The following is a 288,358-nucleotide window of genomic DNA, read 5'->3' as shown; positions in this document are numbered from 1 at the left end:
CATGGCATCTGGTCCCATCACTTCATGGGAAATAGATGGGGAAACAGTGGAAACAGTGTCAGACTTTATTTTTGGGGGCTCCAAAATCACTGCAGATGGTGACGGCAGCCATGAAATTAAAAGATGCTTACTCCTTGGAAGGAAAGTTATGACCAACCTAGATAGCATATTGAAAAGACTCCAGTTTACTATTACTTAAGAATCAAAGCAGAGACATTACTTTGCCAAGAAAAGTCCGTCTAGTCAAGGCTATGGTTTTTCCAATAATTATGTATGGATGTGAGAGTTGGACTATAAAGAAAGCTGAGTGCCAAAGAATTGATGCTTTTTAACTGTAGTGTTGTAAAAGACTCTCAAGAGTCCCTTGGACTGCAAGGAGATCCAACCAGTTCATCCAAAAGGAGATCAGTCCTGGGTGTTCATTGGAAGGACTGATCTTGAAGCTGAAACTCCAGTACTTTGGCCACCTGATGCGAAGAGCTGACTCATTTGAAGAGACCCTGATGTTGGGAGAGATTGAGGCAGGAAGAGAAGGGGATGACAGAGGATGAGATGGTTGGATGGCATCACTGACTCAATGGACATGAGTTTGGGTAAACTCTGGGAGTTAGTGATAGACAGGGAGGCCTTGCGTGCTGCAGTTCATGTGGTCACAAAGAGTCGGACACGACTGAGTGACTGAACTGAATTGAACTGAAAAATCAACTGTCCCAATATATTTCCTTCAGTATAGAGTTATTTTGATGCCATAAAATACAAATAGAAAGGCTTGATTTTATAAAACTCCACCATCAACACACTGTGTCCTTACGGGCTCCCTCCTTACCTACAGGTTAAATCACCAACCTTCACTGCAACTTTCCCCCCATCCCTTGTTCTGAGTCTATTTCTAGGCTGGATTCCAGGATCTAGCACACTCCTCCTATCTATTATTAAACCTTAAATTTACTTCCTGCCTTTTCCTTTGGGTTTAACATTTAACATTTTGAGAACCCATTTATGTCTCTGCATGAGACTCCACCTTTATTTTACTTTTTGTGTTTGCCTCATGTAAAACTCAACCCCAGTTATAGCCACCATAAAGCTCTGGTCTAAGGTTTCTGGATCAGATGAGGACACAGATGTTTATCAGTCCCATGGAAGAGATTGTGCATCTGTATTGGAAGAATGAAAATCTAAGTCTATTCTTTACTATGCTAGGTCCTTCTGGCCAGATTATTACAGTGCTTGTGTATCATGCCTAGATGGTCAAATACACACAATATGTGATTAAGCAAAGTTGATGTTTATCATGCAAGGGAACATACAGATGAATAATAGGTGTTTTCCACATCTGTGACATGAACCAAGTCTGAGTCTCTCTCTCTTTTTTTTTACTATAAGTTCATTTATTCTTGACTTTTTCTAAGATTTCTGCTTATTAGATTTTATCTAGATTCTGTATCTTTCTTCATGATGAATTCTACGTCGGGAGGCTTTTCCTGAGTGCTTTGGACTGTCAACTGACAATCACATTTGTGTTCTGATAGCACCTGTTATGAATCTCTTACAATGCCTACTGTGTTGTCATTGTTTTGTCTCTTGCTGAACTGAAAGCCTCTGATTCATCTTTCTCTGTGCTCATCATGGCATCAGCTTCTAATGTGCATTCATCAAATACTTATTGCAAGTATGAATGAATGAGTGAATGCCTGAAAAAATTATAAATAATATTTTGAGTTGGCATCACTTTATATAAGTGTGTGTGTGTTTTAACACAGTTTTGAAGTCCTGACTTGAGGTTGATCAGTGTTTTTCTTGAGTAGCTAATTAAGTTCATATCCAATAGATGACTTCCCTTGCTACTGCTAAGTCGCTTCAGTCGTGTCCGACTCTGTGCGACCCCATAGAAGGCAGCCCACCAGGCTCCGCTGCCCCTGGGATTCTCCAGGCAAGAACACTGGAGTGGGTTGCCATTTCCTTCTCCAATGCATGAAAGTGAAACATGAAAGTGAAGTCGCTCAGTCGTGTCTGACTTTTCGTGACCCCATGGACGGCAGCCTACCAGGCTCCTCAGTCCATGGGATTTGCCAGGCAAGAGTACTGGAGTGGGGTGTCATTGACTTCCCTTACTGGGCTTTCATTCTAAGCAACAATGTATCAGCCCTAACGACCGCAAGGCCAAGGAAGAGACTAGAGACAGCCTCAGGCTAAAGATGGAGATGGCAATGGCATCCCACTCCAGTACACTTGCCTGGAAAATCCCATGGAGGGGAGGAGTCTGGTAGGCTGCAGTCTATGGGGTCCCTAAGAATCAGACACGACTAAAGTGACTTAGCAGTAGCGACTTCACTTTCACTCTTCACTTTCATGCATTGGAGAAGGAAATGGCAACCCACTCCAGTGTTCTTGCCTGGAGAATACCAGGGACAGGAGACCCTGATGGGCTGCTGTCCATGGGTTGCACAGAGTCTGACACAACTAAAGTGACTTAGCAGTAGCAGCAGGCTAAAGATCTGCTAAACTGAATGATTTTGTAGGATGCCAGAGGATGAGATGGCTGGATGGCATCACTGACTCGATGGATGTGAATCTGAGTGAACTCTGGGAGCTGGTGATGGGCAGGGAGGCCTGGCATGCTGCAATTCATGGTGTCGCAAAGAGTCGGACTCAACTGAGCGACTGAACTGAACTGAGGCTTCAGGGAAATGGAGAAGGCAATGGCAATCCACTCCAGTACTCTTGCCTGGAAAGTCCCATGAACGGAGGAGCCTGGTGGGCTGCAGTCCATGGGGTCGCTAAGAGTCAGACACGACTGAACGACCTCCCTTTCACTTTTCACTTTAATGCATTGGAGAAGGAAATGGCAACCCACTCCAGTGTTCTTGCCTGGAGAATCCCAGGGACAGGGGAGGCTGGTGGGCTGCCGTCTATGGGGTCGCACAGAGTCGGACACGACTGAAGCGACTTAGCAGCAGCAGCAGGCTTCAGGGAACCCACCCTGCTTGCCATACCTAAGCTACCTCTTACTACTACAGTTTGCTTTAACTCTGCCCCTGGGTGCAACCTCTTTGGGCTTGCCTGATAGCCTTTTCTAGTTTGGAGCTGTAAATAACAAAAAATTCTGCTTTTCATCTATCCAAGTGTAGTGTGTTATGATACCCTACCATTGGAAGAATTTTTAAGTCTTATAAAGGACATGAAAACCCTTACCTAAAAATCAATGTGCATCAATATAAAAACATTTCAATTAACAGTCATATTTAGGACTCCAGATGAGAAGTGTTCCTTAAAATTTGAGGAAAAAAAAATTATAATCAAAAACCTTGAAATAACTGCCCTAACATGGACAAAGAAAATGTTGACAACCATTTTTGCTATCTTTTAAACCCATGAAAAGAAACAGTTTTGCCTTATTCCCTGCTTATACACCTTACACATACCTAGATGCATAATAGGAATGTAAAGATGATTACCAACAGATTGAGTTCTTCTTTTTTGGATTGGCCTTTCCAAGGAAATAATTCTTCATCTTTTATTTTTTCTCTGTGAACAATAAAGGCCAGTCTAATTACATTAATTTAAGGTGGTCTTAATAGACAATAAAATAGATAAAATAGGTCAAGTAATATGGAATATAATTGCAATCAAATTCAGACATAAATAGTACATTATTTTAAACTAAGTTGGCTGCAACTAATGTTCTTTTTTTTTTTTTTTTTTTTTGCAGTTTCCAGCATCTGCTGGATTTACTGTATAGGTTGTATTGTCCTTATATTTTGGCAGAAACATAAGAGAGAACATATTTTCCTCACTGCCCCTCACACCCTTGATTGGAAGGTTCCACTATTCTATTTGGACATTTTCCATTATACTTCTTATAGCATCCATATGCTAGCTTTTTATGCCTATTAATGCTTTCTTTACCCTGGGCACCCTTCCAAACACACTACTTTGAAATATGGAACTCCTTATTTAGCTATATAGCCAATATCTAAAAACCTCAACTAAGAAAAGATTTCCACCAGAATTTCTGAAGGTACTGTTAAGTTCAATCAAAGCAGCCACTCAATGAGTGTGGAAAAGAATCTTATAACAGCTCAGGAAATCACCTCATAAAGCCTCTACCAAGGAGAACATATCAGAAGACAGAGAGTACAAACCACCAGAAAGGAAAACTGTAGCCAAACTCAGCAGCAGCAGCAGATGGAGAAGAAATGCACGTATTGACTAACTTCCTTGCAAGGCTGTATTTATGTTTCTACTTATTGGGTGCCGATTATATTTTCCTGCCAACAGTAAATGCTATTGATTTAATGCATGTAACAGCTCTACACCACACTGCAACCTTCTGAAATAGAGGGATGGGATGAAAACATGGGCTTCTTTCTCTAAATTATGGAAGATAACTCATATATTATTCAGGTATTTGTGTTCAAGGAAGGCTCATGGCTAAGAGGAACTTGTATTATAAGATTTGGGGAAAAGTATAGACATGAAGTAAAAATACACTTTGGATGGCGATACGTGATGCTGCTTCTTTGCCAGATGTCTGCCTATTTTCCTTGCCAGAGATTTCAAAGATTTGTATAAAATTTTCCCCAAAGTGCTTACCAATGCTCTGCAAAACAAAAAGCAAGGCACATAATGACTTCATCATCTCAGAGTGAATCATATTGACCAAGGTACTGCATCGTTATTGAGGAAATATGAGTCTAGAGAAAGCAGAAACCAGGGCTCAAATCCACTGGCAAAGCCAGGATCAGAGGCTTTCAATCTGATTGTAAATTTGCTCCTTTGTAATGATGGCATTCCATCTCCAGCATGCAGGAGGTAAACATTTTAAAGTAACTGTTTATGTCACTTGAAAATCAGATCCCAGAGATGCTGGCTGGAAGCCAGAGAGTTACTCCCAAATGCATAAGAAAGTGGCTGCAGCACAGAATTAGGTTAATGCTGGGCTAGACCCTGCTTTTGATGAGTTGGCAACTCCAGTGACTGCTGTGCTTTAAGTGGGTTGGTGCCTGGGAAGAAAATATACCAGTTTAGTTCAGTCCCTCAGTCATGGCTGACTCTTTGCGACCCCATGGACTGCAGCATGCCAGGCCTCCCTGTCCATTGCCAACTCCCAGAGCTTATTCAAACTCTTGTCCATTGACTTGATGATGCCTTCCAACCATCTCATCCTCTGTCATTCCCTTCTTTGTCCACCTTCAATCTTTGCCAGCATCAGTGTCTTTTCAAATGAGTCAGTTCTTCACATCAGGTGGCCAAAGTACTGGAGTTTCAGCTTCAACATCAAGCCTTCCAATGAATATTCAGGGCTGATTTCCTTTAGGATAGACTGGTTGGATCTCCTTGCAGTTCAAGGGACTCTCAGGAGCCTTCTCCAACACCACAGTTCAAAAGCATCAATTCTTCGCCGCTCAGCTTTCTTTAGTCCAACTCTCACATCCATACATGACTACTAGAAAAACCAAAGCTTTGACTTGATGGACCATTGTTGGCAAAGTAATGCATCTGCTTTTTAATATCCTGTCTAGGTTGGTTATAGCTTTTCTTCCAAGGAGTAAGTGTCTTTTAATTTCATGGCTACAGTCACCAACTGCAGTGATTTTGGAGCCCCTAAAAATAAAGTTTGTCACTGTTTCCATTGTTTCCCCATCTATTTGCCATGAAGTGATGGTACTGGCTGCCATGATCTTAGATTTCTAAATGTTGAGTTTTGAGCCAACTTTTTCTCTTTCCTCTTTCACTTTCATCAAGAGGCTCTTTAGTTCCTCTTCGCTTTCTGCTATAAGGGTGGTATCATCTGCATATTTGAAGTTATTGCTATTTCTCCCGGCAATCTTTATTTCGGCTTGTGCTTCATCCAGTCCAGCATTTCTCATGATGTACTCTGCATATAAGTTAAATAAGCAGGGTCACAATATAGTCTTGATGCACTCCTTTCATGATTTGGAAATAGTCTGTTGTTCCATGTCCAGTTCCAACTGTTGCTTCCCGACCTGCATACAGATTTCTCAGGAGGCAGGTCAGGTGGTCTGGCACTCCCATCTCTGTAAGAATTTTCCGGTTTGTTGTGATCCATGCAGTCAAACGGTTTGGCATAGTCAATTTAGCAGAAATAGATGTTTTTCTGGAACTGTCTCAGTTTTTCAATGATCCAGCAGATGTTGGCAATTTGATCTTTGATTTCTTTGTGGGACTCAGCAGGAGACAAGCCCCAGAAAGCAACTGAAAGGCTGAGATTTTTCAAACCTTTCAAATAATGGAATCATAAAAAAAAAAAAAAAAGTTTGTCTGTTTGGGTTCCTGACACTACATGGGTTTTAAGTCTGAAAGATAAAATCCAGTCAACCTTTTCATTTAGATCTCCAAAAAGGAGGTTCTACCTTTTTGGGATTGATGCATTTGAACTGTGGTATTGAAGAAGACTCTTGAAAGTCCCTTGGACTGCAAGGACATCCAACCAGGCTATCCTAAAGGAGATCAGTCCTGGTTGTTCACTGGAAGGACTGATGTTCAAGCTGAAACTCTAATACTTTGGCCACCTGATGTGAAGAGCTGACTCATTGGAAAAGACCCTGATGCTGGGAAAGATTGAGGGCAGGAGCAGAAGGGGACGGCAGAGGATAAGATGGTTGGATGCCATCTCCGACTCAATGGACATGGGTTTGGGTGGACTCCCTGAGTTGGTAATGGACAGGGAGGCCTAGCATGCTGTGGTTCATGGGGTCACAAAGAGTTAGACACGACTGAGCGACTGAACTGAACCATCTTCTTTAGTGAAGGTTTTAAGGTATAATATTTCAAGACGTTTTTCCATATGACTAGTCAAAGTCTCTTTGCTGCAGTTAAGCCCCAGTAAATGTTTTTTCATAATGTCCTTTAATATACACATGTATGATTCGTACATATTAACTCAAAGTATCAGTATGCTTTTTTTATTACAGTAACTTTCCATGTCTGAAGCTGTTAATTACTTTTCAGTGGTTCAAAACTGGTCATAATTCCAGTAAATTCCCTCTTGTTCTTGGATTTCCTGTTTAAGTTCTGGCCACATGCAATAAACAGCATATTCTGGTTTATATGACACTTTCGTAAATTGAAAGATACTCTGAAGGGCACAAACACACACAGATTACTTAATGTTAAATGATTAAGTTACTTAAAATCACATTTGGCTGAATGTGGGTATAAAAAAATTCAACTTACAAAATGACTTTCTGCTATATAAAAAGAAATTCTGCTTTTTATGTAAAGGAATATTATACTTATTAAATTTTATTATTAAATATATAGAAACATATTTTATAAAGTTTTCCACTATACTTCAGGAACATAAAGTTTTGCAAAAATTTTAACTCCTATAAAATGCCTGAGTCATGTGCTAATATGAAAATGTTAAACAGGTAATCACGTTCAAACAGTACATTTAATAATACCACTAAGGTTTTTTTACACTGTAGAATGTAATTCAGGAAAATGTTTTTCAGTAGCATGTTTTCCAGAGGAATCTTAAACCAAGGAGGCAAACTTGAGAAAATCTCAAGAACACATACTTGAAATGCTGAAAATGGTTGGGGAGACTATAGTAATAATTTGACCAGTTTTTGTTTAATATGTTAGCCATCACAGACAGTAAAGTATAAGGAATTTTCCTCTTAACTATTTCTTATAATTATTAATATATCATCTGAACTTTTATGAGAAAAGAACAAAACATGCTAATGCATGCTTATCCCTTGCATTTCTTTGTTTCTTCACACATTATAGTCTTTATCATGTTGAGACTCAAGTTGATTTCTCAAAGACTTCATGGATGACTCTGGATTTTTTTCTTCCTACTGAATTGTTATGTCTATAGTGGCAACGAAAAAGGTTTACAGTTTTTTTCTTGAAATGATCACGTGAAAGTGAAAGTGTTAGTCATTCAGTCGTGTCCGACCCTTTGCAACATGAACTGTACCCTGCCAAGTTCCCCTGTCCATGGAATTCTCCAGGCAAGAATCCTAGGGTGGGCAGCCACTCCCTTGTCCAGGGCATCTTCTCAACCCAAGGACTGAATCTAGTCTCGTGCATTAGAGCAATATCTTTACCAACTGAGCTACCAGGGAAGCCCTGGAATGATCATGGCCTAAATTAAATAAAGTAATAATGTTATAAATTTTAAAATATAAATAAGTCTATAATGATTAAAACAACTCTATAATTAATTTCTGTAATTTTGTTTTTATATTATTTATTTTGTCATAAAAATCTATTAAAGTATATAATATTTTTCTTAAAATGACCTAGTTACCACATTCAGTCTTTAAATATTTCTGTAATTTCTAATCTTTTTGAAATGTTTATTACTTTTATTTATCTTTCACAATCAACATTAACTGAGGCAGCCCCTTTTACTTAAAGAGAATGCATGCTCATATGTGAGTGTGTATTCAGAAAAATACTGATATCTTGAAATGTGGTGTTCTTAGATCAATTCCAGCCCCATTTTAATGGACCAACCATGGGTTACATATTTGGTTTGTACCAGATTTCGCTATTTTTCTGCAGTGGTCTAAGCACCCCAACTATGTCTGCCTGGTTTGATTTTCTCCCTTTCCTTCCTTCCTTTTTCCCTCCCTCCATTCCTTCCTGTGTTCCCTTTCTTCCCTTGGTCCCTGTTCCAGGAGACAGAGAGGAAGAGTTATAGTCTGTCAAATGCTTCTCAGATTTGAGCCAGTTTACAGATTCAGAACCTCTTGAATGAAAGGGAGGCCAGGTCACCTTGAGGAAGAATGAGGCTACACTACTGACATTTAAACTCTCCATCTTTCACTCAATCTTCCAAAATGGGAACTGCAGAATTTTCCACCTTGAAAGCACTGGTGAAACAGAAATAAGCAGATTTAGGGGGATTTCTATATACCTGCTCTGAATTGACACTAGTCCCAGGGGACCCCAAATGTCACTGTGTTTCACCGATAGAGGTAGAGGCTTCTGGAGGTCAAGAGATCAATGGAGTTGTAGTTCAGGTCTGTCTCTAAGTGGTTCCATTGGGTCTGTAAATCCAGTCTTGTCATTTCTCCAGTTCTGGAATAGACATACATAAAAACTAACAGAATCCCCACACTGGTTCCCTGGTCTGTGGAATGAGGACTATTATGGTAGGGGAGGCTAGGTGGAAGCCACTTGAATTACACTATCTAAGAAGCCAAAAGTTATACCACATTCACAGAGGGACTGCAGAGAATACTGCCATCATCAGGGACTTGATGGAAGCACAGGTGGTAATTCCTACCACACCCTCATTCAACTCATCTATCTGGCTTTTGCAGAAAATGTATCTTGGATAATGACAGTGGAATACTGTAAGTTTCATCAGGTGGCATGCAGTTGCTGACTGAGCACACACTGTTTTCTCTATGTCTACTAGTACAGATCACCAGAACCACTTGCTTTCAGCTGGCAAGGCCAGAAAAGTACCCTCACAGTCCTATGTCAGGAGTATCCCAACTCTCCAGGTCTGTTTTACAATTTAGCTCACACTGGGGATCTTGATTGCCTTCCCTTCCACAAGAGACCACAATAATTACACTGATGATATTATGCTGACTGGACATAGTGAGCAAGAAATAGCAACTGCTCACTGGTAAGACAGTTATGTGTCAAGGGTGAAAAATAAATTAAACAAAAATATCAGTGGCCTCTACGTCAGCAAAATTTCTAAGGGTTCGGGCATGTCAAGATATCCCCTCTGAGTTAAAGGACAAATCGCAGCATTTGGATCATCCTGTAAGCAACTAAGAGGCGTAACGCCTAGTGGGCCTCTTTAGATTTGGAGGCAATATGTTCCTCACTTACACATGCTACTCTAACCCACTGAGTAACACCCAAGGTGCTAGTTCTGAGTAGAGTCCAGTATAAGAGAGAAGCTCTGTAACAAGTCCGGGCTGTTGCACAGCTGTTCTGCTCTTTGGACCAGATCCAGTGGTGCCTGACGTGTCAGAGGTAGAACGGGATGCTGTCTGGAATCTTTAACAGGGCTCTGTAGGTGGTCACATCAAAGACTCTGATGATTCTGGAGCAAGGCCCTGACAGTCTTGTAGATGACTATTCTTTCAGAAACTCCTTCAGGCACACTATTAGGCCTTAGAAAAGATCAAGTTACTATGTGACCTGAGTTGCCCATTATGAACAGGGCGCGGCTCATCAAGCTATAAGGGTGGGTGTGCACAACAGCAACTTTCTGTTATCAAATGGAAATGTATCCTACTGGGTTGTGAAAATACAACTTGGTTACGTAAGAAAGAGGCCGGTTGCCCATGGTCCCCAGTCCTGTCGTATTACTTTTTCTCTTCCAGTCTGCACCTATGTCATCACAGGGAGTCCCCTACAATCCATGGACTGAGGAAGAGAAACCTCTGTCTCGGTTTACATCTTGTACTGAGAGATATGCAGACACTGCCCCAGAGTGGACATCTTCAGCAGCACAGCCCCTCCTGGGTCATCCCTGAAGGGCAACGGTCAAGGGAGACTCACACAGTGAGCAGAACTTTAAGTAGTGCTCTGCTTGCTTATTTTGTCTGGAAGGAGAAATGGCCAGATGTGTGAGTATATACCAGTTCTTAACTGTGGCCAGGGAGCTGGCTAAATAGTCAGGGACTTCAGGGTAGAATGACTAGAAAACTAGCAATGAAGATTTCTGAGGAAAAGGTCTGGGGACAGATCTTTCTGAAAGGACAGACAAAATGAAGATATTTGAGTCCCATGTAAGGGCTCAGATGGTAAAGCATCTGCCTGCAATGCGGGAGACCCGGGCTCGATTCCTGGCTTGGGAAGATCCCCTGGAGAAGGAAATGGCAATCCACTCCAGCACTCGTGCCTAGAAAACCCCATGGATGGAGGAGCCTGATAGGCTATAGTAACTGAGCGACTTCACTTTCACTTTCAAGGAAGAGTTTAATGATCAAGAGGACAGGATGACCCATTTTGTGAATATTAATCAGCCTCCTTCCTAAGTCACTCTTGTCATTCTCCAGTGGGCTCCTGAACAAAGTGGTGATGGTGGCAAGGACGGAGGTTACGCATGGATCAAAAGCATGGGCTTCTGCTCACCAAGGCCAATCTGACTATAGCCACTGTAATTCATGACGGACTGCTAAGATCCCAGAGCCTCCAGGAATAAAGGTTTGGGTCATCACTCTAGACCAAAAAAAAAAAAAAAACAGTTTAGGTATTTGCTTAGGATAAAAAGAACACAGAATAGAAGAAGATAGTTAAAAACACTAGCTATAATGTCTCCGTAGTTTTGTTATTTTTTCCATAATGTCATACGGTTGAAACCACACAGTATATAGTTTCTTTTCAAATGGGCTTCTCTCACTTAGTAATATGCATTTAACATTTTACCATGTCTTTTCATGGCTGGATAGCTCATTAGTTCATTTCTTTTTATCCTGAATATTATTCCTTTGTCTGGATGTACCACAGTTGATTTATCCATCACCTACTGAAAGACATCCTGATTGCTCCAAAGTTTTGGCAATTATGAATAAAGTGGCTAAAACAGTCATAAGCAGGCATTTTGTGTGAATATAGTTCTCAGCACTTTTGGGTAAATATCAAGAAACAGGATTGCTCAGCTTTATGGTGAGATTTACCTAGAAGTAAACCTCAATATTATGGGGGGGTCCTTTATGGTTAGGTCCCCCAAAATTTCTAACTCTCAGATGTGTCTACATGAGCCTTCAGCAATTCACCAATTAGAGTTCAGGTTCTATACCCTGGCACTGGTTTCTGCTGTAGTTCCCACATTGTTTCTGCTCTAGTGATGAGCTGTGACTCTGTATTTGCCTGTCTCTCTAGTCTTGGAGGCAACAGTTTACCCTGTGTCCCCCTTCTCTTCCAGATCCAAATAAAGTCGGTGATTTTTCAGTCTGTTCAGCTTTTTACTTGTTAGGATAAAGTGGTGGCTTTCAAGTTCTTTACATTCAGAATAAGAAAACTTTGATTTTTTTTTTTAATAGGTAAAAAAAGAGTTTCGGTTACATATTTTTTAGGCAAAATGTATTTGCCTTCAGTAGTCAAGATGAAAAGTGATGTTTTACAGAAAAGAAAACTTTATATGAATTAGTGAATTAAAAACTAATATTGAATTAGTGCTGAATATGATTTATCTTTGTATGAGTACTTGGAAAATATTAAAAAAAACAGAAATCATGAGAAAGATTATATATAATAATGGCTTAAATAAACAACCCCAAAACAATTATCACTCATAGCTGTAGAGTTTGCATCATATAATAAATACTAATCATTAACAATTATTGAGTCCTACTGGCTCAAGAGAAAATCCTCTGCATGATTTTTTAAACCATTTTATCACCAGAAAACCAGCATGATTGTAACCTACTTTTGAATAATATTCATAGTCTGTTATTTGACAATGTTACTTTTAAGAGCTGTAAGCATTCCATAAAAACATCACTATGTACATAGAAAAAGTCCCATGAACAGCTCCTAACCTTGATGTCATTAAACAAAAAAAGCTATTGCCATGGTACCAAAACTACTGCTTTGGTATTTTTCCACAATTAATTTCCACAAAGTTTTCTCTTTAGTTTATCCTAAACACATTTGACAACTTGGATTTTTCTCTAAAGAGAAAGTCTGCTCCTTATTATAAAGTTATAAATGTATTTTTGAATATTTGAAAGTGAAACCCAAACACAAGTGAATGCAAAAAAAAAAAAAAGGTATTTTGAACGTTGAAAAGCTTAAATGATCTATTTTAATTGCAATTTGAAAAATGGTTTGGAATGCTTAATTAAGTCAGAAAGAAATTATAGATTCTTGACTTGGACACATTTGAAGTGTACCTTCTTTCACTTTAAAATACATTTATTAAAACCCAAGAGAAACTTTGAGGAGGACATGGCAACTCACTCAGCATTCTTGCCTAGAAAATCCCATGGACAGAGGAGCCTGGGAGGCTACAGCCCATAGGGTTTCAGAGTCAGACATGACTGAAACAACTTGACATGCACACACACAAGAGAAAATTCATATACAAATGAAATAGAAAATAAAATGTTAGAAGTGTACAACATCAGCATAAGTCATTCTGGTATTTAGAAGTGAACTGTAGCAAAAATTTTTAGGTCAATAGTAAAATCAGTCATTTAAGAGAAAGAGTGTAAATAATGAATAGGGTCTTTGATTATATGATGATCAAGTTATTGAAAACAAATGAATCATATGAACACAACTGAAAATACCTTGCATGAAACTAATATAAAACCTACAATACACTACTATGATAATAGACTCCTGAAATACTATGGCTTATGTGGGAAGAGACTTGATACCATTTTCCCCAACTTGACAACAATTCTAAAAACATACATGATATTGAGTAATAACAATTGTGAGGCTGAAATACTTCCAACAAAAGTGTATTTTCTATTATCTTTATAATAAATTATAGTAGATATTATTGGAGAAGGACATGGCAACCCACTCCAGTATTCTTGCCTAGAGAATCCTGTGGACAGAGGAACCTGGTGGGATGCTGTCCATACCATTGCACAGAGTCGGACACGACTGAAGCAACTTGGCATACATGCATGCATGCATTGGAGAAGGAAATGGCAACCCACTCCAGTATTCTTGCCTGGAGAATCCCAGGGACAGAGGAGCCTGGTGGGCTGCCGTCTATGGGGTCGCACAGAGTCAGATACAACTGAAGCGATTTAGCAGCAGCAGTAGATATTATTGTTAATTGAAGAGGCAATCAAAATGTATGCAACCAAAAATGTAAGAAAAAGGTGTTCTTAGATGTATGTCAGACCATTAACACCTGTACAACAAAACTTTCTAGACTTTTTTGCTAAGGTGGATTTCAACAACAACACTGCTTTAGATAACTTATTGACTGACCAATAAGGAATGTCTCCGTAGCATAAATCTTGCTGTACCTGGCTCAAAACCTCTGGTATTATAGCAAATACAAGAAGTTAACAAACAAAGGCACTTGGCTAAACAGTTTAATCCCCCTTGCTCTGAATTCTTTGATACTGACTGATTTGGTTTATGGGGGCTTACTTCAATCTCCTGGTGATATCCTCCTAATGATCACTGCAGTCTCCTTGTTGTGCTATGTTTGGTCAAAGGTCTCAAGTACCTGTTCACAGCCATTGGTAGAAACAGAAATAGCCACCAATAGAAATCAACAGTACTTCAGATGGTCTCACTGTTCTTAGAGAAAGAGAAGAAAGATGAAATACAGACAGCAAATATAATGCCTCCAGTAATCTGACCTCATAATGTGAGAGTTCCACACTGAGACGAGAACAACTCAACTCTGAAGGTGACTGAAAGTGAGGTTGATACCAAATTTGTCGGTTAATCTCTCATGTATGCTCTAAAGGTAAAGAATCTGCTTGCAATGAAGGTGACCTGGGTTCAGTCCCTGGGTTGGGAAGATCCCCTGGAGAAGGGAATGGATACTCACTCCAGCATTCTTGCCTGGAGAATTTCAGGGACAGAGGAACCAGGCAGGCTACAGCCCATAGGATTATAAAGAATCAGATACGACTGAGAGAATAAGTGTCACTTTCACACTTTCTCTCACGTGTGAAAGGATGAACAAATGGGGAATTGTCAAATTAACTAAACGAGGAGACTGCCAGACTGAGGTGATGGCTCAATCACCTGAATGATAGCCCTAATTCTGTGATGACTTATGTAACAAACAAAAATCTAAGCCTGTAAATGACCATCATCTATTTCCTATGCCAAAAATGTCATTTATAAAATATCAATCCATATAACTGCACATATTTTACCAAAGAGCATATACTTTCTTTACCTAGAATAATAGAAATTTTTTACTACCAAATGTCTCACTACTACTCTTATAAATATTTGTGGAATATTTATTTTTTATAAATAAAAATATGGGACTACTTATCTCCCATATTAGTTTCTTATTGTCACTGCAGCAAATTATCAAAAGTCAGTGGCTTAAATAAAACCCATATAATCTCTCTCAATTTCAGTGTGTTGGAAGCCAAGGCACCATATAGTTCAGCTTCTTCTTTATCCGGGGCTTCACAAGGACTACATCAATGTGTCAGCAAGACTGTTTTCCTTCATGGAGGGTCAAGTAATGAGTCCGCATGCAAACTTATTCAGCTTTGCAGATTTAATATTTGTGTTGTTTTAGATTTTATCAAATTTCTGAAATGTCTAATAGGAGAAAATGACTGGATTCTCCTATCTGCCTCTAAAAATATCCACTATACACTTACAAACTACCTAGAGTGAAAGGCAAATAATGCATTATTATTTTCATCTTGTGGGTCTCTTGAACGGGGCTCGGGTTCCCCAGGAGTTCACAGTAAACACTTTGGGAACCACTGTCCTAGTGGAACAACCAAAAAGATTGTGTAACAGAGTGACAAGTAAGGAAGAGAGTGATGGACAGTGTTCATTTGTAATATGCAGCCAGATTATTGCTTTATGAAGGCCATCATTCTCAATGTTAAGCTGTCCTTCCCAGTTCTGGACATGACAGGAAAGAATAATAAACTCAAGCATGTTAATTTACTATAGAGTCAGTTTGCTGCTAAGTTGCTGCTAAGTCGCTTCAGTCGTGTCCGACTCTGTGCTACCCCATAGATGGCAGCCCACCAGCTTCCCCCATCCCTGGAATTCTCCAGGCAAGAACACTGGAGTGGGTTGCCATTTCCTTCTCCAGTGCATGAAAGTGAAAAGTGAAAGTGAAGTCACTCAGTCATGTCCGACTCTTAGCGACCCCATGGACTGCAGCCCACCAGGCTCCTCCATCCATGGGATTTTCCAGGCGAGAGTACTGGAGTGGGGTGCCATTGCCTTCTCCAAGAGTAAGTTTAATAGATTCTAATTTCTTAAGTCGTTGTGTGACGAAATGCATCAAGATTTCATTCCCTTGGTTTTTATCAATTTATTGTTTAGGTTTCTAACCTGTAGTCTGGAGATACTGATATTTTAGGCTCTCAAGCTTGTTTAAAAATTTATTTCTCACAAAATTAATAATAACAGGAATCAGGTTTTCCCATTAATGACTGGTTCAAGCTGCCATCTACCTTCTATTTTTAAAAAGTTTTTCATCAATTTTGTTTTTAAAAAATTAGGGTCATTTCCTTTATTCTCTGCATCAATAAAGGAAATATACTGCGGGACTAGACATGATATTTCAGTGAGTGTGTATGTTAAATAATTTTCTTCATGATCACTAACATAATGGTCTCTGCCCTAACGTCTGTTAGTCAGAATCCAGTTGTCCAGTTCGAGTATTTAGTTCCTGCATATGATTACTCTAAATTCTAAGAGGAAAAATTTGATTTAAAAAACATGCTTCCCTATACATTTGTACAGAAATATGTTTATTTTATTAAATAAATGAAATATTTGCTGTAAAAAAATGTGATTTCCGTATGCATTTTATTCCAATGTTTTTGTACTCATATTACTTTGCCATGCCTTGTACTTCACAATTTATTTTATCTTCAGCTATAAAAAACTGACGTGAGTTATTTATTTACCTGATCTAACACCAGAATTCTGTGTTTAATTGAATGCTTTATATACTGGAAAATTTGAAGTTGCCTGGCATCTTTTCTAAATCATTAAAAAGAAAAAAAACTGATGCTCTCACTGAAAGCAGATGGAAAAAGAGCAGCACTTATAAAGAAATGTGCACAGATACAGCACAGGAGGTTGGACAAAATATGTTCTAAAAATTCAGGATATTGATTACTCTTTCAATGCTGTAAGAAACTCCTTCCCCCATTCATTTTCACTGATTCATCGTCCTTTACTTATTTATTAACAGCGTCCAGTTCTGCATCAGGCGCTGAGCCTAGCACTGAGATTACATTTATGAGAAGACAAGGTTGTGCTAATTGAAACTTGATGAAAGAAGGTTAGTATTCAACGTAAATCTAAAGACATTCTAAAACAGATTGCTTTGTTTTTATTAGTTTTTAAAAATATTTTACTTTTCCAGATTAGTTTTAGTTTAATAGCAATATTGAGAGAAAAATACAGGTATACATCCCATATATCCCTGGCCCAAAACACATGGAGCCTCCACCATTTTTACATCCTCCACCATTTTTACATCCTCCACCATAGTGGTGCATTTATTGTATTGATGTACGTATACTAATACATCATTATCACCTGAGGTCCATAGTTTACACTAGAATTCACTCATGGGGCTATACATTCTATGTGCTGTGCTTAATTGCTCAGTCATGTCTGACTTTTTGTGACCCTGTGGACTGTATTCTGCCAGGCTCCTTTGTCCATGGAGATTCTCCAGGCAAGAATACCAGAGTGGGTTGCCATGCCCTCCTCTTCTGTAGCTTTGGGGAAATGTGTAATTTCATATGTTCACAGTACTCACATAGCATAGTTTCAATGCCCTAAAAATACTGTGTGCTCCATTTTGCATCTTTCCTCTCCACCCCTCAGCCCCTGGAAACTAATGTTCTTTTTACCATCACAATAGTTTTACCCTTTCTAGAATGTCATATATTTGGAATTACACAGGATGTAGCTTTTTGAGATTGGCTTCTTTCACAAATCTATGGCTTTTTTCACAGATCTATTGGAATCTACAGATTAAATTGAAGAACTGACACCCTGTGAATACTGATTCTTGCCTCTCCAGTTTTTTTTTTTTAAGTATGTGTAGGTAGGCATGTTCTTTCTGTTACTTAAAGTGTGTTCTCTGGACCAGCAACGCTGCCATCAGCTAGGTATTTGTTAGTAATGCCGAAGCTAATAGCACACATCACAGTGGAAGTGTGGTTGGGGAGACTGAAACTGTCAGGGAGCAATTCATGAGCAGCATGTTGGGTCTCATTCTAAAACAAACTTTGAAAGAGACCAGGGAACATCAATAATGAAGCAATGGGATCTTGTAGGATTTCAAGAAGTTCATTTTTCTTTTGCTCAATGCTCATTTAACTGATATAATTATAATGATTATTTCTTTATATCAATGAGACTATATACTTGTAGTGAGAAAAAGGTTCTGAATTATTATATATTTGTGAAACCTTTCTATGGGAAATAATGTGGGTTTCCTCATCATTGTTATTCTGCAAACCAGCTAAAATTGCTACATAACATTTTAGATGTTGTATATATGAATTAGTAGTTCAGGGTGTCTCTAGACAACCAATTCAGCTCTGGGTTTGCTTTCCAATTTGAGATTCTAGCTTCAAACACTCTTATACCTCAAATATATAAAATAAAGGAAAAACAACAAAGTATTTGACAATAAAGCAAATTTCCCCTTAACTGTTCTCCATCTCAAAATCCTATGTGCCCTTTATCATGTTCACTAAATATGCAATTATTTTACTTTGTTTTAAAATTTGTCTTTCTTGCTAGAATGTACATTAGATGAGGTTTTGTACTCTTTCTACTTTATTCATAATTATATCCTGGGATTAGCTCATAGAGTGAACTCTGGGAGTTAGTGATGGACAGGGAGGCCTGGCGTGCTGCGATTCATGGGGTCACAAAGAGTCGGACACGACTGAGCGACTGAGCGACTGAACTGAACTGAACTGAAACCCTTAACTATGCAATAATCAAGGCACTGAGCTTAATGCTTTAAAGATAAAATTTATTAGTATTTACCACTAGAGGGCATTTTCCTTCCATTATAAAATACTTATTCTAGTCCTTAATTTTTTTTTTTTAAATCCAAGGTACTCAGCATGCTTTATTAATTTGTAAAGATAAAATATTTCAGGTCAATCTATCATCTCAAATTATGAAGTCTTTATGGCACAAATTATATTAAGATACATTGAAGCATCCACCATCTAGAGTTAAATTAGCTAGAATTTAAAACATTAATCCAATAAACTGTTCAGGATCTTAAATTTAGGTCAATATTACCAATACACACGTATACATACACAATACACATATAAGATTATATAAAATATTTTCATTATATAAAATAGATAAAATGGCCAAAACCCATGCATCTCAAGTATTTGATAAGATTTGATAAAAAGATTAAAGTAAAAATAACATCTTTCTCCATGTGACTTCTGTATGTGTGTACTCAGTCATGTCCAACTGTTTGCGACCCTATGGACTGTAGCCTGTCAGGCTCCTCTGCCTGTGGGAGTCTCCAAGCAAGAATACTGGAGTGGATTGCCATTTCCTCCTCCAGGGGATCTTCCCCACCCAGGGACCAAACCCACATCTCCCACATCTCCTGTATTGACAGGCATGTTCTTTACCACTGTGCCACCTAGAGAGAATTCTCCTGGAAGCAGACGCTGAGATGGAGTAAGCCTGCAAAGAAATAGCTCATTAGGGAATGCCACTAGGATGAGCACTTGTGAAAGGAAGGCTAAGGAAGCAGGACTGGGAAAAGGCTGAATTCTGAATTCATGCTGGAAGTTTGATAGATGTAACATTACAAGTTGCTCTGGGGCCAAGGTGGTCCATTAGAATGGCAGGCCTTGATATTCGTTTATTCACCTGTCATTGGATGTTGGCCACCAGGGACCTGGAGCCATCAGAAGAATAAGTAGGTACAACTGAAGAAGCTCTAAAGAGGCTGGAAGCTAAAATCTGGGATAACAATCCCTTTTTGAAATGCAATCTGGGAGGTGCTTGGTTATGTCTAGTGTGTGTGTGATCAGTCATGTCTGACTCTTTATGACCCCATGGACTGTAGCCCAACAGGCTCCTCTGTCTATAGGATTTTCCAGGCAAGAATACTGAAGTGGGTTGCAGTTTCTTCTCCAGGGGATTTTTCTTGACCCAAGGACTGAATTGGAATCTCTTGTGTCTTCTGAATTTGCAGGATAGGTTTTTTGTTTGTTTTTGTTTTTAACCACTGGGACTACCTGAGAATGTATATCACAACTTAAATTTAAGGAAAATTCATGTAAACTGCTAGTTAAGTAAGGACTCTAGAACTGTTAAATGTAGTGAGTAACAAATTACATTTTACAGACCAAATAATGTTTCAATGTAATGATTCAAACAAAGATTAATATATGGATGTTCATAACATATGGTTTAAAATAGGTCAGAAATTGAGAGAAAAGCATTAATTTACCTCACATAAGTGAGTGGGGTTTTAATTGGAACATAAAATCTATTGTAATAATTTAACATTAATAAAGTTATTATGCTTTGTTATTATTTGATACATGCTTGTTCTAATTCTAAATACTGATAGTAATGTCTTGAGCAGAGATAATTATGCTTTAACTCTCAGGAATTTCCAAATTATATAATAGCTAATTTACCTGAAGGCATTTATAAGAAAAAATAAATAACTTCTTAGGGGGAGGAGGATGACTCTCAACCCTAAACCTAGAACTTGTCTCTTAATGTCCTCTGACAAAAGATAGCTTTTTAATTTTTTCTTCCTCCTTCCCACTTTACTTTTTAGAGTATATTTTTACTTAGTTTTATGCAACTGAGAGTGGAATAAAATCTTGAGGAAATGGTATGTTCAACACTTCTGTAATTCAGTTACAAAGAAATGAAAATTCTTTGTTTAATAACTTTCTTTCATAACAAGTCACAGAAAAACTTTCCCCGTGTTCTCTATGTCATGTACCAGAAGATGGCTCTCTTGCTCTTCGGCGGTGACCGAGAGGCTTCCGACTGCTTCAGGAGCCCCAGTCACAGATTTGCCCCAGAAAGCAGTGTAATAAAGCAGGCGCCTCCTGCCTGTTTATCTGAACTGACTGAGATTCTTTACGCGCAGGTGCAACTAATCCTTTCAAGATGTAATGAAGCTCAATAAATCCCCTTTTGCAATATCTTCCCTGGTTTTTGAGGCCGATTTTGCTTTTTGTGAGGAGGAACGTGCAGAAGGGCTCTGCACAATGCTGTATGTTTAAGCAATAAGGAGACTGCCCCGTTGTCTCACGTCAGGCTGCCTGGGATGCAATTTCCTTTTTCCTGTTCTCAAAATTAGCTGATGAGAGCAAGTTCCCCAGGTGAGCACAAGTTCCCCAGATTTTTTGCTCGTTTTTGTGTGTGTGTGTGTGTGTGTGCTGAAGTAGGTGACGGAAGAACTATGCCATCGCTAGCTGTTATTCTCAACTTTATGAACTGGGAAATTCACTGGGGCACACCATATTAACTATCTGAATCTCTACCCTGCTTCTTATCAGTACAAAAAGTACTTACCTGCTATTCATCTCCCTTTTAGTGACTGTATAAATACCCAAACTATACACTGGAAACTTCCAGAATTATTTATAAATACATTAGAATTCCTAGCATATACATGCATTCTAATGAGAGTTAATGGAAAGCAAATGCAGAAGAGGCCTGCTACTCCTGACAATTATTCAGTGTTGTGATCTTTCTCCTTTAATATTCTTCAGCTTTCCTACTGCCATTTTGCTGATACTAAAACATCTACCAGTGACTGGATAAAAAGCTAGATCTAGAAAGGATATGTTGTCCATATCCCAAGGTATCCCTCACTAGAACCACATGCTTGCTGTTGAAGGGTTAACTGAACAACACACATTCTCTCCAAAGCAACCAGAAGGATGTTTTAAAACCGTCCATCATATTGAGTCCATTTTCTGCTTATTTTAAGATTTTCCAACACTTTCATATTGCACTTAAAGTTAAAATCTATATAAATCTTTATGTTGCATGGTTTTTGAATTCCTAGTCTCTAACCTGATCTCCTACTTTTCTGCCCTCAGCCCATTCAACTCTAGCTGCACTGGCCTGATTTTGGTTTCTGGGATGTAGCATGCTTTTCACAGCCTTAGAATATTTGTTATAGCCATTTCTTCTACCTTTAGCACTATTACTGCCATTTTTTGGTGGCTGGTTCTTTATTCTCATTTAAATCATAAGATCAGTGTTACTCACTGACTTTCTATCACAGGAGGAAGTGCTTTCAATAATTATAGCTGAGACCCTCAAACATTTTAGACATATGGCCAACTCCTTTTCTGAGACCATGCTAAATAAAAGCATTCCTCTGTATGCTTTTCTATCTCATTCACAGTTATTAATATATTTCTTGTTGTAAATTAATAGATTGTCCATTTTCTTTCTGAGTTGTATTTTGTAGTCTGGTCAACAGCCCTGAACATACTGGGTCTTAAAACATGGCAGATTAGGTTTCTGAACATGGAAGGACCAGACATTGGACCTTATTGAATACAAGCAGGTAAATTCTACTTTATGTGGCCTTTGTTTGGTTAATCTCTAGGAAATCCCTTGGAGATGCCCTAAGTCAACACGGCATCTCTTTATTCAACTCTCTCTCTCCCTCAATAGTAGTCAGTGGTAACAGAGGAAAACAAGCAGAGGTTAAAGATAATATCATAAATCCTAAAAGGATCTTTAAATATAATAGACATCATAAATGTAATTTCTCCATTAACTCTATGAGGGTGCATATGTGTTTTAAATTCCTGTATTTGATGCCCCATGACAAACGACCTCATCCTTACCTGCACACAGATATCACTTGGGGAACTTTTTAAAAAACCTAACCCTTAGGTAGCACTCTGGATCAAGCACACCACAATATCTGACCATCAGATACTTAGGTCTCAACACTTTTTAAAGAGATTCCAGTGCAGCAGTGGTTGAAAATCTCTGCTCTGATTTCCTTCCTCCGGTTTAAGTTCTCCTGATTGTTGTCTCTCTTTCCTGGGGCTGGTTCTTCTAAGGTGTCTTGTGATCTCTGAAAATGTTCTTATCTGTAGTTCAGTTTCCCTTTCAGAGGTTTGACTCGCTTACTTTATGAAGTCTATCTGAGGGTAGAGCACTCAAACTACAGCTGGCTCTTTCACTACGCAGTTTTCAGTGACTCTGGTACAAGGGTGAGATTAGCCTTAGAGGTGTTTCTGTCCTTCTGTTTGGTGCTTTTCCCTCCAATTTTTCTCTAGCATTGCCAGCTACCTAGAGCGTTGTCCTTTGTACCCAACCTGCAAGTCTACTTTGAGATAAACACTAATGCCACAGGTTATCTTGGTGGAGAGGAGCATGCTGTGTGCAATGGCAGAGGCAGGAAATGTGTTAGAGCTGGCAGACAACTATTACCTCGGAGCTACCCTAATTTCTCTGCTACAGTTGTTTCAGCTCCCTCCTGCTTCAGGCATCCGCCATGGAATTTCTGTGGCTTTGCTCCTATCAAGTTTGAAGAATCATACTCTTTCAAAAGTTTATTGAGCTCACATTCTTCTATCTGTTCAAAATCTGTATTCTTTCAACCTCTCAGGAATAACTCAGTTTTGATCTTCTGAAACTTTCCTTATTTCTGAGTATAGCTCTACACTGGTGCAATTAAAAAAAAATATATATATATATATATAAAGGCAGGTCTAAGATGCACTGTGAGATAAAAAGACTATCATGTGTATTCAGTATGCCTTTCTATCCAATGCTATGGTATATTGTTACATACACTTGATGCTATATCTATACAAACACATACCATGTTTCTCATTCAGATTCAAAGATGGCGCTGCTTTGTTGTTCAGTCGCTAAGTCATGTCTGACTCTTTGCAACCCCATGGAGTATAGCGCACCAGACTCCTCTGTCCTCCACTATCTCCCCAAGTTTGCTCAAATTCATGTCCACTGAGTCGGTGATGCTATCTAACCAATCTCACCTTCTACTGTCCCCTTCTCCTCCTATTTCATTCCATCTTTCCCAGCATCAGTGCCTTTTCCTGTAAGTTGGCTCTTTGCATCCGGTGACCAAAGTGTTGGAGCTTCAGCAACAGGCCTTCTAATAAACATTCAGAGTTGATTTCCTTTAGGATTAACTGGCTTGATCTCCTTCTAATAGTCCATTGATTACAAATCAATCAATTAAACATCAATTGAGTACTCACCATTATATGTTTGGAACTAAGCTAGAAACTGTGGATATAAAGATACATAGGATATGATTTTTTCCTTTCAAAAAGCTCAACATCTGGCTAAGATGTCATTCGGATAAAAATATAGAGTGTCTCTCTATATAGATATATAATATAATGAGTGCTAGAATAAAAGCACATCAGGAAGTTTCTTTGAGGATTAAAGACGATTAAAAATAAGTAATATGACCTATGCCTTTGAAGAATCAAGACTCGGTAGCTGCCTCTGCTTTTTTTTGCCTTTTGTTCACTGTCTGTTCTTTATCTGAGCTCAAGGACTCTTACTGGGAGGACAGTGTTGCTTTGGTTAAGGCTTCATGTCTGAGTCTCCTGGCTTCCTATGGTTATGGTTATGTGAGCATACAAGGCCTCTATGCTGTTTTTTCATTCTTTGTACAACTGCTATTGACTTCATCTCTTTGTCTTGTGATCCGTGTGAAGTCTTGCTTAAAAAAATATCACTCTATCTTAGCTCAGTGTCAGACTACCCTGTCTGTTGCCTTTGTTTTGCTGGAGACAAATCTATGTGGCAGGTGCATTTCTGCAACAACTTTATTATATTCTTTTCTGCCTGGGTTCACTATATTCGATTTTAGAAACCATCCTGTTACTGGTATTCTTCACAAACACTTGGCCCAAAATAACCTAAGCAAGAATCCTAATTAGATAGAGCTAAAATGGGTTTTCCTTAGCCAGACCTTATTGAAGACATTGTTTGTGTTTTCTCATATATGGCATAGATTTATCATGCTTCTTTTTTAAGAGAAGAAAAATAAATTTTTAAAGATTCATACAATTTAATTATATAAAACAGTAAGTTGAAGTTTCCTTTTTTATCTATTGGGTAATTTAGGGTACTCATTAGCTAGTAACTTTTAGAAAAATGGAAATAATTCTATATAACATCACTGTAGATTAATATGTTTTTTGATGTTTTATATCTTTCTAAAAATTCTATTTGTTAATCTATAATACTTCTGAGATTATTTGCTGCATAGTTTTGCACAAATATTTTAATATTCCTCCATTTTCCTGTTATTTCATATTTACATTCAATATGCTACAAATGTGATCAAAGTAATAAAAAAATATTAAGTAGAAAGTACTGATAAAACTGAGAGATGGTTGAAGTACTGTGAATTGAAATTTATCCACAGTTTAATTCCAGGTTCAGCTTTTGCCCAAGTGTTTCATAGACAATATTTTTATTATGCAGCTGACTCCAGATATAAAGCTGGGTAGCTTTCAGAGCTGAATTACTTAGCAAGGAATATGAAATCAACGTCTTTTAAATAAACTAAGTCTGAAACACTTTGGAGAAAAATTTGTTGTATTTAAAACAAAATTTTGTTGCATTCAAATGAGAAGGTCTTTTTTAAAAAGTCTAATTTTACTCTTTTAAAGTTACTCCCCAGTTTTAAAATCCTAGGTGCTACAATAATATGTAATTAAGGTTAAGAGTCTTCTCATTTTAAAAATATAGGAATTAAAAGTTCTTTTATAAATGTACTTCTCATTTGAAACCACAGTCATTTGGAGAATTCATACAATATCAGCTTTCTCAATTAAAAAGAATTTGGGGAATCAAACCAAATAAGAAAATATAATATTTAAATCCATTGGGATTTCAGAGTTAAGAGAGTGGCAGGGAAGAGCTGTTGTTAAGAAAATATTCCTGAATAAAAAGACTGTCCACATTTTTCCATGTTAATCTATTCCATGTATTCATTGGATTTTACATTACTTCTTTCCTCTTTTCCAATCAGGTTTTATTCTCTATAGCTCATGAGAAAGTTTAGAAAGAAAAGCATAATATCTCATGGTATGATTTCTAACAAGAAAGACTTGGAGGCTAAAGAGATAATTCTGGCATGCAGGTTTAATTATTCACTGTTTGCAAATATTCACTTGTTTATTTTGGTTCTCCATCAGTGAAGGATTATAATTTTGTGATTTATGGCACCTTCTTACCTTTTAATAAAAATGGATGAATTTACTGCATGAACTAAGTTCGTGTTTGGAATCTACACATGTCAAACACTTTGATTCCATTCATTCAATTGGAACTTCAAATAGTATTAATCACATTCTACTAACTGGTATTGATTGAAACTATCATGGATTTATAATGTGTCATCCCTTCTAACTCCAGAGTTTTTTTTTTTTAATTTGAAGGACAGATGTTGAGATTCAAACTGAGTGGTGCCAGTCCTCCTTTAAGTGATTCCCAGTGGATTTCATGTTCATGGCACAAAATTTGCAAGTGAAAGCTCTTATACGGTTGGACAACAGGAATGAATTTAAATGGAAGAATTTTAAGGGTCAGTTAGCTGAGAATTTATATTATGATAATCATATGGAGAAGTTTGTTTCATATTAAAGGATTTTTATGTGGTATTCTAGTTTAAAATAAAAATATGAAATATTTATTGAATTAATGAACTATGGTATATATTAATATTATAATCAATATTATTAATAAAGATAACTTTTAATTATTAATACTGATAAAAGGGAAGGGACATCATGTAAATAGTGCATTATTAAATATTATAATTATCACTTGTTAGTACTCATAATGCATTTTATTCTCCCAGTTGGTACATCTGCCATTCTGAGTACTTTTGCCTCTTCAGTTTGTATATTAAAGCCACGTAATAATCTATGTTAGTCATTCAGTCATGTCTGACTCTTTGCAACCTCTCGGACTGTAGCCAACCAGGCTCCTCTGTCCATGGAATTCTCAAGGCAAGAATACTGCAAAGGGCTTCCATGCTCTTCTCCAGGGCATCTTCTCAACCCAGGGATTGAACCTGGGTCTCCTGCATTGCTGGCAGATTCTTCACCAATTGAGCCAGCAGGGAAGCCCCTAAGTAGATAATCTGTAAAGTCACATGGAAAAGACTGATTTTCAGCCACAGCTATGGAACTCCCTGGTTAACAGTTATGGTCTTCACATAAATACTGACTGATTTCTCATTTAGCAATGCTATTGCCATCACTAGTCAGGCTGATATAAATTATTAATTGAAATCTCTTTTATTCCTTTATATCTCTTTTTTTTCAGTTATAAATTATCAGGTACCATTCTTGAAGGGGAAGAAGGAATAGCATGATAGCATGTCTTTATTTCCATTCTTTATGATATATTCACATCCAGGAAACCTCGCTTATCTAACTACCTACCAGAATATCACTAACTCCTTGTCTTCAATTTCCATAACATTTCTAATATATTGTGCATAATTTTGTGAATTGATACTTTCCACCATTTGCTATATGCAAGGCACCATGGCCCACATATTAAATAATTATATTATTTAATCTTTAAAGAAACCCAAAAGATACCTGTTTTCATTTAACAAGGATAAGTAGCTTGCAGTAAGTAACAAAGCCAGGTTATATCTTTCACTTAGGAAATACTTACTAAATACTTATTTTATACAAAATACTGTGCTTGGTGCTAAAATATTTGTTCACTACTACATACTAAAGTTCTACTTGTTTAATATTTTATTGTTAAACAGACTGAAATGTGAAGAGCCTTTAGTATAGGAATTTTGTCTTTTTTACCACTAAATATTCAATGCATATGACCATGCCTTAAGTGAACAATACAAAGTGAACACTGCAAAGAAATAGAGGAAAGCAATAGAAAGGGAAAGACTACAGATCTCTTCAAGAAAACTGGATATGTCAAGGGAACATTTCATGCAAGGATGGGCATGATAAAGGACAGAAATGGTAAGGACCTAAGAGAAGCAAAAGAGATCAAGAAGAGGTGGGAAGAATACACAGAAGCACTATACAACAAAAGGTCTTAATGACATAGATAACCACAGTGGTGTGGTTACTCACCCAGAACCAGACATCCTGGAGTACGAAGTCACGTAGGCCTTAGGAAGCATTTCTATGAACAAAGCTAATGGAGGTGATGGAATTCCAGCTGAGCTATTTCAAATTCTGAAAGATGATGCTTAAAGTGCTGTACTTCACTCAGCAGTGGCCACAGGACTGGAAAAGGTCAGTTTTTATTCCAATCCCAAAGAAGGGCAATACCAAAGAATGTTCAAACTACCACACAATTGCTCTCATTTCACATGCTTGAAGGTCAAAATACTTCAAGTTAAACTTAGAAGTACCTGAACTGGAACTTCCAGATGTACAAGCTGGATTTAGAAAAGGCAGAGGAACTGGAGATCAAATTCCCAACATCCAGTGGATCATAGAGAAAGCAAGGGAATTCCGGAAAAACATCTACTTCTGCTTCATTGACTACTCTGCAGCCTTTGACTGTGTGGATCACAACAAACTGTGGAAAATTCTTAAAGAGATGGGAATACCAGACTGTCTTACCTGTCTCCTAAGAAATCTGTGTGCGGGTCAAGAAGCAACAGTTAGAGTAGGATATGGGACAAAAGACTGGTTCATAATTGGGAAAGGAGTACGTCAAGGCTGTATGTTGTCATGCTGCTTATTTAACTTATATGCAGAGTACATCATGAGAAATGCCGGACTAGATGAAGCACAAACTGGAATCGAGACTGCCAGGATAAATATCAATAACCTCAGATATGCAGATGATACCACTCTAATGGCAGAAAGTGAAGGGTAACTAAAGAGATTCTTGATGAGGATGAAAGAGGATAGTGAAAAAACAGGCTTAAAACAACATTCAAAAAATGAAGATCATGGCATCCAGTCCCATCACTTCAAGGCAAATAGAAGGGGGAAGAGTGGAAGCTTGACAGATTTTATTTTCTTGGGCTCCAAAATCACTGTGGACAGTGACTGCTGCCATATAATTAAAAGATGCTTGCTCCTTGGAAGCAAAGCTATGCCAAACCTAGACAGCGTATTAAAAAGCAGAGACATCATTTTGCCCACAAAAATCTAGATATTCAAAGCTATGGTTTTCCCAGTAATCCTGTAGAGATGTGAAATTTGGACCATAAAGAAGGCTGAGCGCCTTGATGCTTTTAAACTGTGGTGCTAAAGACTCTTGAGAGTCCCTTGGACAGCAAAGAGATCAAACCAGTCAGTCCTAAAGGACCCTGAATCCTAATCAATCCTGTCAATCCAGTCAATCCTAATCAACCCTGAATAGTCATTGGAAGGACTGATGCTACAGCTGAAGCTCCAATACCTTATCACCTGATGTGAAGAGCCAACTCACTGGAAAAGACCCTGATACTGGGGGAAATTGAGGCAGGATTAGAAGGGGGCAGCAGAGGATGAGATGGTTGGGTCACCAATTCAATGGACATGAATTTGAGCAAACTCCAGAAAGCAGTGATGGACAGGGAAGACTTGTGTGCTTCAGTCCATGGGGTCTCAAAGAATTGGACATGATTAGTTACTGAACAACAACAAGAACAATGCCTGGCACTCATTAGCGCTCATTGAATAGTTACAGAATGAATGAATGAATGAATGAATAAGCAGAAAAGTGTTCTCTTGGAATGGTTATAAATGAATCAGGGGTAAGAAGAAAACATCATGTGTTGAAGCAATTCTTTACCTGGAATGCCAACCCAATCCAAAAAGTAGAAATAATAATTACTTTATAATCTCCTCTCCATCTCATTATGTAATTTTATCACTTTGGCTTTCAGAAAGATTAAATTACCTAGAGATTCCTTCAAATTTTTCCAAACTGATATAGATGGAAGGCAAAAATCATATAATGAGAGGGCTTTACAACTCCACAGCATTTGTGAATTACTGAAGTGTGATCTGTAAAGAGCTTTTACTTCATGTAAGGAAACCACACAGGACTGGGTCTCCAGGGAAGGTGGCAGGTGCAGGTTGGCTAAAATCATGGAACTTTTGTTAAGTTTCTGTACTTATCTGGAAACAGGTCATATTACATTGTTCAAGATAATGACACATTAAAGTATCTTTGAATTGAAAAATAAAATATCAAAAACAAATGTTGCCAAGAAATTTAGACTGAGACACTTTATGATGTGAAAACAACCTTTGCAAAATCCCTAGATACTCATGTTCTGACTGGTCTTTGCTTGAAAAGCTGACAGCCTGATGGTGCTTTCCCTTAGCATAAACCTATTCTCAAGACTGAACTCTTTCAACATGTTTTTAAAAGTAAGCACATAGATATAGATATACATATATATACATATACATATATATATACATATATATATATATATATAGTGCACAAATCAGAGTTATGTGAAATGAGTAGTCTAAATTCCTAGGGTCTTTCTTCATTAAAAACAAAACAATTATTAAGGAGAGATTACATGGTATAAAGTCATAGAGGCTACCAGTAGGCAAATTGATAAAGCAGAAAGTTACCACACTGAAATATTTATTCCTCAAATTTCAAAAGTATTTATACAAAACATTTTACATGCATGAATTTACATAAATATTTCAGTTACCACGTAGAAATGGTTATGTCAACTTTGTATCTCATAGAAGACAGTGATAATCAGTATGAAAGCAATATATAGAGAGACATGAACTTTAGCATCAAAGCCTTACACTGTTCGTCCGTCTCTCTGTTTAATGGGGTTAAGAATGCTGAATCTTTCTGAGAGAGGGAAGTTGTTCCAGAAATACATCTGCGATTCTTTTTTTTTAATATAATAATCTATGAATTGCAGTAGTATGTAAATCTCTTATTTTCCTTAATATGTTTGTTGCTTTCTACTATATATTTCAGTGTTAATGCTCAAAGTATAGGTTGTAACCTCACAGAGGTCAGATTTATATCTCTTGTGTCTGTCACATAGTAAAGACCTGATAAATATTTATAAGAGAATAAGTAAGATATATCAATCTTTTCTGGTCTTCCTGAGCCCAGTGTTGACTCTTTTAAAACATAATTTTAGTATGAATTTTTATGTGTTCTAAGCTTATGATAGATGTTTGTCATATGCATTTGTTTCTGATTAATAGAACCCAAGGTTAACATAATCAGAGTATGGTCATAGAATAATATATTATAGAAAATGGGATGATTTCTTTTAAGTAGGCTCAGATTATAACCATAATACAAGAGCCTCAGTATCCACAATTATGAGCAAAACTGAAGCGGTCTCTCATGGAAAGAGAAACTGGAAGTGAACTTAGCAGCCAGGCAGGCAGAAGAGGAATAATCTGGATGAGACTCAGGGCAGAGCCTTGTTGGCCCCCAAATGCTTCCCTTTCAATATTTAATATTGTCACTTAGATTGTTGAACTTCCCTCACTTATAGCAGTTTTATTATGTTACTAAGTACAATCTGGGAGGTTGAGAGAGTCATATTTTCAAATCTTTCTGGAGCAGTCTTACAATATTTGTAGTATATCTTAAGGGACTTAATTGGTTTACCTTCTTTCCACTGTAATCAATGGAGGAAGCCTGATGAAAGATTTGCAGGCCTCCTTTTACTTTCTCCTTTAAAAACTACACGTCTAGAAGGGAAGAATAGTTACATTTGAGTATTCTCATGTGAGACAGAAGAAAGTCTTAGTTATAAGCCTTCATCTTGCCTTCATCGTAACACTTTTAAAAGAGATCACTGAGGAAATTTTAAAAATCTGTGTAGATGTACTTCTTCTATTGCTCAATTCTATAGAATATAACAGGAACCAGTTTATGTCAGGTGTAGCGAGACCGGGGTAGTAAAGGATTTGGGATGGCATCAGTAACTGGCACCAGGGGCTGCTGAGGTTTCTGAGAGTGTCTGGTGCTGGATGCGTGAGTATCCACAGAGATGTGCTCAAAGGAGATCAGATAATAGTGTCACAGTTGGCTTGGGCTGAGTGTAGACGTGAAGACTAGAGGCCTAGAGTTGGGGTGGATGCAGAAGAGCAGTGGGCACTGAAGGTGGGTTGCAGCAGGGGCAACAGACAAGAGTTTGTAGGGAAAGTTTTCTAGGAGGAACCCACAACTGTGATTTGCTGTGTCTCATTTTATTTTCCAAATGAGTTGCCTGTGAGTTTGGAGATAAGGTGGGGCCACTGAATTTCTCCTCACTGAAATGTACATCTCTAGAGAAAGAGAAGCTATAATCTATTCTACTAGCTAATGGTGTTTAGAAAGCACAGATGGGGAAAGTGAATAGGTGCTTCAGATCTAAACACTGTAGATGCCCAACAAGCGATTTTAGCCTTGAAAATAACAGTTCTACAAGTTACCAGCTTTAAAATTTGAATTCAAAGAAGGTTATTGGTTTATATATGCTTGAACTGACACACACACAGTCAAACACAAAAACATAAGCACATACACACAGCTCTTTAGAACTTAGATGAAACAACCCAAGACTTGGGTATGTCCAGCTAAATAAGCAACTCCCAGAATCAATCTTTTTAATCATTTCCTTTTACAGATGAACCCAAATTCTAAAATTATCTTCCTTATTCTTCTTTCCTTTTGAAAAGTCATGTTTCCTAAAGGAAGGAAGGTTAAGTTATAGTTTCCTGTTACCTTTTACTCACTTCATTTTCTACTTCCACTTTCTAGTATCTCCTGTGACCTCTCACCCACAGGTACTTCTTTTGCTTTGGCTTCAGAAGATATCCTTTTTCTCTGAAAGTGGTCAGAGTCCTGTACCCTTGTCCTATGTGGTCCTCTATTCAGCATCAAGAGGTAAAGGATAACAGGGCTCCTGTAAAGTGGAGTTCTTCTGATTTGCACTCCTGATTGATTAAAACCGTGACCACTCTATATAACATTTATATGTCATACTGGCCACTGTCCTATGGTGATCAGCACAGGAACTGACCAGTAAAACACATGGATTGTGCACTGTACTTCGCCATGGAAACTTCTAAATGCTCAAGGAAACTGTCACAATTTGCCAAAGTGACCTAAGACTAGAGTGGGTTATTTGTTATAAATGTAGATTTGGGGTTTTAAATTCTTTAGTATTGGGTTTTGACTAATGACATAGCTGTTGATGCTACATGAGATTTTATCCAAGGTTGCCCTTTTATGCTAAAAATGTAAAATACAGTCTGCTTTAAGTCATATCTAAAAGCTGATACTCAATGGCACAACATGAAATGCTTATGTTTCATGACAGTGGGACAGGAACCAGACCCTCTTTGGTAGTGACTTCATTTTGTTCTTGAAATGAATTGTTAGTTGCTCAGTCATATTCTACTCTTTGCAACTCCAGGGACTGTAGCCTGCCAGGCTCCTCTGTCCATGGAATTCTCTAGACAAGAATATTGGAGTAGCTTTCCCTTCCCGACCCAGGGATCGGATCCTGGTCTCCTGCATTTCAGGAAGATTCTTTACCATCTGAGCCACCAATGAAACCTCATTTTGTCCTCACAACTATTCAAAAACTGCTTTGGAAATTTCTTGTACCTCAGTTGCCCCCAGGCTCCCATTCCCATTGATCCCAATTTATCCTTTTTCCTCAACAAAAAATCTAGAGGTCTGTGTTACACATTAGCAAATCAGCAGTATTTTAAGATGATTTACAGAGAGATTAAAAGAAAACTGCACTTTTTAAACTCCATGACTGGAAACCCTCTTGAGCTTTAATTTAAAGTCCCCACTTCCTGAAATCTCATTGACATAAAACATCCAATACTTCAGTACTAACTGGTTTTTTTGGGAAGTGATTTTAATAGGCTCACATGTTTCTGCTAATCAGAAAACTATTTTCATAGAAAAAAAAATAGCATAGAGACTTTCTCTTAAGGACAGATATTCTTTCCTCAAGAAGGTATAGATCTGTGACAACGGGGAGTCCAACAAGAAGTTCAAGGGCTGCTTTAAACAGACAGTATCTGTTGCTTTGACATGCAACAGTGAGTGCAACATAAATAATGTCATTCCTTTACGGTTCTACTAGAATTTTCCAGGAAAGATTATCAGAGTAAATTCAACCTTACAAAAACATTTGTGATTGTACAACTAATGGCAGACATTGGTAATTTTTGCTGGCAGTGAACTGACAAAGTTGCTGAAACCTTTGTAAATCTCATCTGGTACTTAAACAACACACACATGGATTTTATTTATGATGCTTTTCAATAACCCTGAACTTTGGGATCAGTTGGTTGTAGTGTAAAAGGCAGTAGTAGAGACCACCCAGGAAGAAGTGAAAAATAAATCTTAGAAATATATGGCATGTATACATGCATACACTGTTAAAGCTGCTCATGCTTTTAAGTATTAGCTTTACATATTATTGAGATTTAATGGCACCAAAATATTCTAAAGAAATAGACTTTGATTATTGTTTTGCTAAATTGCATATTTAATTTTAAAAAGACTTTCTGGTGCAAATTTAAGTAGTTCTATTTATAGGAAGTATTTAAATTACTATATTTTCTTCATATAATTTAAATGTTATAAAATTACTAGAAAAAAATGGTTGAGAAATGCAGTCATTCATATTGCTGCTAAATTTTACGAAGCCTAATGTTGAAATCCTCCAGGAAAATCTGTAATTTCATTATCCCAGGAAATCTAAGGAAATGAGATGACAATATTGTTGATAAAATATATTCTCTTATTGTGCTATGCTCCCTCTCATGAGAATATTATTCAAAAACTAGATTAAGCTACTTATACAGCTGAACTTTTCTGTATTTTTTTATACAGAAACACCTCCAAACTAAACACAGGAAACAAAACTTTAAAACACCTGAATAGCAGAATTATCTTCTGAGAGTCTCCCACCTTCAGTTTAGCCTATTACCATTGAAGAGCAAACATAAATTGAAACACAACTTTCTGTCAATTTCCATCACAATCATTCTTGAAATATACAACAGTTTCTCTAAACTAATGGGATAAGTAATTTTTACTTGACATCCAAGGGCCCAGACATCTTAGTGACTGGTCTCAGGCCTCTAAGTGCCTGCAAACCCTGGAAGCCTTCATAAGACAAACAGGCAAAAGCCTGCATGGAGCCATGGGGAGCCAGTGAAATCTTGAGAAATCAACCAGGAAGGGCTGGCTGAATGTGTGTGCCTGAAAGAGAATGAAATTCAAATCTATAGGAATGAGTCAGAGAACTGCTGCTCAAACATTATCAGAGGATTGAGGTAAAATGCTTTTTAGTTCTGATTTAGTAGGTCTAGGGAGGGTCTTGGGTAGCTGTCATGTTCAGTTCAGTCACTCAGTCGTGTCCGATTCTTTGCGACCCAATGAATCCCAGCATGCCAGGCCTCCCTGTCCATCACCATCTCCCAGAGTTCACTCAGACTCATGTCCATCGAGTCCGTGATGCCATCCAGCCATCTCATCCTCGATCGTCCCCTTCTCCTCCTGCCCCCAATCCCTCCCAGCATCAGAGTCTTTTCCAATGAGTCAACTCTTCGCATGAGGTGGCCAAAGTACTGGAGTTTCAGCTTTAGCATCATTCCTTCCAAAGAACACCCAGGACTGATCTCTTTTAGAATGGACTGATTGGATCTCCTTGCAGTCCAAGGGACTCTCAAGAGTCTTCTCCAACACCACAGTCCAAAAGCATCAGTTCTTTGGAGCTCAGCTTTCTTCACTGTCCAACTCTCACATCCATACATGATTACTGGAAAAACCACAGCCTTGACTAGACGGACCTTTGTTGGCAAAGTAATGTCTCTGCTTTTTAATATGCTATCTAGCTTGGCCATAACTTTTCTTCCAAGGTGATACCAATACTGATGGTCCACAGTTGGCTACATGTTCTGAGTAACTGGACTTAGTAAATTAAATGGTTGATCAAAGTAGGCAAGTTAAAGATAGATCAATAGTACATAAGACAGGGATCTCCATAAGGATAAAGAGGAAGTACATAGGAACCCAAGCACTTACACTGCTAATAAAAGAGATGCTAGCTGTGTTCCTTTGGGATTTTACTTCCTTAAAGATCAATGCACTTTCTTCCCTGGCCTTCCCAGCTTCCATTCTTTCATCATGCTCTCACAATGTCTGTTTTTTCCTGCTTCTATGCTCTTAAAACTTCTTCTTTTTGAGCAGTATCTTCCCATCCCTTAATGTTATGTTAAATATCTTATATCATCTGGTCAATAAAAGAAAGCTGAACATAAAAGGTGAGTTGTGTTGTATTCAGTAAAAGACATTTAAACATATCAAGACTGATCAGAAACACTGAGGAACACAGAGCCTGGAGATGTATCCAGAGAACAGACCTAGACTCAAGGTATGAAAGAAACTCTAGTTCAGTTTTCTCTGAAAATCATCTTCAGTACTACCATGAATATATATACTGCCCATTGAGTTTTGAACTTAATGCTCTTTTTCCTTAGGGACAGTATAAAATACTTTTTGTACAGTCCTTATTCTTTTTCGCCATCTAGCTTGTCTAATATATACAGCAGTCTTTTCTAGACACCAGCTCAAATGGTATCATGAAGTTCATATGAATAGAGTAATTCTACTTCAAGCCTACAATCATTATTTGATCTCTTTATGCTTCATTTTATCAGTTTCCAAGATACAGCTGAAAGATGATAAGACTTCAAACAAAAAGCAATTATTTAAAAAAGAATTACCAAGTAATTGAAGCCAATCATTATTCACACTTTTGAAATTTTTATCCCTTCCAACCAGACCTTGATGTCCATCAGATTTTGCTGAGAGCTTCATACTAGTGAACATCTGGATCATGTCATAGTTTGATCTTATTTTGTCTAACAGTTTCTTTGTGATTTGCCTCCCACAACACATATGGTTTATTTCTTGTGTTTATCCTTATTTTGGCAGGGTTTTGAGATGTCATGTCTCTTTTCATCTCTACTTTTTAAAGGGAGTGATTTTGCATAAATTATTATCTTTCTAGGTGTGAATTATGGTAGTGGTCTTTTTCATGTGTTCTTTAGAGACTATGAGCAAATGCCTGTTCTTATATTTTATTCCTGTAAATTATATCTTACTGCAAGAAATATAATTTTTTATATTTTTCAACTCTGATTCTATTTTTGAAAGTTCTTTACCAGAATTTGCAATTGCTCAGACTGTCTCAAGATTTCATACCCAAAAGGATACAACACAATGTGATTTATTTGAGACTGTATAAAAAAGGATTATTTTGTTTTCTGGAAGATAGAAATAATGTATAGAGAAATGTCTTCTTTCCAGGCTTGAAAATGTTAACTCTGGAAACTCTATACACACGCAAGTGATTACTTAGTACAGAACAACTGGGTACGTCACTTTTAGAGACACATCCTTTGGGATGATGATGGCAGACAGACAGTAGCCCTAAAAATTACAAATTGACCTAGATGGAAATTAAGAAAAATCTGCTGGTATCTTCATTTAATGAGGCTTTACAAGAGGATACATGTCAAACACCTAAGTTATTTATCTTTTATTGGGAATATTTATAATTTCTTTTGAGAATTCTTATGGGAAAAGGCAAGTAGAAAAGTACTCAGATGAATAGCATAAAGGAAGGAAATTATTTTCATTATACTTATTGCTTTAGAATGGTAAAGAGAGGAATTGTAGGTACAAGAGACTGAGAAGACCTGGAGGGGTGAATGACTAAAGAGGGTGGCAATAGACATAATTAAGAACCTTTTGTTTATTCATTTTTTAAAAAGGAAAAACATTTTTTCACCATTATCAGAAACAATAGAGAGAAAAGCCCTTTGATTGCTTTGTCTACCTTGCTTTATGAAAAAGGTGTTCTCTGCTTCCTTAGTTGATCCAGATCCTGTCCTCTCCTTCATTTTCTAAAATTTCTTGACATACTTTTTCCTTCTTTTCTGTACAGCATTTTTAAAAATAATATTTACAATAACTACTTATTTTTCTAGAAACATAATCAGGAATATTATTTAATTATTTAACCACTGTGTGCCAGTTTCTTTATTGATTAAATAGGTACTAAATAACAAGGTTTGTGGAGCTGTTGTATTAATTAAATAAAGCAATACAAATAAAGTACTTCTTTAAAAAAACCAGTATGTTATAAACTGTATCACTACTACCAGTGCTACTGTAACTATGATGATTTAATACTAGTATACCCCATCTATGGTATTTGACATGTTGTCTTCTGGTGTTTGGCATTTGATTTTGTGAGTTTCTCAAAATGAGAGACACATTTTTCCTCTTCCATGACACCCACGTATAGCATATTGTGCCTGTTACTTAGGATGCACTCAATGCATGCAGAATAAACGGTCTGAGGCCTAGATCTTCCTTTTCTGGAAACTGAGCTCTACTTTCCTTGTTCTAACCACAGCTCATGTTCTTATTCTCATTTTTGTTTTACATTCCATTGAAGTCTTCCTGCTCTCTGGTTGATGACTGAAGGTGGATTGGAGAAATAGGTCAATTAACTGTGCAATCAAGACGTTAGATGGATCATCAGTGAGGGTACTGACTTTTTTTTTTTAATTTTCAATTGGGGTATAGTTGCTTTACAATGTTGTATTTGTTTCTGCTGTACAGCAAAGGGAAACAGCTGTATGTATATATACATCTCTTCATTTTTTTTTTGGATTTCCTTCCCATTTAGGTCACCACAGAGCATTAAGTAGAGTTCCCTGTGCTATACAGCAGATTCTCATTAATTATCTATTTCACACATATTAGTGTATATATGTCAATCAGAGTCTCACAATTCATCACACACCCTTCCCCTATTTGGTGTGCATATATTTGTTTTCTACATCTGTGTCTCTATTTCTGCCTTGTAAACAGGTTCATCTGTACCAGTTTTCCTGGTTCCAGTTACATGTGGTAATATGTTTTTCTCTGACTTACTTCAGTCTGTGTGACAGTCTCTAGGTCCATCCATGTCTCTACAAATGACCCAGTTTTGTCCCTTTTTATGGCTGAGTAATATTCCATTGTTCTTATGTACCACATCTTCTTTAGAGGATACTGAATTTTTTAAGTTGGATTGCAAACTGGTAGGAAAGATGTGCCAGAAACTGCAGAAGATGGAAGAGAATCAGGGAAATTAGTATTTAATTTTTAAAGGGTTAAACAAACAATGAGAAGATGGCAAGATCTTCAAAACACAATGAGGTTTTGCTTTGTTTTGAAGTTTTGATTTCAGCATAAATTTTGGAAGTGTGTGAGGCAATAAGAATGCTTTTATTCACTGAAGGATAATTTTTCCTGAGAACACAGTCTCATAATAATATAGAAGTACTGTTTTAAAACATTACTATTTGACCCAGTTTTCAAAACACTCAACTGTGAGATAGCATATGGTACAACAGAAGTGACGCAATAATGCAAGTGGAGATGAATGACATCCACATGGAATTGACAAATTTAATCTACATTTAATACTGAATCTTGGATTTTGAAATAATCTTCAAAATGGTTCAGACAACCTAGTGAATACTAAGAACAAATCTGCCATTCTGGGGTACCACATTTAATTGGAAGTTAACATATCTTGATGCATATTTCCTAAGGAAGTTGGTGTCTGCTAGAGTTCATTTCCATTGAGACACTCATTTATGGGTGGGACTGGAGAATTTTAAAACCAAGTGACATACTGAAGAATTTAGGATTTCAACAAAATTTATCATTCATACAATTGAGGATTCTTGCAATTTTCTATCATACTTCTTTAATGTTTTAAAGTTATATTATCTAGGCACATATATCAAGTAAAAACATAATTTATTTAAAAAGCTATAGATATTTAAGTTGAATGCATATACATAGAATGTTTGTAATTACTGTTGTTGAAGAATGGGAATCTGTATAGAATTTCTTTTGGCATTTATTGACATAAGGCACTGATAATTATGACATATTTGAAAGTAGCAATTCAATAAGAAGTATAAAGTTTTCTCGCTATGTATTTTTATGAAAATACTGTATATTTTTAAAATTTGCTCATGGAATGGTATCCTTGATATGTTAAATTGTGTAAGGATATTATTTCACACAAAAGTATACACTTCAAATTGATATTAAAAATTAAGGTATTTTCTAACAAAATAACTTTCATTTATAAACACAGACTTTAAGAATGCATTTATTATTCCAAAATATTTTATTATTTCTGTCACATAGTTAAATATGTGAAAAAAGCTCATTAGTATAAAAGTTTTCTCTTTTTGCTTCAATTGCTTAAGAACAAGTCATGAAGTAACCAATATTTTTTCCTCAAATTTTTTTCTTTGAGAAAGTATAGACATTAAGTATTTTATAATTGAAGACTGATGAAATTTTCATTGGACCTTTCATCTTTCATGTTAATATCTTATCAAGTACCCAAGTCAATAAGTTGTTTCCTGGAATGTACATTATTTTTGGATGACTAAAACAAAATAATACTTTTGCAGTGGCAATTTATTAAAAGTTTAATAGACTATTTTTTTTTTACCTATATGTTAAAATGTGGTGATAGACGTTTCTGTTCTAATTAGATAAAATAACAAGATTGTAATCTGGGGTTTTAAAGGTTAATGTTTCCACATTAGACCTAAATTATTGATTAACAAGTCTAAATTTAAGATCTAAGATAAATCACTTATTACTTTTCTTTCCTACAAAGTTACAGTAATAAAATTGTCCTACTTCATATAAAGAGGGTCAAATGAGATCACAAAAATACCTGATTATAAAGTGATATAAAAATGTAATATTGCTATTGTCAAGAAGTAGCTTTAGTAAGGCTTTATTATTGCTTTTATACTTTGCTTATATTGATTTTATTTAATAATATTAAATACAACATAATGCAATATATCATAAAGTTTCTTCTTAGGTTTAGTATGTACTGGTATCAGTCAGATAATTTTCTAAAAATATATAAGCATTTCCTTTAAAGAAGTTCAAGAATATTACTTCTCAATAGTGAATACAGAGCCAGCTGATATTACACAGTTTTAATAAACACTGTCTAATATCTAAGAGGAGATTAGAAAGAGACCAGTATAGGAATAATTGTAAGTTACATTCCAATCTCCAAAGGGACTAGGATATCTTATTTTTATGAATGCATTATGGATTTGTAATCTAGAGTATGCGATTTTAGTTTTTTTAATTTTAAACTTATGAAGAAATTAAAGGAGAAGTCTTAATAATGGCATGTTTCTAAAGTTAGTGACTATAGATTAGGTCAAAATATAAAAATCTTGGGATGAGAATTTACTTATGCTTTTCTGAGTGAACAGATTTTATGATGTTAAGAATTCAATTTACTTTTTAACAGTACACTTTTTCATATGGATGCCAGATTTTATTTATCATGCTGTACACTATTCACTAGGTAATAAATTTAAACTGCTTCTCGAACCAAATATAGTAGAAGTTAATTTCAACAAACATATACTTAGAATCAAAAGTAATACAAAGAAGAAAATGAACATTTTTTTCTGAAATTGGTACATGCCAGCAATACAGTATAGATGAATCATTTTTAGTCAGTATCTAAATTCAAGTAGAATTTATTAAATGGTACATGGAGATATGTATTAATTTCTTGATATTTACCAGCAATTTAATTCAAATAAGAATATTTGAGGACTAACAAAATTAATTCTTTATTCTGAAATTCAAAGGTGCAAACCCACTAAAAATTGAAGTGTAGTAAATAAATCGTAAAGTGGAAAAGCTATTTGATTTTCAGACACAAAACTTTGCTGAAAATGTTTAAGCCTCTCTGGACTTAGTTATCAACCAAACAATCAAAACTTTAAGAATTGGGCTACACAAATAACATGGATTTTTTTTTTAACGTATTTACTTGAGATCTAATGCTTCAATGAGGTTTACAGAGAAAATGGAAGTTAAAACTTCAAAATCACCCAAACTGTAATGATTTGAACACATTTATGAAACATTTTGCTTAGGTACTGCATAAGTAAATACTGCAGATACAAGTATAATGTTTAGGTTAAGAGAAATAAAATATATTTTTTTGTAATAGGAGAGAAAAATTGACATTATAATGGTGATGTGGAGTTGACAGACTCAAGATGTGGCTCTCACTTTTTAAAAAAAGTTTTTCATTTAAGAACAGAATATAGAAATCTTTGCCTGTCAACTGTGTGTGCTAACTTCACTTGTGTTATTGTTTAGCTGTGAAGGACTCCATCTAGGGCATCCACTGAACAAACACATGCTGCTTATTTCAATGCTATCTTCAGTGAAGTCGTGTTTGTGAGTCACCTTGCTAGGCAATGTTGTAACCCATGACATGGCTGTCTAGTACTAGATGGGTGAGATAATGCTGAAGGTACGTAAAATACAAGAGGAGTGGGGCTAACCTGAAGAAGCCATCTTCTCTCAGCTATTCATTTGTGGTATTCCAAATTCCAGCTGACTTGTGGTCACTTGAACGAGCAAAGAGATTATGGCATCAAGATTAATTTGAAAGTGATTGTAGGAATACTGCCCAGTGCTGTGATTCCAGCTGAGTAAATATCAAAGAGGTTAACATTTAGAGGAAAGACAGGGAGAGCAAAGGGTGCAAAGGGTATAAAGAAGCAGAATGAATGACATTATGTACCAGTGATGAGAACATGGGCTGTAAATAGAGTGCAATAAATCAAAATACAGTAAAAACCAAACAAATGCACAATTTTGACTCATAAGAGAGGGGACATTTAACTTTTCATTATGAAGTCCATGCTCTTCTCATTTGGGATGCTTGTTCTCAAAAGTATTTTCATACCTTTCTTCCTTTCTCCTTATTCTGTCTTCCCAGTATGCCTTCTTTTACTCCATTTGGACAAATCTGTCATACTTCATTACATAGTGTATGGGTCACTTCTTTTCTAAAGCTTTCTATGATATCTCCCACCATATTCTTGATTCCTCTTTGATTTCACAGCATTTTTTAATTGAAGTATAGTTGATTTACAATATTGCCTTAGTTTTCAGATGTACAGTAAACTGATTCAGTTTTATATATTTCAGATTCTTTTCTGTTATACATTATTAACATAGTTTTCAGTGCTATACAGTAAATCCTTGTTGCTTTTCTATTTTTGTATAGTGTGTATCTGTTAATCCCATACTCCAAATTTATCTTTCTGTCCCTCTCCCTTTACCCTTTAGTAACCGTAAGTTTGTTTTCTATGTCTGTGAATCTGTTTCTGGTTTGTAAATAAATTCATTTGTATTATGAGAGTCCACATATAAGTCATACAACATTTCTCTTTCTCTGCTTTACTTTACTTAGTATGATAATCTCTAGGTCCATCCATGTTACTGTAAATGGTATTATTTTTTCTCTTTTTATGGCTGAGTAGTATTGCATTATGTATATATATGCTATATCTTCTTAAACCAATCATCTGTTGATAGGCACTTGGGCTGGTTCCATGTCCTTGCTATTGCAGATAGTGCTGTTATGAACACTGAGGTGCATGGATCTTTTTGAATTAGAGTTTTCATCTCTTTTGGATATATGACAAAGAAGTTGGATTGCTGCATCATATGGTAATGCTATTTTCAGTTTCCTTAAGGAATTTCCATATGTTTTCCACAGTGGCTGTAGCAATTGTCACTTGCACCAACAGTGTAGGAGGGTTCTCTTTCCCCCACATGCTCTCTAGTATTTATTATTTGTAGACTTTTTGATGACAGCCATTCAGACCAGTATGAGGTGGTACCTCATTGTGGTTTTGATTTGTATTTCTCTAATAATTAATGATGTTGAGCATCTTTTCATGTAACTGTTGGCTATCTGTATCCTTTCAGGAAATGTCTATTTAGAACTTCTGCCTATTGACTGGGTTGTTTTGTTCTTTAAATATTGAGTTGTATGAGCTATATTCATATTTTGGCTATCAACCCCTTCTTAGTTATACTGTTTGCAAACATTTTCTTCCATTCCAAATTTTTTTTTTTTCATTTTGCTGATGGTCCTCTTTGCTGTGCAAAAGCTATCAAATTTGATTCGGTCCCATTTGTTTATTTTTGCTTTTAATTCTTTTGCATTGATCTAAGCAAATATTGCTATGATATAGGTCACAAAATGTTCTGCCTATGTTCTCTGAAGTTTTTTGGTGTCGTGTCTTATATTTAGGCCTTCACATTCTGAGTTTATTTTTGGATATGTTATGAGGGAGTGTTCTAGAAAAACAAATAAAAGGCATCCAAATTGGAAAGGAAAAGATTCAAGTTTTCATTATATGCAGTTGAATGGCACACGATATAGTAAATCCTAAAGACTATGCAAAAACTTAGAAATAATAAATGAATTTAGCAAGGTAGTAGGATACAAGATTAATTTACAGAAATCTGCTGCATTTTTTTACACTTACAATTAAATATCAGAAAGAAAAAGTAAAACAATCCCATTTAAAATTCAGGTCAAAAATAAATAAATAAAATACCTAGGAATAAACCTAAACTAAGTAGGTGAAAGACCCATATATTGAGAACTCTAAAAACACTCATAAAAGAAACTGAAACAAACAAATGGTGATTCAAACAAATGGAAAGATATCCCATGTTCTTGGAAGAATTCATATTGTTAAAATGAGCATACTACCCAAAGCAATCTACAGATTTAATGAAATCCCTATCAAACTATCCATGATATATTTTAGAGAACTACAACAAATAATCCTAAGACTTATATAGAACCATAAAAGACCTAGAATTGCAAAAGCATTCCTGAGGGGGATTAAAAAAAAAAAAAAAGAAGCTGGAGGCATAACTGTCCCAGACTTCAGACAATACTACAAAGCTACAGTAATCAAAACAGCATGATATTGGCACAAAAACTGATATATATATCAATGGAACAGAATAGAAAGTCCAGTAATGAATTTATACACCTATGGTCAAGTAATCTTTGACAAAGGATGTGAGAATACACAAAGGAGAAAAAAATCCTCTTCAGCAAGTGGTGCTGGGAAAACTGGACAGCCTGAAAATCCCCATAGCACTTTTATTTTGAGTTTGCTCTTGGCACTCATCACAGTGTAACCTGGTTTTTTCCTGCAACACTTTAAAGAGCTCCTTTCTTGTGCCAGTCATCATGCTAGGCACTGGGGACAGAAATAAATTAGATACAAACCTTGCCCTCAAGGAGCTCACTCACACTCTAGAAGAAGAGACTGAGCTGTAAACAAAGAAATTACACTTTTGTGATGTGTGATAGTGAAATTATATACAAGGCACAGATTTAGGGCAGAGAATGCCAAGTCATATTACAATCTATTTTCTTTATTTCATTGTGAGCTCTTGAGTCTATGCCTCATTCATGTTAGTATCCTCATTATCTACCGGTGCCTAGCACACAGCAGGTAGTAAGACTTATAAGTAGAATTTAATACAATGGGTAGGAATCTGGTTCTAAAGAACAAAATGTCTAAAAGCCTGATTTGTTTATATTCAAAATTATTATTATTATTGGTTTAACTTGATTTGGTACCTCTGCCGTCTCATGTTTGAAATGAAAACCAAGCTGTCTTCTCTGGTCAGGTGGACTGTGAAAATGACCATATTATATGAGGCAACATTTCCATGGGTTCATTCTCTCTTTTATGTATAGGTCCTTTACTATTTTAATTTTAAAAAGTATGTTTCTTTAATTAATTAGTATATAAACTGTTAGAAGTAAAACTTAAGGTTCTGCAGAGTTTTGAAAAATGCTTTCTTATTGATGGAAATATGTATTTTGCAAACATTAACATTGACTTTATAATTACTACAAAGTTAAAATACAAAGCATGGATGTCTTTGGCATTAGGCTCGTTTATCTCTAATATACTGTTACATTAATGTTGAATCCTATTTGTTAAGTGTGTATTTGAAGCCATGAAACTGGACAGATTTCCATTAAAGTGAAAGAAAATTGTGTTTAAAAATGAATTCTTAAAACAAAGATTTCAAAATGTTGTACTAATCACTCCATATTAATAAATTAATAAAACGCTTATGACCTTTGGATAGGCAATTTCAATAACAATTTTCAGGCATCTTTGTAGATCCTGAATGAAACTGACTATGATAATGACACACTATAGAATTTCCTCCCCATATCTGCTTTGTAAGTATGGCATAAAATAATAATATTTAATTTAAAGGCATAACATTCACATTTATCACCAGAAGTATAGAGCTCAGCTTACAGATGACTACAATGAAGAGATATGCTAGCAACTTGACTCTGGCTCTCAACATTTTCTACTCTTACGTTCCTTCACACTATATGCTACATGGAATAGGAAAGACATCTGAATTCAAATATTTTGAAGAAATGTGTATTTAGCAACTGAATACATGCTAACAGGAGTAATTTACAGCAGCAGTTTCATTACATTTTTCTCTCCAGTTTTCTAGTTCCCATCTGAAATCCAATGATAAATACAGATATGGAACATATTTACTACCTGGCAAAAAACATGCTTATTGAATGGGCACACAGCTTCTTCCCTTAAATAGCACATGAGCCACTCTGTCACCTATGTGGGAAAATCTTGCATTTTAGGATGATGTTGAACACACTGAAATGGGGTACCTACAAAAAGTTGCATTTTACACTGTTCTTCCTCTTCTTTTCAAAATTATTTACATCTCTTTTCCCTAATGTGTAGGTAGCAAAAATATTAAACACATACCATTGAAAATCACTAAATAATACATAAAAAGTAGCATTAAGTGTGCATTTACATGCATTTACATTTTACATTTGATTTCAAGTGGGTCATAATTTCTCTTCTGTTATGTACTTTTTCCTATTTTAAGATTTGTTGTCATAATCTGTTCAAGGTCACATGAGTCTCTTAAAAAACTTTCAACTCTGATGATACAAGCATGAGCCAAAGCCTATTAAAACTGAATAAACGGGATATTAATTATTTTTTGTGCAAATTGCCCCATTCACACTGACAGAAGATTAAGACTGGAATGAGTTATTTATCTGTAAGTTACATCTATAATTTTCTTCAAAAATATAGACCTGATGATTTATTAAGACATGCTGGTGGATTTATTTCATTTCTTTTAACTGAAATCTAGACTTTCTTTCTATGGGTATTTCATAGTGCTGAACAAAATGCATTCAGATATTAGAAGGCATCCTAAAGTTACACAATCTCTATCCTTTCAAATCCTTTATTTTTGAGGACTAATAAGAAATAAGATAATTTTGTTATTGCCAATAAATGTATTTCAGCTGCAAATTTAGAATAAAATGCAATACTGAATTGCAGTACAGTTAAGACACTCTATGAAAAATGTTAAAATGACCTATTTTGAAGCACTTTTTGTTCTTTGATTTATATCTCAAACACTTTTTTTTTCTCTATAGGAGTCTGTTCTTCAAATAATTTAAAATTCAGCTACTATTTGAGGATGTACTTCTAAGAGTAACACTGTATAGTCAATGGAGCCTAAGATTGAATATAGGGTACTTCTAGGCTCCCATTTGAAACAAACGTCAAAAAGTATTTATTCAACATAATCATTAAAATTGAAACATGAGCTTTCATCTGTGAAATATTTCAGCTGATAACAGGATTTGTTTGAAAATTCACTATAGTCTGAGGTGAAAAATTAATTCTGAGTTATTTAGAATCCCAAGACAGCTACAGTCAGAATTTCAATGCTGCTTTCATTAATTAGCAATGTTTCCTTTGCATATTTGTGCATGATGAAGGACCCAGAGAGGAATTCTTAGAAAGATGAGTGCAGCACTAAAGAAACTCAATGCTGAAGGTTTTTTACATCTTGAAGTTAATTATTCTTAAGGAATCATCTTAGGACAATGAAGCAGACAAGCCCTTAATTAATAAGTATCTTATTTTATAAGTTGTTGCAGAAGACAACAAGCTTTACATGTTTTAAGGCTGGGTTGTGTCCTGGAAAATAGTTTGTATAAAAGTCACTCCCACTGACTTGAAAGGAATCATGAGTTCTTTAGACAGATAATTGTCTTAAGATGAGATAAGAAATAGCTGATAAAAATGTGAACAGAGCTGGGAAATTTGCTTTTAGGATGGTGTTCTGAATATCCTTGATATCCCTCTTCTCAAAAAAATTAAGTGACACAGATAAAAATCCTAATGGAGTCAAGAAAGAGTTTTTATATCTCAAATATCAGACAGGGATTCAAGTGAAGAGTTAAGACATTTTCTATTAACATTAAATTAAACCAATGCTTACTATTTTTATGAAATATACAATCTTTTTTCTCCTTGTTGATTCATTAGGTACAACAAAATGCATTTGCAAATTTATTTCTGTTTTTTTTTCTTTCCAGATAAATGCTCTGTTTTTCTAAGAATATTTATGCAGTTTCTAATTAATTTAGGTAATATTTATAGAAAGGGAGGTATTATTTTCTTAATTCCTCAGAGAAATAAAGCATACTTTATATCCAGATTTTAGGAATTAGTTGTTAATGATGTATATATGCTTTAGGACAATATTGGTTATTCTCGCAAAACTGAAAATGTTTTTAAAAAGCAGCACACAACTGGAGTTTTTTAAACACAAAAACTATATACCACAATAACTGTAAGACAAAAACTTACTCTAGCTTAGAAAAGAGCTAATTTTTTTCTGCATATTTGTCATGGTACATTTAAATTATAGTTTTAATAAAATACATCTTTAGATCAAAGCTGGAAGAAAGACATCAGTAGTAGATCAGTGTATTCCATTTTTCTTCTGGATGATGAATGGTTTATGTTTGTTTGTTTTTTATTTCCACAGACCATTTCATTCAGTATCATTTTACTCCTCCAGTACACATAAACATGAGTGTTGGTAGCCAAAAGATATCCTTGAATCCAACAATGTTTTGGAATATTCCTCAGCTTAGTAAATACATGCAGTTTATCTTAAACTTCTAGTTCAAGAAAATGGCTTTGCTGATGCCATTTTTATTCTTTAGATGGCACTATGGCAAATGACATTTTTATTTCTCAAGCAAAGAAAGTGAAACCTGTATAGTGAAATCTCATAGGAAACATTAAGTCACTAGAGTGAACATCTGTTCATCTGACCTCTATTAATAGGTGTTGGTATTCAGAAGAATGCCTGTTAGTAATATTACTCATGGACTTAATTTATAATTGGTGGAACTCAGTTGCATTTCCCACCATTGTAAACATCCGCATAATGCCATGAAAAAGTTCATGTATATTGCATTTTTTCCAGTTATTCTCTAGGCAAGTTTCTACTTGTTTGAGGTTTCTAGAGGTAATGCAGCTCAGACACTCCTGGGTGCCCTCTCAAATTCGTGGGTCCTCCTGTTTCTGCCTTTCTTATTTTCCTGTAAGTGCTTCCATTTGTTACTGTTCCCTTGGGTATGTCCTGGCCTTTGCCTACGCTGTTTTCGGTCCCTTTTCCAAACTTGTTCACAGAACTCATCCATTGTGTTCAGGTTGGGATGGTTGATGAGCTGCATGAAGTCTCTGTACCAGACCTTCTGGCTAGGCGTCATGCTGTTGGACGTTTCTTTGGTCTTAGACCCATCTCCATCATCATCTTTATGAAGAAGTTCTTCCAAATGCTCTGTGTCGATGACTTCTAGGGTCACTTTAAGAAGAGTTTGCATGAAGCCGTGTTCCACCGCATGACAGAGGTAATTGCCTGAATCCTTCCGCTGCAGACTACGCAGTAGAAGGCCTTGTTCTGTTCTGATGATATGATCATCCACTCTGATCTAGCAAAAGAAAACAAGCAGTGAAATCATATATATTTACAAGAAATATAAGCTCCAAAACTGTGTCTCAGTAAAAATTTGTATTGTATACTGAGGCACATTTTAACAGTAAAATTTCTAGTTTAAGAGAAATGATATAATTTCCCCATTAGAAAAAAGAGTTATAAATTTCTCCTGTCTTTAAGACATATTGCAAAATACTGGTTGTCTATTGTCTTAATAAAATTTCTCATAATAATTTAAAATAATTAAGAGGATGAAAGGACAAAGATAGATTCTATTTTAAAACTTTGAAATAAAGTATATATAGGAGAAAGTGAGTATTGGAATTGGAAATATAGAAACATAATACTAGAAAACAGTGCAGCATTAGAATGAATTTATAATAAGGTTTGAAAAAATGAAATAAATTCAGTAGTTGAGCAAGCAGAAAAATTATGGGATTACATGCTTACTTATTTATTCAATTTCCTGTCTTAGATGCTACATGAAGACATGTTATTTAATATGTCTAACTGCACTTTTACTCTGAATGAAGTTTACAAAAGAGATCTCTGAAAGCCTAAGCTGGTAACATGTAAAATCAGCTTTAACATGTATATGACATGATTACATGTTTAAAGACTGCTTCAACTGTCAAAAGAGATGATGGGGTACTTTCACTTCTACATTTGGATTACGTAAAATTGTCTGCAAAATGTACATTCATAAATCATGTACATTGTATGGTTACCCTTATTTAAAGCTTTAAAAAAAGTGTAAAAGTCTCAGAGTATTCACTGAGATTTTCTGTGTATAACTTTTTAATTTTACAGAGGAATTACTGGATTCATTGAGGAGGAATATTTGTATGAAACTACGTGCACAATTCACATCAGAGTTCAATACTGGAACCTAAGATCTTTCCTCCTGAATCTACTATTCCTTTCTCTTAACTGCCTCTTCCCATTTGAGGAAGAAGTTAATGAAGAAAGGGAAACATGTTTGGATAGCAGAATCAATTGAACAAAAGTTAAAATTAGTTAGGAGGTTTTTTCTTTTTCTTGTATACAAATGAATATAACATAATAGATAACTCCAGGCAGAAAAAAAAAAAAAATCTCTAAACTGTACTGCCAGCCCTGCCCCCCCAACCCCCCGGCCGCAAACAGCTTCTAGGACAAAATTCTTACAGTTCAACTTTGTTCCTTTAATTCCTAGCACAAAGCCTGCCGTAAAATCATCTTCAGTTAATACTTATTTAATGAATAGGTACTGGTAGATTAAGAAAAGAGTAACTATTCACAGTACTTCTTTTTCCCCTCTTAAGTCAACCACACTGGGGTCCCTTAACAGCATGTGTTAGATAGAGTGAGTCCAGTTTCTTTCCTATACCTCTTCTTTTCGCTCTTCGTTTCGCCTCTGGAATTGCCAATAGACCGTAGCTCGCTGTGACTTCGGACTGCATTCCAGGAACGTGCTACTATTTTCTACCCCATAGATGATTCTTTCTTCAAAGCTGTGGCCATGGTGATTATCTGGCCGGTGATGAGGAAATGAAATGAGAAAATGTTAGAGAAGTAAACTCAACTTTCCAGAGTATTTATTTGGAAATTCAGGAGATGGACTTGTTGCCGAGTTGGAAATCTTTTCCAATTTTATTGAGGATGGCAGAAATGTCAGTGTTTCAGAACTCAAGTGTCTACCTAAACAGACTAGTTATTTTGTTATGGGTTATATAAGGCGTATACAGAGATTTGTCTACCAGAAAATAGCATTACATTAACAAAATCAGTCATACATCTTTATATGCCATGATAATACTTTCCAAGAAATTTTTTTCATTGTAAAACTATGCTCTAATTGTGCCAGTTTATATTGCACTATTTTCCAGCAGAAAAAGTAATTTGATTGTGTTTTTGAAAACACAAGTTTTTCTTTGAGAACTTAATTTTGCCTCTTTCTTTTTCATCTTTAAAATTAAATTCGCCAACCAATAATATTTATCTAGTATTTTACAGAAGTTATGAGTTCAGAAAGTTTATATTCCCTACCAATAACCCTTAAATAATCCACAAGTTTGTTCTGAAGATCAATTGATGTGAAATGTTTGGGATGGCTCAGAAGAAAGGTGCACAATTATAATGCAATGTGGTTTCAATTGTCTTTATTTTAAAATGACACATCTTTTATTATTTTCAAGAATTAGGCTAAAGAATATGGCAAGAGTATATAATAAAATACAGCAATAAGAAAGCCTGTTTCCTGATTAAGTTTCTATTATTTTACCCTTTATGTAACCTCCTTCAATGTGGTAAATGAAACACAGTTAAGATCAAAACTACGACACAGGGAGTCTAGGTAAAACTCATTTAGAGAAAAAAAAACTCCTTATTATCTTGTATAATCCTGTTTCCATTATGACATCCTGTACAATCTGGAACTTATTAAATTCATTTAGAAAATAATAAATATATTTTCACATGCACAGAAGACTGACAGTGTAGACATGAAAAATTTTTGCTTACTCTTTCAAACTCAGCTAGATTTTTAATTAAAAAAATGTTTGCCCCTTTTTTGCATTACTTTGACAGTTTTACTCTCATTATAACTATCTGAGTACTTTTGTCTGTCAGAGACAGTATGATCTGCTCTAAGTTTAAAGCTTTCCAAAATCCTGCTTCCACCCAATCCCTGTACACAGCCTATGGCCATCATCTCCTGTTCTCACCCTGCCTATGGTTGACCTTCTGACTGCATTTGCTGTCTCCAGGGATGTCCATCCCAGTGTCCTTCCCTTTATTGTTTTAGGTATGAAACAAAATGCTTCTAATTGGGAAGTATCTGTCCCTTCTTATTTAAAAGATCAAGTCCCTGGAAATAATAATTAAAAAAAAAAACATGAAATGACTGAAATGTAATGAAATAACATTTAACTGATTTCAAGTCACATTTATTTCATGTTGGAGATATGTGTATCTATCAGTGTATACTTTGACTATGGCAGTGTTGTTCTTTGCCCCCTGAAATTATTAGCATATTTTTATTGAAAAAACATGATACGTGCTGCTGTGCTAGTTTGCAAGACACCTACTTCTTTGGATAGAGATAAATTGAATCTATTGTCCAATATGAGCTGGATGATCTGTGATGCAGGAGCTACCATGAATAATTAGAATGCCTTGTCACAGAGGTCATGAGAGTTTACACAGAATGCATTTTTCCTGCTAACTGTTGTACAGTTTAAACTTGTTTGATATTTATTTTCCTTATACTATGCTTATTTATAAATTACTTATTATAGGAAAGGTAGATATCTGCAACATACAACAACATGGATGAAACACGAGAACATGCTAAATGAAATAAGTCAGTCACAGAAAAACATAAACTGCAAGATCTCACTTAGATGAGGTATCTAAAGTAGTAAAAAATCCTAGAAGCAGATAGAAAAATGATGGTTGCCAGGGGTTGGGGTGAGGGAAATGACGAATTGCTAGACAACGGGTATAAAATGTTAGTTATGCCAAATAAATGAGATCTGCTACTTAACAGTATGCCTATACTGAACAATACTGTATTGTACACTTTAAATTTGTTAAGACAGTGGATCTCATGTTAATGTTCTTACTCCAGTCAAACTAAAAAAAAAAAAAAATCAAAAAGAATTTTTTTAATTAAAAAAAGAAATCCTTTTAGGAAGACATTTTTCATTCAATCTCTAAACATTAATGAATCATAAAATATACAACAGCATGATAAAACAGAAAAAAAAATCAGCTGGATTTAAAAGCAAACAACATGGTGATCCACCAGTATCTTCTCTCTTACCAGCCACGCTTACCAGGTCTTTTTCTTGAAGAAATTTATAATACTTGACTTGTCTCTCATCTAATCTGTCTAAATTAATATAGATAACTATAGAAATCTAAGGTATAAATAAATTATTGACTCAAACATAGAAATCTGTTTAAATCCTTCAGTACATTTGTGGGCATTCAGCTAACAAAATCAATGTAACTTGTACGATAAGAAATAATAGAGCTTAATATAAATGAAACATCTATTAGGCATATTTTCAAAACGTCAGTTTGTCTTCTGAATTAATTTAATCATTCTTTTCGATCCATAAAGTGAAATGAAGTGAAGTCGCTCAGCCGTGTCTGACTCTTTGCGATCCCACAGACTGTAGCCTACCAGGCTTCTCAGTCCATGGGATTTTCCAGGCAAGAGTACTAGAGTGGGTTGCCATTTCTTTCTCCAGGGGATCTTCCCAACCCAAGGATCGAACCCGGGTCTCCGGCATTGGAGGCAGATGCTTTACCCACTGAGCCACCAGGGAAGCCCATATAAACTTCACTTAGTCCTAGCAAACCTACTTAGTCTTTATGTTCTTTCCAAAATCTCTTCTGGTGACAGCAAATATTTCCCAATGTACAGTAAAGAAAAGAATTCTCTTAAAAGTTTTCCGATTTTTTTCTTTTTAAATTCACCTGTTACTTGTCTATGAAAAGAAAGTGAAAGTGTAGTGTAGTCACTCAGTCCTGTCTGACTCTGCAACCCCATGAACTGGTAGCCCTCCAGGTTCCTCTGTCAGTGGAATTCTCCAGGCAAGAGTACTGGAGTAGATTGCCAATCTGTTCTCCAGGGGATCTTCCTGACTCAGGGATCAAACCTGGGTCTCCCTCATGGTAGGCAGATTCTTTACCATCTGAGCCACAAGGGAAGTCTGTTATTTGTCAATAGTAGAATCTAATGTGATATTTGATTTAGCCAAGGGTTTATACAAAGTGATTTATGGTTTAATATAGGACTAGACCATGGGTTTCTTCAAAAAATATAACAACCTTCAGGCACTTTCCGACCTGAATAAGCTAAGAACCACAACTGGTGAAACTGGTTCATTGGCTTGAGGCCTTTAATAACTACTCTTGCCAATACCTTAAGGTTTCATTTCCCACTAAGTTGGCTCTTTCTTTCTCTCCTCTGTCAAAATTAAAAGCAAAAGAAAATCCAGTTAGTAAGCAGTAAAGCTAAAAGTCCAGTCATCTTCACTATCAGTCACAGCCATATTCAAAGGTACTACTGAGTATGCAGATGACAGTAGCACCTCCTATTCCATGTTTCTAAAGTCCTGTTGCCAATCGCCAAACACTAAACAGACAAAATTTCCACTGGATACATTTGTTTCTGTTAATTCCTCTTCAGTAGAATGTTTCTATCACCAGCAACTTTTAATTGTGGATCACAACTTTCATTTAAAGTGGCCTCAGATAAGTATGCCTATATTTGGGTACTTACATGTCACGACCCATAAACATTTTTTTCTGTTAATCTCACCACACCTGACACCTTACAAATAGATACTCAATAAATCTGTTTTTTTAAATTTTAATTTATTTTTTATATAATTTTACAAGTTACACTCCATTAACAAGTATTACAAAACATTGGCTATATTCCCCGTGTTGTTCAATGTATCCTTATAGCCGAACTTATACCAAATAGACTACTGGAAGGCACTCAGTAAATACCCACTCCCTTTTCTGACCCTTCTACCTCAACTACTTGAGTAAATTTTGTACAACACAGGAAACATCATGGGTCTAATAGCTATACGATTTTTTTCTCTCATTTTCCCCTCCTTTCTTCCCCATGGCCCTTTACCCTTATTGCTGTCTCTCTTTCCCTCTCCTTCTCTTCAAGAGTAATTACAAACAGGGACAACATTCTGATTCTTGACTTCTAAACTTACTAAGTGTTCAATATTTTAGATGCCAGAACTCAAAATACTTTATTGAGAATTTATAATAAGACAAATTAAGAACTCCTTCCCAACATCAATCCTGCTCTCTCATCCCCATTAAAGAAGGTATTTCCTCTTTTATGCTTTCAAAAATCCTCTTTTTACATTTACTTTTAGAATACATGTAGTCTTAATTGCTACAATTATTTATCAGTCTAGTTATCTCCTTCCATTTTTTTTTGTTTTCCACAATTCTGCCATAAACCCTTAAGGTGTCATAAACCCTTAAATGATGTTTGCTAAAAGGCAAAACAAGGTAATGATTTACTCTGCATTTAAAAGCTGAAATCTCATGTAACTTTGACATCCTCAAGACACAGAGTTATCATAATTACATAAATCATTAAGAGTTCAATCAATTAAAATGGCATAGGGTGTATACCCTCAATATGACAGAATAAATGATTGAACGGTAAACATTTCAACTCTTCTAGATTTGTTAAGTTTTATAATGTCACATGAGTTGGTTTGAGATGTGGTAGGAGAAGATGATGATTAGTCAAGTGTATTCGAAAATAAAAAATCCAAATATGGGATAATAACAGAGATTTCACAAATTATAGGCATAAATCCTCACATCTCTAGAGTCACCTCTATCTCTAAAGGATGTCCATGCCAATGAGTAATCTTTTCAGAAAGAAAGCAATCTCATTTTAATCCATTAAAAAAAACTTTCCACACTGAGCAACTGTTTTGAATACAAACTTTTGTCATGAATATTAGCAGTAGATAAGAAGGGTGTAGTTGTTAAATTGGCACAAAAATTCTTGCGGGTTGAACTTAATAGAGCAAAATATTGAGAGCAACAAACATTAAATTTATTTTAAATGCATTAGCGTGTTTGAATAGCACATATTACAATATGCTGCAGCTGTTAATGACAAGAAATAATGTTTTTAAGGAAGCAATCTTCAATTAATCATTTCCTCTTTTAGTTTGATAATTTATGGAAATGAAATGAGGCTAATAAACCAGAAAGAATGGGAGGAAAAAAAGAAGTTAAATAAATTGCTTCCTTTTGTAACAACAAAAAGTCATGATATCCATCATTTGTCCAGAAACATGATGTTGCTAAAGGCCTTATTTAGTATTTGATTCTCTTCCAATCTTGCAGAAACAGAAGGCATCACATTTCAGCTTTCCATTTATTTTACTTTCCATTTTAACCCCTTAAGTGTCTCCCATGATTGAAATGTTAATAATATAAGAATCTTAGGAAATTTGATTTCATGTAGAAAAGACAGATATAGGTTAGGTAGTGAACTATATATGTATTCAACAATTTGCTCTCTGCTGTCATATTTTTATGTTCTCCCTTTTGAGTTATTAAAAAGTTGAATTTCATAAATAAGGAGTATAAAAATAAAATAATTTGTCAGAGGGAAATTGGTTGCAAGCTATTTTAAATATTTAGCAAATTCAGTTAGTTGCCAAACTATGCAAAGAGACATATAATTCTACTTGTATTTATCACATTATAATTTTAATATTTTACACTGTCATTTTTTCCACAATATTCTTCAATGTAAGGGCTTTCCTCATAGCTCAGATGGTAAAGAATTCACCTGAAATGCAGGAGACCTGGGTTCGATCCCTGGGTTGGGAAGATCCCCTAGAGGAGGGCATGGCAACACACTTTAGTATTCTTGCCTGTAGAAAACCCACTGACAGAGGAGCCTGATGGCCTGCAGTCCGTGGGGTTGCAAAGAGTCAGGCACAAGTGAGCAACTAAACATATTCAATGTAAAGGTCAAGCAAAGCAGAAAAGGAAATGTTGTCCACCAATTCCTGGTGACACAGATATGCACTTCTTATGTAAAAACATTACTTATATTTTTCTTACTGGATTCTAGATTATTTTCTCCAGAAAATACAACCAGTACTTTATCAACAGAAAACACTGTTAATTTGACTCCAAGTGGATAATATTTTCTAAAATAGCAGGAGCAGAAAAGGCATTTCATGGATGAATCAGTAACTCTTAGAAAGCCATTAAATATTTAAAAATAAAAGACAAAAAAGGAATTCATCCTTAACATTTGTGTATATTTTGGACCTGACGATATTAAGATGGCTAACAACTGATTCAATAATCTCATATACTGCAGTGCTCTTAACATAAATTTATAGTATATATAAGCTATGTAACAAGGGTACTATTCATTTGTTTATAAAGATAATGCTTAGTATAATGTTTCTCCACTCTTTCGTATGATGAGAAACTAGTTTCTTAGTAAATGTGTTTTGCATGTTAGTAGCATGCAAACATGCACCTAGAAGTGTGTGCATATGTATTAAATTTCATGCGCTTAATATATGTATTTCTTATGTACAAAAAAGATTTAATTAATGGAACCCTAGAGAAAATTTAAACATAATTAATCAAATTGCTAAAATAAATTTAAATAATAAATTGTTTATGCCCTAATTACTATCTGTCCCTGATGCTGGAAAATAATTATCTACCAGAATACAACACTTAAAACTACAGTTCAAGGAGTTCTACAGTTTTCTTTGAATTCACAGATACCTGTGGATTTGTGTTTGAATGCTTGTGTGAGTGTATAGATAGGTAGATAGATAAACAGAGACATGACTAGGGTATTTTAGTTTTATGATTCATAGAAAATTATTGTATTAAAGAGTTGCCAGTGTCTCATTGTTAAGATATTTATTACTTTAAAATATAAAAGTGAAATTGAAATGCTCTGAAGTTACCTATGAAATCATTTTAATAATGTGCTTAATAATCTTGTGACATCAGAGGATTCAATGCTTCTTAGTATAAAGAGGGCTGAAACTCAATTATTATTATTTTTTTTGAAACTCAATTATTTATAAAGTGCCACCAATATGAAGCTATCTACTGGAATATTTAGTCTATATTGAATTTCTGATATGTTTTATTTTTCATGATTATATATCAAATTCTTTACCAAGAAAGCACATGTAATTTATATGCCATAAAATTATGATAGGAATTTATATATTTAGATATCCAGAGACCTGAATTTTAAATGTTTAATTTACAGTTTTCAAAGAGATATAATAGAAGATGATGAAAAATCCATCTAATGAAGCAGAAACCTTCCACAAATAATAATGAGAATACTACTTTGTATTTTATTTAATATTTTTTGCTTATAACTTTTGAAATTTAAAAAAAATACTGCATGTTTAACAACTTTTTGGTTACAATCTAAATGCAGAGTTCCAAAGAATAGCAAGGAGAGACAAGAAAGCCTTTTTAAGTGAACAATGCAAAGAAATAGAGGAAAACCATAGAATGGAAAGACTAGAGCTCTCCTCTAGAAAATCAGAGACAACAAGGGAACATTTCATGCAAGGATGGGCATGGTAAAGGACAGAAGCTGTATGGACCTAACAGAAGCAGAAGACATTAAGAAGAGGTGGCAAGAATACAGAGAGCTGTACAAAAAATGTCTTAATGATCTGGATAACCACAATGATGTGATCACTCACCTAGAGACAGACATCCTGGAAGGTGAAGTCAAGTGGGCCTTAGGAAGCATTGCTATGAAAAAAGTTAGTGGAGGTGATGGAATTCCAGCTGAGCTATTTCAAATCTTAAAGGACAATACTGTTAAAGTGCTGCACTTAATAGGCCAGCAAATATGGAAAATTCAGCAGTGGCCACGGGACTGGAAAATATCCTTTTTCACTCCAATGCCAAAGAAGGGCAATGGCAAAGAATGTCCAAACTGCAGCACAATTGCTCTCAATTCACATGCTAGCAAGGTAATGCTAAAAATCCTTAAAGTGAGACTTCAACAGTTCTTGAACCAAGAATTTCCAAAAGTACAGCTGGATTTGCAGAAGAACCAGAAATCAAACTGCTAACATCTGCTGGATCAGACATAAAGCAAGGGAATTACAGCAAAACATCTGCTTCTACCTCATTTACTATGCTAGAGCCTTTGACTGTGGATCACAACAAACTGGAAAATTCTTCAGGAGATGGGAATACCAGGCCACCATACCTGCCTCCTGAGAAACATGTTTTCAGTTCAAGAAGCAACAGTTAGAACCAGACATGGAACAACAGACTGGCTCAAAATTTGGAAAGGAGTATGACAAGGCTATATATACTGTCACCCTAATTAATTAACTAATATGCAGAATGCATCATGCAAAATGCCAGGCTGGATGAAGCACAAGCTGAATTCAATTTTGCTGGTAGAAATATCAGTAACCTCAGATATGCAGATGATACAACCCTAATGGGAGAAAGTGAAGAGGAACTACAGAGCCTCTTGATGAGGGTGAAAGAGGAGACTGAAAAAGCTGGCTTAAAATTCAACATTCAAAAAACTAAGATCACGGCATACAAGTCCATCAGCTCATGGCAAATAGATGGGGAGACAATGTAAAGTGACTGATAGACTATTTCTTGGGCACCAGAATCACTGGCAGTGACTGCAGCCATGCATTGAAAGCTGCTTGCTCCTTGGAAGAAAAGCTATGACAAACCTAGACAGTGTATTAAAAAGCAGAGATGTCACATTGCCAGAAAAGGTCTGTCTAGTCAAAGTTATGATTTTTCCAGTAGTCATGTATGGGTGTGAGAGTTGGACCATAAAGAAGGCCAAGGAATTGATGTTTTTGAACTGCGGTGCTGGAGAAGCTCTTGAGAGTTCCTTGGACAGCAAAGAGATCAAACCAGTCAATCCTATGGGAAATCAACCCTGAATATTCACTGAAAGGACTGATGCTGAAGCTTCAAAACTTTGGCCACACGATGTGAAATGCCAACTCATTGGAAAAGACCCTGATGCTAGGAAAGATTGAGCACAGGAGGACAAGGATGAGATGGTTGGGTAGCATCATTAACTCAATGGACTTGAGTCTGAGCAAACTCCAGGAGATGGTGAAGGAGAGGGAAGCCTGGCTTGCCGCAGTTCATTCGGTCATGACTGAGCGACTGAACAACAACAACAAATTTAAATTATAGGTGTAAACAGTCACTAGTAAAACAGTACTCAACTTGCAGGCTTCAATAATATGTGAACCATGAACTTCCAGATGTTCAGGCTGGATTTAGAAAGGGAAGAAGAACCAGAGATCAAATTGCCAATACCCACTGGATCATTGAAAAAGTGAGAAAGTTCCAGAAAAACATCTATTTCTGCTTTATTGACAATGCCAAAGCATTTGACTGTGTGGATCACAATAAACTGTGGGAAATACTTCAAGAGATGGGAATACCAGACCACCTGACTTGCCCCTTGAGAAATCTGTATGCGGGTCAGGAAGCAACAGTTAGAACTGGACATGGAACAATAGACTGGCTCCAAATAGGAAAAGGAGTATGTCAAGGCTGTATATTGTCACCCTGCTTATTTAACTTATATGCAGAGTACATCACGAGAAACACTGGGCTTGATGAAGCACAAGTTGGAATCAAGATTGCCGGGAGAAATATCAATAACCTCAGATATGCAGATGACACCACCCTTATGGCAGAAAGTGAAGAAGAACTGAAGAACCTTTTGATGAAAGTCAAAGAGGAGAGTGAAAAATTTGGTTTAAAGCTCAACATTCAGAAAACGAAGATCATGGCATCTGGTCCCATCACTTCATGGAAATAGATGGGGAAACATTGGAAACAGTGACAGATTTTATTTTTTGGGGCTCCAAAATCACTGCAGATGGTGACTGCAGCCATGAAATTAAAAGACACTTACTCCTTGGAAGGAAAGTTATGACTAATCTAGAGAGCATATTAAAAAGCAGAGACATTACTTTGCCAACAAAGGTCCATCTAGTCAAAGCTATGGTTTTTCTAGCATTCATGTATGGATGTGAGAGCTGGACCATAAAGCCGAGCACCAAAGACTTGATGATTTTGAACTGTTGTGTTGGAGAAGACTCTTGAGAGTTCCTTGGATTGCAAGGATATCCAACCAGTCCATCCTAAAGGAGTTCATTGGAAGGACTGATGTTGAAGCTGAAACTCCAATACTTTTGCCACCTGATGCGAAGAGCTGACACATTTGAAAAGACCCTGATGCTGGGAAAGACTTAAGGTGGGAGGAGAAGAGGACAAAAGAGGATGAGATGGTTGGATGGCCTCACCGACTCAATGAACATGAGTTTGAGTAAACTCCAGGAGCTGCTGAAAGACAGGGAGGCCTGGCATGCTGCGGTTCATGGGGTCACGAAGAGTTGGACGTGACTTAACTGAACTGAAACAATTGGGTGATCTGATGACATATTTAAAGGCTTTAATAAGGAATATTGATAGCACAAAATATTTCAAACCTCTTCTTATTCAGCTTGTGTATGCAGGCCTTGCACACATATACTATGAATAGTTGGATTATTTGCCTAATGTAATATCAGAAGACAGCTGTGTTGATGGTTTTTTCCAGTGAAAAGTTTCAAAAAGGGTTTACAAAATTATAGAAGGTGACACTATAATAATTTTATTCTAGGATGCATACTTCTTTATATTTTAATGTGTATGACATGAGAATGTTTTACGATTGCTCTCTGAGTTGAAGTTGCTTTCTTTTGGAAAGAATTTGTTCTTAACTTCTGCCAGACACATGAGTCCCTACTAAGCTGATACCTCCTTGAAGTTTTGTCTGAAGTTTTAGTCCACCTTGTTGCTGTGAATTCAGAAAGTAAACCTTCAGGAGGATCAACTTTGTGGTTCAAGGAGTAAAACAGGGAAGTTTCATTGCTATGGAATTAATTTATCCTTTGTGCCCACACTGAAAAGTTCTGGCTTGATGCTGGGACCCTATATTATTGTTCATTTTGGGCAATTTTTCTAAGCAGTACATAACAAAATGGTGCCTTCTATATTCTGTGACATCTTAGACTTGATACAATTTAATAATTTATCAAAGTTAGGGTTTTTTTTTTTTTTAGGACTGATATCAGCTCATTTATCAAATCTTAAGGCTTCCTTTGGGGCCAAATGTTCAGATTCATAGTTGGATTTTCTATGTGTTTAAAAGAAGCTAAAGCATAGACCAGATTAGCAGTGCTACAGAATACTAAATTTACAGCTTTAAAGACCATAAAGATGACACTGCCAAAGATATTTTACGAAATTTTAGAACAATTTTGAATCCAACCAAGACATAAATTGATATGAAGTAGCTGTAGAAATAATGAAGAAGATTGGACTCAAAGAACATTCTACTGTGGGTTATTGGAATGGAAACGCATGTATGTAGAACAGTCAAGAGAACTAATTCAATGATGGCATTACATATAAGTTAGAACATAAACTATTTTGAAGATTCAAAAATTTAAGATGATGTTAATTTTTAAAATTGTTACTGCTGGTATAACTTTTTACTTTCTGGACATGTAGATCAGCTTGTTTAACAAAGAAGGAAGAATGAGAGGTACCTTAAAAGTAAACTGACTCAACCACTCATGTTCTTGAATGCAAAATCAAACTCCAATTTTGTGCACAATAGTTATTTTAGGGAAGGGAACATATTGGAAGTTTCTCGTTAGCATTGTGTATGAGGTGTGAGTGGGAAGACAAGAAGATCTGCCAGCACAGCTATATTTAGGGTTTTGTACTGAAATTTCCCTAGGCAAAAGGCCACCGCTGATGGGGGAGAGTGTGCTGGACCAAAGGGAAGTGGAGGTGGACTATTCTGTCATCCAGGCCAGCTCATCAGTGCTTCTTTACAAGAGAGGGAACAGAGCACTGAGTGAGTGCGAAAGGCTTCATCAAGAGTGAAATTTCTTCCACCTTAATTCTGAGCTGTTTTATATAGTCTCTCTATGAAAATCTCCAGGATATGTAAGATATAGAGTGTTACAGAATATGTTTACCATTACAGCTGGAACTAATCGTCCTGAAGTGAATAATTTGGCTTCAGGTCATTTAGCAGTTTTCTTGAAAAGATATATCATATCTTTATATGTTTCCACATGACCACATATATTTTACTCAATGTGAGATGTGACATTAGCAAGACAACATACATGCTTTAACAAGGCTGAGCTCTGGATTTCTGCCCATTTTACTTTCAAAGATTGACATCACCTATTCTAAGATAACTCACTGATTCCTAATGGTAAGACCCAATCTGACCATATGGGAATGTCTGACTTAAGTTTCCAAACACTTGAACTTCACTGTAATCTATGGTGTATATTTTTTATGTTTGGTCAGTTAGTAAGACAAGCAGACAAGGAATAAAGAGGCCTTCAAAAAAGGACTGTTTTTACTGCTGTAGAGCTTAAACTATTTTGCCATTTCCTCCCATATATCACAAGCATCTTCTTGGTGTTGTTTTTATACAAACACACACACACACCCCAGGTAACACTGAAACTCAGCAATTATTTTTCTCTCCCTATAGTATGCATTCATACTGAAGAATCAGGAGAAAAAATTATTCACATTCATTCTAACTTTCTATAACTAAGCAATTTCATATTCCCAAAGTTTATAGGCTGCCACTCTAATTTCATGAAAACGTAACCTTAAAATCTGAAGCACTTTCCAAAGTCCATACACTCAACAGTCAACAATATTTATTTATCCATTGCCTCACTTAAATAAATATGACTTTGGTCAGCTTTTCCTTGTATATATGTACATTCATAATTCCAGAATACATATCATTTTGAAGAAACACTTAACTGAGTCTATGAAGGGACTGAATTGCTAAACAAATGAATATATTGGTAAGATATATGTGTGTGTGTGTGTGTATATATATATATATATATATATAATTCTTTAACAATCTTCAAACATAGCATGGTATTCTATGTAAAGTGGTTTGTAATTATAATTTATTAGTTAATTGTTTGGTTTACAATATTTCTTAAGAAAGATTCTACTTCTGAATACAATGTTACTAACAATGTATTACAAATCATTTTCACAATAAATAACAAATGCTGTTTAGATCAAATCTCTACTGATTAACAAAAATAATACTATTCTATAGCTTGAAATGTTTAGATCATTCATTCAACAAATATTTGTTCAATGAATATCTACAACAGTCACAATATTGCATCTGTTATAACTAGAGATAAAAAACTGAGCAAAATAGCAAGTTTATATTGCCATGGAGACTAAATTTCATAGGAAATGAGCTCTAGTTATATCATCTTGTTTTATTTACTTCTAGTTAGTATCATTAGTCTTTCCATATTTAAGAAAAGTGAAAAAGTGAAAGAGTTAGTCCCTTAGTCATTCAGTAGTGTCCAACTCTTTGCAACCCCCTGGGACTGTGAAACCTAAGGCTCCTTTGTTCATGGAATTCTTCAGGCAAGAATACTGGAGTGGGTTGCCATTCCCTTTCTCCAGGGGATCTTCCTAACCCAGGGATCAAACCTGGGTCTCCTACATTGCTGGTACGTTCTTTACTGTGTGAATAACGAGGGAAGCCCATATCTAAGCAAATAAACTCTTTAATATAAGGAACTAATATTATATAATACTGCATTGCAGAAAAGCTGATTATCATGATTCAATATTTCTATGTGAAATAGATAAATGGAAGATGAGGGAATATTTCATTGTCCAACTGAAATATGCCATCTGAAAAATTTAATGAGGGTGTGCCAACAATGTGCTAAACCCATATAAAGGCAAAAACTTGTTAGGTAGGATGAGCAACAAGGGGAGGCCTGGCTGAAAACTGACCTCTAAACTCCATCCCAGACACACCCAGGAGAGCTCACAGCCTACAAGATAATTACAGAGACTTTTCACCTCCTGCACAGGTGCCTTAGGCACAGAGTGGATACAAAATAATCAAAGGAGCTTAAGTAACCTTAGAGAAGGCAGTTTGGAGCCCATAATGGGCTTATGAATATTTTACATCTAATTATAACAGACTGAATTATGTGAAGACATATGGGAAGTCATAAACAACACAGCCTGCTGTGTTGTAACTTGGAATTGTCAATTGGCCTTGAGCATATGCCCTCTGCATTCCCTTTCATTGACTGGTGGTGAGTAAAAGCCCTACTTTGCACTGGGCATAACCAAAAGGAGCAGACTGGAAGTACAAAAGGGGGAAGCCAAGAGGAATGGAAAGGAAGGAGGAAGAGAGCTCCTTTTGGGGCAAGCCTGCTCACACGTCTTAGGAGTGTCTGTCTAATCAAGTATCTGTCTGCTTGAACTGACTGAGCTCTAACTTGTCAGTTGTTTTTAACCCTTTAGTCCAATGCTCAAAATTTTTGTTGTGATGAAACACAACAAAGAACCGAGAAGAGATGAACTGAGGAAGAGAAATAAACCAACCTGACATTCTGAAAAATTTAATGAGAGTGTGCATCAACAATATACTAAATCTGTATAAACACAAAAATTCTTCCTCTTTTCTAGTGGCATTTTTTTCTTCATAATGAGAACAGTAACAGATAGGAAAGCAAATAAACAGTGAACAAAATTTTATAAGCAAAATGGATTCAAAATATAGGTTCAATATGAGTCAACCTATCTCCTAGTATTGGCATCTCCAAACGACCTTGTAGGCATTCACAAATCACACAGCAACGTATGTAGGATACACAACAAGGACCTCCAGAAAGGCAACCAGGTTTTTGAATGTTGTACAACATGTTTTCTTTCTTAACAATTATGACCCATGAAAGGACCCAGAGACCCCACAGAGACTGTGACAGAACTGTGTCTGAGCGTCTCCTGTGGAGGAAGGGTCAGCAGTGGCCTGCTGCAGGGGCAGGGCCTCTGGGTGCAGCAGACATGGGTATGGCATAAGCCTTTCTGGAGGAGGTCACCACTAACCCCACCATAGAGCTGCCAGAACTTACATAGGACTGGGAATTAGACTCTTAGAGGGCACAACAGAACCCTGTGTGCACCAGGATCCAGGAAAAAGGAGCAGTGACCCCACAAGAGACTGACCCAGACTTGCCCAGGAGTGTCCAGAAGTCTCCAGTGGAAGCATGGGTTGGTGGTGGCCTGCTGTAGGGCTGGGGGCACTGAGTGTAGCAGTGCATACATGGGACCTTTTGAAGGAGGTCTCCATTATCTTCATTACCTCCACAATAGTTTGGCCCCAGGTAAATAACAGGGAGGGAACACAGCTCCACCCATCAACAGAAAATTGGATTAAAGATTTACTGTAAGCCTCTTATCCTTTTCCATCAGAGGGCAGACAGACTGAAAACCACAATCACAGAAAACTAACCAATCTGATCACATGGACCACAGCCTTGTCTAACTCAGTGAAACTAAGAGCCATGCCATGTAGGGCCACCCAAGACAGATGGGTCGTGGTGGAGAGTTCTGACAAAACAGGTCCCCTGGAGAAGGGAATGCAAACCACTTCAGTATTCTTGCCTTGAGAACCCCATGAAAAGGCAAAAAGATAGAGGACACCGAAAGATGAACTCCCCAGGTTGGTGGCTGCCCAATATGCTACTGGAGATCCTTGAAGAAATAACTCCAGAAAGAATAAAGAGATGGAGTCATATCAAAAACAACACCCAGTTGTGGATGTGACTGTTGATAGAAGCAAAGTCCGATTCTGTAAAGAGCAATATTACATAGGAACCTGGAATGTTAGGTCCATGAATCAAGGCAAACTGGAAGTGGTCAAACAAGAGATGGCAAGATTGAATGGCAACAGTTTAGGAATCAGAGAAGTAAAATGGACTGGAATGGATGAATTTAACTGAGATGACCATTATATCTACTACTGTGGGCAAGAATCCCTAAGAAGAAATGGAGTAGCCATCATAGTCAACAAGAATCCAAAATGCAGTACTTGGATGCAGTCTCAGAAACAACAGAAAGATATCTGTTTGTTTCCAAGGCAAACCATTCAATATCACAGTTATTCCAAGTCTATGCCTCGACGAGTAATGCTGAAGAAGCTGAGGTTGAAAGGCTTCATGAAGACCTACAAGAATTTCCAGAACTAACACCTAAAAAAGATGCGCTTTTCATTATAGGGGACTGGAATGCAAAAGCAGGAAGTCAAGAAACATCTAGAGTAACAGGCAAATTTGGCCTTGGAGTAAAGAATGAAGCAGGGCAAAGGCTAACAGAGTCATAGAAAACACTCTCTTCCAACAACACAATAGAAGACTCTACACATGGACATCACCAAATGGTCAATATCGAAATCAGATTAATTATATTCCCTGTAGGCAAAGATGGAGAAGCTCTATACATTCAGCAAAAACAAGACTGGGAGCTGACTGTGGCTCAGATCATGAACAGCTATTTCTGCTTTATTGACTATGCCAAAGCCTTTGACTGTGTGGATCACAAAAAACTGTAGAAAATTCTTAAAGAGATGGGAATACTAGACCACCTGACCTACCTCTTGAGAAATCTGTATACAGGTCAGGAAGGAACAGTAAGAATAGGACATGAAAAAATAGACTGGTTCCAAAAATGTCAAGGCTGGTTATTGTCACCGTGCTTATTTAACTTATATGTAGAGTATATGTGACAGTGTACACAAGAAATGCTGAGCTGGTTGAAGCAGAAGCTGGAATCAAGATTGCTGGAAGAAATATCAATAAAATCAGATATGCAGGTGACACCACTCTAACGGCAGAAAGCAAAAAAGAACCAAAGAACCTCTTGATCAAAATGAAAGAGGAGTGTAAAAAAGTTTGCTTAAAACTCAACATTCAGAAAACTAAGATTATGGCATTTGGTCCCATCACTTCATGGCAAATAGATGGGGGAATCAGTGGAAACAGTGACAGACTATTTTTCGGGCTCCAAAATCACTGCAGATGGTGACTGCAGCCATGAAATTAAAAGACGCTTGCTCCTTGGAAGAAAGTTATGACTAACCTAGACAGCATATTAAAAATCAGAGGCATTACTCTGCCAACTAGGTCTGTCTAGTCAAGGCTGTGGTTTTTCCAGTAGTCATATACTGATGTGAGAGTTGGACTATAAAGAAAGCTGAGGGCTGAAGAATTGATGGTTTTGAACTTGGTGTTGAAGAAGAAAGGATATCCAACCAGTCCATCCTAAAGGAAATCAGTCCTGAATATTCATTGGAAGGGCTGATATTGAAGCTGAAACTCCAATACTTTTGCCACCCTATATGAAGAAATGATTCATTTGAAAAGACCCTGTTGCTGGGAAAGATTGAAGGCAGAAGGAGAATGGAATGACAGAGGATGAGATGGTTGGATGGCATCATCGACTCAATGGACATGAGTTTGAGTAAACTCTGGGAGTTAGTGATGGACAGGGAGGCCTGGCGTGCTGCAGTCCATGGGGTCACAATGAGTCAGACATGACTGAGCGACTGAACTGAACTGAACTGAATTACCCATGAATATTCTTTACACAGAATTAGTAGATCAAGTTCAAGTAATTGATAAAAACAGTAAACCTTCTTTTAAGATTAATGTAAAAGGCACCAAAAAAGTCAATAGGATAATTACGGATAATAGGATATTAATAGGATAATTAGTTAAGTTAGTAGGATAATTATGTCAAATTACACATAATATGTTTACAGTTGATATTTTAGCCATTTTTAATTGAGCTGTTCATAAGCAGTGATGTCATTGCTGAGTTTTCCCAGCAGAGGGAAGCATAGCCTAATTAATTTTGTTTTCTGTAAAGGGCTGAAGTGGGATGAATGGGATATACTACAATTTTACTTCATTTTAAATAAAGACTGGTTGATATTTCATCATTAAATAAGCAACTTGACATCTTTTAGAATGCACAAAATGAACTTGATCTAAAATCCCCGATTCAGGGGAATATCCTACTGGTAAATCAGCGTGAAGACATCCAAACTAACTTTTACTTGAGTAGGATACTCAGTAATAATGTACTGGGTCTATACTATAAATGAAAAATCTGCATGGCTGAGTTTAAGACTACACTTTCTCCTTGGATATATTTAAATGAATATATTTGCTGCCTACTACTCAGGTTGCAACTATATATTAAAGCATATACTTAAACCTGACTTCTTTTGGTTAACATTTGAAAATTGAGCATGAAGTCTCATAAGGGTCTAATATCTTGAACTTATCATACCTACATTAATAAAACATAATTCAGTGCTTTTTGTTCACTATAATTTTCTTCCACAAGATGTTCTTTCTCTTCAGTTGCACTTCTCTGAGTATTCTGGCAGAGGGGTATAACTTGCAAGCACATGTATTGCTGCTTTTGGTTTTACCCTAGTGCTAGCAGGTTGAAAGATTAAAAATGTAACTTACCATGGTGTTGTAAGTCTGAACAGTGGGTCAATGGATCTCCATTTCTTATATCTTGCCGTCTCGTGCGTCTAAAACAATTATATTTAAAAGGTATTACTGTATCTCTGTTCTTTCTTGGGGATTTGTTGTAAGAATCAAGAAGAATCAAAATCAAAGATCCCAGGAGTTTATTAGAAGAGATGAATCTATATATGACTAAAAGAGTTTTTAAAGCAGTTCATTATACCTCTAAGAGAGGTCTCCAAGATGATCAAACGGAAAATAGTATATAAATGCACTAAATAAATAACAATGTGTTAAAAGTCTTTTCAGGTATTGATAACAGGAAATTCATGGGTTCTTTTGCTACTGAATGTCAATCAATAAGAACCTAACATCTAAAAAATTCAAAATTCCTAATACCTTAATTCTGAGGAAAAAACACAAAATATAGAATAGCAACACATTTATTCAATGAACAGAATTAAACACTTTTCCCCCTAATTACTAATGAAGGAGTAAGATTGAAAATTAAAAATCATATGAATTTTTGTCTTAATATTTATACATAATTCCTTAAATTAATTTTTGTTAAACTATAGTATTAAGACAAAGAATTATATTGTAATTTAGTCTGTAATTTTTCTTTTTGGTTGCTATATCAACCTTTTTTAATAAAACATTTCTTTTATGATTACATAGTTATGACTGCAAACCAATTTACTTCTGAAGTGAATAAAAGGACAAAACAACAACAAATATTAAAGAGCAAGTCTCCTTTTATAAGAGGAAGGTGAGAGAGAAGACGAACTTACCTCTAAAAGAAAAGCAAATTTGCTATAAAACTGAAATTAAATTCTCCTGCATTCTACTGTTCAGATAACGTTTGTCATAGTTCATTCTGGGCACCTTCTCTCTACAATTTGCTAAAGGTTAACTGGGAATAAGGAGGTTGTCTCCAGCCATTATGGTGCAAACAAGGTGTGTAGTTCAAGTAAAAGGCTAAAAATGGAGACTGCTTATGTGTAACTGGGGAAAAGACTGGGGACACTTGCCCAACTGTACATTGCATCTGTTTTAATGGGTATTGTCTTGCTGCAAAGTTAGTTACCAACACTGAAAAAAGTTCTCACAAACGCCACTGAGAACTGAAACATGGAATTTGTTACTGTATTCATAAATTTAGAAGTTCCAAGTATTTATAAATTTCTATTTGTAGTATTGGTGACACTATCAAACAGATGGTGCACATTTCAAAATTGAGCCAACAAAAGAACTTGTGAAACACGAACCACAAAGCATTTGGGACGGAATTTTTTTTTTTACTGCCATTTAAGCTTTTGAAAAATGCCATCACAAAGAATATATAAATTGTAAGGCCTCTAAACATCCTTTTCAAAGACACATGAAACTGGATTAGGTAAAATCTGCAAGGCACAACAAAAATGTGTTAATTGTAATTCCTTCAATCTTGGATTCTAGGTATGCAGTAAGCATTCCAAATATATACTAATATCCAGGTTTTAACTTATTACAGATCTAGTTATGATGTTATTTTTATATTATTTTTCATTAAGAAAAACTTAAAATTCAAGTGAATTATTACTAAATTAGGCAATGTTATACATTTCCCATGGAATGAAATTAATACACATTTTTAGTTCAAACTGGGCTTCCCTGGTGGCTCAGAGGTTAAAGCGTCTGCCTGGAATGTGGGAGACCCTGGTTCGATCCCGGGTTGGGAAGATCCCCTGGAGAAGGAAAAGCAACCCACTCTAGTACTCTTGCCTGGAGAATCTCAATGGAGAGAGAAGCCTGGTAGGCTACAGTCCATGGGGTCGCAAAGAGTTGGACATGACTGAAGGACTTCACTTTCACTTTTCACTTGCATGCTTTAGAGAAGGAAATGGCAACCTACTCCAGTATTCTTGCCTGGAGAATCCCAGGGACAAGGGAGCCTGATGGGCCGCCACCTATGGGATTGCACAGAGTCGGACACGACTGAAGCAACTTAGCAGCAGTAGAGCTAAATGATTTAAGAAGCATAAATCCCTTATCATAATTAACTTTACTGCTGTAACAAGATCATATTGCTATTTATTAGTATATTCAGGGTTTCTTTGATCAGTAACACATTATCTCCACACTATTTTTGTTTTAAATTAAAACTTCCAACAAAGTGGATAGATACATGAAAGTAATACAAATAGGTTGTTTTAATTCTGAATACTGGAGGCTTAAGAAAATTGAGTATTTAGTAAATGGAATAGGTTGATACATATGTATTTAATATCATTATTAACAAGGTAACTGTGTTTTAACCTATATGGACTGAATATATGAAAGTTTTAAGTTGTAGATAATGTAATACTACAGTCAATGTTATCTAATGTGTAATCAAAATGTTTAGTTTAGATATGTGAGTTATTTCTTTTCCCTAATATTTTCTAAAACATTTAAAATGATCCAAATGTTGTAGAACACATCTCACTAGCAATGAAAAATGTCATGTTCACAGCTTCTTGTAAAACATTAGCTACAATAAAAAACAAAGCAAAGTTTACTGCCCCTGTAATGCATCAGTGTAATAATACTAATTTCTATTAAATGTTTCAACAGGTTTTGTGCATACCATTAATCTTTAGGTTTATATTAGTAAGTACTGTATATTACTTTTTTCCATCATTGCTTGTTTCTTAAATACTGGTGAACAGGTAGCCTTGAGTGAGTAGTAAAGAATACATTGAAATTATTTTGCCAAATTAAGATGGTGTTTTTGTTTTCTAAAACAAAAGTAAACCAAGTTTGTGTAGAAGTTTAGGATATATCTAAGAGTTCCCTGAATTGTAACACCTTGCTTTATACACAGAAATAAAGAGATGATGTACTTATATGAAGAAGCTGTTCCAAAAATGAAATCAGATAAGATAAATGTCAAACAGTGTATTTATTTCTAATAGTCCTCCTACCTCTTTGCAGTAGGAAAATAGCGAGAGCATGAGGAGCCATCCCAGGCACAGTAAGGGTCTCGGGCAAGGCAGCACTCTGCACAGGCTTTCCCGTAAATATCACATCTGTGTAAAGGGAGTTGTGTGACCCCCGTGGTAGAGCCAATATATAGTTGTTGCTGTGGAAAGAGTTTACTGTTATGACAAAAATTGCCTTGTTTTTTAAATATCTTTTTCCTTAAAAAAAAAAAAAAGAAAATGTTATACTTTAGCAAGCATACATTTATCTTTGTGGGTTCAAAATATTTCATTTCTGGTAATTTTTTCAAAGGCCTGACAGAAAATGCGACCATCTAAAATACAGCAAGGTCAAAATCCATACATTTGACTGAAACAGGTATATTTTATAAGGGAAGATGAAGGAAGACAGTAGTAGTTACATGTCAATTAAATCTCATGAAAATAAAAAAAATTTTAAATGACGTTACTGAGCAATGAAAAGTTCAAACCTTCAGTTTGCTCTTAGCTTGCTTTTTAACATTCTGCTGTTTATAATTTGATTAACCAGATTACCTACCCTGCCATGTATTCTGATTGGTTTTGAGGCAGGGATCTTTTGCTTTTGACTCTTGGGGACTTTCAGTTTAGGTTTGCCCTCCTATAAGAAGGGAAAGTGTAAAGTTTTGGTGCTTATATTGGTAAGAAGCTTTGCTCAATTTTAATCATCTTGCCTTTGTACTACCTCCAGAAGACTACTTTAAACACAAGTACTCAATTAACTTCTCACTCAAAGGTCATCGTATAGGGGGATCAAGTACACACTAGCTGGTGCCATGGACTTGAACAAAAAGCTCAAACGTCAAAAAGGCGGGATACTGGGCATCAACATATCTGGATTCTAGGTCTTGCCTGACATTAACTCTCTGTTGATCTTGTTGATCTGTTCACATAATTTTCCTAAGACTTAACTTCCTTATTCAGAAGATAAGCATGGTTAACTAGAGATTCAAAGAATGCATCCAAATAAAACATCTATGCTGGCGTTATTCTCAATGAATTTGAAGTTATCAAAGGAGCCAGAATTGGAGGGAAAAAAGCTTTCTAGCAGCGATCAATTTAGGTTTTCGATACAAGTTAAAAAATACCTTTAACAAAGTTGCCCAATGTAGCATATCAGTTGCAACTTTATGTAAACACAAAATTAAATACAAATAAAACTGTTTTGTGATTGTTCTATATTTTACTATCAATATATAGTAAACTATATACTATACTAGCTCCCTTTTCTTGTACTAGATGATTGAATAATTATAACAAATATTAAATAAATGTGAAAATTTTTATGTACTTAAACATGATAGTACATATAAAAAAGACCCCAAAAGTGTATTTTAATTTCTCCACTATAGAAAAGAATAGTTACAGAAAAGCCCGTCTTGGAACCATGGCGTGCTCTTTTAGTATTATAAGTTGTCTGTTAGTAAGCAATGGATATAATTAAAATCGCATTTCTAGTTGGCTTTCAAAGATGGACTACATATAGCAGATATGTTTGAATGAAGATAAAGTATCTATTAGAATCTAAGACATTATTGATGGTAAGGAGCATTTTATAGAAAATAATTACATGCTTAAAGCTAACCAACTTACTTATATGTTAACACAAAACAGGGAAAAGAAATGGGGAAGAAATAATACAGTAAAAACTGAACTATTATGGAGGTAGTAATCCTGATAAATATTACTTATTCCATTTCAGTAAAATGAAGAATATTTATTTTAAATAATATTCCAGTACAGTATATGGAATATGGTATACATTACAGATGTTCAATTTCTCAGTATATTCACCTTGTATTTTTATGTTGAAAGATGCTACAAACCACAGCAAATTAGGAAATGATAGTTAAAGTCTCTGGGAGTAAGATGAAATATTATTAAGCCTTTTTGTTGAAAGAAAATGAATCTGATTTGTACCCCTCTTATAGCATCTACAGAACCTGCATGTGATAATATTTCTCAAATTATTATTAACTGTTAACAGAGAACTTAACTAATGCAAAGAACTTTTCCCCCTCCTATTATTTCTCTCTTCCAAAAGCATCTTTAAAAAATGAACTTAGATTGTATAGGGAGGAGGGAGAGGGTGAAATGTATGGAGAGAGTAACATGGAAACTTACAATATCAAATGTAAAATAGACAGCCACTGGGAACCTGCTATATGCCTCAGGGAACTCAAACAGGGGCTCTGTGACAATCTAGAAGGGTGGGATGGGGAGGGAGATGGTAGGGAGGTTCAGGAGGGAGAGGGCATGGTGTACCTATGGCTAATTCTTGTTGATGTTTGACAGAAAACCAAAAAATTCTGTAAAGCAATTATCCTTCAGTTAAAAAAAAAAATTAAGTGGCAGAAAAAAGAAGGCAAGAAATCTCAATGTGATAAAAAAAAAAAAAAAACGAAACAAGCATAATATTTAAACGATAAATTAGTCACTAGGAGCCGGACATGACTGAGCGACTTCACTTTCACTTTTCACTTTCATGCATTGGAGAAGGAAATGGCAATCCATTCCAGTGTTCTTGCTTGGAGAATCCCAGGGACGGGCAGGGGAGGTGGGGCGGCGGTGGTGGTGGGGTGCTGGTGAGCTGCCGTCTGTGGGGTCACACAGACTGAAGCGACTTAGCAGCAGCAGCAGTAGTACCTAGAAGCCTGTCTGGCACTGGTGAATGTAAGATATGCCAAACCATATACTGTGGACATAACTATTTTAAAAGCGATTGAACAAGTTGGTCATACATAAGAAAAAGATTTCTATGTTTGACCAATAACTTTCAAGAAACATGAAAAAACTTCATACTTATAGATCTCTATGAATATGGCATTGAGTAATAAAGGAGTTCTTATACAAATAATGCATTCTACATCTGTTAGATCCCTTTGGCTGAAAATCAGAGAAATAATACCTGAGAAAAATATGAAATGAAAAATATGGCAACTGAAATCATTGTAATGATAACCTAAAGTGTGATAAAATGGCAAAAATTTAATACAATTTAGTTTTCATTTTATAATTATTTTGCTGTACTATTAATGATTTGCAAATAAATTATGCCATCTAAATGAAATGTAGGGGAGGCTTGCAGGCACCATTGAGCATAATCCAGTAACCAGCAAATAACCTGATGTGCTTTTTCTGCCCAATTTAACATCACCACAGGCTTTCTCACTATCCTTCCTAATAAGTTGCAGGTCATAAGCAGGTTATGAGTCCATTTATCCAGAAAATTAGTTGCAACATGTTTGTCCCTCTTGATACTATTGCCTCACTTTTAAAATTTCCACAAGCATAAATGAAATTGACTCACATCTGAATGAAGTCAAACTCCAGTAATGGAAAATGAAGGCTAGAGTTACTTTCTTCTAACCTAGTATTTTAGGTTGACAAATTGTTTTTGTTTTTTGGTAAAATGTGCTGCATTTAATGGGCCATTCTTAAGGTAGGTCAGAAAGAGATAGTTTACAAAACTGAATGCAATTTAATTAAGACTGACAAAGTCCAGCAGAGAATAAATAGATAGTTTTAAAAATCATTATAGGAAAGAATATCCCAGTCTAGCTACCATCCTGGAACTCCCCGGATTTCCTTGCCAACATTTGACAGTTTTTAGATTACAAGAACAGGTGAACACATACTTATGAAGTATAAGATGACAGTATCAGGTCAATAATATCTGCACTCTGGATTTCTCTAAATATCTTGGAGATTATCAATGTATTTTGATACAAATGTGTTGAAAAGGTATCTACTAAGTTTTACTAGCATGGTATTTTAGCATCTTGTATGACAAAAAATGGCATGGTTAGAGATAAAACATGTAAGTAAGATCTGCCATCAGAAATAAGATCTGCCAAATCAATCTCATATTAAACAATTTTGTGTGTAAGTTTTCACATCAGAGAGTGAGAAGCTCCCAACTACTTTTTGACTATTTCTCCTAGGTTATTTAATAATTAATTTCAACTCAGGATCCAAGCCATTTTTTTAAAGTTAACTTTGATATACTCATAGAAAGGCTAGGTAACATTTTTGCAGAAAAGATAACTCATTAGAAGTTAAAATCATATTTGCTTTGCCATTATCATTGAGCATTTAGAATCCATTTGCATTTTGTAAGAGTCCTGCCAAAGCATTCATTCAACAGGAATGAGAAGACTATTAACATGCTGTCCTCAAGCTTTGAATTTGAAGAGTTTAATAATTTATCATTTGCAGGGACTGTTTTGCTGTTTCCCTTTTTATTTAGCCAAACTAAATGTTTTCTCTAGCACATGATACTACTGAAAACGTAAAATTAACTAAGTCAAAATTCTCCAAAAATATACTGCCCAGTGCATGATTTTATTAGCCTGTATAATACAGTTTGTTTACACATATAAATTAAATTATACATTTATCTGAATTTCAAAACATTCACCCATGTTATTTCAGAGGATATACAGATGAAAATATGAGTTATTACTGAGGAAGTTATGTTACAATGGCCAAGAAGGAAATACTATAAATGAAAATCTACAACAAATACTGATCTAAGAGGGTTTCCCTGGTGGCTCAGCGCTAAAGACTCCATCTGCAATGCAGGAGCCTCAGGAGATCTAGGTTCAATCCCTGGGTTGGGAATACTCCCTGGAGAAGGAAATGACAACCCATCCTAGTATTCTTGCCTGGAAAATCCCATGGACAGAGGAGTCTGGTGGGCTCTAGTACATAGGGTCGCAAAGAGTCAGAGAGGACTGAAGTGACATTGCATGCATGTGATCTAATAAATATATTTATAGGACATATATATGTGCAAGGGTGCTAAGCTGCTTCAGTCGTGCCCCACTCTCTGCGACCTGATGGACCACAGCCTGCCAGTCTACTCAGTCCATGAATTCTCCAGGCAAGAATACTGGAGTGGGTTGCCACGCCCTCCTCCAGGGGATCTTCCCGACCTAAGGATCCACCCTGCCTCTCTTACGGCTCCTGCATCGGTAGGCGGCTTCCTTACCACTAGCACCACCTGGGAAGCCCACATATATGAGACTGGTCAAAAGCATGAGGGCAATGAAATTATCTTCAGTTTTTATTCTGCTGTTTATAGTAAGAATATTTTTTTTCCTCTTGCGTTTTGAACAACTGTTAATAAACCTATAAAATTTGATGGATCATAAATATATTTATCTATTTGAAACTAAGTTAACAAAACATAGATTACCAGTTGTAATGTATAATGTTATTACCTGCTTAGTGGAAAGCTCCATTGCCGAAATAGAAGTTGGTTCCTAAAGAAGAAAAAAGAAAATGTGAAATGGTCAGTCAATTAGAAAAGTTACAGAATGCCAACACAAACTTTCAGAAAGATAACTTCAGTGCCTACAAGAAGCAATATAATTGGGAAAAAAATGTGAAAAAATTGCATAGACAAGTGTGGGGCACTTGCATGTGTGGAACAGACAATAAGTGCATTTTCCAATTAAAGACCATCAAGAACATATCTGTGGATCAAACTGGGTGGACTGCTCACTATGATAAAGGAGACTGTGGGGAGACTCAGTAAGAGAGAGATGGAAAGGACTTAATACGTTTTGGACTTGTGTTTAGGTGATTTGAGGGAGTTCCAGGAAGCAGGGTTTCGCTTTATATTGGATGCTGTCACAAAGCAAAGGTAATTCTATGATTAGGTATCTTCATAAGTTTTATTTAGAAGGAGGAAAATACAGAGTGAAACTAGAGCAGTTATTGGGAAAGTAGCAATCATTCACTAGGGCAGATAGGGAGACTGTTCATTTTTATGGTTTGGACAATGTTTATGTTCTTTTCTGTGTTCAGACATGATTACAGAATGGACTTGTTACTGTTTTGGTTTATCACGGTCTGAGAATAGCCCCGTCTGATCTTGCTCTGTGAAAATTTGTATGTTCAACTGGAGAACACTGTGGCTGAGGTGAGAATGTCAGACCAGTTCCTAACAGCACCAAAGACGAGCTGAGGGTATAGAGCTGGTGTCCAGCTGTCGAGAACTGTAAGAGCTTGGTTGAGATGATATTACGTCATAATTATTAACATGACTATTTAAGGTGCAAAGGTCTACATTCAGGTCTCTGCAGAAGAACATAATCTCTTTAATTTCTATCAACAGACTAATGTAGAGAAGTCATGACTAGAGAAGAAATCATCACTAGCACACTTATTAAACATTCTGTTAAAGCCTATTATAAGCATAAGTAGGCTACATAAATAAACGCTGTTCTCTGATGAACTCAGACCACCAAAATACTATTTACCTAAACACATTTGAGTACGTTCTCTTAGATTCACTTTCACTGAACTCCAATCCATCCTGTTTCATCAGTGACAAACACAACACTAACAAGAGATAGCTTCGGGTGGGGTGGGGGGGGGCGTATAGAAAGGTAATGAGAAGGAGGCTTAGACGGGATGAACAAAATCCTAAAAGTTCTCTCTCTGTTAAGAGCCTGAAGTCATGCCCTGAAGAAAGTGTAAAGAGTTGGACTCAGGGGTCAAACTGTATGAATTCAAATGGTAGTAACACAAATCTTATCAGAAGGTTGATATTAGGTGTGGTATAGAAACTATTTCTAATTTAACTTTCTCATCTGAAAAATGAATACAATCGTATCTTCTGCATAGGATTGCTATAATGATCACGTTAATTGATAAATGTAAAATACTTTACAAACATGTTTGTCAGATAGTGTTTATTCAGATCTCTCCTATCTCTCCCATGCACATGCATATACTCAACACACACACACACACACATTCCCATATCCTTCCTTTGCTTCAGGTTTTCTATTCAGTGCTTATCACTATCTAGAAATACATAAATATGACATTTTTTGTATGTATATGATTTATAGGTGATATTCATCTTGTGTCTTACGCGTTTCTTCCTATACCTCAAAGTTCTTATCTGAAGGTAGAGAGGAGGACTGAGAAGGAGGAGGAAAAGTCAATAAAAAGGCAGGTCATGTAAGTTAACACTGAGAGAAAATCTGAGGATAGTAGACAATGACTCTCTCAATGCTATCCACTGAGGTTAGTACCAAGAAAAGTTAGTCATTGCATGCCCACAGGGCTGTTAAATCCCTGAGACCCCTAGCTGTGACTCTTGCTTGCCCTTTTGCCTGTCAGAGAAGTATGGAGGAAAAACAGTGAAAGACACACAGTGGGAATTAGAGGTTAGGCTGATAGGATGTGAGGACAACGGAAGAGGCATGTCATGTTTCTTAACTGTCTATCTTCCTTGCCCCAAGCCTTCCCCAATCACCTACCACCCAAGACTAATTTAGCACAGGGATTTTTGGTTGTTTAGTTCACTGCCATATACCTGGGATTGCTTATCCTACAGTTGTCCCTTGAACAAAAGGGGTTTGAACTTTGAGGGTCCACAAAGACATGGATTTTTTTCAATAGTTAACACTGCAGTATTACACCGTCAACAGTTAGATGAATCCATGCATGCAAAACCAGAGATATGGAGGGCCAACTGCAAAATTAAACTCAGATATTCCCCTGTACCAGAGAAGGCAATGGCACCCCACTCCAGTACTCTTGCCTGGAAAATCCCATGGACGGCGGGGCCAGGTGGGCTGCAGTCTATGCGGTCACTAGGAGTCAGACACGACTGAGCGATTTCACTTTGACTTTTCACTTTCATGCACTGGAGAAGGAAATGGCAACCCACTCCAGTGTTCCTGCCTGGAGAATCCCAGGGACGGGGGAGCCTGGTGGGCTGCCATCTATGGGGTCTCACAGAGTCGGACATGACTGAAGCGACCTAGCAGCAGCAGCAGCATTCCCCTGCACAGAAGGTTGGTGCCTCTAACCCCCAAAGTTGTTCATAGGTCAACTATATTTACAAGTTTTTGATAATTATTTATTAAAAATGGAATGAGCAAATGAATTCCCTACAAATTTCCCCCTTTCTCTCATATCTCTTTTACTCTCTCCATTATACTCTGTTCCTTCCACTGAATTTGTATGAGACACAGGGAGCCATCTTTTAAAAAAGTTTTTCCCCAACCCTTCAAGCTTATCTGTATTTTATTTGAAAATAATGTGATTATTCTATACTCTCCATCTTTACTTGCTCATGTCTCATTCGGTGCCATTCATCCCTCAGCCCACTGAGTCTAGGCCTTACTCTAAAGAGAAGGCCTACGATTTTCAGAAGGAGGAATCACTGATAACCTGTAGTGGTGAGTGGAAGCTTTCAGTCTATTATTATTACTGGACTTCCTGTTTGATATAGCACTAGTGACCACTCAATTCTTGACTGCTTCCTCTAGATTTCATTATGCCTTGGAACTCTTTATTAACTATTCTTAATTTTTTCAGAGTTTTTCCTATCTCTAGTCATTCTTCATGTGTTTGCCTTTCCTTACTGACTCCTATCCACTCCTCCTTGGATGCTACCTTCTTTTCCTGATGGGCTTATCCACACTTGTGGTTTTAATTACCTCCTATGAGCTATAGAATTGCAGATTTCCACTTCAAACTCTGATATCTAAGCTGAGCATAGAATTTTCTTAACAGATTTAAGACTACCTGCCTGAGACATAAATGAGACAAATGATTTAGGATGTAAATTAATTTGACAGGATAATTTAGAATTTCCCCACAGTTACCCATTTTCATAGCTTAATAACATTACAGATAACAATTTTCTATAGGAACTATCCATCATAAAGACAACTATGATGAAAGGAATATCTATCAATTTTCTCTATATAGAGATAAGATTTTTGAAATTTATTCCATCAAATCACAAAAATCAAGGGACCAAGTTATCATAGATTTTTAGTTTGAGAAGACAAAACTGATTGTTATATTTAGGTTTACATGATATTGGAATCAGTGAATCCAAACAAAGAATTTAAAGCAGAAAAATATTCCACAGCAGCTTCTTCCATTCCAACAGTTTCACAGGGAAAATGGTTATGTTGTTATGTGTGTAAGCAGCTAACTTCATGGAGACTTTCGTGAAATAAATTTTATAGCCAAGGTGCAAGGAAAGTACTTCTTATAGAATTAACAGGTAGTATAATTAAAATTAAAGTTAGCTATGTCTAGGCTCTTTTCAAACAACTTCAGTGAAGCTATCTATAAGTGAAGCTGGTGAATTTTCACACATTTCACATACATCGACAATACAAAATTAAAATGTCTGTAAGGTAGACTGAAATGATCACTTTATATATAAATTGTAAAACAAAACAAACCTCAATATACAAGAAACTCCACTGTGCCATATAATGATTTCAAAGTTCTTAAATTAAGATCCTAGAATCTCTTTATTAAAAGCAGCTTACTTCTATTTTAGATCATGAAACAGTTTGGAATAGGATGTGCTACATGCTGCCTGTGGTTGAATTTTAACAGAATATATTAAGATGACATCCATTTAAATAAGCTGTGTTTTTTTTCTGAGCCTAGTTGGTAGTGAATATGACTTCCATTTAAAACAGATGTAGCTTTATAAGCATTTTTTCATGAAACAGGTTTTAATTGCAAATTCAACTGGAGTTCGAGCAAAAATGAAATTAAAAACTTAGCATCTTTTCAAGATTTTCTATGACTCTAATTTGCCATATATATTTTTTTCAGATATTTTAAATCTACTCCTTATTAAACTTTCACACTTGCAGAGCTCTTCAACCTGCTGACCCCAGGAGAATCAGACAGCACTCCCTGGATGCTAAGCATGCTGAAGCTCCTTTAGAATGAGTTAACTGACTAGGTTTTGGAAAGCATCAATTATGTTTTACATTTGAATGAAAATTAAACTCTTTCATTTGTTTGCTCAGCTGTTCATGGAATACTGCATAAATTGGGTTTAAAATGAATGCATTATCTATGTAAATGCCTTGCGATCCTTTGCAGTCAACAGCAGTATAAATAAAATCCGCTGTACTAAATGCATTGCAACTTGATGTAACCAGTCACTGTATTAAAAGTAAAACCCTACTTGGACTGGAAAAAAAAAAATCTCAAGTGCATAAAGAAAAATCAACATATTTCTAGTTTTATAGCTTTTGAATATTTTTAACAAGGCCTAGATTTAGGATTTTCAAGCAATTATTTTAAATGAGATTGTCATTTATTTAACTAGTTAATAACAACTACAATTGACTAGTAACCTTAATTAGAAAAACAAAAACACTGATGAAGAAGTTGAGGCCCAACTGAGTTTAAACCAATTTGTTTGGAATATCACAGTAATTGAGATTCAATCACAAGTTTATGTTACAAGTAATATTTGAAATAGGTTTGTGTCTTAGTACTTTAATACCATTTTGACTATATGATAGCTATTTAAAGTAATTTCTAGAGTCCTATGAAAATGAAAGTGTTAACTGCTCAATTGTGTCTGACTCTTTGTCCATGAAGTTCTCCAGGCAAGAATACTGAAGTGGGTAGCCACTCTCTTCTCCAGTGAATCTTCCCAACCCAGGGATCAAACCTGTAAATCCTGCATTGAAGGCAGATTCCTTACCATCTAAGCCACCTGAGAAGCCAATTTATTTCGTCTCTTATTTCCCAATAAAATTTTACTCTAAAATGGAAATTTTATCACTGAGGAATATTCTTCTTACTATACTCTGATTGGGATTTGATTTCACCCAGAATAGAAGTATCTTAATGTAACTAGAACCACTGGAATGTCCTGTGATTAGCCAGGGTGTTTTCCTAAAACCAACCTCAAAATGGCAATGGACACAGCACTGCCTTTAATTAGAATTTTATATGAGGTTGGTCATTCAGACTAGCAAAGATACATAATGAATATGGTCTCTTGGAGATGATATTATGGTAAAATTAACTGTTTGGTTGACATTAATGTCTTTCTTTTTAAAATCCAAGAGTATCAGATACCACCAGGACCCTAAATCTGTTCTTGTCTATTCACCTTGTCAAATCAACATAGTGCTTCAGTTAACCCTTTTAAATTTTATGTTAAATGGAGTAACTTGCAAGGCTCAAATAAAAATAAGGAAACTATAACATTTCTCTGCTAGTATCAGTGTATATAGAAATTGCTTTAATGTGTTATGTTTTTTGCCCTCCTTCCGCAAAATTAAACAAAGTTTGACAGTGAAATATTCCAATTGCTAGACCACAATATATGTATGAACTTTGCCTGATAGAATAGAATGTTGAAAGTAAATATTTCTTTAAACTCTGCCCAAATACATTTTGTCTACTTGAGTGCCAAAGAAATAATAATGACAACAATGCATGGCAGAGAATATGGGAGAGAAATGGAATATTTATCGGAGGAAGATGCATCCCTATGTTGCAAACAATCTTTTCATAAAATCATAAACTCATAAACAATCATTTCCATGAAAACATATTATTACTTATTTATACCTAATTGTTAAAAATTGATAAAGAACCTCTCTCATGACATCTTAAACCATGCAGAAATCATTCAGTAATTATTACAGGTATAATTAGATTGTGTAATCCTTTGGAAATTGCAAAACACTAATAAAATCTAGTAGACATTAAATATTTGTGCTTGCAAGATTGCTGGCTTCCCATCTCTGAAGATTTCGCTGAAAGTCATTTAACAGCTTGAAGTAGCATTTTTAAACTAAAACTTGTTTTGATTTACTAAAACAAATCTAGATAAGATGTGAAATATCAACTTAAAATCCCAGAGATAGCATTACTACAAAATTATATATATTCCGATTAAATGATAGAAAAAAGAACCTTATTTAATGGCATGGCATAGCAATACAATTCTATAAGATAAAACTTAATTGTACTAATAATAAATCAAGTACTTGAAACTATGAGGGATAACATGTTAGAAAGAGTCTCTAAGCTAGGTAAGGTCAGAGACCATGTTTATAGTGTTCATCCCTGATTCATTAGAACTTAGCACTGTGCCAGAACAATGGTGGACATGTTTGTTTAGAGTTGAATTAGTAAATGAAACTTGTTATAATAATATACAGTAACTGAAGGGAATATGCAGAGGAACCATGACAAACCCAAAAGTAAAAGATTCTGGAAACAATTAAGAAATTCTAAAGTTAACATAATATTTTAGTATCTCCTATAACTTTATTTGCATGGTGGTGGCAATATAGATTTGCAAAAAAAAAATAATTGGTAAAAATGTTTTTCTACTAGAAAATAATATGGGATATAATCAAGCAGGATAACTTGTTGCTGTTCTTGGTTTATCTTCCTCATACTCTGGCACCTCATTTTAAGGAGGGTTTCCCTAGAGAAGACTTTAAACTCCTTTATTTTTAAAGTGATTTCTTTATTCATTTAACAAATGCTGGTTGAAAACATATTTTAGGCTCTGGAGACCCAATAATGGATATAGGAAAATTTATATATCTGCCTCTTGCTGCTGCTGCTGCTGCTAAGTCGCTTTAATCGTGTCCGACTCTATGCGACCCCATAGACGGCAGCCCACCAGGCTCCCCCGTCCTGGGATTCTCCAGGCAAGAACACTGGAGCGGGTTGCCATTTCCTTCTCCAATGCATGAAAGTGAAAAGTGAAAGTAAAGTTGCTCAGTCGTGTCCGACTCTAAGTGTCTATAATTTGTTTGCTAAATCTAAATGGACTCTATACGACTGACACATTCCATTTGGATAACTGTGTTTTTGAATTTGTAGGCTAAAGTATCAATATGTAAATTCTGAAATGGGAGGCAGTGAAAGATAGGAATTAGTCATCATTCTATAACAGACAAAATAAGGTCCAAGTACTTAATTTTTAAAAATCGTAGTAGAATTATAATGATTGTGTGATTTTAAGGCTTAAACCAAGGATTAGCAGAGAAAGCCACTGTAAATGCAGCTTATATTCGCTGTAGACAAACTACAACAAATAAAACTATGTTGACGATAAGATTCTGGGCACAGTAACTAGCACTGTCCCGGAGAGTCCACAGACAGCGTCTCTGATTCTTCTAGCTTCCTTGTAAGATAGGTAATATTTTCCCTGTCTATACTGATGGGAAAGCACAGATGTACTGCTTGTGGTCCAAACAGAACTATTATGTAGGTGTGATTCAGGAACCTAAGACCTTCCCAGCAGAACATTTCTTAGTTACTACTAGGTGTCTGTGTCATGATTTATCAGTTACATGTTTCAAAGCCAATTACAATTTTACCTGAATCAATATCAATTAGGAACTTGCCATATTTTACTTTATTTTCTCTTCAAACAATTACTGAAATAGGCAGCAAAAGCCCTACTGAGTTAATAAGTACAGGGTTAAAAGAAGTCTTGGGTAGGTTTTGCTTACAATCAAAATATTTAATCAACTGAAAATTTCAATACAGGCACTTCACTTTATAGATAAAGTGTCTGAGATTCCTGGAGACTAAATAAGGTAATTTTAAGTTGTGAGACTAGATCCGACATTTCTCATTTTCTGTCCACTAAATAATTCAATTTATTTTTAGTTATAATTGTTTGATTGTTTTTACCTTCTTCTATCAAAACCTGAAATAACACCTTTGATAGGCATCATTTCTCTGTTATGTTTCATAAATAATTCATACCAAACTTCAATTCAATTCAAACTTCCTCCTAGCTGATTTTCTAAAAGGAAAAAAGGACTGTGGTATATGTTCAATTACTTTACTTTTCTTCTCTCACTGCAACACATGAACTGCTGCCTCTATCCCCAGTCTTGTATAAACTTAGCTGAGCCATAAGTGATTCACAACAAAGGGACAACTACCAGTACCTTTCTTACTTGTAAAGACTAGGAATTTGTAACAAATTTTCCACTAGTGATATGAAAACCGTGAACATTTTCTTTTGCTAACAAATGATTTCTTTATAAAAATGTGATAAAACAACTCACAAATAAGATTTTTAAAATTACTGAAATGTCTTCATTCCTTCATTCTGAATGTATTTCTGTAATACATTCATGGAAATCATCTGTCACCCCAGTTATACCATAAAGTGTGAAAGAAGGGATTTGGGAGGCAGGAGGCACACAGAGTTTGTTCAGTGAGGTAACTTATATTGATAGTATAAAATGTAAATCATATAATTTATCACTGAGAAAACAAAATATGACCCAAGGATATATTTCTTTACATTTTTAGATTTAACTAGCATTGAAAGTTTCAAGGTTTATTTTGACTAGTCTGGCTTTTTAATTGACAGGCTAATTAGAAGGGTATGCTAGACTACTTGTCCATACCAAGATCAGTGTGCAGCTGTCCTAGGGGAAGGACATACAAGCGAACTTGTTGACACTTGAAATTAAGCAGCACTCACCCGAAAAACTGTCATTTCTTCAAGCAGAACTTCTTCTAAATCATGCCAGGTCTCCTTAGGAATTGAAACTACTTTAAGAACAGTTCCAACATCTTTGAAAGAAAGTACAGAACACCACAATTTAAACAGATCTAAAGAGAGTTTAGTGCTAATAAATTATATCAGTAATTGAATAGAAAGAATGGCGTTTTGATGTCAGCATTTTAAAATTTATTTTATTGGTATAGCATTAGTAATATATATTCAAATGTATTTCATGAAACTAGATAAAATATAAATGTAGCTATGGAATAAAAACAATTGAATTTTTTAGAAATAAATGAAGCTTTGAAGGTGGTTTTATTCTAAACCTGTGTTATTAAAAATATATATATATAATCTTAAGTTGGATTATTTTTATTTTTAATCTCAATTATCAGGTGTCTCAAAAAAAAAACCCTAAATTAAAAATAGTATCAATTTGACAGTATAGGGGCTTGTCAAAAAACTAAAATCAGAACAACCATACTGCTGGGTACATATCAGAAAAGAACCAAGAACACTAGCTTAAAAAGATACATGCACTCCCATATTCACAGCAGTATTATTTACAACTACCAAGGTATGCACATAACCTAGGTGTCTGTCAACAGATGAATGGATAAAGAAGATGTGGTATGTGTATGCTGCTAAGTCATTTCAGTCGTGTTCGACTGTGCGATCCCATAGACAGCAGCCCACCAGGCTCTGCGGTCCCTGGGATTCTCCAGGCAAGAATACTGGAGTAGGTTGCCATTTCCTTCTCCAATGCATGAAAGTGAAAAGAGAAAGTGAAGTCGCTTAGTCACATCCGACTCTTCGCGACCCCATGGACTGCAGCCTACCAGGCTCCTCCATCCATGAGATTTTTGTATATATAATGGAATACTACTCAGCCATAAAAAGAAAGAAATTTTGCATTTATAGCAATATTGATGGACTTGGAGGGCATTATGCTAAGTAAATTGAGTCAGACAAACACTATCTATCTTATATGTGGAATCTAAGAAATACAACAAACTAGAATATGACAAAAGAATAAGCAGACTCACAGATATAGAGAACAGAATGAATGGTTAACAGTGGGAAGAGAGAATGGGGGAGGGACAGTATAGAGGTAGGAGCAAAAAAGGATTATTATGGGGTTATATGGAATCATCTGTGTGGAACTTTTGAAAATTTAAAGCACTACAGAAACTGAAGAATCTTTCATCCAATAAAAAATAAAAAAGAAGAAAAATTACACTTTGACATGACAAGTTTTTCTCGTTCTTGTCATGAAATCAGGAACCACTATCAATATTTAATATTCAAGCAAAATGGAAGCAATGTTGCCAAGCAACAAAAGTAGTTGAGCTTCAGAGCCCAACTGCTCACCATCTTCCCATGAGGAAGGCTTTAGTACTTAGAGGTCCCTAAAAAGACAGCTCAATGACCATTTAGTGCTAATCTGACTTCTCATAATAAATACTAGATTACTTATTAGAGTGTTTTTCAATATTTGGCCTAATCAATTTTGGTTTAATTAACATATTAACATATTAGAGTGGTTAAAAATTTAAATTCATCATTATAAATAATAAAATAACTGTTAAAGTGAATCCCTTTTAATAGAGATTTCAAGTATTGTTTATTCATTGCTAAAAGATACAAAGTGTTTTAATGATAAGAGTTGCTATTTTTACTCTAAGTTGGGTTAAGAAGCTACTTGTGTACATGCTCAGTTGTGTCTGACTCTTCCAACCCCCACCAGCATTTCTGTCCATGGAAGTTTCCAGGCACAAATACTGGAGTGGGTTACCATTTCTGACTCCAGCGTCTCTTCCCAACCCAGGGATCTAACCCACATCTCTTGGGTCTCCTGCATTGGCACGCATATTCTTTACCAACCTTACCAACTACACCACCTGGGAAGCCTACTAATTTTCCAGTATTTAGCGATGCATTCCTATTCTTGATAGAAGAAAGAACAGGGATCTATGAAATTCAAAAATTTGACTCTTTGACATTCCTTTTCATCAGTTAATGAAATGGAATTATTTTTAGCTATGGATGGCTCATTTTAATCAAATTTAACAGACAAATTATTTGAGAAGAAAAATCTTGTCTGTAAAAAATGTTACACCATAAAAATAATTCAGAGTATTCATACCACAGATAACCATTTTCAGGGGATCAATATGATGTGGTATGTGAGCTCAAGAAAGGCGGCTAGTGTATCCCTTGTACAGTTTTTTTTTTTTTTAAGCTGTCTTTTAAGAGGGTCTTTCTATGTTTACAGGACCTTAGACTACTCATAACACCAAAGATTAAAGGTAAATTAGGTTAATCTACTCTGTGCCTCTGATCGGTCTCCAGTATCCAAACATAACCTTATCTGTGTTCCAGATCAAGTTTTACTGAGTAGTATTTCAAACAATTTCACACAAATTGAATCAGATTACTCAACCAGGATCAATGTGCAACTTAGTTAAAAGGTAAAATTACTGTAATCAATTTACTTTGCTGACAGATGACCCTGTTCTGTGCTGACGAATAGCCATCCACAACATCAGATGTTCAACATGCTCATAAAATTGGTTCCTTTAAAGACAGCTCACGTCCCAAGAAGAACTGAAAACTCAAGCTTGGATTTCTTTGGTCAAACTGCCAGAAGCAAGCTTTTGTTTCAGTGACAATGAGTGGGGGACTTTTCAATATTAAAGGCCAGAGGTGAAGAAAAAGGCAAGTGCGACTTTATCGAACAAGCTTAACTACTCTGTAGAGAGATCTAATTATAATTTGACATTAAATGACAAACTAATATTTATTGAAGAGAAATCCTATCATCTTATAATTTCTCAAGATATTTATAACCAGAAGTTGATACTTGCAATTCATTGACTTTTACTGAACTCCAAGTCTCACTGGGATTCTTTAATTTGATAGAGAAACTTTCTCCCTCATAAAAGGAAACTATAATGTATTGCTCAGAACCTGACACTGTTACACCTGATAACATTAAGTATTTCACAATTTTGTTATAAAACTTTAAGTCTTCAAAGCGCTTACTGCACAGGTGCCATTCCCCTATAGTTAATGCAATTTTTTTCTCTGTTTCTCACCAAGGGAAAATAAATGTTATTACACAAGATTTCAGTGGAGCACTCACTCTGTTTCCCACTGATTTATGTCAGTTAACGTTAATGGAGACCAGGAATTTATTACCTTGGAATCTGACCCTAAGTAGCAAGCTTCAGATTTGTAACTGGTGCTTTCAAAATACTATTATTAAAGAGAGTAAGGGGGAAATAGAGTAATATGTTATAGTAGTAATGGAATTCATTCTAAAAATATACCTACCTACAAAATACTTGTTTCTAGTCACATAATTGGTAAGATATACTGTTAAATTTATGCAGCAATGAATCTAAAATGTATATGCTGATTCCTTATGTCCACTTTGTTGTTTTTCTGATGAAGTTTGGTTTGCTTTGTTTTGTTTCTCATTGTATGGTAAACAGACTAAACAAATTTTGTTGCCAAAATTTATTTTCTGGAAGGTTTTTGCACTCTATGATCATTTTAAAGTTCAGATAGTTTTGCATCAATATATTATAGAACATTTATTGACTCTCTTGGGAATTTTATGCATGGTTTGAGCAATATCTTTGTCCTGAAAAACCACTGGTCAAAAAAGAGTTATGACTCAATTATAGACACTGATTGTTCACCTAATCATTATCTTTACCTGATTAAATTTATCAACTTTTGATTGAAAAGGAGATTTAAGTTAATAATGTCAACTTGTCTAAAAATATGACACATTAGAATGGGACAATGTTCATGGGTTTTTTAGTCATTTATCAGAGGTTAACTATACCTTGAGCCCCAGTTCAATTCCTGGGTTGGGAAGATCCCCTGGTGAAAGGATAGTCTACCCAGTCCAGTATTCTGGGCTTCCCTGGTGGCTCAGATGGTAAAGAATCGGCCTGCAATGTGGGAGACCTGGGTTGGATCCCTGTTTGGCAAGATCCCATGGAAGAGGGCATGACAACCCTCTGCAGTATTCTTGCTGAGAGAATCCCCATGGACAGAGGAGCTTGACGGGTTACAGTCCATGAGGTCACAAAGAGTCAGACATGAGTGAGTGACTAAGCACAGCATAGCATATCTTGACAGTGACTATAAAACATTCCCTCCGTTTTTAGTATACTTAATTAGTTAAATGCAATGTTCTGGAAGAACATTTAGAGCTGAAGTTAAAACATTTACCTGTTCCAATAAACATGACATCATACTGGCCATCTTCTGCATCCACTCGATCTACCACAATTTGTGTAAACTGATAATTTACATCTGTTTTGATCATTATCGGCCGGTTATTGATAGGAAATACAGGATTGTACATGGCTGGATGACTTCTTGCAAATGTTATAACGTCATCAGGAAGGTCTTTTGTAGAGTCAAATCCACCAAAAGTTTTACTGGGACACTATTAAAATAAAGAGAATAATATCTTTTGATTACAATATAATGAATAGGATTATAATTTATATATTATATGGCCTCAATTGTCTAGAATTTAAATCTGCAAATTTTTTTAAGTAACTGTTAAAATCAAAAATAAAATAATGTTACTTAAATTAGTAGATATAATATGTAGTATATATTTTCTAAACATATCCTAAGTCTCAATGGGATGTCATCATTTCTCACCAAGAACTATAAATGTATCTAGTGAACTCAGGGTACAGAAGTCTGATGCCTTTTATTAGTGACAATACCATCTACATTACGTTATCAATGAAGAATTTGAAATAGTGAATGAAATATGTTATCACTGAATGTAATTAATCATTAGTTTAGAAAAAGTCAATAATTTTCTTGGATACATTCATATTTCCCTATGATATCATGCTAAACATAAATATGTTCCTTTCAAATTGAGAAAATATAAACTGTTCTTTATTGCTTTATTTTAATATAACCCTGAAAAAATACTACAAAAGTACTAAAAATATTATTTCATTAATAATTACAGTAACTTTAGGGAAAAGAAGATGTGTTACTCAAAGTGTTACCAATTTGTATGGTACAGAAACTGACCAAACACACTGGAGCAAGCAGAAAAGATGATGGCCATAGAAAGCCAGAAAGAATGCAGTGTTGTATACTGCCATGACATCACCTCTGACTTAAATGCTCCATTTAGGGCAATAAAACAGAAACAAGAAAATTCCAATTTTAGTCTGTCTCTTTTTTATTGCATTTAGTTATATGGTAAAAGCTTTTAGAGTACAATATCACCGTTTCTTGCTTTTTTGCCTTACACTTAGGTAATTTCTGCCATTTAGTTTAAGAGTTTGAAAGCTAAAATGTAATTAAGTGGTTCCTGATCTTGCAAGAGGCTTAGAAGGAGAAATCAATTGTCTTTGTCATTACCTTGATACAGATCATTAATAATTCATGAGAAATGAAATAAATAAAACTTGTTTTGAAATGGGAAGAGTATCTATCTATGAATATATATGTATATAGTAACCAGATATACACACAATAACACATTAATATATCAGTTAAGGGATTTAGGGAATTATTTCCGTTTTAGTAAATTAAAAAAATATTTAATGAAATATCAAGTAGCTGTATAGCTGTATAAACTCCTAAAAGAAACAATAAAACATATTTTTATGACATTATTTTTTTTTGCTTTTCTACCATCATTTAGAAATAACCTGCAAAAATTTAGAAATCTAAGATTGCATATTAAGAGATTTATGTATTTTAGATTTTTATCTTATAATTTGTCTCATTCTCTTGCCTAGCTTTTATCATTGTATTTAGTACTACTTAAGCTGTAGGTTTTTGTTTAAAAATAAAGAAAATGCCATTCTATTGACACACTGTTTGAAGGCCACTTACTGTGTTTTTCTCCAGTAGTGTTGATGGAATGGCATATTCTCAGAAGCCCACTTTTGAAATTAATGGATTCATCTGAGTGAATTTTATTCACAGGGCAAGGTGGAAGCCCTTCTCTAACTCCTGGCTTAGAGAAGGAATTAAGGCCTTTTGCCTTCTGCCTCCAGCACTTGGTGCAAATTGCTGCCATGATCTTCCATGTTATAACAACTATCTGTGAATAATGGGTGAGAATTCACGCTCTAGAACCAAACTGCCTGAATTAGTCCTGGCTCCTTTTTTGCCTCAGAGTCTTGATCTGTAAGATGGGGACAATAATTGGGCTGCTGAATATAATATACATATACATATAAATAGGCCTGACACAAAGTAAAATTTTAATTGCTATTAATTCTAAATACACTGTATACATCTTCAGATCAAATACTCTGCAGCTCCAAATAAAAGCACAGTATCTAATGGAAGACTTTCACCAAGTTTGTTGAAGTAAACCCAGAGCAAGTTTACAATTAGAATACACTGACATTAATTAGTCATAGAAATTAAAAACAGCCATAAGTTATAAAACTGTCCATCAACAAAGTGAAACAGTTGATCATTAAGAAATGGAGTAAATATCATATGCATTTTTATAAAACCATTTAGCTTCTTATAATCAATGGATATTCTATCTTATTCATTTATTCTTCTGAAAGTCTATTTAATTTTTTATTTACAAAATCCATCAACTAGAAGTAACCTTTATGAAATGCTAATAAGTAATTTTAGCAATACAGAAAACAAATAAGATTAAAAAGCATTCTATGTCCAATAAAATCATATAAAAACAGCATTTACTTGAATTAAACAATAAAACTCATGTGAAATTAAACAAACAAATTTAAAGAACAAGTTTTTTCATCATATGAAATTATTTCCTTAAAGATTTTTAGGGTTAGAAAATGTTGCACTGGATGAATCCATACACGTATTTTAGAACTTCTGACATCATATTGATGACTTTGCTTACATTTGACCATATTGATTTTTTTTCTTTTTTTATCCCTACTTTAAACTGTAGGCTTAAATCTGGTTTTATTATGAGCTCTGTCCAATTTTTTTGAGCTGGAGTGTGCCTAGGATTGCTGGAGGAGAGGGGCCAGTGAGAGTAGACAGCATCTGTTAAAATAGGGGGGCCCTGTTCCATGAGGTATTTTTATTTCTTGCATATCTTCTTTACCTATTTGAGGGATTTTCACAGGAAGAAAATACTGGTTAAAAACGTTTTACTCCTATTTAATGGCAATTCTTGAGCCTTCACCACGATCAAAGAGAACAAGTCCAGGTATATCTTAACTGTCTCAGCTCTCCATGAAAGCTATATCCCTTTTTACTATATCCCTTTCAGAAAAGAAAATAAGTAAAGCTATCTGTTCAGTTTCTATTTTTCAGAAATTATGGGTAATGACTACTGGTAGGCACTGAACTTAAACACTGATGCCTCTGAAGAACACGTTGTTAAATGTGGAATTTCAAGGTATCAGACAAAATCCTCATCTTGCTTTCATTTATAGTCTTGGAATCATTCTTTTTTATAATCTGCACTAAATATGTGCATAGCTGCTTTTTTGTTAAGTCTTCAGCATAAATGTACTCATTTCCTGTCTTGAACACCTAGGTCACTTACAGTTCCTGGTCGTGGGTAAGGGACTCTTCCTTGATAAGGCACCCACTGGTAGTTGGGACCATCCCTGTGAGCATATGGTCCAAGGAACACTCTTCTCACATCACTCATGCTATACATGCACACGGCTGACCCCTTGAAGATGTTACTAAAAAAGAGAGAACAAATACAGAATTTCATTTTTATACAGTGACAGAGCTATTTATGCTGATGTCTTAAATTTCAGATAGCAATTATCAATACCTGAACATAAATTCTCAAATAGTGTTTAGTACTTTTAAAGCTGCATGTATATATATTTTAATAAGATGTAAGAGAACAAATTATCATTGCTCAAAATTAGAAGGCATGGATGAAACCATCTTTAGTACTAATGTGTGCATGCTTAGTTGCTTCAGTCATGTCTGAGTCATGTCTGACTCTGTGTGACACTATGGACTGTAGTCTTCCAGGCTCCTCTGTCCATGGGATTCTCCAGGCCAGAATACTGGAGTGGGTTGCCATGTCCTCCTCCAGGGGAACTTCCAACACAGGGATCCGACTTGCATCTCTTACATCTCCTGCATGAGCAGGCAGGTTCTTTACCACCAGCACCACCTGGGAAGCCCCTAAGTACTCACAGAATGTATGTATTCCTGTCATAAACAGACAATATATGATACAAATATGTACATTCATATCATGTTACTTTAAAAAATTAAGTGAATATGTCCAATCAAATTTTAATGGTTTTAATACCTACAGAATAAATCAGTGTTGGACATTGCAGTTTAATCTTTCTTTATGCTATCACAGTCCTTTGCAGCACTTTTCCTGACTTTTGATTTTAAATTATTTCCCTTTTAAACATTTATACATATCCAAATACATAACACTATTTATATATTAAATATATATTTAATTCAGCAACTCCAGGTAATATAAACTTTATGCTGAAGAGAACAGTCAGAAAATAAGCTATTTGATTGACAGCAAGTGCTTTGAGGGAGATGAAAATGAGGAAAGGAGGAGGGGAAGAGAGAGGGAGGTGGAGAAGAAGGAGGGAGTTGGAGGAGGTGAGGGAGAAGGAGGGTAAGGACAAGAGAGAAGAGAAAGCAGAGAAGAGGAAAAAAAGATTTTTCACCCTTAGTTTATATTACTATAAACTGTTAACAAAACGTAGATTTCATTTTTTATTTTTTAAAAAATTTTTATTTTTAGTTTATTTTACTTTACAATACTGTATTGGTTTTGCTATACATTGACATGAATCCACCAGGGGTGTACATGAGTTCCCAAACATGAAACCCCCTCCCACCTCCCACCCCATATCATCTCTCTGGATCATCCCCGTTCTATGTTTATAATATTTTATATTTCATTCAAATTTTTCAAGTCAAAGCTATACATAGGGCATGGCATGCATTTCATTGTTAAATTTATAGTAATGACCTTCTTTGCTAAGATTTATGTATAAAATGATTTACATCATGACTTATTTCAAGCACCCAAGAATGCACAAGAGCTCAAAGGTTAAGCCAACATTGTTCTTTCAAAAACATATTTTCACAAATATGGACACTTAAAACAGTGTCCAAAGGACATGGATTTTCTATGATAATAAGAGAATAAAATGCTCTTTACCTGGAAGTTGTAAACACTCCATATACAACTGGATTTTTAGGATCTTTAGAATTCATCAGGAATACATCCTCTGTTTAAAAATAAAATTAGGGAAATTTGCATTTCTGAAGGTTATGGCAAAGCCTGAACAAGTATACTCTATGCAACATCAACGTCATTAGCTACTTACGCAATTCATCAAAATGAGTGTCGATGCCATTTGGGCCTGGCACTGAGCAAATGAGACGAGCTTTGAGGAATGTTGTCCATTTATTCACCAGACTTCTGTGGCCCCCAAAGTCATTCTGAATGGAGGGAATAATGGTTTTAAAAACTGTGCGTGCAAATGATAATTTAAAATATTAGTTTAATTGTCTCGTATCTTTTGTATATGAAACATACACAAAATGCAATTCCTCATTTTTGAAATTGATAAATGAATTTTAAATGACTAGATATAAATAACTGCATTCTCATCCTGCTGTTGGTGCAATCTATTCATTCAAACTTGATGCAAGGAGTGACTTATAATAAATATCCCTTAGGATTAAACAGTCACTGTACTTTTTCCATTCTGTTACCACTTTGCAATGGACAATATTACTCTTGTGTCTGTTTTGCCTGCTTTAAGCCTCTCTCTCTTACGTAGTAAGATTTTATCCGTCTAAGTAAGCTGGTTCATGGAAATAAGCACGTTTGCACACAGCAGCACTTCATGAGTCTTTATTGAATGAAAGAATAACTGCATGCCTCATAACCCAGACTCAAAATACAACAGAAAAGCATGCTAAGCATCAAATACTTTTATAAGTTCAAACAGTTGAAACAATTCTGACTTTACAAATAGCATGTTGAAAAAAATATCAGAAAAATTTTAGTAGTCATTCCAGAGTAACGTATTGAAAAAGCAACTGCTCATTGAAAATGAAAATTAACTGTAACCCAATGTAGCAATAAGTTCTATTATGATGATATGCTTTTACTGATAACTTCTAGACTTTTAAAATAGTATTTATGTGCCTATTTTTGAAGAAATATCTTTTCCTCAAAATTATAACACTGATTTATATTTTGTTTATATGATTTTATTTAGTATAAAGATTTTTTTAACCCTTGTAAGTAGTGCTTTTAATGATGCTCTATATTTTGTAGAGAAAAGATTCTTATATATTCATATATCATTTGTATGTTTCCAGATCATTAAAACTTATAATTTTCCAGTAATTTAACATACTAGATAAATAATTAAATCATGATTGTGGAACAAAAGAGGTTATACCCCTCTTCTAAGATAGGGATTTATAAAATTTCATTATTTTTTAAAAAATAATTTCATTTGAAGACAGTAATTGACTTTGTCCTTATGATTTTCTTGAGATGAAAGGTGCTTTAATAATACAATAATAGTTGGCTTTAATCATATTGCATATATACTATATTTTATAGTATAGAGGGTAAGAACAATACTGTTACCATATGTTCACACTATTTAACCTTAAGTATTTACTGACAAATTTTTTATTCTATCTAACATTATAATGTATCTCACATCCAATTTTGTGCCATACAGTATATGAAAGCTCACAGCTTCAAAATTATGTATGTTTGCTTTGTATGTGCACACTGAATGCAATAAATTTATAAAAATAAGCTATATTGTTTTTTCTTTTATATTCATACTTTAGCTATTTCCAACAAAATATATTCATTGAAAACCTACACACTATAGGAAACTTTACTAGGTCTGAGAATACAAAAACTATTTTCTAAGGTAATATAAAAAATTATTTCTCTAGAATTTCAAACTAGCATTACTTAATGTACTTGTGAAATAGTATGTGACAACCTCCACCTGCATGTTTGACTACAAGGTTATACATAAGCAACTATAATATGTTTTTGCCATTTAAATATTTATAATGATCAGGCAGGCTTTTTAGCCATATTTTTATTATATTTGTACAAAGATGGGAAAGGAGAAAAAAAACTGTGATTAGACAATGATGCTCTCATTTTCTCTTTGCCTCACCTTGCATATCTGACCTATTCTAGCGTGAGTGGCTTTTCCAGTGTGTTCTCCATCTATTGCGTTTTCACGGAAGAAAAAGTACACTTTGTCATCTTCAGGGTTGTCACTCTCTGGGATGAGGTGGGCACTAATGAACCTTGGATCTGAGAGACAAATTATAGCACATATATTAATTGACAATTGGGTAAATAAGATCATTCATTATAGTTTATTTTCAATTTTCCTTTAACTCCTATTTGACATATTTCAAGAACTAATTTTCCTTGCTTCACTCCTTTTCAGCAGATGCAAACTGTTCTTTATGCATTTTAAAGTATGTTACAAATCACTTATGTTTCAAAAAATTATTTTTTTTCCAATAAAAATCAGGAATAGATACAGAAACCCTCAGTGTAGCCAGACAATGCAGATGCATTATTGGATATTAAAATATTTTGTAAACTGGAAGAGCTATCAAGCATGACTTATTGCCATCATCATTGTTATTCTTTTTTTCAAGCATAAAATAGTTTAAATCACACTACCAATTGGTCTAGTCCCCTTTCCAGTAAAAACTGTGTGGGAAGGGAGAGGTGAGATTCCTATAAAACAAAGCAAACCAAGTTCTCTCAAGTTGTACCCCATCTCATTAAATGGGAATGCCATTTACTAGATACTCAAGCTCCAAACCCTGGCATCACCCTTGAGTTCCCTGTGTCCCCACCAAATAGGTCAGTGCATATCTCTGATACATCACTACTTCTCTAAACCCTCCTATATCTTTTTGAATCACTGGCAGTAAAACACAAACTCCTTACAGTAACGACGCCATCTATGACGGTCCCTGCTACTCTTCATGCCTTCTCTTCTACCTATTCTTCCTCCCATACCTTACTCCTAGCCAAGTATGCCAATCCCTTCCTGGTTCTCAAATAGGTTCAGTTCAGTTCAGTTGCTCAGTTGTGTCTGACTCTTTGCAACCCCATGGACTGCAGTATACCAGGCTTCCCTGTCCATCAGCAACTCCTGGAGCTTGATCAAACTCACGTCCATCAATTTGGTGATGCTATCCAACTATCTCATCCTCTGTCATCCGCTTCTCCTCCTGCCTTCAAACTTTCCCAGCATCAGGGTCTTTTCCAATGAGTCAGTTCTTTGCAACAGGTGGCCAAAGTATTAGAGCTTCAGTTTCAGCATCAGTCCTTCCAATGAATATTCAGGACTGATTTCCTTTAGGATTGACTGGTTTTATCTCCTTGCAGTCCAAGGGACTCTCAAGAGTCTTCAACACCACAGTTCAAAAACATCAGTTCTTTGGTGCTCAGCTTTCTTTAATGTCAAAATCTCACATCCATACATGACTACTGGAAAAACCACAGCTTTGACTATATGGATCTTTGCCAGCAAAGTAATGTTTTTGCTTTTTAATATTCTGTCTAGGTTGGTCATAGATTTCTTCCAGAAAGTTATAATCAAGCAAAAGTGATGATAGAAGAATAGATAAAAACAAAGCAAACGGTATTTTATACTTATAGATATTCTCTTAAGTTGGTATTTGGGCACGAAAGAAGACATTATCAAGCATCCCAGAGTGCTCATCCTGGTGCTCTGTGACAACCTAGAAGGATGGGATGGGATGGGGGGTGGGAGGGAGGCTCCATGTTGAATCATGTTGATACATGGCAGAAACCAATATAATAGTATAAAGCAATTATCCTCCAGCTCAAAATAAAGAAGAGCAAATAAAAAAAAGAAGACTTTATCAAGCATCATGGTCTGTCTCTAATATATGTGAGGATAATTATCATCTTACACAAGTGGATTCTAGTGGGAAATCAAGCAAGTTATCATGTATAACATTGTTAAAAGGCCTTCAATACGATTATCTCTTTAGTACCTGACACTATATGCACAGAGGATTTGGTAGCCAAATTAAATCTGACATAACTTCAGATATGACAAAAAGTACCATTATGCACAGAAAATAATAAACATATTACAATAGAAAAAGAGAATATCGAAGGAAAAAAAAGTCAATTTAATGTGACTTGGCTATAAGAAATTTAGATCATTATCTTGAACAAAATATTCACTCTAATTTCAAAATAAATCAGGTCTTTAGTTGATGTTTTCCAAAAATTTAAAAGAAGCCATTCTTTTAATATATTGAATTTAGAAAACCTTATATATATATATTTATTTTTTGGCCCAAACCTTTGCTCACTATTCATTTTCTATTTCTCAGGAGCCCAAAATTTGCCTTTCTCTTCCTTGCCCCTCTCTGTCATTCTCAGTCTATTTCTCTCCTCTCTGGTGAATCCTCCTCTTTATCTAATCCAGTCATTCTAATTGTCTTCCTTATCATCCTAGAACTTCTTGGCCTCCTAAACCTCCAGTTACCTGCCTATACAACCCCAGAACTTTCCTCTCTCTGTCTTCATACCTAAGCAAGGATGAAGAAAATCATATAGTCTTTGTAAATGGATGTACATACATTCAAACTATTTATCCTAAATGCTAACGTTGCTAAGGAATTATTTTATTTACTTTTAGTGACTCACTTTAGACTTATTATCTGCTGCTGTTTAAAATCACTCTCACTGTCTTCAAAATAACTAATGGATCATCTCTCAATTTATCCTCCAAAGATGGATTATTTATCTGCTATACCACTGAGATCAAAGCCATTTAGTAAGAACTCCCTTCTTTTGCTTCCTTCCCCACCCAATCTTTTTTTTTTTTTTAAGTTTTAAAAGTCATCCTTTTCTTTTTTTTTTTTTTAAATTTAATTTTAAAATCTTTAATTCTTTACTTCCATTCTGTGGAGGAATGACTGCTCTTCCTTTATATGTCTAAGGCCTCTCTCTATTTGCTCTCAATCCAGTAATCTACAGACTGTCGGTGGCTCCAATAAACAATCTCCCTTCTTCATACAATCTCTCACTATTTGTATTTTCATTTATCAAATATTTCCTAAGCACTTGCTCTGTGCTCCTAATTGTGGAGGATCAGGGGAAATGTTTTCTACCTACATGGTGCTTACTGTCTGTGAGGGAATACCAACAATTAAACACAGAAATTATTAAATTGCACATAATTTGCAAAAATAGAGAGTTTGAAATGACTGTAATGAAAAATGAAGAGGAAACTGATCTTGCTTTGATGGAATTAGGGAAAGTTTTTCTCAGAAGAAATGACATGCAATTCAAGGCCTGGAGAATATCTAGGAGTTTCCCAGGGGGGAGGCACACAGGTGCGAGGTCACAGAAACCACAGAGAATTTTACACAACAGAGGAGGGAGGTGGTCAGAGATGATGACAGAAAGTTAAGCCACAGCAAGAAGAAAGTTTACTGTTCAGGAGTTTATTTTCCTAATGGCTAAAAGGGAAACCAGTAAAGTATTTTAAACCTAGTAATGACATTATCAGGTTTCTATTTTTAGAAGATCACTGGCTTCTGTAGGAAAAAAGTACATATATACTGAGGCAAGAATGAAGGCAAGAAGATTACTTTGAAGGCTGGTGAGAAATTATGGTGATGTGGACTTGTATCACAGAGGAGACAAATGCAGAGACTGTGAAAGTAGAAAAAATGGATTACGTTCACTGATAAGACATTGGATATGAGAAGCAGTAAGAAAAATCATGGACAAATTAAACAAACAGTTGATTTATTTTATTATTTTTTTCTTTTTTATTTAAATTTTTATTTTTACTTTATTTTACTTTACAATACTGTATTGGTTTTGCCATACATTGACATGAATCCACCACGGGTGTACCTGAGTTCCCAAACATGAACCCCCCTCCCACCTCCCACCCCATATCATCTCTCTGGATCATCCCCGTGCACCAGCCCCAAGCATCCTGTATCCTGTATTGAACCTAGACTGGCGATTCGTTTCTTACATGATAGTATACATGTTTCAATGCCATTCTCCTGAATCATCCCACCCTCTTCTCCCTCAGAGTCCAAAAGTCCGTTCTATACACATCTGTGTCTCTTTTGCTGTCTTGCATACAGGGTCATCATTGCCATCTTTCTAAATTCCATATATATGTGTTAGTATACTGTATTGGTGCTTTTCTTTCTGGCTTACTTCACTCTGTATAATCGTCTCCAGTTTCATCCATCTCATTAGAACTGATTCAAATGTATTCTTTTTAATGGCTGGGTAATACTCCATTGTGTATATGTACCACAGCTTTCTTATCCATTCGTCTGCTGATGGAAATCTAGGTTGTTTCCATGTCCTGGCTATTATAAACAGTGCTGCGATGAACATTGGGGTACATGTGTCTCTTTTGAAACAGTTGATTTAAACATCTGGTTGGATAAGGATCATTTACTGAGATGGAACAACTGAGGAGAATAGATTTGAGAGTGGAGAAGGAAGACTAGCCCAGTGTAGTGCATCTTTGGTGGGCGATGCTTTTGACGTTATCCCTTAGATCAGGAGATATAAGAGTTATTTCCCCACTGGTAGTGTTCTTAATGTTAATCAACAGGAACCATCTCATCAGCCAATTGATTACCCATCCTCCTTTGGTTGTCATCAGCCACTGGCACAATAAAGCAGTCACATCTTTCCAAAAATTTTTTTTGTTTCTCTGGCTTATGCCTTTTTTTTTTTTTTTTGACTCTGAACCTGAACTGTTAATAATCTAATCTTCACCATTTCCTTTGGGACTATTTTTCTTAAAACCCTAAATATATATGTTCCTTAAATTTATTTTCAGACACCTCTTATTTCCTTGTATTCCTATAAATGAAGCCATCTCCTAGTATTTCTTCTACTATTTTAATATTCTTAATTTTATTATATTTTTAAAGTTTTTTCCTTTGGGAATTTATTCACTTTTGTAGCTTGAAGTATCACCAGACTACATCAGCCTTTTTTTTTTCTTCCTATATTCAATTCTGCATTTCAAAATTTTGGCTACAATATTCTACTTAGATATCTTATTGCAACTTAAATTCATTATGCCCAGCAAAGAACTCTTCAACTTTTCTTTAAAAACTGTTTCTGCTCATACTTTTCCATTTTGGTTAATGTGAAGATCAGTACCTAGATATAAATGCTAGTTTACCTTAAATTGCCTCCATCTCCTGCAGGACTTCTGTTTGGTACTCTAAATTTATTTTCAAACGTATTCTTGCTATAATTTTCGTTTCTTTTCCCTGTTTTATAGCATTAACTTTGCCAGCAAAACTCAGTCTTTTCACTTTACAGTTATATTTTTGGAATAATCTAACTTATACATGTATTATCTATTTCTTCTAAGGCATCTATCCATACAGTGCTACAAAAATAAGTACAAATGCATTTATATCATGTATTTTTAAATAACAGATTTCGAATGTCATAGGATATGACCACCATAAATCAAAATGTGGCAACCAGAAAGGGCTATAGGGCTGATACTATTCCAGGTCAGTAACAGGGCTAAAAGTAGATACTACATTTATCAATACATATGCTCAAGATGGACCATGATTTTGGCTCAGAGCTTTCTAGCAAGAAGAGGAAGTGGGAAACCTTGTCAGTTGTATTATTCACAGTCTCTAATATAGACAATAAACTAAAGGCAAGCCACACCATTCATGAACTAAAACCTTTGACTTATCTTTCAGTAGAACCAACCACATTTCCCTTTATTAACTCCTTAGCAAGCCCACATCATTCCAGAAAACACCACATCTACCATCTTCACAGTCCTTTAGTTCACATAACATGGAGGAAAATTTGCTTCTATCTCTTCTAAATCATTTAATTCTTTTTTTTTTTTTTATGATGCTCACCTTCATTTTTTTTATGACAGGCATTTGTCCATTATTTCTCCCTCTCTTACCTTCAGCTTCTAATAGACCAAAAATTCCCCTAAGCATATTGTGAATCTATCTCACTGCAGCTACCTAAATGCATGCCCTTATCTCTTCTGCCCTGGCACCCACATTCATGTTTTCCCTGCCTGTGGCCTTACCTTCTTCAATCCACCTTGTACATTCTACCTCCTTTTAACATATAAACTCTTTCCTGGCACCTGGTGCATATTCCTCAATTAGAATCCATAAAACTCTGTTTAATGATGTATTTTCTTTCCTCTTTATTCTTATAAGATGATCTCCCTATTTTTCCCCTATTTCTTCCAGTCTAAGCATAATTTCTCAAACAGAACATTGCTCCTGAATGAATAAGTGAAGAAATAGATGAATGAATTTGCTGAACTAAAATGTGCAGGTTTTTTTTTTTTTTTTTTTTTTAAGATATATCACATTTTATTGCTTTTGGACGCAGTTTGTTAAAGCTTGGGAATGAACAGAACTCATCATAGCTTTGACAATGTTTAAGTCCCTGGTTAAAGCAATGTTTAGATGTGTTTATTTAAACTGCAACTATTTCTAAGAGTTATTATACCATAGTGGTTTTTCAAAAGGTTCTTCTGAAATGTTACAAATGGTATTTTAATTGAGAAGAAGCTTTTTGTTTTTGATTGTATCCCTTTGTGTTAGGTAACTAATGTAGTAAAATAGATTATCTGTTTGCAATTGTTCAAATTTAGATTTCATCAGTAGGATTAAAATATCAGAAAGTATGCCTCTTCATTTTATGGAGCTAAGAATAATACATATATTAGAAGTCAGAGATTACCACTGTCCTGCAAAACTTCAAGTATTCAATAACTTGCCCTGTCATCAAAAATACTGCATGGAAAAGTTTTACCAAAATTCATTTAGATTGACCTATTTTGTTAGTTCTCTTTAGGAATCTAAGAAAATTCCTGGCATTTACAGAGGAAGTTATTCTACTTCCAGTACTCCCAGCAAATGGCAAGCAGAAATGAAAAACCCAAACCCACTAGTTACTTTTTCTTTTAAAATTTGTGTTCTGTAACCCATTAAATCAGTGATTGCCTATTTCCAGATACAAATTCCTGATTTTAATATGGCCAAGTCCATTCAAAATAACAGACATGCACATACAGGATTTTTAATAATGTAAACAGTTACAATGCCCCTAGATACTTTTCCACATTGCAACTCTGTAAATTGCTCTACTCTGTAAAGTTCACAAAATCCCAAGTGAGAATGATTTAACAAAACCTTTGAGCTTGTACAATTTGACAATATTTCTTGCCATGCGAAGCAGGAAGTTCATGTGGATATATAGTAAAAGCTGAACATCAAAAGAAAGGGGCAAAATCCATTTAAGCAAGATCAAAGTGCATTAATCTTGCCAGCATACAACTGCAATGTAAACACTATGAAGGGTAAATAGAGTTGGAAAGATTCTCTCATCTGAATAGCTTATAAATGGTATGCCTTTGGGGAAGAAACGTTGCCTTTACAGGTACTGTGCTACCTTTGCAATGCCCCTGAGCTTGGGATAGAAGCTGAACAAATAATCACGTTTAATAATCTTGGGCCAATGCTATCATGTGAAACATGGGGTCTTTAATCATGATAATAGCAATACATGCTGAGTAAATACACTTCTCTTCTCTTTTCCCCTTTATCTCCTTTAGCACCCCTTGACATTCTTCCACACCTCATCCCACACATGGCATTTCTTGCAAAATTCACGTTCAGGCACCACCTGCCACTTATAACAGTACCACTCTGTGGAAATATTTTTAGCAGCTGCAAATTAAACTGTCCTTCAGGTGCAATCTCACACTTAATGAAAATGACACCTTGGCATAGGACATGCGGCTCCCTTTATGATTCATTTGGCATCTTGAGTTTATTTAAATTATGAACACATTTTGCTGCACTCAGGATTAGGATCAGTCTGATTTGCTAGGATGGGTACATTTTGACCAACATTTGGCTGGACTTCTCCCTTGTACCCACAAGTCCCCAAAGAACAAGAACATTCAAGCAAAACAATACAAATATTTTTTCTGAAAATGAATCAAACCTACTGGATGATTTAAGGTTTTGCAGTATCTATACTCCAAATGGTATAACATACATTGGTTTTCTAGGACATAAATTACACACAGTTCATTTGGATAGAGGATGGAATTAGTGATTATAAACTCTCTTATGCAACTTTAAGAGGAATAGTTTCACACCATGAAATAGACAATCCTCTTGTAAAGTATGTTAGGGGGTTCTAGAGCAGAATAAAAGGAACAACAGCCCACTGTAGAAACACAGTGCTAATTACCTAACTCTGAATCAGTCCTGACACCATTTATAACAGGACAAGAAGGCTTAAAAATTCACCTAGTTCACAAATAAACATATAGACTCTTGTTTTCTTCACATTTGAAATGTGATTTCACTGACATTATGATTTATGTATGAAGAAAAATCCTTACTAAATATACACCTTGAATTAACAACATAAAAATAAATTCTTACCTCACTGTACATATATAAAAACTCTCCTGTGATAGGAGTCAAATAAAAACTGGGTAAAATGAGGCTTTTCCCACTCACTGGACTTGTAACATCAAAAACTTAATAAATGTCAACTAGTCTGAACTTTCTTATCTGTCAGAGGCACATATCTCTGAGGGGTGATGGAAGAATTACATTAGAATATATATATATATATACATATATATATATGTATATATATATATATATCAGATTAGATCAGATCAGTCGCTCAGTCATGTCAGACTCTGTGACCCCATGATTCTCGCAGCACGCCAGGCCTCCCTGTCCATCACCAACTACGGGAGTCTATTCAAACTCATGTCCATCGAGTCAGTGATGCCATCCAGCCATCTCATCCTCGGTCGTCCCCTTCTCCTCCTGCCCCCAATCCCTCCCAGCATCAGAGTCTTTTCAAATGAGTCAACTCTTCACATGAGGTGGCCAAAGTACTGGAGTTTCAGCTTTAGCATCATTCCTTCCAAAGAAATCCCAGGGTTGATCTCCTTCAGAATGGACTGGTTGGATCTCCTTGCAGTCCAAGGGACTCTCAAAGTCTTCTCCAACACCACAGTTCAAAAGCATCAATTCTTCGGCACTCAGCCTTCTTCACAGTCCAACTCTCACATCCATACATGACCACTGGAAAAACCATAGCCTTGACTAGACGGACCTTAGTTAGTAAAGTAATGTCTCTGCTTTTGAATATGCTATCTAGGTTGGTCATAACTTTCCTTTCAAGGAGTAAGCGTCTTTTAATTTCATGGCTGCAATCACCATCTGCAGTGATTTTGGAGCCCTGAGAAATAAAGTCTGACACTGTTTCCACTGTTTCCCCATCTATTTCCCATGAAGTGATGGGACCAGATGCCATGATCTTTGTTTTCTGAATGTTGAGCTTTAAGCCAACTTTTTTGCTCTCCTCTTTCACTTTCATCAAGAGGCTTTTTAGCTCCTCTTCACTTTCTGCCATAAGAGTGGTGTCATCTGCATATCTGAGCTTATTGATATTTCTCCTGGCAATCTTGATTCCAGCTTGCGTTTCTTCCAGTCCAGCGTTTCTCATGATGTACTCTGCATATAAGTTAAATAAGCAGGGTGACAATATACAGCCTTGATGTACTCCTTTTCCTATTTGAAACCAGTCTGTTGTTCCATGTCCAATTCTAACTGTTGCTTTCTGACCTGCATACAGATTTCTCAAGAGGCAGTTAAGGTGGTCTGATATTCCCATCTCTTTCAGAATTTTCCAGTTTATTGCATACATCTACATATATATATGTCTGTGTGTGTGTATCTATCTATCTACTTACCTGCCTATTTATATTCCTGTATCACAGGCCTTCAAAAACTGCTAGCTTGTATAATTATAGAACATAAAAGTTTAGAAATATACTGTGTAAATATATGTTTAAAAGTTAATGGTAATGAAAACTTAGATTGCTAATGAAAGCAAACAAACAGAAGCTGGATGATAAGGAATCTGTAAGCCTGTTATAGACAACTGAGAAGAACAAAGAGCAGTTGTAAATTATGTAAATTTTAAAACTTCATTTTTACAACTAAGAAAAAATATTTCCAATGTCACAGCCTTAGACTTCAAAATACTTACAAGCTAACTAGCAGGGAAGTTGCTGATAGAGAAAATCTCTCACCAGATGAAGGCCAGCACACCAGGATGGCACCCAAAGTGACTGTTTTTTTTTTTTTTTTCCCTTTCAGCTCTGATGCAGCATGGGGCAGGGGGGAGGCCCCCAAAGAATCAGAAGACCGTGAATGGGAACGTTTAGCGCATTGAGAATGCAGGGAATGCAGCATAAGGTCATCTCACATTCTCAGCTAACAGCCTAAGCAGAATGGATATATCATTTTTGGCTATGGAATAGAAAAACCTCTGGCTGCCAAGAAATAGGCCTGGAAAAACTTTTGATGCTTAGTTGGCTGGGAAAGTACGAACAGCCCTTGGGATAGTTTAACCCAAAGAAAGGTTCAAAATGATTCATGCCAGGAAACCGAGAAGAGCTGATTAGAATGGGAAGATGAGCACAAACAGTAAGCGAAAACAAAAGGTACTAGTTACTTTGACCCTTCCTTGTCCTTTTCATACACTGTTCTAAGCCACACTCATCCCAGAAAGAAATCTGACATTAAGACCCAACAAATGTTCAAAATGCAAACTAGAAACTAGCAAAGCTAGGATGTGAACAAGATCTGAGTTTTTACTGTTCCAAGCAGCATCAAATATTTATACCAATGTATTTTGTAATTTTTGTAATATGTATCTAAGTTGTATATGCACATACATGATTTGGTTACTGTTTACTATTTTAATAAAGAGATTAGCTTTATTAAAAATTAGTATAAAAGCTTGATGCTTTCTACTACTTCAGACTCCATAAAGGCATTCAAGGTCTTCACTCTTCAGCCCCCCTGCTATATAATTCAAGGCTCACCTCACATTGCATTTTCATCTGTATCCTCCTGTTGTCATTCTGCATTCTTGAAACTTTCAGTCTTGAATGACTGTATTTATGTAAATTCTATATGAAGAATCATGTCAATTTTTTAAGATCTCTTACTAATATTTTCCAAAAGTACTTTCTTTAAATTCTTCAAGTGGAAATTTGTCTTCTGGGTTCTCACAATATTTTGCTTAGATCTCAGTTAAAACTGTTAAACCATCTCACCTGCCCTAGATATTCTTCACAATTTCTTCACAAAGTGTTTTTGAGGCAGGGCTCTGTCATTCATCTTCAAATCCTAATTCTTAAGATAGTATATATTACCATTTAAATTCTTGCTAATTTGAACTCAACTGAACACTATTCTATTTTCATAACTGTTTTACAGTTTGTAAACTGCCTTCACACAGGTGATGGCAGAGTAACTGCACGAGGGATGCAGTAAGAGGCTGGCACAACCTTTGGCTAAGCTTTCCCACTGACTAACTGTGTGGCCCTTAGCACATTACTTCACATATCTGTTTCAAGTTCTCATCATAAGGTGAGAATATGGTGAGGCTATAAAGCTCAAATGACCTAATGGCTTTAAAACACATGGACATAGAACAACATGCCACGGGAAATAAGAGCTATCATTGTTTTCCAAGTATTGGTTACCCCTGCTTCAAAGTTAGCCATGTGCTGTTCTCCAGAAATCATTTAAGAAGAGCACCATTGAAGAAAAAAAAAAATAAAGAAGAACATCTTTAAAAAATACAAAAATGGAAAATAAAGGGCACAAACAAAGGGCAAATCAACAGCTCCTTTTTTTTCCCCCCACGTCACTTGGTCATAATGAAAGAGACAAAATGAGTCAGACACTAAAATACCAGCAGCTGCATGTTTCTCCATACAAACTTAGATAAAGACACATGAATTCAAAAAATTCAAAAGGAGGTTTGATTCTCAGTGTTGAGCCTTAACAGCTATATTCCCCATCAAGCAAAACTGGATGTGCTGCAACATTTTTAGGTTCTCCCTTGTACTTTCTGTCGACAAATTTATACCATGAGTGTACTCATCACCTTTGCAATTACTGAATGATTATCATTTTTAATTACATTATATGTAGGTAAGATTACAGGTGTGTATAATCACTATTAAGTAATTAAGACTATTTTTCTGCTAAAAAATTTTTTTTGAGTAAGGAAATATTCAGAAATGTATCACTTCCATCGTTGCTGCCTCTTTCATTCATGTATGTGTATGTATGTATATATATACATATCTCCATCTTAATCAGTTTGATTCCCCAATTATCAGGATATTCTTTTGTGCCTGAGCAGCACTTCTGGGCTGACTTTTGATCATGTTTATTAGTATTGCACATTCAGCTTCTCAGAATAACTCACTATCTCCATCATGTCCACACTTGCTCCAACTGGAAGCTCATCTTTCTCAATGCCACCACATTTCTTTCTCCTTACTCTTCATCAATATTTAGTCAGTCATCAAGCTTTATTTCCATCTATCTCCTAAATATTTTTATATCTATCTCTATTCTTCATGCCTTAATTTAGGTCCTTAAAGTTCTTCCGCCCTTTAATAGCTTTCTGAGTTTCTTGTTATCAGTCTTACCTTGCTACATTTTCTTCTTCTATACAACACCAAGGGGCTTCATCAACATTCAGTTTGTTTTTGTCAATCCATTGTTTGACATTCTCCTTGATACAGTTTTGGTTGGAATATAAATTGTTCTGGCCATTTTTTGTAAAGCCACACATATACCTACCCTATGACTTCCCAGGTGGCTCAGTGGTAAAGAATCCACCTGCCAAAGCAAGAGACACAGGAGATGTGGGTTCAATTTCTGGATCAGGAAGATCCCCTGGAGGAGGAAATGGCAACCCACACCAGTATTCTTGCCTGGAAAATTCCATGGACAGAGGAGCTTGGCGGGCTGCAGTCCAGGTGGTCGCAAAGATTCAGACACGACTGAGCGACTGAGCATACAGGCTTACCTACCCCATGATCCAGTCATTCATTTCCTTGCCTTTTAACTGACAGAAATGAAAACTTATATGCCCACAACTAGACTTGAACAAGAATGGTTATGGCAGTGTCATTAAGCTGAGGTGTCTATCTATCAGTACAACAGATAACAGGATGTGGTGTAGCCCAAACAGGTAAATTTTCCCAGAATCATTTGAAAAGACCCTGATGCTGGGAAAGATTGAAGGCAGGAGGAGAAGGGGATGACAGAGGATGAGATGGTTGGATGGCATCACCAACTCAATGGAAATGAGTTTGAGTAAACTCCAGGAGTTGGTGATGGACAGGGAGGCCTGGTGTGCTGCAGTTCATGGGTCACAGAGTTAGATGCGACTGAGAGACTGAACTGAACTGAACTGAATTTCCCAGAAATAATAAAAAACAAAATACTGATATATATAATGATATGGATGAATTTCAAAAATATTAAAACAAAGGAGCATGTATTGCGTAATTCCATTTATGAGTTTCTCAAGTAGGCACGAATAATTTTTGTAAAAAATTCAGAATAGTGGATTCCTCTGGGGACAAAGGTATGGGGATTGATTAGGAAACGGCAAGAGAAAACTTTCTGGGGTGTTTCTAACCTTGATTAGCATTTAGCGTACAGAAGTATTTCATGTGTCACAACTCAATGTGTACTACACTTATTATTAGTGCATTTCATTGTACATTAATTTCACCTCAATAGAAAAAAATAAACAATATTGAAGTTGAATCACTGTTAATCATTTGAGAATTGTGTGCTGATGTCTGAAATCTATTTTGAATTGACACAAAAAAGATGGTTGATGAAGAAAGATGGATGGATAGATATGTGATAAATTATAGAAAACTGTAAATTTGTAGGATACAGGTTGAGAACAACTGTGCATCACTATCAAATTCTTTCAAATTTCTGGTATATGAAAATTTTTCTTAGAAAAATAATTTAAAACTACTTCTATGTCTCTGAAACAAAAATAATATGTTTATCTTAACTTTCTGTTAAGGTGTGCTAAAACACATATAAGGACTAAGATAAATTAAGAAAACATAGCCTGTAAATAATTATCATTATGGGTGGTAAGAAAATCACTTACTTTCTTTTCTTTACTGATACTTATCTTTATAACCTAGTCTTAAATTCAAACTGCAGAAAAATCAAGAAACTAAAGCCGTATAACTGAGCCTGCACAGAAAACATCACTTAGATTTTCAGAGATGTAAATTTGTATGATAAACTCTTCAGTGTATGGTTGATTTTCTATATCTAGATAGCATGTATGTTCTTTTTACTTAAATATTGTGGTTTTTAACATCTTACAGTCAAATAGGAATATTTTCATATTGTAATTGCCTATATGCTGTAGAAATGTTTGAAAAGTAAACTGGTAATAAATGTTGAGTTTCTGTGTTTTTTTTTTTTAAAGAAGTAACATGTTGCTGTATTTTTTCATCTTTCTGTCCTACTGGTTGATTTATTTTTATCATTTATATTATACAATCATTTCTCTATTTTATTGAATTTCTGAAATTACAGATATACAGTATTGAGCACAAAGCAGGTTTTAAGAAGAGTGATTGGAATATTAATCTAAGTTAAATTAAATGGCTCTATCAGTTCATAGGACTACTTCTCACTTCTTATGATCTGATACTTATCTAATAAATGTGGTCTGCTTTCACTCTTTTACCTTGTAAGCATGTTGTCTTTTTTATTGATTGTTGTAAAAGAAGCAATCCTTCAATATTTAAACATGGGAATGATATAATTATATACCTTATTCTTTATAAGTTAAGAGTGATTTTTCTCCATTGCAGAATTTAGGAGTTGCATAATGATGTTCTTTTTATTTATAGGCACATTATGAATAATGACCTGTAGGTCTGTTTTATATCATGATAGATATGGATTAGAAATTGTTCATGTCTTTAGATTTAGTACAGTTACCTCAACTATAATATTTTTAGGCATTTATATAATTTTTGATTATTTATTCCTTCTTACATATAGAAAGTTGTAATACTATAAATTATTTCTTGGATTAGGTCCTAAGTAAATAAATTCATATCTATGCATCATCATAAAGTGTCCTTTTATCATTTACATTAGGTTTTTGAATTATGTCCCAGGTGGCACTAGTGGTAAAGAACCTGCCTGCCAATGCATGACCTGTAGGAGACTTGGGTTCAATCTCTGGGTCATAAAGATCCCCTGGAGTAGGAAACAGCAACCTGCTCCAGCATTCTTGGGTGGAAAATTCCATGGACAGAGGAGCCAGTGGGCTATAGTCTACAGGATCACAAGGAGGCAGATACAACTGAACACAAAAAGAGCTGGCCATGGTTGAGCACAAGTTTAGATTAGATAGATGATTTGTTACTTGAGAACATCAGAGAAATTTCATGGAAGAATTTTCATTATTTAATAATGGTTACAAATGGATACACATACATATATAATGTACATATTCTTTTTTTTTTGTACATATTCTTGAGATAAAAATAAGTTGGATATTGATTTTGATTATATTTAAACCTCAAGGACTTAATATAGACTTTTTCCCCCAACGGATTTCTACAAAATTGAGAAGGTTGGGGAAAAAGGCAATTTTTAAAAATATTTTGTCATTACAGATATTAATATTAAATGGAATATGTATAATATAAACCCTGCTCTCTTAAGACAAAATCAAGCTCTCAATGGATTCCATGTTCATAAAGTAATTACAATATTTTGCATACAATACAAATTAAAAATAAATTTTGAGCTTGGATGAAGGGCCAAGGCAGCAAACTTTCACTGTCTATATCCAAAGAAAATAGAACTTGTTTTGTTTAGAAAAGCCACTGCTCCATGATAACAAATAATTTATATGCGCTTACTTAATCGATGACTTCACACTAAAACTTTCCCTTAGAGAGAAAATTGGTAGAGGTTCAAGAATCATGTTATTTCCTAACTTACCTCATTTTAAATTAGAGCACATTTTCCTTCCCTTTGCCAGAAAGTTCATCAAATTTTTTTATACAATGTGCTTACTCTGCTTTATTAAACAAGATGAAAAAGTACATTTCAGTGAACGTGATTTATTTTTCAAAAGTTTCAGTGTTTAAGCAAAGAGCTAAAAAAAGAAAACACACCAAAGAGATATAGTACAGGAGTGACTTAAACCTCTCAGAGAAGGAAGAAAAACATAGCAGTAACTCTTCAACTCTTTCTGCAATCTATAGTCATATCTCATTCACTTGGTAACATTTAAAATAAAAGGAAAGATGTAAGTTTAAGATACACTTCATGGAAATAAATACATCTTTTGAAAAACAATTATATAAAGAGAATGAGAACCCAAGTCTCAGACTACGAGAAACTATCGGCAAAAGACACATCTAATAAAAAACTGTTATACAAAATATACAAAGAACTCTTAAAAAACTCAATTAGAAAATAAACAATCGGATTAAAAAAATGGGCCAAAGGCTTTGATATCTCTCTAAAGAACATACGAAGAGGGCAAATAAGCACAGAAAAAGATGTTCCGTATCTTTAGGAAAATGCAAATTAAAACAACGAGATACCATGGCACACCTATTAGAATGGCCAAAATCCAGAATAGTAAATGCTGGCAAAGATTTGGAGCAATAGGAACTCATTTATTGCAAGGAATTTCAAATGATACAGCCACCAAAGACAGTTGGTGGTTTTTACAAAACTAAACATACCCTTACCACATGGCCCCAAAATCATGCTCCCTGCTATACACTCAAAGGAGTTAAAAAGTTATATCCACACAAAACCCTGCACATTATGTTTATAGAAGCTTTATTCAAAATTGCCAAAACTTGCAAGTAACCAAGACGTGCTTCAGTAGGTGAATCTAGACAATGGAATATTATTTGGAGCTAAAAAGAAATGGACTATCAAGCCAGGAAAAGACATAGGGGCAACAAATGTATATTAGTAAGTGAAGGACGCCAATCTGAAAAAGGTTACATACCGTATGGTATGATTTCATAACACGACATTCTGGAAAAGGTAAAAATATAGAGACAGTAAAAAGATCAGGGGTTGCTGGGATTAAGGGAAAGGAAAGAATGAAGAGGTTGAACACAGGGGCTTTTTGGGGCAGTGGTTTCACAGTGCTAGACTGACATACTTAGTACAATTACTGTGATAGCAGATATACGTCATTATACATTGGTTCAAATGCCAAGAAGGAACCCTAATATAAATATAAGACTTTGGGTGATAACGTGTGTGTCAGTATATGGATTAATACATCAACTGTAACAGATATACACCCTGGTGGGGGATGTTGATAATGGGGAGGCTAAGCATATGGGGAGTAGAATTATGTGGAAAATCTCTGTCCCCTTCATTCAATTTTACTGTAAATTTTACTAAAAGTGCTCTAAAATACAATGTCTATTATTTTAAAATAATTATAATAACATATACATTATTGGTATTCTTCTGGGCAGTAAGAACTTTAATTGTAGCTCAACTCTTTCTTATCACATTAAGGACATATTCTTCTACTCTTAGCTAAAAAATTTTAATTAATCAGAAAATCTGATTAATTTTTCAACATTAAAAAGGTAACAGATTTTATTTTTAAAATAAAAAGGTAATGAATTGAGAGGTTTCTACTTACTGAATCATTCTTGTTACACTAGAATTGACTTTATGAATTTATTTAGAATATCTGGATATTCATAAATACATGTTTCTAGTTTACCTTTTCATCTGATATTGATATTGGTAATACTATAACTCTAGCTGACTTGAATGGCCTGAAAGCCTATTTATTCTTGTCTATTCTCTCAGATATTTCTTAGAGATTTCATACAATTATCTCATCTGCATATTTTATCTGATTCAAAGTGGGTTCCATTTCCTTCTCCAATGCATGAAAGTAAAAAGTGAAAGTGAAGTTGCTCAGTCGTGTCCGACTCTTCACGACCCCATGGACTGCAACCTACCAGACTCCTCCATCCATGGGATTTTCCAGGCAAGGGTACTGGAGTGGGGTGCCATTAAAAGCTCAAGCCCTTTTTCAAGGATTGCATCTTCTGAGTTCCCTCTCATTAGGCCCCTGAATTCCAGGGAAAGGAAATAGCTATTTCCACATTGTAGACTGATTCTTAAAATAATGATTTAGGAACCAGGGAGGATTTAAGTCAATTTTCATTGGACACATACCTTGGAAACTTTTTAATAACAGTGCTTATAAGAAGAAACTAATTATCTTGATTGCAAAATCAGCAAAGTTTTAGAATTAACTCTATCACATTCTGATCAGAACGTGTTCTCAAAAATGCTGAAAATTCAGGACCTCTTCAAAGAAGAAAAACATGCTCAACTGTGATATAATTAGCAGTTTCCATGGCTTTTGTTCTTTAGAGACAATAATAGTTTTGATTCTTGAAAATGTCTAATTATGTGGAGAAGGAAATTCAAAGCACTAAAGAAGATAATTTACAGCATAGTTTTCAAAGTGATTAGAATTTGTAGAAAACAATTCTTACTACATACTCTGTTTAATCTTCAAGATTTTATTATCCCTTAAGATATAATAATTCAAATTTAACATTAGCCACCTTTTTTGTACTTTCATTTAATCTCAATATATTGGAAATGAACAATTACTTTAACAAAACAACTTGCACTTATTTTGAGATTTTTTTTTTTTACATCTATTGATTTACATCTAAGGATTACATCTATGTACACTGGATACTAGAGACTTTTAATATCTGATATGCTGTTTTATATATATAAATTATATCACATCCCTAATATTTAAAATTTAATATCACAATACAAATTTTAAAGTTGTAACATAAAATGTGTAATTTTTGGTTTTATGTTTGAATTTTATCTGTATATTTGCACTAAAAATCTTTCTAGTTTTTCTTTTTTAAACTGGATGCCTTTTACAAAAGTGTATTTGGATTAGTCACTCAGTTGTGTCCAACTCTGCGATCTCAAGAACTGTAGTCCACCAGAGTCCTCTCTGTCCATGGAATTCTCCAGGCAATAATACTAGAGTGGGTTGCCATTCCCTTCTCCAGGGGATCTTCCAGACCCAGGGATCGAACCTAGGTGCCTTGCCTTGCAGGCAGAATCTTAACTGACTGAGCCATCAGGGAAGTTTATAGGGAACTAATTAGTCATCACATATTTTAAATACTATGTTGCTGTTTTATCATCCAGTTTATTATTTAAAATAAAACATTATTAGTCCTAGTTTAGTTCAAGTGTAATGAAGTTAATTCATAAACCTATACTAAAAACAACTCTTTAAAAACTGAGACTTTTCTGAACTTAGAAGTCACCATCTCTACTACTACTTAAAAAAAAAATCCTAACATTTAGCAGGATGTAGTTGTGGGAAATTTTATGGGTTATCATAAAGGTGCTTTGTTGTTACTGTTTAGTCCCTAAGTCATATCTGACACTTTAGTGACCCCTGGACTGTAGCCCACCAGGCTTCTCTGTCCATGGGATTCTCCAGGCAAGAATACTGGAGTGGGTTGCCATTTCCTTCTCCAGGGAATCTTCCTGGCCCATGGATACAGTTGTATTCACCCAACACTTAGTAGATGATTCAAGTAGGGTAGTGTGGATCTTAGTTCAGTTCAGTCACTCAGTCATGTCTGACTTTTTGCAACCCCATGGACTGCAGCACACCAGGCCTCCCTGTCCATCACCAACTCCCATAGTTTACTCAAACTCATGTCCATCGAGTTGGTGATACCATCCAATCATCTTATCCTCTGTCATCCCCTTCTCCTGCCTTCAATCTTTCCCAGCATCAGGGTCTTTTCAAACGAGTCAGTTCTTCATATCAGGTGGCCAAAGTATTGGAGTTTCAGCTTCAGCATCAGTCCTTTCAGTGAATTTTCAGGACTGATTTTCTTTAGGATGGACTGATTGGATCTCCTTGCTGTCCAAGGGACTCTCAAGAGTCTTCTCCAACACCACAGTTCAAAAGCATCAATTCTTCAGCACTCAGCTTTCTTTATGGTCCAACTGTCACATCCATACATGACTACTGGAAAAACCATAGCTTTGACTAGATGGACCTTTATTGGCAAAGTAATGTCTCTGCTTTTTAATGTGCTGTCTACGCTGGGTCTTACTAGACTTACACAAAGGTCTTACCAGTGATTGTTGCTTAAAATTCCAATCAGCCCATTCAAAGGATAGACTTACTAGGTATTTATAATTCTCCAATTGAAACAGAACCGAAATTTACTAACTTAATAAAGCTAAGGCTTCCCTCATGGCTCAATGGCAATGAATCTACCTGCCATTGCAGGAGACACAGGTTTGATCCCTCATCCTGGAAAATCCCACATGCCAGTGTGCCGCAAATATTAAGCCTGTGCTCCAGAGGCCAGAAACTGTAACTTCTGTGCCTAAGCACCCTAGATTCTGCAGTCCACAGTGAGAAGCCACTGCAATGAGAAGCCCATGCACTGCAGCTGGATAGTAGGCCCCAGTAGTCACAACCGTAGAAAGGTCCAAGCAGCACAGAATAAATAGCTATTTTTTTTAAAAAGCCAATATTAGAATAATGACAAAGTTTAGATTAGACGACATCACAGTAGAGTCTAAACACCAAACACATACACACATACCACACAAACATTCTCGTATGCCAATGTCAATTTAGGCGAGGTATAGGATTGTTCACTCGTAGAATGTAACAAAACTGTCCTGTTTCTGTTTCTTCTTTAACAATCAAAGGTTTGGTATATTTTGATAGTTTAGTCCTCAGGTCTAATGTAGGATTTTGACAGAGAGAAGACTCTGATTAAGCAGATGTGAGTGGGCTCTGAGATTTTTGATTTCTAACAAATTCCCAGGAGATGCATATGCTACTACTCCTAGTGCCAAACTCCTGGAAATAGGATTTATATCAGCTAAGTTTTCAATGATTTGCTGCTGCTAAGTCACTTCAGTTGTGTCCGACTCTGTGCGACCCCATAGACGCCAGCCCACCAGGCTCCCCCGTCCCTGGGATTCTCCAGGCAAGAGCACTGGAGTGGGCTGCCATTCCCTTCTCCAATGCATGAAAGTGAAAAGTGAAAGTGAAGTTGCTCAGTCGTGTCCGACTCTCAGCGACCCCATGGACTGCAGCCTACCAGGCTCCTCCGTCCATGGGATTTTCCAGGCAAGAGTACTGGAGTGGGGTGCCATTGCCTTCTCCACAATGATTTGAGCTATATATAAACAACATAATTATGTGAACCCCTGGTGGATAGAATCCTTTAAGTGTGGCAAATCTTTGCTTTTTAAAAAGTATACAACTTAATAAAATGAACATGTTAGAAAGACAACAGAGTTCAGAAGGTATATTTCATCTTGTTTTCAGTTGATACAAGATTACTACTCACCTCTTGTATGTTACTTAAATTTTATTACTTATAGTTTTCTATTTCACAAGGTTTTTGGGAAGATGAAGTGATTTTATAGGAAGCACTTTGAATAATATAAAACACTATATGATCACAGGATTTCAGTTGATAATTATTTCAATTATGTCTTTATGTAAAAACATCAATTTTACAAATTAATACTTTCGTTATTAAAACTTTCAAATATTCGGGATAATAACACTAAACGTCATGCATTTGCAGTACAGCGGATGCAATTTAGAATCAGTGCTGTTTAAGTCAACTTGTGTTTTTGTTCAGTGCAAGCATTCCATTTCCTATTTTTTTCCTTGCAACTCTTCCCCGTTGCTTCTGCTTTAATAGTGATTCTATAAGATCTTGAGTACTAATATGGAATAGCTTCCACCTATATTCCACCTTTCAGACACCTAGTCAGGCCTAATAAAGTCATTTTCTAAACCAATTTGATACTTTCAACTTTGTTTTGAATAAGTACAGGGCTTGTTTCTCTTTATTTTAGTAACACAAAGAAATATTTTCTAACTTTAATATAGATTAAATTTGTTTTATTTTCTAGTGGACCTATGATTTCTATATTTTTCCATGGAATAAAAATTATAATATACATACAACCATTGTCTGGGCAATGTTCTGAGCCTTATATAATTACATGTTGGAATAAATTTCTTAGACCATATAACAAGGCATGCTTATGTATATTAATTAGCTTAAAACACTAAGTAAAAGTAGATTTCCTCATCTTTCAAAATATCATCCTTCAATTTGTTACTGTGCCCCCCTCAAATATTTATAGAGAAGCTGTAAAATAAAGGCTGCTAAAATGTGGCAACAATATAATTTATAGATTAATATAATAAAATCCAAAGAAATAGGGAGATTATTTAACCACTGCTTTAAATAATCAAATGAAAAATTAAAAATTTTAAACAAATGAAATGTTTTTACTGTTAGAGAATGGGTCAAGAATCATGCTTATTGTTAATGATGAATTCATCATTTTTACATATTTCTTTTAAATCTCAGAGACTACTTGAAGTGATCTTATTTACTTACTTTTTGGAAAGCAGCCCAGAACTTCTAGAATATCTATCTAAAAGCATTTAGAACTTCTGCTAAAATGCTTTATATAAAATAATATTATTTCTGGTTTCTCTCTATTCCTTAACAAATCTCTCTAACCATTATCTCTTTTTGTCTCATTATTTTTGGGATGACTTTACTTAAAAATTTATGTAAAATTAGGGACATATTCCACTAAAATAGTATCTCCTAAAAATTGACAGTCATATTATGTACAATTTTTTTTTAAATTCCAACTGATTCCCATCTTTTTTCCACAAAACTTAAAAAAGGGGATCGCCAATTTCTTGGATTTTGAACTCCCTTAAACACACATTTTATGAGACAACTGTAGATGTAAGGATAAAAAGCAGCCTCCCTCATAACTTGTCAAATCTTGGTATCATTTTATAGCAAAAGGCTTAGACACTGTGGTTCTGATACTGAGTTAAACAAAGCGTGGAAATCAACTGAATCAAAAAGTTCATGTTTCACTGAAAGAAAAATGGATATATGTGTTCTTTTACTTTATTGGTTAAACAATGGATTTAAGATATTAAGACTCCTTGGACATATATGCATATAATCCCATAGGCATGCTAAAACCTCTAGAGTTTTCCATTTGATAAAGAATTCTATTAGTGTTATCTAATAGAAGGCAGAGATTTCCCTTAGTTAGCTGTTTCTTATAACAGTTCTTGGTACCAAGAGAGTGCTTAATGTGCACCCCAAAAATGGAAGTTGGCCAGAATAATATGTTATAGCCGGCAAATGTAGCTAGATATTCACTGCACTACTATCAGTGATCTAGGAGCACGTTGAGTAGAAGCGCCGGGTACAGAGGGAAGAGTAGAATTCTACTTTAGTAACTGTGTCGACTGGTAAACTTAAGTTCTATACGAATAGAGACAGTGTTGAATGAGATGAGAAAGGACTGGACTTGGGGAAAGTAAAGACATTCGTTAAAAAGCAGAACATAAGCACATTGTACATAGTAATTAAATATGACAGTTTAATTCATCTAAAAGTGATTTATTCTTAATGTCTCATTAATAACTTATCTATTTTACCTCTATCATGTCATATTATATAGCATTTTTTTGTATGATAAGATGTAAAATGGCTCATGAATTAACATATGTTCCAATAATATTTTGTGCTGTTCCAAGACTGTGAAAAATTATTAATATGCATCACTTCTAATTTACATGATAAACTTCAGGGTTCGACTTTTAGATAGGACACTCGAGAGCATAGTTTAAGAATCTTAATTTCAGCAAGTGATATCATAAATTTTATTTTAGTGACAGATATTATTACTGTGGTTAAGTGATAATGACAATCTATTTAGGAAGCTACTATTAACCATTAGGAATCAATCTGTTCGTTATTTCTAAATAATTTTCATCTTTCTTTTCAGACTACATCCATACAGTGGATAGGTTAAGTTTTCTGAAAACTTCTCCCACTTAGTGATTTTAATCTCCTATGTTTTCTCATCCTAGAAAATATGTTGTAGTTCCAAGTAATCCGTCTTAATAGCAGTGACATACTCAGCTTACTTAGTTGCACTACAGTGTATTAAAGGGAGCATCATTTTGCTGCTACTATCAAAATATTCTGTACTAAATATTTGTGACATAATCTACTAACAAAGTGTGATCTTTTCAAAGATGAAAAGTTTGGGAATTCATGAGTAGCTTACAGACAGAAGTGATAAATGGAATTACAGCACATTTATACAAAATCAAAACTATTAAAGTGAGTAGAGCTTTGGCATATCTTTATGACACGGCTACCCTCTTTTTTGTCTCTGCCTCAGCTCTACCACTACCAAATGATTTCAACACTGCAGGACATTAAAACTGGATCCTCTGACTCTCTGCCATTCTTGTTCTCTGTCCTGCTGCCATACCCCCATCTCCAGCCAGTCTTTTCAATTCCATCCTGCAAGTTGCTCTTCCTCAGGAATTTGAAACGGACAAGAAAGGAAGTAAAAGTAGTTCTGGCTAAGGAAAAAAAAAAAGTGTAAAACCAGTTTACATTTTAAGATTCATTAACATACAATATCTTAAGGTCTCTCAAATCCAATTACAGTATACTTTTATCCATTAGGGCACTGATTGCTTGATTAGAGTTGACTATATTACTTTAATATTTATAAAGAATGTGATTTTTCCCCTTTAATTTATTTAAAATAAATCCTCAGAAGTACAATAATCATTAGCTTTCTTACGGGGAACAGCAATATCCCACAATTTCAATAATTTCTCTTCAAAATATTTAATACGATTATTGAAAATACAAGAAAATCTCTGATCAAAGATATTTTATAACTTCCTGGTTCACCCTAGTATTATAAGCCAAAATTTTATAATTTTAATTATTAATATGACTAGATGCCTCTTTAATTCATCCAAAAATGAGTAAGGCTTAGTGGTAATTTCTCTGTTTTGTTTTCTTTTTTCAGAATACTGTCATTTTTGTTTGACTTAGAAGATTGTCTTCTAGTCCTGCAAAACATGGGTATAATGTGTTTATTTATTCTAATATGTGTTGATAAACTCTATAGGTGTTAAGTAGTTAGTGGCAATCATCATTTGATATCAATTTTGGCATTGTTAATTTTCAGGATCACTGAGATTCAAGCTTACTAATTGTAAATGGGTCAAAATACAATATACACACCCCCCAATACAACTCTGTACTGACTGTCACTTAAATCCTGCTGTATGTATGCGAAACAGAAAAAGGCAATGGAGGTTTCAAAGGAAAAATAAATCTACCAACTTCACATATGATTTTATAAATGTATAAAAGGGATGACTCTCTCTGACACTGAAACCCTGACATTTTTTAAACTCTGTATTAAGTGAATGGAATAGATTATTTGTAGTTACAGAAATGCAAAGAAGTACAGGAAAACAATAGAGTGGGAAAGACTATAGATCCTGATGCTGGGAAAGATTTAAGGCAGGAGGAGAAGGGAATGACAGAGGATGAGATGGTTGGACGGCATCACCAACACAATGGACATGAGTTTGAGTAGGCTCTAGGAGTTGGTGATGGACAAGGAAGCCTGGCATGCTGCAGTCCATGGGGTTGCAAAGAGTCAGACATGACTGAGCAAATGAACTGAACTGACATATCTCTTCAGGAAAATTAGAGATACCAAGGGAACATTCCATGCAAAGATAGGCACAATAAAGTACAGAAATGGTATGGACCTAACAAAAGCAGAAGATATAAAGAAGAGGTGGCAAGAATACACAGAAGAACTATACAAAAAATATCTTGATACCCATATAAGCACGATGGTGTGATAACTAACCTAGAGCCAGACATCTTTGAGTGTGACGTCAAGTGGGCCTTAGGAAGCATCATTGCAAACAAAGCTAGTGGAGATGATAGAATTCCAGCTGAGCTATTTCATTACTAAAAGATGATGCTGTGAAAGTGCCTCACTCAATATGTCAACAAATTTGGAAAACTCAGCAGTGGCCTCAGGACTGGAAAAGGCCAATTTTCATTCCAATCCCAAAGAAGGGCAATGCCAAAAAATATTAAAACCACCACACAATTGCACTTATTTCACATGCTAGCAAGGTAATGTTCAAAATTCTCCAAGTTAGGCTTTAACAGTATGTGAAACGAGAAATTCCAGATGTTCAAGCTGGATTTAGAAAAGGCAGAAGAACCAGAGATCAAATTGCCAACATCCATTGGATCACTGGTCGAAGTAAGAGAATTCTGGAAAAACATCTACTTCTGCTTCATTGATGACACTAAAGCTGTTGACTGTGTGGATCACAACAAACTGCGGGCAATTCTTAAAGAGATGGGAATACCAGACCACCTTCCCTGTCTCCTGAGAAACCTGTATGCAGGTCAAGAAGTAACAGAACTGGACAGGGAACAACGGACTGGTTCCAGATTGGGAAAGCAGTATGCCAGGGATGTATAATGTCACCCTGCTCATTTAACTTATATGCAGAGTACATCACGAGAACTCCTTAACTGAATGAAGCACAAGCTAGAATCAAAAGTGCCAGGAGAAATATCAATAACCTCAGATATGCAGATGATACCACCTTTATGGCAGAAAGTGAAGAGGAACTAAAGAGCCGCTTGATGAAGGTGAAAGAGGAGAGGAAAAAAGCTGGCTTAAAACTCAACACACAAAACAGCAAAGATCACGGCATCTGGTCCCATTACTTAATGGCAAACGATGGAGAAACAACGGAAGCAGTGACAGACTTTATTTTCTTGGGCTCTAATATCACTGCAGATGGCTACTACAATCATGAAATTAAAAGACACCTACTCCTTGGAGGAAATGCTCTGACGAACCTAGACAGCGAATTAAAATCAGACACGTTACTTTGCAGACAAAGGTCTATATAGTCAAAGCTATGAATTTTCCAGTAGTCATGTATGGAGGTAAGAGTTGGACCATAAAGAAAAGACACTTTTCAACTGTGGTGTTTGAGAAGACTCTTGAGAATCCGTTGTACTGCAAGGAGATCAAACCGTTCAATTCTAAAAGAAAACAATCCTGAATATTCACTGAAAGAACTGATGCTACAACTGAGACTCCAATAGTTTGGCCACGTGACGTGAAGAGCAGACTCATTAGAAAGACCCTGATGCTGGGAAAGATTGAAGGGAGGGGGAGAAGGGGACGACAGTAGATGAGACGGTTGGATGGCCTTATCGACTCAATGGACATGAGGTTGAGCAAACTCCAGGAGACTGTGAAGGACAGGGAATCCCTGCCTGCCGCAGTCTACAGGTCACAGAGTCTGACATGACTGAGCAACGGAATAATAATAAGAAGAGAGATTTATAAATATACTGAAGAGATACACTTCCAATGCATCTTTTATGCTAACAGCCTACATTAAATGCCAACATAGTTAAGATTTAGTAAATCATCATAAAATAATAAAAATTATACTTCTATAATGAATAAAATATATGCTTAATTTATGAAAATTACTAATAAATTATAGTTTTCAAATGCATATCTTTATTTTTGAATAAATATATTTTAACATAATAATAGTACCATATGTAAAATGTCATAGAGAATTTATGTGTTGATCCAAAATTACCACAGGAAATTGACAGATTGCTGAAGGAAGTTGTGGGAGGCTGGAGTGCAAATGAAGGGATATGATTTTCTCTTGTCTAGTTTACCTAAATCATATAGTGACAGAAACATTTCTGTTGAAAATATTTCTTTTAAGGGCATGTAAACACACTTAAATGTTCTTTACTAACATTACCAGGAAAATATTTTAAATACTCTTCTCTTACATAACGGTTTGTGATTTATGTTGGGTTGACTATATGAAGCTTTGCTTACATCATTTCAATGTCATTTTTGGGGTTTCCCTGGTGGCTCATCAGTAAAGAATTCCCCTGTATTGCAAGAGACATAGATTTGATCTCTGGTTTGGGAAGGTCCTCTGGAGAAGGAAATGGCAACCCACTTCAGTATTCTTGCCTGGAGAATTTCGTGGATAGAGGAGCCTGGTGGGCTATAGTCTATGGGGTCACAAAGAGTTGGACACAAATGAGCTTAAAATTAATTTCTCTGGTAGAACCTTTGGTTCTCTGATGTGTTTGAATGTGCCAGACTTTGGGAAACTTTCAAGGCAGTGCCAAATAGCTACACAGACTGAATCACTGAGTTGGATACAGCTTAGCAACTAAACCACCACCGCCACCAATGTTATATGTAAGTAACTTAGTAATAAGTATATAACTAAGTATATAACTAAGCTTAGAAAAAACTCTTCCTCTTTATTAAAGCAAAACAGTAGCAGACCTATTTTTATCAAAATGTACTGACCAGAAGAAATTCTCTATGCATAGACTTAACCTAAGGCAAGGGCATAGATCACTATTCTCCTTGCTTGGTTTTCCTTTTAAGTCATTTTCATTGCTTTCTCAGAAATGCATGGCTGTTCAGTTTAGTAAGACTGTGTGTGCATTCTACTACATCTTTAGTGATTTGACATAGTTAGGTATTTTTATTTTTCTATTATTTAAATTTCTTACATAATGCTGTGAAACCAGTTAACATCAACAGTTGTTCTGTTTGCTTGTTTTGTTTTTGGTAAAAGTAGTCTATTTTCCAAGAGCTGTATAGAAATTTACTTATGCATGATCCTCCTAACAATCCAATAAGGAAGGGACTATTATTTCCTCTTGAAAAAAGAGAGGTTGAGTACAGAGAGCTCATGTTAGCTGTCTATAGATGCTTAACTACTGAGAAGTCAAGCAGTCAAGTTCCATAGACTCCATGTTTTTAACTCTCATCCTAAATGTTATAGATGATGTCGTCACAAGAAAAATAAAATTAAAAGTTAAGCTGTGATATGGCAAGATAAAGAAATATCCTAGATTCAATTTAGTCAATGTTTTTTAAAAAAGTATATTGGAAAAACTAAAATATTAAACTAATGATTTCAGTGGTAAGAGCTAAATTAATACTTAGAAAAATACATTTTATTGACATTTACCCTTGGTTCATCATTTGTTTCATCTGCTAGTTTTGTTAAGCCCAATTTTATTACAAAGTTTATACATTATTTTAATAGTAAAGACAAATATTTTTGATATATTAACTGCCTATACATACATTGACAACAATCAATTAAATTAAGAAAAAGTAACCTGAGAACAGATTAAGAAGGGCAAAAAATCTGCAGACTGGCTCACTGCATGAATTTGCAAAATGTGCACTATATTGTAGATATAGAGCTTGTACGCAAATAACAGCAGCAGCAACCACAGTCATAATGAGCATTGACCATATGATCAGACACTGTTCTTATTACCTTATAAGGGCTGTCTCATGCATCTTCAGAAAAACAATGCATTAGTATTAATACATTAAAACACATCATAAATGGAGGAGGAAAATAAGTAAGGTAAATTAACACCAAAGCCACAAGGGATAGAGGACCTGGGATACAAACTCAGACAATCTGACTACAGAGCCTGCAAAGCAGATTCATTGAATTGTTTTTTATTTTGGTATATCCTAAACTGTAAGGCAAAGTGGGAGGCTCTGTGCTAAATCCAAACATGCATTTAATGTGGTCTGGGATTCCAAGGCGGGAAAGACTAAAATCCTTTTCGAGAATGCTATGGTTAAATGAAAATAATAGTAAGTTTTTGAACACAGTTTAATTTGAGTTTGTTAGTGCTTAATATTGGAGAGGTCATTTAGGATTGGATGACAAAGAACTTAACAGGCAGTGAAATCTGGATTCAATTCACTTGGAAATAGAAAGATATAAATGATTTTTGAATGGGAAAGTATCATGATAGCCCTCAGAGCTATATTTAAGGAGACATCTGCCAGTGGTATCTAAGAAGGAAGTGTATATATGGCTTATTGTGTCAGGTAATTTTAAAAAAGTAAGCATAAACAATAATCTATTGATTAATTTTAATCATCAAAAACTGTATGCAGAATTTTTTTTTTGTCCTAAGCTTCTGGCACATCATTCTCTGGCACAGTTAACCTAATTTGATACTTGCAAAAATAGATACCAAAATATTCATTCTCATGAGTCAAGATCTCTCTTTGACTCATGATTAATTACATTCGGCACATGAGGATTGCATCTTAGAAAATAGTTGGGGTAAATACATCAACAAAATTTTATCGGTATAGAAACACAGGTTAGTTCATAACAGTTTTTCATTTAGATATCATCGTATTAGCCTTTGAGACAAATTTAATGAAAACTTCCCCATCTGAAAGTTTCTGAAAATTTCTACTATGAAAGTATTTGCGTCAAACCAACATTTAATAATAATGTGAACTTATTCTACTCAGTCATTAGAATCTAACAGGTCGCCACCCTCCCATCAAAACTGTCCATGCTATTAAAATTCAATGGCATTGCTTGCCATCATTCAGCTTTCTGTGGCTAAAATCCTTTAATTTCCCCACTCCTGCTGTTGGGAGCTCTAGGCTCATCACACTTAACCTCTGCCTAGGCTTCTCAGAAAAGAATTTGTTTCAGTCCATTCATGGTTTCAATAGTTGAGCAAGCCACACGCAACTGCACACTGGTCTTTTACCCTGAGCACACTAATCTGATTGTTTTTCCACTCTACAAACTCTGGGTCAACAATCAAGCTGCCGCCAGAAACTAATTAATTTGCAAACAGGCTTCTGTTTTCACAGAGGGAAAGCTTTTGAGAGCCATGTCAGAGAGGCCAGTCACACCATGGTTACACGCATTGTCATGGTATCCACTTCTCAGGGTAAGTCTCTTGCTAGATGTCACTGCACACATGAACCCAGATTACTCAGTCAGCAGTAAATCCCTATTGAGACCCACCAAGCTCTGAATGTAGTGACTCTGGAAGAGGAAATTGGTATAGACAGGCTCTGTATTCATTAAGTCGATGGTGAGATGAGAGAAAAATAATGTTAAGAACCCAGAGAAAAAGGGAACTGCTTTTAACTTATAGAATTTTCTAAGATTTTGCTTTACTTTTATATATTTTCTTAATTTTTAATTTTTAAAAAGTAGACTTTTTTTCAGTTAATGTAATCATACAGCAAAATGTTATTTTCTACTCTCACCATTCAGCTACTGAAATAAGTGGTTCAAACTTTATGATTAATGTGCCATACTTGAGGGTTGTACTTTTCAGTCCATTATTAAAAAATGGTAAAACAGCAAATTCTAACAATTTTCTTCAGCTACATTTTTTCAGAGCCCTGAAAACAAATGACTTTCCAAACATTATTTCTGAGTTAATTTTTCTTCCAAAGTTTTATTCAATTTTTTTTCATTAGTATAGGTAATTAAAAAAAAAAAGTTAAAAGTGATTACGGTCCTTAGATAAAATGTGACATAAAATATCAGTCCTCAGGAAAAACAATCAAGTAAAGATATATTTTGGTAACTTTTCCTCTTTATGAAAAATAGAGTATATTAAAAGTGAGTATATTAAATTTATCATCATTTAGAGAGAATAATAATTTCAGAAAAATTTTATATATTTATTTTTTGGAAAAATTGCATTTCTGGCAGGTGTACATCCTTTATTAGGATGAAATTATTTCCTGGCAATAGATTCATGAAGAAAAAAACACAGCTACCAGACTGTGTTTAGATCTAGATATGAATACTTTCTTTAAACTATTACATATCCATGTTTTAGCATAATTTCACCAAAATTATTAATACTTGTGATTCTATGCATTGATACTTCATAACTGTTAACTAATGAATATAGAATATAATTCATAGAATATATAATTCAAAAGTTAAAAGAGACTATCTTTGTTTCTTCTTTCATAGAGGATGTTTATTGTTCTTATTGCTTTAACTGAATGGTCAGTCCACATCTATAATACCATGTGCTCACATAACCATAAAATAAGGCTTCCAGTGGACTTCCTCCCCCAAGTCAGCAAAATATTATCACTTTCATCTGAGAAATAGCTCAAAATGGCATCATTAATAAGTCTGACATTATGCCAAACTAGGCGATTAATTTTATTTATTAAAAAATTCCAGTTGGATAACTCTGTTACAGTTCATGCCTTTAAAGGTGGTAGAATTAAAATAGTGTATCAAAAGAGTTGTACAAGTGATCTGAGATTAGGTATCTGGTACCATGCAGTATTAATTTGTGCCCTCAGATATTTGTGGTTTTATTTCTTGGTTCCATTTTCAAACAAATATATATCTGGTAGAGAAATTTGAATCATTAGAGAACATGAAATATCCTAGTGCATGACCGCAGAGGAAGCCATGCTGATTCAAGTAAGTGCAGGCTATCCTGGTCTGACTATGTTACAAGTGAGAGGAAGTAGAATGATGACTCACATACCATTTCAATTACAGAAAAGGAAAAAAAAAAAAGCAAATGAGTTGCTTTATCCACAGGCACAATCCTTTTAGGAAATTCCACTTAAAGAAAACAGGTCTTCCTGAAGTAAGTGGGAAAGCCTCACACTCTGTGCACCGCATTTAGGTCTGTTTGGGTGTACTAGGCCTTGGCTTTCTCAAGGATCCATGTGGTTTTATACATTAAACCCAACTCTGACTGTCCTGACTCAGATGTTATACTCAGAGAATGAGTCTAAAAATGCTTACTCAGCATGCTCTACCCAATGGATTTGAGATAAAGAATAGAGAAAAGCATACATTTATTAAGTGCTTACTGCATGCCAATCACTTGCTTAGTACTTTATACACATTATCATGTAGTCCTTTTTCTTTCTTTTCTTTAACTATAAGAAGATAATAGTCTTTTCTTCTATCATATAGTATTCCAACCTTAGTTCAAGACATAAACAATATTAGCAATCAAATATTAGCCCATTAAATAGAAAAATAAATGTGGGTTAGCCATTCATCTGCTCCATCTTCTTGTTCATGACTAATAAGAACAAGAATACTAGGTGATAATATTTACATAATAAATATTAAAAATAATTATTATTACAGCTTGGTGAACTTTTTTTCTTTTTACTATTAAAGCTTTTATTTTTTTTACTATGAAGAGGGCAATTTTACCTAATTTTCACACTGTTAGTAAACCAAAATTAGAACTGAAGTTTAAACCTGTATAATATAGAATTTATAAAGCAAAAAAAAAAAAAAAACAAACAGTGAATTTTGGCACATCAGGTCAAATTCATACCAGTACATTTTCTGAAAGCAAATGTTGTCCTAATATCTAGCAATCTTAAACTAGAGGCTAGAATAAATGATTTTTTTAAGTTATGTAAAAAATCAATAGATTCCATCTTTCTCATGTTTTGCCATCAAAAGTGATTTATTTTCTGGTAGAGTGAAACTGAATTTAAGCCATTATTTCTCTTATTACAAAAATGGAAACTTTCGTGAGTTTTAATTATGAAAGTAGTGAAATTCCATAAAAGCTGAGACATTTCAAGATCTAATTCTAGACAGCAGTTTTTCTTTTCTAATTTCAGTTTAGCAAAAAACACAAATTAAAAGTCATCTAAAGTAGGCCAACTAATTCTTCCAAAATAATTGAATTGGTTTGAACTTATTTGATAAAAGTAAAGTAATTCCTGTACCAAAACTAATTTGAATAGCCTGGAAGACCATACAAAAAGTACCTTGCAGGGTAATTTATGACTTCTGGCAGCACAACTGATTGTGCAGTCTATGCCGAAGCCTCAAAACTCATTTATTTTATGCATGTATGTATAAACATTATGTTTCTAATTTTGTCCTTCAGTGGTATTTAATTTCATGAGGTTGTGATCACACAGCCCCTTGGTTCTATGTCAGATAGGTCTGCATCCTCCATCTTGCAGCAGTTCTGGTTTTTGCACCCTGTCAAATGTAACCTTTGTGCTAATTTGGCAAAATCAGTTCTCACATTTAGTGCTGAGAGACTGATAACTGAATTCTCAAATGAACTGCACATTTGCAGAGATGAAGTACAGAACTGCGGACTGTTTTCCCACAGTTTAAATTCTTCAGACTCAGCTGTCAACATGTGAGTTTGTAGCACAAAAGCAGTTTTAACTTGATGACTTTTTTCCACCAAAGCCATAAAAATGAAATGTATACTACACTATCCTTTATGTTATTCCACCTTCTAATGAGATTTTCTTTCTCATGGACAGTGAAAGCCTGTATGCCCTTTAGAGTTCTTAGTAGATCAAAGTCTCCTTGCTGAATTAAAAAAAAAAAAAATTCTCCTACTACATAAATATTTCAGTTTGAGAACTGACCAGATAGCCATGTTTAAAGAAGTTTGTTCCTACTAATTTTGAGTCCCTACAGAAAGAGGAGTGAAAAAGTTGGCTTAAAGCTCAATGTTCAGAAAACTAAGATCATGGCATCTGGTCCCATCACTTCATGGTAAATAGATGGGGAAACAGTGGAAACAGTGTCAGACGTTATTTTTTTGGGCTCCAAAATCACTGCAGATGGTGACTGCAGCCATGAAATTAAAAGACGCTTACTCCTTGGAAGGAAAGTTATGACCAACCTAGATAGCATATTGAAAAGCAGAGATATTACCTTGCCAACAAAGGTCCGTCTAGTCAAGGCTATGGTTTTTCCAGTGGTCATGTATGGATGTGAGAGTTGGACTGTGAAGAAAGCTGAGCGCCGAAGAATTGATGCTTTTGAACTGTGGTATTGGAGAAGACTCTTGAGAGACCTTTGGACTGCAGGGAGATCCAACCAGTCCATTCTAAAGGAGATCAGTCCTGGGTGTTCTTTGGAAGGAATGATGCTAAAGCTGAAACTCCAATACTTTGGCCACCTCATGAGAAGAGTTGACTCATTGGAAAAGACTCTGATGCTGGGAGGGATTGGGGGCAGGAGGAGAAGGGGACGACAGAGGATGAAAGATGGCTGGATGGCATCACCAACTCGATGGACATGAGTTTGAGTGAACTCTGGGAGTTGGTGATGGACAGGGAGGCCTGGCCTGCTGCAGTTCATGTGGCCGCCAAGAGTCAGAGACGACTGAGCGACTGAACTGACTGACAGAGGATAGGTTAAATAACTGACAGTGGATATTCCAAAACTGTCCTCTGGGATTTTAGACTTTGGGTCTTTTATGATTTTACACAATCTTATCACAATCTTATCAGCATCTTTTCTGTTCCTTGGTGAAGTGAAGTGAAGTCGCTCAGTCATGTCTGACTCTTTGCGACCCCATGGACTACATGTAGCCTACCAAGCTCCTCTGTCCATGGGATTTTCCAGGCAATAGTACTGGAGTGGATTGCCATTTCCTTCTCCAGGGGATCTTCCCGTCCCAAGGATTGAACCCGGGTCTCCTGCACTATAGACAGACGCTTAACCATCTAAGCCACCAGTTCCTTGGTGAGGCTTCTAATTTCTCAGATGATCACCTGGTATCATTCTACCTCCTCTAGTCCCAGACGGTGGGTATCTAGCTATATGCCCAGTCCCTTTTGACTACCACTGTGTTTGTACTGAATCATGAATTATCTTAGTTAGGCATCATATTAATTTAAAGGACAGCAACTTACTAGTAATATCAAATTTATTATAAACCTGGGAGAGCAGGAAATACAGGAAACATAGAAGAGACTCTTTTAAAGAGAAAAGGCTAGTAGTGACAAATACTATGGGAGAGATAGTTGAAATGGAGATTGATTTTTAAAAAAAAATCATAGAAAGTCATTAGTGGAGGAGCAGTTTCATGGGATCAAAGTAAGGATGAAAACAGCTAAATGTAGTGAAAATGTTGAGTAAACAAGTTCCTTAACCAGACTATGGACTTAAGCCATCTAGGGACCTTGTGGTTCACCATCATTAAATGGAGAATTTAGGTAGGGTACATGAGTACGTTTTCAGATCAGGAAAGAAATCAGAGGTGAAAAACCAATAAAGTCAGCAAAAAAAAGTAAACTGGGTAAATTTATGACAAAAATCAATGCAATTAAGAGCAAAGGCAGTAGGGTCAAAGGTGGAAGGTAAGAAGCACATCATTTTCATTAATACACGAAAAATAACAGGACAATCGGAAACATTGCTATAGGAGAAATGAATGCTGACAGGTAATTTGAGGTATATTTTATGGTTTAAACAGTCATTTAGAGTTGGGATACAGAGAACAATGGAGAAGGAAACGGCAACCCACTCCAGTATTCTTGTCTGGAAAATCCCATGAACAGAGGAGCCTGGTAGGCTGCAGTCCATGGGGTCACAAAGAGTCGGACACAACTGAGCGACTGAGCATGAGCACAGAGAAGGAAAACCCACAACTCACGGTCCCCTGAAATTTCAGAGGTTCAGAAGCAGATTTTGATTTTTCTCTAACAAACAAGACAGAGATGAAATTAATTTGAGGTAACCCTAGACGAGCAGGAGAAACAAATGTGGCAGAAGTTCAAATACTGAGATAATCAAGTACCTTACTGAGTACATAGATGGATTGTAAGCTATGAAATTCATCCTTCTTAATGAGGTATGTGAAAACAAAGGAGAATTCATGAAAATGTGATTAGGGATTGGGAATCTTTATATTATAGGATTGAAGGCAGATATAAATGGAGATCCTTATTTAATAATAAAAACATCTATGAACATATTTGAGTGACCAGTATAAAAATCACTGATGAATGCACAATTAAAAAAAAAAAAAACTCTACATAGAAGACTTACATAAGGGTTATTTAGTTTAAAATCTGAGTGAAAGTAGTGTTCACTTATTTTAGGCATATAAATTTTATCATTTTCAATTGTAAATTTATTTATATATTAAAAAGAAAAAGAATTTTAAAAGTATCTGCTTCACAAACCAGCATATAGTAAATAGATCGACAATAAAGAACTACTGTGTAGAACACAGAACTACATTCAATATTTTGTGATAAACCATAATGGAAAATAATATGTAAAAAATATATTTATATATGTATAACCAAATTGCTTTGGTGTACAGCAGAAATTACCACAATACTGTCAGTCAACTACACTTCAAAAAATATAATTTTTTAAAAAGTATCTGCTTGATCCAGGAGTGACACCAGTACCTGAAATTCAAAAAACTAGGTTCCTTTCCAAAATCTACTATGGGGTAGATGCAATCTTAGATTAACATATTAGTCTTAATTTCCCAACCTGTAAAGTGGAAAAAAAAATTTTAGGAAGATTAAAGGAGAATCAAATGATATGATACAAATGTTTCAAAAATATTTTCAGTGTAATGTGTTTAGCACAATTTTTTAAACATTTAAGAATTTATATGATGCTCTAAAGGCAACACGAGAGGTGTGGAGGAAAAAAATACTACATGAGATTTATGGTGGTGTCCCTGGAAGACAAGACTGGTAAGGCATCTTATCTTTTTCCACTGTCTCCCTTCCGTAGCTCCAGCCCAAATCTATTTTTTTCCATTGTTAACTACTGAGAAACTTTACTTTTGGCACAAAGCAAATATTTTCCACAATTTTTAATCTCTTTTCTCTTTTTGCCCCACTTTCTCACACCCACAGCCATGAAGTCATCACTATGAATTTAAATGCACACTGAATCTCAACTCATACCACCTGCACAATAGGAGGAAACCCCTCCACTGACTTACTACAGACGCCATGTTTTGTGCTTGTGCCCTTGCAAGTAGTAGCACCTACCGTTGAGCCACCTGGAATCGTGCTGCTCCGTCCTGATCGGATGATGGTGCCCAAGAGTTCGGAAGATAGCAAAGTCTCGCCCCATAAAATCAGCTGCTGTTCCAGAGTATAATTCTCCATCTGCATCGTGATAAAATAAAACCACATACACGAACTTTAATTAAGGCAACTTAAACCAAAACTCGGAGAAGGCAATGGCGACCCACTCCAGTGTTCTTGCTTAGAATATCCCATGGGTGGAGGAGCCTGATAGGCTGCAGTCCATGGGGTCACTAAGAGTCGGACACGACTGAGCGACTTCACTTTCACCCTTCAATTTCATGCATTGGAGAAGGACATGGCAACCCACTCCAGTATTCTTGCCTGGAGAATCCCAGGGATGGAGGAGCCTGGTGCGCTGCCGTCTATGGGGTCGCACAGAGTCGGACACGACTGAAGCGACTTAGGAGCAGCAGCAGCAAACCAAAACTAAGTACAAGTTTCATGTTAAGACCATCCTAACACCTTCTGCATCATCATGTAAAGCTACTAATATTTATCCTGTCTCATTACTCATTTAGCACTAACTTTGAAAAATTGAGTAAAATATGAGTCAGTGGACATTATGAATGGAAACAAAAATTATATGTACCACATTGCTTTTATACGTTTAAAGCTACTATGATTCTAATATCTTTATTTTTTACAGTCTCATTGTAAAATATTACTTATACTTTCAGCTTTAATCAAAAAATTAAATTTCTAATATATTTCCTTTATAGTGGGACTTAATTAATGAAATTTTGCTATAATTTCCAAAAGACTAATACTTTTCTTGCCTTCCATTTTTTAATACATCAAGTGGGAAAAATATTCTAATTTGGTATGAGCTGTCATTTAATCATAAAACAAGTACACCACAGAGTCTCAAATATAACAGAAATGTATTTGAAGAGGGGGGATTTTGATAAACACAGGCCATAATCACTATAGCTCAAGATTCTGTTTGCCTTGATTCATTTCTACTTAAATTGAATTAACTCTAGGACAGAATTTAATAATGGAAGAATCATAATCAGCAGGTTGGAACACAAAGGAAAAAGAAAGAAGGAGAAAGAGAACTTAATATTTATTGCATACCATTTGTGCTTGTGGGGAAGTCAGGTTCTGACTTAACACTTCCAAATTATCTCATTTACCTCTGTCAACAATCGCATGATGTACATGTTATCCTTATTTTACACTTCAAGAAACCCAAGTTTCCTCAGCTGAATGAGTAGCAAGTCAAGGTGAAAGTTCAAACTCAAGTCTGTTTAACCCCAAGTTCCTTATGTATCATATCACCTTTTAATAAACTGAAGTTTGTAAAATTGGCATTTTCTTTCCTTTAAACAAAAAAATGCCTCATATTATTCCACCCAGAAAATGCATTATTGCCTGCTTGCTTATGTAAATTATCAACAGAAAAACAATAAATATTTTCTCCAAATAATCTACCATAATGACAGTAAAAAGTAATATTATCTTGTTGATTATTTGGACAGGTTAATGTTTCTAAATAACTGACTTAAGAAATACTCAGAAAACAAAGTAGGCATACACAAATTATAAGTTAAACATTGGTATACCACTAATTTCCAAAGGACTTTTATATGTATCAATCAGAAACTTTCTGTACATCTTCAGTTATCACTACCTTTTGCAAAGTCTTATTAATTGATCTTTTATGTGATATCCTTGGTTCACACCTACAATTCTCACTTGAAAATAAAGGTCTTTGAAACGAAAATGGATATTTTCAGGGATCCACACTAAATTTGGCTTCCCTGGTGGCTCAGACAGTGATGAATCTGCCACCAATCGGTTCTACCCTGGATTGGGAAGATCAGCTGGAAATGGGAATGGCAACCTACTCCAGTATTCTTGCATGGAGAATTTCATGGACAGAGGAGCCTGGTGGGCTATAGTCCATGGGGTCACAAAGAGTTGGACATGACTGAGCTTAAAGTAAGTTAATTGCTCTGGTAGAACCTCTGGTTCTTTGATGTGTTTGAATGCACCAGGCTTTGGAAAATGTCCAAAGCAGTACAGGACAGCTACACAGACAGAATCACTGAGTAACTCTAAGTTATGACTTTAAATATTAACAAAAAGATAACTTCTCTTAGAGACTGAGTTTTTAAAAATTTATCACTTATTCTGAACTGTTGTGAATCAAGTCAAAAGTGATGGTCTGACAATATATTAAGTAAAATTTACCAGCTCTATGAACAGTACTCATGCGACATCATAAATTGACATATTGCATATTGTGGTATCTTTGGGATTCAAAAAATCTTGTCTTCTCTTTACTTAATTAAATAAAGTTCAAAACTGACGTGCTCTCACAATAATATACTGCAATAATGTTTTATCTGCCCATGAGGTAAAAAAAATAATCCTTACAGAAACACTATCAACAAGCTATTTACAAGTTTCAAAGGTACTGTGCAATATTTTAATGTAGATGGTCTCCTTAATATAGCCTATATTCAATAAGCTTAACACTTTAGTTAAGGTTGACACAATCTTTTTACAAATAACTGACTGACAGATGTGATGAATTTTTAAACTTCAGGTGATTTTTTATCTATATGAATAAAAGAATGTTAATTTAAAATGTATTGTGAAAGCAACCTGAAATGTTCAGGTCAATTTCAAACATTTTCATGTTGGAACAACTTTCACATGAAGATCTGTGTCCTCTGTACCTTAAAATTCAAAAGCATTTAACTGTTTGCTGAACCTCATTGCCCTCTCAACCATATGTGAGGTAATGAAAATAAGGAAAGGTGAAAATAGAACAACCAAAAGGTGAAAACTGAGTGATTATATATCAGAGAGTTGTCAGACCATGCCTAAGAAGAGGTGTAATCAGAAATGGAAGAGTAAAGAATATCATGAGTTAATCTTTTTTTTTTTCATTTAGCTTTTTCAATGTGAGTAAAATTCATAATTATGATTGCTATTATCTGTAAACTCTATTCCAGAGAGATGAAATAACAAAAACTACAACCAAGTAAATATTATTGGAATATGACAGGTGTTCGTTTCTCATATTCATTTCTTTAGCTTTGTTAAAACTCATGATTATCTTTTAATCTATTCCCACATAAAGAGAGCAAAAAATCAATATAAATGAGTGCAGAGGCAGAAAGACTGATTTTATTTCTCTTTTGACAAGAGATAAGTAGGCTCCTTAGAGAGTGTAGAGGGTTCATCAGTAGAAGAGCTCAATTTATTATCAAGAATATAATTTATGAAGAGTTGACTTAGAAACCAAAGAAAGGTTGCAGCTAAAGCACCAGTTGCCTCTAGTCATAGGAAGTTACCTCCTATTCAAACACTATTTTTGAGTTAACTTAATATGTAAGAGCTGGAGGTCACCAGATGACTAGGTGGCCATGAAGGCACATTCTAATACTGTCCAGTAACTATTCCTTAACACTGGGCCTTAGATCAGATTTTCTGCTCAGAGGTCTATAGGATTCTTATCAGTGCTGATTCTTCATTCTTAGGGAAAAAATCCCCCTTTGTCATTTGGCCCAAGTGTATAGATGATAGAATATCATACTCTTGCATTCTCTTTAAGAAGAAATGTATCAGCTCAGAGTATATTTCATTTAATGTAACTGTGTATTACCACCTTATATTAAAGACTTATACTCTCCAGCTATCTGAAATGATCTAACAAAATATCTGAGTTGAATAAATCTACTATACCTTAGCTGGCTTATATTTGGAAAACAATATGTTTTTCTTTTTAATTTAAAAAGCCCATTTGCTAAGCCATTTTTGTATGTTTGATGTCATCTATTAAGTTATCAAAATATATGTGTAATTTTTCAATTTTATGACCTTAAATATAAGTTAGCTTACAATGGTTCAAATTGCATTATAGCTAAGATACATACTTTTGGGTTTTCCAAATATACTAAATTACTACTGAAAGAAAATATATTTGTCCAATTTTATTAAATTGATGGTAGAATAATACATGCAAGGAATTGTGATATACATTACAAAAGTGGTTATGGATACTCTGTCCAAAAATTTTTTTAAGTTTTTTTACAAGAATACCATATAGACAATTAGATGTCTCAAAAAATATATCAGACTAAGATAAATTAGTGCTTAAAGATATAAATAACATGCTAGAATTTGTCAAATATGAAAGTTGCTATTTGAATATATGCCATTCTTTCTGAACTGTAAGCTTTCTTACCTGTCTCTAAAGAAAGCATTCTTTCCTGAGATGAACAAAAAGTTTAGTGAACTGTATTCCCACCATGGCAGTGTTACCTGAGAAGTAGTGTTAAAAAACAAAAGTTCATGTGTACTCTGTATTTTGTGTTCACAGCTCAAAATGAAGTAAAAATGTGGCTTAGATCAGTTAATGTATTAGATTACAATTCCTAAGAAGGGTGTGGTGAGAAGAAACAGAAGGTGGGAAAAAAAAAATTTCCTGATGAAATAAGAGCATTACTAACACAGGTGTAAAGTGTGACATGGATGTGAGCAAAAATCAAACAAACCTAAAGACCAAGTCATTATGTTGTTAACACCTTAAGCAAATTCCCTTTACAGGATAGCAGAGTAATTAGAAACAGAGGCAGGAAAAAATGTCTGTCTCTCTTCTTACACACATACTCATGCGCACACATACACACCCACACCACATGGCATGGATGAAATCTACTTCTTGAAAGTGAAAGGGTATGGGAATCTTTTATATTTTCATATTTATTAAGCACCTTTTCTATGCCAATGAATATACTGGCTTTGTTACTCATATTGTCCTTTAAAAATTAACATCATTCTTTAAATAGTTATAAATGTAAATGATATAAACTTAAAAATATAAAATTTACCCCAACAGGCAACCACTATTACCAGTTCTGTTTTTTTTTTTAGTTTCTACTTAACATTTATATGCCAGAAATATGTACATACCCAAATGTAGTATGTTGTTACACTGTCTTATTTAAATCTTACAACAAACTAGTGGAACTTGCATGGCCATGCCGTTTTATACAAAGAAACAGCGACTTCAAATAATTTTTTCATTTTAGTTAATTAATTTGGGGAGTACCTCATTTACTCAAATACCAAGTGAGACAATAGTCTAATGTCAAATTATGTTCTTTCCTGACGCATGGCAGAATGCTAGCTTAGGGAAATAAACCATTCGTAAAAGTCCCAAACACTTGAAGCTGGTCCTCATAATATCTGTTAATGATGGAATGACTGATGAAGATTTCAGAAACATAAAACTGCTTTCAAGTTGACTGTTCCTTTCATATCGTGAAAGTGTGTGTGTGCATCTATGTGTTTTAGCTGTTCAGTCACGTTCCACTCTTTCAGAACCCATGGATTGTAGCCCACCAGGCTCCTCTGTCCTGGAACTCTCAAGGCAAGAATAACAGAGTACATAGCCATTCCCTTTTCCAGGAGATCTTCCCAACCCAGGGATCGAACCCACGTCTCCTGCATTGGAAGGAGGATTCATTACCACTGAGTCACCTGGGAAGCCATTTATTAAAGTAGATTTGAAAATTTTACTTTTCTAAGGTGATTTGAAAACTTTGGGACATATTGTAGGACTGGGGTAACTATGTATGGGTAACTATGCATTGCTCAGGAAACATTCACATTTTCTACAGTTATCAGCTTAAAACTCAAGGCAGTTTGAAAAGAGGTTATATTTAACTCTTACAGATTTCATAAACCAAAGTTTTTAAGTGGTCATCTGGTTCTAAAGCTTACAACAGGTTAAAATTGTTTAAAAGAAGGATTGGGGATATAAAAATATCTGCTGTTAAGATCCATCTAGCCAGTTTACAAGTGTTTTGAGCTAAAAGTACAATTTTCTTCCCAGTATTGGGGAAAGAAGCATCCTGGAACCACCTTGAAAATTTCTTCTATGTGGAAAAATGAGGAGAGCATATTTAAAATCTTTTGGCTGGAAAGCTTTCCCCCAAACCATTTTTTAAATGTATAGTGTACAATCTGTATATTTCAGTGACTTTTATGTAAAAGTTTGGGAAGTGTTGTAGGAAATATTTATGTTAAAAGAACTCCATTAAATTACTAAACAATATTTTTAAAGCAGCAAAGTAAAAAATGCCAAGAGGAATCCAACAAGGGGAATTAAAGTTACTGTGAGAGGAAGAATTTTAGCATAGTTTTAAAAGAAGAAAATAACCTCAATAAAGGAAATCACAGCTTTTGAATTAACATGGTGTTGCAAATATTTTGAGGGATTTTACTATGTATAGTATGATGGCCTGCTCATTTTTCTGCATCCTACTATTCAACTGATTCAGAAATTAACTTACATTGGCTTGAATCATCTTCTTTGTCAATAGGCAGTAAATATCTCCGAAAATTATTCAATCACTGTACAGCACTGGCTAGGTCAGATCTGGGCTTCCATTTAAAAGCTGCTTCTCTTTTAAGCTATATCTCCTCTTCATGATTCATACAACTTCCCTCACTCTCTCTTCTTTTTCACAAACCCATTCAACTTTTTCAAAGAAGTTCTAATATAACACCAAAACTGTGGCGTTTCATATTCTCCATGGACATTGTGTGGTTGCATACCATATGAACTATGTAATACTTACTTGTCATCATCCTTACTCAGTGGAATATTAAAATAAATAATCAAGAAGATCCCTACTAAGAAACATGCCACAAATTAAAGCTGTTCTAGGTACAATTTTATATACTGCTTTCTGAGAAATCTCTCTCTCTCTTTGCTTTCAGTGTGCAATTTAAACAAGTATAGGCTGCACGTTCAAACAAAATAGGACTTCTCTCCTTTGTTTAAGACACTTTTCAAATTTCTGTGTGTGTACTTAAGGAAGTTATTCACATGTAATCACTAGGCCATCTGTGAAAAGGAAATTATAAGTGTGTTACATCTGCTGCATTCCTTCAGGTCTTAAACTTCTGTTAAAGTGCTCCATAAACGGAGCAAATGGACTGAAATTGTCTGCATTTCGAAAGCAGTAGAAGAGATAACTCATACTATAATGGTTTTATTCTTAATAAAAAAGGGATCCGTGAAAGGATGATAAACACTAGAGAATACTGGAAAAATATATTTTCATAGTTAATGGTGTAGACAGTATGACTAGAGTCTTGTCTTGTTGAACAGAGGAAAAAGGTTATCTTTTAAAAGAAAAAGAGGGAAAACGTTATGGACCTACTATACAATAAATAATATCCTAAATTTACCTTTTAAAAATTTAAAAATATTATTCAAAATTCAAATAGAAAGTTTATACCCGAAAAGTTTCACTATTATTGTTGTTGTGTTATCAAATAATTTCTATATTTCATAAAAAAGGAAAAGGAAACAAAAAGTTACATAATTTCTACATGATTATGTAAAAACAGAATCTTCTGTGTTTCAGGTTGCTGGCATACTCAACAATTAAAAGAGACAAAAAATAAAAAAATTGTTTATTGATGATACAGTTTTTGTGTATTATTTAATCCCAGTACAGAGTGTTTAAAAGAATGTGGAAAAATTCTCTTTCAATACAAACTAAAGCTTTTTCCCTCTTCTACTTCTATCTTTCTACTTCTATCCTTTTGAACTATAGCTAAACATTCACCACCTATCTGCAATATTTAAGGAAAAAAGGAAAGAATAAAATTAGAAAGAAGAGGTCAAAGAAAAGTATACAGGAAATACATAGAATGTTTTGATTTAAGAAAAAGGAAGAGAGAAAAGCCCTAAAGTCAAAAAAGATGGAAACACAAGAACTTTGTCAAATCAAAGTAACATGAGGGGGAATCTATCAACTGTATTACCATTTAGTTGTATTGTGCTGATTAAGTCGTCCAAGTGTTAAAAGTGTTACAAATCTTGGGACTACAATTAACAATAGAGAATGAATCTCAAACTTTCTTTCTGAATTGTCAAAATTCCCCCTTTGAAACACCTCTTTCAAATAAAAATCAAAATCATATTTTTACAACACAAAAACTGTAAATGTCTAGTGGAGATATGGGGCTTCCCTGGTGGCTCAGCACTAAAGAACTGGCCTGCCAATGCAGGAGACGCAGGTTTAGTCCCTGGATGGGGAAGATCCTCTGCAGAAAGAAATGGCAACCACTGCAGTATTCTTGCCAGGGAAATCCCATGAACAGAGGAGCCTGCTGGGCTACAGTCCAAAGGGTCGCAAAGAGTCAAATGCAACTTAGTAACTAAACAATAACAACAGTGGGGATGTATATGATTGAGCAGCCAGTTTTAAAGATACTGTTAAATCATTTTGATTAAAAAGAATCATAGACTAGATAGTACAAAAATCAAAGAAGCATTTAGTATTTCTTATTCATTTTCAAAATATTTGAAAATATCTCAACTGACATACTCTGAATATTTTATGATTAATAAGGGAAAATTTTGATATATAAGAAGGAACATGAAATCTGACGATTATCTACAGAAAATGTACTGTTTCATTGATTGCTGATTAAGTACCTATTAAAAGAGATGCCGTTCGCAGTTTAGGGTCATATGGGCTCTTCCCACGGCCATTTTCAAAATGTGAGTCTTGCAGCTTAAAAATGTTGTCCTGTAGAAAAGAAAAAAGAATTCAGTTTTTTATAAAAAAAGCATTTTAACATGCCAGTTAATCATAGATAGGTTGAGCATTCTTCTGCACTATCAAGGTATATTATTATTTGTGTAATCTTTAGAGATGGCAAAATAACCTAAGTGGGGTAAAAACTAGATATTATTAGACAAACGTCTGTTTAGCCTGGTGGTTTTCAGTGGCATTTAGCATGTTGCAAGGAAGTGTATAAATCAATCCTAAAGGACAAAGCATGATGTGACAAGAGTAGAGTGATCATTTTATCACATAAGTAAGCTAAGAGCTACCCTAATGGCTCTTGAAAGAATGTTAAATTTAAGCAAAATGATTCCTTCACTTCCTTCACATAGAAGAAAAACAGCAACTCACTATATTAGATGTCTGTAACAAGATACACTATCTCACATTTCTGTATGTACTTTCCAGAAGGAAGTAGTCATAGCAGCCACATCCTCCACTCTGTCATTCCTAAAACTTTGATGCTTACAAGCTTCTCAAGCATTTTTAAATTAGTCACCTTGGAAGGTGGAAGGTACCTGAAACTATGCTTATCAATTTCTCTAAGTCAGAAATATCAAATTATTTATTAAGACAGGTATGCCTGGAGATAGTGTCCTTAGGACAATAAGCACAAAGGTGACACAAGGAAGTCTGCTCAGCTGAGGCTCAAGCACCCAGAAACTGAAGCGAACATTTGACTATGGTAGGAAGTATGCCAGAAAGCACTACAACAAGAGCCTTAATAATGAGGTAACAAACTAACTCAAGCCTAAGACCCTGTGCTCAGAATGTGAGACTTCTGTATGACAGTGGAATTAACTGGGGGGTTTTCTGAGCACTCTTTTCAGAAGCAAATAAATGCTCTGGAAATTAATTAGGTCAGAATATGTATGCATTTTCCAGTAGCACATTAACTTGTCTACAGACTGAAATAAGATAGCTTTTTTGGCAATTTCTCTACTGTTCACATAAAAGCATTTTCTATATTCTTAGAATAATAAATGGTGTTCATTTTATAGCCAATACACATCACTTTATTTAACATTTAATATTTCTGATGGAGCTAATGGCAGAGTTTCAAATTATGACTCTTAAAACTCATTTGAATTAGGGAAGAAGAGAGAAAAAGTAAGCCAAAAGTATTCTCCATTTTTATTACTGTAAGTGTGAGAATTACCATATCTATGCATTCCTTGGGCTTCCCTGGTGGCTCAGTGGGTAAAGCGTCTGCCTGCAATGAAGGAGACCTGGGTTCGATCCCTGAGTCAGGAAGATCCCCTGGAGAAGGAAATGGCAACCCACTCCAGTACTCTTGCCTGGAAAATCCCATGGACAGAGAAACCTGGTAGACTACAGTCCATGGGATCACAAAAAGTCAGACACGACTGAGCGACTTCACAACTTCACGATGCATTCCTTACATTGGTCTGTACTTGATAAATAGCTCTCCCCTAGCAATGACTGTTGCTTGTTGTTTAGTCACTAAGTCACATCTGACTTCTGCAGCCCCATGGACTGTAGTCTGCCAGTTTCCTCTGTACGTGGGTTCCCCCAGCCAAGAATGGGTTGCCATTTTCTTCTCCAGGGGATCTTCCTGACCCAGGAATTGAACTCATCTCCTGTCTTGGCAGGTGGATTCTACACCACTGAGCCACTAGGGAAGCCCACTGGTTGGTTCTTTAGCTAAGTTCTAAATTTTACAATGTGAAAATTTTATGGGGTTTCTCAGAACTGCATTAAGTTATGGAAGGAAATGGCAACCCACTCCAGTATTCTTGCCTGAGAAATCTCACAGACAGAGGAGCCTGCCAGGCTATATATACAGTCCATGGAGTCACAAAGAGTCAGATACAACTGAGCAACTGAGTATGCATGCATACACACAGTAGGAATGGCAGTGAGTTAGGAGTCAGGCCCAGTTGGGCCAATGAGGTGAGCTCTTGTTCTTTGATGGTCAACCAATATCTCTGAACCTTAGGTTTCTAAAAATTAATGTTGATAAGGATATTTAATCTCATATGTTTATTGTGATGATTAAAGAACTGGAATAAAATATTTTTAAAGCAGCAAAATAAAAAGGCACAATTTATTCTTATTCTATTAATATTGCTCATATTAAAACAACAAAAACATGAAAATTTAATATAAGTTTTTACCATTGTGGGCAAAATTTCCCAGCAGAAATTAAAAGAAATATTATCTAAAATGTTACTTTGTCACCAAATTATAAACTTATTTACAAAAACACATTTGTCACAGGCAATTGAATATTAAAATTATGGTATGAAATTTCTTGCAACACACTAAGAAAAAGCATGGAAGTTTAACAAATATTTAGCTTCATTTTGATAAAAATTAGGAAACAATACAAAAGAAATATACTCGGTAACTGATATATACTCTACTGCCCCAATGATAGAAAATATTAAAATCTGTGTTACTAATCCTCAAAGGTTAGAGGAAGCAGCAGGTGGAAGTGACAGTGTGACTAAAAATATTGTTATAAATATACATATAAATTTCTTATCCTCATAAGACATTTATTATACTGACTATGATAGAGGAGCTATCCCTCAAAATATGAGATACTTGATGACTTGGGTCATGTGTCCAAGATAATAGGACAATGCCAAGGAATATAAGAAGTACTTGCAGCCTCATATTTAACATTTGATTTACAAGGTAAAGGATTAGACTTCATAGGAAGAAGGGTTAAGTATGTCAGTTATGGTGTAAGAGAGGAAAACTATATTTTGCCATGGTATCAGGTAATGTGTTCAAAGCCAGCTCCCTTTTCCTTTCCTTCCTTCTTCCTTTAAATGGAACTCTTCCCCAAATTTCTGTGTTTCTACCATGCAATTATTCTATATTTTTATATGATTTTACTGAAGAGTAACACTGAATTTCTTTTCCAGCCTAGCGATATGAAGCCTTGGAATAATTAAAATTTGATTTCTGAGTAGTAAAGTAAAATATATTTCTTATATACAAATATTTGTGGTGTAAAATCCATACCTGTTATACATAATAATGAAGTCTGCATAATCACTCAGTCGTGTGCGACTCTTTGCCACCCCATGGACTGTAGCCTGCCAGCCACCTCTGTTCATGGGGATTCTCCAGGCAAGAATACTGGAGTGGGTTGCCATTTTCTTTTCCAAGTAATGATGTCTAAGGCTGTTGAATTCAGATATTATCCCTGGCCATGCCTTTTATTATCTGGGTCTCAGGCAATCCCTAAACCATTCTGAAATTCAGATTCCTTTTATAAGGAGAATAGGAAAATCTCATAGGGTTGATTATGAATATTTACTGTAACAATGTATATAAAATACTTAGAATGCCTGAAAAATATTTATTAATTTATTGTTTTCATTGTTTGTAGTTACCAAAATAAAATCATTCTTTCCTATAGTGATTAATATCTTTCATGCTACAGTGGAAATGTCTGCCTGTACTTTCATCAGTGGAAATTAAGACCTGTGTTTAAAAATATGTTAATACTTTGGACTCCCAAAATGCACTGAAAATTATTTTTTCCTATAGCTAGACCAAAGTCCATTCAAAAGCTTTTAGACAAAAAAAGCATTAAATATAATATGTATAAAACTTCTCAATTAAAAAAAAAAACTAGTCTTTTAATATATCTGATAAAGTTAATGTGATTAATATTGAGAGACACCAATACTGCTTTTTCTGTTATCTTATGAGCGAGACCTAGTATATGTGTGAAAATATTGACTCCTTGGAAAAGAAGCCTTTGTTAATATAATTGTACATTCTATGTTGTCATATGTGGCAAAACACACAGACAACTGTCTGGCTGTACTTGGTAGGCTTTTTGAAACCTGATTGCTATTCAATGATTCTCTATTTTAAAGAGTGTTAAATAGATCACATATGCAAGTAATAAGACCAGCACTCTTAAGACCAATGTATACAGTTAAAACTGAATAGCTTATATGTCTAACTTGGGCTGAAATAGTTTTCATTTTTAGTAATACACGAACAGAAATCTAGCTGCATGGATTCTAATTGCTTTAACAGATACTATGAATATATCATATGTTATTGTACCATATTTTATTACATGATTGCATCAGTTTTCAGCAACTATTTTTAGCTTTCAAGTCCACTCTTTCCCCTTTGTCTTTTGGATTTCCTGAATGTTATTAAGACTGTGGTGAGGTAAGGCATTAGAGGAAATAATAACTGTGCTAATGTCTAATGCAAAGTTTTATAAATTATAAACCATTGGTGACATCATGGCAATAAATTTTCAAAATCTCAATCTTGTCCAAGTAATAAATTTAAGTAACAAAGCTGCAATTTTAGTTGCTTTAGTTAATGATTAAACCATAAATGATGCTTGTAAAAAGGAAAAGAAATGAAAAGAAAATAATGGTATATGTGATTGAATAACCATTTTGGGTATGAAGCTATATAAATTTAAACCCAATATTTGGGCATCCATTTTAAAATTATTTTAAAACATCAATTCTACTTTTTTTTCAAAATGCTCAATCACCTTTCCTGCTTTTTACAAAGATACTTTGTTTGCCAGTTATAATGAATTATCAGGTATTCCCTTGTTGCACCAATTTTTTCTTATTTCTGTCTAAACTACCCCTAGCTCACCCTTCCTCAAAATCAGCGGGAACTTCCTTTCCTTTAAGACTAAATTCAAAAGTTACTTTTGGGGAGAAGTCTTCAGAGCTTCCTGGAGATGTAATTTGTTAGTTTCCTTTGTGTATATTCTATTTAACAATAGTACACAGGCAATAACAATACTGGGTAAAACTACTGGCTTCAGCAATGAAGGGACATAATAGGATTTCACAAGAAACATTGTGGCATACTATATTTTACTGAACGAGATCCATTCGTGGCTAAAATTCATTTGGAATTTACTTCTCTTAAAAAGGTGACTCTAGGTCTTTGTTGTGCAATTCTAATAGCCATGAGCTCTACATATAGCAATTTAGTTTAATGAAAATTAATAATCCTATTTTTCAATTGCACTAGCTACAGTTTAAGTGTTCAACAGTCACATGAGACTTCTGATTCCAATACTGCATATACAAACATTTCCACTGTCATAGAGGTTCTACTGGACAACATCCTATTAGCAGCAAAGAGTAGAACTGAAAATTAGAGGGTCTCCAGAAAAAGAATATCAACAACCTCAGATATGCAGAGACACCATCCTTATGGCAGAAAGTGAAGAGAAACTAAAAAGCCACTTGATGAAACTGAATGAGGAGAGTGAAAAAGTTGGCCTAAAGCTCAACATTCAGAAAACGAAGATCATGGCATCTGGTCCCATCACTTCATGGGAAGTAGATGGGGATACAGTGGAAGCAGTGTCAGACTTTATTTTTTTGGGCTCCAGAATCACTGCAGATGGTGACTGCAGCCATGAAATTAAAAGACGCGTACTCCTTGGAAGAAAAGTTATGACCAACCTGGATAGCATATTCAAAAGCAGAGACATTACTGTGCCGACTAAGGTCTGTCTAGTCAAAGCTATGGTTTTTCCAGTGGTCATGTATGGATGTGAGAGCTGGACTGTGAAGAAGGCTGAGTGCCAAAGAATTGATGCTTTTGGACTGTGGTGTTGGAGAAGACTTTTGAGAGTCCCTTGGACTGCAAGGAGATCCAACCAGTCCATTCTGAAGGAGATCAACCCTGGGATTTCTTTGAAAGGAATGATGCTCAAGCTGAAACTCCAGTACTATGGCCACCTCATATGAAGAGTTGACTCGTTGGAAAAGACTCTGATGCTGGGAGGGATTGGGGGCAGGAGGAGAAGGGGACGACCCAGGATGAGATGGCTGGATGGCATCACCGACTTGATGGATGTGAGTCTGAGTGAACTCTGGGAGTTGGTGATGGACAGGGAGGCCTGGCGTGCTGCAATTCATGGGGTCGCAAAGAGTTGGACACGACTGAGCGACTGAACTGAACTGAACTGAGGGCAGTTCTATTTCCAGTTTTTTAAGGAATCTCCACACTCTTCTCCATAGTGGCTGTACTAGTTTGCATTCCCACCAACAGTGTAAAAGGGTTCCCTTTTCTCCACAGCCTCTCCAACATTTATTGCTTGTAGACTTTTGGATCACAGCCATTCTGACTGGTGTGAAACAGTACCTCATTGTGGTTTTGATTTGCATTTCTCTGATAATGAGTGGTTGAGCATCTTTTCATGTGTTTGTTAGCCATCTGTTTGTCTTCTTTGGAGAAATGTCTATTTAGTTCTTTGGCCCATTTTTTGATTGGGTCATTTATTTTTCTGGAATTAAGCTGAAGGAGTTGCTTGTATAGTTTTGAGATTAGTTGTTTGTCAGTAGCTTCATTTACTACTGTTTTCTCCCATCCTGAAGGCTGTCTTTTCACCTTGCTTATAGTTTCTTTTGTTGTGCAGAAGCTTTTAAGTTTAATTAGGTCCCATTTGTTTATTTTTGCTTTTATTTCCAATATTCTGGGAGGTGGGTCATAGAGGATCCTGCTGTGATTTATGTCAGAGAGTGGTTTGCCTATGTTCTCCTTTATGAGTTTTATAGTTTCTAGTCTTACGTTTAGATCTTTAATCCATTTTGAGTTTATTTTTGTGTATGGTGTTAGAAAGTGTTCTAGTTTCATTCTTTTACAAGTGGTTGACCAGTTTCCCAGCACCACTCGTTAAAGAGATTGTCTTTAATCCATTGCCTATTCTTGCCTCCTTTGTCAAAGGTAAGGTGTCCATAGGTGTGTGGATTTATCTCTGGGCTTTCTATTTTGTTCCATTGATCTATATTTCTGTCTTTGTGCCAGTACCATACTGTATTGATGACTGTGGCTTTGTAGGAGAGCCTGAAGTCAGGCAGGTTTATTCCTCCAGTTCCATTCTTCTTTCTCAAGATTGCTTTGGCTATTCTAGGTTTTTTGTATTTCCATACAAACTGTGAAATTATTTGTTCTAGCTCTGTGAAAAATACCATTGGTAGTTTGATAGGGATTGCACTGAATCTATAGATTGCTTTGGGTAGTATACTCATTTTCACTATATTGAGTCTTCCAATCCATGAACATGGTATATTTCTCCATCTATTAAGTGTCCTCTTTGATTTCTTTTACCAGTGTTTTATAGTTTTCTATATATAGGTCTTCAGTTTCTTTAGGTAGATATATTCCTAAGTATTTTACTCTTTTCATTGCAATGATGAATGGAATTGTTTCCTTAATTTCTTTTTCTACTTTCTCATTATTAGTGTATAGGAATGCAAGGGATTTCTGTGTGTTGATGTTATATCCTGCAACTTTACTATATTCATTGATTAGCTCTAGTAATTTTCTGGTGGAGTCTTTAGGGTTTTCTATGTAGACGATCATGTCATCTGCAAACAGTGAGAGTTTTACTTCTTCTTTTCAAATTTTGATTCATTTCTTTTTCTGCTCTGATTGCTGTGGCCAAAACTTCCAAAACTATGTTGAATAGTAGTGGTGAAAGGGGGCACCCTTGTCTCGCTCCTGACTTTAGGGGAAATGCTTTCAGTTCTTCACCATTGAGGATAATGTTTGCTGTGGGTTTGTCATATATAGCTTTTATTATGTTGAGGTATGTTCCTTCTATTCCTGCTTTCTGGAGAGTTTTTATCATAAGTGGATGTTGAATTTTGTCAAAGGCTTTCTCTGTATCTATTGAGATAATCATATGGCTTTTATTTTTCAATTTGTTAATGTGGTTATTACATTGATTGATTTGTGGATATTGAAGAATTCTTGCATCCCTGGACAGGGGATACATACAGACTGAAAGTGAAGGTCTGGAAAGGATTTTCCATGCAAATAGAGACCAAAAGAAAGCAGGAGTAGCAATACTCATATCAGATAAAATAGACTTTAAAACAAGGGCTGTGAACAGAGACAAGGAAGGACACTACATAATGATCAAAGGATCAATCCAAGAAGAAGATATAACAATTATAAATATATATGCACCCAACATAGGAGCACTGCAATATGTTAGACAAATGCTAACAAATATGAAAGGGGAAATTAACAATAACAATAATAATAATAATAGGAGACTTTAATATCCCACTCACACCTATGGACAGATCAATTAAACAGAAAATTAACAAAGAAATACAAACTTTAAATGATACAATAGACCACTTAGACCTAATTGATATCTATAGGACATTTCACCACAGAACAATGAATTTCACCTTTTTCTCAAGCGCACACAGAACCTTCTGCAGGATAGATCACATCCCGGACCATAAATCTAGCCTTGGTAAATTCAAAAAAATTGAAATAATTCCAAGAATCTTTTCTGACCACAATGCAGTAAGATTAGATCTCAATTACAGGAGAAAAACTATTAAAAATTCCAACATATGGAGGCTGAACAACACACTGCTGAATAACCAACAAATCACAGAAGAAATCAAAATATGCATAGAAATGGATGAAAATGAAAACACAACAATCCAGAATCTGTGGGACACTGTAAAAGCAGTGCTAAGGGGAAAGCTCATGGCAATACAGGTATACCTCAAGAAACAAGAAAAAAGTCAAATAAATAACCTAACTCTACACCTAAAGCAACTAGAAAAGGAAGAAATGGAGAACCTCAGAATTAGTAGAAGGAAAGAAATCTTAAAAATTAGGGCAGAAATAATTGCAAAAGAAACAAAAGAGACCATAGCAAAAATCAAAAAGGCAAAAGCTGGTTCTTTGAAAGGATAAATAAAATTGACAAACCATTAGCCAGACTCATCAAGAAACAAAGGGAGAAAAGTCAAATCAATAAAATTAGAAATGAAAATGGAGAGATCACAACAGATAATACAGAAATACAAAGGATCATAAGAGACTACTATCAGTGATTATATGCCAATAAAATGGACAATGTGGAAGAAAAGGACAAATTCTTAGAAAAGTACAACTTTCCAAAACTGAACCAGGAAGAAATAGAAAATCTTAACAGACCCATCACAAGTATGGAAATTGAAACTGTAATTAGATCTGTTTCTGCTTCATTTTCATTGGGCTTTGTGACTCTTCAGTTATTATTAATATTAAGCTTGTTAATAAATAGTTATTCCTCTCAGTAGAACCAGCTTCAGGTGAAACGTCATCAAATATTTCTTTGCAGAACTTCAAAAATCATTCTTATTAATGTAATACCTCCATAATTTCAGGATAACTATTTTATCTGATTTTTTTCTTAATTAACAGAAATTACTCCAACTATCTCTGAGATGCTGGCAAGTAGAACATCAAACAAGAGAAGCTGTTTGGGCTTTTGCTAAATATAACTTTGTACTTATAAAAATAAATAATTTCTTCTTAGGATTTACACTTTTATATTTATTTTTAAAACTTTATAATTTATATGCTTCCTAAAACATATAACATTAATATGTGCAAAAAATATAAACTGAACTGTGACTATGTAAGGATTATGTTTGGAATATGAAGGTGAAATGTTTAATTATTTAACTCAATTAGCATACAAGAAATTATCAGAAAAATGATATAACAATAAAAATATTACATATATATGATACTACAGTGTTTGTAAGTATTTGGTAGTTATTTCACTTAACATGGAAACATACTAAGTGTTCATAATATCCTAAATTTCATCTATATTTTTTCTCTTAATCTTCAAACAATCCTATTATTGTGCCAATTTTACAGATGAGAAACAGGGGTGTTTTTTTATAATACTCAAAGTTATAGAGATGGATTAAAATATGATAAAAGAACTGTCTTTTTCCAAGTCCTTGTTTTTAACCACTATTGAAAAATCGGGCTTAAGGAAAATATTATGCAAAAAAATATCTGAGACATACCCTAAGATAGTAGAAACTGGAAACCAGAGGAGTTCAAAATGGGATAGGTAATTTCATGTTTGAGTATAGAATGAAAAATTTTAATTGGGTCCTTTAGAAATATATTTTGAGATGCATCTGAGAGTATGCATTTGTGTGTTTGTATGTCTATTGGTTATTAGTGCAGAGGGCAAAAGGAGCTTACAGAGAGAGGGCAGGGTAAAGTACAAGTGCAAATTAGTCCAACTACACAAACATCATGAACAAAATTCCCTCAAAATAGACAAAATTTGCATGATAAGCAACATAAAGTTGAGTTTATATAATGAAGACTCTATACATATATTAAAAATAAGGTAGATATATAAAGTTGGAATCAAACTGTGGAAAGTTTTCTGTGCCAGAATAAGCAATTTGCTCTAAATTTTAGTTGGAGAACAATAGCATCAAAGCAGTACAATATTATGATGAATCTGACAGTGATGTGTAAGATGATTTAGGATATATGAGCCTGGTGACAGAAAAAGAACCTATCCTCATAACCTGGGAAAGGGAAAATTAACTCTTCTTACACATCACAGTAGTTTAAAGGAATTTTTTTTTTAAATTTTGTGTGTTGCTATGTCATGTCACCTAGCTCCTTCGTAGCTTATGTTTCTTAAGTTATGTTGCATCAGAATTCCCTTTGATATTCTAGCAAAAGTTATGGATTCTTTGCTCCAGAAAACTGAAGCTAAGCATACATATATTTTGTAAGCAATCTTTAGGGTTTACTGACCTTATGTAGTCATGATAAGAGCTTCTAAATCAGCTATTCATCAAAGACCTTTCTGTTTCTAACTTGGTGTGATTCTTTCATCCTATCCCTCGGAACATGGACATCTGCTTCTGTTGTTTTTTGGCCCCGTCCTTGAACATAATACAGGGATTATCCAGACTTTTAAAAACTCATTTTCTTTTTCATTTTCTATATACTGTTACTTGGTATTCATTTATTTTTATAAATTCAGCTATTGAACTTCAGCCCCAATCCCTCTGCTATTCTAATCATTCAAACTTGGTTTCCTGGCCTGTATGAAATCTCCTATTTTCCATGGTTATTTCAAAATTGAGAGCTATTAAGAGTCCTTGGCTCTTCAAAAGATTATAAGAGCAATTATGAATAATAAACTTCATAGAAATTAGCCTGTCAGAAAGAGTTATTTAACAATATACATTGTGGGAAGATACAAAAGAAATGTAACACTGGTATCTGTCACTGAGTGCTGGGAAACTTCAAAAGTAATGCTATGTGAATAAAGCAAGTATAATTTTCTGCCCTGATTATACTAGTTCTGCCTTTGATTTCACTATGATTTCCTAGCCATATATGTTAGAATTTTATTTTTCTCTACAATTAAATAAACAAAACATTGTTGCAAGTAAATGACCACTATTGAAAAACGAAGCTCAGTAAAAGATAAGTTTAAGAAAAAGCTTCATATCTGTAAGGATTTTTAGAAATGAGTATACTAATACTTTTTAATATTAATTTTTGGAGTAGTTTTAGATGTATAATGTCTACAAGATTCGGTTCTGAATCCAAAATTCAGTCATTTGATGCTAAAATATTTGGAGTCAATAACTGTAATTATTGAATAATTTCCAATACTTTTTCAAATATACATCTTGGAAATTAAAGTTTTTCTTAGCAAGTAAAGCCATAGAGCCAGTTATATGATAATTGTTTGACAAAAGTATCCTATTTGTCAAATTAAATAATAAAAATATTCATTACATAAATATAAATATAGTTCCATTTAATATTTATGATATGTGATCAATCTCTAGTTATATATATACAGACTTTTTACTGAATTTAATTTCTGTTCCTGAGGAATTCTTAGGATCCAAACAGAGAGAAGGATAGTATCAGGGTAAATAACATCTACTAAGTTCATCTCTAGACTGAATATAAGTAGAAATGTTTTAAAATCATTGATTTCTATTTCTACAGTCTGTTCAAGCAATGATTTAGTAAAGTGGAAATTTTACTTCTAAAATTAGTCTCCAGAGATTATATGATCTTTCTGCAACCCACATTTTATTCTGCAATTTGACTTTGAAGGTGTATGTGGTAAAAATCTAGATTCTCTAATACATTGTGCTAAATGTTGATTGCAAGCTCAAAAATGAGTTTTATTAAATCTCTTTCGATGTGTCAACATTTTTCTATGAAATAGAAATACCACACATTAATTGCCTCAAGGAGTCAATGAGATATGTGTATTTTATACAGGGAAGCACTCATAAACCATATAGAAATTTAGTTCATTACAATTTTAATTATTCTAAATTCACTATTAGTGGTACATCTTTACTATAATAGCATGTTGATAACTCACTATCTGTGATAATGTAATAGCTAAAATGTATTAAGCAAATATTAGCCAAGTGTATGCTCCCAAATGCTTTGTAGGTATTTACTTTTTTAACATTAGAGTATTCCTTGGAGTACACAGTGTTATTCTGTAAATGAAATAACAAAGAGAAATAAAAGACTTGTCTTAGGTCACATAGTATACAAAAGAGGCAGCTAAACAATTTCTGGAACCAGTAATAAATGGAGGGATTATAAAAATCTTTTTTTTGTATTTGATTTGCACACCATGTTACTTTATGAATACATATCATATATAAAGTACTGTTATAATAATATCCCTTAATTCAACTGTGTATTCCTTGTAATTCAAGCATATGTTAGGTCCTGAATTAATCTTAAATGAATTGACCATGACATATAACACTGTATTTAATATAGACCCACATTATACTCTAAAACAGTAAAGACAAGTAGAGAAAACTAACATAATTCTAACTTTGCAGAAAAATATATGAAATTACTTTGTTTCCAAGTTTGTGGAAAATTCAGTTCAGTTCAGTTGCTCAATTGTGTCCGACTCTTTGCGACCCCATGAACTGCAGCATGCGCCAAGCCTCCCTGTCCATCACCAACTCCCTGAGTTCACCCAAACTTATGTCCATCGAGTCAGTGATGCCATCCAACCATCTCATCCTCTGTCCTCCCTTTCTCCTCCTGCCCTCAATCCCTCCCAGCATCAGGGTCTATTCCAATGAGTCAACTCTTAGCATGAGGTGGCCAAAGTATTAGAGTTTCAGTTTCAGCATCAATCCTTCCAATGAACACCCAGGACTGATCTCCTTTAGGATGGACTGGCTGAATCTTCTTGCAGTCCAAGGGACTCTAAAGGGTCTCCTCCAACACCACAGTTCAAAAGCATCAATTCTTCAGCACTCAGCTTTCTTCACAGTCCAACTCTCACTTCCATACATGACCAAAGGAAAAACCACAGCCTTGACCAGATGGACCTTTGCTGGCAAAGAAATGTCTCTGCTTTTTAATATGCTATCTAGATTGGTCATAACTTTCCTTCCAAGGAGTAAGGGTCTTTTAATTTAATGGCTGCAGTCACCATCTGCAGTGATTTTGGAGCCTAAAAAAATAGTCTGACACTGTTTCCAATGTTTCCCCATCTATTCCCATGGAATGATGGGACCAGATGCCATGATCTTCGTTTTCTGAATGTTGAGCTTTAAGCCAACTTTTTCACTCTTCTCTTTCACTTTCATCAAGAGGCTCTTTAGTTCCTCTTCACTTTCTGCCATAAGGGTGGTGTCATCTGCGTATCTGAGGTTATTGATATTTCTGCCAGCAATCTTGATTCCAGCTTGTGCTTCTTCCAGCCCAACATTTCTCACGATGTACTCTGCATAGAAGTTAAATAAGCAGGGAGACAATATACAGCCTTGACGTACTCCTTTTCCTATTTGGAACCAGTCTGTTGTTCCAGGTCCAGTTCTAACTTGCTTCCTGACCTGCATATAGGTTTCTCAAGAGGCAGGTCAGGTGGTCTGGTATTCCAATCTCTTTCAGAATTTTCCACAGTTTATTGTGATCCACACAGTCAAAGGCTTTGGCATAGTCAATAAAGCAGAAGTAGATGTTTTTCTGGAACTCTCTTGGTTTTTCAATGATCCAGCAGATGTCGGCAATTTGATCTCTGGTTCCTCTGCCTTTTCTAAAACCTTAGCACTACTTTATTCATTGTCTGCCCAGTAACAACATATGCCTCTTACAGCTGGATTAAATAGGATTGCCCTTTAAATTTAAGGGATATGAATTTGTCTGGGTTCCTCATACAAGCATTGATGACATACTTCATCTGCCTTTTGTCATCTTTAAAAGTAATGGTATAAACCAAAGAAAGCAGAAAGCATATGCATTCATACTTCATGCAGATTATGTTTTTAATAGGAGCTTAATTTGAGTTTAGGCAGATATCTCATACCTGTCATGGTATAATTATTCAGCTATGAATGCCTATTAACTCCCAAGGTATATAACAATGAAAGGGTAAATTTTATCTTGGCTAAAATGAGAAACTCCAGAACATGAACAATTTACTCTAAAATGCTTTGCCCCAGTGAGACCCAGTAAAGTGAGCTCAGTCAAGGACCAAATCAATAGTTCACAAAACTGTGAAATAATGCAACAATTCACTTGGTCTTTCCATGTGCAGTTTAAGTTCTATGTCCAAAATACAGCTATTCTGCATTTGTCATCTTATAATTTCACAAACCACCAGTGTTTTTATCCTAAGTTGTCAAAGTACAGCTATTATTTTTCACCACTCTTTTTTGTAAATGTGTTTGTCACATCCATGATTAGACACCAGAGGGGAATTTTATCAACTTAAACGTAAATATGTCAATAGAAAGCAGCATATGTACTGTAAGAAGTATTGGAATCTATTCATATGATTTCTTTACATTTCAAGAGTTTTTCATAGATACCATCTGGGAAGTACTAATGCCAAAAGAAATAACATTTTATTTATACCAAGTTTGGTTTTAGCAAAGCCTTATCATTCAAGTGTTGTTATAATCATATGACATAAATAAATGATTTCCTTTTAGCAAATTAACAAATTTACCAAAATAGTATATATTTTTGGCAAAAGTATTTTAGGAAGAAGATAAGTCTGGCAATTCTTAGGGAGATCATAAATTTTAGAGAATTGTTTGGCAATTAGAAAGCTCTTTTAAAATGTCCATATACATTAATTTGATTATTTTACTTTTCAAAAAATACACAAGTGAGAAAAACATTAAAAACTTAGGCAAGAAGAGTTTCAACATGGTATTTAGAAGATTGAAAAACATATAAATGCCAGTAAGAGGATAGTAAATATTAAAACAAATGTTTATATTAAATTTGTTGTAATACCTAGAATTAATAAGTCTGTTAAGTCATTGTGGAAGCATTATATGGTAACACAATCACTATTCAAGATACATGGAAATAAATGAAGGAAATGCATTAAGATACTATCTAATTTTGTTATTTAGATATTAATTTTTTCTATTTCTACTGTTTTTATCTACCTTTAACAATTATATCTACCTATATACAATTATCATGCACCCCATGTATTAAAAACACACACTCCCCTCCAAAAAAAGCAGGCTCACTATATCATAAATAAATTTTTAAACTGACAACGCATGAACTGAATCTGGCCCAGATACACACTTTATTTAGATGATATGGTCTTCTGAAATCTTGAATTTGAAAGCCTTTTCATGGATTTAGCAGTTTTCATTGGACAATTCAATGTTTGCATTGCTCCACATTCTTTTGTTTCCATTTTCATCTTTTTATGTCACCTGCAAGGTACTTTAGGTATTTATGTTTGCAACTCCTATAGAGCATTGTGACTTATTTACCAAAAACTACACTGCATCACCATCTGATTGTCTCCATCTTTCAGATTTACTAAAGGTTTAGCAATTAATCATGGCTATACATAAGAATTAGTGGGAACTTCAAAGTGATCTGAAATTCTGTCATGTATCATAATTCGCCAAAGCTCTTTACTAATTCTATTTAGATAAATAATTTGATACATGCACTGCTGTTTAACAGTGTCTCTTTTATTTTGATAAAAATAAGTATTTAAAATATTTATATCTCAATCAGTTAGCCAGAATAAGTAAGACTTAATCTTTAAGGCTATGTGGTTAATCACTGCAAAACACAGGCAGAGCAATCCTAAGGAATACTCAGATATTGGCTAGCTTCTTTTGATTTCAAATTAATGACTATGAAGGCATTCTGTGTCACATGTTAAGCTGACTTCTGTGTCATTATTGCTAATCTAGTACAGTGTACACTTGTAGTATTTATAAATGTATCTCTCTCACTGGCAGAATTCACTATCTATAAAACAAGACTTTTTGATATCAAATAAATAACTGCAATTACATATTTATTTGATTAACTAAGATGTTTGATGTTGAAAATTATACCAAAATTACCATTTGCATGGATGAGACATTTATATCATTCTAAATGGCACTTTCAGTTACAGAGAACATAATAAATCTTCATTATCAATTAAATTAGGAACAGTTGAAAGCTCAAATAGTATCTTGCTCAGCTTGTTGATGTCCATGTATTACTCTTAAAAAATATATTTTAGTCCCTGTCATTATGAGTTGCAAAATGTTTGATGTGGAGAGACTATTAACTCATAAAGACTCATAAAGACTGAAGGTAGGATAAAAATTGAATACTGAAAGTTCTGACATATATTCCTACATAGTTTGTAGTATGCAAATTCAAAATGAATTAATAAGTTAAAGAAAGCACATGATATATTACACCATGTATATTCTATGCTAAGTTGCTTCAGTTGTGTCTGACTTTTTGCGACCCTAAACACTATAGCCAATCAGACTCCTCTGTCCATGGGATTGTCCAAGTAAGAATAGAGTGGATTGACATGCCCTCCTTCAGGGGATCTTTCAGACCCAGGGATCGAACTCAGGTCTCTTTTTTAATTTTTGATTATGAGATTGACTAAAGATTCTCTGTTTTAATTTTTGTCCTCTTCCTTATTTTTTTCTTTCTAACACTAAGAACAAGGTTGAGGATGGCTTTCCCCATAGTGGTAGAATAAAAACACTTAAAACAGGATTCTGTCTTTTGGGGTAGCTTTTCAGTTTGCCTTGTAGTTTTGGCTTAATACTGTTTTCTTAAAATTGTTTTATCATCATTATCCACGTTACTGTTGTATGACAGTACACACACAGGCAAGAAGTATACACTCTTGAAAGACTAGAATATATTATATATGTTTCACTCAGTTTCAGATTGTGAAATATTGATTTGGGCTGCATTCTAGATACAAAGCTAAATAACAAGGATAAGCAACAGGAAGGGAAAAGCAGAAAGAACTCAAGTGGTAACACAAGAGTAGAAAACATAATGAAAAAGGCAGTTGGTACACAGTGGAGTAGTTAAGTCCTGCGAAATTTAGGTAATTCCTAATATTTTTGTCATCATTGAAGAAACCTGTATCATTAAATAAAGAAAAGACTATTTGAAAACAAAATATTTTAAGTCATCTTTTTTAATCATGCATACAAATGATGTTTCTTAATTTAAAAAGAAAAGGTTATACTATATTAAATCTTGAGAGAATTCAGTTCTGAGATAATTTTTAAGAGACAATCAAGGGAAATTTATCAGCATCAAGAATATAAAAAATTCTTTGGGCAAAGACTTGAGCTCAAAGTTTAGCAAGAAATTCAAGCCATCCAAAATCTGCACGTGGACAGAAAAACTAAATTCAGGCTGTATTAAAACATCACTGGAAATATGCTCTTAGAGTAGTCATCTATACCTACAAAAGTACATAGTCATATCATGTCTGAATTTTATAAGTTCAGTTAAATAATATATAATGCCTATTACTGGTGGCATTCATTACTGATTACAGTTATAATACAAAAGAGAGGTTTCATCCTCAATATTTGAAGCTAGAATTTAATCAATAGAATGTGATTTCACAGAAACATACAAAAACATTTTTAAAAGAATGTCAAAATGCAAATAAGTTCCAAATTTGACTGGAATCTAATCAACTCAAAATATTTTGTTAAATAAACCAATTATTAATAATATTTTTTATCTTTAAATTTATATTAAAGGATATTAGATTATGATGACCTTATAAGAAATGGTTCATCTATATTTACTATATGTATGTTTTTACTGATATTTACTAATATACTCAACTAAATACAAATTAATTAAATGAAAAATAATTGAAACAACATTTATTTGAAAATACATACTTCTTTAATATTGTATGTCATAACTCTGAAGGTGAAGGTGAAGTTGCTCAGTTGTGTCCGACTCTTTGCGATCCTGTGGACTGTAACCTACTCAAAATGATGATCAATTGATAAAACCATGGATAACCATGGCTTCTAAATAGTTTAGATTTATTAATATTACTATTTATGATTGAGTAGTCAATATCTCAGTTTTAGAATCTCTTCCACTAAATAATTCTACCTCTTTCCACAGCTATCTTTGTGGGTTACTATTACATTTATTTTTAAATTAATAGTTAACTCCGTAAAAGACATCACTCTGTATACAATATAAGCTACATTTCAAGTGTCATTACTAATTGTCTTATGTTTATTTTGGCTGCCTTGTTTCAAATTCTTATTTCTGCTTGCTTGAACATCAGTGATCATACAAGTCGTGGGTATATAGTAGTCTAAGAACTACCAACCAACCAACCAACCATTTCAATGAAATTCTAGCTGATTATACATTTAATAGTTTGATTTTAGAGTTAACTTAATTTTACAGAATCATTCATAGTTTTGCTACAGTTCTTATATCTTTCAACTCCATAAGGGTTATTTATTTATTTTCATAATAATATTTTAAAAAACTAATCATAAAGGCCAGGAAAATGATGACCTGGTTATTGTTTCAGAATAGTTTTTGAAATTACTGTACATTTCTGAATAAATAATCAAGTAGCTACATGATAAATGATATTCATACTCTGAAAATAATTATAAAATTTGGTTAGATAATAAAATAACAGAGTAGGAAGATTCTTTCCAACTAATTAATTGTAATTCTGTACCTGTTTCTTTATAAACTGTTACTCAGAAAATCTGAACCATAAAGGAGTTCTCTGCATAGCTGGATTAGGACAGTGAGTTGAGAATAAACATATAAAAACTCAAATGAAATTGCTTATGGCATGATCTGGTTATCCCAAGTTTCTACACATCATAAAATAATCCTCTAAACCCATTTTGCTTAGAATGCCTCAATAGCTAATTTAGAGTATCAAGGATACAGGGTCAAAATTCATTTAGTATCTTAAATACTTAGCAGTACAAACGCTGCTGCTCTATGTGGTACTATAAAAAGTCCTCCCAGTTCAGTTCAGTTCAGTCGCTCAGTCGTGTCTGATTCTCTGCGACCCCATGAATCACAGCACGCCAGGCCTCCCTGTCCATCACCAACTCCTGGAGCTCACCCAAACCCATGTCCATTGAGTCGGTGATACCATCTAGCCATCTCATCCTCTGTCGTCCCCTTCTCCTCCTGCCCCCAATCCCTCTCAGCATCAGAGTCTTTTCCAATGAGTCAGCTCTTCCCCAAAGAGGCAAAATACTTTTTTTAGTGAGTTTTATTTTGTAGTTTTTAAACATTTCTGGAATACGAACACAATCTCCTCTAACTTATACTCCCAGATATGACCTGTATTAGAAATATAGCTCCTACTTATTTGAAGACACTCAAATTTTGCTAATGCCAAGGTAGTATACGTAAGGAAAATAAAGCAGCTTCCCAGGTTGTTAATTAAAAAGTCACAACACTCATTTGCCTCACATATCCCAAATTTTAAGTCAAAATTTCTGAATGTGAGCAAAATAAAGAAGGAATCTGTCCTCAACAGTAGTGAATTAGCTTTTACTTTATAGATTTAGACTGTTCTTAATTCTGAAAATCTACTTGTGAGCCAATTATTCCCTGATGTCATTCATTGCCAAAGATAATGCCATTAGGAAAAATTAAGTTACAGTATTTTAAAAATCTAAAAACACCTATATAATGTGATGCCTAACCATGTGGGTCTCTCAAGGGATGTTAAGAATAAAGGATACAAATATGTCATTATTAGTGAGGAAGGATGTTACATTTGTAATGATTTTTGGGGGGGTGGGTAACTGCACAAATGAACTGTTTTGAAGCTTAGGAGAAGCAAAGGGTGGTGTCTAGGAAATGAGAACATAAATGTAGGAAGATACCATATTACACAGAGCTTTGGAATCGATTGTAAAATCTTAAGACACTGTTCTGGAGGAAAAAAGGAACTGGAGGGCTGAGATGAGGACAGTGAGTGAACACATATAGAAATGGAAAACTGCTCCAAGTTCAGGAATGGATAAAATATAATAGGAACTAAGTTGAGGAATACCCTTAATCATGTGCTCACAACTGGAAAATTTTAAATTTGATAGCTTTTGCAGGTAAAAATCCAGTAACATTTACTGGAGAAAAAGCAGTTAGAAAACAATATAAATTTGTTGAGTTTATACCATAAAAAGTGAGAGTGAAAACTGCATTCAGCTATATCGTCGGTGAAATTCTCCACCAGATTACTGGAGTAGGTAGCCCATCCCTCCTCCAGTGGATCTTCCCAACCCAGGAATTGAACCGGGGTCTACTGCATTGACCATTGTATCTACTACTGCAGGCGGGAATCCCTCAGAAGAAATGGAGTAGCCATAATGCTCAATAAAAGAGTCCGAAAAGCAGTACTTGGGTGCAGTCTCAAAAATGACAGAATGATCTCTGTTCATTTCCAAGGCAAACCATTCAATATCACAGTAATCCAAGTCTATGCCCCAACCAGTAATGCTGAAAAAACTGAAGTTGAACAGTTCTATGAAGACCTACAAGACCTTTTAGAACTAATACCCAAAAAAGATGTCCTTTTCATTATAGGGGACGGGAATGCAAAAGTAGGAAGTTAAGAAATACCTGGAGTAACAGGCAAATTTCGCCTTGGAATGAAGAATGAAGCAGGACAAAGACTAATAGAGTTTGGCCAAGAAAATGCACTGGTCAGGCAAACACGCTTTTCTAACAATACAAGAGAAGACTCTACACATGGACATCACCAGATGGTTAACACTGAAATCAGATGGATTATATTCTTTGCAGCTAAAGATGGAGAAGCTCTATACAGTCAACAAAAACAAGACCAGGAGCTGACTGTGGCTCAGATAATGAACTCTTTATTACCAAATTCAGACTTAAATTGAAGAAAGTAGGGAAAACCACTAGACCATTCAGGTATGACCTAAATCAAATCCTTTATGATTATACAGTGGAAGTGAGAAATAGATTTAAGGGTCTAGATCTGAAAGATAGAGTGCCTGATGAACTATGGAATGAGGTTCGTGACATTGTACAGGAGACAGGGATCAAGAACATCCCCATGGAAAAAAAAATGCAAAAAAGCAAAATGGCTGTCTGGGGAGGCCTTACAAATAGCTGTGAAAAGAAGAGAGGTAAAAAAACAAAGGAAAAAAGGAAAGATATAGCATCTGAATGCAGAGTTCCAAAGAATAGCAAGAAGAGATAAGAAAGCCTTCTGCAGCTATCAATGCAAAGAAATAGAGGAAAAGAAAAGATGGGAAAGACTAGAGATCTCTTCAAGAAAATTAGAGATACCAAGGGAACATTTCATGCAAAGATGGGCTGGATAAAGGACAGAAATGGTCTGGACCTAACAGAAGCAGAAGATATTAAGAAGAGGTGGCAAGAAGAACTGTACAAAAAAGATCTTCACAACCCAGATAATCATGATGGTGTGATCACTCATCTAGAACCAGACATCCTGGAATGTGAAGTCAAGTGGGCCTTAGAAAGCATCACTACGAACAAAGCTAGTGGAGGTGATGGAATTCCAGTTGAGCTGCTTCAAATCCTGACAGATGATGCTGTGACAGTGCTGCACTCAATATGCCAGCACATTTGGAAAACTCAGCAGTGGCCACAGGACTAGAAAAGATCAGTTTTCATTCCAATCCCAAAGAAAGGCAATGCCAAAGAATGCTCAAACTACCGCACAATTGCACTCATCTCACATGCTAGTAAAATAATGCTCAAAATTCTCCAAGCCAGGCTTCAGCAATATGTGAACCATGAACTTCCTGATGTTCAAGCTGGTTTTAGAAAAGGCAGAGGAACCAGAGGTCAAATTGCCAACATCTGCTGGATCACCGAAAAAGCAAGGGAGTTCCAGAAAAATGTTTATTTCTGCTATATTGACTATGCCAAAGCCTTTGACTCTGTGGATCACAATAAACTGTGGAAAATTCTGAGAGAGATGGGAATACCAGACCACCTAACCTGCCATTTGAGAAATCTGTATGCAGGTCAGGAAGCAACAGTTAGAACTGGACATGGAACAACAGACTGGTTTCAAATAGGAAAAGGAGTATGTCAAGGCTATATATTGTCACCCTGCTTATTTAACTTCTATGCAGAGTACATCATGAGAAACACTGGACTGGAAGAAACACAAGCTGGAATCAAGACTGCCGAGAGAAATATCAATAACCTCAGATATGCAGATGACACCACCCTTATGGCAGAAAGTGAAGAAGAACTAAAAAGCCTCTTGATGAAAGTGAAAGAGGAGAGTGAAAAAGTTGACTTAAAGCTCAACATTCAGAAAACGAAGATTATGGCATCTGGTCACATCACTTCATGGCAAATAGATGGGGAAACAGTGGAAACAGTGTCAGACTTTATTTTTTTGGGCTCCAAAATCACTGCAGATGGTGACTGCAGCCATGAAATTAAAAGATAATTGCTCCTTGGAAGAAAAGTTATGACCAACCTAGATAGCATATTCAAAAGCAGAGACATTACTTTGCCGACTAAGGTCCATCTAGTCAAGGCTATGGTCTTTCCAGTGGTCATGTATGGATGTGAGAGTTGGACTGTGAAGAAGGCTGAGCACTGAAGAACTGATGCTTTTGAACTGTGGTGTTGGAGAAGACTCTTGAGGGTCCCTTGGACTGCAAGGAGATCCAACCAGTCCATTCTGAAGGAGATCAGCCCTGGGATTTCTTTGGAAGGAATGATGCTAAAGCTGACACTCCAGTACTTTGGCCACCTCATGCGACAAGCTGACTCATTGGAAAAGACTGTGATGCTGGGAGGGATTGGGGGCAGGAGGAGAAGGGGACGATAGAGGATGAGATGGCTGGATGGCATCACTGACTCGATGGACGTGAGTCTGAGTGAACTCCGGGAGTTAGTGATGGACAGGGAGGCCTGGCGTGCTGCTATTCATGGGGTTGCAAATAGTCGGACATGACTGAGCGACTGAATTGAACTGAACTGAACTGCATTCCAAGTGGGTTCTTTACCAGCTGAGCCAACAGGGAAGGCCTGAGTTTATACCACAAAATTAATGTTATCTGAAGTGTCTCCTTAAATGGGCTTCCCTGGTGGCTCAGTGATAAAGAATTTGCCTGTCAAGTATGTGATAGGTTCATTCGCTGGGTTGTGAAGATCCCCTGGAGAAGGGAATGGCAACCCACTCCAGTATTCTTGCCTGGAGAATCCCGTGGACTGAGGAGTCTAGTGGCTACATTCCTCTGGGGTTACAAAAGAGGAGAACAGTACTTAGCAACTACAACAACAATCCCCGTATATTACTCTAATTTTTATATCTTTTTTAACCGTTTAAAAGTAAATGAAGCCATCAGCCTTCTCTTTTCTGCATTCCTCTTGCACTTTTATTGCTAAAAATAACCCAGGCAAAATGGGAAAAAAATGCACATGAATTGACTATCATGAAGACATGGCTGTTTGAATCAGAAGCTTTGACAAATACAGAAGAGGGGAAGTACAATGTGTTAAATCACTTAAGTCATGTCCCACTCTTTGCGACCTCAAGGACAATAACTTGACGGGCTCCTCTGTCCATAGCCCATGAGGCTCCTTTGTCCATAGGATTCTACAGGAAAGAATATGGGAGTGGGTTGCCATTTCCTCCTCCAGGGGATCTTCCTGACCCAGGAATCACTGAACCTTCAACGTATAATCAAGCCAGACTGCTCACCTTCCACTAATATTTGGTTTTATTTTTCTCATCTTGTCATTGTTTGGTACTTTATACATGCTTCAGTGTCCAAACATAGGCTGCCACACAGAATCAGGAGAGATGCCAATGCAGTATTTTTTTCCTGTTTTCCTACCCCTATAGCTGTATAAATGGTAGGGACTTTGTGTGATCACTTTGTAGAACCACAAGACATAAAGCCTGCTGCTACTGATGTGGCTACTACAATCACAATTACCACTGTCCACTTTGCCCACCCTCTCTCTGAGCCAGCATTAAATTACAGAAGCACAAGTTGAGAACACAGATATTAGTCCTATGTTGGCCACTTTCACAGTCTCTGGAATCAGAGCACCAGAGTTTGAACTCAGGTTCTGGTGCTTTGTAGTTGTGTGACTCTTTCATCTCAGGCTTTTTTCTCCTTGTGACCAAAACATATAAACTCTGCAATTGGTCCTATTATTGCTATTTTCAGTTCAGTTCAGTTCAGTCACGCAGTCATGTCCAACTCTTTGCAACCCCATGGACTGCAGCATGCCAGGTTTCCCTGTCCATCACCAACTCCCAGAGCCTACTCAAACTCATGTCCATCGCGTTGATGATGCCATCCAACCATCTTATCCTCTGTTATCCCCTCCTCCTCCTGCCTTTAATCTTTCCCAGCATCAGGGTCTTTTCCAATGAGTCAGTTCTTTGCATCAGGTGCCCAAAATGTTGCAGTTTCAGTTTCAGCATCAGTCCTTCCAATGAATATTCAGAATTGATTTCCTTTAGGATGGACTGATTGGATCTCCTTGCTGTCCAAGGGACTGTCAAGAGTTTTCTCCAACACCACAATTCAAAAGCATCAGTTCTTCAGTGCTCAGCTTTCTTTACAGTCCAACTCTGGAAAAGCAATAGCTTTCACTAGACAGATTTGTGTTGCCAAAGTAATGTCTCTGCTTTATATATGCTGTCCAGGTTGGTCATAACTTTTCTTCCAAGGAGCAAGCATCTTTTAATTTCATGGCTGCAATCACCATCTGCAGTGATTTTGGGGCTCAAAAAATAAAGTCTCTCACCATTTCCATTGTTTCCCCATCTATTTGCCATAAAGTGATGGGACCAGATGCCATTATCTTTGTTTTCTGAATGTTGAATTTTTAAGCCAACTTTTTCACTCTCCTCTTTCATTTTCATCAAGAGGCTCTTTAGTTCTTCACTTTCTGCCATAAGGGTGGTATTATCTGCATATCTGAGCTTATTGATATTTCTCCCAGCAATCTTGATTGCAACTTGTGCTTCATCCAACCCAGCATTTTGCATGATGTACTCTTCTGCTGCTGCTAAGTCGCTTCAGTCATGTTTGACTCTTAGCGACCCCATGGACTGCAGCCTACCAGGCTCCTTCATCCATGGGATTTCCAGGCAAGAGTACTGGAGTGCGGTGCCATTGCCTTCTCCCACTGTACTCTGCATATAAGTTAAATAAGCAGGGTGACAATATACAGCCTTGATGCACTCCTTTCCTGATTTGGAACTAGTCTGTTGTTCCATGTTCAGTTCTAACTGTTGCTTCATGACCTGTATACAGATTTCTCAGGAGGCAGGTCAGGTAGTCTGGTATTCTAATCTCTTTCAGAATTTTTCACAGTTTGTTGTGAATCACACAGTCAAAGGCTTTTGTGTAGTCAATAAAGCAAAAGTAGATGTTTTTCGGGAACTCTCTTGCTTTTTCGATGAACCTGCAGATGCTGGCAATTTCATCTCTGGTTTCTCTGCCTTTTCTAAATCCAGCCTGAACATCTGCAAGTTCCCGGTTCATATACTGTCAAATTATATTTAAAATATATTCCCCACAAATGTGCTAGGAGGTAGATATTATTTTATTCATTTGACAGTTAAGGAGACTGTCTATGCTCCAGGGGGTACAACTAATAATTAACAGAGCTGGAATTCACAATAATTCTTGTGCATAGCCAAGGTATTATAGTAGAAGAGAGTAGGCTTCAGGTTTTACTACATAAAACATGTGATATAAAAATTCATACTCAAAATGTTGTGGTTTGTTTACTAATACACGTTTCTGGGAATAAGGAACTATTTGTTCTAATCTTGTTTTACGACAAGTTGTCTTAACTTCTTTCTTCAAATGCTCAAAATGATAACAAGAGGCCTGTGTAACACATGACAGACCTGGAACCAAGATAAGTTGTGGGTTTTTTTTTTTTTTTCCCAAAGATTAACTGGGAAATATATTTTAGATACATAAAGATAAATGTGGCTACCTGCACAAATTTGTTTTTCTTATTGACTGACACTCCTTAAATTTGATTCCTTTCAGATTATTCCAAATCTCACATATAAATTGTTTTATTCCTTTTTCTTGTCCTCAATGATCCCTTCCGCATTAACATTTTATTCTGAATTCCATTCCTACCCTTCTACTTACAGGGCCATAAACACCAATGATTTTCTTGTTCCAACTCCACTGGAGTTTTCCCAAGGCGTTTTGTTGTTCGTATCCCTTGGCATTTTTATTGACTATGGAAATTCTGAGTGCCTATTATTAAAACAAGGCAAGATTTTCTGTTTTAACTCTATTCTGTGTTTGTCCTGTATACTCAGTCACTTCAGTCACCTTTGCAACCCCATGGAGTGTAGCCCACCAGGCTCTTCTGTCCATGGGATTCTCCAGGTAAGAATCTAGAAAGGGTTGCCATGCCCTCCTCAAGGGGACCTTTCAGACCTGGGGATCGACCCCTATCTCCTGCATTGCAGGGAGATTTTTTTTTTACCCACTGAGCCACCTAGGAAGCCCTTGTTTGTTCTACCCTTGTCTAATTCCTCTTTCTTCATCATTTCTTACCTAGCTCCACCAGAAATATTTCTGCTCAGGTTTATTAGTCTTTGTATGTGTGTGTGTGTGTGTGTGTGTGTGTGTGTTTTAATATTCCATTGTCCCCTAATTATCACTCAGAACTTCACAGTCAGGACTCCCTTATCTACATTTCTACCCCCTTTTTTTCCCCTTCAGCTTAACATTTGCCTAAGTGATATACTGCTTGGATATGTCATCCCAATCATAACGTCAGAGAGTTGAGACCAATCCTCTGAACACCAGGATCCTATAATCAAGTCAATTCTCTTGATGATGCTCCAAATCTTATCAACAAAATAAACCATCATTATGGTACATGTTCAGAGCTCAGAACATCCCTTTGGTTTATCAATTTCACTTATGATTTATTAACTATCAATTACTGATTTTTTTTTAACCAAAAAAGTTCTCTGAGTTTTTCTTCTGCCTTTACCAGTCAAGTGTGGCTCAGTCCTGTATGACCCTTTGCAACCCCATGGACTGTAGCCCTGCCAGATTTCTCTGTCCATGGAATTCTTCAAGCAAGAATACTGGAGTGGGTGTATGTGTGTGTGTTAGTCACTCAGTCATGTCCAACTCTTTGCAACCCCAGGGACAGTAGCCCACAAAGCTCCTCTTTCCATGGCATTCTCTAGGCCAGAATACTGGAGTGGGTTACCATTCTCTTCCCCAGGGGATGTTCCCAACTCAGGGATCAAACTCATATCTCCTACATTACAAGCAGATTCTTTACTATCTGAACCATGAGGGAAATTTTGGTCATATCAAGACTAGATTTCTACTTGGCTTCCTAGTTCTCTTTGATGCGCTACCTTGATTTACCCTGCTCGATACATTTATCCCATCTCCTAAACAGATCATTATTAGAATTCACTTTCAATTAACTTAACGTAGTTACTGTACTAAGAGGTTAGTAGTAATAAAGACCTTGGTTCAAAATGTGACTCTGGAATTCCCTAATCAATGAACCACTCTAATTCTCATTTTTCTCATTATAAAATGCAAAAAAAATTATATCTATTTAAAATGGTGAAGTGATGAACCAAGATAACTACTTGGCATAGTGCTTAGATATGCAATCATTAATCTTTAATGGTCTCACCTCATGCCAGGGATGGGATTGCAAACCTAGATAAGACAAAGACACTATCAGTATTCTGGCATTGACAGTGTTATAGAGAATACAGACATTCAACAAATAAGTGACTATATACATAAATAGGGGATACACATACATATATAGATATATACAAGGGCTTCTCTAGTGGCTCAGATGGTAAGGAATCCACCTGCAATGCAGGAGACCCGAGTTTGATCCCTGGGTTGGGAACATCCCTTGGAGAAAGGAATGGTTACTTACTCCAGTATTCTTGCCTGGAGAATTCATGGATAGAGGTGCCTGGCAGGCTATAATCCACAGGGCTGCAGAGAGTTTGACATGACTAAAAGGCTAACACACACACATACAATATATACACAATTTTAATGTATGTTTCTAAAAGACAATATCATATTCAAAATACAATGGTGACTTGACTTAGGTGGGAACTAGGAATGAAATAGTCAGCAAAGGCTTTCCTTAGAGAGGGGCATCTCAGTGGAGATATGAGATAAACAGAAGTCATACCTAAAAGTGTTTAGGAGTATCTCAAAAATAGCAATTTATTATTATTGTTTTATTGTTACTGCAGTTATTACTATCTTCTTGCCATGAATACTTCATTCTCACTGACATGCATTCTCTGAAAATCTATCGCACTGTATTACACTCCTTGATCAGCATCACACTTCCTCTATGTTTTTGCATTTTGTTTTACTCTTGTTCCTCTGGGCCTTGCAATTTCTCCCCGTTTTCTGAAATGGCCCTATTCTGTTTTGACCTGCTTGGAACTAGCTTAAATACTCTTAGGCAAAACTGGATACTCCAAAATCAGGGATTCTCTGGCACTGTATACATAACCATATTACAACTGTCCACTGCTTTATGTTACAAAGGATTTCTATTTTTTTTTTTTTTAATTTCTTTCTCAAATGCCCATGCAGTCTTATGGGCAGAAAACATGTTAAATATATGTTTCAACTATAAATCCATAAAGTTGGTATCATCATAAAAAGAGTGCCAAAAATTGTTTGTTGAAAATATGTTGTGACTTTGACAGTTTTATGTCATGTCTCTAAGTAAATTCTAAGTTAGTTAAGGCAGGATTCCTGTCTTAGTTCACTTTTATTTACCAGTATCATAATATGGCACAAATGGTATTCTATGTGAGTTTTATACTGACTAATTATGAAGATATTTTTCATATCTATTTAAAGAAAACAGAATATTTTATTAGTCTTTGACTATGAAATTTGATAGACAAATGACATAAAATGCATTATCCTATTCATTTTTCTGAACTTCCTATCCAACAAGATGAAAACCACTAGGATACAAAATATTAGCTTGAGATGAAAAATAAATGAAATTATTCTTGTTTTAGTTAAGAAACATTTCATGCTACTGTAACTTTTTTTTTTTTTAGGATTTGAAACAAAGGAAAGGTTGTTTTGAAAGTTATTTAAAGTTATTTGCTTAAGTTATTTGAGCTTAGACAAAGAGTATAAAAAGACACTGAAGTAATAATTCTCCTAAGACATGATGATGAGTCAATTTAGAGCTGTTAGGGGAAGAAAATGCCATTTGGTGAAAAATTATATGTAAACACTCATCTCAAGCACCACTTTGTAGCATGTTTTATGAGTAGCATAAAATACTTCCCCTTATATAGGAACAAAAATGTCAAGATCTCAGTTCAGCTATCAGTTTGGTTCTCCACTGGCAGAAGAATATATGCTACACATCTAGATATCAGTATATCTACACATGTAGATATCAGTATGATGTAAATTTTGACACTTTAAAAATAAATGAAATCCTTATTGATTATAAGTTCTTCAACAAGAATATTTTTAACTTTATAGATAAAATCTATAAACACTGATCAACTATTAATATTTTGACATATATCAGACTGCAAATATTATTTCACAGATAAAATAGAGAAGGTTAAAATAATTGGTTCATTGCAATTGTAGTTTTGAATATAAACACTTAACAGTCTGTAACCTTTAATCTGGGCTCCCAGGTGGTTCAGTGGTAAAGAATCCACCTACCAAGTAGGAGACATGAGTTTGATCCCTGAGTTGGGAAGATCCCCTGGAGAAGTAAAATGGCCACCCACTACAGTATTCTTGCCTGGAAAATCCCATGAACAAAAGGGCCTGGTGGGTTACTGTCCATGGGATCGCAAAGAATCAAGACATAACTTAGTGACTAAACACCAACACAAACCTGTAATCACTTGACAGAAATAATTCATATCTAAATTGCATAAAGTTATAATTTCAAATTACCTAGAAATCACATGAAATATAGTCATTCCTTCAGAGTAGTTATTAACATTTCTTATGGTAAATTCATTACCAGGCTTATTTTACAAATGAATGCTTTTAAAAAAAATAATTATGCAGCTTCTAAAGAGTATATATATATATATATATATTTATATATATATAAAACTATTATATACAAACAACTTATAGTTTAATTATACTGAGTATTACTTTAAATACTAGATTTATGAACTAGAAAGGAAACCTGTGTTATAAACTAAGTTTAAAGATTATGAAACATACTGATGATGCAAAATTGCTATATAAATGAGAAATATTTAACAGATATATAAGACTAAATAAATAAGACATTTAAAACATTCATTCTTAGGACAATTTAACTCTACAACTCATTAGCTTTAAGAAGGCTTTAAAGTTAGATCTGTCCTATTAAAAGAAATAAACTAGTAGAGGATTAGGTTTGTGAATATCTGTAAGATTTTTGAAGTTTGATCCCATACATTCTCTGAGTAATTAAACAATACAAATATTGTAAAAGAATGTTATCACTTTTTAGATTACAGTAAAGATGTGTGTACATACAATTCTTAAAGTCTGATTTGGAAAGAACTTGGTAAGAACAACCGTAAAAGTAAAACCATGGAAGTTCAGGGACTAAGTAGACTATCTCATAGGAAAAAATCTACAGATTTGTTTAATAAGAATTTAGGACAATCAGAGTACTAAGGGCTGCTAAATCATGAGGTACCCTCCACTCCACTCCTGAAACATGTATTCTTTATTATTTGCTCTTTAAACAATGGACAGGGAACATGATGTTTGCAGATGGTTCGCCTAAATTTGTGCAGACATAGCCTACAGCATGGCAATAATGTGTTTTCTCTGCAAGGAGGAAAGGTATAACCCAAACGCAAAGAAAAGTAAACATACAGCATGGAGTTGAACAAATAAATGCAAAATGGAATTTAAGCTTACACCTCGAAGCCAAGAAAATAAGTCTAAGTGGGAATGAATGTATGATATTAATTATTTTCCTATAAAAATAGGAAGCTATTAAATATTCTTATTAAATATAAAAATAAGAATCTTTAAACTTAATACTTTTAAAATCATAGTAATTGTGCTACTAGTGGTTATTCATTTACTTAACAAATATTATCAACTGTCTAAAATGTGTCACACCATATGCTAAAGGAAACTGTGTAGAATGAAAAAAAGAGTATGCTTTCATATAATATACTTTATATTGCAAGACTAATCTGGATAAAAAAAATCTCCAAACTGAAAGCACAACCTTATCATTTGAGTGCAGGTTCAGGGAAATGGGAAGAGAATTAGAGTAAACTGTATTTAGTGTTACAATTCAGAATCTTTTCAAAAGAACACCTTCCTAGGTAAAACACATTTGATCACAATACCCCTTTGAGGTAAAATGATAAAAATCAAACCTCAATCTAGGTAACACTATTATTAATCCAAGAAGAAGAAGAAGTGAAGTCACTCAGTCCTGTCCGACTCTTTGCGACCCCATGGACTATAGCCTATCAGGCTCCTCCATCCATGGGATTTTCCAGGCAAGAGTAATGAAGTGGGGTGCCATTGCCTTCTCCAGGGGATCTTCCCTACCCAGGGATCAAACCTGGGTCTCCTGCATTGTGGGGAGACACTTTATCCTCTGAGCCACCAGGGAAGCCAATTAATCCAAAGTGGTTTCTAAAAACTCAAACAGGATTAGGGGAAACTTTTTTTTTTTTTAATTTGACTCCACGTTTTGGGCAGTATCTTTATACTTCCCTTACAATGAATATCCAGAAACTTATTGATCTATTAATAACTCATAAGAAAAGAGTTTAATTAAGTCATTTTTGGTTTGTCAAAAATAGGCAAGGATTTTTATTATAATGCTCATTTTTCTAACCTTCCAAACACTGTAGAATTCTGAGATGATTTCTCTAGAATTTAAATAAGTACATTATGAACACAATTAAATGCCATAATATCACAATGTCTCATTTTTCCCAATAGAGAGACATGCAGGCTGCATATTTCACAACTTTGTACAGTCTGCTAAATTCTAAAGTTGGAATTCTAGTCAACCCATGGACTACTCTCTAAGAATATTAGTGAAATAATGTTTTACACATGCCAAATATATGCTGTTCACAAAGAGGGGAAAAAGCATTTAAGGAGAGTCAAGGGAATCCTGCTCCCTGTCAAACTGCAAACCTCTGAAATACCCGATTGTTAAGCAAGTTGCGTCCTCTCTTGCTAATGACATCCTAACAGGGGAAGGTGAAAGGGAATTCCCTGACCAAAACAGAATTTGCCTTTATCCTCAGTGAGCTTTAATTAGAAACTCAAACAATGGAGTATAGTTTTCTGGTAATACTGCCTCCAGTATCTTTACCTTTTTAATGTTAGTGTGGACATATTTCTACCTTTGCCCTCCCCTTGTCTCCTGGATCCTCTCTCCTTAAAGCTCCCACTTACCTACACCATCAGCAAAAGCTGCTGCTGAACATTACGTTACTGATTATATTTATTGCTTCCTCTGTGTTAGTCTTCTGTTAGGAAAAATGTATATGTCAGCATCAATGTTATGTTATGAGTTGAAAGCACTGACAGAATCTTGTCATATTGGATTTAGTCTGCAAAGAATTTCTGTGCAACTTTAATAAAGGGCTACAAAGAAAAATTAATAGATACATTATTATTATTATTATAGCTTCTATTTTAAATGGATTTGAGGCATATTACTTCATTCCTTTCTTCTCTTAGCCCCTCTCCCTTCCTTCCCTTAGGTTTAATCATATATATTCTTCACCTACTTTTCTGGATTGCTACATAAGGGCCCTGAGAGCAGAATAACTTTCAATTGCAGATCAACTGTTATAATGAAAATTTTACTGTTTTCTACTTAGGGTCATATGCATATGAGGGATAAAACAATTATACCAACAATAACATCAAAAAAAATCAGAAGTGCTAAAATTTCAGCATAGTTTTATGTTAATCAATATGGATTATTCCTGACATGAAAATGGTGATATGTCAAATTTATAAAATGGATTATATTAAAATAAGGAGTATCCACTAAAAGAGAATACTCGGTGTTATTCAAGGAATCTTTATTTCAAGTCCTCATTCTGATTTGCATGCTGTGGCTTTTTACACAAAAGAAGCACAAGAATAATTAACCCTTGAGATATGAAGAAATAATATTTAACAGCTCAGAGTTTATAATGTGAATTATTCTTGCAAATATATATCCTATTTCAGATATATTTCTCGAATCCCTATCATAAGACTTCTCACAATATATGCATCTATTTATTTGTCTGCCTTTTCACCTATGTTGCTTTGAGAGTACATACAAGAGTAGTATTAATCTACAGTACAAGAGGAGAGAAGGAAACTTGCTCTAAGGAAGTAATGATTGAATTGAGATCAGAGGGATGATATGGATTGAGAGGGAGGTGGAAGGGGTTCAGGATGGGAAACACATGTACACCCATGGCTGATTCATGTCAATGTATGGCAAAAACCACGACAATATTGTAATTAGCCTCCAATTAAAATAAATAAATTTAAAAAATATCCAAAGGAAGATCCATCCAAGAAACAGGCTGAAAAGAAAAACGGAAGGCCTAAAAGAAGAGAGTTGGGGAATGTAAAGGAAACAAAAGAAGAAAAAGGAACTCCAGGGTGCTAGGACAAGGTAAGAGGAGTGTGGCCCAAAAAAGGATGCTAAGATAGGAAGGACTGAGATGAAAAAGTAGACTTTCCTAGTTGCTAAGGTTAAAAGGAAGCAAAGCAGTATCTTTAAACAGAAGTGACAGGCTACTTACTGTTTGCTCTCAGAGAAGACTGCTCTGGCTTCAGTGTGATAACCTGACTGGTCAGGCCAAGTGGTGCTGGTCAGCAGTAGGGACAGAGCAGGATCTGAGTTAGTATCATTCCATTAAATGGAACCAGAGGTTATAGATGACCTTTACACAGCTTGTCTGGCATCCAGCAGGAGTCTACTTGGTCTATTACATATAAGAATGATCTTAGAGGCAAATATCTTTCCTTTTGTATTTCCTAAATACTTTCTCACTAATCTAAAATCATGGCTTCTTGCCATTTTTGACCATAATTCACTTTTTCTGACCTCAAACATGGTTTGCCTCCTTGAACTTTTATATGTATAAATTTAACAGTTTTCTTTTTACTTTATTTTAAAGAAACTAGGGCAAATTCAAGGTTACTACTCTTATGTCATTATTTTTTCAAATTTCAGGCTCTTTTACCCACTTATATTTCAAGTATTCTTATGTATATATAATGGGTGTGCCTAGGAAAGAATGTCATGTATGTACATGTCATCCACCAGACATAAAGTTAGGAAGAGCTATTGTTAATGGTCAGAATCCTAGAAAAGACTAAATCACGTGACAGCAGAATCTATACTTATAATAGATATGATACAAATAATAAAAAAGAAAAGTCACCATCACCACCCTTTGGGATATAAAAACTCACAAACCTGAAAGTTACCCAAATTTATAAAGTACAGATAGAATATTTTTGCTTTGGATATTTGCAATAGCTGAATGATGGACAGTGCCCAGGCAATATCTACCACTATGTAGAACCGATCCATTTCAAAACAATCACTTTTCCCACAGCTTTCCTAAGATACATGGAAAGTAGATTAAAATCGATATTTACAAATATATATTCAGGCAGTCTAAACTGAATTATGTTCCTTATATTACACCTTCACTATTTTGTCTAAGATGTTGCTATCACTATAGACATAAACACATACACATATACAATATGCAAAAAGTTATATAGATATATACTGCATATATACATATATATATTTTCCTGTTGAAAACATTTATAGAGAACTCATTATAGGAATTATAAATATTTTAAATATAAATCAAACTGTAATAATTATAATATCCTTTTTCTAAATCAGACTTTCTTAGGACATGTTAAGGTTTATGACTATAAATAAATTTGTTCCTGCATTCTTTTTCTTTTCTCATGCTGTGTTAACACTCACCTGGGTCCCCACCCTGTTCATTAAACCCTTTTTCTAACAGATGTTGCTTTTTTCTCTTTTACTCTTTCATGTTATCCAAGAGAGATCAAAGAGTTTAGTCATTCTTGTCCATTGTATGCAGAGGTGTGTGGGTGAAATTCTGTATGATTCTGCTGTTCAGTGTTCAGGTCGCCTTCCTAAAGTTTCAGTTATTTTTGTTGATAATATCTGATATGTGCTGACTGCTAAAACTGATAGAAATCATCTTTAATCTAGCTAGTTTCATGAGAATAAAGGAAAATAGTGAAAAGTATTAAAACAATATTCAAATTTTATCCATTTTTAAGAGACGATTGGCTTATTTTGGAAAAGGAAATAGTACTTTGGTAAAAGAAATCACACAACTTTTCCCTGACAACATAGTTTATAATCAGACCATGAATGCATGGAGGAAGTACAAGAAAAATACTTTTCAAAAGTAACTACTTATTATTACTTACTTATACATTTTATTTTTAAAAACATATAAACAATTCGATGCAAATGAAAAATTGTGCCTTTCATGTTCTTTTCCACATGTGATCGTGAGAATGAGGCCATGTAGTATAATGGAAAGATATCTGAATTAGTTGTCAGGAGAGCTGAGTTTAAGTTCAACTTTTAACCACAAAGTAGCCAGGGGATTTGAAGATACTATTTAAGCAATCTGAGTTTAAATTTTCTATATTATGAAATGGAGGATAGGAATTAGAGGTGTTGCAGTAACTATAAGCTATAGTATTATAAACATGCATTTTTGTGCAAAAATTTATTGAAATAGTGGTCACAGTTTAACTCTGGACACATCATTTTTTAAAAGTAAGATATCAGATATTGCTGAGCTTTGTGCTTAGGATGTTACTAGGCTTCAGTAGTTTTGTGTGTATCAAATTTTGCAACTGAATTTTTTGTATTAAAAATTTCAGGTCAAAATATTTTTCTTAGTAGCATAGTTGAAAAATATTTTCATTTATTTCTTAGAAGCTTATTACATTTTTCAGACTTTTATTAGTATAAGGTAGAAAAGTGAATGGATTAAATTTTTTTGTCATCCCTGTGGCAAACACATCATTTGGTTTTGTCATATCATTTCACCTGAAGTTGATTTTAATCCAGAGACCGAAAACAGCTGACTGCCTTATGCATTTTACGAACAATGGGATGTCAGTTCACTTCTATCTTTATGGATGTTTACATTGTTAAAATGGAAATATTTTGCTTATCAATGGCATGATATTTTCCTATTCCTCTCTCAGATAAGTCATTACATTTTATTCTAGAAAAAAAAATATATGTGTCTAAGAGATTGTGCAATCATAGCCATGAATTTTTAAAAATTCCACACTGTTAGGAAAAATTTGCAAAAAGTTGACACAGTGTCAAGGTAGTACCTAGGTCTGCTCTCTAGAATGACATACAAAGTATAGGTTTCCTTTCCTACAAATCTTCCATTTGCGTCCAAGATTTAGGCCAGCAAAGGGCAAGTCGATGTGGGACACTAAACATCCATCCTTTCCAGGTTGAGTAATTTAAATATGAGGTAAGACAGCTATTAAATGCCAACAAAACATAAATCAAAAGAAGAAAAGTTTGCCAGGATAAAAGCACTTAAGAGGAGCTTGAACCCTGGCGTGTATACAAAACCCCATTTGCAACACTCGAAAGATCCAGACTTTCAGCCTCTGTATAAAGCTTTGTGATAATCTCAAGTGAGGTAACTTGTTAAAATAGAAGCTAGTCTTGAAGTTCTTAATCATCAAGCTACTTTTTAAAGTTTATATCCATAAGGCATATTAGATAGGTATTTATTTATTATAAGAGAAATCCTGAGGTATAAAATTGTTGAGGAGACCGGTTTAATGTCATTTCGGTGGCAGCAAAAGTCACACAATGAATCAGTGACAGACCTGTGAATTGATTTTTAGATCCCATTAGACTCCCTTTTTAACTGCTCAGCAATTCCTGAGATTGCTTTCAGTGGCCAGAGATGCACAATCAAATTAAAACAGCAGACTGGAAAATAAAAATAAAATAAAATGGAAAGTAGTTGTTCCATGTGGTTTGAGTCCTAAAAATTTGAAACAATATATTTTCAACATACAAATATATAAATCTCAAGCTGTTTTCAGGCATTAATATCAAATTTTCTATCATTTATGTAGAGATTTAAATTACTGTAATATATGCGTAAAATAGGTAAAAATAGAAATAACAGTATTAACTGAAAGATGAAAGCCTATGCAATTCAATTTCTGAGGCAATGATTTAAAAATGTCAATTCATTCTAGCTGGAAATTCTAAAGATTTGTAAGTACAAAATTAATTTTGAGTAAAATTATAACTGCTTTCAAACATGCTAATATTTTCATCAGCAGAGATAGCTTGATAAGGCCCATTTACGTTAAGGAAAATGAAATAAACACAATGCCAATTTTCTGTTATTTGATAATCTGTGTGCCATATAAAATTAAATATTTTCTGTTTATTAGAGAATCTAAAATTCTACATAAAATAATATCCAGACTTTTGTGTTCTTGAATTATGACATGATCAAAATATCAAGAAATACTTTGAATAAGTGGGAAACTCATTAATTTTTAAAATATTTTAAGAATGCTACAGAATCTGATTTTCCCTTTTGGATTAAAAAAAATTATAATTCTCTCTGATTGTAGTCAATCCCTGGGTCAGAAAGATCTCCTGGAGAAGGAAATGGCAACCTACTCCAATATTCTTGCCTAGAGAATCCCATGGACAGAGGAGCCTGTTGGGCTACAGTCCAGGGGCTTGCAGAGAGTCAGACATGACTGAGCGTAAACCATATTAGCATTCCTTTGTGTGTCTAAGTGGAAGTACCACAGGCAAGTTTTATTTTTGCTCAACACCTTTATTACATAGAGAGGGAATTAGTAGAAAAGAAAGCGACTTCTGCTGTGTGGTGTCTAAAGGATATTAAGCTAGGTAAAATAAGCCAGGAGCAGAAGGGCAAATGCTGCCCTTATGTGCAAAATCTAGAACAGTTAGACTCATAGATTGAGAGAATAGAATGAGAGAATAGAGAGTGGCTGTCAGGGGCTGCAGGTAGAAAAATGGGGAGTTGCTGCTCAATGGGTATAAAGTTTCAGTTCCACAAGATGAGTAAGTCCTAGAGATCAGCTGACAGCATGGTGCCTATAGTTAACCGTAGTGAATTGTACACTTAAAAAGTTGTTAAGGGAGCAGATTTATGTTAAGCATTCTCACTACATCAAAAAATATATATAATTAAAAAAAGACACATAGGACAGCATCCTACCAATGGGGATGGTACAACATCAGTACAGTACGAGACGTAATATTGATGTCACTAGGAAAGTCATGACAACAAGCTGACTAATTACATGATGATAGGGAGGCTGTTGAATTCTTCTGAGACTTAGTTTCCTAAAGTGAAAAGTGGAGATAACATTTCAATCACTGAGTAACGAATGTAAAATGCTATAATACTCATAAAACCACCAACTATGCCAGCAATGACAATCATTAACAGTAGTAAAATTAATTTAAAAACCACAGAGAGTAGTTATAGCAGGAGGAAAACTGGGCAGAAAAACAAGGGATAAACTGGATATACTAGTCTCACAAAAATCTCACAAAATCAGTATAAGCTATAATATAATAATGAAATTAAAATTAAAGCATGGTTTTCATTTAAAAATAGCTATTTCTAAGTACAATGCATCTTGTTTCTTTTTGTTATTTTTTTTTTAACAAAGTGTGTTTGAATTACTTTCACAGATGCCTTACACAAAATAGCATTCTCTGGATTTACAAGTGTAGAGAAACCATGTTTTTGTTATACACCATGGGTGAGAAATTCACATAACTTTGCATATGGTAGCTTACTGTTTTATGCACAACATAAAGTCAGCTTATTTGTAGATTCAGAAGTGAAGTAAGCCACAATATGCTATAAAGCATGTTTTATCTAATTGTCACAAAAGAATTGGGGAAACATTTTTTCATTGGGGAGTTTAAAGAGTAGCATTATGTCAATATACATCATGATTTATGATCTTTAGATGCTATTTGATTATTGTTTGTTGTGAGAATTTTAAACATTACTCAGTATCTTTTTCCTCAGTATCAGTCCAAGTTCTCATTATGTGACATTTCTGAAATTTTGCCATAGTCTCAAAATGGATGTTCCTATATGTCCATCCCCTACCACACACACACTGGTACTAAAAATATGTTTCAGAACCAATCATAGCAATACTAGTAGTAACCTCCTAAGGCTTTGTATAGCTCTTGACTAGATTCCCCAAACTCAATTTGATTCTAATTTTCCAGCTCCTTTTGAAAATCACTGTACTCTATGCACACTGAGACATTTGCCGCTTACCAACGCCTTTCATGTCTCTGTCCTTCTATGCTATCCTTCTAGTCTTACTAAAGGATCATCCACATCCATCAGTATTTGATCCAGTTTTCAAAGCCCACCTTAAACGCGATGGCTTCTGTTCACTTCATCAAGCTATCCCTTAATTACAGTAATCACTTTGTTCAGACTAGGCATACATTAAGAAGTTCTGAAATATAAAATATAAATACATGACAAAATCTTTAATAATCTAAATAAGAATTAATGATTTTTATCCTCCTCTCCCCCTGCCCCAACTGGTACTTTCTTTTAAAGGAGCAGATTCTCGACTAGACATAAAGCACTGAATAGCATGATTGCTTCAGGCCCATTACAAAATACCCATGGAAACCTTAATTTTCTCATCAATAAAATGAGGCTGTGAAGAGTATGTACTTCATCAGATTTTGTGAAGACTAAGGTAACATACCCAATGCTGCCATTACATAGCATAATTATTGCTAGTAAATACTAGTTGTTGGGATTATCATTATCATTACTCATGTTTTCACCAATGTTGAAGTTATATATCTATGTATGGGTTCAGCTTGGTGGGCTACAGTCCATGGGTCACAAAGAGTCGGACACGACTGAGTGACTTCACTTTCACTTTCACTTATCTTTATATTCCTCACCATTATTATTAGAACCTTACTTAGGAAAAATGTTTCCTATGTTTTTATTAATGTCAATTTTATCTTAATGACTATAAATTGCTTTGGAATACAAATTGCTTCCAATACCACAAAGGCATTGATTGTAGCAGCAGAACAGAATTGTAGCTACAAATCTGAAGAACCCTAGATTATAAATGCTAAGCCTCTATTATCTTCTAGTATTCTCTCAAATCTATTTAATAAAACTTTTATACCAAAACTTCTGGTTTTCTCATTATACCTTTCCTTTTCACCTCAATGCTATTTATATTGCCTCGCACTGATTCTCAGCATCAGCCTTTGCTATTTCTATTTCCCCAGATCCTTCAACTTCCAAACCGACCACACGCAGTAAGACTGGAGCAACTGAGAACCACGAGGAGCCAGAAGAGAAGTCAACACACTAGAGCAAGGGGAGGGTCCTCGGATGTTAACACAGGGGACAGGGGACACTGTCTGCTTAAAAGGTAGCTCCTTAGTGTCCTTCACTTACTCCTTAGTGTGCTACACTTACAATATACTTACACTGTATATTTTCTAATAGTAACTAAATTTACAAGATTATAAAGCTAAATATAGGTTCTTCATGGTTAAAATTAAGTACTGAATAGAGAACAAATACAATTGAAATCAGCATTAGCAAACACTGTGACAACAATATCTTTGCAAATCTTGAGAAGTAAATACCTTCTTACAATATGAAGGTGATTCTAGTGATCAGAAGTCAGTCTTTGGGACTAGCAGTTCTGACTCTCCTTTGTGCTCTGGGGTAATTTACTTCTACTGAAGCACAGCGAGATCTTTCATACGGCCCATTCTGACCTCACCTTGGCCTTCACTTGGCAGGAAGACAGTGTTTGCCTATCAAGTCAACTCTTGTTTCCTTCTTACTAGCCCAAGATATTACAGGTATATTCTTGGCACTCACATGTTTATAAGCCTTAAGTGAACAAGGGCACTAAAATCTTAAGATTTTACATGATTATCCAACTAGTAGTTACCCAACTCGTTTAGAATGAATTTATATAATTTTCCTCAGGTTATCATCAAAGTGAACCATTATGATTTAAAACAAATATACAAGATAACTTGCTGAGGGCTAGTTGGAACACACACCCAGAAGAGGTGAATGTATTCTGATTTGTGGAAATTCAGTTTAAATTTCTTTTGCTGTTTTTCCAAAGTTTCAAATATATGAAACTAACACCTTCCTTCTCACACATATATCCAAGCTGTATTTTCACAACCTTAACCTTTGGTTCCAAACGAAGTAATTTAGGCAAGAAGACAAAGAGATAAAGGAGGAAAACCAAAATGTGAGTCCAAGGGTAAAGAAAGGGTCCTGAAGAGGGAGGAGATGAAAACAGCCTAAACAGGTGAGCACGTGCTGGGGTTTAGCACTACTCTATTTGTTTGTTTGTTTGTTTGTTCGGGGAAAAATATATTGATAACAAGAGTTTTTATGAACAGAAATATCCTCTTAAAATAGATTATATATAGAATGTGTGCAAAGCAACCAGTCAAGAGGGCACAGTAAAAGAGAATTAAGTTGGAATTCACATTATCATTGACAAATTAGCTCCAGGAAATCAAAGGTCTTTGCTCCAAATCAGCATCCGTAGTTCATGAGGAAAAGAAACTATACGTTGGTGAAAGTACTGTTTATCTTTTAGTCCTCTTGTCTGGGTTGACTGTGAATAAAGATGCATCCAGGAATTGAGTACTACAGAAAATAAAGTCTTTTAATAAGTAATTGACAATGACATCATGCACCAATATGACCTTAAGAAAACTCTTTAATTTTGTCCAAATTCTTTTTCTGGTACTATGTGAACTAGATCTGACAAAACATGGAACGAAATACACAGCAAGTTAAGAACTGAATGTTAACATTTCTATTTTTTCTGTCATTGTTTTTAGGAATAAAAGGTGACAAAATATTGTGTAGGGGGAACAAAAAAAGAAACCCAAACACTTCACCATTGAACCAAATAAGTATAGAGAGTAAAAGTGTATTTATCTCCTTATGGTGTTTTCATATCAAATATCTAGAGCAAACAAGTCAAATGTAAAATGGTCATTTGAAACATTTTAAATACAGTAAAAGGGATCTTGCTTTGGATTTTTGGTTTTCTTTCTCTCTTTCACCATTTGATTTTTTTGTTTGTTTGTTAGTTTGTTTTCCCCTAAACTTGTTTCTAATAATTTAGGTCTCCCTATTACCTCACTAGTTCTTTTAATTTTGAGAAATAGACTTTTTGATAATATCTAGAGTTTAGAATGTTAATAGCTCATAGAAAATACACTGGTGAGTTGCTAAAGTCACAAAATTTATGAACTGTGATTTTTTTCCTCAAATACAAACAGCAGAGAATTTTAAAATTTAATTTGCAATATAAATGGTGGTACTGTTTATTCAGCATTGTAATTTGTATGGTTTCCTGTCCAACACAATTCAAGCATTGAAAGATTAGGGGGGGGAAAAAAACCCCTAGAAACCATAATGGTCTTACTCCAACCACATTGGCACAGGTTTGCAGTGCAAATGAGGGATGCACTGCCTCTGGTGGAAATAAAGAAGCCGAGAAGTCACCAAGAATCCTGACTTCTGTTAGTCTACTAACCTACTAATTTATGTTATCCTGAAAAGTTATGACCAACCTAGATAGCATATTCAAAAGCAGAGACATTACTTTGCCAACAAACATCTGTCTAGTTAAGGCTATGATTTTTCCAGTGGTCATGTATGGATGTGAAAGTTGGACTGTGAAGAAAGCTGAGCACCGAAGAATTGATGCTTTTGAACTGTGGTGTTGGAGAAGACTCTTGAGAGTCCCTTGGACTGCAAGGAGATCCAGCCAGTCCATTCTAAAGGAGATCAGTCCTGAGTGTTCATTGGAAGGACTGATGCTGAAGCTGAAACTCCAGTACTTTGGCCACCTCCTGTGAAGAGTTGACTCATTGGAAAAGACTTTGATGCTGGGAGGGATTGGGGGCAGGAGGAGAAGGGGATGACAGAGGATGAGATGGCTGGATGGCATCACTGACTTGATGGACGTGAGTCTGAGTGAACTCCGGGACAGGCAGGCCTGGCATGCTGCAATTCATGGGGTCGCAAAGAGTTGGACACAACTGAGCAACTGAACTGAACTGAACTGAACGTAAGTGGGAAAAGTCAGACTCAAATGAGTGATCTAAGAAAGATGGAAAGATACAACCACCCTAAAAGAATGCCTCATTGTTTTACCAAGATATCTAAATTTCGTAACTTGCACATCTCTTCTTGTACTTTCTACAATACAAGAAATAAAATTTTATTCTATTGGACTCAATGACAAAATACTTTGAGAGAGATAACTCAATTAGAAAAAGTTAATTATATGTATAAATTAGTCAACTGAGCTCAAGGTACCACTTAAGTAGAATTTTGACCCTGGAGACTGTTACAAAGAACATTTGATTCAAAGTTTTACATAGAAGCAAACTCTTATTCTTGGTGGAAGAGAAAAAACAGACAAAACATTTTATTTTATACCTTGATATATTAGTTGTCATTGTAGAATTGACCTTAGAGATAGCCATTAAGCTTTACTGCATTTCTTAATGTCCCTTTGGTTCTATCATAAATTGAGATCATGGCATTATGAGAGTATTTATAGAGTTAATATTTTCCAGCTCTCATCTGGGTTCATCTTTCTTTAGATTTCCTCCCAGTACACAGAGGAGGACGTTTTGGAATTTGAGAAAACAACCAGAGACTTCTTCGGCTATACCCCTCCTAAATTCATACATTTTTTATTAACAAATGTAAATTTGAGAGGGAAATACCATATAATAAAAGTCTTTAGGGAATATTCTGTTGCGTAAGGATGGCTTACGTTTTTCATTTGAATGGCATGGATATTGAGAGCTTAAATTCAAAAATCATCTGTACTCTAGCTCTGAATCATTCCTCCTGTGAACTCTGCATGAATTTTTATAATAAACACACACATGTGTATGAAGCATGTGACTTCATAGGCAGTTATCTGCAGGGTCAAGTACTATTGGAGGATAACCAAGAATTGACTGACACATATCTTACAGAACTGGAGTTAATTAATAGGTCTACCAATACCCAACTGTGCTACAGGAAACACAAAATCTGCTTAACACAGCAATCAATGACATACTCTGTATGGTCATAAGGCATTCACTATACAGCAAGAGGAGGTTTCAGAATATAGTATTCAGGAGTTTAAATATTGCTATTAAAATGCAGGAAGAGTAAAGTAAGATCATTCACAATCAGAAGACTTAACAAGGATTTCTTTACAAACTGCTTATTATTATTTAAAAGGAATGTTTAATTTCTTCATATTAGATCTGAAGCTATTAAATGATGAAGGAAGTTTTGCTTTGTTTCAAAAGTAATATCTTTATTTCTGTGGCATCCAGTCATCTTGAAAAGGTTAAATCTATAATTTCTAACAATGGATTTTAACAATCTTGGGGACTCAACATAAGACAGTTATTTTAAAGAACACTGCAAAGAAAAAACTGTATATTAAAATCTCCATGAAGTCATGATAAAAGCAAAATGTCTTTTTTTGTGCCATAAAATTATTTATAATATGTAAAGTCTAGACAGTAGTTTAAAAAAGAAACTATTTCATTGTTTTATGTAATGAGGACAGAAAACAGCAGAGTATACATGCTACTTTTTCAACCAGAATATAGGAAAAGGTTTATCTTAGTTCTGTCTGAAAGCCCATCCCTGTAAATAAAAGTTACTAAATTCAAACTTCAGGAGATCTTATGAACTCTAATCCAACAAGCCTGGCCTCAGTCCTGCTTGCTATTTTATTTCTTATTCTGCCAATCCTTCCATTACCATCATGACTTTCCTAACTGCATGAAACACATATTGTCTCGTTGTCTCAAATTCGAAAACAGTATAACTGTTTAAATACAAGTGTAGCATTTTAAGTACCAATAGAGATCAATTTAAAGCAGATTCTCTTTTAAGGCAGTTTAGCATTGAAAATTGAATTTTATGTTGTCTAGACAAGCCATCTTGATAATATCTTTTCCAGAATTTCCTATATTGACTGTCTAGACTGCTCCCAATTCCCCCAGATAATTGCATAATCATCTTCCCTCTGACCCCTAAATAGTCTGGAACAGCATCTCCCCATAACACAGTTGCCATGCAATTCAAGACCACTGAGCTTCTGAGGGAGGACTTTTCTCAAAGGTTCTGAGGTTTAGAATTTCAGTAAAACACTTGTTCATCAATATCCTACCAGAAGGTGATTGGATGGGAAGCTTTATTTATTTATTTCAGTGGAGGAAAAGGTCTCCATTTTGCTGAGTAAATGGCCTGGCTCCTATACCTCTGCATCCTCCCACCCACTCTTAAACCAGCAATGAGTAGTTGAAGAGTTGAGAAAGAGGGAACTCTGCTAAAGAACAACTTCAGAAAGAAAAAGAAAAATCTATATTTGGGGAAAATTGTAAAAATACAGAAACCATATGTGACATTTTAATTTAAATGGCCATCAAGATCATCTAAGCTTCAAAATTAAAAGTAGAGGAATTAAGCTAAATACAAAATGACCTGGCAAGAATGAGAGTCCAGTGCAGTAACTTATAAACTCTGATGAATGAGGTACATTTAATAGCAAAGTGACAGTTATTACCATAAAAGCTGCAATGGCTTTCATCCTGCGATACACATTCATATTTTAAAAATTACAATATGCATTTTTTAAGGACCTACTACCTATGAAGCAATGTCAAACTCTTATAACTGCATGAAGTAGAGACCATTCTTATTACCACTTTCTAGATTAGAAACAAAGACACAAAAGAAATTAGTAGTTTACTGCAGATTAAATATCAAGTATTGAACTAAGGTTGGACAAAAGCTCTCCAGTGAAAGGCTACAGGACATGAGTTTAATAACGAAGGGGTTACAACTCCTTGAGTTTCTATAGCAAAAAATGTCAGTGGGCCATGCCGTGGTTGGAGAGTTGGGAGACAGTTGGAGGTAGTAAGTTGATTTCTCACTTAAATATAAGGATACTGAGGATCATAGAGGTTTGCTTTGTTTTTACATATTATGAGACAGAATCTGAGAGGTTAAGCAATTTTCCTGGACTCCACAGATAGTAAGTTGTAGAACATGACTAGAAGCCAGAAATGACCCTAAAGCCCACCTATTTTCCACTAACCCTATGTTTGGAGCTCAGCTCTCCGGGTCCCACTGTGCCATATAGCATGATGCCAGATAGATGTGAAAAGTGCAAGACAACATCCAGAATGTTTTCCAGAGATATCTCCAATAAACAGAAAAGTGGGATCCAAGTTTTAGGGTGCCTGACTATTGAAAATAGCTTAGAAGCAGGTGAAGAAGGAAAGATTTATCCAGAAGTTGCTAAAAAGTTAATTATGTAAAATCTGCAGGACTGTATGCAAGAAATTACTCCTAATTTCATCAATACAAAACAAGTAACAAGTAGAACTGCCTTCCCTTAAAGTTTAATTTACTTAAAACTCCTGGATATGTCATCAGGTACAGAAAGCGAGCTGGTTAAAAAAAAGGCAGAAGAAGGATGCACTAGGGGAAGAGGTTTATGAGGGCAAATGTCTAAACGCATGAGAACTTGGGAAAGGGTTTTAATCTTCCAGGATCATCAGGAAAGTCATAATAATCACGTTTAGTCTAGAAACCACATAGCCTCAAAGGTGTCTTCTTATACAAAGAAGGTACAACACAAAAATGTTTCAATTATTCAGTGTTTGGGTTATAAGAACATATTTGTATCACTTTTGGATGCTATAAGAAAATATAGAGAAAGGATTTAAAGTTATAAAGAAGTGGCTAACATGTAAATTATATTTCACGTTTAGGATTCCAGAAATATTCCGGGAACAAACCTTTTATCTGATGAGTAATTCTGGATTCCAATTGGAAGAAAATTCTGTCACAAGATTTTTTCACCACATGAACACTTTTGTTTTTCATAGGATTTTGTGCCAACAATTATAAAGGGCTTATAATTAAAGGCTATTGATAAATCCAATCCATGGAATTGCTTTCAAACTAGAAACTTTTCCTTTAAATACATCCCTAATTTCAAGTTTTGCTTAAATTTACCCAACTTAATTTTCTCACTAAAACATCTTTTAGGAGCAAGAGACAAATTAACATTTTTTAATCTTTTTTATACTGACAAAATTATAGCCCAAAATGTAAATATAAAGCCTAGCTAAGCAAGAACACAACTGTGAGCAATTTAGGTCAAACATGTGATCAGAGCATTGAGCACATGTATGGCATCCTTTCTTAATCCCTGGGCAGAAGAAAACAACTGTGGTGGCAGACACTTCTGGCTGAGGAGGGAAATGGTGGGGAAAGCTGGCAATATACAAATGAAGGAGAAAACAGTACACATTCAGCCTGCTGACATCTGCTGCACATGCAAAATGGATTGGGGTCTGTAACAGAGAGGAAAAGCAAATGCTTTCTTCCTTCCTTCTCCCTGTTTCAGTTATTGTTGAGTGATGGTCTCAATTCTTTTTGCATTCACAGATTAAAATTAATAATAACATCTGAATTCCAAGTAGGAGCTATCGAACAGCAAACTAATTTCTTCAATGAAGTGAAGAAATTAGTACTAAAGTATTTGAAAAGGAAGCGGTCATGGACAAACACCATTTTTTAAAAGCGAGCTTTACCTCAGGATGATGTCCAATTTCAATGTAGGTGCAAACTGGATGAAAAGCCCCTGTTCCACAGGCATACAAATGAGTCTGATTATAAGCCTTAAGCACCTTGATGAAATTAGCACATTCTTTCTGTAAAACAAAAGGAACACCAGTGAGTTCTAGCAGTGAGCGTGGCTGAGGTATCCTTTAGTGTGCTAGGCATGTTTGAACAGATTTCTTTTGTGTCCTTTCACATTAGTTTTTATAGCTTATTATTCTATTGTTTGTTCACATTATTACATGAGACACAGATGGGGTTTGCTCTCATTGTTACATGAAACAAAGAAGTTCTTATTTTGGGGAGGGGGGTAAAATATAATATTCCCTTTAATGTTTTTATTAAAACTATAATTTATTTATTAAAAAGTGGAATAAAGTTATAGATAACCAATTACCATAGGTGACTTCTCTAGAAATGAGGGAAACAGCAAATTATTTAGTCAATTAGTTGAATCATAATAATGATGAAAATTTATTTGCAAAGTCAGCTTTAAATTTGTAAAAGTAAATCAAAAATAAAAGGTAATAAAACCTTCTACTAAACATAAATTTGAAACATCATCAGTAACTCATGATTGGCAACTAACTTTGAACTTTAGCAGTGCTACTTACTGGCCTGCCCTGGTGGCTTGGATGGTATAGAATCTGCCTGCAATGCAGGAGACCCAGGTTTAATCCCTGGGTTGGGAAGATCCCCTGGAGAAGGGAATGGCAACCCACTCCAGTATTCTTGCCTGGAGAATTCTATAGACAAAGAGTCGAACATGACTGAGTGACTAACATGCACACACACACACATACACACACACACACACATTGATACTTACTAGTGAGCTTTACAGACTTAAGAAGATAAAACCACCTCCTCTTGAAAAAAGTCATTGAAACCTCAAAGACGGTTTGTGTATAAGATGAGACAGAGAAGATATTAGAGTTTACAAAGTCTATAGACTGAGGGTCTTTATTAGAGTGGCTGTATTTAATAAACATCTTCATGAGTACATATACATCATAAACCAATAACATGGATACCCTTACCAATGAGTCATGGATCCTTCAAGTAAAGAACAGCTACTTTATAAGAGGGGATTATAGTCATATCTTAATATGTATAGAAGTTTAGACATTCCTTCCATTTCATTACCCAAATGTTACCTAATAAATATGATACAGCTATTTATATTTTTCTACATATTCTATCTGTAGACCCTTGAAAGAAAATGTGTTTCTACAAACAAATAGGAGTCTTAGCCTCCTGTTCCTGTTAAGAGAAGATTCAGGGGGAAAAAAATCAGATGAAGTATAAACTGGATAATTTTATTGCCAAATTAACCCTGAGTAGAAAAGACATACTTTTTGCAAAATATTTTTAAATAAATGAGTCGCTATCAATACTGTAAAAAGAACACTGAAAAGAGAAATTCAAACTTGGTGCTCTGTGACAACCTAGAGGGGTGGGATGGGGTGGGAGGGGGGAGGTAAACTCAAGAGGTAGGGGACATAAGTATACCTATGACTGATTCATGTTGATGTATGGCAGAAATAGCACAATATTGTAAAGTAATTATCCTCCAACTGATTATAAATAAATTTATTTTTAAAAATCTTCAAATAAATGCTATGGTCTATTAACCATATAAAAATCTTAAAATTAAATGCATATAAGTAAAAATATGAATTTGTCATGGGACATACATTATCTATATTCAAATATCCAACTGAGTATTAATAATTGCACTGAAATTTTATGGTTTCATAACATAAAATTCTCACCACCACAATTCAATACAGTTTTGGAAGTTTTGGCCACAGCAATCAGAGAATAAAAAGAAATAAAAGGAATTCAGATTGGAAAAGAAGTAAAACTCTCACTGTTTGCAGATGACATGATCCTCTATATAGAAAACCCTAAAGACTCCACCAGAAAATTACTAGAGCTAATTAATGAATATAGTAAAGTTGCAGGATATAAAATCAACTCATAGGAATCCCATGCATTCCGATACACTAACAATGAGAAAACAGAAAGAGAAATTAAGGAAACAAATCCATTCACTATTGCAATGAAAAGAATAAAATACTTAGGAATATATCTACCTAAAGAAACAACGATATGGCTGTGAAAGTGCTGCCCTCAATATGCCTGCACATTTGGAAAACTCAGCAGTGGCCACAGGACTGGAAAAGGTCAGTTTTCATTCCAATCCCAAAGAAAGGCAATGCCAAAGAATGCTCAAACTACCGCACAATTGCACTCATCTCACACACTAGTAAAGTAATGGTCAAAATTCTCCAAGCCAGGCTTCAGCAATATGTGAACCATGAACTCCCTGATGTTCAAGCTGGTTTTAGAAAAGGCAGTGGAAGCAGAGATCAAATTGCCAACATCCACTATATCATGGAAAAAGCAAGAGAGTCCTAGAAAAACATCTATTTCTGCTTTATTGACTATGCCAAAGCCTTTGACTGTGTGGATCACAAGAAACTGTGGAAAATTCTTCAAGAGATGGGAATACCAGACACCTGACCTGCCTCTTGAGAAACCTATCTGCAGGTCAGGAAGCAACAGTCAGAACTGGGCATGGAACAACAGACTGGTTCCAAATAGGAAAAGGAGGACGTCAAGGCTGTATATTGTCACCCTGCTTATTTAACTTATAAGCAGAGTACATCATGAGAAAGGCTGGGCTGGAAGAAGCACAGCTGGAATCAAGATTGCTGGGAGAAATGTCAATAACCTCAGATATGCAGATGGCACCACTCTTATGGCAGAAATTGAAGAGGAACTAAAAAGCCTCATGATGAAAGTGAAAGAAGAGAGTGAAAAAGCTGGCTTAAAGCTCAACATTCAGAAAATGAAGATCATGGCATCTGGTCGCATCACTTCATGGGAAATAGATGAGGAAACAGTGGAAACAGAGTCGGACTTTATTTTGGGGGGCTCCAAAATCATTGCAGATGGTGATTGCAGCCATCTGTAAATGGTGAAATTAAAAGACGCTTACTCATTGGAAGGAAAATTATGACCAACCTAGATAGCATATTCAAAAGCAGAGACATTACTTTGCCAACAAACATCTGTCTAGTTAAGGCTGTGATTTTTCCAGTGGTCATGTATGGATGTGAGAGTTGGACTGTGAAGAAAGCTGAGCACCGAAGAATTGATGCTTTTGAACTGTGGTGTTGGAGAAGACTCTTGAGAGTCCCTTGGACTGCAAGGAGATCCAGCCAGTCCATTCTAAAGGAGATCAGTCCTGAGTGTTCATTGGAAGGACTGACGCTAGAGCTGAAACTCCAATATTTGGGCCACCTCCTGTGAAGAGTTGACTCATTGGAAAAGACTGTGATGCTGGGAGGGATTGGGGGCAGGAGGAGAAGGGGACGACAGAGGATGAGATGGCTGGATGGCATCACCAACTCAATGGACATGAGTTTGAGTAAAGTCGGAGTTGGTGATGGACAGGGAGGCCTGGTGTGCTGCGATTCATGGGATCACAAAGAATCGGACACAACTGAGCGACAGAACTGAACTGAACTGAACTGAAAGAAACAAAAGACCTATGTATAGAAAACTATAAAACACTGCTAAAAGAAATCAAAGAGGACAAATAGATAGAGAAATATACCCTGTTCATGGATCAGAATAATATAGTGAAAATGAATATACTACCCAAAGCAATCTATAGATTCAATGTAATCCTTATCAAGCTACCAATGGTATTTTTCACAGAACTATATCAAATAATTTCACAATTTGTATGTAAATACAAAAAACCTCGAATAGCCAAAGCAATCTTGAGAAAGAAGAATGGAACTGTAGGAAGAAACCTGCCTGACTTCAGGCTCTGCTACAAAGCCACAGTCATCAAGACAGTATAGTACTGGCACAAAGACAGAAATATAGATTAATGGAATGCAATAGAAAGCCCAGATATAAATCCACACATCTATGGTCACCTAGATGGCATCACCGACTCGATGGATGTGAGTTTGAGTGAACTTTGGGTGTTGGTGATTGACAGGAAGGCCTGGCAGGCTGCGATTCATGGGGTCACAAAGAGTTGGACACAACTGAGTGACTGAACTGAACTGAACTGAACTGAACTGAACTGAACTTATCTTCAACAAAGGAGGCAAGAATACACAATGGAGAAAAGACAATCTCTTTAACAAGTGGTGCTGGGAAAACTGGTCAACCACTTGTAAAAAAATGAAACTAGAACACTTTCTAACATCATACACAAAAATAAACTCAAAATGGATTAAATATCTAAACGTAAGGTCAGAAATTATAAGTCTCCTAGAGGAAGACATAGGCAAAACACTCTCCGACATGGATCACAGCAGGATCCTCTATGACCCACCTCCCAGAATATTGGAAATAAAAGCAAAACTAAACAAATGGGACCTAATTAAAATTAAAAGCTTCTGCATAACCAAGTAAACTATAAGCAAGGTGAAAAGACAGCCTTCAGAATGTGAGAAAATAATAGCACACAAAGCAACTGACAAAGAATTAATCTCTAAAATATACCAGAAACTCCTGCAGCTCAATTCCAGAAAAATAAACGACCCAATCAAAAAATGGGCCAAATAACTAAATAGACATTTCTCCAAAAAAGACATACAGATGGCGAACAAACACATGAAAAGATGCTCAACATCACTCATTATTAGAGAAATGCAAATCAAAACCACAATGAGGTACCATTTCACACCAGTCAGAATGGCTGCTACCCAAAAGTCTACAAGCAATAAATGCTGGAAAGGGTGTGGAGAAAAGGGAACTTTCTTACACTGTTGGTGGGAATGTAAACTAGTACAGCCACCATGGAGAACAGTGTGGAGATTCCTTAAAAAACTGCAAATAGAACTGCCTTATGACCCAGCAATCCCACTGCTGGTCATACACACCGAGGAAACCAGAATTGAAAGAGACACGTGTACCCCAATGTTCATCGCAGCACTGTTTATAATAGCCAGGACATGGAAACAACCTAGATGTCCATCAGCAGATCAATGGATAAGAAAGCTGTGGTACATATACACAATGGAATATTACTCAGCCATTAAAAAGAATACATTTGAATCAGTTCTAATGAGGTGGATGAAACTGGAGCCTATTATATAGAGTGAAGTAAGCCAGAAAGAAAAACACCAATACAGGATACTAATGCATATATATGGAATTTAGAAAGATGGTAATGATAACCCTGTATGTGAGACAGCAAAAGAGATACAGATGTATAGAACAGTCTTTTGGACTCTGTGGGAGAGGGCAAGGGTGAGATGGTTTGGGAGAATGGCATTTAAACATGTATATTACCATACATGAAATGGATAGCCAGTCCAGGTTCAATGCATGATACAGAGTGCTCAGGGCTGGTGCACTGGGATGACCCTGAGGGATGGGATGGGGAGGGTTGTGGGAGGGGGGTTCAGGATGGGGAACACATGTACACCCGTGGCAGATTCATGTCAATGTATGGCAAAACCAATATAATATTGTAAAGTAATTAGCCTCCAAAAAATAAATAAATAAAAATTAATTAAAAAAAAAAAAAAAGGATGCTATGGTACCCTTAGAATCCACGTGCAATGTGAATTTGATCCCTGGGTTGGGAAGTTCCCCTGGAGAAGGGAATGGCTACCTACTCCAGTATCCTGGCCTGGAGAATTCCATGAATTACAGTCCGTGGGGTCAAAAAAAAAAAAAAAACTTCAAATAAAAACTATGGTCTGTTCAGTTCAGTTCAGTTCAGTTGCTCAGTCATGTCCAACTCTTTGCGACCCCATGAATGGCAGCACGCCAGGGCTCCCTGTCCATCACCAACTCCCGGAGTTCACTCAGACTCACGTCCATCGAGTCAGTGATGCCATCCAGCCATCTCATCCTCTGTCATCCCCTTCTTCTCCTGCCCCCAATCCCTCCCAGCATCAAAGTCTTTTCCAATGAGTCAACTCTTTGCATGAGGTGGCCAAAGTATGGGAGTGTCAGCTTTAGCATCATTCCTTCCAAAGAACACCCAGAACTGATCTCCTTTAGAATGGACTGGTTGGATCTCCTTGCAGTCCAAGGGACTCTCAAGAGTTTTCTCCAACACCACAGTTCAAAAGCATCAATTCTTCGGCGCTCAGCCTTCTTCACAGTCCAACTCTCACATCCATACATGACTACTGGAAAAACCATAGCCTTGACTAGACGGACTTTAGTTGGCAAAGTAATGTCTCTGGTTTTGAATATACTATCTAGGTTGCTCATAACGTTTCTTCCAAGGAGTAGGCATCTTTTAATTTCATGGCTGGTCTATTAACCATAGAAAAATCTTAAAATTAAATACATATAAGTAGAAAATATGAATTTGTCATGGGACACACATATGTCATTGACCATAGACTTTTTTATACACATAGTTTTCTGGTTTTGCCCATAAATGTGGAAATAAAAGCCAAATATATAACTAAAAGTGCAGATAAAGATCAAATGCAGACCATAGTGCAACCATTGGCAAATGTAACAGAGAATTGGGTTGGTCTTGACACCTGTAAGTTTGTAACACTCCCTTCAGTCATTCTCTATAACACATGATTCTTCAAGCGAAAACTCAGAATGTGTTTGGACTTATGTAGTTAGTTGGAATTTATAACTGAGATGTTAGAATAATTAAAGTACATTCCCAAGTGATATTTGTATTCTGTGTTTGTAACTGATGATTTTGGTTTTAACTTTAATGCCTCTATAAAATAAAGAGCAGACTAAATCTGAGCAGAATAATTGATATTTAAATTCAAATACTTGCTTTCCATCATCACTGATTTATCCAGGATGAAATCCAAGGATGTCCTATAAACATATCATCCCAAAAGTAAGTTATACCTCTATAAGGGAAAATATGAAACTTTACTGTTAGGATTCATCATTCCTTCTTATCAAATGCTGAGCAGTTTCGGAAAGTAGCTAAAATACACATCTGATTTGTCTCACTGTTTTGTTACTTACATCCTGAGTCTTTCTTTTGTCTGGGAAGGCATTATAACAAAGAAAATTAAGCACTGAAATCAACTAACTTTGAAACTAATTTTACAAGTTTCTATAGAGAAAATTTTCTAGCTTAAAGAGTATATGCATCTTATCCATGTACCACTTTGAACATGACACATCTTAGACAAAAGCTTAGATAAGCTTAGACATAACCCAACTTTCAAGGCTCTTAGCCAGAAACTCCCCATTCTATAACAGTTTCTCCTCTTGAGAAGGAGGACAGGGCATGAATTCTTGGCCAGAGGAAAGAGGCTGTGGACAGGGAAACATCTGATAAACTCATTTACAAATAAGACATTCATGAGGCTTACCCAAAGGATTTACTTGTACTCTTAAGAAAATGCAGTCATTCGAAAATGAATTATTTTCAGGAAAATGTTTTATGAAACATGTAGGTGGCCACATACTCTGCTTTTACATAAAGACAGCCAACCCTGATTGTGGACTCAATATTACAGCATTCAAGATTATAAACAACCATTTCCAGCACCATATGTTGAAATTAAGAAACTGGCTGTGTACACACATATTGGTAAGCAAACGAATATTCTAATAAATAGCAGTGGCAAACCCAGATGGATGTCTTACCCATTCTAGAAAAGAACAGGGTTTTACTTTGCCCACCAGGCCTATAAAGATACATATGCAATTTTAAATACAAATCCAAGTTCTTTAATTCCAGTAGTAACACAAGGGCATTATAGAAATTTGAGAGGCAACCCTAGATTTCCATGATAAAGAAAGGAAGGAAAATTTTATAAGTATAGATACCTGTGCATACAAGTGAAGGCTATGTCACTTTTGCAATTGTTATGAATTCTAAGCTCACAGAATCTGTGGGCTTTTATCTATTAATCAGTTAAGTAACTGATTAGCAATAATTATTGACTGAAAAATTCTCAAGGCTCTTGAGAACTATGTAACTGAGCTACCCTGAATATCCTAGTTTTCTTTTGTTCTCTGTGTGCTGTGTTGTACTGTGATAAGTGGCTTCAGTCCTGTCTGACTCTGTGCAATCCTATGGACTGAGCTTGACAGTTCAGTTCCTCTGTCCATGGGATTCTCCAGGCAAGAATGCTAGAGCGGGCTGCCATTTCCTCCCCCAGTTTTGTCATTGTTGTTGTTGTTCTCTATTAACTGTCAAAGAAGCACCACTATAATATGACAACTATTCTTCTACAGAGCTGCTAAAAAAAAAATCACAGGACTGAAGCTGTGAAACCTGGCAATGGGTTCTACTGAGGATGCTGATAATGGATTTTATCTGTACTCCAAAGCAGCAAGACCCACCCTATTGGCCTGAGGCCTGAATGATTTACCCAGTGAACTCTCCCAGTTGGCAGAAGGCTGTATTGTACCAGGTCTGGGGGCTAATGCAATATTATTTTTATGTGAAGGTTGATGCAAGTAGAATGGAGAGAAATTTCTTGGATTTATATAGTGTGTTAAGACACTTGAACAGAAACAAAGAAACTGAATGAAATACTTTCAAAATTGGTTTAAATTAGCTGCAAGGAAACTCATCAATAACAATATACAAGGAAATAGTGATTAAAAGAACTGGACAGAGAAGGAACCAAAACTTGAAAGAGACATGTTGAAGTAAGGATTTTTCTTTAAACAGAAAACCAACACAAAAGAGTATCAATCCTGTCATTCATTTGTCTTCATTCTCCTGCTTGTTGTTGCCAAGGCTTTTGAGTGTTCCAAAACAGGATATTCATTTTATTTGGAAGCAGCCTGGACATTCCTCTAAAAAAGAAGGAAGCGTGGCAGAAAAAGGAAACACACTTCACACATTTCTGCTCTAGGGAGACAGAAGAAGAGTGTTTCTGACCTTTTCTTGAACCATGACGATTCTTAAAACTCAGAATGTAATGTACTTTTTGGCATTCAACTACTGTGCTGCTTTGCTCAGCACTGGTGGATTTACAACGTAATAAAGAGAATGTAATCAGTTCAAAATGAATTCATTTTTCAAACCTGGATCTTTTTGGAATTTAAGCTGATATACACAGACAAGTTAGCAACAAGCTGGCTTCCCGAGAGTCAGGCAACCATACTGACCTCTTATTTCACTGAAATGTACTCCAGAACAACAGCATTATAAATTGTTAACTTAGCCTCATGGTAAAAGTAAAGGCAGTCATAAACTAGTAAAGCCCAAGGCCACACCTGAGGAGCAATGATTCATCATCCTTAGTGACAAACCATTTACACTTATTTTTTTAAGAATTTCTAGTGTCTTAAGGTCAAATGTAGAAAGGAATTACACACAGAGATATTAGCCTGGAAAAATAAATTAGAAAGAAAATGTCTACCCTCAGAAAAAGATATAGAAGCCAAATGCACAGTGATTCAAAAACAAACATTACAAATATGTAGCACTGATTAGACTGTGTTAAGCAGACTTTTCCCGGACGGTTACAAAAATAAAGTCCATCCATCTGTCAAAACAACTGCTCCATGCATGAAAATTAAAACAGAATAGAGGTGTTTTTAACTAACTTCTGATAATTACACTTTCTACAAAAGAATGTAATTTACCACCAATCCCAATTACCTCCTTACATGTTCTTAAATTATGGATTGAGCAGTGAAATTTAACTCTAAATAAAAGAGAAGGCTGTGAACATGAACAATCTACACTTAAATATATTTAGTTCATGATTAAATCAAACAACTTATTCAGGTTCAAATATAAATCAGCTCAACATGAATGAATATAGTACAACATTGGCTCAGGTCAGTGAACATTCATTTAAAAAGCAAAAAATAGTCTCTGTCCCATCAACAATTTATGTTGAAATATATAATGTATAACATAGCAGCTGGGAAAGCAAAGGAAGCCCTTTCCTATCATGGTGGGTGGATACATCTCTGCATGAAAATCCATTAATAAGCTTAATTCCTGAAGTTAATCTGTTGACTTTCTTTTTCTCTGGTCAATTTATTTGGCAAGCTGGCTGAATACTAGAATCTTCATGCCAAAGCAGTAATCCGTGATTGTTCCTGTCACTCACTCATCCCTTTCTCTATTTAAGCTGTTCCATACTTACCTAGCAATACTGTTCTGTTTTTTTCTTTTAATTCTATTACAGCTGTGATCAGATCATCCATAAGCATGCCTTCTTAATACCTCAGCATTCATTAAAGGATGTTAGAAACCTCTTCTTCAAAGAGGTATATCAAATAGAACTAAGACTTAACTGTGTTCTATTTATAATATTAGCAGTTGAATGCTGAATTTCTGACTTCGAATTTTTTAACATCCACTGATAAAATGGTGAGTAGCCTGTTCTGTCCATTTTGGGAAACATTTTTACTTTCCCTTACTAAGAAGCATCATGTATAATAAAACCAATGGACCTTTCCATTTTAATGTTTCGTTTTATTTCAGAAAAAAATTCTATTTTATTTTTTTATTGAAGGATAATCACTTTACAGAATTTTGCTGTTTTCTTTATTTTTTTTAAAATATAGATTCAACGACCACAACAAAGTTGGCATTATTTCATGGCTAGTTATTCAACTATGTTAGTCTATTCATATTAATTTAACTATATCATCCTCAAATCTATGACAGAAATTTTAACTTATTTGAATGATGTAACAGACTAAATGAAGACTCTTAACCAAGGACACCAGAACATTTTACCTAGATGCTCATTTCAATTAAGTATCCCATTTGACAGGACTGATGCTGAAGCTGAAACTCCAATAGTTTGGCCACCTGATGCAAAGTATTGAAAAATACCCTGATTCTGGGAAAGATTTAAGGCAGGAGAAGGGGATGACAGAGGATGAAGTGGTTGGATGGCATCACTGACTCAACGGACATGAGTTTGAGCAAGCTCTGAGAGTTGGTGAAGGACAGGGAAGCCTGGCATGCTGTAGTCCATGGGTTTGCAAAGAGTCAGACACGACTGAGTGACTGATCTGAACTGAACTGCTTGCATATCTGAGGTTGTTGATAATTCTCATGACAATCTTGATTCCAGCTTGTGAATCATCTAGCCTGACATTTTGCAGGATGTACACTGCATATGAGTTAAATAAGCAGGGTGACAATTACAGCCTTGTTGTACTCCTTTCCAATTTGGAACTAGTTCATTGTTCCATGTCCAGTTCTAATTGTTTCTTGATTGGTGTACAGATTTCTCAACAGACAGTTAAGGTGGTCTAGTAATCCCATCTCTTTAAGAATTTTCCACATTTTGTTGTGATCCACAAAGTCAAAGGTTTTAGCGCAGTCAACAAAGCAGAAGTAGATGTTTTTCTGGAATCCCCTTGCTTTTTCTATGATCCAATGAATGATGGTAATTTGATCCCTGGTCCTCTGCCTTTTCTAAATCCAGCTTGTACATATGGAAGTTCTTAGTTCACATATTATTGAAGCTTAGCTTGAAGGATTTGGAGCATTACCTTGCTAGCATGTGAAATGCACACAATTGTGTAGGAGTTTGTACATTCTTTGGCATTGCCCTTCTTTAGGACTGGAATGAAAGCTGACCTTTGCCAATCCTGTGGCCACTGCTGAGTTTTCCAGATTTGCGGACACACTGAGTATAGCACTTTAACAGCATCATCTTTTAGGATCTGAAATAGCTCAGCTGAAATTCCATTACCTCCTCTAGCTTTATTTGCAGTAATGCTTCCTAAGGCCCAGTTGACTTTACACTCCAGCATTTCTGGCTCTGGGTGAGTGACCACACCATCATGGTTATATCCAGGTCTTTAAGATCATTTTTTGTATAGTTCTTTTGTGAATTCTTGCCTAGCACTTATTAACTGAAGGGAAACTCATCTTATTCTTTAGATAATCAACCATCTATTTATTACTTATAATGTTTTCATATAATATTTTTTGCTTAAAACTCTCAGAACATTCCACACATGGTGACATGATGCAGGCAAGAAGGCTATAATGAATTGTTCATTTCTTACAAGTAGAGTTAAAAATGATTAAGACCATAGTTGGTACAAATGAAAGGTGGACTTAATAAAATTTGTTTTGAATATTAATCTGAGTCCAGTCTTGTTAAAAAGACGATGTAAGGTTGCTCATTAGAATTTTCATGAAATTCCAGTTCTCCAAGAGTAAGGATGATAAATTATAAATTTATTAACATTTTATAAAAGGTAGGTGGTATGAACCAGTGTCACAGTGAAACAGAAAATATAGCAACTGTTTGTGAATAGTTGTAGCAGAATTGTGCTGTGTCTACTTAGGTACATTGGAACTACATTCTTTGAAAGGAAATACTTATCTTATAACTAAATATGAGTTACATAAATGAGTTAATAAAATAAATGTATACAGAACAATACCTAGTATAGTAAGCTATAATTGATGTTAGCTATCATTATTATCAGTATTCTTTGAATACAGAATTTGAACTATCAGTTCACCTGATATTTACCTCCTGAAATAAATGTACACACATGCATGCAATGAAAATCTATGCTTATTTCTGTGGCATTTAATAAAAAGTTTTTCATTTGCTTTCTTAAGCAATCAGTTGTCTGTATACCTCATCTATCATCAAATTTCATTACAGAATCATATCTAAAACTAATAAACTGATCAAAGTCTTTCATGTGAGGTGATCTAGGGTACCCACAAAAATAATAATCAATAATATCAGGAACAGTAAAGGGTCTATGATTCCACTTTACTGAAAAGATAACAAGCTACTAATGGTAGTTTTATGGATGCTGACAAAAGTTATACAGCTCCTGAATCAGAGATGAAAAACTTTATTATTCACAGGAATAGCAGTAGTCAGAGTCAGCATTTCTCATGTCAGTTCCCCAAGCTCCAATTCCCACTATGCAATGAGCAGAAGGCCAAGTGACACTTACACATGCAGAGAGGTGCATTACAGCAGAACTCTTGGTTGAGGTAACCTCAACACTTTATAGCAGGCCTAAGCATGCTGGTCATTACATTTTGAGAAAGAGGTTATGTTCACTGTACTTGCAGATAAGCATAACTGCCCTTTGCTCTAAGGGATACACTATCTCTACTTCAAGGTTATTTGAAAACTAACTGGCCTTTTGCTTAAGAATTCTTTCATTCTTCCTATGTTCAGAAGTGTGAGAGATCCATGAAAAATGATCTCCAAACAATTACACATCGGGGTTTTGAGACTTAGTGAAACATTAGGATTTTTACAGAATTAGAAGGTAATTCTAACTATCCATTTAAAGTTTTAACATTGAAGTCCCTAAAATAAAATTTAAAAAATGAAGTTGATGTCAGCTTTGATCTTGGAAAAAGTAAGCAAAATTCAAGGACTAACTTGCATTTAGATTGTATAAAACTTAAGATGAATGTGTAGCTTCAAATTCTCAGTTGCATGCACTTGGCTAAACTTAGTGCTGTTGAGGTCCTGCAATTTGAGTCATGACAAATTTGATAGACAAGCTATAATATATCATATGTTAAAAATGAATAACCACCAAGGACAAGAATATAAAAATAAGTCTCTCAAGAGTTGCAAAAATGTCCCCAAATTCAGGTGCATGATACTGAACTTTGAAATGTATTCAAAAACAGTGATGTTAAGAGAATCTGTTATTTTTTTGTTCATCTCAGATGGCTGAAATTTTGGTTTCCAGTGAAGTTCAAAATATTTCTAATAGTCATAAGGTTGCCATTTGGTTTTACTGAAGCTTAGTACAGAGAGAGATGTTTAGTAGGATAAACAAAGAAGATTCAAAGAGCTATTGATTCGAAACAGATTCTTTTTCCAGTTTAGCATGTATTCCCTTTTGATTTGCAAAACAGGGTCAAGGAAGTTAATCCCTCAATAGAAATGTTATTGTGAATACAAAGTGAATTTTAAGCACCAGGAAAATATCTAAAATAATAGTAAAGGCGGCTAATAGAAGTGAGAATAGAGATATCTGGATTGCATTTACATCCTTGTTGAGGGTATCTGTACAATAATATTACATATATGTATTTTTTTTTCAAATTACAACTCTCAAGTGACAATAATAGAAAAGGTTCATGAACATTTCACTCCTCTAATACAGATATACAATAACAGTGTAAATATTTAGAACAGATAATACCAAGAAAAGAAGGCATAGTAGAATATATACCCTGTACATTCACTTCTGGAAAAATATATTTAAATTAATGTTATTGTTAGAAATGCAATTATCAGCAGCCTACGGTACATTTTTATTTCCTCCTTTTCTCTTTGTCTGTCTATGTATACATGGAAAAAGACAGAGACTGTAACTGTCTTAGGCTAGAGATTCCCTCTTAGCACAAAGTTCATTTTTTGTGAATTAGCTGCTCAAATCCCAGCTATTGACTTAATATATACATTGCATTGCAAAACTGAGCCATGAGAAACAATGGTTTATATCTTTCCAGCTTCCCAGGAGAATGGAGAAAGGTTTCAACTTTCTATACAGTGCTACACTCACTGACACGGGAACTATGTAGGTTTAATCAAGTGGCATATCCTGATTTCCCAGGTGGTTGTGCCATGTAAACCACCTTAAACAGACTTAAGAATGACCTCCTTTCAAAATACATAAAATTAACCAGTGTCTTTGTCTTGCTTTTCCTATTGTAGTCTTACATCTGAATCTAATACTAAGAAGATAGCATTTCCTCAGGGATGGTTTGTTTAAAGATGCTTTATTTCCAGAGGACTTTTAGAAAAAATAAACCAGTGGGAAAAGGGTAAACTTAGGTTCTAGAAACCATGGAGAGCACTCAAGAAGGTGGTTAGTTTATCTTTGTATAAATGTTCAGGTTAATTCCTATTTTGGTTACAATTGTATCTTGGAGTCCTGTGGCTGCTGCTGCTGCTGCTAAGCTGCTTCAGTCGTGTCCGACTCTGTGTGACCCCATAGATGTCAGCCCACCAGGCTCCCCGGTCCCTGGGATTCTCCAGGCAAGAACACTGGAGTGGGTTGCCATTTCCTTCTCCAATGCATGAAAGTGAAAAGTGGAAGTGAAGTCGCTCAGTCGTGTCCGACTCCTTGCGACCCCTTGGACTGCAGCCCACCAGGCTCCTCCATCCATGGGATTTTCCAGGCAAGAGCACTGGAGTGGGGTGCCACTGCCTTCTCCGCTTGGAGTCCTAATGGCTGCCAAAATCACTCAAGCCTCCTTCATGTGGTTTTCAGAATTACAAGAGGTCTTTAAAAGGAATTATTGTCCGTCAGTCACAGCTGACTATTATTCACTCAAGATAGAGCCTAGAATTTCCTTCAAACTGTCTGTGTATCACTGCACAGGTGTGGCTCTGAATGAAATTTTTTTAAAAAAGGAAAAACAATATAAGTGGCTAAGAAAATTTTGGTAAAGATACTAATGCTATTTTTTAATGCTTATCAAGGAAGAAATGCTACAATACCAATAAGTCAGCTATTTGTTATTTTCTAAAATGATACAGACAGAAATGAAAAAATAATGCATCTGCATATTAAAGTCCCCAAATGATAAATGCCATGTATCCTATTTAAATAGTTATGTAACTGAGGTACATAAATGAGGTCACCTAAAAAGTAAAATTAATTTTAATAAAATTCATTCCAAATGCCCAAAATGTATTTTTAATAATAAGTCAATTAAAAACAATACTAAAGTAATGAGATGGGTTATGAGAAAAATAGTATGAAATATATTTCATTATTTAAATATACTTTAGTGTTTGGTTAAGAGCTAAAGGAAAAAATACATTTTTTCCTTGAACTAAAACACATGAATATTGCTTTGTTCTCCTTTAATTAAGCGTTAAAAAAGAAAAAGAAAAATCCACAATGCCTGAACTGATTTGATGCAGAATGTCAAGGAAAAACAAAAGCACGTGCATTTTATCAGGTTATATCAATTATCTGACTTAAGATTTGTATGACTAATACTGCCATACCAATAAACTTTCAAAAGTTTATATCTCTCAATGAATACATAATCACCTATCTCTACCATAATGTATGAGACATAATTTACAAGTTTTCAGAATCCTTATATAAAGTGTTATGAAATAATCAGGTGCCATTAATACCCTGTATCAGACTTCACAGACACCATATGTTTTAGCTCCTTTTAATTTACTTCTATCAAGACCATAAGCATATTCAGCAAGCCTGGAAAATATAATAAAGTTGCCTGTCTTGGAGAGGAAGCCGCTGAGGTCATCATTAAGGTTATGCCTTGGAACTGTGGGGATCCTGCCTTTACTGCAACTGCTGATCAAACTGTATGTGGGCTGACACCAGAATCCCTCAGTGTTTGGTACTGACTGAGGAGTAGTAGTGGGAGGCGGGGAAGGAGATGAGAGGTTAGGGGAGGGGAGATGAGGCAAGGCCAGAGGCGTGAAAGATGAGGGAAATGGACTGAGATGAATTTTGGAAACCACAGACAAAAAAGAATATCTGCTATCTTAGCAACTGAATGAGCTAATTTAATCATTGGACCAGATACAGTCAGTACTTGGCTCAATGCTTTTTATAAAATCCAGATAACCTGTCAGTTAAGTATGGTTATTATCTTCAGTTTTCAAATGTTACTGAATTCAGAACAGTGCCACACTACAGTGATCGTGATCATTAGCAAGGACCAAAACATATTTCGTTAACAATGTTTTCACTTAGAAATTGTCTAAGCAACTCTATTACATACACTAATAATAGTTAATATTTGCATCATGCATTACAGTCTAGGTAATAATTTCATTTGTGATTGACTCTTACAAAAATGTTATGAGTGGGTTATTATTATGCCCACACCAAGATCCCCTAGAGGAGAAAATGGCAACCCACTCCAGTATTCTTTGCCAGAAAAATCCTACGGACAGAGTAGCTGGGCAGGCTACAGTCTCTGGGGTCACAAAATTGGACATGACGGAGTGACTGAGCACACACACAAAGACACCCTTAAAAAGACCAGAATACGTAAGATATTTCTTTCAATCTCTATTGTTCATTATCTGTGTGTTAATGCACAAATTCAAATCCATATATGCCACACAACACAAAAAACATCAGCAGAGACGCAAAATTTATCTCAGCTTTGAGTAGTGCACTCAAGATATTTCATAATTTTTGAATGAGAAGATTTTGAATGAATACTCTGAATCATTATATTTCCTTTTTAAGAAAATGGTGGTAATGATAGCCATTTGGTAAATTTATTATTTAAAAACTACACATAAAATACTATTTAAATTATCATAGTGCTTGGCACAGGAGGGATTCTCAATAATTTTAAGTGCCTATGTCTTTGCCTGTTGTATTTTAACAGAAAGAGAAAAAAATGTGTTTTTGAAAGTGACAACTGTATACAGGTAAAACCTCCATTTCTCTCCATTCTTAGTTATTATCACATTGTAATCTTTCAAATTTGTTAGTGATAAACATAGCATTTTGATATTAATAAATATTTACTTATTCAGTCATATATTTTGCCCACACTTATTCAGTATTATCTTATAAATAATTTTCACAAAAACCATTAAACTCATAATTGCAAAATATGTACTGTCCCATTTAACAGATAAGATACTATAAAGCCACTCCACCAGTTAAAGTACTTGCTTGAGTTAATTAATGAGTCAGTGGGAATCAACATAAAATTCTTGGCTTTTCTGAAGTCTTATTTAATTTTTCAATTTACCTTTTCAATCACCCTAAACTATGTATTAATTTAGGATAGTATAAAGTTTGATAGAAAAGAATTTTTTGTCACTTTCACACAATCAGAAAAAATGTTTCTGTTTATGAAGGTGTATAAAGATTGAGTTACAATCTTTATATTTAAAATGGAATGTTTTTTTTTTTTTTTTGGAGGCGGGTAAAGTAGACAAGGATAGCTTTATTGCTTTGCCAGGCAAAGTAGGACACAGTGAGCTCCTGTCTCAAAAAATTATGTGTCCCTAAACTTAAATTTTTAAGGATAAATTTGCCATGTTTGCTCATATGTCTTAATCATGGGCGGAAGATACCTGTGCTGTGCGCCTTCATCTGCTTTCACTGGCAGTGAACGCGGCTGCCATCCTTATCCATGAACTCAGATTTCACTTCAAATCATTCTAAATACACACATCTTAGGCAGCTGCTACCAATCAATCAGACTGTCCCTTGAAAACATCTATCTACCTATCCATCTATCTATATACATACATACATACAAGATTTATGACTTAGGATAAATTTCTTCTAAATGCTAATCTGGAGACAAAACATTTAAACTTATTTCCTTTTGTTTTGGATCCAAAAATATCTGATAAAACATAAAAAAATAAAATCATATTTAAGATTCTGAATTCATTTTAAAGCATTGATTTAAATGATTATAACTGCCTTTCATGATCTGTGCAGATTAATGGCTATGCTTCAAACCTGTGGCTCACAGGCTTACCTCAGGAAAAATGCCCTCTACCTATTAAGAGTGGTAAAATCATTGTAGGGATTGCTTACCATTCATTCATCTTTTGTCCAGAGTACCAAAGACAATGTCTATTACATAGTCATTTCTCAATTGATATTTACTTAAGGAATGAGTACATGAAATGTAGGAAGTAAGGAGGAAAGGAAAGACGAAAGTTCTAAGGGAGAAAGGAGAAGAGAAACATAAGGAAGAAAGGAAAGCAGGGAGAGGAAAGAAAGAAAAGGAATAGAATGGAATGGAAACAAGGTGTAATTTAATCACAGTGACTCAGAAGAAGAAAAATTTCAATTCATTCTAAAGGAATTAAGAAGAATTAACATTGAAAACCAATCTGTACAAATAAGTTGGTTCATTGGCTATAAGTTTATATGCTAAAAAATGCATTTTGTTAATTACCTTTTACATATATAAATCATCAAAAGGAACACATTTTTGCTTTATTTAGATATAGTCAGTTTTACCTACTTTCTTTGCATTAAACTTTCAATGTTTTACATAAAAATGTAAAAATATTCAAAATTATGTATCATTAATTTGTTTTGAAAAAGTGATTAAGTCCACAAAGCATGATGTTTCATATAACAATGAGCAAAAATGATGCTAGAATAATAAATTCCTTATGCAATTATTAAAATAACTTACTAGATTGATACTTACCAGAATATCTTTTCCAGCCCACTTGCATTCATCTCTTCTGGTGTAAGATACTGGCCACACAATCTAAGGGCAGAGAAGAAATATTGTTTTCTGCCAATTAAGTTTGCTAAGAGATCCAACATTACAGTCTGTTAGATCAAGCAGGGCAACTGAGACAAAGAAAGTTCCAGAAAGCAGTATGTGGTGAGAAACTTTGAGTGTAGACTTTAAAGTGGCATCAGATAATTAGCATGAACTTGAATCATATACTCTCTACCTGTTAGGTTTTGCTGTATAAATGAAATTTGGGCAACACAGAAATTTATGTAGTCAATAGATCTAAACGGTGTGTGATGGAAAGAACTGTAAGGCAGTTTGGGAGTGGAAGATCTTCTTGAGACCACATGAGAATCTAGTGGAGAAAGACAGAAACAGGCATAGAATGCAGCTTGCATTCTTTTCAGTGAATCAGTTTTTATCATAAAATAGTGATTTTGATTTTGAAATTTAAACATCAGGTGCTCTGGATCCATTTCCATAAGTCAGATCTCAGCATGACATTCTTAAATGAGCAACTGATAGAGAAATCCACTTTAGAAAGGAATCTTTCTTTTCTTTTTTTGAGAGGAAAATAAGTGAACAGTAGCACTGCATACGTTCAAGAGATGAAGGAGGTAATGAGGAAACAAATACTCTAAAAAAAGAAAAAAATCACCCACCTCACTGTGGGTAAAACTCAGACTAACCAAGTAATAACTTTGCATTTTCATCCCTAATATTTGGTCATCATCTTTCCAAAGTTTCCTGTATGATTTGAATACAGGGACACTGGTAGGTAAATCAATTCAACTCTTGGCTTAAAGGATTGTAGATGCATTTCCCTCAATAATATTAATTAAAATATCCTCATCTAAAGTTTAACATAAACTTTTTCAGTTCCCCTGAGCAATTTCAATGACTCCTATCTTTTTGGGCACAGCAATTTTAATTTTTTTAAACTCTTCTTTCTTGTCTGGTAACAACAGTTAATTTCAGGAGGAAAAAAAGTCATATGTAAAAGAAAATTTCAGAGATGATGGCAGTTAGTCATTCATGTCTGCTAGAAAGCTTTTAGCCTCAAAATGAATGATTATCATTCATTTGGGAACCTCTAGATAATTCAATATAAATGGTCATAAACTTGAGCAAAGGCTGTGATAATCTAGGGAATAAAGGCAAAATGCAATGCGTTTATAAATAAGAATTTAGGACTTATTGAAATAAATTATGTTGACACGGCAAGTGGATTTCAGGTCCATGTCACAATGAAAAACTCTAAAGATATTTTATATGCATTTATTTTTTACCATTTAAAGCACTTAATTTATGTAATCCTTTCATTTTCATATACTTTTCATCTATGTCTGTATATAAAGTACTATAATATAACTTGTATCATAAGTTTTATTTTTCACAAAGGAGTTTCATAAATTTTTTACAAAGGAAGAATATAGTTACCACGATTTTAATTAACAAGCCTTACATTCTTACAATTAACATTACCCTGATTCCTGAATAAGGGCTTGCACCTCCAATCAACAGGCTCCACAGCCCTGTCTTCTCACTGAATATGGAAAAGCCAAGTGAGCTATTCTTCCTTAAAAGTTAACAATGGAGGAAGATCAAATATAAATTTTCTTTGGAACACAGAGATAATAAATAGCAGAGCTAAGATTTGACTTTCATATTCAGCTTTTCAGAGAGATGTGCAAAAATCATGTATTATTAAAATAGATACCTTTTTTAATTCAAAAAGGCAGGTTGATTTCTGCAGTTTCCTAGTTTTTCACAGATGTCATTGACACAACATAGGACTCATGTTTAGATTTCTCTCATGTCATTATTAACAAAAAAGTAATCTTGCTAACATTCATGCTAAATTTTCTTATAACTTAGAGGGGTGTATTCAATTCAGTTCTGTCACTAAGTCATGTCCGACTCTTTGCAACCCCATGGACTGCAGCATGCCAGGCTTCTCTGTACATCACCAACTCCTGGAGCTTGCTCAAACTCATGTCCATCGAGACGGTGATGCCATCCAACCATCTCATCCTCTGTCATCATATTCTCCTCCTGCTTTCAATCTCTCCCAGCATCAGGGTCTTTTCCAATGAGTCAGTTCTTCACATCAGGTGGCCAAAGTATTGGAGCTTCAGCTTCAACATCAGTCCTTCCAATGAATATTCAGGATGGATTTCCTTTAGGACTGACTGGTTGGATCTACTTACAGTCCAAGGGACTCTCAAGAGTCTTTTCCAACACCACATTTCAAAAGCATCAATTCTTCTGCACTCAGCTTTTTTTATGGTTCAATTCTCACATCCATACATGACTACTGGAAAATCCATAGCTTTGACTAGACATACATTTGTTGGCAGAGTAATGTCTCTGCTTTTTAATATGCTGTCTAGGTTGGTCATAGCTTTTCACCCAAGGAGCAAGTGTCTTTTAATATCATGGCTGCAGTCACCACCCAGAAAAATAAAGTCGGCCACTGTTCCCACTGTTTCCCCATCTATTTGCCATGAAGTGATGGTTTCGGTTGCCATGATATTAGTTTTATGAATGTTGAGTTTTAAGCCAGCTTTTTCACTCTCCTCTTTCACTGTCTTCAAGAGGCTCTTTAGTTCTTCATCCCTTTCTGCATAAGGGTGGTGTCATCAGCATTTCAGAGGTTATTGATATGTTTCCCAGCAATCTTGATTCCAGCTTGTGCTGCCTGCAGCCTGGCACTTCACATGATGTACTCTGCGTATATGTTAAATAAGCAGGGTGACAGTATGATGCAGCCTTGACATACTCCTCTCCCAATCTGGAACCAGTTTGTTGTTTCATGTCCGGTTCTAACTATTGCTTCTTGACCTCCATACAGATTTCTCAGGAGGCAGGTCAGGTGGTCTGGTATTTCCATCTCTTTCAGAAATTTTTCACAGTTTTTGTGATCCACACAGTCAAAGGCTTTGGGATAGTCAGTAAAGTAGTAGATGTTTCTCTGGAACTCTTGTGCTTTTTCTATGACCCAACAGATGTTGGCAATTTGATCTCTGGTTCCTGTGTTTTTCAAAATCCACCTTCAACATCTGGAATTTCACAGTTCACATACTGTTCAAGCCTGGCTTGGAGAATTTTGAGCATTACTTTGCTAGCATGTGAGATGAGTGCAACTGTGCGGTAGTTTGAGCATTCTTTGGCATTGCCTTTCTTTGAGTTTGAAATGAAAACTGACCCTTTCCAGTCCTGTGACCACTGCTGAGGTTTCCAAATTTGCTGGCATAGTAAGTGCAGCACTTTCACAGCAGCATCTTTCAGGATTTGAAATAGCTCAACTGGAATTCCATCACCTCCACTAGCTTTGTTCGTAGTGATGCTTTCTAAGGCCCACTTGACTTCGCATTCCAGGATATCTGGCTCTAGGTGAGTGATCACACCATCATGGTTATCTGGGTCATTAAGATCTTTTTTGCCTATTTCTTCTGGGTATTATTGCCACCTCTTTTTAATCTCTTCTGTTTCTGTTAGGTGCATACTGTTTCTGTACTTTATTGTGCCTGTCTTTGCATGACATGTTCCCTTGGTATCTCTAATTTTTTTGAAGGGATCTCTAGTCTTTCACATTCTATTGCTTTCCTATATTTCTTTCCTTTAATCACTGAGGAAGGCTTTCTTATCTCTCCTTGCTATTCTTTGGAACTATTCATTCAGATGGGTATATCTTTCCTTTTCTCCTTTGCCTTTAGCTTCTCTTCTTTTCTCAGTTATTTGTAAGGCCTCCTCAGAAAGCCATTTTGCCTTTTTGCATTTCTTTTTCTTGGGGATGGTCTTGATCACTGCCTCCTGTACAATATCATGAACCTCTGTCCATTGTTCTTCAGGCACTCTCTCAGACCTAATCCCTCAAATCTATTTGTTACTTCCACTGTATAATCACAAGGGATTTGATTTAGGTCAAATGAAACATTTGCTTTTCCTGTGCTTTTCCCTTTTTCTTCAATTTAAGCCTGGATTTTGAAATAAGGAGTTCATGGTCTAAGCCACAATCAGCTCCAGGTCTTGTTTTTGCTGACTGTATTGAGCTTCTCCACATTTGGCTGCAAAGAATATAATCTGATTTCAGTATTGACATTCTGGTGATGTCCATTTGTAGAGTCATCCTTGTGTTGTTGGAAGAGGGTGTTTGCTATGACCAGTGCGTGCTCTTGGCAAAACTCTGTTAGCCTTTTCCCTGCCTCATTTTGTACTCCAACACCAATTTGCCTGTTAGTCCAGGTATCTCTTGACTTCCTACTTTTGCATTCCAGAGGGGTGTGTAGTCTCAATTTATTACAGACCAGGGTGAACAAAAATGGCTTAAATATATAACGTGAAAAATAAATAAATTCTAGTGTAGAAAGTGCTCTTTTGGAAAGCAATTTAATGAGAATAACTGTAAGTTAATAGAGCAAATATATAAATGGTCTTTCTTATAACATTTATTTCCATGAAGGATAATTCCTAACTTTTGTTTAGATTTATTAACCTGTTGATATTTTCTTTTCCTTGCTCTACAATTTCTCATTAATTTATTTTTTTTCTTTTTTTTTTCTTTTTTTTAAATTTTTTTTTTAAAATTTTTAAATCTTTAATTCTTACATGTGTTCCCAAACATGAACCCCCCTCCCACCTCCCTCCCCATACCATCTCAGTGGGTCATCCCCATGCACCAACCCCAAGGATGCTGTATCCTGCGTCAGACATAGACTGGCGATTCAATTCTAACATGATAGTATACATGATAGAATGCCATTCTCCAAAATCATCCCACCCTCTCCCTCTCCCTCTGAGTCCAAAAGTCCGTTATACACAGCTGTGTCTTTTTTCCTGTCTTGCATACAGGGTCATCATTGCCATCTTTCTAAATTCCATAAATATGTGTTAGTATACTGTATTGGTGTTTTTCTTTCTGGCTTACTTCACTCTGTATAATCGGCTCCAGTTTCATCCATCTCATCAGAACTGATTCAAATGAATTCTTTTTAATGGCTGAATAATACTCCATTGTGTATATGTACCACAGCTTTCTTATCCATTCATCTGCTGATGGACATCTAGGTTGTTTCCATGTCCTGGCTATTATAAACTGTGCTGCGATGAACATTGGGGTACATGTGTCTCTTTCAATTCTGGTTTCCTCGGTGTGTATGCCCAGCAGTGGGATTGCTGGGTCATAAGGTAGTTCTCTTTGCAATTTTTTCAGGAATCTCCACACTGTTCTCCATAGTGGCTGTACTAGTTTGCATTCCCACCAACAGTGTAGGAGGGTTCCCTTTTCTCCACACCCTCTCCAGCATTTATTGCTTGCAGATTTTTGGATCGCAGCCATTCTGACTGGTGTGAAGTGGTACCTCATTGCGGTTTTGATTTGCATTTCTCTCATAATGAGTGATGTTGAGCATCTTTTCATGTGTTTGTTAGCCATCTGTATGTCTTCTTTGGAGAAATGTCTATTTAGTTCTTTGGCCCATTTTTTGATTGGGTCGTTTATTTTTCTGGAATTGAGCTGCATAAGTTGCTTGTATATTTTTGAGGTTAGTTGTTTGTCAGTTGCTTCATTTGCTATTATTTTCTCCCATTCAGAAGGCTGTCTTTTCACCTTGCTTATATTTTCCTTTGTTGTGCAGAAGCTTTTAATTTTAATTAGATCCCATTTGTTTATTTTTGCTTTTATTTCCAGAATTCTGGGAGGTGGATCATAGAGGATCCTGCTGTGATTTATGTCTGAGAGTGTTTTGCCTATGTTCTCCTCTAGGAGTTTTATAGTTTCTGGTCTTACATTTAGATCTTTAATCCATTTTGAGTTTATTTTTGTGTGCGGTGTTAGAAAGTGATCTAGTTTCATTCTTTTACAAGTGGTTGACCAGTTTTCCCAGCACCACTTGTTAAAGAGATTGTCTTTACTCCATTGTATATTCTTGCCTCCTTTGTCAAAGATAAGGTGTCCATATGTGTGTGGATTTATCTCTGGGCTTTCTATTTTGTTCCATTGATCTATATGTCTGTCTTTGTGCCAGTACCATTTAATTGTTGTCGTTTAGTCTCTAAGTCATGTCCAGGTCTTTGTGTGACCTCATGGATAGTATCCCACAAAGCTTCTCTGCCCTTGGGATATCCCAGGCAAGAATTATTGAGTTGACATTTCCTTCTCCTGGGGCTGTTCCAAACTCAGGGATCGATCATGGGTCTCCTGTGTTGGTAGGTGGTTTCTTTTCCACTGAGCCACCAGGGAAGCCCATTAATTAATTTCATCAACAGTGCTTACATTTCTTACCCTCATATTCAAAGTGCTTAATGATCATATTAGACTTTCCCTTCTTTATGTTTCTATACATTTATCCATGATAGCTCCTCTTACTCATTATTGAATAAGCATTTTCACCTTAAAGAGATGTAACCCTTTATCAAGACCAACATGTTTTTTATGGTCCATTTAAATCTGAGTGCAGATGGTGATTGCAGCCATGAAATTAAAAGATGCTTACTCCTTGGAAGGAAAGTTATGACCAACCTAGATAGCATATTCAAAAGCAGAGACACTACTTTGCCAACAAAGGTCTGTTTAGTCAAGGCTATGGTTTTTCCTGTAGTCATCTATGGATGTGAGAGCTGGACTGTGAAGAAAGCTGAGCACCAAAGAATTGATGCTTTTGAACTTTGGTGTTGGAGAAGACTCTTGTGAGTCCCTTGGACTGCAAGGAGATCCAACCAGTCCATCCTAAAGGAGATCAATCCTGGGTGTTCTTTGGAAGGAATGATGCTAAAGCTGAAACTCCAGTACTATGGCCACCTCATGTGAAGAGTTGACTCATTGGGAAAGGCTGATGCTGGGAGGGGTTGGGGGCAGGAGGAGAAGGGAATGACAGAGGATGAGATGGCTGGATGGCATCACTGACTCAATGGACATGAGTTTGAGTGAACTCCGGGAATTGGTGATGCACAGGGAGGCCTGGCGTGCTGTGATTCATGGGGTCCCAAAGAGTCGGACACGACTGAGAGACTGAACTGAAGTGAAACCTGAGACTGTGTTTTTCTCTCTAACCAGAGTTGGCCTAATATTCACCTTTAAATTCATACATCTCAACTTTAATATTATCTTGTAAGTGCCTCAAGAATTATTTGTACCCGCTACAGATTTTATACTGAGTTTATTTTATACAGATTTTATTCTTAAATAGAGGTTTAGGAAAAAGTTATTGAATAACATTATACACAGGTTAAAACAGCATTAATAGACAAATATAAACAAGCAGAAGTAAATCCTTAAGAAAACTGCATTTATCTTATAAACAGTGTGACAATTAAAATTAAATATTTTTGAAACTGATGTTTAAAATTAGAAATATGTCTCATATTACAGAATAATGATTTGAATCAAGGGTAGGAGCTATAGTAAGAACACTATGGTATTGGGCAAGTCACCAAACTTTTACTGAATCCATTTTTCAGTAAATATTTGCTATAAATGATATATCCCAGGCATAAAAATGTCTCCAGGATTTTTCTCAATTATAGAATAATAAATTGTTTTACATGAAAATTTAGTTCTTTTCAATTTTAGAACTTAATGTATATATATATATCAAATTAAGAATATTCTTTTAGAAGAAACACAATCAAAACATTAAACATATTTTGAAGTGACACCTGCTCATATATTGTCTATGTAGATATATATCACATATATTTATATTGATATATATGGATTTTATAGAATGATGAAAATTCTATAAACGTTTAAAATGTGAACTGTACAGTCTCTTATTACTAAAATATGTAGTCTTCCTAATCATCTTAGATTTTCCTTCATTTTATAAAGGGTGGTTTTCTTTCACTAAAGCAACAAAATCCTGCTTATTTTGTGACCTTTAGGAAAGATGTATTTTTATCATTTCAGAAAAACAAATGGATAACTCATTTCCTTAGATAATAGATACCTTTAGGGATATTGCTATCATCTGAGGAGGCTTCAAAATCAAATAGACTGAAATATATAAATATGTATATATATAAAGAAATAGCCTGAAGAAATCAAGGTGATTATTAAATGCCACATTTTAATTTCAAAATATATCAGTAACGGCATTGCCATTTTGTGACTGTAGGTCAAAAATCAAATTTCGTAATTCACAGTCAGAATTTTAGGGTTTGGGTAATAGAATAAAAGTTATATGTTTACTGGTATACTCTATTAGAAATAAATCAGCCCTGAAATTAAATCTTTAGTGTATCCTAGGCAACATTCTGCAAACAGAACAAAAGCTTTTTACAATTATGTTTTTAAAAATTATTGTCCAGTTCATTACAGTTTATAAGAAGTTGAGACACACCACTTTTAAACCCTCAGTATTAAGCAGTAAAACTATGCATGATACTGAAGTGTATAAATACATGTATAAATACTGAAGTGTACGTACCCTAAAGGGGCTTCGCTGGTGGCTCACCAGTGAATAATGCACCTGCCAATTCAGGACACGTGGGTTGGAGCCCTCAGTCAGGAAGATATCCTGACCCAGAAAGAAATGGCAACCCACTCTAACATTCTTGTCTGGAAAAATCCCATGAACAGAGCAGCCTGGTGGGCTATAGTCCATGGGGTTGCAAAAGAGTAGGATAGGACTTAGCCACTAAAGAACAACAGCAATGCACCCTAAAAGGGCTTCCTAGGTGGGTTAGTGGCAAAGACTCCACCTGCCAATGCAGGAGACTCAGGAGATAAGAGGTTGATTGCTGGGTCAGGTCAGGAAGATGCCCTGGAGTAGAAAATGACAACTCACTCCAGTATTCTTGCCTGGAAAATTCCATGGACAGTGGAGCCTGGCGGGCTGCAGTCCAGAGGGTCACAAAGAGTCAGACGCAACTGAGCATACTTGCACTCATGCATCCTAAAAAGTGTGTTATATTTGCACTCTTGGGAAAGCTTACATAAATATCTTTGTTTCTCAGAAAATTTAGACTGGAAATATTAACTGAAAAAATAAATGTCTGACTTAGAATACAGCATATAGACTCAGTAGCACAATTTCCATTAATTTGTCATCCCATGTTTATTTTCCAACCTATATAGTGTATTAATTAAATAAGTAATAAATACCAAAAGTATTAATACTTTTTATAATGTGTATTACAAACTGATAAAAGGCTAGTGTCTAAATGACCACATTTGCAAAAATTGAACACTGAAAACCAATCTTCCAGATCAAGATTTGACAAACTTTTTCTTTAAAGGGCCTGCTGCTGCTACTGCTAAGTCGCTTCAGTGGTGTCCGACTCTGCGTGACCCCATAGACGGCAGCCCACCGTCCCTGGGATTCTCCAGGCAGCAACACTGGAGTGGGTTGCCATTTCCATCTCCAGTGCATGAAAGTGAAAAGTGAAAGTTAAGTCGCTCAGTCGTATCCGACTCTTAGCAACCCCATGGACTGCAGCCCACCACGCTCCTCCATCCATGGGATTTTCCAGGCAAGAGTACTGGAGTGGGGTGCCATTGCCTTCTCCTTTAAAGGGCCAGATAGTAAATATTCCAGGCTTTCTGATCCAGATGATTTCTATCACAGCTACTCAGCTCTGACATTGTAAAATAAAAGCAGACATGGACAATATGTAAATGAATTGAGAGTAACTGTGTTCCATTAATAATAAACTTTACAAATATGAGTGACACATCAGATGAGGCATGTATATAATGACTGATGAAGTCTGCATTTTTTTGGCAATATAGACAGATGCATCAATTATATATAAATATATATACACATATACCTAGTATATGAAATCAATTATTATACATTTCTAAAATGGTTTAGGTATTTAATTGTATGCAGGAAAAATGATACAACTGCATAAAAATAAGCTAAAGTTAGCATTTCTTATAATAATCACCAAAAATACTACAATTTCCTTCTTGATGATTTTTATGGTTTACTATATATATTGATTTATGAAAGTCAAATCAGTGCTTTAATTTTATGTGTCTGAAAAGATAAAATATTAATTTGAACAAGTTTTTCAATTGTCATATAATTAAATAGCTAGGAAATTCTGTATAACTTAAATTGTTTCACTAAAATTATAGTCCATATATCAGAATAAAGGTACCTTTTGGAAATCCTTGATATTAACCAGGTTGAATGAAAATATATGATCCTTTGCTCCAACATACAGTCTACTCCGTTCCTCATCCAAAAGGAAGGTATGGTAACTGGAGCTGTTGGCCAAGCCATTGAAAGTAATCACATTGTTGGATTCCAACATTTCTGCAAGGTAACAAAGCAAGACATTGAGCGTTAATGTGAGGTTCTGTATGAGTACAGATGATTGGCACATGGTAATCTTGCTACTGCCTGCTGTGTTACCAATCAGTGGTTATTCTTTGTGATAGTAAAACTTCACAGGACTCTTTACATTTCAATGAAATGGAAGTTATGCACCCATTAGTGCATTGATTTCATGTTCAAGATGACATACTCCTACAGAACAAAGGAGAGAAATACCTTGTCCAAATGATTGGTCTGGTGGAATCTCCTTGCATGTGGCAATAAACTAGAATGGTCAGTTTGTATTAAAACATCTTTAACTCTATTAAAACTTGTTTAAGTGGTTTTCATCTGCTTCAAGTCATTGCTAGAAGGATAAGCTTAAGGGCCAACAGAGCAGATTTAGTGTGGGGAAAACAAACTCCTAGGTTGTTCAAGGTCTCTCTTTAATAAAGAATTTTAGTATGCCTTTTTGATAATTAAATCATTAATTTTGTAATATTTTGCAACTGGCATGTGGACGAGTTATTTTTTTATGAAAACATTGAGTTAAATTAATTTGCTATGTGATCCCGATTTTTCAGTTTATTGATTTCCAATTTACTTTTGCTGTGAACAGGCAAATATTGAACTTTCAGAAACCTTAAGTAAGAAAATATTTTCAAATAGAAAGAACAGTAAATTGTCTTTGCACTAGAAAGGTAATTGCTGATCATCACCAAAGAGGTTTCCTTTACCTGTTTCAACTGAAATTATATATATAGTGTTTATACAAATACACCTACAACTGCTGCCACCGCCGCTGCCGCCACTGCCACCACCACAATCCCCAAACACAAATGTTGGGGACTCTTCAGAACTGTGTTCTGAATCAGTGACTCAGACTTTTACCATGCATGCATAGTAGAAATTCTCATCAGCACCCATAAAATGTAGAATCTGCCTTCAAGGAATGAAAGCAGAAATGAAGACCTTTCTTCTGTCCCAGATCTATTCCAGGACATTAGGCATTCAATAATTTGCCTTGTTTTATTTTTTTACTTCCTTTTCCATCTCATCAAAATAATATTTTAATAGAGAACAAAGTTCAAAATTCTTAATTTAACATTAAATTTCAGATAAGCACCATTTGAGTTTAAACCCCACCTCAGTACTCCTTCTCATGTCCACTACAGGACAGGAAAACACACTCCATAGTCCTCCACTTATTAGCCATTCCTGACATTGTTCCTGACACCTACAACTATACACTACCGAGAGAAAACAGCACCACTCTTCCAAGCTAGTTCAAATGAAACACCTAACAGATTCTTTGTAATATTTTCCTTTAGTTACTTATAGCCTGCATCATACTGTCAATTATTACCATCATTCATATAAATGAATTACATACCAGAATTAATAAGAAAACATATAGTTAATAGCTTATTATCCACAAATCACATGGTTTCTTTTATATATTACTGGGTCAATACATATTAAATGGAATATCTATCTATATCTACTTAGCTAACTACCCATCTTACATGCAAAACTATAATAATTGTTAATAAATTGTTAAAAGATGCCTTTCAAATTTCTTCATGAGAAACAGTACACTACTGGGTTTATCTTATTTCATCCTCAACTTATAACCAAACTAAAAAAAAAAAAAAAACAGGAAGGAAAGAAGAATAGAAGGCAGGAGGAAAGGAAAAACAGATCAAGGGAAAGAGATTCATTCATGTGAGGCATATCTGAAATAACTGAGTGCTATTAGTCTCCAAAGAGAAAGAACAAAGAATCCACCACGCAGTATATGAATGCAAATATAAGTCAATATAAGACTGAAATTTCAGACACTCGGAGCTGTGTGAGGCTGGAAAGGCCTATACCAGAGACATGGGCTGTATCACTGGGTATGCTCATGCACTGATTGACTATACACAGAGCTCTGTTTATGAAACAGAATAGATGACCTTCACTCTTCTTTCCAATTCTAAACTCTAATTCTACCCTAACACCAGAGAGACCAAACTACAGGTGGCTAGGCAAACTGAAAAGAGTTTTAAAAGCCTGCTGAGTCTAAATCGAGACAATTACATAGCTATTAATCATCAAGAGGGTCATTTAAGAGACTGATTGAGTTTAATTGGACACACATAGAAACCATGTAAAAGACCTCTAAACATGAAATGGAAAAGTAGTAGGAAGACAACTAACATAGCTGTAGACTGTGGAGTCACAGCTCTAGGTGGAAACACAAGCACTACCGCAGTACTTACAGGGTGTGTAAACTTAGATGAGTTCCTTACATTACTTAGGCCTCAGGTTTTAGAAAAAAGGGGTTAATAATAAATCTCCCAAGAGTTATTACAAAGGTGAAATTAAATAATTCATAAAAATTACTAGATTAGTTTGCATAGTAAATACTCAGCTAAAGATTACCTGTTTGTTTGTAGAAGTAGAGGTTAAAAATTAATCTTTGGTCTTCTTGACTACAAGTAGGAAATCAGGGAAGATGGAGCTGACTGAGAGAAGTACTTTTCCACTATCTCATCAAGTGTACTAACTTGTTAGTGTCAGTAACTGTGTATGGTTAAGGGATAAATAAGAAGAGCAATAACTCCTTGCTTACATTGGTTTTTGTTTGCCAATTTCCGTATGTTGGTTGCGCTTTAAATAATAAAAATAATGACTTTCTATATTATTTATTGTTGTTGTTCAGTCACTCTATCATGTCTGAATCTTTGTGACCCCATGGACTCCCACACGGCAGGCTTCCCTGTCCTTCACCAGCTCCCAGAGCTTGCTCAAACTCTAGTCTATGGAGGCAGTGATGCCATCCAATCATCTCATTCTCTGTTGTCCCCTTTTCCTCCTGTCTTCAATCTTTCCCAGCATCAGGGTCTTTTCTAATGAGTCAGCTCTTCATACCAGCTGACTGGAAAGTACTGGAGTACTAGAGCTACAACTTCAGCATCAATCCTTCCAATGAGTACTCAGGATTGATTTCCTTTAGGATTGACTGGTTTGATCTTCTCGCAATCCAAGGACTCTCAAGAGTCTTCTCAAACACCGCAGCTCAAAAGCATCAATTCTCTGGTGGTAAGCCTTCCTTATGGTCCAATTCTGACATCCATACATGACCACTGGAAAAACCATAGCTTTGACTATATGGACTTTTGTTGGCAATGTCTCTGCTTTTTAATATGCTATCTAGCTTTCTCATAGCATTTCTTCCAAAGAGCAAGTATCTTTTAATTTCATGACTGTAGTCACAATCTGCAGTGATTTTGGAGCCCAAGAAAATAAAATCTCTCACTCTTTCCCTTGTTTCCCCATCTATTTGAGATGAAATGAGGGACCAGAAGCCATGATTGTAGTTCTTTGAATGTTGAGTTTTAAGCCAACTTTTTTTCACTCTCTTTTTTCACTTTCTTCAAGAGGCTCTTTAATTCCTCTTTGCTTTCTGCCATAAGGGCGGTGTCATTTGTGTTTCTGAGGTTATTGATATTTCTCCCAGCAATCTTGATTGCAGCTTGTGCTTCATGCAGCCCAGCATTTCACATGATGTACTCTGCATATAAGTTAAATAAGCAGGGTGAAAATATACAGCCCTGACGTACTCCTTTCCCATGTTGGAACCAGCTGATTGTTTCATGACTGGTTCTAACTATTGCTTCTTGACCTGCATACAGGTTTCTCTGGAGTCAGATAAGATGCTCTGGTATTCCCATCTCTTGAAGAATTTTCCAGTTTGTTGTGATCCACAGGTAAAGGATTTGTATAGTCCATGTAGCAGATGTTTTTCTGGAAATCTCTATAATCCAATCAATGTTGGCAATTTGATCTCTGGTTCCTCTGCCTTTTCTAAATCCGGCTTGAACATCTGGGAGTTCTCAGTTCATGTACTATTGAAGCCTGGCTTGGAGAATCTTGAGCATCGCTTTGCCAATGTATGAAATGAGTGCAATTGTGCAGTAATTTAAACATTCTTTGGCATTGCCTTTCTTTGAGATTGGAATGAAAACTGACCTTTTCTAGTCCTCAGACCACTGTTAGTTTTCCATATTTGCTGGCATATTGACTGCAGCACTTTCACAGCATCATCTTTTAGAATTTGAAATAGTTCAGCTGGAATTCCATCATCTCCACTAGCTTTGGTCATAGTGATGCTTCTTAAGGCCCACTTGACTCCATTTTCCAGGATGTTGGCTCTAGGTGAGTGATCACACCATCATGGTTATCTGGGTCATAAAGGTTTTTTGTTTTTGTTTTTTTTGGTATAGTTCTGTATATTCTTGCCACCTCTTCTAATATTCTGCTTCTGTTAGGTTCATACCTTTTTTTGTCCTTCATTTTTCCCATCTTTTTATGAAATGTTCCCTTGGTATTTCTAATTTTCTTGAAGAGATCTCTAGTCTTTCACATTCTGTTGTTTCGTATATTTCTTTGCATTGTTGACGTAGCAAGGCTTTCTTATATCTCCTTGCTATTCTTTTGAACTCTGCATTCAGATGGGTATATCTTTCCTTTTCTCCTTTACCTTTAGTTTTGCTTCTTTTCTCAGCTATTTGTAAGCTCTCCTCAGACAACCATTTTGCCTTTTTGCATTTCTTTTCCTTGGGTGTGGTTTTGATCACTGCCTCCTGTACAGTGTTATGAACTCCATTCACAGTTCTTCAGGCACTCTGTCTATCAGATCTAATCCCTTGAATCTATTTGTCACTTTCACTATATAATCGTAAGGAATTTGACTTAGGTCATACCTAAATGGCCTAATGTCTTTCCCTACTTTCTTCAATCTAAGTCTGAGTTTGGCAATACCATAATTCCAAATAATGAAAATATTCATACAACTGAAAAATATGTTACATGTTGAATTTTATAAATTAAGCTTAGGGAGAATTAGTGGTTTCTAGCCACTGACAACTTAAGAGAAAAGACTTTAGTCATTTATGTGTGAAATCACTCTGTAAACAAACTACACTTAAAAAATATTTCTGCTGGATCATTTCGTTAAAGAAAAAGACAATATTCTCTTGGAGTACAGGTTGGCAGCTGTTTTACATTCTTTGAAGGTATTTAATTTTGCCTCATCATTTCTTTTGCTGCTAATTCCTTACATGTTCCTGCGTATCACGGATTTTATCCATCACTTCATAACAGAGAAGAATCTCTCTGAGACCTTTTTGGCATTGAGCCAGGGCAAATTCTGGATTGCTTAGATTATCTCACCTCTTCTCAGGGTGAAAAAAATCTAGGTTAAAATTAGACACTCTTTCCCTAAGTCTAGATTTCACATTTTTAAACAATCTGTTTTCATTTATGGTTTTTAAATTATAAGCTTGTGATTTTATTTTTTCTATATGTTGACATATTAAGTTGCAATTGATATTAACTTCAATTTTGACTTTACTCTTTTAGAATCAAAGAACTTTAGATGTTTCTTTTCAGCCACTTTAATGTACATTTTACCATTACACAAACTGGCTTTGAAATTAATATATAGTAATATGAGACATTTAATATCCTACTATGTTCTTACATCTTACCTATGTTCACATTTAGTCAACAACAGCTATTCATTATAGGAAAACATAAATCTCTATAGAATCAACTTGACTTTGGTGAATCCTAGTAGACAAAGCATATAAAGGCACTAATTCATCTTGGGTACAATTCAATTTTTCCCTCATTGAAACATTACTTCAACTTCTACATGCCATGTCAAACATAAAGCAAAGCAAATGTAGGACTGTAATCAAAAGTGCTATTTCAGACAAGCACTCTTAGTAAACTATGTATTCTTATATTTTTAAGATAATTAAGAAAACATTCTGTTTATTCCAGATTCAACAAATGACTTAGTGTTTATATACTTTGTTTAATGACAAATGAAAGGTAAACTGGTCATAAAGCAAGCAAATAGTTTGTGTTCAATAATTGCTACCTATTACCATGATTATTATTAAGACAAGCTATATATAAGATAATATAGACAAAAAGCATAAGTTTACACATGTTCTGGAAGGAGAATTGATTCATAAAACTTCAAGCAGCATGATTTTCAATTATAAATAGACTGCATTCTCTTGTGACGTACTACTAAAAATCTTATGGATCTTCTGAAATTCAAGACACAAAGTCCACCTTATAAGATTTCTAAAAATCTAATATTATGCAGCAAAAGAAGAGAAGAAATTTTACTTGTTCTGTCCTTCAGTCAGAATATCCTATCAAAATAATCATGAGTGAAGACTCATTTTCCTAATGAGTCAATTCTAATTTTCATTCAACTTATTTATTCATAAATTTTTAGATTTGCTTTTCCCCTTGGATCCATCAGGATCTCTAATGTAACTCTGAATAAAGGAAAAAACAGTTAGACGTCACTATCAGGACATTGTTTAAAATACTAAAAAATTATTTTATAAGTTAGCATTCTTTTTGTATATGTAACATATGAAAAGAAAAAAAGGGAGAAAATTTACATCAAAATCACATCTGTCAATTCAGCTCTACATAATAGAGTTGTATAGTTCCTGGGCTGTCCTGATTATCTTTAGGATAAGCACAGATTTACATAGATGACTGCATTACAATGACCAGATCAAATTTCAAAAACACAGTGAAATGAATACTGATTTCCTGAATGCAAGACTACCCAGAACTAGAGTTTTTATAACTGGAAAGAGAACTGCTGTACACTTGACTTTCAAATCGAAACAACAGTCATCCTGTTCTCTATACTTCTGACTTCTATGACATTTCTGTTTCTATTTCTTTCCTCCTCCCTTTCTTTCTTCCTTCCAAAACCCATCCTTCTCTTAATTTCATAGCATGAAAGGTAATGGGACCCCACCAGTTGCTGTTCTCTAATGAATTGCCTGTATTCACTGATGGCTTTAGGCTTATGTCCTTTCTCCATGGCTTGAACTTTGTCCTTTGCACAGAAAAAAGATCTTATTTAAAGCAGTTAAAATTTGGGTCTGTACAATGCCAAAATATTTTGACTAAATGGTGGCACATTCAGATATTTGTAAATATGGGAAAGTTCACTGAGGTCCCAAATTTGAGGGTTTTTATTTCAGTGCTTCCTAGAGTATTTAAATTTCCAAAAGAGAAATGAGGGCTGAAATGAAAGATGGCAACTATTTGTTGCACTATAAAAACAGAACAATAGAATAAGTGCTATTTACTATTATTTTCTTTGGAGAGAATGATGCTGAAGCTGAAACTCCAGTACTTTGGCCACCTCATGCGAAGAGTTGACTCATTGGAAAAGACTCTGATGCTGGGAGGGATTGGGGGCAGGAGGAGAAGGAGACGACAGAGGATGAGATGGCTGGATGGCATCACGGACTCGAACTCCGGGAGTTGGTGATGGACAGGGAGGCCTGGCGTGCTGCGATTCATGGGGTCACAAAGAGTTGGACACGACTGAGCGACTGAACAGAACTGAACTATTATTTTCATTTATACAAAGAAGATAATGAATTTTATTTAACTAACAAAAAGTTTAGGAAGGACCAAAAATACGTAAAGAATAAATTTTAGAGATTAATAAAGTTATATTGCAGAAAAATTCATCTTTTTTTTTTGACTTTATAACACACAACCTCATGACCTTTGCCTAGAATATTTTTTCAAGTTCTCCTTTCAATGTATTTCTTTGTATTTGCCAACAGTCTGATCTCTGATATTAGTCTCCATCACACTGACATGATACCAAGACTGTCTTCTGCCGGATATTTCTCCTTTATAGTTGACTTGAATACATCAACCTTTTTTGACTTGGATAGACCCCCTAATCAAGGTTCTGGGTACCCACACGAGCTTTGGACAAGTAAAAGGTTCATGATCAGCCCAAGCCCAGCTTCCATGCTTCTAGACCCATAATACACAAGTGCTCTGAACCACATTGGGGAGGGACAAGAGATTTTCCCTTCAATACACTATAAAATATCAAGAGCAGCCCTCTCTGTGAGAGAAATCTACTTCCACTTTTTCTCATGTGAGAAATATTTGTGGAAAGTAAGTTTTTCACAATCTACTCTGATGATTCACATTTTTTATTTGAATCATTCAACTACTAATTCAACAAGCATCCAACTAGTGCTTATTATATGCAACACGCAGACACTGACTATGAAGTATATGGAGCATAAAGATTAATAAAAATTTGATTGAAAGTAGACAAATGCCCTCAGGGAAGCAAAAACTAAATGAACAACAATCACAGAAAGAATAGTAGAGCTGAGGAAGTTTATTGGAAGGATAAATTAATGCTACCAGAAGAAGTGGGTAATACTTAGAGAAAGTTTGGCAATTAAGCCTGGCCTTAAAAATGTACAGGGAAGCAGAAAGTGGTGCAATGGAACATTTCATTCAGAGGACATGAAAAAAAGCCAGGAGAAAGAAGAGAAAATACAAAAGAAATAAATTTTCAGTGTATACTATGTGCCAAAAAACTGTTGAATGATTTATTAATATACTAATTTAAGCACTGCAACATTTTGAGGGGGAAACTTTTATTTCCATTTTTTTCTCATGGAGAAATTGATTCAGATAAATATTGGGAATATCTTAGGTCATAGAGTTCATGAGATGGAGTCAAGATTTCAGTTCCCAACACCAGAGGCCAGACTGTCTTACTCTGCACCACCTTTAAGAAGGAGGAATTTTTGAGAATACTAAGAACTGATCATTAAGAAGAAAAGAGAGAAATATAAGAATACACTTTGGAAAATACTTAGAACTGATTGTTGAGAAGTTTGGTTACCTCTCACTATCACATAATTCACCTTGGTTAATAGTTTCTTAAATATTTACATTATTTTATTTACTCTGTACTTGGTCTTTTTATACAATAATAACTCTGTTTATAATCTTATCTACAAGCATGGCTTTCATCACAAGCAGTATTTTGACATGTCTCATATGTATATCTTCTAAGACAGATTTCCCCCCAAAAGCCAAACAAAGGTTTACTAGTAACCTCTATTTAGTTATTACATAAATATCTCAGAGTTTGCATGACTTGGTTAGAACTCACTCCTTTTTCTTTTTTCCATTGATATTATCATCTTTTTGCTCATTTTAAAACTGAATACAAGTGTCACTCATCCAAACAATCTTACAAATCAGAGCCTCTTCATCATCCACAGATCGTTTCCATCACTTCAGTTTAGCTCAGTGCTATAATATCTCTTTTATTTTCCTCTGCTTATATCCTCACTGTCACAGTTTAATTTCTTATAATTTCATCCTTTGATTACACTAATTATCATCTAACAGAATTTCCCTTGTAAGGTTACAACATTTATGTTATGCATTGCCTCTAGAATAATCTTTATACAAAATAAATATGACATGCTCCTGGTAAAGTTGAGAAAAAGGCACTCTTAACTTTATCCTTCCCTTGAATCTCATTTTACAAAAAGAAGAAAATAGAGGGAAAAATATTCAGAGGAAATGCACTCATAGAATATCAAACCATGAGTAGTTAAGAGAATATATCCAAAATATTGAAGCTGAACTACAGCAATAACTATACATAATTAGTAACCAATGTATTAACAAATCACAAACCTTTTATCCATAAATGCTTTATTATATAAACAAGTTGTAGGGGTATATATGGCTATAAAATTATTGGAAAATATCCATAAAAATTGGAAGTACATCTAACACACAAAACATCATCATAACTAACATTTATATGCCAAGTACTGTGCTAATAACACACTTGTACACAATATTTATTGTGTGTGTTACCCTCCCACTAAAGGAAATCACTGTGGATAAACTACAGTGAAGGCAAGCGTGGAAAATGTGAATACTAGACTACTCCACAGTGTCTTTGATGGGGTTTCATAAGACACACACCAACTGCAAAATATGAAAGAATAAAGAATATATTTTCCTAGAAGAAAATGTATTTAAAAATTTGAAGCTTGTTTTCAAGTAAAAATGATAATTGTATACTGTGAACTCCTCGAGCTCACTCTCACTGTTATAAAGAGATAGAAAGTTGACCAAAATGCAACCAAAAAGCATAGGAAAGAGGAATTGACATGGAAAAGAGAGTTAGATTAAGTTTTGTTGCCAAAGCTCCACACTAATAACAAAACCAAATTTTCATTAAAAGAGGTAAAATTGATTAATGAGAAAATAATAAGAATGGATGATAGGAAATAAAACCTTAAAATCCTAAAAACAAACATATCTGCAGACTGAAATGTTACCATTTTCCAGGAAAATCTAATCTATCAGAGGATCAATTATGGAACTTCCCTGGTGGCTCAGATGGTAAAAGCATCTGCCTACAATGCGGGAGACCTGGGTTCGATCCCTGGGTCGGGAAGATCCCCTGGAGAAGGAAATGGCAACCCACTCCAGTACTCTTGCCTGGAAAATCCCATGAATGGAGGAGCCTGGTGGGCTGCAGTCCATGGGGTCACAAAGAGTCGGACACAACTGCGTGACTTCACTTCACAAAGAAAGGAAGAATATATTTGAAATCCACGAATAAAACTCAGTCATCTATTGAAGTTATCAAGTAGGCTGTATCCTTATTCAAAACAACATTGTTTGCCAGGAATCAAAAAAGGAATTTGTGCAAATACCCAACTGAAAACATATGTGACTCAATAAGTTTATACCCAGTAAGAAAGACAGTATCAGACATTCTCAACCATGCAAGATTTAAGGAGACACACCACTCACCCACTCTAGAGACTACAGCAACAACAATTTCTTAGTAATATATTCATTCAAACTGAATGAATCAAATTTAAAAGCACAGATTTACATCATTTATCTCTTTAAAACCTGCTTAGAAATTTCCAACACATGATTTGAGCCTTTAGCATTTGCCACACACTTTGGGGCTCATTTAGCAACAGATTGTGGGTAAGTGTATGTATCCTATATTTTACACACATACATGCATATGTATTAACAGAATTGCTACCAGTCACCCCAGTGGCCTACTATCTATAGTCACCACTGCTTAGAATGTCTTCTGTCTCCCAGTGGTTGCCATCTTCCACCCGAAATTATCATGTAAATCTACTCAGATTCCAGGATCTAGGTTAATTCTCTCCCATGAATTCTCCAACCTTCTAAGGGACAGTATTCCATGCCTTCCTTTGTGAAAGAGTATCATGTAATAATGTAGGTTAATCACTGCTTTATCTTTTTAGCTCCATTTTTAGAGTTAGAACAATCTGCTTTTTCTTATCTTTGTGTTCCCAGTCCTAGAACCTTTCCCTGGTATATAACTAGTGTTGGCATATAGAAATGTTTGTCTCAATAAATAGTATTTGCAACAGCTTTTACAAAATGTAGCAAAAACACAGAAAAAATAAATGTAATAACAAACTTCTAGGAATGAGCAGTATGTACTTTATGTTGGATTATACACTAGCTTTTCTAATTACATTCAAATAACCAATAAAATCATGCCATCTAAAATCTGAATTATTTATAACATGGCTATAAAATAGCTATCTTAAAAAATTCTATGTGTCAGGCACTGTTATGGTCATTTGACATATAAAAATCATGACTACAGTTTGATTTCAGAGTTGTATTTAATCAGTAATATTAAACATAGTAACTATTACAATAGCAATAGTTTATTGCTACAATTTATGCCAATAGTTTAACTGATCCTGTATCTTAAGCTCCTCATTTTAATATATTCTTCAAGGCATCATTATAAAGTTGACCAGAGCCAATTTCAAAAATGTAATTTTTTTTAAAGTACCTACACCCACCACCAGTCTCCCTAAAAAAAGTCACAGTTCCTAATGTTCTTTGCAACCTTGTTTTAAGCCACAATTCTTTCAGAAACAGCCAATTTACTCTTCTCTAAGTCTAGGCTGCCCTGTCCTTTTTCTAGTTTACTTTTCAGGTTCTTATGCTTCAAGGTACAGTTAGTAGCCATCTCTCCCATGGAGGTCTTGACACTTAGCAGGTATTACTCCTCCTCTGATGCTCCATACTTTTTAAACATAATACACACTAATGCATTAATTGTGTGCCACTTGTATGGATGGGGAGTAGAATATGTTTTTAGTTCTTTTAGATGTCAAGTTAGCATGGTGGCATATGTGTCTAATTATCTGAATAATTAGTGAGATATTTAGAAGGATCTTTATAGTCTGATTGCCTCCCTTTACAAAAAGTCATGAGTGATTTTACCATTAACAGTTGCAGAGGCCAAGTTTAAATTCAGGTCTCCAAGCTCTCAGTTCAGTGCTCTTTTAAAATAAATTTCTAGAAAAACTGTGGCTTCAGTTGTTTTGCTTTACTTTTGCTGCCTGATCCCTGATGTCAGTAAATTTTGGGCCCATGAATATGCTTTAAAAAATATTGCAAATAATTTACAAAATAACTAAAGCATAATTTTAACTTTTACTTCTCCTTGGAAAAATGAAAATGAAAGTTTAGATGTTATTATTACATAAACTAACTAAATGTTTCAATGTGGACAAAAATTTTTAATACAAAGATACATAATAATTGATCATTCATTTCTGTGCAAGATCATTAGAAAAGATTTAGAACTGAAATGCAGATACTTCTTTTAAAACTCACATCAGTATAACTTTGTGCTCTGAGTGATGGGCTAGTAATCGAGGAATATCATTTTTGTTCTCTAATCTGTCTTTTGTCTTATTTGTAAGGCTCCTCTACAGGCAGGTTTCCATTTTTAATCAGCTCACAAGAAAGTGTTCCTTAAATGCCTAAGCAATGCAACATTATCAAAGTTAAAAAACAGGAGGTTTAATTTGATAAATATCATCAAAAGTTTGGTTTTTCAGGCTGTCTTATTTACATAGACCACAACATATGTACCAGTGTGTTCTTCAAGTAATTAGCATTTCCCTACATGACTATACAAAAGCAAACTTATTCTGACACTTAAACATTAAACATTTCATTTTCCTGTAAGAAAATTGTGTAATATAGTCACATATTGAGGATTAAATACTTATAAATCACTTAGCCACCTATTATTTGATGTGTATGCCCACTCTAAGAATTTTTTTAACTATTTAAGAATGATTTGAATTACCTTAATACAGAGCAAATAAGTTTTTAAGAAATAAATTGAGTAATTAGTATTTTCCATTATTTCCATCCCAAGACATATTTATGAGAGCAAAAAAATTTTCCTTACTCACTGATAAAAACTGGTATGGCTAAGTGTGAACTTACTGGAAAATATATGTAATTCAATGTTTGTGGGTGACCCTTTGAAGTTGAGACAAAACTTTATTTAATTCTTAGAGTTTGGAGGAAAAGAGAAAGTCATAAGGAAGACCAGGAGATGATGTGAATTTTATCAAGGGTCAATCAAATGAATAAATCAGAGAAGCAGTTGTGTGTGGCTGTGAGCAGGAATTACCTAAACCCTAGATGTGGCTAACAGAAGTGTTTGCTATGCTTACCAAATGAATGATGGATTTCTGATAAGGTGGATAAAATAGATATGTTCATCATGTGTAATAGTGCATGTGAGTTAAATAACTTGTAATTTATCCTGTTATCCTTACTACTTCTAGTTTTTTCTATCTCTAAACTACATAGTATCTGAGTACCACAAACAAATGCAATGTAAGTTTGTCAGCTGAAAAGTAGAAATTGTTCACCTGAGATGTTTTCTTGGTTTTTTTTTGGTGGGGGGGGGGAATGGGAGAGGAGGGAAGGTGTTCATACGACATTTTGCTGCTGTTGTTCAGTCGTTAAGTCGTGTCCAACTCTGTGTGGCTCCATGGACTGTAGCCTGCCAGGCTCCTCTATTCATGGGATTTCCCAGGCAAGAATACTGCAGTGCATTGCTGTTTCTTCTCAAGGAGATCTCCCTGACCCAGGCAAGAAGACTGCGTCTCCTGTATTGGCAGGTAGATTGTTCACAACTGAGTCTCCTCAGAAGCCCTCAAATGACATATCCCACTTCTATAACTAGAATAAATATAGATCCTGATTATGAAGGCTTATGGATTCCTTAAAATGGGATTTTGTTTGAATAAGATTTCCCTGCAGAAGGGTAGGAGAGAGATGGGACAGGATGGTGTTGAAAATCAGTAAACTCAGAGTCTCTAGATGAAGCCACACAATGCATTCTGGGGACTTCCTTATCATAGTGACAATAATATACTATTTATGATGGAACGCCACAAGTATTTTTCCCCTAATGATGTATTTAGTTTTGGAGTTAACACATTTCAGAACTAATTAAGCAATGGAAATAAGATGGCCTAATCAAGTTGGTTCATAATAATTCATTGACATTTTATAATCTTTCTACATACACAAATAAAAAGGAGATAATAGGATTATCATGTAGATAATTTGGGGAAAATTAAGTTCTCTTATATTCTGCTCTGCCCAAATAATTTTTTGTAAAGCTATGTGATAGTACTATGTCTAAAATCAATTTTGTATGAAAACAAAATAAGTATTTTACCTTACACAGAAATTGAAATCAGTTTAAATTATTCCATTCTCTTTTCCAAACACACCCAGCTGTAAATATACTCTAAGATTGGATCATGGTTATAACTAGTCTAGGATTAAAATTAAATATAATGTGAGCCAGGTTTGGTTTAACAGCTACAAGGACAACTAAGTAATTCCCTAGGATGAAGTTGAAACTCCAGTTTGTTTATGGAAAACGCTTGCTCTCCCAGGGCCCATTAAATCAAGATCATCTCTGGGCTGGACAGGACAGCACACACTAAAGATTCTCTAGACCAACACAGGACACACAGACATTTATCCCCACAAAGACAAACAACTAATTCAGAACCAGATTTGCCTCTTTTTTAAGAGTAGGCAAACAAAAAAAAAGCTTATGTCCTCTTTAAACTTCCTTCTATACTTGCTCAAAAACTGCAGCTGTTTTCCTCTTTAAAAATAACAAAAGAAAAAACAAAACAAGGCACTAATATCAATGTTACAATGATAAGTTATAAACACTGTTTAGAGCGAAACTCGATATCCCTTTAATCCATGCTGACCACAACACACATGCAAAATGAGACTCAAATTGAGTCTGAATGCAGAGAATAGCAGGAGTAAAATTTGCCTTTAGACCTGCAGTGAGACAAAGTGTGTGTGAGTGCCGTTCAGTCCTAATATAACACAGGGGGTCGTTCAGTGTGAACAATGAAAAGATCCCTGATATCTTGATTCTTTCATTTTCCTAATACTTGTTTATTTTGCATGTAAATAGTTAATAGAGGATTTTCTTTGTCGATCATGTCTTTATAACAATACTGTTATTACTAAACATTTAGTAATAAAAGTCATGTCCAACTCTTTGCGACTCCATGGACTATGTCCATGGAATTCTCTAGGCCAGAACACTGGAGTGGGTAGCCTTTCCCTTCTCCAGGGGCTCTTCCCAACCTAGGGATCAAACCCAGGTCTCCCGCATTGCAGACAGATTCTTTACCAGCTGAGCCAAAGGGAAGCCCAAGAATACTGGAGTGGGTAGCCTACCCTTCTCCAGCAGATCTTCCCAAATGAGGAATTGAACCAGGGTCTCCTGCATTGCAGCTGGATTCTTTACCAACTGAGCTATCAGGCAAGCCCATGTCTTTATAACAATACTGTTATTACTAAGTATTTGATTAAATGATGGAAAATAATTTTATAAACTAAAACTGGAGCATATTTATTCCTTAAAAGACACATATTTTAATTTTCTATTCAAATTAATAAATTGTTATGAAAATAACAACCTATGTACCTACACCTCACAAACCTTGCTTTAAAGGGTTACGCATTTTATTGTGTCTCTAAGCAGCAATGTATTTTCAACAAGGCTTCCAAGATTTTTTAAATTTAATTTTATATTAATCTTGTATTGACCTTATGTAAAATAGGCACTTGTTTCTTATTAGGCTAAATGCCACTACTGATAAAACTCAAAAAGTAATAGAAACCAGTATAATTACAAAATTGAGAGAGATTTTCTAGCTTTTCCCAAATATAGCTGTTGCTTTACCATTTCTAAGCGCTCAGTGAGAAGAAATTACTTCTTTAAAAAAATCAAGAAATCAGTTTAAAAGTTCATAGTTGAGTTTGTTTGATGAACATAATGACTTCCACCTCATTTAGAAAATAAGAATCTAAAAAAATGCTACACTCAGCCTTCTTGATAGGCTCTGGAGTTTATCAGCCCTGCTCTGCCACTTCATTAGCTGTCAAGAACCAGTAAGTGATATTGCTATGAAAGTCTTGATTCAGGTAGTTGAAAATGCTCTTATTGCAAAAGCAGCAATTATCAACAGACTTTAAGTTAAAAGAGGGTCTATCAGGAAAAGCACATCATCAATATCTAAACAGTTGGTTATCATCTTTGTTGACATCAAAGAAAGAGAGAGCATTTGAACTATCAGTGGTTAACTTATAACATTCAAAAAAAAAGTACACACATTGATTTAATATACACTGCAGCAGAGTTATCATCAAACTTAGAACTCTTACCTTCTATTCATTTGAGGGAAAAATGTGGGAAAAAAAGCTAAACAGAGAAGGACTAAACAAACTAAAATAAAATGGCGCATGCTTTAATCTCTGATTAATAGGATTCTTATATTTGGCCTTATACTGTTTTTGCAGCCAATCTTTTCTTATATGTATTTTTTTCATTAAATAATTTTATCACAAACTTTCCCTTTAAATACCCCAGTTAAGGTTAAATACATTACTTTAGTGATATTTAACTTTAATCATATAGTCTCAGTTTCTTTCTACCTTTGACTATATTTTTTATGGCTAGTAAACAGAAAACTAAACAGGAAAATCATGCAGGTGTAAAATCTTAAATATTCCAGACAAAAGTTAGAAAATGTTTTCTGTGACATTTACATAACATTATCTACGTGTTAAAAGCTGTTGAGGGACTTCCCTGATGGTCCAGTGGCTAAGATTCCATGCTCCCAACACAAGGGACCCAGGTTCGATCCCTGCTTAGGGAACTAGATCCTGCATACCACAACTAAGGGTTCACATGGCACAAATAAAAGATTTCACATGCCTTAACGAAGATCCCCTGTGCCATAACTAAGACCTAGCACAGGCAAATAAATAAATATTTTTTAAAATGGATGATCCTGTCTCTTTGCCTAATAAAACACACATACTGATGAATGAAAAATCCTACACTGATATATTCTATAAAGTATACAGGATATATCAGTTTATTTTGATGTTTCATGCAATGAAGGACTCCATGAAAAAAATGAGACTGACAGAATGCTACACATATCATCATGTTACTGCTGCTGCTGCTAAGTTGCTTCAGTCGTGTCTGACTCTGTGCAACCCCATAGACGGCAGCCCATCAGGTTCGTCTGTCCCTGGAATTCTCCAGGCAAGAATACTGGAGTGGGTGGCCATTTCCCTCTCCAATGCATGTTCGCCTGCAAAGTCGCTTCAGTCGTGTCCAACTCTGTGCGACCCCATGGACAGCAGCCCACCAGGCTCCTCTGTCCATGGGATTCCCCAGGCAAGAATACTGAAGTCGGTTGCCATTTCCTTCTCCAAAATACCATTATATTATACTTCAAATTAAGACATCAGAGACTTTTAGAAGTAAGGAAATTTGCTTAAGGAAAATCTATTAAACTCAATGCACCCCACTCCAGTACTCTTGCCTGGAAAATCCCATGGACGGAGGAGCCTGGTGGGCTGCAGTCCATGGGGTTGCGAAGAGTTGGACACAACTGAGCGACTTCCCTTTTACTTTTCACTTTCACACATTGGAGAAGGAAATGGCAACCCACTCCAGTATTCTTGCCTGGTGAATCCCAGGGACAGGGAAGCCTGGTGGGCTGCCGTCTATGCGGTCACACAGAGTCGAACATGACTGAAGCAACTTAGCAGCAGCAGCAGCAGCATGACATCAAATCTTCTTTTAATATGAAAGAACTCATTTTCAAAAATATTCTGGGAGATGCTAATATTAATGGAAGACCTTGATTATTAAAATATAGTTTATGAATAAATAATAGGATGTTAAAATATTTGCAAAAAATTTTGTGGCAATTATTTTGAAATCAGACATTATCCATCTAGGCGAATTATTCTGAAAAACTGAATACAGATAAATTTCTTTCTTTGTGAGTAGTCTTGTCTTCAATTTCTTTAATTATTGGCAGGTAAATGGCAACCCACTCCAGTGTTCTTGCCTGGAGAATCCCAGGGACGGCAGAGCCTTGTGGGCTGCCGTCTATGGGGTCGCACAGAGTCAGACACGACTGAAGCGACTTAGCAGCAGCAGCAGCAACAGTATTATGATAATAATGCACATATTTTTGGTAGATCCCCTAAGAGAATTTAACTTCTTTAGGGGAAAAAAAATGCCTTTCCAAATTAAAGGAAAACAATGTTTACTTTGCCAACAAAGGTCCGTCTAGTCAAGGCTATGGTTTTTCCAGTGGTCATGTATGGATGTGAGAGTTGGACTGTGAAGAAAGCTGAGTGCTGGAGAATTGATGTTTTTGAACTGTGGTGTTGGAGAAGACTCTTGAGAGTACCTTGGACTACAAGGAGTTCCAACCAGTCCATTCGAAAGGAGATCAGTCCTGGGTGTCCTTTGGAAGGAATGATGCTAAAGCTGAAACTCCAGTACTTTGGCCACCTCATGAGAAGAGTTGACTCATTCGAAAAGACTTTGATGCTTGGAGGGATTGGGGGCAGGAGGAGAAGGAGACGACAGAGGATGAGATGGCTGAATGGCATCACTGACTTGATGCACATGAGTTTGAGTGAACTCCGGGAGTTGGTGATGGACAGGGAGGCCTGGTGTTCTGTTATTCATGGAGTTGCAAGGAGTCGGACATGACTGAGCGACTGAACTGAACTGAACTGAACTGAAGGTAACCCTTAGAAATCCTTGGAAAGAATGATAAAAATCATAATTCTATATATGAAGGTGAAGGTGAAGTCGCTCAGTCGTGTTTGACTCTTTGCGATCCCATGGACTATGGCCTACCAGGCTCCTCCATCCACAGGATTCTCCAGGCAAGAATACTGGAGTGGGTTGCCATTTCCTTCTCCAGGGGATCTTCCCAACCCAGGGATCGAACCCAGGTCTCCCGCATTGGAGGCAGACGCTTTAAACTCTGAGCCTAAGAATCCTTATAAAGGTTATAAAATTGGTATAAAATATTTAATATCAAATTCAGCTAAAAATGATAAGCATCCATTGTCCAAATAAAACATTTCAGTGATTTCCTAGAATTTCAGTCATATGTCTAGAATTAAGACATAAAAGTCACTGTATGTTTTCTGTCAGTTCAAGTGATAATGTTTTGCTTTTGATTTTAAATATATATCTGTACATAGTGGCTAACCTTTTTTTTTTTTTTTTTCGTATAAAATGGGAGTATTTTGTATAACCATTAGATCAAATCGTCAATCCTAAAGGAAATCAATCCTGAACATTCACTGGAAGGACTAACGCTGAAGCTGAAACTCTACTACTCTGGCCACCTGATGTAAAGAGCAACTCATGGGAAAAAACTCTGGTTCTGGGAAAGATTGAGGGCAGGAGGAAAAGGGGACCACAGAGGAAGAGATGGTTGCATGGCATCACCAACTCAACAGGCATGAGTTTGAGTAAACTCTGGGAAGGACCGGGCCAGGGAAGGACAGGGAAGTCTGGCAACGCTGCAGTCCACAGGGTCGCAAAGAGTCGGACAGGACGGAGCAACTGAACTGATATTGTAACATATATCAGATATATACATATATATGTGTCAGTACTCATATACAGGCCTTAGGGCAGGGCAAGTGTCCATCTATCCTGGTGAGGGTGCGAGACTTTCTGGAGGTTCCCAGTGTATGAGCATACCTGCTCTTGTGCACTGAGGCCAGCTGGGTCTTCATGTCACCTCTGTCCTATGAAGCTTTCTTGGGTGGGCAGAATCTCTGGGGACCTTGACCAGGTACTTAGATGAATGATGATAAATTATTGGCACACATGCAACCCTTCCACACTCTTGCACCCATGGACAATGGGGCTAATTAATCACAGCATTCAAAATACTCCTGTCAGGCAGGCCTTTCTGAAGGATTATCATCAGACCAGCCAACCAGATAGGGAAGGGAGCCATGCGCAGCACGGACTGATAGCCAGCCGCCCCCCTCCCCACATCCTCACCCCAAGCTAAGAGGTCTGTGCCTGGGTTGCAAAGGCAGGCAGTTGTCCAGGAAGCCCTAGAACTCACATTTGGGTGCTGCTTCCTGCCCAGCTTCTGCTTTCCGCCCCTTGAAACCAAGACCAAGTCCGGGACCCCTAGTCTTAACTACAGGGATGCTAGCTGGCTTCGACCATATACTCTTTATTTAAATAGTGTTGCCCCTGGCATGAAAAGGATTTAGTGTACACAACCTCCAGTGAGGCTTGCTTGGGGCGAAGCTTCCAAGGCCCTCGGCACATTGTGAGCATGTGCTGCATGCTCAAGCTGGCATTACCACAACCTAGCTTCAGGGCAACTTATCCGTTTCACTTCCATGCAGCCTGTGCAGTGGTTTGGCCAATCCTGGGAGTCGGGGGTCTCCGCCAGGCCAGGACCTAGAGCCATGGGTGCAGACAGTGCACGGCCCACCTGCGTCCAGCAGGGGAGGCTGACTTAGCCACTAGGAATCTGTCCGCGACTCTCGGAGTGTGTCCCTTCATCCGAGATAAAGACCCATCCCTGTACTGAGACTAACCTACTTTCTTTCCCTCAGGCCACCGTCGGATAGTCTATTCCTGAGGCTGTGCCAGTTTACCAGAAGCTGCCTGTGCCATAACCAAAACTGCAGAAACACCAGCAACCAGAAAGGACCAAGATGGCGACAGCCAACGGGCCTGAACCGGTTCCAGCCAGACGTGAGGGCAACGCCTGCACAGACAAGACCCAAAGGATTTGCTAGTTTCTCTTGCTTCCTTCGCAGGTTGAGATCCCTGCCCAAACCGGGACCTGCGGGTTGCTAGGCACAATTAGTGCCTGCTGAGCACAAAGGACTGCACCTTCTCCAGCTGTTTCTGGACATCTCTGTTCCCTTTCCCCAATTTTGATGGAACGTGCTAAGTCGCTTCAGTCCTGTCCGACTCTTTGTGGCCCTGTGGACTGCAGCCGTCCAGGCTCCTCTCTGTCCATGGAATTTTTCAGGCAAGAATACTGCAGTAAATTGCCATGCCCTCCTCCAGATCTTCCCAACCCAGGGATGGAACCCACCTCTCTTATGTCTCCTGCAATTGCTTGTGGGATTTTTACCTCTAGGGCCACCTGGGAAGCCCTCTGATACCCATCCCCCCCTTTAATGTTTCTCACCTCTATCCCCTGGATAGAAGGGAGTCTTTCCAGCACTAGCTTTTCCTCCCTAAGCCTTCATCAACAAAGTTATTGCCCTGTTTGCCAAACTGGTCTCCTTCAATTGACATGAGTGGCACCAGGCAAGGAAAGGACCCAGCCGGGCTCCATGCATTTCCAGGGGGTTGGTGTATGGTCAATCACACAAGAAAACTCTTCTATTTCTCTCTCTCCCTTTTAAATATTTATTATGTCTATTTGGCTGCACCAGGTCTTAGCTGTGTCATGTTGCAGCATGTGGGATCTTTGATCTTCTTTGCTGCACGCAGAATGTCTTTTTCAGTTGCTGCAGGCAGGCTTTTTAGTTAAATCATGAAAACTGTTAGTTGCAGCTTGTGATATCTAGTGCCCTGACCAGTAATTGAACCTGGACCCTCTGCACTGGAAGCATAGAGTCTCAGCCACTGGATCACCAGGGGAAGTCCCAAGATGACTATTCTCTGCCTCTTTGTATATCCCTTCTTTATGGTCCCTGCTTCAGCTACTCATCTATGGTCCCTACTCCTATGACTGTGCCTGCCAGTGCCCTTTAGGCCAGAATGGCTCCACCTGCTAGTTTGTTGAAGGAAAACATCTGCCCTGGTGTTGGTCATTAACCTAAAGGGCTGTGCCTGACGTGCCCCAGCTCCTGGTTTTCCTGGTAGCTGATGAGCCAACCTGATGTCAATTCTCCCTGTAAATGGTAACCTCCTTCTCCCCCTGTCAGAGAAGTTTGTTCACATGTTCTTCCTGCCGTCTGCTGTAAATGGTGGCGTGATCCTCCAGGACTTTTTTGCTTAAAATTACCCCCTTAATAAACCATTGCTGTCTCTGTCAGTGTCTACAGGATCCTTCTTTGATCTGGAGACTGGGCAGCTACAAGGCTTGCAGGCCAGTGGGATGCAGCCCAGCAGTCAGTAACAATTTGGCTACAGAACACAACTTTTCAGGATCTAAAATTGGGGAAAAGAGTAATGTTTTCATTTTTAAATATTACTTTTTGATAAAATGATAATCTATCCTTGTAAAAATGTTAAAACAATAAGATAGACTGGTATTTAAAAAAAAAAAAAAAAAGGAGGGGAAGGGTGAGCCCGGGGTGGGTGTGCTGAGGTTCAGAGAACAGCAGAATCAAGCCCAACTCCCGTGCAGTTTAGGACCACACGTCCCAGCGGAAGCTAGATCTGATCTTGGAGGCTCTTGGGAGTTCTCTTGACAGGGGTAAAAAAAAATCTAATTTTTGAAAAAATAAATGGATATGATAATAGAAAATGTTTAACCACCTAATAAGAAGGATTCAAAAACCCAAAGCAAAAATTGACAGAACTACACAAAGAAACATTTTTGTATTCAGAGATGTCAACAATCCTTTTCAAATAATTGATGGAACATATATATATATATATACACATACATATATATGATGCAGAAAATTTAGGCAACATTATCAACCATTTTGACCTATTTGACATTTGCAGAACCCTCCACCAAATAAGAATACAATATACATTCTTTTCAAGTAAACTCAAGATAACCCATATTCTGGGCCATAAAGCATGTCTCAGTAAATGTAAATAATTCAAGTCATAAAGTATACACTCTGACTGAAATGTATTTTTTTCTGTTATTGATTTATTGCAAGGAAAATTATACTTTCATGCTGAAGCAGCAAATCTGAAAGGCTTGAGTCCAAATGTCCACCTCTCTCGGAGAGCTGTGGAATCCTTAAAATGACAGTAGCTAGTTTAATTCCACTTGTGTGCAAGACATTACATTTTACAAAAGCAGCTGTTTTTCATGGAATATGTCCAGGTTTTCTCCTCAGGATATAAACCAGTGACCTCATACTTCCAACTCAAGACCTATCTATCAACACTCTTCCCATGCAAGATTTTCGTTATGCAGGATTTTTCCTATGATTAGATCAGCATATCCAAGACTACATAAAATAGTGTCTCTTTTAATTAGACTCAAATGTGCTCAATTCCCATTAGATTTTCATAGCTGGCTTGTGTGTGTGTGTGTGTGCGCACACGCATGCGTGTGTTTTAAGTTACTCCAAAGTTTCTGGGAGGGGAGAATTTGGAAATATTTTAGCTTTCATCAGCTCTGTGCTTTCCCAGTAAAGAGCTCCTAGCTTTTAGTTTATGTACTTTGGGCAGGTGTGCCTTGTTCTTCCTAAACAATTTGACAAAAACACTGGGCCTCAAGTAGGCCATCTTTTCCATTTGGGGAATTTCTCTGAGATAGGGGATTGAAAATTGTGTCAACTTGTATCAAATACTGCCTAGAGGGGTTACCAAATGCAGTCTTCTTGGCTTCAATACTTGCTTCTTCTTTATACTCATTAGCTTATTTTAATTATGTAAGGGAGAATGAGGAAGGAAAGGCAAAATCAAAATGTTTTAAATATTTCTATTTCTACTACAACTTATCCAATAAGTTTTTAAAGTATGTATTCTATGATGACATCTGCTGAGATTTAGGTAAATTTATATTAATAACATTGTTCTTATCTTTAAGCAACATAATATTATACTTACTTTCAAATATATCTAAATTAACTGTACAGTTAAGGAGTATCCAGAAATCTTAGGGTTTTGTTTGGAATACTGTACTTAATGCTACATCTGATTTATGATGGAATTCTTGGAAAGATTCTTTGCCTCTGTTAGACCACATGTAAAATACCTGTCCCTAAATATTTCTCAGGAAAATATAGAAAGTAAAAGAATGATGTAATGTCTGAATATCTTTAATGCTTGCTCTTTCTGAAGATGTTATAGTGATTCCAGTTTTTAAAGATATTTTTAAATACAATTCTTCCCAGTTGGAATTTTGTAAATTATAAGTAAAATTTTTATTGTTTTATCTTATTGTTTTTTTATCATCCTTTGGAATCAAAGGCTACTAATATTTATATGATGCACCAGGAAGAAAAAAGAAATGGTGAAATTTATACTTACTGACTTCCAAGGGTAAATAAGCCATTTTTGCTCATGCTATAACTACTTATATTTAGTCCATGCTTTGCAGTCTCCACCTGACAACAGAGAAGTAGTCTTTTCAAAACTTGCTTCATGACAAGTAATCATAAACCCTTGAAAATGTGACAAAATAAAATGCTACTGGGAGGACTATAAAGCATTAATTCTTGGGTCATTCTATGACTTGAAAGCACCTTCAAAATAATCTACTAAGAAAAGATTTAGATTAATGTTGCATAATTGAGTGAGCCACAGGAAATGATAGTTTTATCACTTAGTATTTATTGCCTGGATTGTCTGTGGAGGAATTATTTGTAAAATACACATTCCAGTTCTATGTATGTGGCAAGTTTCTGTGGGAAAGTTTGTATGTATATAAGTCTGTATACAGTGAAGATACACATGTCAAAAAGAGATGAAATGTATGTGGGAATATTATGTTTTTCACCAGCTGTGTTTTCCATCCATACGATTTTCTCCCTATATATTTATTTGAATGAAAGTCATAGTCCTCCATCCTGACTCATAAAATATTAATCCTTTGAAGAATGTCTCTATTTATTTTGTTAAAAGAACTCTATATAACATTATCAAGCCCGAATTTTTAACTAAACTTTCCACCAAAAGGTGGACAGGTGGACTTGAAATGTCTATTAGGAATGCTAGCACTTATTTAAAATACTTGTAAAGAATGCTTTTAGTTTTCTTTAAATTCTTGAATAATTTTCAATCGACATTGTAATTTTCAAGATTAGTACACTTTGAGCAAGTGATTGAAGGCTCTATCAATTTCATCATTACCTAAAACACATGAATGGACAAAATTTTACTCTTTTGAATGGTATTAGAAGGGAAGTTGATCTTTAAGATTCATTTCAGTATTGAAATTCTCTATTTTTCCTTCACACTGATACCTCTAATTCTCCAAAATCCTTATAATATTTTACATTATATATGTTTACTTACAAAAATGCAGGAATAACTACTAGTTATTAATTGTTTTCCATACTGCTAAATACCTACATCAGTTAAAATAGCATACTTCATTACTAAAAGATGAACAACACCTGAGGGGATCTCAAAAGTCTTGTGTTTAAGATCTTTGGATGATAATTTGGGGCTTCCCTGGTGGCTCAGACAGTAAAGAATCTGCCTGCAGTATGGGAGACCAGGGTTCCATTCCTGGGTCAGGAAGATCCCTGGGGAAGGAAATGGCAGCCCACTCCAATATATTTGCCTGGAAAAATCCCATGAACAGTGGAGCCTGGCAGGCTACAGTCCATGAAGTCACAGAGTGGGACATGACTGAGTGACTAACACTTTCGCTTTTCATGATAATCTGAGAATTCACACATAATACTTTGTTGATAACCACACACTGACTGATATCTAACAAGGCCAAGGGGATTTTAGAGGGCAGATCTGCTAGGAAAAAGTTAAAAGACGGCTTTTGCATTCTTACATACTTTAATCAAGTGTGTGTGAAGGAGAGAGAGAAAATAGCACTAACAGTTCTTTCTGAGGATCTGTGGCTTATAGTCTGTTCAAGCAATTTATGTTGTGACTAAGATATATTCGCAATTTTAACTACAAGGGAAATTGATAGAAAAATACATAGTTGTTCCAATTACCCAAATTGAGAAAGTCACAGTCAAGTCTGCCCTTAAATACATCTCAAACGGCCACACACCTTTCAATGGAAACGACTACCAACCTAGCTGAATATATTCTTCTCTCTGGACTAATGCAACAGAATTCTAAGTGTTTGACTCTACTATTCAATGCACTGGACACAGAATAATCAGGAGAATCTTCTGAAAATAGAGGACTGTATCATTCAACTCCTTTGCTCAAGCTCCTGCCACAACAGTCCCAATAACTTATTCCTCCCTTACCAAGTAGTATAGCGCTCTTTTGTCTGAGGTCTTTAGCAGATATTATCACTTTGGTTTGTAATTATCTAATCCCTTCTTCCCCTTCTTCTTGGTAAACCTGAATCTTACCAGTTCAGTTCAGTTGCTCAGTCCTGTATGACTCTTTGCAACCCCATGAACCGCAGCACATCAGGCCTCCCTATCATCAACTCTCGGAGTCCACCCAAACCCATGTCCATCGAGTCGGTGATGCCATCCAACCGTCTCATCCACTGTTGTCCCCTTCTCCTCCTGCCCTCAATCTTTCCCAGCATCAGGGTCTTTTCAAGTGAGTCAGCTCTTCGCATCAGGTGGCCAAAGTACTGGAGTTTCAGCTTCAACATCAGTCCTTCCAATGAACACCCAGGACTGATCTCCTTTAGGATGGACTGGTTGGATCTCCTTGCAGTCCAAGGGACTCTCAAGAGTCTTCTCCAACACCACACTTCAAAAGCATCAATTCTTTGGCACTCAGCTTTCTTTATAGTCCAAATCTCACATCCATACATAACTACTGGAAAAATCATAGCCTTGACTAGACAGATCTTTTTTGACAAAGTCATGTCTCTGCCTTTTAATATGCTGTCTAGGTTGGTCATAACTTTCCTTCCAAGGAGTAAGCATCTTTTAATTTCATGGCTGCAATCACCATCTGCAGTGATTTTGGAGCCCCCAAAAATAAAGTCTGACACTGTTTCCACTGTTTCCCCATCTATTTCCCATGAAGTGATGGGACCAGATGCCATGATCTTCGTTTTCTGAATGTTGAGCTTTAAGCCAACTTTTTCACTCTCCTCTTTCACTTTCATCAAGAGGCTCTTTAATTCTTCTTCACTTTCTGCCATAAGAGTGGTGTCATCTGCCTATCTGACATTATTGATATTTCTCCTGGCAATCTTGATTCCAGCTTTTGCTTCCTCCAGCCCAGCATTTCTCATGATGTACTCTGCATATAAGTTAAATAAGCAGGGCGACAATATACAGCCTTGACATACTCCTTTTCCTATTTGGAACTAGTCTGTTGTTCCATGTCCAGTTTTAGCTGTTGCTTCCTGACCTGCATATAGGTTTCTCAAGAGGCAAGGCAGGTGGTCTGGTATTCCCATCTCTTTCAGAATTTTCCACAGCTTATTGTGATCCACATAGTCAAAGGCTTTGGCATAGTCAACAAAGCAGAAGTAGATGTTTTTCTGGAACTCTCTTGCTTTTCTGATGAATCTTATATTTCAACTTAAATGTCTTCTTTAATGTGAGAATCTATGATTTAAATGTCTTTCTTGACGTGAAAACCTACAATAGATCTCACTATTAAATTGTCCACAATATTCTGTTTGCTTCATGGCATTTGTCATGGGATAAAACTACACATATTTACTTTTACTATACTTCAGTTTACTATACCTCCCCAGCTAGACAGTGCCACTTGGGGTAGCACCATATATGTTTGTGCTTCTTTGTAACGTCTCTACAAAACACAGCAGGCTTCCCTGGTGGCTCAGCAGTAGAAAATCTGCCTGCAAATACAGGAGATGCGGGCTTGATACCTGGGTCAGGGAGACCCGCTGAAGATGGAAATGGCAACCCACTCCAGTATTCTTGCCCGAGAAATCCCATGGATAGAGGAGCCTGGTGGGCTGTAATCCATGGGGTTGAAAAAAAGTCAGACATGACTTAGTGACTAAACAAACATAATACAAAATATGTAGAGTAGGTACTCGAAAACATTGACTGAATAAATTATGAATAACAATTATATACAATGCCCTTGATAGTATTTCCTCCATTGATTATTTGCATATTGTTGTGATGTCCTGAATTTTATTTGCTTTTTCTAGAGTTTTTAATATTATGGTCTCCACAGAATATAGTAATTGTATAAGATAACAGTAAAGTAGGAAATCATACTTACTCATTTCTGTAGATGACAAGTGATTCCAAAATTTATATAAGAGGTCATGTGCTAAGTCGTTTCAGCCATGTCAGACTCTTTGCAACGTCATGGACTGTACCCCATGAGGGTCCTTTGTCCATGGGATTCTACAGGCAAGAATACTGGAGTGGGTTGTCATGCCCTCCTCCAGAGGATCTTCTCATATATATGAGAGATCACAGTTCAATCTTAAACTAAATTTTATGAACTAAATTTTAAAGCAAGCTTTAAAATTTAGTAATTTTTAAAAAAAAATGTTCAAAACAGTTTTACTGAGGTATAACTGACACACAATAGATAGTACATGTTTAAAGGGTACAGTTTCAAGACAATATACATGTATTTTTAGCTACAATTACTTCATCAGATACATGACTTGCAAATGTTTTCTCCCATTTATGTTTTTATCTTTTCTTAACAGTGTATACTTCAGAGATAACTCATTTTAATTTTTATGAATTCCAGTGTATCAGATTTTCTTCTATGGATTACCCTTTTGGTGCTGTCTCTATGAAACTTTTGCTTGTCCCAAGGTCACAGATATTTTTCTCCTATACTTACTTTTAATATTTTTGTCCATGATCAGTTGAGTTAGTTTTTATATAAGATGTGAGGTATATATTGAAGCTGATTTAGTAATTTTAAAAAAATTTTAAAAAAGCAACAATTCTGTAAGAGTTTGCCATTTTAAAAACAATCTTCATTTGACTTGGACCTGGTAAGCAATGACTCTTTATATTATGAAGAACTTAAAAAGTTTTACTTTTTGTTTTTCTTTCCAAAGAAAGAGACTATATCTTTTGCCTGCCCTCCCCTCTTATAGAAACCCATTAGTATAATGTCACTGAGCATAGTAAACAGACACTTCAAGTATTTACCAAGGTTTTAAGAGTACAATATTCATAAAATTCTAATTTACATTTTATTGCTTGATAGTTATGGTAATATTAAAAGAATGTTTCTATACCCACAAATGTAGTCAATCCATTCACTGTTTCTACTTCTTACAGTAGGAGTACATTTAAAAATAAAAATGTCTTTTGTAGTACCTTTACACTAATTTAAAAGAAATAGGGTAAGGTTTTTTGGAAGCACTCATCTTTACAATTTTTCTTTTCCCTAGCAAATATTACACCATTTAGATTCTGTTAAATAGTAAAACACTAGATGCAAAACTCCCACACAGAGCTCTATCAAGTCTACCTTTGGTATATTTCCCAGGGAGTTGACATAGTAATTGTGGGGGAAATAAAATTAGAATACCACCTCTTCACACCAGTTAGAGAAAAGCATTCCAACATTAAGGCAATTTGCAGCTTGAAAAGTGTGTTACTTAGCGATACTGTAATTCAATCACAGAATAAACTGTCAAAAATATGGTTAGGCTATTTTAGCTCTTGATGTAATCTGAGCATTAATGCTTCTAGTAATTTGAGGGCTGGAAAGGCCCAATTTTACCATTAGCTATAGATAATGCCTTAACGTGCAAGCTGGGTGTGGACAATTGTTCCTAATGGGTTTAATATTGGGAGTTCCATAATTTGGGCATTTTGCTGTTTGAAAGCCAAAAAAGAAATATTGAAACCATAAAAACAAGAGTCCCATAATAGAGACCATCAATTTTCACACATGAAAGAATAAAAATAAGCATGAAATTATTGTTGATCTTTAAAATATATTGATTCATGATACAATTTTATTTTGAAATATTTATGAGTTTTTAAAACCTCAGGAGACAGCTATGAGGGGTCTTAATAAAGTCTGAGGTACTGTAAACCTAGATTAAAAATACAATCTTAAGGAATAGTGATCCTATTTATTCTCATTAACAAAATTGCACACAATATTGGTACTGAAGTATTTTTAAGCATTGAACATTTTGTGGAGTAAAAAGGTTAATATTTATTTAATTATAGCCTGTGTAAGTTACTCTCACACATTTACATATATTATCATTTTAACAAATTCATGAGGTAGGCAGTGTTATTTCAGTTTTACAGATGAGAACACTACTGTTCAAAGAAGTAAAGAAAGGCAGCTGAGACCTTGGAGCTAGCAAGTGCCAAGGCTATCTGAATTTAAAGTCCCCACAGGCCCCTTATCATGACTCTTCTTTCTGCTTAATGCAACAGAATTACCTACCAGAAATAGGACAAAAGATTGTTCTTTGGTGTGAGTAGAAGAAGCAAATGCTTTTCTTAAAGTATTTTTTAATTCAATCCAGATATTAAAATGTGGAACACACGCTCTTTGCACTACAAATACGGCGTACAGAACAAATCATACCGAGCACACTCATGGGACTCTGAGAGTCCCAGGCCCAAAACACAGGGAAAACCAATCACTGAAGGTTTTTACTCCACAAAACTATAAAAAGTAGTTGGCAAGCTCATGAAATAGGTGGTTTGAAGTGATGTGTGAAATGATTTCACTGTATAGTGTATAACTTTCCTTGCTTTGGAGGTTGCAGAAATACCTTGATTTATGGAGAGAATGGCAAGATCTCCATGGTCTAATTTTGGAACTGGTACAGAGCAGATGCAGGACAGGCAGGCTCATTCACATATGAAATACTTTTGCATATTGACTTAAGATCAAAAACAAATAGATATTTAACATGTTGACAAGCCAACTGTCAAGAAACAGAATATGAATAGCATAGTCTATTTTTAAATACTATAGAAGAATTAATATTTAAATTCACTTAATGCTAATAGTGCTTCATTTTTCTAGCACATTTATATAAGCTTATCATTAAAAATGGCAACAATATACTCACAAAACTGCTTGGCTCAGTACTCATTTTAATCTTGACCCTAATTCTGGTCCTAAGACTTTAGCCTGCTTAAGTATACAGCATTTAACATATGGTCTTATTGGATTTACTCAGAATAAAATGTTTATATTTTGAATTTCATGTTACTGACAGAACAAGAATATTCAGCTTCATATAATGCATACTGGACACTAAACATATAATAGTTTAATAACTTATCCTGTAGTAGTGTGCAGAAGCTCCTGCATAAATGCGATTTACTCCAATTGTGATTTCTTCAGCTCATTTTTCCCTAATAAGAGTCACTATCAGAACAGTTAGATGCTACTACTATCTGTGAGTCACTAGCAGAGTTAAAGCTATATGTATATTCTAGTAGGGTTTCATAAATGTAGATGTGAGGTGGGTAGGAAGGCACGTAGGGTAAAGCAGAGCACCCCATTGGGGCCAAACATGAAATCCAAACTTGGCTAAATTTTAGGGACTGGAGTTGGGGACCCCTCATGTGTTTTAGGACCTGGGAAAAAAGAGACAGAGATAAAATTCACAACAAATCTCATGGATAAAAATTGAATACGATTCTAAGTATGATAAATAGTATTCAATTTGTCTTTTGACCCACATCCTTCTGGACTGGAATTGTTTTGTTTTTTCTTACAAAAAGAGAGTTTTAAGGAAAGTTTGAGAGATGTGTTTAATTTAAAATGCTTTTCAAAATCCAGGTATAAGCTTAGCTTCTTCTGTAGCAGAATGTTAGAAGTGGAAGGGGACCATCACATTCAGTGTACCTACAAACAGACAAAGAGCCTGAGTACCTCAAGGTCTTTGAGATAAGACCTTGCTAAGGAGTTTAAATGGAGAGGGAAATGGCAACCCACTCCAGTATTCTTGCCTGGAGAATCCCATGGACAGAGGAGCCTGGCGGGCTGCAGTCCATGGGGTCGCAAGAGTTGTACATGCCGAATGACTGAACCACCACCATCGAGGAGTTTTAAAACCATGGTCTCAGTACTCGGTGGTTTAGCAGAGTTGTAGCTATGTCTACCAAGAGCCACAAGGACCAAGGAGAACAGAGCTGCAGAGCTAAGTAATAGCATTTCTTGGTTGATAGTTCAAGCTGGCTGGGTTAGATTTGTTACTGAAATGCAATGTGACAACCTCTGAGAACTCCTGATAATACTTAGGGAGAGAGTGGCTACACAGAGGCTGAGATCTTGAATTAGAAATTATACACCAAGTCAAAGAACTACAAGTGATTAATTAATGTAAGTGCTGGTATGCTTTTTAGAAACTCAGGTTCTAAGTACTTGGCAAGATAAGGACCATTAAACTTTACTAAATCAGCAAGCAAAGAGAGGTTATTAATGATAAAGTAACTTGGCAAACACCACACAAGTTGTTCGAGCTGGGTTTTACCTAAAGTTATTGATTCCAAAATCCAGGCTCTTCTGTATTCATATGCTTTGTATAGAATTCTATTCAATCCTATAAATTATACTTGGAGATATAAACTTATGGATTTATACATTTATATATATGTGATGTACTGTGCATATATATATGTTCATATATATGTATTTATGTTATATACATATACCTTTTAAAGCATACTTAAAGAAGCAATATAATGAGTACACGGTGAAAGAACACATATACCAAAAGGCCAAAAATATTAACTGTCCTTATTTTATATGAGCTTTTTTTTACTGGCCTTATAATTTTCACAGAAAGAAAAGTTAAAATGATGAACTTGGTGACTTCAAATTCAGCTTAAATAATGTTGAGCATTCTGATACCAAAAATACATGAAAATACTTCAAACAAAATATTTTCATAAAGTGAGATTGAAAAACAGCATAATCCCTCAATATATTTCTCAGGTAATTTTAAAGAAATGACACAATTAATAAAATCAATAGCATAAATATCTTTCTAAATCCTTAAATTTTTAAAATTCCTCTTGACCAGTATTTGATAGAAACTTTATCATAAAATTGAACTGTTTGTCTGATCATCTTCTAATTGAATCACCTTTCCCAATAGCCTATCTTTATGCTTTCGAAAAAAAATATTTCATATGGAAAAATGGCAATTTTATATAATGCTACTTTAATAGAATCTTAAATCAGAAAAGCAAGAGTAAATACATACAAAAGATATCTGAATGAAGCTTGGGAACTATTTCTAGTAATTCTGCTTATATCCTAATTCATTGATAAATCCATTGCCATGATTTAATCTGAATTGCTATTAAAATAGAAAGATTTTGCAATAAAATTCCTAGAATATATTTGATATTTTTATCTCAAAAAATTCTCACACAATTGTGAAATTTAGAATTGTATTTAGAATACTGTACTGTATTCAATGGTTAAGTAAATATTCCTCTTTGGCGCTTTGGGCTTCTACCTATATTGAAGAAAGGTTAATTTTCTATATTTGCTGACAACACCTGATACAGCTGCTTCAATTTGTATCATTTTTATATAGACCAGGTACTCTCATATTAGCACATTCAGTCCTACCTAGCAATGACCCAAAGAGGCAGATTCTACTATTATGTCTAATTTATCATGAGAAAACTCATAAATAACTTATCTATAGTACGTAAGTTGAGAATAGAATATGGACAGCTTGGCTTAACAGTCTTTGCACTTGTTCATTATCCTGTGCTGTCTTCATGCCTTGAAACAATAAATCAAAAAACAAAGTTCTTAATTCTGAAGACATTCCTTTTTCCCATGGTTTTTAGCCTAGGTGGCATAGAATTTTCATTTTATTATATTTTAAATGCATATTCATATCAAGATCCTCCAGTTTAGTCTATACTTCTAGTAAACAAGAGTATATGTGATTTGTGGTTATATGAAATATGGAAAATAAAAAGTGTTAGGACAAGAAAGATAAGTTGGGTAGTAGCATTATTGAGTTAATGAAGAGACAATGTATTCTGTGAACATTTTTGGTCTAGTTTGTTTATTACTGTGAATAGTCCTATCACACAGTAGGTGCCCCATAAATTTTGCTGAGTGAAAAAACACTGCAAAAGCAAATCAGATTTTCTGGATCATGGGGATGATTTTGATCATGAAAAAACAGGCAGATTTGAAAACATACTACATCTTCTAGGACATGGTAAGAAATAAAGAATTTATCTGGATGATGAAAGGGAATCATCAAAGAAGAAACAGAAGGAGAATGATCCAATCAGGACTGAGCTGTGGAAAGGACATAGGTGGCAAATTTGGTCCTCAAGCTACCTATGGAACATGTGCTTGGGTGTCCAGATAACACCTGAATATGGGTGGAAGTAATTAAAATTGAGTGTCCACCATACCCAAAGCCTCCCTTTGAAAAACAGGAGCAGTAGTTTGCTGTCCTGGTTTATATCATGCAACCACAATTTAATGGATTAAAGATCTCTGCCTGTATCAAAGAGCGCATATCAGAGGATGCTTTGATATACCTGGCACAATAACTCTTTCCAGTAATAAACATTCCAGTAGAAACATTTTGTTAAGGAACTCGAACCAAAAAGATTAAATGTACTTATTTTAGAAGTTCAAACTGAGTATGGCAAATACTCAGACACATAGAGAAAAGGTTGTAAGAAAACTCATAACGATAAAAAGACATTAAACAGCAAAACTATAAGGTGGAAAGTAGAGTAGAGAAGAATTTGTAGGTGGTGTAAATAGAACAAAACAGAGAGAATGACAATCATCTGGTACAAATTTTTCTGGTATATATTTAGATATATAGTTTGAGAATTTCCAATGTCTTCATTTCTTAGTTCAAGTTTAACATCACTCCAGGGGGGTAAAAATAAAAGTTAACATAATATCCCTTCTCAAATACCATAATATCCTTTCTCAAATACAAGTGGAAGAAACAAATGAAAACACAGTCCTTGAAAGAGAACTATTCAAATTGAGATTATTTGCTGAAATGCCTTAATTTTGCATTACAATGATGACTGCAATATTTTAGAGCTGAATGAAATAGAAAAGTAGGTCATAGGGTAAACCAGCAACTAGTGGCTCTGAGTTATTAGAGGAAATAGGTCACAGAGTTCAGTTGTATTTGTTTGACTATATTTACAATTTTCATTGAAGAGGGCAAGGCAACTCACTCCAGTGTTCTTGCCTGCAGAACCTCATGAACAGAGGACCCTGGCGGGCTATAGTCCATAGGGTAGCAAAGAGTTGGACATGACTGAGTGACTGAGCAAAGCACAGCACAACACTATTTTTATTCCCACAGATTATACAATCATATCTCACTCAATAAGTAAGTTATTACTTAATAATAAATAAAATCACCATGGTTTAAGGTCAAGGATAATTCACATGTAACTGCAATAAAATTTGGGAATTCCATGTTCCTAACTGATACTCAGTTAGAAAACACTGCTTTTGAAAAAGGACAATGAAGAATAAATCGAGAGATAGTAAGAAACAATATCCTGAGTTGTTTTTCCCTCCATTCAAATGACTTCTACAAAAATCAAACTAAGTTAATGTGTATATTCACTCCCTTCACTCAGTGTATAGTGTATTTACAAACTCTTTTGTTGTTCTGTTTGCAGCTCACATGCTGATAGAACAAGTTATATCCTGTTGTCTTCGTTTCTAACACAAAACAGTTAAGTTTCTGTAATGTCATAAGATAACATATAAAGATAACACTATTACAAATATATGTGCATTTTGAAAGGAAAGAAGTGACGTTCTACAAACAACTGACAGAAGAAATAAATGTATGCTGAAGCAAATAAGAGTATCACATTGTGGTAAAAATAGAGGGAAATAAATTATGGCTCTGGTTATGCAAATCATATCCTTTATTAAACTAATTTATATCATTTCATAAGCAAATTAGATGGTTTACAAAATGGATTATATTTCAGAATATAAAGAGAACCAATTAGGATATCTAACATAATATCTACTCACTCACAACATATATGAGCCTTTCTACCATGAGTTAATCTTTTAATACACATTTTAAAGATTATCTTCATTATCTAAATTTGTCAGAGAATGGTTTAAACTTCTTTTCTAGGGGCTTAATGTGTGTGTGTATGTGCTCAGTTGCTCAGTCATGTCCAGTTCTTTGGTTGGTTTTAATACATAACTTTAATTTCTTGAAGGTCAAATTTATATTGAACTATATGCAGCTAAACCAGTGATCTCAAACCTGACCATGCATTAATATCACCTGAAATGCTTAAAAAATACTGAGACAGTTATTATTGATCTGGTGTTGAGTTCAGATGTCATTATTTTTAATAAATCTCACCAGGTGATTCTAATTTGTAATCAGCACTTTGAAAGCCAAATTGTCCTCAAATACTTTAAGTATTGTCATAAAATTAACAACTATGGTAAATTGTAAATTACATTCCTATTAAATAAAAACATTTCTGAATATGGAGAAGAGCATAGGGGTATTAAGTTTTCCAGCTAATTACATTATCTGGGAAACTAATGAACTATCATAAAATGTTCAAAAAACTTTATTTAGATACAAGCCATGGGCCCTAGTCCTCTTTCTGCCACAAATCTTCAAAAACATAATCCAATGAATTATTTTAGGATTCAATTGTATAATAAAATTAAAAAATTGGCCTATGGATATCTGGTATCAATGGATTACTATTATAAAGTTTGGGCATTGCAGATAGTCATTATTGTTGATATATCTATTAAATGCTTTTGACTATAATCTTTGCTTACTGCAGCAAAATATAAGTGGTTGTGAAGATTTTCTAAGTTAATTATAATTAATTTATTGCTCTTATAGAAATAGAAATTATTGTAATTTCTATTCTTCAGATATTGGAACTAAGATACATAATTATTAAGAAAGAAGATGATATGTTCCAGAATTTTCTTCTTTGCTTTAAAAAAAAGTCATCTTTTGCAAAAAGAATGACTCTTTCTTAACAGGTAACATTAAATAATGCCAACACAAAGTACAATGTTATTAATGATACACATAATAAAGATAAAATCAATTTTAAAATTAAGACACTATCTATTAAAAATTGCTCTATATGAATATTAAAAGCTTTTCTGTAGAGACCATATCATTCATCTCATTAAATAGCTTCATATTTAACAGCAATTAAGACCTAAAGCTCTGTTTTTCTTGCAGGCTACTTTGTAAGTACCTGTAACTAATGAAAGTTCCAGCAAGAAGAGCTAAAAAAATAGTTAAAGAGAAAAATAAAAAGAAATAAAATGACAAATGTCATCAAGCACAATGCAATTTCAGTTTTCAGGTTGCAAAGATGAATGAGATATCAGAGGAAAACAGCTCTGTTAGACAACCCTGACATAAGTTACGGAAGGCGGACACATCTTGGTACTCTCAGTTACTATGAGTCACTGCCTTACAAATGATAAAAACGTTTTTATATATGCATTGTTGACATCTTCCTACTTATAAAAACATTTCATTTAAAAATTAAAATGACTTTTTTGTAATATATAAATACACACAATTAAAGTCTATAAAGATTGTAACTTTTTGCAATTTCTCAAGGTGCTTAGCATTGCAGTGGCTTCTAAATGAAATTTATGAGTCTTTTGCTGTGATGTTTTTTATGCTAATAAGCTGCACAACAGCAAATGCTGTGACAATTTTGGATTATTAGAAAATGTCATCAGATGTTTTTCCTGCTCTGTGCTGTATTTATATTTGTGATAATCATATGATATGAATTTGATACGTATGCATAAAACTTTATATGGTATTTTCAAATGGAATAGAACAGCCGGAAATTATTCTAAGATTTTGAGTATTATGATAGATATCTTTGGCAACATACTCATATATATGTTAAAATCTCTGATAATAGTTTCATGGTTCTCTGCATTTAAAATTTTCATTATCTAATCTCCTTGAATGTGTGCATTTGATCCTCATGAAAAGCTCTTGCTGCATGGATTTCCAAGCTGAAAACAGACAGTGTGTGGCTTTATGTTTGCCAAGTGTTGCCAACTTAAAATCTTGACTGTTGAAACAATAACATTTTGGCTGCTTTTATAACACTCATTTAATGTTTACAGTTTAGTAAATATGCATTTTTATAAACAGAGGGCTTACCTAATTAAACTGGACCAGTGTAAGAACTAGGTCAATGTATTGTGAACAAAATAATCCCAATATGGTTGGGTTATGGAACAGCTCAATTTTGCTCATTGAGTTCTATCGATTTTTGGCAGAGAGAATAGAAAGAAAGAACAGATGGTGAAAGAAAGAAATTGAGCTGCCGGGTGATGGAATACACTCTCACACTGAATTATAAAGAATGGTGCTTCAATCTCCTGAATACTTATTTCAATTAAAGTACAAAATCAACACATAATGCCTCTTTCTGAAGCAAGAAAAATTTTCAACAAAAGTGAACATAGAGTTCAGTTTCAATTATGATGATGCAGTGTGAAAACATGACATCACAAGAAGGAGAAAGTTTTCTTCTGCAGTTGGTTTAATGAAACAGATAAATTACATTTTCTTGTTTCAGCTGGAGAGTGGGAAGACATTTGCACTTAATTCATTGACAATTTGAATGTGCAGATCTGAGGGATTTATACTACTTTCAAATAGGTGCAGCTTTTTCACATATGTAAATTGCATGTAAAATGTAAATTAACATATTTGCCAAAGATTAGAAACAGTTCTAACTTTACACAAAAATCACAAGAAAATTCATTATTTTCAAAATAATAATATAGCGATATCATCAGGTCATTAATTATCTTTAATGGCTAATTAATGTTGATATTGGTATATCCTTTAATTGTTCTCTATTTTTATCATATACATCTATATAAGTCATATTTTAAATAACTAAACAGTGGCAACACTTAAGATTTGTAGAAAACAAAATGAAACAAAAGTAAACAAAAATACTAATAAAAATGTAATTATTATACAATACATTTTCATTTTATACATTATTCATTTTGATAAGAAAAAATTATTATAGAGAGAACCAAATTAGTTTAATACTAAACACTTTAAATGTTTTTAACCAAATAATATATTTATCTCATTTACATGGAAACATGATTGTTTCTACTTTTCTGCATTTGTTGCACCATGAGGATAACAATGTAAGCCATAAGGCTGCTTCAAACAAGAATCAAAAATTAAAAAGTAGATATTAAATAACATATTCAGTGTTAGTGGAATAAAATAATCAAAATCAAGATTTCACTGTACTTTTTTTCAAATCTCAAACAAATTTTATAAAGTTTTGAATCAGAATTTATCTATATTTTGGGCATTTAACAACCAATATATTCACTTTGGACATCTCCATTTTGATAGGATATCTGGTCTATTTTTGTCATATCATCTTTCAAGGTATCACTACCAATCAAAAAAAGGGAGAAACTTCTATTGAACCATCTGATCTATCTTTTAAAACTCTTGCAAAATTGCTATTTACTTATTGGAAATATATAATAAAATCCATTTACTATCATTGAAAAACCCAGAATAATCCAGGTTTTCAACTCTGCTGAACAGATAATGGTGCCATACCCTGAGAGTGGAGAATAAGAGGAGGAGTCTGAGAAGAAGAGGACCCGATGAACACAAGTTGACATGAAGTTAGATTGGGACATCCCAGAAGGTCAGACCCAAGATCCAGAGATAGTTGGATTTGAAATTTACAAGCACAAATATGAACAAGAAATCAAACTCCAAGGTGCAGAAATCCTGAGATAATGCATAATTCGTCCCTTTACTAATCCTTTGTAAATTTCCAGGTTCATGACAGTAAAGACAAGTGCTTTAATGTTTATAATTAAGCATTCCAACTGTTCACCTGAAAAACACTGGCAATATTTTTTAAGTGAAAGAGCTAAATTAAAACTAAAAACATATATTTCAATGATACATTGCCATGTGTAAAAGAGTGAGAAGTTGCTGTATTACACAGGAAGCTCAGCCTGGTGCTCTGTGATGACCTAGAGGGATGAGAGCCAAAGAATTGATACTTTTGAACTGTGGTGTTGGAGAAGACTCTTGAGAGTCCCTTGGACTGCAAGGAGGTCCAACCAATCCATCCTAAAAGAAATCAGTCCTGAATATTCATGGGTAGGACTGAAGCTGAAACTCCAATACTTTGGCCACGTGATGCAAAGAACTGACTCATTTGAAAAGACCCTGATGCTGGGCAAGATTGAAGGCAGAAGGAAAAGGAGACTACAGAGGATGAGATGGTTGGATGGCATCACCAACTCAATGGACATGAGTTTGAGTAAACTCCGGGAGTTGGTGATGGACAGGGAAGCCTGGCACGCTGGAATCCATGGGGTTGCAAAGAGTCGGACACGACTGAGCGAGTGAACTGAACTGAACTGAACTGAGAGGGATGAGATGGCAGGCTGGAGGGAGGCTCAACAAGGAAAGGATAACTGATTCATGTTGTTGTATGTCAGAAACCACCACAACACTGTAAAGCAGTTATCCTCCAATTAGAAATAAACATTAAAAAAATTAAACCAAGAAAAATAACCCATGGTGTTCATAGTTGTCACTGTTGTTATCATCTCTAAACAGAAGAACTCAGTAGTTACTATAAAACTAAAGAGCCACATTATCTAAACACTGTTCTCTTTCTTAAAAGACTGATGACCTTCTTAACATTTCATAAATCTGCCCGCTTCATTAATTCTGAGAAGTAATGCTTCCAATAAAGCATCCACAATAGAACGTGACAATTGACTTTAGTCTCTGATTTCACTCATTTGTCAAAAAGTTTGGCAAAACTTAAGAACCTTTATATGAACCAGGTTTAACATGCCAGCAATGCTAGGGTAATATTTGGATGTTAGAATGGGATTTATGGTTTACAGAGTAAATCCTGTGGAACGCAGTTTTGCATTATTTCAGCCTCAACCACACATGTTATAGAAGTTTCACTTGAGTTTTGCTTAAACTTTTCTTGAAATCTGTAATAATGGTTTGTATGCTGAAGCATCTTAAGCATCAACAAAAGAGGCTAGAACTGTTTGCTATTCCAAAAGCTACTTTATATATAATCTTTTTTTTATTTCAGTAAACTTAATTACATAATGGTATATGATTAGCTATGCATTACTGGAAAACTATACATTATGAGTCACTTCTAAAAAAATGAAAGATTTTATGGAAATCTGTATTATTTTCCAAATAAAGATGTAGAATGAATGAATATCTAAGACTGGAATAATTCTTCTTATAGAATGAAATGTTCAGTAGCCCATATGCTTAGAGAAAAAAATTTCATTTTTCTCCCAAAGATTTTAGGTATTAGTATATATTTTAAGTTAGAAAAAGATAAACAATCTCTGGTTAACTTCTTGAAAATGTAATAGTCTCTGAAATGTTTTGCCCTCAAACCTAGCAGCAATAATTTATATCACAAATTTTAAAACTCAGTGATTTTGACATTATTTTCAAGTCACTTTCTAAACCATAATGATCATGTAAAATATCACACTTGTAGCCTCTGAACAGTGTTTTCTTTCCAATCACCTAGAATCAGAGCTTCTTCGATGGAGAGCCAATGATTAAAAATAATGATTCCATTTATACGAAATATCTAAAACAGTCTAATTCATAGAATCAAAAAGTGCAGTGGTGGTTACTAGAGTCAGGGAGTGGGAGAAAAGAAAGGAAACAAATCAACTGGCGTAGAGTTTCAATTAAGCAGGATTAATGTGCTCTAGAGATCTATAGCACATGATACCTGTAATTAACAAAAATGTATTGTACACTTAAAAATTTATTAAGAGGGCAGCTTTCATGTTAGAAATAAAATATAAGCGTAAAACAAAATAAAATTACCAAATACTTATATATTTTTTTTAATGTAAAGGCTTTGGTATCAGACAGACATTAAAGTTCTTTTAACCCTACTACTTGTACTTTGGGCCTTGGTTTCCTCATCCATAAAAGGATGTAAAATGTCCACTGACTAGAATGGCTATAATGATTACACAATATGATTTACACAAAAATCTTAGCACTGTTTCTAGCCAATAATAAATATTCATTAAGTAGTGATTTTCGATATTAATTTTATCATCACCACAGCATTATTTACTTCTAACAGAAAGGGTTTTTCAAGTAATTTTTTATTAGTTGTTACTTTCTAAATTGGAGGATAATTGCTTTATTGTTGTGTTGGTTTCTGCCATACAATGCAAATCAGTCATAACTATATATAGAGATATATATATATAGAGAGAGATATATCTCCTCCCTCTTGAGCCTCCATCCCACAGCTCTAGGTTGTCACAGAGAGTTAGGCAGGCTTCCTGTGCCGTATAGCAGCTCCCCTCTAAGTATCTACTTTATACTTGTGTGCTCAGTCGTGTCTGACTCTTTGCGACCCCTAGGTACTGCAGCTTGCCGGGCTCCTCTGTTCACAGAATTTCACAGGCAGGAATATTGGAGTGGGCTGCCATCTCCTCCTTCAGGGGATCCTCCTGACTCAGGGATCAAGTCCATGTCTCCCTCACGTGCCTCCTGCATTGCAGGCAGATTCTTTATCACTGAGCCGCCGGGGAAGCCGCGGTAGTGTATGTATGTCAATTCAGCATTCTCAATTTGTCCCACTTCTTCCCCTGCTATATTTTAAGTAACTTTAAAAAACAACTGTTTCATAGCTAATCTTATTTCAAACATCAGAATATATCAATGTTGGGGAATACCTATCATCCTCAGTAAAAAGAAAGAGAAAGGCTAATATCAAACCAACACCTCACTGTATTACCTATGCTAACTGAGTATCCCATGTATCCACTTCTCCTTGATTAGAATTATGAGGGTTCATCACTTGGAGGTACATAGGCAAGCCTGGTAACCCACGTTCTGTATTATTTGGGGCACTGCTGCTAGGGTTGTAAACTAGAATTTTCTTGAGAGCAAATTCCAGTCCCCGTTTCAGAGTCATCTGGATGACTTAAGGGCAAAGCATGAAACAGATTGATAAATGGTTTTGGTTATCTAAATGATAATTAACAAATGTTTTGATTACAAACCTACATCAGTCTTTTTTACTTTTCCCCTGTTATTACATGCATTGTTTTGAATAAAACAATCTGATAAAAATTCCATCAAGTAGATGCACATACTATTAGGAGCTTGATACGTGAATCCTAAATGTCTGGAAATAGGCCTAGGAGCAGACTCCACGTGAACCTTGCCTGCCCCACAAAAGAATGCTCTGAAGTTTTATAGCAGTTTTTATTTATGGTCACAGAGATTCTCCAATACTAACAGGCATTAAAATTTCACAACACTCCTATCACTTTATTTGGTATGGGAAATGGTAAATCTGTGACAGTCTAAAATGAAATAATGAATTAAAAGTTGGTATTTTTTTCTAAGGATGATTCTATTTTGTTGCTCACTTTTTAATACATACAGTATCTTACTTCATTGAATTTATAAATCATTTACAATGCAGTTCTTATATTTCAGTAGATACAAATCTTGTTACTAAATGTACATTAAGAGGTTATCCTGTGGTGTGTTACAGATTGCTGAAGCCATTTAAATAAAGGTCCCAATTAGTATGAATAATAAGAACTTTGAAAAAAAAGGAGCAGAAAAATCAAAAAATTATTATCCAGACTGGGATAAAGATCAGAGGAGTGTAAATATGTTTCTTATTGGAATTTCTACCACAAACGGTTCTCACTTCCTGTGTTTAATAGAAAACATACCATGAGTTTGATGTATACCTATTAAAAAGAAAAAGTCATCTATTATCTTCTAAGATGTATGAGCTTATTTATTTATGAAAGGTAGCATGGAAAACCACTAGGATGCCGGATTACTGTCCCAAAGAGTCTGGAACAATGGCTTAAAATGAACTCTTTTTCTCCAAAGACAATAATAGAAAAATCAGTATTTGTAGACCAAGCAAACAGCTGGTCTTCCTATTGCTTAACCTAAGACTGAAGAGCAATGTTTAAGAATGCTTGTTTAAGAACGCTTAAATATTTCTTTAAGCATTTAAAAGACATTTCCAACCTGACAGAGAGCAATAATAGTATCCCCTATTTACTCGCATTTCCTAGCCTCTCTGACAATGTTTATGAAATGAAAGCAATGATTTAGATTTACTTTAGCAAATTACTCAGATAATTCAGTTTGGAGTCATATTTCCTAGTAGCAGGCATTAAGTTTAGAGGGTACAAAATTCAGTTTCAGTAGTGAAAGTAACTGACTGTGGAAAATGGCACCACCTAAGCCTTCTTCATTATTGCATAATAATGTCTAGCCTTGAGTCATAATACTGGACAACTTCAGTAATACGATCAAGTTTCTTGAAGATATTTTTGGAATTGTATTTCTATTATTAGGAACACACAGGGGGAAAGTTAAGAAAATGCTGCTTCAAAAAGTTAAAAGAATATGATGAAACATGTTCATTCAAATAAAACTCATTCTTCTGTAGGAGTTATTTAAGAGAAAATAGTTAAAAGAATAGAGCTGTAATCCAGTGGAATGCCTCTACAATTGTGAGCAGAACTAAAGGGCATACAACAGTCTTTACTGTGTGTAACTATCATGCTTTATAAAGCATATTTTGATCCATATCCTACTGGAAGACACATTATATATATACTAAACAATCTACTTGTAGGTTACCGGTCTTTAGTTCCCCTTGATAGGCCACACATTTTATTCTTTTAAATAATTATGATATAATGTCTCAGTTATTTAGCCATGGCACCTGCCCATTATTGTCACATAAGGTAAAACTTTCTGTTATTTTCCTGAACTAAAAGGAATCACAGACTGTTAGACACAAGTTTAATAACAAAGTAAATTTAATGAGATTATGAAAACAAGCTATTGTTTAGTAACAACAAATTTTATAAATTTTGTTTTACATATGATATATATATTATGTTCATTTTTTAATAAATTACCTTCAGAAGTCTCTATGTAGTTATTATGGTTAAACAATTCAATATTGTTTACAATAGTTTGAATTCTTTTGTTAGTTATAGTTGTTTCCTGTCTCAAATGAATGAGAGATGTAAAAAAATAAAGCATCAACTAATATAATTTTAAGTAAGTTTCCTCTTCGCCAAATTCACCTCACAGAATCTATTTCCTCTTTTGGATTCCACTCTTATTTTATTTACGTCTAACCCTTTAACTGTCTTGATAAACTTTTGCCTAGATCATTGTATCAAACAACTCTTGAAAACTACAAATATTGAGATGTTGAGTCATCTTGCTTTTTCAATTCTTTTCTATTTTATACATCTTGACTGAGTCATTGCTTATCAATCTTTTCAGAAGACAGGGATAATAACAGAAAATCAATCACAGTAATTAGCATATACATCACAAAGGGTAGCTACATTGATTGAAACAGCTTATTTAAACCAGTGTTTAATACAATAGAGGGAAAAGTCAAACAAATTGCCTTTCTTTCCCCAAATACAGCTTATGTTTTACTTAATTGCTCATAGCACTATCTCCACTCCTGACTTATCTTACTTATACCCTTCCTTGACTCCTCAGTCCTCATCTCACTTTGCAAGAAATGTCTCCTCTGTTCTCCATCACACTTATTTTTTATCTACTTTTATCACTTGACCTGATCACTCCTTTTGTAAGCCATTCCTGTATTTTCTATTAAAATGCAAAACCACTGGGCACTCACCATGCCAATTACTTTGCTAGTGTTCCATGTATCAGATGTTAGCCCCAATTTCCTGATTACTAATACCACATTCTTAACTACTGTGTTCTACTAAATCTAACTAGATTATGGTTCTGGGCTTGGTGCCATGTACCTATAATATACTAACATCTGAATTAAAAATAATGATGGTAATTTATACTGGATATTTAAACATTTCCATTGGAAATTGAAGGATAAAAGATGAAACTGTTCCTGAATAATTCTTTTGTGTCATGTGTTGTATGATCAGAAAACTCAAGTTAGCGGCCCATGATTATTCAATTAGTACCTGGAACCTAGAAAAGATTAGAAAAGACCGTGATGCTGGGAAAGATTGAAGACAGGAGGAGAAGGGGATGACAGGATGAGATGGTTGGATGGCATCACCTATTCAATGGACATGAATCTGAGCAAGCTCTGGGAGATGGTGAAGGACAGGGAAGCCTGGCTTGCTGCAGTCCATGGAGTCACAAAGAGTCAGACACGACTGAGTGACTGAGCAACAACAACCTGAACATACCTCATATGATTTTTTAAAATTATACTTAGGGTGTATTCTCAGTTGTGTCCAACTCTTTGTGACCCTATGGACTGTAGCCCACCAGGCTCCTCAACCCAAGGAATTTCCCAGACAAAAATACTGCAGTGCCATTTCCTCTTCCAGGGTAAATTCTCGACCCAGGGATCGAAACTTCATCTCCAGCAGCTCCTGAGTGCCGGCAGATTCTTTACTACTGAGCCACCAGGGAAGCCCAAAATATATGCTTAAGCAAACTAAAACAATATACATATCATGACCTACTCTAGACACTTTCTCTCCTATTCAGTATTTATTGACATCCATCGCTTAGAATGTTTTCTATTAAAGGTTCTTTAAGGTCCACCTCAAATGCTTGTTTTCACATGAGGACTTGCCAGATTCTTTGCCTCTTTGATACCTTACATTTTTGAATTCTCAGAGTTCTTTGCTGGGATATATTACTTTTTGCATATCTGCCTCATAATGTGTGTTTTGACAAACTTGCCTACCTTCCCCACTAAATGAGACTCCTTAGGCAGAATGCATGTCATCTTTGTGCATGTCCCAGAGTGTGATTCATTGAATACCATATTAATACTTATTTGATAAATGATCAAAGGTTATACAGCATCATTGATAACTTACAGAATCAGAAATTCAGAATTATCCCTCATTGCCTCACTACCCACTACTCCTTTCCATAATGATTAAATTAATTTTGAATTTATTTTGTGGCTTCTTAGATAAACTATACACATTATCTCCGAATTGCACTTCTAACAGAAAGGCCTTCCTCATTCTTTCTTACAAAATTTTTCTTCATCCTTATAAGTATAGCTTAATTTTAACTCCCTGTGAAATAATATTTTCTCAGTGCTCAATAGCAAGTCTGTATGTGTCCAACTCTTTGTGACCCCCATGGACTGTAGCCTGAAGTCCATGGAATTTTCCAGGGAAGAATACTAGAGTAGATTGCCATTTCCTACTCCAGGGAATCTTTCCAACCCATGGCTCAAACCTGCGTCTCTTGTATCTCCTGCACTGGCGGGCAGATTCTTTACCACTATGTCACCTGGGAAACCCTAATCAATAGTATACCATAGATAATCAACAAACCACTGTCTCCCCCCTAAACTTCATAGCATTTGACTTATATTTAAATGATAGACCAATTGCCTGATCATTGGTTGGTATACTAGTGAGCACTATGTTGTCAGGTTCTTGAGAATCAGGGTTAACTTCATATGTTTTTCTTTACATAGTAGTCATTATAGTGATTGGTGCATAGTTACACTTATAAATTCTTGATCATCTGAAATGAGTTTGTTTTGAAAGAACATTCTTTAGAAGAGAAAGAGAATACTATTTAAAGAAACAAGAGCATAATAACATGGAAATATGTACTGAGTAATCAGAGTTACAGTAAAACCCTAGACCAAACTGCAACAACAACAGCACATGTGCACATGCATCTGAGTTAAGGGATTTGTCTTCTTTTTTTAGAATTTTCACATCCAGCATTTTGGTCAACGCCTCTCCATTCCTGGTCATTCCTCCTTTCCTCATATTACTATTGCACTAGGGAATAAACTTCAGCTAGCAACTGGCATTTGCCATGTAGTCTGTGGAATTGATTCTGTTTTGTAAAATTTCCACATTTCTTTTTAATTAGCTCAATGATATAGTAAATTCTAAGTAATCTGTGTTGATACAGGAGGGTAGGATCCTTCTGCATGGAAGTGTGTCTTTTATCTCTTTCCTAGTTTGTCAGAGAGCCTGGCTCAGAACGTGCATGCCTGCTGAATGAAGGATGACATATAAAGCCAAGGTTTGGAGACTGTTTCTTGCTTACATCAGTGAATTATATTTAAATACTTTGTATAATGACTGTTTCTTGGTTCCCTCAAGGAACTATGTTAGGATGAGTTTTGTTTGCTTTACTATGAGTAAATTAGGAGCATATCGACCTGATTTCAGTCTAACAAAATATGATCTCGCTGTTTTTTTCATTGAAAAAATGATAATGTTTAATACTGATCTTTGATTTATTTTATTTTACTTTATTTTATTTCCCTCTACTCGTTGTATATGTGTGTCTAGTAACAGTACTTTGAATTCCTGTTATTTTAATATCCAGCTTTATATAGAGCAGATGGTAAAAATATTTTTAAAGAGGCACAGTACCATCATATTGAAACTAAGAGTTTCATTGTTTTGAATTTAAAGAAAGGGAAACATTTATTTTTATGATATCTATTTCCTTTGCAACGAGATTTGATTCAGGTTTATATGTTCAAAATTTATGAAATGTTATGAAGCATATGAATATATATATATAAAGTATATTATAGGCAAAACACAAATTGATATCATGTTAACAGAAAAGGGGGGATTAATATTAATAAAGGACAACTGCAGTTAATCTAAATGTAACCCTTAGCAAAAAGTAGTTTTTCAGGGATAGACGTAATTATGTCTAATTACAGCTACTTGCATTTTAACAATTACTGAAGGTAAAAAATATTTGCCTTTAAATGTTGTGTCCTAAAAATAATGTAACAGCACAAAGTAGCACTGTATTTTACATTTATTGTACTTAACTAAGAAAACACAGGCAGTTTTAAGAATTTATCACTGATTATTTTTACATTTAAGTTACCATTAAAAGGTAAGTAGCTCCTTGTGATGTGATTATAATTTATGACCACAGACAGTCTAAGTTTTTAAGCTAAAACTGTACCTCACCTTCACATATCATTTACATATACTGATTGCTTCCACATGTCTGGCACGAGGTAAAATAGTTTATGAGCATTGTAATATGGCTAAAGCCACAAAGAAATAAAATTCATCTTTGTCTAGAGTAACTCAGAAATTTATTCATGTTGGGACATAAAATGTTTTCCAAAGGAATTCTGCCTTCCAGAAAAATCCTTTAAAAGCCAACTGTGGTTAGTGTCACCTCCCCTTCTAATAACGTCTATATTTCCCAGTCTGGCTTCCCAGTGTCTTCTGTTAGACAAAAGCCCCTTTAAGTTACTCTCAACATGTTCTTCATTCTGTTTACTAGCTTCAGACTGCAAGTTTATTTTCTTGAGTGACTGCATATCCTCTTTCCTACAAATGGGTTATTTGCCATCACAGGTGGTTCACAGAACTGGTCCAAAAGACTCAGACTTTATATCTACAATGTTTCATTCAGACTCAGGGACATATTAAATGGAAATATTGTGTTAATTCCTATGTGGATTCAATACTTTTTAAGTTGTCATGAAAGATGTTGTGTCTTCATGGTCTAAGTCATAACAAAATAATATTCAAGACAAGCATTACGCCATTTGAGAGGATATGCTGTAAGTACAAGAGCTAATAAAACTAGTCATTTCCTGGTTATTTTACTGAATATTAAATGAATGATTTAATATTGGTTCATGTTGGTTCACGTTGGTTCATGTTGAAAACAGAAATTGGAACTTATAGTCTGTGAGATGCAGACAACTCCTTACTTTAGAAACAGGTGCTTCCTTGCTCAGCATGGCTCACTAAGTACTCAGAGCCAGAAGATCTAAAAATCATGTCTACCTTCATCCCCATCATTAGTGTTATGTATAACCTCAGAGAGAGTCCACATTTAAAACTGTGACAAGCAATGGATCAACAACAATATATTTAGCGGCACTTATGTAAGACTGACAGGCCTAACGTTAAACATCACTTTTTACAATTTATGTTTACAATTGTTTACTTGCAACAATAGCTTTTCACACAACCTTCCCCTACACTGACCAGCCAGTTGACATTGCGAAACTTCACATTTTTCAAGATTCACACCATTAATGCTACAAATACAATTGTGATTTTCTTTGCGTCATTATCATACACAAATTTTGCTCACAAACTGTGTAATAGCTGGAGCATTACACGCATGTATACCTACTCTGAGCAAAACACTGTAATCTAGAACCTATGCAATTATTAATCTGCCTCAAGGAATTAATTGTTGATGAATATCTTCTATGTATCTAGCACTTTCTGAACATCTTACACATATATTGTCAATATACCAGTAACAGCTACTATAAAGTAGCTATTCTCTCCAAGCTAGAAAAGAGCAAGATGAAGCTAAAAAGCATGCCAGAGTCCTCATCTAGAAAATGCCAGGGTCAGTTTCACTACTTTCATTGCTATGCTCTGATTCTTCTTGTACTGGTGAAAATTTTATTCTAGCAGCCAAATCTGAAAAGACTGTTAATTTTTACAAGGCCAACAAATAGTTGCCTGCACTCTTTAAACATAACATCACTTGCTATTCAGTAATACTAAATAATGACAACATATATGATCAAATGTATAGAATTTTTGATTGAATATGTGCTGTCATTTTGTATATTCCAAGAATGTGAAATTTTATTCTTTAGGAAATATGAAAATGCAATAAATCTGCTATTAGCTCTATAAAGAAAACTAAATTGCAAGAAAAATATGATGTTATATGTACAATGGAGAATCTATTCAGGAGACTATGACCCTTAGTATATGTTACTTATGGTACATTTCAATATTATAGAATGAGATCTGTAATAAAGAAGCAAATTGCTATACCATCACTCATTTCATTCCCTTATACAGCATCTGCTTAGAACAGACTAAACAGATTCTTTCAGAATTAGTGTGCAATGTTCTTATAGATGTGAACAGAGGTACTGTCATAGAGCAGACAGTTTTCTCGTTTGACAGCTAAAGAACAAAGCCAATCAGATAAGTATTAATCTCATTTTTGATGAAACAGTGGGCACAAGGGACATTGACTCTGTCTTGCAAAGAGATTTCACGTGCACCAGAAAGAAACTATTTGTTTGAGTCATTGGTCTCATTTGTTATTATTATACTAGAAATCTTTCTTAAGAAGCTGTCTGGATTACAGGGTTGAATAGTAGAAAGAGAACACCTGTTCTGTTAGAGTGAGCAAAGGGAACCTTAATTCTGTTCTGAATAGGTGCCTCAGGAAGAAAAAGAAGGCTGAGACTCTATTGACCATGGGGAACATGAAGTGAAGGTAAGCAAATCCCATGGCTCCAGGTCAGTGTGTGAGAGCCTAATGGGGAATTTGTGTCTCAGGAGTACTTGCTCTGTTACAGCACAGCTTCTAATTTTATCTAGTTAGAATCAAATGCAAAAAAATGGTGAACCTCTGCTTGCCAGCCCAGGAGAAAAGAGAAAAAGTGATCAAAAGAATGATAAACTCACATAATATAGTGATCTGGCATAAAAAATCACCTTTGATATCTTGCTTTGCCTAAATAGTGACATCATGACAGAGTAAACGCATGCCCCATTCATTGTCAGAAGTTCTAAATGTACACTTTGCCAAAAACCTAAGAAAGTTTGAAGGAATTAGTATGTAACATAGAATATATTTAATGTAATTTAAAATTTTACATGAAATCATAAATATCTGAATTTTTCTTAAATATAACTTGCATTTATACTGGACATGTGAAACAATATTGCTCTATGTAGATAAGTTGAGCTACATCCCCACATATGAAGTCTTCATCAGGAAAACAAGGCTGTGAAGCCCAATCTGAGCTATAGTCACGTTACAGAATCTTATTTCCACTTCTCAGATGATGACTCCATAATTATGAACTGAAGGCCAACTCTCAGGTTTCAGGAAAGCTAAAGTGATGCCTTGCACATGCCATTCATTTATAAACTTTAAATAATTTCATCGCTTGTTATACAAATCTAAAGTTTAAATTCTGTAAACTCTTGTTTCAAAATTCCCTACTATTTGTCGGTATTTGGACTGATTCTTCAGCCTTAAATGTTTTTTCTTCCAATCAAGTATTTTACTACTCAATTGTACAGCCCTTTAACTTAAACTAGGCTACATTTTGTTCTCAAATCCACTGTTTGTGTGATCTCACCTCTGCTCCTTAGCTCTCTCACCTGGAATGATCACCAGCCACCTCATCATGTTTTCCTTCAACCACCTCATTCCAGGAGTATTTAGTGAGGAGCAGTCATGTACAAGACTCTGTACTTGACTGGCAGTATAAGATGGATAGACAGCAGGTGAGATCCTACAAAGCTGGAAGTCTGTGTCCTTTCCCCTTCTGAATGTGCAGTTTCTTCAGGACAGGGGCCATATTGTGTTTCCTACTTCTCTGCCTCTTCAAAAGCCTTGACAAAGGTGATGTTTGTTTGAGAGCGCAGGGTCAATAAACAGTTTACAGGGTGGGAGGATGTCCACCAAAAAAGTCACAGGTGTGATGTGGAGGAGGGAGTAGTATACTGGGGCATTACTGGGCTGCAAGGTGGAGACAGTTTCACTTTCCAGATACTATCAGTTGTTGTACCACACCGCTAGCTGCTGGAATTTAAAATGTACTATTCTCAAATTCTGCAGATTCTCCTATACACAAACCAATCACCAAACCCAATTTTTCTATATGTTCAGTGTGTCTCATCTCCAGCCTTTCTTTTTCATTTTCATTATCATGATTGTTATTATGGCATTAATTTATTTCTTCATGTGTGAATCATTGCAGGAACTCCAAATAGCTCCCTCTATGCCCTAGACTACTTTAGGTTAATCATTCTTGTAGGTCAAACGAGGAAGTATGGGCTTTAATCAGAAGGAACTTTTTAAAATGGAATGGGATAATTAAATTTGAATTTCAGAAATAATTGTACTCAGTAACGAAAGAAAGAAGAGATAACTATAGGTGGCTGTTGCCAAAATAGGGCAAGTAATAAGAGCTTGACCTAACCTGGAGGAGGGAATAGGAAAGATTGGAGGGATGAACTAAGGAGGGAGACTCCATAAAACACTGAAGCTGGTAGATATGAGGAGGGTCAGCAAGGGAAAAGCGAAGATGTTAATGGTACAGATAACTAGGACAAAATGACAACATTCCCTGAAACTGAGAACAAGTAACTTTGCAGGGAGGACCATGAGTACAGTTTTGAACAAACCAGTTGAGTTTGAGTTCCCTGTGAGAGGTCCTAGTGCAGACAGTCTACGGCATTTGCTGTGTGGAAGCTGCTGCTGCCCCTAAGTCGCTTCAGTCTTGTCCAGCTCTGTGCGACCCCATAGACGGCAGCCCACCAGGCTCCCCCGTCCCTGGGATTCTCCAGGCAAGAACACTGGAGTGGGTTGCCATTTCCTTCTCCAATGCATGAAGGTGAAAAGTGAAAGTGAAGTCGCTCAGTCGTGTCCGACTCGTAGCGACCCCATGGACTGCAGCCTACAGGCAAAAGCCCCAAGCTGGCTCAGCAACTGGTTCCCAGAACTCACAGCATCTGGGAAAGTAATTTTCCCAGGCAGGGGTTTGGGCAGCCTTGGGAAGAGCTCCCTGGGCAACACTGGCTCCTGTTCTCCAGTTTCTGCTGGGCTTCCCCTCCCAGTCATCACTTGGAAGACACTTCTGCATCTCAAGGGTCAATAAAATTAATTTGTCCTTCAATCAGCATATTTTATTGATGGAAAGTTGAGACATTTTGACTAAAATATATGAGATCCACACTCTCTGTTTAAGCACAATGTCTAGATTTAGGTGTATGCGTCTGTTTAGGAGAGGGCTTCCCAGGTGGCTCGGTGGTAAAGAACCTGCCTGCTATTGCAGGAGACGTGGGTTTGATCCCTGGGTTAGGAAAATCCCCTGGAGAAGGAAATGGCCACCCATCCCAGTATTCTTGCCTGAGAAATCCAATGCACAGAGGAGCCTGGCAGGCTATAGCCCATGGGGTCACAGAGAGTTGGACAAGACTTAACAACCGACCAACAACAATGTGTACAGGAGTGAAATATTAAAGTGGCAAGACTAGTTAATTAAGAAATTGTCATTTAATTTCTGTAGATTAGCCTGCTAAAATGAAAAATTCCTACCCTCTTCCCAAGAGAGATATAAAGGTTTTTAGTTTTTGAGGCTTAAAAACTTTCTCTAAACTCCCAGGGGAAAATTAACAGATTTTGTTTTCGAAATGATATATAGATAGGATAAAAAAGTTCTGAAGACTTTGTACTTCCAGAGAAAAAGGGTAGAGTGAGGTGGCCAGAATCAGTTTAAAAGATGATTTCAGATCTGGAAAGATGAAAGACTATTTTACTAGCAGGATCTGTTCTGCTCACACTGAACTCTGGAGGTAGAAGGCCCTGAGAGTGAAAGCACCGTATGCCTGCTTTTACAGCAAAGATACTACATGACCTGGAGCCAAGATGCTGAGAAGCCTCAATGGGAGGACTATTGAAAGGGGCACCTTGGCGACTTCCCAGTGTACTAGTGCCTGCGAGAGAACAGAGAACAGCAGCATTGCGCAGCAGAAGACGCTCAGGTAAGGTCAGCTATTAAAGGACAGAAGATCATGGCCAGGTGGAGGGAAGAGATGGTGCGGGAGTTTGGGACTGGCATGTACACACTGTTGTATTTAAAACGAATAACCAACAAGGACCTACTGTACAGCACAGAGAACTCTGTTCAATGTTGTTTAACAACCTAAGGGGAAAAGAAATTTGAAGAATAGATACAGGTATACATATAAACTGACTCACTTTGGTGTCCATCTGGAACTATCACAACATTGTTAATCAACTCTATTCCGATATAAAATAAAAAGTTAAAGAAAAAAAAGATTATGGCCTATTCTGAACCACTCAAGACCAGCCACTGAGCAAAGAGAGAGGGTCTCCCATGCCTTTTGTCTCAATCTGTGTTCTAGTGATTTGCATTTCATTTTTCATAATTCTCAACAATGATGTTGAGAATTTCTAAACCATTATTTAGAAAAATAATCATTTGGTTTAACTTTTCTTGTATTTGTTATGGATACACATATATATGGACTGTATATAAACACAGTGATTTGTGTAGCACTTTATCAATACATAATTCCACAAGTACTTTCTGCATTTTGTGTTGCAAAATACCATAAATCTACAACTTTTTTCTAATATATTATGAATAGCTCCAAGATTTTACTAGCCTGTTTGTTTTGAAACTAAGTTTTTATTCTTAAATGAGTCAGAGAAACATCCTGAACAATAAAAGTACTAAGTAAATCAAAATGTGTGCAGTATATGACTTCAGATTTAAATTATATGGCACATAACAGAAATACACAGTCAAGGGAACAATTTAATCCCTGAGGCTCATCATATAAATGATATGGATGTCTTGATATTAAAAACAAATATGATTTATAGGATAGCAATTGCTCTTATCAAGGGCTTCCCAGGTGGCACTAGTGGTAAAGAATCTGCCTGCCAGTACAGGAGACAAAAGATATGGGTTTGATCCCTATGTTAGGAAGATCCCCTGGAGGAGGGCATGGTATTCACTTCAGTATTCTTGCCTGGAGAATCCCATGGACAGAGGAGCCTGGCAGGCTATAGTCCATAGGGTCTCAAAGAGTTGGACACAACGTAACAACTGAACAAAAACATGACTGAAGTGACTTAGCATGCATGCTCTTTTCAAAACTTGTTGGTGGATTGATTATACAAATAATAGAGCAAAACAGAAAAAAAAAAAAAAGGAATTAACTGGGAGAACACGAAGAAACCTGCATTCTAAGCCAGTATATTTTATAATTTCAAGAAACTATAGTCATGGTGTTTTCCATACTGTGTTTTCAAGCACAGCTTTCTTTTTTTTCCCACTGGCTAAAAACAAGTTTGCCTCATATACTTTATAGACAAATCTCAAAGGAGAGACGGATAGGCCCAAGTGACCACTGTGACCACCGTGGAAAAGTCCTTCAAGGATGTGCACTTGTCCGTCTTGCTATCATTTTCAGTCAAACACTGGCAAACACCTGTTAACTCCTTGACATTCCCGGCTTGACATGCTGCAGCTTTAAGTTCCCCTTGTTAAAGGACAAACTTGTTTCCATATCACATTTGAATTAATATGTATAAAACTGTATTATTACATACAATACAGAATAAATTGCTTTCCTAAAAATCAACACCCCCAAGTACTTTTAGATGGTGGTAATTATCACTTTTCTCTACCTCTGCCTTCTCGCAGACTTCTTGTGTTTAAGGTCCACCTTCCTTACGCCTTATTTTACAAAACTTCCTGAAGTTTTTAGCCAGGTGTGATACCATCTTTCTCTGAAGTTCCATTATGTTCACTTTAATCCAAGAATCTAGTTATTTATGAAGAAATCTGTTCGTTGCCTCACATGGTTTTCTGTGTTTGTCTTACATATAAAATACAAGTAAGAAATGCTTATTATTTATAATAACATTCTGGCAAATAATTGAAGTTTTCACAGTTAATGAAAACCTGCTGCTGCTGCTAAGTTGCTTCAGTCGTGTCCGACTCTGTGCGGCCCCATAGACAGCAGCCCACCAGGCTCCCCCGTCCCTGGGATTCTCCAGGCAAGAACACTGGAGTGGGTTGCCATTTCCTTCTCCAATGCATGAAGGTGAAAAGAGAAAGTGAAGTCGCTCATTCGTGTTCAACTCTTCATGACTCCATGGACTGCAGCCCACCAGGCTCCTCCGTCAATGAGATTTTCCAGGCAAGAGTACTGGAGTGGGTTGCGGTGAAAACCTACATTCATTTAAACTGATTCTTAAAGGATGACTACAACAGAGCAGAGTTCATTCTCTTGACATTTCAAATTTGAAGATAGAAATTTAAATTTCTGCACATACTATAAAGACTCATAAGTGCTTGTAAAGTTTTGACTTGATGTCAGGCATAAAGAACTTTGTGTTGGCTTTCCCCAAATATAGTCCTGAAGGATCTGGACTAGGACTCAATCATTTTTAAACATGAGTAATTATGATTGTATGTAACAGCACTCTGGGTAGTCATATTATTTCCTTTCCTATTGGTATGTCTACCTTGTCACAAGACCAACATATATTTATAAGACTGTAAAGTCAAGCACTGTACCTTAATTTATACTCTAGGTCTCATTTATAGATCTTCAAGTGGACTAAGGAAGTTCAGTTCAGTTCAGTCACTCAGTTGTGTCCGACTTTTTGTGACCCCATGAATCACAGCACGCCAGGCCTCCCTGTCCATCACCAACTCCTGGAGTTCACTCAAACTCATGTGCATCTAGTCGGTGATGCCATCAGCCATCTCATCCTCGGTCGTCCCCTTCTCCTCCTGCCCCCAATCCCTCCCAGCATCAGAGTCTTTTCCAATGAGTCAACTCGTCGCATGAGGTGGCCAAAGTCTTGGAGTTTCAGTTTCAGCATTAGTCCTTCCAATGAACACCCAGGACTGATCTCTTTAGGATGGACTGGTTAGATCTCCTTGCAGTCCAAGGGACTCTCAAGAATCTTCTCCAATATCACAGTTCAAAAGCATCAATTCTTCGGTGCTCAGCCTTCTTCACAGTCCAACTCTCACATCCATACACAACCACAGGAAAAACCATAGCCTTGACTAGATGGACCTTTGTTGGCAAACTAATGTCTCTGCTTTTGAATATGCTATCTAGGGTGGTCATAACTTTTCTTCCAAGGAGTAAGCATCTTTTAATTTCATGGCTGCAATCACCATCTGCAGTGATTTTGGAGCCCCAAAAAATAAAGTCTGACACTGTTTCCACTGTTTCCTTATCTATCTGCCTTGAAGTGATAGGACCAGATGCCATGATCTTCGTTTTCTGAATGTTGAGCTTTAAGCCAACTTTTTCACTCTTCTCTTTCTCTTTCATCAAGAGGCTTTTCAGTTCCTCTTCACTTTCTGCCATTAGGGGGGTGTCATCTGCATATCTGAGGTTATTGATATTTCTCCCAGCAATCTTGATTCCAGCTTGTGCTTCTTCAAGCCCAGCGTTTCTCATGATGTACTCTGCATATAAGTTAAATAAGCAGGGTGACAATATACAGCCTTGATGTACTCCTTTTCCTATTTGGAACCAGTCTGTTGTTCCATGTCCAGTTCTAGCTGTTGACTAAGGAAAGTAGCCTACCATTCTCTCTCATGCTCTCAATTATGTAAGATTGGGATCTTAAGCAGCTGACTCTGCACACATTTTGTACATTCTCACTTCAACAAAGACTCCTGTGGCTCCTTCCTTTCATGTCTACTCTTCTGGGCAGGAGGGCCTTGGGAGCAAGGGCTGGGGGTGGATGTAGGCAGCGGTCTCAGGCTACAGAACACAAAGCCAGAGGCTGAGTTGGAGATGAAAAGCAAGGGGCAATGAGTAACTGCAGCTCTGGGTGAGTGGAATCAAGGATAAGAGGAAACTCATAAGGAAGACTCTGCAACACTAATCTTAGCAAAGTGTCAAGAGCAAAGCCAGAATTGTCCCAAAAGTATGGATGGTGAAATATAGTCAATTTAAACTTTTAAATGATTATATTTTCAACTTTGTTTGGTAGGACTGGTTTGTTCTACACAAAGTTTCAGATACAGTGAGAGTGATAATGAGACATTTTATCTTTGACCACTTTTGGTTTTAGAATCATCTCACTCATTTTGTTTACTGGCTGTGTATACTGAGAAACAGTAATAAGGAAAATCAGGTATTTGTTGAAAGAAATGCAATAATTTTCCTCCTAGAATAGTCAAAGATACATATATTATTAAATACTATCTCCTAGTTGCAGGCAAACAAAGATTGCCCTAGACACTTTCTGATTCAGTGCTGAAATAAGCTTGGCTCATTGCGCTCAGTCACTTCGGTTGTATCTGACTCTACAACGCTATGGACTGTAGCCTGCCAGGCTCCTCTGTCTATAGGATTCTCCAGGCAAGAATACTGGAGGGGGTTCCCATGCGCTTCTCCAGTGGTCTTCCTGATGCTTGGCTCAGGGGAGACACCACTGTTCTTTGTTGGAGAAGGCAATGGCACCCCACTCCAGTACTCTTGCCTGGAAAATCCTATGGACAGAGGAGCCTGGTGGGCTGCAGTCCATGGGGTCACGAAGAATTGGACACGACTGAGCGACTTCACTTTCACTTTTCACCTTCATGCATTGGAGAAGGAAATGGCAACCCACTCCAGTGTTCTTGCCTGGAGAATCCCAGGGACGGCGGAGCCTGGTGGGCTGCTGTCTATGGGGTCGCATAGTCCGATACGACTGAAGCAACTTCACAGCAGCAACAGCAGCTGCTCTTTGTGCACATCAGAATGCCTCCTCTGATATCCTCCTATTCTAGTATCTGGCACAGAATTTACTTTCTCTACCATGTTACAATGTACAATTCACTTATAATGAATTATTAAAATTTTTAAATTTTGTACTCATTTATAAACAGGTATATTTTGGGTTTAGAAACAACATATACGTGATGAGGAACAATTTCATTCAATGAGTGACTGTGCCACCGTTTGAGACTATAATGATAAACAATCATACAAATCTGCCCGTGAGAAATTCTCAATCTGACACGACAAAGATGATCCACATAAGTAGTTTTACGGACTAAAGAACTCATTGGACATATTTAATAGAACTAAGCTTCATTTAGCTTGCTGATGAAGACTCAAGGGGGTGATGTTATATTTTATCTAAAGACATGTTTATGATTGTGGCGACAAATTAAGTTACTGTAAAGGTTTGGTCAACATTGTTTGTCATGCCATATCTCTTCAACTAAAAGAAACCTGGAAATGTAGGTTTAATGACTCATTCAGGAGATGACAAAACTCCCTAAATTTGTGGCTCCTTTCAGTTTTACTCTAAGCTTGTATGAAATACTAAGACCAATTCATTCTTCATATGTATCAACAGAATTTTATTTTTGCTTATCTTCATTCCCTAACTCAAGTATAAATTGTATATCCTCTTATCCTCGGTTTGACAGAGTCCAGCTTTGTTACTGTTTGGAAATAGTGGGTAATTTCTCTATTTATACTGATGTTTAAGTCTTGGCAATAGAAGAGATAGTAACTGGAGACATTTAGACTTATTTGGGTCAGATAGAATTTATTGATTCTTTGGTATGTTTAATTATGATAATAATTTAAAACAACCTACAAATCTAAAGGAGTCATTCTTTTAAAATATACTGATTATAATTTTCTAAACATTATTTTACTTTCTCAACTAGCTACTCTCCAATTGTAAATGATGGCAATAATGGGCCACAGGCAGGCAGGCTCATTCCTGTTAAGCCCATTTTATAATTCAGGCTTAAAATAATTATATATAAGTATACACACATACATACACACACACACACATATATATATTATGTATATCCACAGGACACTGTCCTTTCATCATTCTGATTCATACCGCTACTTCAGTCATGACTGTTTACACTTTACAGATCAATTTCACATGGAAATTCTCATTTAAGTTAAATTACATTATTTATTTATTTATTGGTTATAACAATTTATTTTTTGAGGGTTAGAATGGCTCAGCTGGTAAAGAATCTGCCTGCAATGTGGGAGACCTGGGTTTGATCCCTGGGTTGGGAAGATCCCCTGGAGAAGGGAAAGGCTACCTACTCCAGTATTCTGGCCTGGAGAATTCCATGGACTGTATAGTCCATGAGGTCACAAAGAGTCGGACACAACTGAGTGACTTTCAGTTACTCACTCACTCATGTACTAACAAATGCAAACAGCACATCAAACTCTGTAGCAAATCCTATTTTAACTAACGCTTCTACTTTGTGCATGCTTGACTCTTACTCCAGTTTTTCCAAGTTTGGCCTCCCCAAATTACTCTGTGTGTACTTGTCTTAGCAGCCTGCCCATTTTCCAAACTAAATGAAAGAACTGTCACAAATTGCTAGTGCCACCTATTAGCAGAAGCATAGAACTGCAAAGCATGGTAATTCCTTTAAACAGCACCTTAGATGTCTTGATGGGTAAAATTCATCCCAAGACCCACTGATTCTAATTTACGTTTACAACTGCTGGCCTTTTTAAAATAAGCTTTCATTGCATGAACTAAACTTAGATAAGTCATATATTTTGGTGATTTTACTTACATCTTTGCATTAATGGATCATTTTATCAGTTTTTTTTTTAATGATGAAATACAATGTCTTTGTCAATTAATATGTGGCTATGATATAATATCATGACTTTATAAATGAACATTACTAGATAAATATTAATTAAAATTTTACTTCATACTGGAAGATTAGAACATGCTTCAATATAAATTTCATTTAAAATAGACGGATTTTAGATTTTACAATTCATCAAAAAGATGTAAAGGTGTGTATGATATTATGATTTTCGGAACTGTGATACATAGGTGTGTAGCTGAAGTTTTTAAATGAGAAAAATCAGGATAAGAAATTAAGCCACAAAATTTTTTACAGCTGACTTTAAATTTTTGATAACTTTATAAGTTATCAAAGCTCACATCTGAAATACAATTATATACTCACACTAAACATAAATGGATTATGCTCTGTAACCAACAGTTTAACTTTTATTTTGTTACTGGGAACATATGCAATTGTATGAATTGATTCAAATTAAATTTATTCCTGACAAATCCTTTAGTAGCATTCATTCTTAAATATAAAATTGAAATATAATTGACTGAAAATCACAACATATTTTTAAATCATGTGTGACTGATATATGTTAATTAAAAATAAGAAAAAGAAAAATCAGTTATAGTTATATCTATACTTCTATCTAGTTACCTAAATATTTAGGTACTTCATATCACTGACAATAATTGAGTTTAGGAAATACAATTTATATAAAAAGAAACAACAACCTGAAAAAGCTAGAATTGGAAAATTCATCTCTTCAGTATTCAGGTTCCCTTAAGTTATTAAAGACTGCCTCTCATTATCAAAAGTTGGTGGGTTAGTCTTACATGGGATGGATTTGTGGTCTCAGTCATTTTCTTACTTGCTAAAGTTACACTGAATCTGGTTGCTGCTATAAACAGGGAAGCCTCAACTTGAGACTTTCACCAGCTCTCATATGACCTGATCAACACTGAATCACAAGATGTGAGACTGGGCATTTTATTTTGATTTTTTATCATTCTGCATGGGTATACTTGTTGAGTAGATAAGTAAAAAGTTCAACTTTTCCATGTGCTTAAATTGAAGATTTCAGAATCAAAAGATGATTTTTACAGTTAATAGAATTTGGAAAGAAAAGACCATGCTAAATGAGAATCAGCAAAAAGGAGACCTGATGCCAAATATGCAGTGACTATTGGAGAAAAGGTATCGCAAAGAATTTATAACATCTTTGCTCTGTGAAAATATTTGCATATTACCCTTACTTTTCATAGACACATTCCATTTTATCTCTGAGCAGATTTCCAATACAAGGCAAATTCCATCTTATACCTATTATTTGAATACTTGAGATATTTCTGAAAGGTTTTCCTGAGACTCAAAAAGTTCATGCCCACTAAAATACATATACATTTAATTTAACGTGTGACTGTCTTTTAAACCAATATAAATTTTATTATAAAGCATTTTATTACAACTTACCAAGATTGCTTTTATTAACACTAAAATATTAATATAAATTTTGCCCTGAATATATATTTATCTATTCATATATACATACATGTGCATATATGTTTGTGCTTTGTTAGTAGTAATCAAAATCTCTGAAAAGTCAACAAGTTTAATTAGCAAATCATTATTCATACTAACTAAATTTTGAAGTGGTCATATTGTATTGAATAATGGCAAATAAAAAATACTTTGCAAATTCTGATTCATAATGTTTAGTTTAACATCATCATATACCTGAAATATATGTTTGAGAATTTTGACTTATCTAATAACCCCTTTCTTACAATAATTATACAATTTGACTGTGAAAAGAAACCTTCACAAAATATGAGAAGAAAGCTTCTGAAAAATCTACTATTTATTTAAGTACTATTTACTAAGTCTTCTATTGTAGATAAAGTTAAAGGAACTGATTTAATCTTTGGATTCACATGATCACCATCATATTCAGACTTGCATATGTCTTTGATTTCTACTAAAACTCAAGCACACAATGTCCTGGAAAAGCTCATTGCATTGAGTGATGGAACATTTGTCATTTGTTTAAAACCCCAAACCTAATTTATTTGCTTGTGATTTCCATAGGTTTTTCTGAAGTCTTCACTGTACCACACACTCCAAAAGGAAAATTTTATGATATTCTGGTATTTCATGGGAAAAGTGAAATTTCACTAGTTTTGTAGGGGAAATAAACAGTTCTGCACTGATTTTAAAAATAATAATTATAACATTTAGCTATGTTATATGAATTTAAGGGAGGGAAAACTATCTCTGACTGAGTGTTTCTGAAGGATAATTTGTATGTGACTGCTGAGATTTATAGAGTTCTCACATTTGCTTCCCCCACAAGGATTCTAAATCAGATTGGTTCAGAGGAAAAGTGAGCATACCCCATTTTGCTAATATTATCACTTCTCCACATGAAAACATCTATTCTATTACTTTTTCCTAGAAAATAAAGAGGTACCTTATTAGATATGTATATACATCTACTACAAAGTCTGACTTCTTGTTTTTTTACTTATTTTTCTCTCTCACTTAACATATCAAATCTCTTTTATCTCCTATCAGACAAGATGACAAGTAGAAAGTAACCACAGTGATTGCCTGAAACTTTTTGTCTTGGCAACCTGAGCAATGAGAGAGTTAACTTAATGGTGGATCTTTGAAAACAAGTGACCATGGGAAATTAGAGTTGGCAGGGATTTAACTCTTCATGAATCATGCTAGAATATTTTTAAGGGCAAAGCAGTGAATGTTTTAACCATGTTTGACATCTAATTAAGGGGGAAAAAGAAGGAGCTAAAAAAAAATCTATTATAGTTTAGTAACAAAGTACTGACAATCGATTACCAGACAGTTGCTTTGGCAAAACAAGTCTACATATAGAGAAAAAAGGTAATGATAAAATGATAGAAGAAAATTGCTTGGGCAATCCCTTGTATTCCTTTTGCTGTTCATTTCACAGGTTGTTTTACCAAATTGTCAACCTCTAGGTACATCAATAGAATTGTTATGTAGTTGTAAGGCAGCTTTTGGTTTAAAGGAAAGCAGAATAAGTCTAATGGATACCATTACTAAGAAGAGCTCATAAACACAGTGTCAAATGTAAACACATCTTGTCAATATATACAGCTCACTTAATTTAGACAAGTTTAAAGCATTTGTGTATAACAAAAGACTATTCTAATGAAATGCTATCTTCTAATATGTGGAAAAACTGGTGCCTCTTCTATTAATGGAGAGTAATCTATTAACATGGAAATAAAATTATTGTAAAATAAATAAACATAATTCTCAATTTTATAATTTATTTAGCACTTAGACAAGTATCTTAAAATACAGTAGATTTTAAAAAGGCATGTCATATCTAAAACTTATTCCAAAACTATAGCATATATTTATTTACATCTTCAGGAACTAAACTTGTATGTAAAACTCACTCATAAGAAATATAAACTTGGAGAAACTGGACCATCAACCTAAGAATTACTGGATGGACTACTCTCAGAAAGCAAAAACTGACAAGAACAGAGATATCATAATATCATATACTAGGTAAATAATTTAAAGACAGCTACTATATAAAGATATACCTGGAATTTAATTAAATATTTAATGCTTACTATTTGATTATTTTTAAAAATCTTATATAAATATAATTGCAATTTTGTTTGCTAACATTTAAAATTCATTCTCCTTTTAACAATCAAAAAACTATACCAAAATATAGTCTTCAATTCAATGTATTTTATTTATGTAATAAATCTAAATAAACACATTAATAGGTGTTTAATTTTCTAATCCAAAAGTGTGAAAATTACTTCTGTCTTTCTTATTTGTGCTCCTCATTCACCCTAGAGTATTCAGAAAGAGATGTTCCCCATCATGTGAAAATTAAAGAATATGTTTTCTGGCATCAGGTAATGTACAGCAGACAGACATTTCTACAGACAGGTTCAATAATTTTCTTTCATATTACAGGCTAAAAACAGAATATAATTGAAGCCTCTCACTGCCCCACCCCCAACTGTAGAAATTTGAGACTCATAAGAAAGCATCACCTTAGGGAGTAAAACTACTTGAGTTAAAACAGTTTAATCTTCAATTCCATTTTAATAATATCTCACTATATAAATATTTTCTTCCATTAAATTTATATACATCATGTTAGAATTTACATTAGCATGATTTTACACATCTGTCTATAAAATCCATCTAAACAACTGTAGAACAAATATTTTCTTTAAAATCCTCATTAAAAAACAGCATATATATTAAACTGTAACCAGACCAACCATGTGATAAGGCTTTTTAATCCCCCTCTTAAATTTATACTTTGTTTTGAAAAGAAGTTCACACAACTATCTGTACAACTAGAAAGTAGTATCTCTTCAGTTCTCACTCAAGTACATAAGAGTCAAATAACATTATATTTCAAAGGTTTTAGCATTACACCAATTAGCCAAATACACAGTCTTTTGTATAATCATAACACTGTAGAAAAACTAGTCTGTGCTTTCCAGTTTATATTCTCTTGGCAAACCATGATCTACTGCTTATGTTAAGCATCTGATTGTCAGATTTGAACAAACTGAATATTCATGACAACAATTAACCATTTACTGTCTAAAACTAAGAAAATATAATTTATCATAACAATTATTATATGTGAGGCATACACATCTACAAAGAGACCATTGTTGCAACAGTGGTTTTAAAAAATATTTTAACAGGAGTAGAGTGAGAAAAATTAACAGGATATATGATCACATATACGGATCTGTATTTACCAGGCATTCAGCTCTTTTCTGCAAATGTGATTAAATGCTCTTTGTTTGCATTTAAATTGTCATATATCCAACAGAAGGCATGATTTTATAAAGAAAAAAAAAGTGTTTCAATCATCTCCAAAAGACCCACACAATCACAAAGGTTTCTCAGGTTAAACTCAAGGTTTTAAGGTTTGGGTTGGGAGGGAGTTCAAGGAATAAAAAGGCAGGGGACAGAGGGGAATTAGAAAGCTAGCCAAATAAAAGGAAAAGAAAAACTTACCTTTGTAGGATAATTTCAGTCTTGGCACATTGTTTTTCCCATTTTGATAGTTTGCTCTTGCTGTAAGTAATACTCCCCAGAAAAGACAGACAATCCTAGCGAACCAGCCCATGCTGCAGACGCTGTTGGTCCTATGCTGCTTCAGTCCGTCCTGTATTGTGCGGCCAGAGAAGTTCAAACAATCTGGAAACTGGAGGTAACAGGTGATTTAGGTCAGTTTCATTCATAAATGCAGACAATCAAGACCTCCAGGCAACACTAACACCTCTTCTTCTGTAACAGTCACTGAAGCACAGAAACTTCAAACCCTCCAAAAAAAAAAAAAAAAAAAAGAATCGAGCCAGGCACCGGATAATGAGGCACAACTGTTGTGTGGAAAAAAAAAAAAAACAAGGCTGCTGCAGTGGTGCTTAAGAAGCAGTTCCTTTTATCTAGGTTCTTCTGATAGCTGGCGGACTCTAATCCTGTTCCCTGCTTCATTCGGCTCCGGCTCCGGGGAAGCAGAATGAAAGGGAAACAGAGAGAGAGAGAGAAAGAGAGAGAGAGAGAGGAACCGTGAGCAGCGCGGACTTTTCCTGTACACATGTAGGGAGAGATGACACAAGATCCCACAGACAGGTTTTCCCAACACTCACTAGACTGGCTGACAATGGGAGAACAGGCAAGCTCAACCCACTCCCCTTCCCTCGTGTCACACAACACATGCA

The 288,358-nt window shown here is 35.4% G+C and overlaps 1 protein-coding gene across 1 annotated transcript; it reads right to left on the bottom strand.

Moving 5' to 3' along the window:
- Positions 1-49,003: 49,003 nt before the first annotated feature.
- On the bottom strand, positions 49,004-287,763 carry SEMA3A (semaphorin 3A). Its single transcript, XM_068972706.1, has 17 exons — positions 287,652-287,763; positions 221,296-221,453; positions 211,150-211,212; positions 191,999-192,118; positions 143,914-144,007; positions 135,396-135,515; positions 97,919-98,061; positions 96,080-96,194; positions 95,911-95,980; positions 94,291-94,435; positions 90,978-91,197; positions 86,706-86,797; positions 77,650-77,691; positions 72,389-72,546; positions 69,441-69,508; positions 50,834-50,976; positions 49,004-49,459 (listed from the first exon to the last, which is right to left on the bottom strand). The coding sequence occupies exons 1-17, from the start codon at positions 287,761-287,763 to the stop codon at positions 49,004-49,006; spliced, it is 2,319 nt and encodes a 772-aa protein (XP_068828807.1).
- Between the last annotated feature and the right edge of the window lie 595 nt (positions 287,764-288,358).

Source organism: Capricornis sumatraensis, chromosome 5 (assembly GCF_032405125.1).
Source record: "Capricornis sumatraensis isolate serow.1 chromosome 5, serow.2, whole genome shotgun sequence".
NCBI classification, from domain to species: domain Eukaryota; kingdom Metazoa; phylum Chordata; class Mammalia; order Artiodactyla; family Bovidae; genus Capricornis; species Capricornis sumatraensis.
This window is presented reverse-complemented; position numbering and strand designations above follow the sequence as displayed.

Coding starts and splice junctions, on each gene's coding strand:
- SEMA3A (XM_068972706.1), bottom strand. CDS start 287,763: ATGGGCTGGTTCGCTAGGATTGTCTGTCTTTTCTGGGGAGTATTACTT. Junction 221,454..287,651: donor ACTGAAATTATCCTACAAAG/GTAAGTTTTTCT, acceptor GTTACCTTGCAG/AAATGTTGGAATCCAACAAT. Junction 95,981..96,079: donor CACTCATTTTGATGAATTGC/GTAAGTAGCTAA, acceptor ATTTTTAAACAG/AGGATGTATTCCTGATGAAT.